The sequence below is a fragment of the Oncorhynchus nerka genome, linkage group LG15 (genome assembly GCF_034236695.1).
Source record: "Oncorhynchus nerka isolate Pitt River linkage group LG15, Oner_Uvic_2.0, whole genome shotgun sequence".
Taxonomy (NCBI): Eukaryota; Metazoa; Chordata; class Actinopteri; order Salmoniformes; family Salmonidae; genus Oncorhynchus; species Oncorhynchus nerka.
Window position 1 is genome coordinate 64,780,986 of NC_088410.1, and position 228,300 is coordinate 65,009,285.

General features: G+C 44.2%; 3 protein-coding genes and 1 non-coding gene across 5 annotated transcripts; 2 read left to right on the forward strand and 2 right to left on the reverse strand.

The window, feature by feature from the left end:
• Nucleotides 1-11,436: 11,436 nt before the first annotated feature.
• thumpd3 (THUMP domain containing 3) lies at nt 11,437-19,381 on the reverse strand. Its single transcript, XM_029683228.2, has 10 exons — nt 19,282-19,381; nt 18,740-19,064; nt 16,072-16,149; nt 15,419-15,901; nt 15,034-15,164; nt 14,698-14,767; nt 14,454-14,569; nt 14,197-14,301; nt 13,937-14,060; nt 11,437-12,098 (listed from the first exon to the last, which is right to left on the reverse strand). The coding sequence occupies exons 2-10, from the start codon at nt 18,986-18,988 to the stop codon at nt 11,901-11,903; spliced, it is 1,554 nt and encodes a 517-aa protein (XP_029539088.1). The 5' UTR covers nt 18,989-19,064; nt 19,282-19,381; the 3' UTR covers nt 11,437-11,900.
• On the forward strand, nt 19,374-22,625 carry LOC115143123 (uncharacterized). The gene is made up of 2 exons (XM_029683227.2): nt 19,374-19,788; nt 20,029-22,625. The coding sequence occupies exon 2, from the start codon at nt 20,037-20,039 to the stop codon at nt 21,750-21,752; it is 1,716 nt and encodes a 571-aa protein (XP_029539087.1). The 5' UTR covers nt 19,374-19,788; nt 20,029-20,036; the 3' UTR covers nt 21,753-22,625.
• Nucleotides 22,626-31,195: 8,570 nt separating this feature from the next.
• LOC115143807 (U1 spliceosomal RNA) lies at nt 31,196-31,356 on the reverse strand. The gene has a single exon (XR_003865704.1). It is a non-coding gene; the product is annotated as a U1 spliceosomal RNA (small nuclear RNA).
• A 9,893-nt stretch (nt 31,357-41,249) lies between these two features.
• On the forward strand, nt 41,250-175,368 carry LOC115143125 (SLIT-ROBO Rho GTPase-activating protein 3). 2 transcript variants are annotated; one of them, XM_029683229.2, is made up of 22 exons: nt 41,250-41,763; nt 79,301-79,496; nt 99,763-99,925; nt 111,635-111,697; nt 123,392-123,577; nt 127,832-127,960; nt 131,999-132,220; nt 132,457-132,558; nt 133,449-133,646; nt 140,248-140,332; nt 143,783-143,810; nt 144,969-145,071; nt 146,171-146,231; nt 146,883-146,960; nt 147,224-147,358; nt 148,031-148,136; nt 150,786-151,013; nt 151,507-151,580; nt 159,759-159,939; nt 167,861-168,010; nt 168,250-168,562; nt 170,968-175,368. In XM_029683229.2, exons 1-22 carry the CDS (start codon nt 41,697-41,699, stop codon nt 171,397-171,399), a joined length of 3,300 nt encoding a protein of 1,099 aa, XP_029539089.1. In that variant the 5' UTR covers nt 41,250-41,696; the 3' UTR covers nt 171,400-175,368. The 2 variants fall into 2 exon arrangements, with proteins under 2 accessions (XP_029539089.1, XP_029539090.1); XM_029683230.2 differs by lacking the exon at nt 144,969-145,071 and adding an exon at nt 145,591-145,621.
• Nucleotides 175,369-228,300: the final 52,932 nt, after the last annotated feature.

Genomic DNA, 228,300 nt, shown 5'->3' on the forward strand with positions numbered 1-228,300 from the left:
ATTGGTTGACACAAACTCACTTCCTTGACAACTTCCTTCACAACAGCTCTGCTCAGCGAAGCACAATAAATATAAACGACTTAAAGCCAGAAAACCTGGGGGGCCAAATAAAACCACCCTCGTTTGCCTGCGGGCCACCAGTTGGGGAACCCTGCCCTATGGTGAACGAAATGTGAATGAGAGGCTCGTAGAATCTTACTCTTTTGAGTTTTCAGTTCATCGTTTGCCAGTAGGGGGGTCCTGCGTGCTCTGGGCATTGCTGACTCAAATGAATGAAATGAGTCAAAGATCAGAGTCAGTAAAAAGAGCAGAACTTCCCATAACTAGTAGGACTATGACTAGATCTATTTTCAGATACATCTATGCCTAAACAAAACCAACCAACAAACCCACGTTTGATTGTAATCAGATTAGGTTGAATAAAATCCATACAGAATAATTACATTCCACTGATGAAGTGTCATCATGGATAGCCTCAATAAATGACACTGTTTACTAACATGTTATTCAAGTCAACATTATTAAACTAATATTTCAATCAAGTAAGATTTAATGTTCCTAGTCAGTCATATTTAGATAAAGCATGCATGAGAACATAGTCACTTTTATTTCAATTACGGATGTGATACGATCATGGTGATGCGTGAAACTCCCAAACTGTGAAGTAAGGTAGACTTGTCACACTATCAATGGTGTATCTGTTTTGCAACAGCAGCAGACATAACAGATGGGTTTACCACAAAGCAGGATCAATGAGTTAGCCAGCTAACTTCGTAAACAACCAGAAATAACTGTTGATTTTCTGATTCAACAAGACAGCTAAAGTTCTATGAGTTTTTGCCAATTTCAAACATATCTTTCAACAAAATCTAAAATTATTTCAGAATATTTAGGCAAGTTGGCTGACTAACTCCTTGATCTTGCTTTGTATACCCCTGTGATGTAAAGATGAGACACCTTTGTCATTGTTTATGCAGCTGGGTGATGCATGAGTGTGTGCAGACTTGTGTCATGAAAAAAGTCCATTACATCAACATTAAAGGGGCAATCTGCAGTCGCTTCATCCATTTTTGGACTCCTGAATTAAATAAATGTACCCATTGATTCTTGAAGAATATTACTTATGACTCAAGAGCTTAGTTCAACTGTCGTACCCCATCAGAAGCCAAATTATAAGCTTGTAGTAAATGTAAACAAACACAATAGCCTAAAAACATGGTTAAAACTATCATGTGTATTTCATGGATGGTCAGTCCTTGCATCTATAGCTCTGTCTCCAGCACTACCCCTCAGCTTTGTCCCAAAACAGGGATGGTCAGTCCTTGCATCTATAGCTCTGTCTCCAGCACTACCCCTCAGCTTTGTCCCGAAACAGGGATGGTCAGTCCTTGCATCTATAGCTCTGTCTCCAGCACTACCCCTCAGCTTTGTCCCGAAAACAGGGATGGTCAGTCCTTGCATCTATAGCTCTGTCTCCAGCACTACCCCTCAGCTTTGTCCCGAAACAGGGATGGGCATCTATAGCTGTCTCCAGCACTACCCCTCAGCTTTGTCCCGAAAACAGGGATGGTCAGTCCTTGCATCTATAGCTCTGTCTCCAGCACTACCCCTCAGCTTTGTCCCGAAACAGGGATGGTCAGTCCTTGCATCTATAGCTCTGTCTCCAGCACTACCCCTCAGCTTTGTCCCGAAACAGGGATGGTCAGTCCTTGCATCTATAGCTCTGTCTCCAGCACTACCCCTCAGCTTTGTCCCGAAACAGGGATGGTCAGTCCTTGCATCTATAGCTCTGTCTCCAGCACTACCCCTCAGCTTTGTCCCGAAACAGGGATGGTCAGTCCTTGCATCTATAGCTCTGTCTCCAGCACTACCCCTCAGCTTTGTCCCGAAACAGGGATGGTCAGTCCTTGCATCTATGCTCTGTCTCAGCACTACCCCTCAGCTTTGTCCCGAAACAGGGATGGTCAGTCCTTGCATCTATAGCTCTGTCTCCAGCACTACCCCTCAGCTTTGTCCCGAAACAGGGATGGTCAGTCCTTGCATCTATAGCTTTGTCCCGAAACACGGATGGTCAGTCCTTGCATCTATAGCTCTGTCTCCAGCACTACCCCTCAGCTTTGTCCCGAAACAGGGATGGTCAGTCCTTGCATCTATAGCTCTGTCTCCAGCACTACCCCTCAGCTTTGTCCCGAAACAGGGATGGTCAGTCCTTGCATCTATAGCTCTGTCTCCAGCACTACCCCTCAGCTTTGTCCCGAAACAGGGATGGTCAGTCCTTGCATCTATAGCTCTGTCTCCAGCACTACCCTCAGCTTTGTCCCGAAACAGGGATGGTCAGTCCTCATCTATAGCTCTGTCTCCAGCACTACCCCTCAGCTTTGTCCCGAAACAGGGATGGTCAGTCCTTGCATCTATAGCTCTGTCTCCAGCACTACCCCTCAGCTTTGTCCCGAAACAGGGATGGTCAGTCCTTGCATCTATAGCTCTGTCTCCAGCACTACCCCTCAGCTTTGTCCCGAAACAGGGATGGAGAGGATGCTTTATTATTGTTTCAAATAATGATTGTCGCTTTAAAAAGATACTGCCCCTAAAAAGCAACTTCTGGTTTTGAAAATGGCATATGTGGCATTGATATGTGTCTGACACATTTATTATAGTGTCAAAATTGACCACAAAGTGTAAATTGGATCATTTGAGTCATTCAGTCTCGTCCGAAACTGAGATTTGCGAGATGGTAGGGAACAATGTTATATCATGGAATGAAGGGTACCATAACCGTTTTCTATGTGTAGGATTTATTTTAATCCTGCCCTCATGCCCCCAGCACCCAAGTAATCATACATTCAGAGAACAGCTGCACAGAACCCAATCGTAATGCCCTCCGTCAATTTGGTTTGACATTTGATATCCCTATGGGGCTAGTTATGGACCATCAGTAAATTATTAATTTTATTTTTTATTTCACCTTTATTTAACCAGGTAGGCCAACTGAACAAGTTCTCATTTACAACTGCGACCTGGCCAAGATAAAGCAAAGCAGTACGACAATAAACAACAACACAGAGTTGTTGTAGGATAAACAAAAGTACAGTCAATAACACAATAGAAAAATCTATATATAATGTGTGCAAATGGAGTAAGGAGGTAAGGCAATAAATAGGCCAATAGTGGCGAAGTAATTAAAATTTAGCAAATTAAAACGAGTGATAGATCTGCAGATGATGATGTGCAAGTAGAAATACTGGTGTGCAAAAGAGCAACAAAAAAAGATAATAAAAACAATATGGGGATGAGGTAGGTAGTTGGATTGGCTATTTACAGATGGGCTGTGTACAGCTGCAGCGATCAGTAAGCTGCTCAGACATCTAATGCTTAAAGTTAGTGAGGGAGATATAGGTCGCCAACTTCAGCGATTTTTGCAATTCGTTCCAGTCATTGGCAGCAATTACACAATGTACATGGGACAATATTTTAACTTCTCTAGGGTAGGGGGCAGCATCTGGAATTTTGGATGACAAGCATGTCCAAATTAAACTGTCTTCTACTCGGGCCCAGAAGATAGGATTTAAAAAGAAAAGTTTACCTTTATTTAACCAGGAAGGGCTCATTGAGATTAAACTCTCTTTTTCAAGAGCGCCCTGGCCAAGATAGGGAGCACCAAGTCATTACAAAAAAAAAATACAGAAAGACAACATGAAAAACTACAAGTAATCTAGTAAAAACCATTGAATTCACAAGAGTATAAAACAGCAAATTAAAAACATTGACAGGTCAGGGAATCAGCCTCAAAATCCTTCACCGGTGATTTAAAAACACCAATCGGGACAAGTTCTTCCAGTTTAAAAGTATTTTGTAAGGTGTTCCAAGACGATGGCGCAGAGTACATGAAATCCCTTTTACCAAATTCAGTTCGGCATTTGGAACAGTTAGCAGGATAAAGTCCAGCGAACGAAGAGAGTACCCACCACATTTCTGAACACTAAAAATGCACAAATAAAATGGTAGTAAACCCAAAATGGCTTTGTAAATAAAAGTATACCAGTGATTGTGACTAGAGAAGGCCAGCCAACCCTGGTATACAAAGTGCAGTGGTGTGTAAGGGTTTTGCAGTTTAAAATAAATCTCAAAGTGCCATGGTAAAGAGTGTCAATTGATCTCAAACAGTGAGCGGAAGCATTCATATATAAAATATCCCCATAGTCTAGTAAAGGCATAAATGTAGCTGATACTAGCCTCCTTCTGGCTTCAAAAGAAAAACCTTATTAAAGCCTAATTACTAAAATAAAATCCCAATTTCAGCTTCAATTTTTTTGTAAGTTGTTGAATATGCAATTTAAAAGAGAGACCGTCATCAATTAAAATTCCAAGATATTTATATGAGGTTACAACCTCAATCTCCTTGCCCAGGTAGTAATAGGTGAAGGGTTCAGAGGTCTATTTCTTGCAATAGAAAACACCATTAGTTTAGTTTTGTCAGTATTGAGGATAAGCTTCAATTGACACAAGGTATGTTGAACAGTATAAAAAGCAGTTTGCATGTTCTGGAAAGCTTTTGTAAGAGACGAGGCACAACAGTACATAACAGTATCATCGGCATAAAAATGAAGTTGTGCATTTTGGACATTTTTGTCTAAATCATTTATATAAATAGTGAATAAGGGAGGACCAAGTACAGAGCCTTGGGGCACGCCATTCAAGACAGACAATTTAACAGACATAAGCCCATCAAATTGAGTGCACTGAGTTCTATCAGACAGATAGTTAGCAAACTATGCAACTGCATGCTCCGAAAGACCTACACTCGACAATCTCTGCCTTCGTATAGCATGATCAACTGTATCAAAAGCCTTAGAGAGATCAATAAAAAGTGAGACACAGTGCTGTTTTTTTGTCAATGGCTTCAGTGATATTATTTAAAACCTTCATGGCTGCTGTAATTGTGCTATGCTTCTTCCTGAAGACCGATTGGTACATTGATAAAATAGAGTTAGTAAATAAAAACCCTTTTAGCTGTTCACTTACAAGGGTTTCAAGTATTTTCACCAGGGGTGACAGCTTTGAGATTGGCCTATAATTATTTAAAAGAGTTGGATCTCCCCCTTTTAAAAGTGGTAGGACAAATGCTGATTTCCAGATCTTTGGAATTTCATTACATTCCAGGGTTAGATTGAACAGAGATGTAAGTGGTTCCGCTATGAAATCAGCTGCCAGATTTAAAAAGCAGGGATCCAAAAGATCAGGACCTACAGGCTTTCTCTGATCTAAGGATTTCAGGGCTTTATGACCACCTGCACTGAGAATGGCAAAAAGCTAAAAGTTTGACCAGCTCTCACTGGTTCATCCACACGGGGTTGTACAGAGACAGGGGACACTGAATCAAACAGCCTACCAGATGATACAAAGTGCTCATTGAAACAATTCAGCATTTCAGTTGTCATATACAGCAACAGAGCCCTTCAAAACACATGACGGTAATTCATTAACATTACTGTTACCAGACGGACTTAATAGCCTTCCAAAACTTTCTAGGGTCATTCAGGTTATCAGTGGTAACAGACATAGTATATTCAGACTTGGCCTTCCTGAGAAGAAAAGAACACTTGTTTCGTAACTGCTTAAAAATAAGCCAATCAGCATCAGAACATGATTTCCTTGCTTTAGCCCAGGCTAGATTACGGTCGTGAATAATACAAGACAGCTCAGAAGAAAACCATGGATTATCCTGCCCTTTAACCCTGAACCTGTGGAATGGGGCATGTTTGTTTACTACTTGGGAAAAACCATCATGAAATAATTTCCAGGCAGTTTCCACATCAGGGATAAGCTCAATCTTGCTTCAGTCAAAATAAAACAAATCATGAAAGAAAGCCTGCTCATTAAAACACTTCAAGTTTCTCTTACGAATAAAACATGGGTTTGTCTTTGGAACCTTAGTAATTCTAACAGCAACAACAGCACAATGGTCACTTCAATCATTACAGTATTTCTGTATTTGAATTTGGCGCTCTGCAATCTCACTGGATGTTGGCCAGGTGGGACCCTAGAGGTTAAAAGGTCAATAGTTACAGATTTCAATGACTTATAAACATCCAACTATACATTTTAGAAATGTATTTACAAATATTGAAAGCGTTGAATGAGATATTAATATTTTCTCCAATTTACATTGTGCAATTTATTGACAGTCCCTAACTATCCTCAGAGATAGGCTATCCAAAGTCAAACCAACTTTGCCATGGTCTCACACCAGCCAGCACAAGCTAATTGGCGAAATAACATTTTAAAAAGGATGAAATGTTCCTAGTCTGTCATATTTATACAAACTTGCATGAGAACAGTCACTTTTATTTCAGTTCATGATGTGATTTGATCATTGTGATGTGTGAAACACCCAAACTTAAAATGAGGTAGACTGATGTCACACTATCAATGTTGCATGTGTTTTGAAATGGCAGCAGACATACCAGAGGGGTATACTAGTCATGGCCAAAAGTTTTGAGAATGCCACAAATATTAATTTCCACAAAGTTTTCTGCTTCAGTGTCTTAAGATATTTTTGTCAGATGTTACTATGGAATATTGAAGTATAATTACAAGCATTTCACAAGTGTCAAAGGCTTTTATTGACAATTACATGAAGTTGATGCAAAGAGTCAATATTTGCAGTGTTGACCCTTCTTTTTCAAGACCTCTGCAATCCGCCCTGGCTTGCTGTCAATTAACTTCTGGGCCACATCCTGACTGATGGCAGCCCATTCTTGCATAATCAATGCTTGGTTTGTCAGAATTTGTGGGTTTTTGTTTGTCCACCCACCTCGAGGATTGACCACAAGTTCTCAATGGGATTAAGGTCTGGGGAGTTTCCTGGCCAATGTTTTGTTCCCCGAGCCACTTAGTTATAATTTTTGCCTTATGGCAAGGTGCTCCATCATGCTGGAAAAGGCATTGTTCGCCACTAAACTGTTCCTGGATGTTTGGGAGAAGTTGCTCTTGGAGGATGTGTTCTTAGGCAAACTCGTGAGTGAGCCCACTCCCTTGGCTGAGAAGCAACCCCACACATGAATGGTCTCAGGATGCTTTACTGTTGGCATGACACAGGACTGATGGTAGTGCTCACCTTGTCTTCTCCGGACAAGCTTTTTTCCTGATGCCCAAAACAATCGAAAAGGGGATTCATTCTAGAAAATGGCTTTACTTTACCCCTTCTTTGCTGCCATTCTTGACACCAGGCCATCTCCAAAAGTCTTCGCCTCACTGTGCGTGCAGATGCACTCACACCTGCCTGCTGCCATTCCTGAGCAAGCTCTGTACTGGTGGTGCCTCGATCCCGCAGCTGAATCAACTTTAGGAGACGGTCCTTGCGCTTGCTGGACTTTCTTGGGCGCCTTGAAGTCTTCTTCACAACAATTGAACCGCTCTCCTTGATGATCCGATAAAGGGTTGATTTAGGTGCAATCTTACTGGCAGCAATATCCTTGCCTGTGAAGCCTTTTTTTGTGCAAAGCAATGATGACGGCATGTGTTTCCTTGCAGGTAACCATGATTGACAGTGGAAGAACAATGATTCCAAGCACCACCCTCCTTTTGAAGCTTCCAGTCTGTTATTCGAACTCAATCAACATGACAGAGTGATCTCCAGCCTTGTCCTCGTCAATACTCACACCTGTGTTAACGTCATCGTTAATGTCAGCTGGTCCTTTTGTGGCAGGGCTGAAATGCAGTGAAAATGTTTTTTTTTTTAGGATTCAGTTTATTTGCATGGCAAAGAGGGACTTTGTAATTCATCGGATCACTATTCATGCTGGATGATATGCAAATTGCCATCATACAAACTGAGGCAGCAGACTGAAAATTAATATTTGTGTCATTCTCAAAACTTTTGGCCATGACTATACAAAGCAGGATCAATAAGTTAGCCAGCTAACTTCAATAAACCATAAATAACTGTTGATTTCCTGATTCAACAAGAAAGCTAAAGTTGTGTGTTGTGTCAATTAGACCAAGCCAATTTCAAGCTTATCTTTAAAAAAAAATCTTAAGTTATTTCAGAATATTAGGCATATTGGCTGACTAACCCCTCTGATGTAAGGAAAGAGTACCCACCACTGAGACACTGTTGTCATTGTTTATGAGGCTGGGTGATGCATGAGTGTGTGCAGACTTGTGTCATGAAAAAAGTCCATTACATCAACATTAAAGGGGCAATCTGCAGTAGCTTCATCCATTTTAAGAGGACTTCTGAATTAAATAAATGTCCACATTGATTCTTGACAAATCTCTTTGTGTAACGGTTTTCTAGGTGTGGTGAAGGAGAGTCGGACCAAAACGCAGCGTGTAGATTGCGATCCATGTTTAATCAAACAAACTTAAACACGAAATAACACAAACACTACAAAACAATAAACGTAACAAAAACCGAAACAGCCTATACTTGTCAACTAACACAGCGACAGGAACAAAGACACTAAGGACAATCACCCACGACAAACTCAAAGAATATGGCTGCCTAAATATGGTTCCCAATCAGAGACAACGATAAACACCTGCCTCTGATTGAGAACCACTCCAGACAGCCATAAACTTTGCTAGATAACCCCACTAGCTACAATCCCAATACATACACACCAAAACCCCAAGACAAAACACACCACAATACAAAAACCCCATGCCACACCCTGGCCTGAACCAATACATGAAGATAAACTCAAAATACTTAGACCAGGGCGTGACAGAACCCCCCTAAGGTGCGGACTCCCGAACGCACCTCAAAACAATAGGGAGGGTCCGGGTGGGCGTCTGTCCATGGTGGCGGCTCCGGCGCGGGACGTGGACCCCTCTCAGTCAATGTCTTAGTCCCCTCTCCTCGCGTCCCTAGATAGTCCACCCTCGCCGCCGACCATGGCCTAGTAGTCCTCACCCAGAACCCCACTGGACTGAGGAGCAGATCGGGACTGAAGGACAGCTCGGGACTGAGGGAAAGCTCGGGAGTGAGAGGAAGCTCGGGAGTGAGAGGAAGCTCGGGAGTGAGAGGAAGCTCGGGAGTGAGAGGAAGCTCAGGCAGAGGGTTGATAGAGGACCAGATCCTGGCTGGCTGGTGGTTCCGGCAGATCCTGGCTGACTGGCAGATCCTGGCTGCCTGGCGGATCCTGGCTGACTGGCGGATCCTGGCTGACTGGCGGATCTGGCGGATCCTGGCCGACTGGCGGATCCTGGCCGACTGGCGGATCCTGGCCGACTGGCGGATCCTGGCCGACTGGCGGATCCTGGCCGACTGGAAGTTCTGGCGGATCCTGGCTGACTGGTAGTTCTGGCAGATCCTGGCTGATCCTGGCAGACTGGTGGCTCCTTGCAGACTGGCAGCTCGGGCTGCTTCATGCAGACTGACAGCTCTGGCTGCTCCTTGCAGACTGACAGCTCTGGCTGCTCCATGCAGACTAGCAGCTCTGGCTGCTCCATGCAGACTGACAGCTCTGGCTGCTCCATGCAGACTGACAGCTCCTTGCAGACTGACAGCTCTGGCTGCTCCATGCAGACTGGCAGCTCTGGCTGCTCCATGCAGACTGGCAGCTCTGGCTGCTCCATGCAGACTGACAGCTCAGGCTGCCCCATGCAGGCTGGCAGCTCAGGCTGCCCCATGCAGGCTGGCAGCTCAGGCTGCCCCATGCAGGCTGGCAGCTCTGGCTGCGCTGAACAGGCAGGAGACTCCAGCAGCGCTGTAGAGGAGAAAGGCTCTGGCAGCGCTGAACAGACGGGAGACTCCGGCAGCGCAGGAGAGGAGTGAGGCTCTGGCTGCGCTGAACAGGCGGGAGACTCCAGCAGCGCTGTAGAGGAGAAAGGCTCTGGCAGCGCTGAACTGACGGGAGACTCCGCCAGCGCTGTAGAGGAGAAAGGCTCTGGCTGCGCTAAACAGGCGGGAGACTCCAGCAGCGCAGGAGAGGAGAAAAGCACTGGCTGCGCTGAACAGGCGAGGCGCACTGAAGGCCTGGTGCGTGGTGCTGGAACTGGTGGTACTGGATCGAGGACACGCACAGGAAGCCTGGTGCGGGGAGCTGCTACCGGAGGACTGGAGTGTGGAGGTGGCACAGGATGGGCTAGACCGTGAAGGCATACTGGAGACCTTGAGAGCAGTGTTGGCACAGGACGTGCAAGGCTAGGGATGTGCACAGGAGGCCTGGTGCGTGAGGCTGGCACCAACTTCACCAGCCGACTAACACGCACCTCAGGACGAGTATGGAGCGCTAACCCAGGTGCCATCAAATCCCCGACACGTTCCGTCGGGCGAATTCCATGCAAAAAGCACCAACACAGCAACTCCCTCATTTCTCTCTCCTACAATTTCCCCATTAACTCCTTCAGTCTCTGCTTCGCTCACCTCCAACACCGGCTCTGGTCTCCTCCTTGGCTCCTCACGATAAACAGGGAGAGTTGGCTCAGGTCTGACTCCTGACTCTGCCACACTCTCCCTGAGCCTCCCCCCAATACATTTTTGGGGCTGATTCTCAGGCTTCCTTCCGAGTCGCCGTGCTGCCTCCTCATACCGGCGCCTCTCCGCTTTCACCGCCTCCAGTTCTTCCTTGGGGCGGCGATATTCTCCAGGCTGAGCCCAGGGTCCTTCTCCGTTTAGGATTTCCTCCCATGTCCAGAAATCCTTATAGCGCATCTCAAATCAAATCAAAATCAAATTTATTTATATAGCCCTTCGTACATCAGCTGATATCTCAAAGTGCTGTACAGAAACCCAGCCTAAAACCCCAAACAGCAAACAATGCAGGTGTAAAAGCACGGCATCTCCTCTTTGGGCTGCTCCTGCCTGTTGACACGCTGCTTGGTCCGTTGGTGGTGGGTGATTCTGTAACGGTTTTCTAGGTGTGGTGAAGGAGAGTCGGACCAAAACGCAGTGTGTAGATTGCGTTCCATGTTTAATCAAACAAACTTAAAACACGAAATAACACAAACACTACAAAACAATAAACGTAACGAAAACCGAAACAGCCTATACTTGTCAACTAACACAGCGACAGGAACAAAGACACTAAGGACAATCACCCACGACAAACTCAAAGAATATGGCTGCCTAAATATGGTTCCCAATCAGAGACAACGATAAACACCTGCCTCTGATTGAGAACCACTCCAGACAGCCATAGACTTTGCTAGATAACCCCACTAGCTACAATCCCAATACATACACACCAAAACCCCAAGACAAACCACACCACAATACAAAAACCCCATGCCACACCCTGGCCTGAACCAATACATGAAGATAAACTCAAAATACTTAGACCAGGGCGTGACACTTTGGGCTAACTCTTCCCACTTGCAAACCACAACCTGAAAACAACTGACATTTGATTTCAGTCATGGCAATTAACATTTCTTAATAAAACAAATATAAAACGAGGCCAAATTAGGAAGTGCAGTCACCCTTTAACGCATGTTTGGAAACAAGTTTTATTTACCATAAAGTCTCATGTTACAGAACCTGCCAACAAGTCATCAATGGAGTGGAGAGGTGTGGTCATTTCCCTCAACAACACAATAGGCATATAAATCAATAGTCTTGCTTACCTACAGTAGCTAAAAGAACAACGGATGATTAATGACTTACATTCAATATAACTGGCACTCAGGGGTAGCAAGACAACTTTTTATAAAGCTTGGGTTTAACATGAAAACTAAACTGGTTGTAGTAAGTAGGCAGTCAACTTTTTTTCACTTCACCAAAAACTTGTCTGTCTATAACACAGTAAAACTTAGGAAAGGTTTCCCTTTGAGACACTCACTTTTGGACCTTCAACAAATAAAACAGCAAAATAGATTAATCAAATAAATAATGGCAAAAGGTCATTTCTATGCCATTTCTAAAGTATATTCTGTATAGGTGGGGCTTAACTCGGTCACTTAACCTCCTTTTCCCTTTCCTCTGCTGTTTTCTCCTTCCCTGGTTGCTCTTCTAGGGGTTCCCTGACATCTTCTGGGGTTTGGCCAAAGATCCCTGCTGTGCGCTTGAGGAGGAACACCCCTGCGTGTAGGCCCCCTACGTTGACCCAGACAGTGTGGTGCTTCCGCCAGAGTCCTCCCATCCTTGATATGGCCTGAGGGAGACAGATGCACCCGGTCACAAGACACTCATGGCACAAAGTCATTAAAGTTGACACACCACAGTATTGCTTGAATAAACACCATCTGGCCAAGGGACCACCTTTTTATTTTGATATTATTTAACCAGGTAGGCCAGTTGAGAACAAGCTCATTTACAACTGCGACCTGGCCAAGATAAAGCAAAGCAGTGCGACAAAAAACAACAACAGTTACACATGGAATAAACAAATGTACAGTCAATAACACAATAGAACAATCTGTATACAGCGTGTGCAAATGAAGTATGGAGGTAAGGCAATAAATAGGCCATAGTGGCGAAGAAATTACAATTTAGCAATTGACACTGGAGTGATATGTGCAGATGAGGATGTGCAAGTATAAATACTGGTGTGCAAAGAGCAGAAAAACAAAAACAAATATTGGGATGAGGTGGGTAGTTGGATGGGATATTTACAGATGGGCTGTGTACAGCTGCAGCGATCGGTAAGCTGCTCTGACAGCTGATGCTTAAAAAGTTAGTGAGGGAGATATAAGTCTCCAACTTCAGTGATTTTTCAATTCATTCCAGTCATTGGCAGCAGAAAACTGGAAGGAAAGGTGGCCAAAGGAGATGTTGGCTTTGGGGTTGACCAGGGGAAATATACCTGCTGGAGCGCGTGCTACGGTGGGTGTTGTTTTCATGACCAGTGAGCTGAGATAAAGCGGAGCTTTACCTAGCAAAGACTTATAGATGACCTGGAGCCAGTGGGTTTGGCGACGAATATGTAGCAAGGACCAGCCAATGGGAGCATACAGGTCGCAGTGGTGGGTAATATATGAGACTTGTGACAAAACAGATGGCACCGTGATAGACTGCATCCAATTTATTGAGTAGAGTGTTGGAGGCTATTTGTAAATTACATCGCCGAAGTCGAGGATCGGTAGGATAGTCAGTTTTATGAGGGTATGTTTGGCAGCATGAGTGAAGGAGGCTTTGTTGCGAAATAGGAAGCCAATTCTAGATTTAATTTTGGATTGGAGATGCTTAATATGAGTCTGGAAGGAGAGTTTGCAGTCTAGCCAGTCACCTAGTTATTTATAGTTGTCAACATATTCTAGTTGTCAACGTCCATAGTAGTGAAGCTAGTCGGGCGGGCAGGTGCGGGCAGTGATCGGTTGAAGAGCATGTATTTCGTTTTACTAGCATTTAAGAGTAGTTGGAGGCCACAGAAGGAGTGTTGTAGGGCATTGAAGCTCGTTTGGAGGTTTATTAACACAGTGTCCAAAGAAGGGCCAGATGTATACAGAATGGTGTCATTTGCGTAGAGGTGGATCAGAGAATCACAAGCAGCAAGAGCAACATCATTGATATATAGAGAAGAGTCGGCCAGAGAATTGAACCCTTCGACACACCCATAGAGACTGCCAGAGGTCCGAACAACAGGCCCTCCGATTTGACACACTGAACTCTATCAGAGAAGTAGTTGGTGAACCAGGCGAGACAGTTATTAGAGAAACCAAGGCTGCTGAGTCTGCCGATAAGAATACGTGATTGACAGAGTCGAAAGCCTTGGCCAGGTCAATGAAGACGGCTGCACAGTACTGTCTTTCATCGATGGAAACAGAGTAGACTCAGTCCATACCATACACTAACAACACTAACAACAGATGTTTGTTTGCTCACACAGATATTGGTGTGGACGAATTTAACAAGACACCACAACCTCCTCAACTACTCATTCTCTGGTTATCCTGGAATTTCCTATTGATGACCGAGCCTTCAGGTACAGACAGGTTAGGACACTCCATCTACCACAGATTACACAGTCTTACTGTATGTGTGGTACATTACCTTTTGAAAGCATTTCTTATCCTGGGTCAGGATGACGGCCTTCCCTGAGCCTGGTCTGGACACCCGGGCCATCTCTCTCAGACAGGGTGGGTACAGGTCCCAATTCTTCTTCCTGGAGCCCATTCTATAACAAAACCACACAATGTACACCTCAGCCACGGAAACAATACCAATACATTCCATGCAGAAATGAGCAATATCTAGGAGGTTTAGTCAATGTTGAGTGTAGGTCCTAATTGAAATAGTTCTGTGGTTCCTACCTCTTCCCAAAGGGCATGTCAGTGATGATGATGTCCACTGAGTTGGTTCTCATGGGTAGATGGCACAGGTCCCACTGCACTGTGTCTATGGGCAACCCTGGCGTACTGCAGGGTTGGGGAGTAAATAAGAGTTAACACAACTAACGATCAAATGGGTCTCATCACTTTGCCTTGCATTTATTCTTCAAAGTCTGACTTTGAGGGGTGACTAATTCACATAAAGTAACTTGTGTATGGTTTGATTTGTTGTGTCTCACCTGCTCTTGTCTAGTCTCTTCTTCTGGATGTGACAGATGTTGTTGACTGTGCGGCTCACTGCCATGTCATTGTTGTCTCCGGCCAGGTAGAATGCCTGCTGCCATTCAATGGCTCCCTGATCGAGACAATCAATTACTCAGTAGGCTATATACTATCTGATTACTACTTCATGGAAGGCAAAGTCAGTTACCGTAGTCATATTTTCTCTTTTTAATAACAGTGTATTGTGATTCTCCTTCTTACCTCTAAAGGTATTGCTCCAGTTCCACACATGGGATCAAGTATAACATCAGATGCCTGAGGCTTAGAGAGTCTGTCCAATGAAAGAGACAAATATCACAGTTGTCATTTGATTTTCACAAATTTGAATCAATTAGAGGCAACATACTTTAACGAAGCACTACAATTGCTGTATGTGTTGGGTATATCAAAATAGGTTGCATCAAGAAATCACAGAACGGGGTTATTTTATCACAATCCGTATTTCACCCATGTATTATCAAAGTGCAGGCATGAGGTAGAGAGAGCTTTCCGTTTAGCTTGATTGTACTGAGTGTGAATGGAGGGAGAGTAGGAGACCTGAGCATGCCATAGCACAGGGTGGAGCGCAGCGTGGTGGGTCCAAAGTGGGTGATGTTTCTTCTGTGGAGACTCTCCTCTGTCAGGGCAATGCCAATCACCACCTCAACGTTATGTATGTTCAGAAGGACCTGCCAACACACACACAAACACACAGTGAAATCATAATGAAAACACACTTTCATTTCACATTATGTGACCCCACCTATTTATTTTAAGGTCAAATATTTACTCTCAGAACTGTTATTCCCAACCTGTGTTTTTTTTGTAATGTAATCAATTAAGTTGTCTCTCGCAGGCTTATCTTGACAAGCCTGGCTAGGGCAGAGGAATTCAGTGGGTGCCAGTCCCGTTGGAACAGGATGCAATGTTATGTTATTTTTACCTCAACATCAAACTTGGTCATGTCTGCTTTCCACTGGAAGAAGTCTTGCACGGCACCACCAAAGTCCCTGGCGGCCTCGTTGGAGGAAAAGCTGTGCTTGTCTCCTGCTCGGCTGCACGTCACACGAAACTTCAGGACCTTTGGTCCGGGCTCCTGTCCCTCCACCTCCTGCTGCTCACCCAGGGGGCTTTTCTCCAGGTCAGGTGATCCGCCCCCTTGGCCTGTAGTAGATGCCTGAGGCTCCAGCTGCAGCTTTTCTATCTCTGCGGTGACCGTCTCCATGGCGTCCGTCTCCACAACGTCTTTGTTGGCTTTGTCTCTATCTCTGAAATTTCGGCCTCTCCGTCCCTTCCCCTTAGGACCTTGGGGCCGTCTATGGGGTCCCCTCTTCTTCTTCAGAGAGGTGTTCAGTTTCCAGACCTTTAGTGCGTTGGTCCATGGCAGCTTGGAGGCCAGCTTCTGCAAGTCCTCCAATGTCTCCTCCTGTTGGACAGAATTGGTAGTGTTTCTATCAAATACCCTAACAGGGAAAAAGCATGGTATAAAGTGTAGGGGACTTCTCTTTTATTACCAACATGAATGTTATAATTGAAGTGAATGTGTAGGGGCTGTATGAATTCACGTTGGCTGTGCTGTAATGAAAAGAGACATACCTTTGAGTCTTTAAACTGATAGTTGTCATACTCTTCAACCACAACAAACAGGTTGTCCACAGACCTCAGATTATGGACCTAGAAAGAGGAGGCACAGGTAAAAAAGCTAGGTTATATTTTGAATTTACTCAATGGTACTGTAACAGCCAGGTGAAGAAACCATTATGAATGTGTAAAAATGTATCAAAAGTTTGATGCATTGTATTTTGGCAAATCTGACCACAATTATATCCTCCTGATTCCTGCTTACAAGCAAAAACTTAAGCAGGAAGTACCAGTGACTCACTCAATACGGAAGTGGTCAGGTGACGCGGATGTTACACTACAGGACTGTTTAGCTAGCACAGACTGGAATATGTTCCGGGATTCATCCAATGGCATCGAGGAATAATAATATGTTGTTCTGCCCCTGAACAAGGCAGTTAACCCACTGTTCCTAGGCCGTCATTGTAAATAAGAACTTGTTATTATCTGACTTGCCTAGTTAAATAATACATGTATTTTTTTTAAATACACCACATCAGTCATCGGCTTCATCAATAAGTGCATCGATGACGTCGTCCCCACAGTGACTGTACGTACATATCCCAACCAGAAACCATGGATTACAGGCAACATCCGCATCGAGCTAAAGGCTAGAGCTGCCGCTTTCAAGGAGCGGGAGACTAATCCAGATGCTTATAAGAAATCCTGCTATGCCCTCAGACGAACCATCAAGCAAGCAAAGCATCAATACAGGATTAAGATTTAATCCTACTACACCGGCTCTGATGCTCGTCGGATGTGGCTGGGCTTGAAAACTATTACAGACTACAAAAGGGAGACCCAGACACGAACTGCCCAGTGACACGAGACTACCAGATGAGCTAAATGCCTTTTATGCTCACTTCGAGGCAAGCAACACTGAAGCATGCACGAGAGCACCAGCTGTTCTGGATGACTGTATGCTAAAGCTCTCGGTAGCCGATGTGAACAAAACATTTAAATAGGTCAACATTACCAAAGCCACTGAGTCAGACGGATTACAAGGACGTGTACTCAAAGCATGCGTGGACCAACTGTCAAGTGTCTTCAATTACATTTTCAACCTCTCCCTGACCGAGTCTGTAATACCTACATGTTTCAAGCAGACCACCATAGTCCCTGTGCGCAAGGAAGCAAATGTAACCTGCCTAAATTATTACCGCCCCGTGGCACTCACGTCGGTAGCCATGAAGTGCTTTGAAAGGCTGGTCATGGCTCACATCAACAGCATCCTCCCGGACACCCTAGACCCACTCCAATTAGCATACCGCCCCAACAGATCCACAATCGCACTCCACACCGCTCTTTCTCACATGGACAAAATGAACACCTATGTGAAAATGCTGTTCATCAACTACAGTTCAGCGTTCAACACCATAGTTCCCACGAAGCTCATCACTAAGCTAAGGACTTTGGGACTAAACACCTCCCTCTGCAACTGGATTGTGGACTTCCTGACGGGCTCCCCAGGTGGTAAGAATAGGCAACAATACATCTGCCACACTAATCCTTAACACTGGGGCCCCTCAGGGGTGTGTACTTAGTCCCCTTCTGCATTCCCTGTTCACCCACGACTGCGTGGCCAAATACGACTCCAACACCATCAATAAGTTTGCTGACGACACAACAGTGGTAGGCCTGATCACCGACAACGATGAGATGGCCTATACAGAGGTGGTCAGAGAACTGGCAGTGTGGTGCCAGGACAACAACCTCTCCCTCAATGTGATCAAGACAAAGGAGCTGATCGTGGACTTGAGGAAATGTTTTCTTATTGAACTGCACTGTTGGTTAAGGGCTTGTAAGTAAGCATTTCAAGGTAAAGTCTACACTTGTTGTATTTGGCGCATGTGGAAAATAAAGTTTGATTTGATGCCCACACAAAGAATAATAGGCTTTTTATCAAGCATTTAAACTAGGCTTAAATGGCATCTGTATTTCATCATATTCACAATACTCTTGTAATAGTCATATTAAAGTAGCCAAAAAAGGTGGTTGTGCAATACTCGTAAATCAAGATGAAAGGATATTGACTAATTCTGCAGTTACAGTAATAGGAAATGTAGGTTGGGTCGTTCCACAGATAGAGTGCTTTTCGGGCCGTGTAATTTGGTAAAAGAAAACAAATTATTTCACATAATGTCATAAATTACACATGTTCAACTTTATAAAAAACATGTTTTCCCATCTCAAGATGTTAAACTAAGAAAAATTACAATTAGTGCCAATTAAAGTAACATATTTGATGTAACAGGATTGAAATGATCATATCTCCCCTTGTGACAGGGGAAATGGAAGCTTGCTGTGTGCAACAGGGAGGGACAATTGAATGCAATCTTCACGTTTTTTATATATATATTTTTTTACATTTCTAGCCTATCTATCTATGGGTAACGGGGTTGGCGTGTTATGCTCAACCCACTCAGTTTTCCTCCACAAAATGGCCAAAGAGCAGAACCAGCTCACCTGCATGTTTCTTTTTTAAAAAAGGAATAGTTTCACCATAGTAAAACGAGAGATAAGTTCACGTAACAGGGTTGACCTTAAAACATATTTACTAATTGAAATAAATCATCATCTTCAGAAATGACTTTGTTGTTTTGACACCAGGCATACCCTGTCGGCAAAGCCAATGGCATCTTACCTGTGAGAGCTTATCTGTGGTTATTTGGAAGTATATTCGACCGCGGTCCTTGCTTATTGTTGCATCAGCCCCAATCTTCTCCTGGACTTCCTCTGCAGCAGTGTTTTCAAACCCTGTGGGGACTGTTGCTCCAATGGTGACCGTAATGACCTCACAGTCTGTCTCCCCATCACTGGCAGACTGGCTGCTTGTCTCCAAACCCACCGCCAGGGGGCACTGCTGCCCCTCACTACTGTCTTGTGAAGACATGGTACTGTAAGCTGCCAATCACTGGATAAATAATGCACTTTGATGTTCCCAGTGACTACAAGAAGCAGGAATGTACCTGGAGAAGATATATAGAAACACCATTGTACACAAATAGTATAAATCACCACGGGGTTGCTGTAGGCTTGACTGAAATAGTTTCTCAGCAAGCACATGTCAGATATATCTGCTATTATGGCTAGCCAGCTAATTGGCCGAAGCTACACTTGAGTCAAAACATCTGGCAACAGCTATCAGCATTCCTTTTAATCAAATGGTTGTTTGGTGAAACCTACCGGTGTTTTGCTGTTTAAAAGCTCAGTTCATGGCTTGTTCACTGCACTCTCATGGTTCCTCAAACAACTGCAAACGGAAACCCATGTGGGTAACAGAAGTACTTCCGGGTTACAGCAACGAAAATAAAAAGTTCCGCGTTTCATATTCTTTCTGATTTATCACTAGTTGTGGATTAATACAAATGGGTCAGTAGATAAACGTATTTTCGTTGACGTGTTATTATTATATTATCATGGATAAAGTTGCTTAGCGAACATTATATAGCTGTATCTACTAGCTTGTATAGCAGCTGGCAAAAAGGTACATTTCCGGTAAATTTCCATGAAAATTTTCAACGGACTGTTTGTAATGTTGGGAATTTTAGAAGCACTTCTGTATTTTTAATGTTGAGAAACACGGTACTCTTTTTGAAAGGAGCCATTCTTTATACTTCAGCAATACATATATTATATTTGCTACATCAGGACAGGATACCATTGTTAACGATATCCTCCCTAGTGAGTAAGGTAAGTTGATTATGGTTTTGATTTATCATCTTGTTCTTTAAATAACTACACACTTATCTATTTCCACACAAGCTAAAACACATGTATATAAAAACATTTCAAGCCCAATAGGCTAATCATACTTCCAACTTATTGTTTTATTAATTTCCCAGTGCATACTGTAGGCTGCCTTTAACATTTCATGTTGTTTCATGCTGTTATGTGTTGGCTAATTTAAACATTCCCACTTTATTTCTATAGGGGGAAGAATGCCACGTTTAGTATCAGATGTGTGGAAGCATTTCACCCCAGCCATTAATGACGATGGGAAGACTATGTACATGTGCAACTACTGTACAAAGCAGTATGTAAAGAATGCCACAAAGTTGCAGGTGCATTTAACCAAATGCAAAAATGCAACATTATATCAAAGCGCACAAGAACCATTGTTCTGCCATACAATGGAAGACCACAGCCAGAAGAATGCTGATGAGTGCCTGGCTCGAGCTGTATATGCCACCGGCTCACCCCTCATGCTCAGTGAGAATGTGTACTGGAAGAGATGTTTCAATGTTATTTGCCCAGGATACTCTCCTCCGAACAGAGATGCTCTGTCTACTAATTTACTGGAAGCTGAGTTCAACAGAGTGCAAGGAAAGGTGAAGGAAACAATAGAGAAGGCAGACAGTGTTGCTGTTGTCTCCGAAGGGTGGTCAAATGTACAAGGTGATGGCATCATAAACTACATAGTCTCTACTCCTCTACCATTGGTTTTCAAGACGACAGACAAAAAGGACAACACACACACGAGCATGCACATTGCTGATGAGCTGAAGGCTGTAATCAATGACGTTGGACCACAGAAGGTGTTTGCTGTTGTTACTGATAGTGCTGCAAACATGAAGGCTGCCTGGGCACAAGTGGAGGAGGCCTACCCTCACATTACACCTATTGGGTGCATGGTTCATGGGCTTAACCTACTCATCAAGGACATCATGAGTTTGCAAACAATGGAAACACTATACAAGACAGCCAAGCAAGTTGTACAGGATGTCAGGAGCAAAGAGGAAGTGTCAGCAACCTACAGCAATAAAAATACAAAGAAAAATAACTCCACACTGAAACTGACCTGCAACATTAGATGGGCTGGGGTTGTCACCATGTACAGCAGCCTTCTGAAAGACAAGGAGTCTCTGCAAGAAATGGCAAGATCACAGTCTGTGGACATTGAAATCTCCATCAGGAAAATACTGCTTGATGATGTGTTTTGGGAGAGAGTGGTTCGCAATCTTACGCTACTCTCACCGATCGCATTTGCCATTGATCAGATTGAAGGAGAGGATGCTGTCTTGTCAGATGTTCTCAGGCTGTTTGCTGATTTAAAAGACAAAATCAGCACAGCCCTCCCTTCAGCCTTGCTACTCAACACAGAGGAGACGGCAGTTGTTCGATTTCTGGAGCTGTGTGGAGAGTTTTGTATCAAGCCAATTCACGCAGCAGCATACATGCTGGATCCAAAGCATATTGGGAAACAAATACTTTCTGGAGAACAGATCAACAGCGCATACTATGTGATTTCTACCCTCTCACACCACCTCAATCTTGATGAGGGCAAAGTTCTGGCAAGTCTGGCAAAGTTTTCTACCAAGCAAGGCCTTTGGAATGGGGATGGGATATGGCAATCATGCCAGCACATTTCTCCCTACACCTGGTGGAAGGGTCTCTGTGCATCTGAGGCCCTGTCACCCATCGCCTCTGTGATCCTTCAGATCCCACCAACATCAGCAGCTTCTTTGCGCCTCAGAGCATTCTTTGGGAAAACCAAAACAAAGGTGGGCAACAGTTTAACAAACAACAGAGTGGAGAAATTGGTGGCTATTAGGGTGAACCTTAACCTTTTTGAGCCAGGAACAGAACTAGGGTCCAGCACACAGCTTCAGAGTGACACAAAGGAGGAAATGGACATTAAATCAGAGTCTGAGTGAACAACTAAGGATGAAAAAGGGACAAAATATGAACAACGAGCTTAATAAGTGGACAGGTCATTTATTTTTTATTTTTAGATGCCTTTTTGGAGGGGGGGGGGGTTCAGGTGCACATGAGAAATCATTTGAAATTGATAGTTTTGTTAAAATAATGTTTTTTGGATGGATAATTTGAGCAATGTTACAAAGTAGGCTACAAGTACAATGTTAGGCTACTGTTGGATTCTAGCTTGAAATATACTTATTTATGTTATCATACCAGAACCATACCAGAACTTATTGATTACTTTACATGTATAAGGAATGTGTTAGGGTCAATGAAGGGTACAGAGGAACTCTGTGTGTGGAAAGTTACTGAGTGATATGGAAAGTTACCGAGAGGGAAAAGGGGAAGTGCAGAAAGTTGATATTCTGTTCAAATATGTTATCGTTGAATATGAATGTTCCTACCGAGGGAGGCAAAGGGCAACAGTAGTCTAGTTTTAGTACCTGATAAGGCAGGCCAGTTGCTGCGGAACCAGGACCACGAGGGATGTGGGACTCAACTCGAGATAAGGTCAACAGTTGAAGACAAACAACACTGCTGGGAGGGGGGCCACAGAGGCCCACCATGAAGGCCATCTGAACACAGTCCTATCTCACGCACACATATTTCCAAGCCCATGAGGGTCCTAGACTTAGGCAGGGCCATGACAATACCAGTAAGAGGAATCTACTATGTTTCTGCCTAACAACAGACACTACTTTCCTATCTTAGACACGCAAGGAGATGACTCTGCCTAGTTGGAAGGTATAAAGATGTGCTTGTGTGACTTGTATGTTGTCTTTGCAGCTGTATGACCCAGTGGGTGAATAAACTTGGTTTGAGCTGTTCCTAGTTGTTCGTTTGAGTTTTTACTCTGTTCAGAACCTAGCACTACTTAATTGAAGTTCAAAACCTAAGTAAATCCTGTTATTTGTATGGAAGAGTAAGTCTTATTTGATGACAAAGAGAACAAAAGAGTAAGTCGGTGTGCAAAAAATCCCCACAAAAAGTCCCATGGTATTTTTCCCATTTGGAGATTTCCCAGGATTTCACAACCCTGGGCAAAGATTATAGGAGGCATGTGATGAGTTTACAATAAATCACCAGAAGAGGGTGGTAGTGAATCACAGGTGAATAGCCTATATATAGGCATGCAGAACTGGCAAGCAGATAAACAGTCGCCTGGAAATTAAAATATTGATTTGATGGTTGTCTGATTTGAAAAAAAACTCCAACAAAGGACTTCACATGTTACAGTGACAAGAATGGGATTATACCACAAATGGCTTTACAGGCCTAAAGGTATTTGCAATCTATCTGGATGTGAGCAATAACTTATGTAACTTAAAGTTACATTAAGAATACCACACCTGGCCCTTGCCAAGCACAACGTTATTGGCTAAACCCAATCTAAGGGAATTGTTTTGCTATGCTTCATTAAAAGCAGTTTTGTACTATAAACATCTTCTTGCCTTCCTAGAAAAGGAGGGCTGAACAGGCCCCCATTAACATCGACGGGACTGAAGTGGAGCGGGTCAAGAGTTTCATGTTCCTTGGTGTCCACATCACCAACAGACTATCATGGTCCAAACACACCAAAACAGCTGTGAAGAGGGCACGACAACTCCCTTTCCCCCTCAGGAGACTAAAATGATTTGGCATGGGTACCCAGATCCTCAAAAAGTTATACAGCTGCACCATCGATAGCATCCTGACCGGTTGCATCACCGCCTGGTGGCAATCTGACTGTAAGTCACTACAGAGGGTAGTGTGTAAGGCCCAGTGCAATACTGGGGCCGAGCTTCCTGAAATCCAGGGCCTACAGTTTTAGTCTGAAATTTACATACACTTAGGTTGGAGTAATTAAAATGTGTTTTTCAACCACTCCACAAATGTCTTGTTAATAACAAACTATAGTTTTGGCAAGTCGGTTAGGACATTACTTTGTGCATGACACAAGTAATTTTTCCCAAAATTGTTTACAGACAGATAAGAAATCAGCCAAGACCTCAGAAAAACAATTGTAAACCAAAAATATGGTTCATTCTTGAGAGCAATTTCCAAATGCCTGAAGGAACCACGTCCGTCTGCACAAACAATAGTACGCAAGTATAAACACCATGGGACCACGCAGTCAAAAGTATCTATATCCACAGTAAAATGAGTCCTATATCGACAATCTTAAAGGCCGCTCAGCAAGGAAGAAGCCACTGCTCCAAAACAGCCATAAAAAAAGCCAGACTACAGTTTGCAACTGCACATGGGGACAAAGATCATACCTTTTGGAGAAATGTCCTCTGGTCTGATGAAACAACAATAGAACTGTTTGGCCATAATGACCATTGTTTTGTTTGGAGGAAAAAGGGGGAGGCTTGCAAGCCAAAGAACGCCATCCCAACCGTGAATCACAGGGGTGGCAGCATCATAGACGGCATCATGAGGAGATAAATGATGTGGATATATTGACATCTCAAGACATCAGTCAGGAAGTTAAAGCTTGGTCGCAAATGGGCCTTCCAAATGGACAGTGACCCCAAGCATACTTCCAAGTTGTGGCAAAATGGCTTAAGGACAACAAAGTCAAGGTATTGGAGTGGCCATCACAAAGGCTTGAGCTCAATCCTGTAGAAAATTTGTGGGCAGAACTGAAAAATCGTGTGCGAGCAAAGGAGACCTACAAACCTGACTCCGTTACACCAGCTCTGTCAGAAAGAATGGGCCAAAATTCACCCAACTAATTTTGGGAAGCTTGTGGAAGGCTACCCAAAACGTTTGACCCAAGTTAAACAATTTAAAGGCAATGTTACCAAATACTAATTGAGTGTATGTAAACTTCTGACCCACTGGGAATGTGATGAAAGAAATAAAAGTTTAAATAAATCATTCTCTCTACTATTATTCTGACATTTCACATTGTTAAAATAAAGTGGTGATCCTAACTGACCTAAAACAGGGATTTTTTAAATGGATTAAATGTCAGGAATTGTGAAAAACTGAGTTTAAATGTATTTGGCTAAGGTGTTTGTATATACTAGGCCTTGTCAGAGGAAGGCCCAAAAAATGGTCAAAGACTACAGTCACCCAAGTCAAAGACTGTTCCCTCTGCTACCGCAAGGCAAGTGGTACTGGAGCGCCAAGTCTAGGAGCAAAAGGCTTCTACCCCCAAGCCATAAGACTGCTGAATAACTAATCAAATGGCCACCCTGATTATTTACATTGACACTCCCCCTTTGTTTTTACACTGCTGCTATTCACTGTTTATTATCTATGCATAGTGTAAGGGTTGTTGTCGGTGGAAGAAGGATCGGACCAAAGTGGTAAGTGTTCATGATGATATTTAATTGAAACGAACTGAACACTGAAATACAAAACAATAAACGATGTGAATAAAATGAAAACCGAAACAGTACCGTGTGGCCCAAACACTCACACGGAAACAAACACCCACAAACCAAAAGTGAAACCCAGGCTACCTAAGTATGATTCTCAATCAGAGACAACTAACGACACCTGCCTCTGATTGAGAACCATACTAGGCCGAACACAAAAACCAACATAGAAAAACAAACATAGACTGCCCACCCAAACTCACGCCCTGACCATACTAAAACAAAGAATAAACTAACAGAACTATGGTCAGAACGTGACACATAGTTACTTTACAAATGACCTTGACTAACCTGTATCCCCCAACATTGACTCAGTACCGGTACCCCCTGTATATAGCCTAATTTGTATGTACATTTATTGTGTTACTTTTTGATTGATAATATTTACTAAATACATTTGTTTTTCTTAACTCTATTTCTTGAACTGCATTGTTGGTTAGGGGCTTGTAAGTAAGCATTTCACGTTAAGGTCTACACCTGTTGTATTCGGCGCATGTCACAAATAACATTTGATTTGATCACCCTAACTTAACACTGAGTGGGTGAAAATGAATGCATGAGTTGAAATTCTAAAAAGAGAAAAGAGAGAGAAAGAATAGAAACAACACCATGGCAGCCTGTATCACAGGACTGGGTTTCTGTGGTCCAGATGGGATTGTTTGTTGCTCCCTGCTGCAAGGGGCTGGAGGGGCTGTAGCTGCCTGCCCACCTGAAAGATCCATCCACCAAACACGATCCTCTGTTAACCCTCACACACTCCACTTTGTCAGCCATTCCACACACACACACACACACACACACACACACACACACACACACACACACACACACACACACACACACACACACACACACACACACACACACACACACACACACACACACACACACACACACACACACACAATCCCAAACAAGAAAAGAAAGGGGGTAAAATATAGAAAGAATGAGAAATAACAAGAACAAAAGAAAAATAAGAGTGGGTAGCTTATCAAAACTGCTGTATTTGTTTGACATCTTTCTCCCAGGGCAATATACGTTTCATAGCGTACGTTCTGTTTATAATTAGGGGAACCTGACAGCTTGCCCAGGAAAATGAGCTCTCCATGGAAGGGTGGCCATGAGAACTGTATTTCCTCTCAGTCTATCTACTGTTTTCCAGAAAAGGAATGAAAAAGTAGGTCTACCTGACATTAGCAATATTTATGTTTGATAAAATGGCTTACTATTATGCTGTATAAGACATGCCATATCCAAGAGGGAGGGATGAAAGCCTATAATCTTTAAACAGTGTCACCTCTGCTCTCTTGAGGAATCATGCATTCGTCTTTTTCATGCTTAGGATATATTGCATACACCCCTTTATTTGTTTGTTCAGACCATAGTTGTAGTCTGGTCAGTCCTACACATCTGGGGTTTTGAAAATCAATCATCACTTTCCTTTCACCACCCATCCTTAGCACTTATCCATACTTATCCAGTAAATGGGGAGTAGAATAACTGTTCCTGTATGTCACATCTACATCTACATGATTAATTGTCCCTTGTGAAAGTGTGACGAGACGAGCAGCTGCGATTGTCATCGGCTGGAAGTCTAGTTCAGTGCTTGAGTTAACTCTCATCTATCATCGAACACCAGACCAGCTATACTGTATATTGGGGAACATCCCACAGAACGTGCCATTTTTTTTTGTGAAAAGTGGTGAACAGATAGTGGTATTGCAACTACATGTTACAACTAGCCAGGTATAATAAGGGCTCAGAGTTTTCCCTGGTCATGGTCAGGAAAAACTCAGGGCTCTAATTGTAACTTAAGTTTGCGAGAAGCACACCATCCAGCACTATTCTTAATACTGTACATGTGAAGCCATAACAATCAAACATAATTTGAGTTTGCTAATTAAGCTAATAGAGTTGTGTACTCCTCCGTGTTAAAAGTTACACATAGATTAGTCTGTGTGGAGTCTGAGAGGACCGTGGGTGTTTGTTGACGCCAGAGAAAGAACACTCCCACACAGCAGGTGGCTACATGGTGCTGCAGACAGAGGGTCAGAGAAATCTATACAAAAACAATCTCAAACTGCAGGAACTTTAAACATATAGGTAAGTTCTAGATCAAATCCATCAGCATTATATGAAATAATATTATTAGCCAAATAAGTGATATGAGAGGAGGATAGATAGAGGCATATAAAAACCCAATAGAAAACAGGGTTAAGCATGAGGTACCTCTATGTGTTTGTACCAAACAGTCCTGTCCATCCCTATTATAGTCCTCTGTCAGCATCCCACAGCCCTGGGGTCACTCATAAGGGGCCACAGTGACACTCTCCTTTTGTCTGCCCCTCCCCTCTGGTCCATCCAATCAGCACAATTAGAGCTTCCACTCCTGCCACTTCTGCTGAGTGTCAGATGGCCACGGAGTGTCTGTCTGGATAACTATACTCACACTCAAGTTGCGTTCCAAATGGCACCCTATTCCCTATGGGCCCTGGTCAAAAGCAGTGCACTATAAAGGGAATAGGGTAACATTTGGGAGGTACTCTCTGACAACTTCTCCTCTATTCTCAGTGTTGGGCCTATAATCTCCCACTGAGTGAAGCTGAGAGTGCAGGCTCTGGCTCTCCAGCATGACTTTATTCACTAGCATGAAATGGAGCTCTAAGCAATCACGTATGATAAAGGAAAAATCCTTAGGGATTTAGAGGGTCTTTGGTGAGAGTGTTCCACAGGGTCTCTCTCAATGTGGTATTACTCATAAGGGGATAAGTGACTGCTAGACGAGCTGTGCTAATAAGATTCTATACCTACTTTGAAGTCAATATGATCACATATGCACTTCGTTTCTGGTTTGTAGCATTGACCAAACACTGCATGGTTTAAAGAGGTATACATCTTTGTTATACATACAGAGGAGGAATACTGAGGATTCTCGTTTCATATGAATCAGGTAATTCAAAGGGTCCCACTGGATGTTTTGTCATATTACTATATTTATTTGTACTTCATGTACAAAAGCACTAGCTCTTCATTTTTATACACAGGGCTCCTCAAAACTTTGTGTGTGTTGTGTGCCATCTGGGGAAGTTAAGTAATGAGAGCAGAAGACACATTTATTTTATTCACTGTACCATGGAAAATAAAGATGTACTCTATTCAGGGCTGTGAAACGATAGAAAACATTTAACCGAGTTAATTGCAGGATTTGCTGTGATTAACCATGATTAAGAGTCTATAATCCAAGTAACATTAAAAAAAATCTGCATCAAAATCTGTCAATCTAAGCTACAGATCTCTGCGTCTCAGTCCACCGAATCTGCCTATGTTGGGCTTCTGCATCTGAGGTGGAAGGTGGCCGAACCGTGAGACATCCTGAAAATGGTCTTCTCACGTCTGTAGCATCCGAACGGTTTGGTCTGCAAATTAAAATGACCACTCTGTGGAAACAGAACACGATGGTGTTCTTCGTTTTGATCTATGACCCCCACAAGTGTCACGGGACTCATCTGAAGGTAACCCATATAAATGAATGGAAGTATGGAGGTAGTTTTGTGCCAACAAAAATGAGGGGTTAAATGTGTGTCAAAAAAAACTACAATATATTACTGAGCTTTCTTTAGATCTCCTAAATATAGGACAGGCACTTCAAAACCTTATTATTACTATTGGACTGTCTTTTTAGCTGACTTTTTCCCATTCATGAATGTGTTATTCAAAGCGTTTCTATGGGCTATAGTAGAGAAAAAAGAAGAAATCCGCACACTGATCTTGCTAGTATCACTGCTCTTTATTAAGCTTTACGTATTGGCCCCATGGTCCTCGCCAGAGCTTCTGTGCATGTTTACAATCTGCACCCCTATGCAGACATCGCTCCCTATGGGCGAAATTCAATATTTATTCAAATAATATTTCTATATAAAGCATTACAAGAATCATGAAAAATGGTGCACTAAAATTAAAAAAGTTAACTGATTAACTTTGACAGCCCTAATTGTGTTATGTTGTACTAAGCATTTGCCGAAACCTGGCATCAGGGACATTATCAGGGAACTCCTGAAAATGATTGACCATAGTATTAGACCGCCACTCCTCCCCCTTGGATTTCAGTCAAGGCCTTAGAGTAAACTAGAAAGAGTCCCGGGCCTCTCTCACTTAGTTGAACAAATTAAATTCAGTGACTCATAAACTGAATTCACTTAACGGTGACAAAGAACAATACAGAGCCCAGTGCAGCTGAGATCCAGATGTGGATCATAAAATCAAAACTTTGAGGCCAGTTTATGATGCAGGAAATATTGAAGATTTCTAATGAGTGTACAGGGGCACGTATGTCTTGGGTAATGACAATTAATGGGACCATAACGAGACATGTTTCTTTTATGTATTTTCATAAGGTGGAATAGAATGGGTCACTAACAATGCCAACGAATAGGTATTGTTATGGAATTCCCCTACCTGTGTGTAACTTTGAGGTTGCCTTATTCCTGCGATGCTAGCGGGTCACAAACCAGCAAATACAGCGAGCAGGGTCGCTCTCTTTCAGGTATCATTTTTTCTTCTTCTGTTCCAGTGAATATTGTTATTTTATGGTAATTATTTGGGCATGGATTTTTCATTTTTCACCAAAGATATCAGCTATGCCAGCAGTCATCTCATGCATATTTCTTGTCACTGTAAAGGGCAGACCTTCGAGAAAATGTCATTTTGGTGAACTGAGAGAGAATCTAAACTTAATCAATATGAAGCGAATGCAACCCACCGCATCGAATCAATAGACAGAAAGTGACATGACTCATTTTATTTTCCATTCAGGTATGACATGTCTATTGTGAGTAACAATGTTTATGGACTGTGAGGAAACCAATCCTACACTGGAGAAAGTACTGTATATAGCTCTCATTAGGGATTCCTCTGAGCCTGGGAGTGTACAGCGCCTTAGTCATTTCTCAGGGATTATTGGTAATATGAAAGGCTATAATGTCCATGCAAAGCCATCCCTGGATGGATTAAGTGAGCGAGCGACAGGAGAAGAGATGAGAGGAAAATGATGGATCTCTCCTGGAAGCTTATCCCCCTCTCTGCAATCTCATACCTCTGATGAGCCCTGACTTCTGAACTCCAGCAGTCAAAGGTCAAGTCGGGTATTCACACTCTCTCACTCCTACCTCTTTACTTCAACAGATGATTACACTCTCCTTTCTCCCAGTGGTATAATATGTACGAAATGTATTATTCATTTAGCTACTGATCCCAAGGTGGAATATTGCTGGATTTTACACTTATAGTTTTTTGGGGGAATATTCCCAAGCAGAGATAATTTGCTGCATTTGTAAAGAGACACCACTTTTTCGTATACAGTTTGTATCAAGTTAGTTGTAATAGTTGTTTTTCGTATGAAAAGCAAATTATGTAGCATATTAAAGAAAGGATCTACAGAGAAACACCACAGCACCACAAAAATTAACCTCAATGTAAGGTTTCAAATACCAAAGTGTTATATTATATTCATTATTTCTCTCTCTTACAGTATGATTCTAATTCTGTTTCTCTGACAAGGCCCAGACAGAATCCCTTTGTTTTTGTTTTTCTTGTGCCTCAGTTTGGTGTGGAGACTAGCAGTGGCTCCCACTCTGGCTCTTTAGAATGAAATACTGAACATGCTTCACAATGGATCTTTGTGCCTGAAAAACAGTGAAGTCATAGTTTCCCAGGCTTCCTCCCCCCTGAGATGCCTAGCAATGAGGGGGAGAAGGGAGGGGGGGAGAGGCTCAGACTTTTTTTGTGGTAAACAAAGGATCAGAATCCATCGGGGTGTCACTCTGGTCTTCTAGGGTTCTTCTTCTCCAAGTCTCTTAGCGCTTCAACACAGCTGGTCAGCATCACAGGTGAATAATGGGTCTCCCCCTCCTCTTTTCTCTGTTTTCCTCACTGACCAGTGACTAGTTCAGTTTAGAAGCTGTTTTTAGAGAACAACCTCACTTCATACAAACTTATCAACACTAGCAGTAAAATGAGTAGCTAAGCACACTCCTGAAATCTCTTTTTATGCTCTGACTACCACAAATGATGCAGTGGAGATTGCCACATTTGGAGAATTTGCAACAGTCAGCACAGCCGGAGTGCAGCAGCTGAGCCTCTCCCTGGGTGAACCTCCTTAATGATTAAGGTGTCTGCCCTGCCAGGTAAGTATATCTGTATTTTCATTCATGTATTTTTCATTCAGACACTATGGTAAAAGGTCAAAGGTCGCAATGATGTTCATGCATCAGCTCATACAGCTACTATTACTTACCGGGCTGTGCATTCTCCTTAGGTAGGTGTTCATCAGCCAGAAAATATCTTCAGACAGCACTGGGCCGGTAAGCAGGGTGGAGGGAGAAACCACATCCTATTTTTGGCATCTTTATTCCTGAGGCATGAGGGGCATGTTCAGAGTTTGCCCAGATAAGTGGGAATTTACGTTCTGGGGGCTTAGAGAGCCACTCTCTCAGATCAATTAGACTCTCCAGACAGACTGTTTCATCTCCACATCTAATTTATGTACTAGCATGTCTTCATAGGAGGAAGCACTGTGCCAAGCTCATGTCGCAACCCACTCCCACTGACAGGGCTCATGCACAATTATGAGCTTTACACTTGAGTGCCATCACGGTAATTTAAAAGCCATTATCTACCTATCTTCCAAGAATTAATGGAGGGTGATACGTAAACAGTTTGCGCATCTGCTAAGACAACCTCTGACTCATCTTGTAGGGTGGTAATGCGATTGATGGACATTATTTTCCAATTAAAAGTGTCAAGAGAGGAGGGTCTTGAATCATTTAAAAAAAAAAATGTTTTACTCTACCTTACATTGGTCTGCAGAGTCCATATCTGGAACAATTTGTACATAAAATCTGATGTATATAAAGATGTGAGACAGTAAGATGTATCACGGCCAAGGGAGATGGCAGGAAGTCTTTCAGGTGAAGTCAGGCGTTTCTTATAGAGCAATGTGCAGTGTTCAGCAGAATAATTGGATATTTACAAATGGATCCACAAAAAGAAGAAAAATATATAATAAACTCAGGAATGTGGAGACTGGGATGAAAAAGGCATGTAGGAACCACCTGGAATGAAGTCAAGAAAACCGCCCAGAACAGAATTTGCTGGAGATGCACCGCTGAGGCCCTTTGCTCCACTAGGAGCTGAAAATAACGAGTCAAGCGAGTCAAGTTATGCGCATACATGACTGCCATCCACCATTTAACATAGCAGACAGATGTACAGGAAGGAGGAGCCAGCCTACTAACAAAGATGACACATTTTGACACTACTGTAAAACATCAAGCGCATATGTGGTATAGGTTTAATTGACTGAACACTTGAACCAAAAGTGAGAATCAGATGTGTGTGAATGATTCAGAATGGAGCACTGCTATTTTTTCATTGTGCTGTTTAGAATAACGTAATAGTACTTTATCTTTATAGACGTCTCCAATCAGAGTTTTGAGTTTCATCAATCCTACAGTATATTCCTTTGCTTCTAATGTGTGCTAGACCATTTTTCACACTCAGATCCAGAGCCAACACAATGTTTAGGACTCAGTTTTAATAACATTGGCACAGCCAGCAAAACATTCACATCTTTGCTGCCATGCCTATAATCATCATCTTCTGCATGTGTAACACATTGCAGTACTTGCATCTATGACGCCTCCATTTAGCAAAACAACCTACAGATCCAACATACAATGAGTGAGTGTTTGTGTGCAATCCTTCATGTGAGGATTGTTTTTCATCTAACCTTTATTTGATTTATTATTACATCTAAACAGAGTACCGAAAGATGGGCAACTCCTGGAATGAGATGGAGAAGACTGCCCAAAGTTAAGTTTGCTGGAGAAGCATCGTTGGCAGCCTACTGTATGTTGTTCATGGGGCGGTGGGCCTAAATAAGTAAATTATTCATCTTTATTAAAAGCAGGAAGTGCCATGAAGACAAAGAATGATTTCCAACAGAGACTTGGAATTGAGTTTCAATGATATTAAAGTTTCAATGATATTAAAGAGGTGCCAAAGGTGTTGATGTATAATCCCAGTCACAGTGACGGAATAGGATTCATGTAGGGTAGCCTAGTGATTAAGAGTGTTGCCCCAGTAACCAAATGGTCTCTGGTGTGAATCCTCAAGCCGACTAGGTGAATAATCTGTAGATGTGCCCTTGAGCAAGGCACTTAACCCTGAAACAAACAGCACAAGCCTACCTTTAACTATCAACACTACACTGACCTTGCACACCTATGTACCCTTACACACACACATTGGCTTTCTACTTGCATATTAAAGCAACATGCAGTCATGTACAGTTCCCACACGGACTTACATACCCCCAGACCTTTTCCCCTCACATCCCCCCACCGATACATGACTGCTGCCCTGCCACCCCACTACAGGACCTATTAGCATCAAAGATGGCGTAGTAGTCGGACGTGTGTTTTGTCTTGTCCCGTGTAAATATTGTTTTATCTATCGTTTTCCTAATTTTCTTCATATATATTTTAATCTCACTTTCCATCTACGGACTGAATATACACTCCTGCAACCCACCTCACCCAATGTGGTACGGATCTGCTGTTTTTATACTTTAGAACCAGAACCCCCATCTGAAGCTAGGCAGCTAACTAGCTACTAGCTAGTAGTCAGTTAGCCACTGCTAGCAGTCTTCACCGTTAACTCGGACACCAGCCAGCCTCAGCTCGGGTCAATACCTGCCAGTCTGCATAGCGCGTTATTGTCCCAGAGCATATCGGAATGCTTCTTCTCTACCACATCTCTGGATTTCTACCGCAAGCTCTGAACCTTTACACCGGATCATCGCAGCTAGCTAGCTGCAATCCGAGTGGCTACTCCTAGCTAACGTCTCTGTCCTGAAGCAAGCACCAGTTAGCCTTGAGCTAGCTCCGAGCTAGGCCCATCTCCCGGCTTGCCAAAGAGGTCCACCAGCTAATTCTTGGGTGCAATACCTCTTTTGCCAATTGGCCTGGACCCTTTACTGCTGACACAGAGCCCCGCCGATCCATCACGACTGGTCAGCCGACGTAATAGTTTGAGGTGGTTTCAACAGGCTCTTCCGTTGCAACATCGCCGATGGCCCATCTGCTAGCTCCAGCTCGCTAGTTGTCTGAATCGTGCCAGCTCGCCTCGCGTAGTAGCAATTACTGAATCGGCTCCCTGATTCACATATTGCTACTCATTGGACCCTATGATCACTCGGCTACACATGCCTCTCCCTAATGTCAATATGCCTTGTCTATTGCTGTTTTGGTTAGTGATTATTTTCTTACTTCACTGTAGAGCCTTAGACAGCCCTTTTGTCCCACCCCCCACACATGCGGTGACCTCACCTGGCTTAACTGCTGACTCTAGAGACAAAACATCTCTCATCGTCACTCAATGCCTAGGTTTACCTACACTGTACTCACATCCTACCATACCCTTGTCTGTACATTATGCCTTGAATCTATTCTTCCACGCCCAGAAATCTGCTCCTTTAACTCCCTGTTCTGAACGCACTAGACGACCAGTTCTTATAGCCTTTAGCCGTACCCTTATCCTACTCCTCCTATGTTCCTCTGGTGATGTAAAGGTTAACCAAGGCCCTGCAGTCCCCAGCACCACTCCCATTCTTCTGTAACCGTAAAAGCCTTGGTTTCATGCATGTTAACATCAGAAGCCTCATCCCTAAGTTTGTTTTATTCACTGCGTTAGCACACTCTGCCAACCCAGATGTCCTAGCCATGTCTGAATCCTGGCTTAGGAAGGCCACCAAAAATCCTGACATTTCCATCCCCAACTACTACATTTTCCGACAAGATAGACCTGCCAAAGGGGGCGGAGTTGCAATCTACTGCAGAGATAATATGACAGAACTCTGCAGGCTATCTAGGTCTGTGCACAAACAGTTTGAGCTTCTACTTTTAAAAATCCACCTGAAACAAGTCTCTCACCGGTGCCGCTTGTTATAGACCCCCCCCCTCAGCCCCCAGCTGTGCCCTGGACACCATATGTGAATTGATTTCCCCCCCATCTATCTTCAGAGTTCATGCTGTTAGGTGACTGGGATATGCTTAACACCCCGGCCGTCCTACAATCTAAGCTAGATGCCCTAAATCTCACACAAATTATCAAGGAATTTACCAGGTACTGTCAGGATTTGGCCAGGGTTGTTCCGGTTTTTGGTCACTAGATGCCCCCATTGTGCCTTTTGACCTTTTGTTTTCCCTTGATCCCCATTATTATTTGCACCTGTGCCTCGTTTCCCCTGATTGTATTTAAACCCTTTGTTTTCCTCAGTCCTTTGCTCTGTGTTTGTATGTTAGCACCCAGCCCTAGTATTCTGTTAACTCTTGTTGATCCCGGTGGACGCTCTTGTGGAATTCTGTTTTTTGTTCTTGTTTATTTATTTTTGAGTATCTTTTGAGGCTTTTTGTGCTATACCTACCACCTTGTGGATTTACCTTTTTTGTCTTGGAGGATTACCTTTGTTCTTGTGGAATTCCTTTTGAGGTTGTGGAGTTACATGTGTTCCTGAAGGACTTCACTTTTTACTACATTAAATACACCGTCTCAAGTACTGCTGTGTCTGCCTCATCTTCTGGGTTCTGCCGACTATTTGTGGCTCAGTTGGTTAAGTGACTGTTTCTCACTCCGGAGACCCGGGTTCGTAACCGGGTCCTGACAGGTACAACCCTAAATCCGTAACCATGGGCACCCTCTTAGATATCATCCTGACCAACTTTCCCTCTAAAGACACCTCTGTCATCTTCAACCAGGATGTCAGCGATCACTGCCTCATTGCCTGCGTCCGTAATGGGTCCGCGGTCAAACTACCACCTCTCATCACTGTCAAACGCTCCCTAAAGCAATTCAGCGAGCAGGCCTTTCTAAATCGACCTGGCCCGGGTATCCAGGAAGGATATAGACCTCATCCGTCAGTAGAGGATGCCTGTTTGCTCTTTAAAAGTGCTTTCCTCACCATCTTAAATAAGCATGCCCGATTCAAAAAATGTAGAACTAACAACAGATATTGCCCTTGGTTCACCCCAGACTTGACTGCCCTTGACCAGGTCATCTATAAGTCTTTGCTAGGTAAAGCCCCGCCTTATCTCAGCTCACTGGTCACCATAGCAACACCCACACGTAGCACGCGCTCCAGCAGGTATATTTCACTTGTCATCCCCAAAGCCAACACTTACTTTGGCCGCCTTTCCTTCCAGTTCTCTGCTGCCAATGACTGGAAATATTTTCAAAAATCACTGAAGCTGGAGACATATCTCCCTCTCTAACTTTAAGCATCAGCTGTCAGAGCAGCTTACCGATCACTGTACCTGTACACAGCCAATCTGTAAATAGCCCACCCAACTACCTCATCCCCATATTGTTATTTATCTTTCTGCTCTTTTGCACCCCAGTATCTCTACTTGCACATCATCATCTGTACATCTATCACTCCAGTGTTAATGCTAAATTGTAATAACTTTGCCTCTATGGCCTATTTATTGCCTTACCTCCCTGACCTTCTACATTTGCACACACTGTACATAGATTTTTCTATTGTGTTATTGACTGTACTTTTGTTTATGTGTAACTCTGTGTTGTTGTTTGTGTCACACTGCTTTGCTTTATCTTGGCCAGGTCGGAGTTGTAAATGAGAACTTGTTCTCAACTGGCCTACCTGGTTAAATAAAGGTGAAATAAAAATAAATAAATATCAAGTGTGTGTGATAACAGTGTGTGATGTCTGCACACATTAACCTGAGAGTCCGATGAGAGCAGAGGTTCCCCTCACCACAATGGAGGAACTTAGTGCTGTTGGTATTACATACGCCTCTATAAGGGCCACAGCCATGGAAGTAATGTGAGTTAGCACAGCTGGAGGGGGGTTTCCATAGCAATGAGCACTACATTGGGTTTGCTATGTTTCTCTCTGATTAGATGATTATCAATATGTTCTGGCCAACGCAGCTTAAATAAAAACATGAATGTGAATTTAATTTATTGGTTAACACACTACAAAGCAACACAGGAGTATAAAAAATGGATACATTGAAAAATGAACTGACAAAGCTTCTAATAGCAGATCCTGTCACATGTGTAATCATGTCGTTGATTGCAAAACAATTAAACAGAACCATTTAATGGCGCCGGAGGGGATGGCTGCCATTTTACGGGCTCCTAACAAACTGTGCTATTTTGTTTGTTTTTTCTCATTGTTTGTAACTTATTTTGTACATAATGTTGCTGCTACCGTCTCTTATGACCGAAAAGAGCTTCTGGATATCAGAACAGCGATTACTTACCTTGAACTGGACAAATAATTTTTCTTTACTGAGTCGGATGAGAGGGATTTACTCCAGACACCCGAACAGGCCCTCATCCCCGTCATTCGAAGGAGAAAAAGAAGGCGATATTGCGGAAGGCGATTGGGGTACCTTGTAAGGATCTGGCGATGAGTGGCTAATCTGCCTTTACCATCGGTACAATTGGCTGGATAATAAAGTGGACGAACTACAAGCACGTATATCCTACCAATGGGACATTAAAAACTGTAATATCTTATGTTTCACAGAGTCGTGGCTGAACGACGACATGAATAACGTTGTGGAAATATTCAGTCAATAATATTTCACAAATACCGGAGCCGGAGTTCAAATATACTTTTATTACGACATAATAAAAGTCGAGCTGGTTCATGAAAACAACTAACTTTCCAGTGTTGGCACACACTTCTTCTAAATGTTTTCGCTTCACGTCACACACAGTAACTCATCTTAATGACTCATCCCCTCTGGCATTTAGCCACCGTTATCTTATTGCCTTGCACTAATTTTAGTTTGGTTTCATATTAGGGCATGGAAACTGTAGAGTCACAGCAATAGTTAAAAAATACACACATGTTCTCGACTAAGACAGGTGGATGCATGTAGGACCATAGCAACAGTTTATAGATACATTTTACAGAAATAACCAGACATGTCATCCTGCTAGCTCATCTGAAAGGAACACCCATGTTCTGGATAAGTCCCAAGAGGTGTAACCATAGCAAAATTACATATTAGGCCATACCACTTGTTACAGAAATAACCAGTCATGTCCACTCCCCAGACAGGTGCATGTCTAATGCAGAGTGCACTAGTCTTGCGGACCATCCTGAAATGTATAATTGCCACACATGTTATGGAGAACTTTCCAGAACAACATACAGCTGGTGGGTTACACACTGTATCGGCAGGATAGAACAGCAGCCTCTGGTAAGACAATGGGTGGCGGTCTATGTATATTTGTAAATAACAGCTGGTGCACGATATCTTAGGAAGTCTCGTCTGAGGTAGAGTATCTCATGATGAGAATAAGACCATCTATATTCTTTGTAGCTGTCTATTTACCACCACAAACCGATGCTGGCACAAAGAGCGCACTATATGAGCTGTATACGGCCATAAGAAAACAGTAAAAAGATCATCCAGAGGTGGCGCTCCTAGTGAACGGGGACTTTAATGCAGGGAAGGTAAATCTGGTTTACCAAATTTCTACCAGCATGTTAAATGTGCAACTAGAGAGGGGGGGGAAACTCTAGACCACCTTTACGCCACACACAGAGACACGTACAAAGCTCTCCCTCGCCCTCCATTTGGCAAATCTGACCATAATTCTATCCTCCTGATTCCTGCTTACAAGCAAAAACTAAAGCAGGAAGGACCAGTGACTTGGTCTATAAAAAAGTGGTCAGATGAAGCAGATGCTAAGCTACAGGACTGTTTTGCTAGCACAGACTCGAATATGATCCGGGATTCTTCTGTTGGTATTGAGGAGTACAACCACATCAGTCACTGGCTTCATCAATAAGTGTATTTATGATGTCGTCCCCACAGTGACTGTACCTTCATATCCCAACCAGAAGCCATGGATTACAGGCAACATCCGCGCTGAGCTAAAGGGTAGAGCTAACGCTTTCAAGGAGTGGGAAAGCATCAATACAGGACTAAGATCGAATTGTACTACACCGGCTCCGACACTCATCAGATGTGGCAGGGCTTGCAAACTATCACAGACTACAAAGGGAAGCACAGCCATGAGCTTCCCAGTGACACGACCCTACCAGACGAGCTAAATTACTTCTATGCTCGCTTTGAGGCAAGTAACACTGAAACATGCATGAGAGCATCAGCTGTTCCGGAAGACTGTGTGATCACGCTCTCCGTAGCCGATGTGAGTAAGACTTTTAAACAGGTCAACATTCACGAGGACGCAGGGCAAGACGGATTACCAGGACGTGTACTCCGAGCATGCGCTGACAAACGGGCAAGTGTCTTCACTGACATTTTCAATCTCTCCCTGTCTGAGTCTGTAATACCAACATGTTTCAAGCAGACCACCAGAGTCCCTATGCCAAAGAATCCTAAGGTAACCTGCCTAAATGACTACCGACACGTAGCACTCATGTCTGTAGCTATGGAGTGCATTGAAAGGCTGGTCATAGCTCACATCAACACCAGAAACCCTAGACCCACTCCAATTTCCATACCGCCCCAACAGATCCACAGATGATGTCATCTCTATTGCACTCCACACTGCCCTTTCCCACCTGGATAAAAGGAACACCTATGTGAGAATGATATTCATTGACTACAGCTCAGCATTCAACACCATAGTGCCCTCAAACCTCATCACTAAGCTAAGGACCCTGGGACTAAACACCTCCCTCTGAAACTGGATCCTGGACTTCCTGATGGGCGACCCCCAGGTGGTAAGGGTAGGTAAAAACACATCAGCCATGCTGATCTTCAACACGGTGGCCCCTCAGGGGTGCATGCTCAGTCCCCTCCTCTTCACTCATGACTGCATGGCCAGGCACGACTTAAGTTTGTCAATGACACAACATGGTAGGCCTGATCACAGACAACAACGAGACAGCCTATAGGGAGGAGGTCAGAGACTTGGCCGTGTTGTGTCAGGACAACAACTTCTCCCTCAATGTGATCAAGACAAAGGAGATGATTGTGGATTACAGGAAAAGGAAGACCGAGCACGCCCCCATTCTCATAGACGGGGCTGCAGTGGAGCAGGTTGAGAGGTCCAAGTTCCTTGGTGTCCACATCACCAACACACTAGCATGGTCCAAGCACACCATGACAATCGTGCAGAGGGTACGACAACACCTATTCTCCCTTAGGAGACTGAAAAGATTTGGCATTGGTCCTCAAAGGTTCTATTGCTGCACCATTGAGAGCATGACTGGTTGCATCACTACCTGGTATGGCAACTGCTCGGACTCTGACCGCACTATGGCACTACAAAGGGTAGTGTGTATGGCCCAGTACATCACTGGGGCCAATCTTCCTCCCATCCAGGACCTCTATACCATGCGGTATCAGAGGAAGGCCCTAAAAATTGTCAAAGACTCCAGCCTCCCTAGTCATAGACTGTTTTCTCTGCTACTGCACGGCAAGCGATACCGGAGCACCAAGCCTAGGTCCAAGAGGCTTCTAAATAGCTTCTATTCCAAAGCCACAAGACTCTTGAACATTAATCAAACGGCTACCCAAACGATTTGCATTGCTGCCCCCCCCCCTTTGCGCTGCTGCATACTACCTGCTTATTATCTAATAACTCTACCTACATATTACCTCAATTACCTCGACTAACCGGTGCCCCTGCACAATACTGCTGCTATTTAAGTATTTGTTACTTTTATTTCTTATTTCTTTGGGTATGTTTCTTAAAACTGCATTGTTGGTTAAGGGCTTGTAAGTAAGCATTTCACTGTAAGGTCTACCTACACCTGTTGTATTCGGCCATGTGACAAATACAATTTTATATGATTTATGACGGAATAAGACCCTAACTGGCAGAATCAGACACTATTTAGCCGATTTTGAAAAAAATGCAAGAAATCATATCAAATGAAAGAAAAAAGCTGCCTAACAGATACCACATTTCTTGCAACAAAATGTGTGAGTGAGTGAGAGTAAGAGAGAGAGTTCTACAACGGGAGGAGACTCGCGTGACGTTCGACTCAATTCATCTGTCCCTGCAGCGCAAATTCTCGGAGCGCACAGCTTATCAAAGACTGGTCCACTGCGAACGCACAAATATTCATTTTTGGGCACTCTAGAAATAAAGAAATCATCGAAATGGGTGAACGCCTAGCCTACATCCACGATCATTCTATTTCCATTGTTTTCTTGCTTTGAGTAGAAGGGTTTTGTTTTTCTCCGCTGCAGCTTTTGCATTGGATGGCATGCTTTATCAAGAAAAGCGTAGTACTTCTCTTCAATATAAAATAGACATAGCCCTCTGCAGGTGAGCATTAGGGAGCTCACTATAGAATTTCGCGTTTCATTTCTTCATTAAGTGATTAGCATTACTTAAAACTTGAGTTTACATTTTTTGCATTGGTAATCGGACACAAAGAGCCGAGGACGGAGAACAACGCTGCTGGAGTCGAGAATCATCACAGAGGACCTCTTGCGCAAGCCCCCACGAAAAATGTCATCTCAAACCAGAGTCAAGAAGGACAAGGAGATCATAGGAGAATATGAAACGCAAGTCAAAGGTGGGTAATAAAGGATATACAAATTCAGAAATGTTTTGACCTTGTGGAACTGCATCAATAGCCCTGCAAGCTAAATGACACGAGACAGAATTGGGGAAGCATAGGCTGGAGTTTCATCATTACATTTCAACGAATCATAAGTACATCGACGTTTAGCTTTTGTGCCTGCTTGGTCCCCTTACCAGTGCTGAGGGCTCGTAAAGTAGTATACATAGCATCACTGTGGTTTGGTCACCTTTTCATCAGCATCCCTATCTTTGCATATAATTATATTGTACCCAGCCTTCAGGTGACAGGTTATCTGTCAATTAACTTCTGTAGGCCCATTGATGAGGCTGCTGGACACGTGTTTGAGAGACCACGAACGTTCGAAAACAGGTATCATATTACTGATGTCAATTCTTATATTCACCCTAGAAGACGCCAGGGTAGACAAGGTTTAGAAACTCTGAGTCGGTCATGGGCTTTTCAGTCTGGTTCGATTCAGGGTCAGTGTGTTTGAAAGGCTGCACGCTTTGTTGCTGGGTAGAACGATCTGTGTACTGCCATGGTCCCTTGGGGGGGGGGGGGGGGGGGGGGGCGCTCCGTTAATTGCGCTCCTTTGTTTACATTTATTGAACCTTTGAGTTCAGCCACACCACATTGCCTCTATATTAATGTCACTGGAGAAGCTAATAGCATCAATTTATATTGGTTATCAATTATATTTGAATACATTGTCTAAGTGCAACATCACTACAGTCCCTGGTTCGAATCCAGGCTGTCCCATTTTTTTATTTATTATTTTAATTGGACCTTTATTTAACTAGGCAAGTCAGTTAAGAACAAATTCTTATTTTTAATGACGGCCTAGGAACAGTGGGTTAACTGCCTGTTCAGGGGCAGAACGACAGAATTGTACCTTGTGAGCTCGGGGATTTGAACTTGCAACCTTCCGGTTACTAGTCCAACGCTCTAACCACTAGGCTACCCTGCCGCTCATAGGGCGTTGCACAATTGGCCCAGCGTTGGCTGGGGTAGGCTGTCACTGTAGCTAAGAATTTGCCTAGTTAAATAAAGGTTAAATAAAAAAATAAAAAATAAACATAGCATGACACCACTACAGCAGGGGGGCTCTGGTGGCATTCTCTCTCTGTCTGTCTCCTCCCTCTGTCAGGAAGAATATCCTGTAGGACAGGGATCAACTAGATTCAGCCACTGGCCAATTTGTATTTTTGAGCGGATGGCAGAACATAATTACAAATAATTTGTAGACTGCAAATTGACCTCAAGAAGCCCAAACAGATATAATATTTGACTAAAACATAATAATTTAAAAACTTGCCTACATTTGCATATTATCACATACACTGAGTGTACAAAACATTAGGAAACCTGCTTCTTCCATGACAGATTGACTAGGTGAATCCAGGTGAAAGCTATGATTCCTTATTGATGTCAGCTGTTAAATCCATTTCAATCAATGTAGATGAAGGGGAGGAGACAGGTTAAAGAAGGATTTTTAAGCCTTCAGACAATTGAGTATTGTATATGTGTGCCATTCCGAGGGTGAATGGGCAAGACAAAAGATGTAAGTGCCTTTTGAACAGGGTATGGTAGTAGGTGCCAGGGGCACTGGTTTGAGCATGTCAAGAACTGCAGCGCTGCTGGATTTTTCATACTCAACAGTTTCCCATATGTATCCGAATGGCCCACCACCCAAAGGACATCCAGCCAACTTGACACAACTGTGGAAAGCATTGGAGTCAACATGGACCAGCATCCCTGTGGAACGCTGTTGACAGCTTGTAGAGTTCATGCCCCAACGAATTGAGGCTGTTCTGAGGGAAAAAGGTGGTGCAACTTAATATTAGGAAGGTGTTTATAATGTTTTATACACACAATGGGAATATCTCTATGAATGGGAATACTTTGAAACAGATTTCCAAAATGAATATCACTTGGAGCTGATTTGCTGGTGTTTTTACTGTCTTATGTCCCCCCCCATTTGTATTTTTTATTTTTAAACAGAAAACTTACCCGCAGGCTGCCAGTTGGGGATCCCTGCCCTACAGTATGTGTGTTTTCTGCCTGGCTGATGTTTACGAAGTGACAGTGCACCCTCAGAGCGTCAAGGTAGTGTGTGTGTGTGCGTGAGAGAGTGAGGCAGAGGGGAGGACGGTCTGTGCTGTCTGTGCTGCGACTGAACAACATGACAGGTCCTGTGGGGTCTGTATCCAGGCTTACGTGGCTTCTGCTCTGAAAGAGGTTTTACCCTCATAGGACATCTAACACTATCTCCCCAGAGTCCAGACAGGTGACACTAACATAGATTTACTTTATTTGACTGATTGTCTTACCTTGGGCCAGACAGTGTCAAGGCCTGGTGACAATAGCTGGTCATATTAGCCTTCCACTCACAGTTATTGTCTGTGATAAATTAGAAAGAATACAGTATACTCTCACTGTTTACACCCTTTAATAGTGTGGATGATCACACTTTTGCCTGCCTTCTAGCCTTCTGTTGCCTGGACCTGCCTCACTGCACTTTTTTATGCCTTTGGTGCCTTTGGAAAGTATTCACACCCATTTACTTTTGAAAAATGATGTTACGTTAGTTTTATTCTAAAATGGATTAATTTCCCCCCCCTCAAATCTACACACAATACCAGATAAAGACAAAGAAAACATGTTTTTTGAAAATTATATCAATGATGCAATTTCATCCAGTGCCATCCTAGATAATCCAGCCCGTGCTGCTGTCACTGTGTTCCTATGCATCTCAGGGTAGTGGCCGTGGGGTGAAATACAAAGGAGGCAAATAAGAGATTGAGCTGGATCATTGAGAATAATACTGTGAATTGTCTTCTACTACTGTAAGAATGGGAATACAGGGAATATTTTAGCATGCTAGAGAAGCCTGAACTCCTCAGAGATGCTGTATATAATGTAAGCCGTCCAAATGAACCATAAAGACAGAGGGGGTGGCGTATAACAATAAGGATGAACAAGAGACTGAACAGGCACCAAGAGAATGAGGAGAACCATCTTAAGCATCAGTGCTGCTAAGTGGGTTGAGTGGCAGTGTCAGTAAGCGAGAGAGGGAGAATTCCTCCCACCCACCCATTCTCAGTTACTGTGCTGCAGGGGTTTATGGTTAATGATCCCCTGAGTCAACCCTCAGACGCTAGGCTAGGAGGAGAGGAGAGTGTGAACTGCTACTGGAGGATTATGGGTTGCTCTACAGCACCACTCTTACTTCTACTGGCGAAGGGTTGTAATGTCTATTACTGCTGGTAATAATGGTAGTGAAACCTAATGTTGCCTTATATGGTGGTGTGACTTTAAATGATGTCTAGTAAATAACATCTTGTCTTCAGCTTTGCCATTGGCCAGACTTCTCCAGTATGGCTCCTCTCTCTCTCTACCATGGCACTGTGCCGACTGGAAGGCCTTTTTGTTCATTCAACCATCTATTATTCAGCATACATCTGAAGCTGCCATGGGAGCCATTCTCTTGTTCTATAAAGCCTGGCTGTGTGGAAGACAAGGCCTTGAAAGAGAGCAAGGAAGAGACTGATGCTAATTTATGGAGAAATCCGCCTCTTCACTCATTCTCAGCTGCTCAACCACACAGAGGATCTCCAGCAATCAACACAAGGGGGCTCCGACATCCACGGCCTGTTGGTTTTGTTCATCAGTTGGTTAACAACAATGGCAGCGTTTTGGGTCTCTTTCTGTCTGTAAAGGCCCAACCACTGTGCTACCATAATGAGCTTCAGTTTAGAGATGGCACCTGACATGGTGAGTTATTGCGTTTTTATGTATGGATGATGTATACGAGAGAGAGAAAGGGTGTTGATGATCAGTGTTGCCTTTCTGATAGGCCGTGGCACATCACAGCTAGCTGCTGCAAGGTTGCTTGGCTTGCATTTATTGATAGATTGATTTCAGTAAGGCATCAGTGAATCATTTTAATAGTAATTTGAGCTTGAAGACGTATGAGCCAATAGGAAAGGGCAATGTTATCACTGTGATTGGTCAATGTTTCCTCTTAAATGTATGCGTTTTAAATGATTCACCAAGCAAGAAAACAACTTCACATCGCCACAAACATTTTGCTCAAAAGATATGTGAATTTCACAAGTCAACTTCTCTTTTGGCAAATGCAGTGTTATTCCCTGCAATGGAGACATATGAGACAGAGAGGAGAGGATTCTAAAAGAAAAGCCTGGCCTCTCGCAAGAAGCTCAGAGACCGCATGGATCAAAGGTCTTGGGATCATACTGTACATGCACTAGCTGGATTGCACACAGACGTGCAACACAGTACACACAGCGTGTGTGTATGTCTCTGTAATCTCCGTTTCTTGTTCATCCGTTACATTTTACAGGGAAGCTTCTCTACTTCCTTCTTATGCTAGATTGGCTTGATAACCTAATACTGATGCATTTCCACTGCTTGTTTTCACCCCTTTCATAATCCCTTCTAAACCACTCCGTTGTTGTGTAGCCGGGCCATGCGGTGAAACTCCTATGTCGTGGTTGTCTTGTGAGTGGTTAGTTTTTTTTATTAGATTTGCCTGTTATTTGTCTGTACTGTTCTCTCTCTTCCCCCCACACCCGGCCCTGGCTGGGGGACAGCATGTTGCCTGTCCTTTTGGCAGTGTTCCCTGGCTTTGGCTCTGGTGCTGAACCTGATCCCATTGCAGGAGAAGTGCTACAGAGCAATCTCCTCAGACTCCTTTTGTTGTTTTTTAGAACAGTGAACCCTTAATGAACAGGATGCCGGAGCTTTGAATAACATGCCCACCCAAATCTGCTCCAAAATGTTCTGTATATTAGTTTATCTTGATGGCTTTTCTCCACATTAGCGTTTTTCTGTAGCTGTGATGCTGTCTTTATAAAGGGTTGTTTATGGTGCTTATGAGAACATCATTGAAGGTGATGCAGTTACAGATCTGTAGTTCCCTATTAAACTCTTCCATTTGTTAGTACTTGATGGGTAATGTCACCATGTACACTACAGGCTCTAACATTCATATCATGACTCAGTGAATACACACACATATTCATGATTTGCCTTCCATAGAAAAGACAGAGTTTACCTTGCAGCATAGCATTCCCTTGTGGCCTCTTTCTCAGGTCACAGCTCGCTAATGACCGGTACACCCTCTGTCTGTCTAACCCTGGTGATACTCATGTACAAGCATGCCGGCAATTTCCTGACTAATAGCGCACACACACGCAGATAGACAGAGGAAACAGGGTCATGTTGCTGCAGGCAGGCAGCACTCTGTGGTCTGGTCAAGGGAGTTTTCAGTTGTCACACCTTTTGGACTCAGGTTTCTGCTACTGGGCTGGTGATAAGCCCTTCTCTGCAGGTTGTCCTCAACCAGACTAAAAGCAAACTAACTCAACCTGCTCTGCAGAGGCAATAAAGTGAGTGGGATTTGATTCACATCTCACATAGCAGGTACAGTGCCAGTTAAACGTTTGGACACACCTACTCATTCAAGGGTTTTTCTTTATTTTTACTAATTTCAACATTGTAAACTTTGAAATAACTCATATGGAATCATGTAGTAACCAAAAAAGTGTTAAACAAATCAAAATATTTTAGATTCTTCAAAGTAGCCACCCTTTGCACACTCTTGGCATTCTCTCAACCAGCTTCACCTGGAATACTTTTCCAACAGTTTTGAAGGTGTTCCCACATTTGCTGAGCGCTTGTTGGCTGCTTTTCTTTCACTGTGTGGTCCAACTCATCCCAAACCATCTCAATTGGGTTGAGGTCGGGTGATTGTGGAGGCCAGGTCATCTGGTCAAATACCCCTTACACAGCCCGGAGGTGTGTTGGGTCATTGTCCTGTTGAAAAACAAATGATAGTCCCACTAAGCGCAAACCAGATGGGATGGCGTATCGCTGTAGAATGGGAGCCATGCTGGTTAAGTGTGCCTTGAATTCTAAATAAATCACAGACAGTGTCACCAGCAAAGCATCCCCACACCTCCATGCTTCACGGTGGGACCAACACACGTGGAGATCATCCATTCACCTACTCTGCGTCTCACAAAGACCAGAAATCTCAAATTAGAACTCATTAGACCAAAGGACAGATTTCCACCGGTCTAATGCCCATTGCTCGTATTTCTTGGCAAGTCTCTTCTTATTATTGGTGTCCTTTAGTAGTGGTTTCTTAGCAGCAATTTGGCCATGAAGGCCTGATTCACACAGTCTCCTCTGAACAGTTAATGTTGAGATGTGTCTGTTACTTGAACTCTGATGTTTTTTAGGCTGCAGCTTCTGAGGTACAGTTAACTCTGATGAACTCTGGGTCTTCCTTTTTTTATGGCGATCCTCATGAGAGTCAGTTTCATCATAGAGCTTGATGGTTTTTGCGACTGCACATGAAGAAACTTTCAAAGTTCTTGACATTTTCCGGATTGACTGACCTTTATGTCTTAAAGTAATGATGGACTGGCACACCTGCTAATTGAAATGCATTCCAGGTGACTACCCCATGAAGTTGGTTGAGAGAAGGCCAAGAGTGTGCAAAGCTGTCATCAAGGAAAGGGTGGCTATTTGAAGAACCTCAAGTATAAAATATTTAGATTTGTTTCACACTTTTTTGCTTACTACATGATTCCATATGTGTTATTTTATAGTTTTGATGTATTCACTATTATTCTACAATGTAGAAAATAGTAAAAATAAAGAAAAACCCTTGAGTGAGTAGGTGTGTCCAAACTTTGGACTGGTACTGTATGTCCAAAATCATTCTGTCTGTGTAATGTCAATGTTACCCAGAGGTCTGCTAAATACCCCTGGGATAGTTCGAGTAAAAAATATTGTTTTAGCATAAGAACAAATCTAGCCTCCGATTTCTACAATACAGAATGCAAAAGAATGCACATGTCCTCTGCTAGAACCATAACCACAGTCCAACTATGTCTTACTAAGGTTAGAGAGAACCATATAGTGTATATCATGTACTGATGGCCTCCCATAATAGTAACTCTCATGCCTCAGGATTCTCCCCAGGCTACCCCTGTTTGTTTCATGCAGAGCAGAGGGCTTTGATGAGTTTCAGTTATGATCCCAGCACACCCAAAATGGGAGAAAGTGTTATGTTTTATTAGAAGGGCTCGAGAGAGCAGCCAATATGAAAAGCATTCCAAAGAAACCAACTTCTTGCCAAGTGAGAGCCAAGGGGATAGTGTTCACACATTGGGTGGATAGACAATAGTGTAGACTATAGGTGTTGTTACTCCCAGTGATCACACTAATACAATTACTGAGATCAGAGATGTGCACTGTACTGCACAGATGCAACTAGTCTACCACCTTTTAGTGAAATGTGGATCGTTTGAGAATAAATACTATTTTGCACATCTGACAATCATTTCATATTAAGAACTTTTGGTAAGCTTAGCTTGGATCAGAAAAATACTATGCCTATATATTTTCCTGATTGTACCTCCTGTGTTCTTCTGTTTTGCCTTAGCATATTATAGCTAAAGGTTTGTTGTATTGCAATAAATCATATAATAATTTGAAGTCTTTGACATCGAATAATTGGTTCCAGAATATATTTTGTCATCCAGAATTTGTGATGGCTGAACTGCTGGCACATGAAAAGTGTTAAGAAGGAATGTGGGCATTTCCATGTAAAAAGCCCCATGAGCACAAACATGTGAAGTTCATAGGAGCACATCACATTTGGTGTCAAATGAAAGCTAAGAGTCTTTATATTTTTGAGAAATTAAGGCATATATAAATGTTTCAACCATTTCCCATCCTAAGAAATTGGAATAAACAAAGATTTCTGGTCAAACAGATGGAAAAGGGGTCTTAAACAACATCTAGCAGAAACAGTATTTAATAGGTATTAGAAATGCATCAAAACAAAGTAATATTGAAGCAAAGACTCCTGCCAACTAATATCAACGTTTCTATTTTGTTTTGCAGAAATTATTTGCTTCCTGAAAGTTATGTTACAGCCTTATTCTAAAATTGCTTAAATTGTTTTTCCCCTCATCAATCTACACACAATACCCCATAATGACAAAGCAAAAACAGGTTTTTAGAAATTTTGCAAATATATTTTAAAATAAAAAAACGTATGACATTTACATAAGTCTTCAGACCCTTTACTCAGTACTTTGTTGAAGCACCTTTGGCAGCGATTCCAGCCTCAAGTCTTGTTGGGTATGACGCTATTTGGGCACACCTGTATTTGGGGAATTTCTCTCATTCCTCTCTGCGAGTCCTCTCAAAATAGCTGAGCAGCGACGCTCCCCATCCAACTTTGAAGGTTGGATGGGGAGCGTCGCTGCCCAGCTATTTTCAGGTCTCTCCAGAAATGTTCAAATTGGGTTCAAGTCTGGACTCTGGCTGGGCCACTCAAGGAAATTCAGAGAATTGTCCCGAAGCCACTCCTGCGTTGTCTTAGCTGTGTGGTTCGGGTCGTTGTCCTGTTGGAAGGTGAACCTTCATCCCAGTATGAGGTCCAGAGGGCTCTGGAGCAGGTTTTCATCAAGGATCTCTCTGTACTTTGCCCCATTCACCATTCATCCCTTGATCCTGACTAGTCTTCCAGTCCCTGCCACTGAAAGACATCCCCACAGCATGATGCTGCCACCACCATGCTGCACCGTAGGAAGGAATGGTGCCAGGTTTCATCCAGAGGTGATGCCTGGCATTCAGGCCAAAGAGTTCATTCTTGGTTTCATCAGACCAGGGAATCTTTTTTCTCATGGTCTGAGAGTCCTTTAGGTGCCTTTTGGCAAACTCCAAGCGAGCTGTCATGTGCCTTTTACTGAGGAGTGGCTTCCGTCTGGCCACTCTGCCATAAAGGCCTGATTGGTGGAGTGCTGCAGAGATGGCTGTCCTTCTGGAACATTCTCCCATCTCCACAGAGGAACTCTGGAGCTCTGTCAGAGTGAACAGTGGGGTCTTGGTCATCTCCCTGACCAAGGCCCTTCTCCCCCGATTTCTCAGTTTGGCCGGGCAGCAAGCTCTGGGAAGAGTTTAAGAATGATGGAGGCCACTGTGTTCTTGGGGACCTTCAATGCTGTAGAAATGTTTTGGTACCCTTCCCCAGATCTTTTATTTTTTAAATCTCATCTTTAGTTAACCAGGAAGGCTAGTTGAGAACAAGTTCTTATTTGCAACTGCGACCTGGGCCAAGATAAAGCATAGCAATTCGACACATACAACAACACAGAGTTACACATGGAATAAACAAAACAAAGTCAATAATACAGTAGAACAAAAGAAAACAAAAAGTCTATATACAGTGAGTGCAAATGAGGTAAGATAAGGAAGTTAAGGAAATAAATAGGCCATGGTGGCAAAGTACTTACAATATAGCAATTAAACACTGGAATGGTAGATGTGCAGAAGATGAATGTGCAAGTAGAGATACTGGGGTGCAAAGGAGCAAGATAAATAAATAAATACTGTATGGGGATGAGGTAGGTAGATAGCTGGGCTGTTTACAGATGGGCTATGTACAGGTGCAGTGATCTGTGAGCTGCTCTGACAGCTGGTGCTTAAAGCTAGTGAGGGAGATATGAGTCTCCAGCTTCAGAGATTTTTGCAGTTCGTTCCAGTCATTGGCAGCAGAGAACTGGAAGGAAAGACGACCTAAGGAGGTATTGTCTTTGGGGGTGACCAGTGAGATATACCTGCTGGAGCGCGTGCTACGAGTGGGTGCTGCTATGGTGACCAGTGAGCTGAGATAAGGCGGGGCTTTACCTAGCAGAGACTTGTAGATAACCTGTAGCCAGTGGGTTTGGCGACGAGTATGAAGCGAGGGCCAACCAACGAGAAAGTACAGGTCGCAATGGTGGGTAGTGTATGGGGCTTTGGTGACAAAACGGATGGCACTGTGATAGACTGCATCCAGTTTGAGGAGTAGAGTGTTGGAGGCTATTTTATAGATGACATCACCGAAGTCGAGGATTGGTAGGATGGTCAGTTTTACGAGGGTATGTTTGGCAGCATGAATGAAGGATGTTTGTTGCGATATAGGAAGCCAATTCTAGATTTAGTTTTGGATTGGAGATGCTTAATGTGAGTCTGGAAGGAGAGTTTACAGTCTAACCAGACACTTAGGTATTTGTAGTTGTCCACATATTCTAAGTCAGAGCCGTCCAGAGTAGTGACGCTGGACGGGCGAGCAGGTGCGGGCAGTGATTGGTTGAATAGCATGCATTTAGTTTTACTTGCGTTTAAGAGTAGTTGGAGGCCATGGAAGGAGAGTTGTATGGCATTGAAGCTCGTCTGGAGGTTAGTTAACACAGTGTCCAAAGAGGGGCCAGAAGTATACAGAATGTTGTCGTCTGTGTAGAGGTGTACCAGAGAATCACCAGCAGCAAGAGCAACATCATTGATGTATACAGAGAAAAGTCGGCCCGAGGATTGAACCCTGTGGCACCCCCATAGAGACTGCCAGAGGTCCGGACAACAGGCCCTCCGATTTTACACACTGAACTCTATCAGAGAAGTAGTTGGTATACCAGGCGAGGCAATCATTTGAGAAACCAAGGCTGTCGAGTCTGCCAATAAGAATGTGGTGATTGACAGAGTCGAAAGCCTTGGCCAGGTCGATGAATACGGCTGCACAGAAATGTCTCTTATCAATGGTGGTTAAGATGTCGTTTAAGACCTTGAGCGTGGTTGAGGTGCACCCATGACCAGCTCTGAAACCAGATTGCATAGCGGAGAAGGTACGGTGGTATTCAAAATGGTCGGTAATGTGTTTGTTAACTTGGCTTTCGAAGACCTTAGAAAGGCAGGGTAGGATAGATATAGGTCTGTAGCATTTTGGGTCTAGAGTGTCACCCCCTTTGAAGAGGGGGATGACCACGGCAGTTTTCCAATCTTTGGGAATCTCAAACGATACGAAAGAGAGGTAGAATAGGCTAGTAATAGGGGTTGCAACAATTTTGGCAGATAATTTTAGAAAGAGAGGTTCCAGATTGTCTAGCCCGACTGATTTGTAGGGGTCCAGATTTTGCAGCTCTTTCAAAACATTAGCTATCTGGATTTGGGTAAAGGAGACATGTTGGGGGCTTTGGCGGGTTTGCTGTGGAAGGTGCCGGGAAGTTGACCAGGGTAGGGGTAGCCCAGTGGAAAGCATGGCCAGCCGTAGAGAAATGCTTTTGAAATTCTCAATTATAGTGGATTTATCGGTGGTGACAGTGTTTCCTAGCCTCAGAGCGGTGGGCAGCTGGGAGGAGGTGCTCTTATTCTGGATGAGGTCAATGTTATTCCAGGATACCCCGGCCAGGTCAATTAGAAAGGACTTCTCGCAGAAGTGTTTTAGGGAGCGTTTGACGGTGATGAGGGGTGGTCGTTTGGTCGCAGACCCATTACGGATGCAGGCAATGAGGCAGTGATCGCTGAGATCTTGATTGAAAACAGCAGAGGTGTATTTGGAGGGTGAGTTAGTTAAGATAACATCTATGAGAGTGCCCGTGTTTACGGATTTGGAGTTGTACCTGGTAGGTTCATTGATCATTTGTGTGAGATTGAGAGCATCAAGCTTGGATTGTAGGATGGCCGGGGTGTTAAGCATGTCCCAGTTTAGGTCACCTAGTAGCACGAGCTCAGAAGATAGATGGGGGAAATCAATTCACATATTGTATCGAGGGCACAGCTGGGGGCAGAGGGAGGTCTATAGCAAGCAGCAACAGTGAGAGACTTATTTCTTGAAATGTGAATTTTTAGAAGTAGAAGCTTGACTTGTTTGGGTACAGACTTGGATAGACTTGGATAGTAATACAGAACTCTGCAGGCTAACTCTGCAACACAGCCCCCTTTGGCAGTTCTATCTTAGTGGAAAATGTTATAGTTAGCGATGGAGATTTCAAGGTTTTTTTGGTAGTTTTCCTAAACCAGGATTTATACACGATTAATCATCCGGGTTGGAAGAGTGTGCTAAAGCAGTGAGTAAAACAAACTTTCGGAGTAGGCTTCTAATGTAAACATGCATGAAACCATGGCTTTTACGGTTACAGAAGTCAACAAATGAGAGCACCTTGGGAGTGGGAGTGGATCTAGGCACTGCAGGTCCTGGATTAACTTCTACATCACCAGAGAAACAGAGGAGAATTAGGATAAGGGTACGGCTAAATGCTATACGAACTGGCCGTCTAGCACGTTCGGAACAGAGAGTAAAAGGAGCAGGTTTCTGGGCACGATAGCATAGATTAAAGGCATAGTGTACAGACAAAGGTAAGTTAGGATGTGAGTACATTAAGAGGTAAACCTAGGCATTGAGTAATGATGAGAGAGATATAGTCTCTAGAGACGTTTAAACCAGGTGACGTCATCGCATATGTAGGAGGTGGAACAACATGGTTGGTTAAGGCATATTGAGCAGGGCTAGAGGCTCTACAGTGAAATAAGACACTAATCACTAACCAGGACAGTAATGGACGAGGCATATTTCTATTAGAGAGAGGCATGCGTAGCCAAGTGATCATATGGGTCCAATGAGTGGTTGGGCTGACTGGAAACACGGCAATTTAGACAGTTAGCAGGCCGACGCTAACACGCTAACAGTTAGTAGACCGGGGCTAAACAAGCTAGCAGTTAGCAGAACGGGGCTGGCAAGCTTGCAGTTAGCAGACCGGGTTAGCCAGCAAGCAGTTAGCAGGGGCTAGCAGTTAGCAGACCGGGGCAGGCAAGCTAGCAGTTAGTAGACCGGGGCTAGCAAGTTAGCCTTTGAGGGATGTCGCGATGGGGGTAAGTCTGTTTTTGCCTCTTCGTGCTGTGACGTCGATAGACCAGTCGTGGAATTAGTAGGGTTCCAAGTAGCTCTAGGTAGCTAGCAGGTTAGCAGAATGGGCCTTCAGTGGACGTCGCGCCTGAGGGGCCTGTTGGAATCCTCGGGCAGATTATGTCGGTATTCCAGTCGTAGAGGATCGGAGGGGTTCCGTGCCCCATAACGGCAGTAGAAGGGGTCTGAATATTGTAGCCCAGGAGTGAGCCGGGAGATGGGTCTAGCATGGGCTTGCCCCAGGCTAGATGGTGCTAGCTCCGGGGCAGAAACGTTAACCAGGAGAAGTGAACCTGGGTTGCGGTTAGCTAGCTGTGATGATCCAGATGAAAAGGTTCAGATTTTGTGGTAGGAATTCGGGGATATGGAGAGAAAAATAGGTCCGTTATGCTCTGGTTTGAAACGTGTTGTACAAACTGGCGAGAACTTTCCGAGCTAAAGGTTAGCTGATGACCGCTAGCAGTGGTTAGCTGACTGATAGCTGGTAGCTAGTTAGCTAGCTAGCTTCAGTTGAGGTATTCCAGTTCGGAGGTAAATAGAAATACTTTAGGGGGGGAAAAAAACAGAACTACACCACATTGGGTGAGGCGTGTTGCGGGAGAGTATTTTGAAGTTGAGGTTTAGGAAAAATATTAAAAAGAAAGCGAAGAAAAAGATATATACACATGGGACAAGACAAGACAAAGACGTCTGACTGCTACGCCATCTTGGATCCAATCTGTGCCTCGACACAATCCTGTCTCGGAGCTCTACGCACAATTCCTTCGACCTCATGCCTTGGTTTTTGCTCTGACATGCACTGTCAACTGTGGGACCTTTATAAAGATAGGTTTGTGCCTTTCCAAATCATGTCCAATCAATTGAATTTAGCACCGGTGGACTCCAATCAAGTTGAAGAAAGATCTCAAGGATGATCAATGGAAACAATTTCGAGTCTCATGGCAAAGGGTCTGAATACCTATGTAAATAAGGTATTTTTGTTTACTTTAAAAAAAATACATTTGCAAAAACTTCTCAACCAGTTTTTGCTTTGTCATTATGGGCTATTTTGTGTAGATTGAGGGAAAAAAAGATTTCATCGAATTTAGACTGTAAAGTAACAAAATGTGGAAAAAGTCAAGGGGTCTGAAATACTGTATTTTCTCATTTCTCTCCATGATGCATGAGGATAATGAAAGTTCACAGAAGTAACAAGTTAAGGTAGACCTACCAATTAGTTATAGTGTCTTTACTGATAACAATTTGGTTTATGATTTAAGTTATTAAAACGTGTCATTCTGTTACAAAATTGGTAACAGAATGACCAACAAATCATCTACAATGGGAATTTGTAGGAAACACAACCCAGAGTTGGGGAAAACAGCAAAAAATAAGTTAAATAAAATATGACAATTTAAATAATAAAATAACCACAGTTGGGGAACCTGCTACTGTCCTCCTTTCCACTGGCATACTGTTATGTTCAGATTATAGCTGTTTTATTTTTAAACTCTGTTCCATGGAGGTCAAAGAAGGAGTGTGAAAACAGTTTGGGCAACCCCTCCCCTTGTCTCTCTTTTCTCTCTCCATTTAATGTCACCTCTCCCGGCTCTTACTGACACCTACCCATGAGCCCACTCTCATTCCATTTACTGTAACCTACCCTCTCACCCACTAAGCAACGACCAACACCGGACTTCCGTGGACGTTGAAAGTAGTTTGGACAGTACAGTACAGTACACTAAAGAAAAGTAGAGTATAGGTCAGTACAATATAGCACTTTATAATTTTCTGTACTGAACGATACTGCACTGAACTCTACTTTACTGTGCTATACTGTATTTTACTGAACTTTGCTCTGCTGTGCTTTGCTGCGACCACAACTATAATCTTGTAGGACAGGAAGTATCCTAGTTGTGGAAGGTTGAATGCCTGGTGACAGAAAATATACCTTACCTCATATGTCTGGCTTCACCCTCCAAAAATGTCCCGCCAATAAAAGCATATCTATAATGTGTCCCTCGCTATCAAATAAACGTCTGAATCCAACTTTTGTCCTAACTGCACAACAATCCTGCTGTGTTAGACAGTGGGCTGCCATTAGACCACGCATTTCACACAAGACTTCCTACAATGTCATCTACCACCGTTTACACCAAGATTGTGGTTCAACTTTTATTTGATTGCGAGGGACACATTTAACCTTACAACTGGGGCGGCAGGGTAGCCTTGTGGTTAGAGCTTTGGACTAGTAACCGGAAGGTTGCAAGGTTCAAATCCCTGAGCTGACAAGGTACAAATCTGTCGTTCTGCCCCTGAACAGGCAGTAAACCCACTGTTCCTAGGCCGTCATTGAAAATAAGATTTTGTTCTTAACTGACTTGCCTGGTTAAATAAAGGTAATAAAAAAAAAGTAGTGTTGCTAGAGGTTATTAATATTCTTTTGTTGATGCGAAAGCCGGACATATGAGGTTAAGTATATTTTCCGTAGCTAGTCATTTCAACCTTCTTCAACGAGGATACTTCCCGTCCTGCAAGAACCAAATTTGGTCATGTTTGGGGGCGGAGCTCAAACATCCAAAGGAGCATATTACATTTTTCTACCTTTGTGTACCTACTCAGGATATGTCACCATAAAGAGAATGACATTCATAATTATGCATTTCTGCATAGTACAGATCAGGGATCCATGATGTCATTCTGTTACCATCATTCTGTTACGGGTGTTAATCCACTTCATTTACTATAGTTCAATAACCAAAATATATATATTTTTTAACTCAATGTTTCATATCACAGCTCACACCCCATTCTCACACCCCACAGACATCTTTGAATCTTAATCGGAGTAGATATTTTAACAGAGTTTTAAACACCCATGTGTTTTTATTATTTGATATCAAGCAGCCTCAATATTAGTTTAAATCGGGCTGATTTTATTGACTATGAGCTTTGATTTAACAATGATGACATCCCATTTGAATTATGCGAGGTTGGTAGTGTGTGTTTGTTTTAACTCCAGATTACAAGGCAGCTTTTCTGTAATCAGACAGGGGAGATCAATGCAGCAAACCATCCATGCAGTGTGGGGCATTAAGGCAACATCCAAGTGGTAAAACAGCCTCAAACGATTGCAATAGATTTGCACTGATTAGCTCATATTTCATATTGGTCTTTGGCAATATTCATCAGATCATCAAAACAAGGTTTCTGGTCACAGTGTACTGAGCCTAGTGTGAAGTAATTGGGCCGTGAGAATCAACCAGTGGGTCCCACCCAATTATGTAGTCGATATGGTGTCTATGGTCCCCATGTTCCAAACCACCATTTGTGAAACAACAGTCTAGTTTAGATCACTGTAAACTATGACCAGGCCATGCGTCTCCATAAAGACCAATATGTTGGCCAACTCAGTCAATGCAATAAGTGTTTTCTCTACTGTAGTTGTCCTGGTCCCAATTGGCCAAATCTGAAGTGACTGCAGCTGCTCACAATAAATTGCTAGAAATTGTTCAGTGGATTTCAGAAATAATCAAATCAAATGTTATTTGTCACATGGATACTATAGGTGTAGACCTTACTGTGAAACGCTGACTTATAAGCCCTTTAACCAACAATGCAGTTCAAGAAATAGAGTTAAGAAAATATTTACTAAATATATATATATATTTTTTTAAAGTAACAAGAAAATGACACAACCATAACGAGGCTATATACTGGGGATAACAGGGCTGAGTCAATGTGCAGGGGTGCAGCTTAGTTGAGGTCATTTGTAAAGGGACTATGCATAGATAATAAACAGCGAGTAACAGCAGTGTAAAAACAAAGGGGTGGGGGGGATCAATGTAAATAATCCGGGGGGACATTTGATTAATTGTTCAGTAGTCTTATGGCTTGGGGGTAGAAGCTGTTAAGGAGCCTTTTGGTCCTAGACTTGGTGCAGCTGTAGAACTTTTTAAGGATCTTGGGACCCATGCCAAATCTTTTCAGTCTCCTCAAGGGGAAAAGGTGTTGTCGTGCCCTCTTCACAACTGTCTTGATATGTTTGAAACATGATAGTTTGTTGGTGATGTGGACACCAAGGAACTTGAAACTCTCAACCCGCTCCACTTAAGCCCCGTCGATGTTAATGGGGGCCTGTTCGGCCCTCCTTTTCCTATAGTCCACAATCAGCTCCTTTGTCTTGCTCACATTGAGGGAGAGGTTGTTGTCCTGGCACCACACGGCAAGGTCTCTGACCTCCTCCGTATAGGCTGTCTCATCGCTGTCGGTGATCAGGCCTACCACTGTTGTGTCGTCAGCACACTTGATGATGGTGTTGGAGTCGTGCTTGGCCACGCAGTTATAGGTGAACAGGGAGTACAAGAGGGGACTCAGCAATCACCCCTGAGGGGCTCCAGTGTTGAGGATCAGCGTGGCAGATGTGTTGTTGCCTACCCTTACCAAATCAGCTTTTATTGGTCACATACACATGGTTAGCAGATGTTAATGTGAGTGTAACGAAATGCTTGTGCTTCTTGTTCCGACAGTGCAGTTAATATCTAACAAATAATCTAACAATTTCCCAACAACTACCTAATATGAGTGAATGAGAATATGTACATATACACAGTTGGAATGGGAAATAATAAAAGTAGAGAAAATGATTTATTTCAACCTTTATTTCTTTCATCACATTCCCGGTGGGTCAGAGGTTTACATACACACTATTAGTATTTGGCAGCATTGGCTTCAAATTGTTTAACTTGGATCAAACGTTTTAAGTAACCTTCCCCCTTTTTTCCTCCAAACACAACGATGGTCATTATGGCCAAACAGTTCTATTTTTGTTTCATCAGACCAGAGGACATTTGTCCAAAAAGTATGATCTTTGTCCCCATGTGTAGTTGCAAACTGTAGTCTGGCTTTTTTATGGTGGGTTTGGAGCAGTAGCTTCTTCCTTGCTGGGCGACCTTTCAGGTTATGTCGATATAGGACTTATTTTACTATAGATACTTTTGTACCTGTTTCCTCCAGCATCTTCACAAGGTCCTTTGCTGTTGTTCTGGGATTGATTTGCACTTTTCTCTAGGAGACAGAACGCATTTCCTTCCTGAGCTGTATGACGGCTGCGTGGTCCCATGGTGTTTATACTTGCGTACTATTGTTTGTACAGTTGGACGTGGTAACTTCAGGCATTTGGAAATTGCTCCCAAGGATGAACCAGACTTGTGGAGGTCTACAATTTTTTTCTGAGGTCTTGGCTGATTTCCCATGATGTCAAGCAAAGAGGCACTGAGTTTAAAGGTAGGCATTGAAATACATCCACATGTACACTTCCAATTGACTGAAATTATGTCAATTAATCTATCAAAAGCTTCTTAAACCATGACATTGTTTTCTCCTAACCGACTTGCCAAAACTATAGTTTGTTAACAAGAAATTTGTGGAGTGGTTGAAAAACGAGTTTTAATGACTCCTAAGTGTTAGTAAACTTCCGACTTCAACTGTATGTGAACATTATTAAAGGGGCATTATTATTAAAGTGGCATTGTTTAAAGTGACTAGTGATCCATTTATTAAAGTGCCTAGTGATTGGGTCTCAATGTAGGCAGAAGCCTCTCTGAGTTAGTGATTGCTGTTTAGCAGTCTGATGACCTTGAGATAGAAGCTGTTTTTCAGTCTCTCGGTCCCAGCTTTGATGCACCTGTACTGACCTCGCCTTCTGGATGGTAGCGGTGTGAACAGGCAGTGGCTCGGGTGATTTTTTTGGCCTTCCTGTGACATCGGGTGCTGTATGTGTCCTGGAGGGCAGGTAGTTTGCCCCCAGTGATGCGTCGTGCAGACCGCCCCACCCTCTGAAGAGCCTTGCAGTTGAGGGCGGTGCAGTAGCCATACCAGGCTGTGATACAACCCGACAGGATGCTCTCGGTTGTGCATCTGTAACAGTTTGTAGTGTTTTTGGGTGACAAGCCAAATTTCTTCAGCCTCCTGAGGTTGAAGAGGCGCTGTTATGACTTCTTCACAACACTGGTTGTGTGGGTGGACCATTTCAGTTTGTCTGTGATATGTACGCCGAGGAACTTAACTTCCACCTTCTCCACTGCTGTCCCATCGATGTGGATAGGGGGGTGCTCCCTCTGCTGTTTCCTGACATCCACGATCATCTCCTTTGTTTTGTTGACGTTGAGTGAGAGGTTGTTTTCCTGACACCACACTCCCGTGTGCCCTTACCTTCTCCCTCTAGACTGTCTCGTTGTTGTTGGTAATCAAGCCCACTACTGTTGTGTCATGTGAGATGTTGTTTCCTACCTTCACCACCTGGGGGCGGCCCGTCAAAGTTCAGGACCCAATTGCACAGGGCGGGGTTGAGACCCAGGGCCACCAGCTTGATGATGAGCTTGGGGGGTACTATGGTATTGGAGGGTCCTATGGTAGTGCTACAGGGCGGTAGTCATTTAGTTCAGTTATCTTTGCCTTCTTGGGTACAGTATCATTGGTTGCCATCTTGAAGCATTTGGGGACAGCAGCCTGGGATAGGGAGAGATTGAATATGTCCGTAAACACACCAGCCAGCTGGTCTGTGCATGCTCTGAGGACGTGGCTAGGGATGCCGTCTGGGCCAGCAGCCTTGCGACTCTTTTTGTAGTCTGTGATTTCCTGTCGACCCTGCCACATATGTCTTGTGTCTGAGCCGTTGAGCGATTTCACTTTGTCCCTGTACCGGCTTTTCGCTTGTTTGAATGCCTTGTGGAGGGATTAACTACGCTGTTTATATTCAGCCATATTTCCAGACCTCTTTCCATGGTTAAATGTGGTGGTTCGTGCTTTCAGTTTTGCGCAAATGCCGCCATCCATCCACAGTTTCTGGTTAGGGTAGGTTTTAATAGTCACAGTGGTTACAACATCTCCAATGCACTTCTTTATAAACTCACTCACCGAGTCAGCATATAGATCGATGTTGTTCTCTGAGGCTGACCGGAACATATCCCAGTCTGTGTGATCAAAAAAATCTTGACGTGTGGATTCCGATTGGTCAGACCAGCGTTGAATGGTTCTAGTCACTGGTACATCTTGAATTTCTGCCCATAAGACAGTAGGAGCAAGATTGCATCGTGGTCGTATTTGCCGAAGGGAGGGAAGGGGAGGGCTTTGTATGCATCGCGGAAGTTAGAATAGCAGTGATCGAGTGTATTACCCCCGCGTGTAGTGCAATCAATATGCTGGTAGAATTTAGGTAGCCTTGTTCTCAAATTTGCTTTGTTAAAATCCCCAGCTACAATAAATGCAGCCTCAGGATGTGTGGTTTCCAGTTTACATAGAGTCCAGTGAAGTTCCTTGAGGGCCGTCTTGGTGTCTTCTTGATGGGGAATGTACACAGCTCTGACGATAACTGACGAGAATTCTTTTGAGAGGTAATATGGCCGGCATTTGATTGTAAGAAATTCTAGGTTGGGTGAGCAGAAGGATTTGACTTCCTGTATGTTGTTATGATTACACCATGAGTCGTTAATCATGAAGCATACACCTCCGCCCGTCCTCTTCCCAGAGAGGTGTTTATCTCTGTCAGCGCAATGCATGGAGAATACTTTGAGGCACCTGGGGGCGACCAGTCAGGAAGTCCAAGATTCAGTTGCAGAGGGAGGTGTTTGGTCCCAGGGTCCTTAGCTTAGTGATGAGCTTCATGGGCACTATGGTGTTTAACGCTGAGCTGTAGTCAATGAAAGGCATTCTCGCATCGGTGTTCCTTTTGTCCAGGTGGGAAAGGGCAGTGTGGAGTGCGATTGAGATTGCGTCATCTGTGGATCTGTTGAGGCGGTATGCAAATTGGAGTAGGTCTAGGGTTTCCGGTATGATTTTGTTGATGTGAGCCATGACCACCCGGCTTTGTGAATGTTGACCTGTTTAAAGGTCTTGCTCACATCGGCTACGGAGAGCGTGATCACACAGTCGTCCAGAACAGCTGGTGCCCTCATGCATGCTTCGGTGTTGCTTGCCTCGATTATTAAAGGCATTTAGCTCTTCTGGTAGGCTCGCGTCACTGGTTTCCCTTTGTAGTCCGTAATATTTTTCAAGGCCTTAGTAGTAAAGCAAAAGCTTCTATTTAATGAGTGATCTGCGGATTATTAATTTGTCTGTTACAATAACAGATTAGTCCCCAGGTTCAATCATTGTGTTTGCTTCGGCATTGGTGAATTACACATGGGCCTCCTGAATATTTACTGCCATTTCAATACATGATCTCACATAACTAAGCATGCAGTCAGTTTTTTTATGCTCAAAATAATTCTAAATGAGACAAAAAGCACCAAAAACCAATACAGAAAGGGAAGAAAAAATATAAAAAATATTGTGTATGCAGCAGTGAGTAGCAATCCTAGTTGGAGCACAGCCAGGCAGGGGAAATGATGGCATGGTATTTAGGCCACATTAGTTCCCAGCCAAGGAGTTTCCATGGACGACACAGCGGGCTACTCTACTTTTCAGATGATTTAACCTCTGTCACTGAGACGGTCAGCGGTGAGAAGTGCTAAAACAACAGTGGCCTCTGACAACCAGTAACATTAGCAACAGCACACTGCCAACACTTAGCTGCATGGACTCTTTCCTACCATACCAAATAGAAAGGGGGGATAAAAAGTTAGCCATTTTAGTCATTAATAAACTCCTAATTACACTGACCTGGCTGATTAACAATATGATATAGCAATATGTAAGACTGATTATGAATGAAAATACCATTGAGCTGAGGCAGCTATTAGCAGCACAGCAGTCCTTCAGCAACCCCCACTGAAGATAGAGATGTACTGTAGCATCGCAGCACAGGCGCCCATTATACATTACTGAAGACCTAGAGAAGCACAACTGTCAAGTGAATTAACACAGGTGGCAAAACTTCTAGCAGTCAACATGGATGTAGAAGATCATAGGGCACTCTGGAGCTAAATCATCCGCTTATACAATCCACTTGACATCACACATACATTATACTGTACCGTGGCTTAATGATGAATCCATGTGTAGAGAGGATTGTCTGGGCCCCTTGGAATGTGTGGGGCAGGCTTATGACTGTGGAGCCCAGGGAGGTAGACCTAGGCTGTGTTTGGTGAATTACTCCACAGGTGAGCCCCACTGCAGAACAAATCCCAGCACTGACATGATGTCATGATGCAGTCTTTCTATGGATGGGGTCTCCAGGGTCATGCTCTGCTCTCTCACACTTTTTCAACTGACTGGTCTCAGTGGCCTCAGTATAGTGCAATCCAAAATATTGGCATTCATCACTGTCAGCTTTTCACACTGGCCTGGGACTCCCCAGCACAGCAGCTCTATGCCTTGGTCTTGTCTGTCGTCACCACTGTACTGTCTCTGATCAGGACCCCCAAGTCACTCCTAGCAAACACAGAGAAGGATTGCAGTTAATAATTGTTGACTATCTCTGGAGGAGGCAATTATTTTCCTTAACAAAAGGGGAATTGAGAGACACAGAAGAGAAACTCATCTGTTGAGGTTGTCTAAGTAAGAGCTTTCAGATCTACATCCTTAAATAGAAAGTAAATAACTGGTGTTTAAAGTAGACTACGAGACACTCAGTGGCCTTGTTGTTAGTGTCCACCCTAAGATTTGAAGGTTGTGATTTCGATCCCGTCTGAGTCATACCAAAGACTGTAAAAATGGGACTTTATGAGTCTATTCTTGAGACTCAGCATTAAGGAGATAGATTGGGGTTAAGGCATTGTGATGGCATGCCTCAGGCTATATTTTGCTACAGAAACAGGAAATAAGCTCCCGCTCCAATGAGCTGTTCTGGGCCACACAAGCCTAAGCTTGAGCAAGACTACTTACTCTTTTCTACTAGATACTCTTGGTTTGGAGGCAATGGTACACTGGCAGCCATTTAAAGGTATGATCCCATAAATGCAGTTATTTTTGAGAGCATGTCTGCTTGGTCAGTTGGTTGGACTGGAGTTGGCCAGAGTGCAGCGGACATGGAGGATACTGGACAGGAGGCACAAGGCTATCTCCTTACTTGTCCCTGAGTCTCTCTTTGTCTCTGTCTCTCTCTCTCTCCAGGCCCTTTGTCTTCTGTTCTGTAGGAAGTTCCTCTTTCTGCTGTAGCTGCTGTATGTAGCTGTGGTGGTGGTACAGTCTACTCCCAGAATACATAAGCTCTCCCTGTGGTTTCTGTTTACTGTTCTGAGGCACCAGGTGACCTTGGCCTCTGTGGAAACTGTCTCGCTCTAATGGGTGAGCAATAGTGTGGCAGGATGAACACTTTGGCTACAAATACATGTTTTACCATACAGCAGTAATATCATAATGGCTAGACCTGTTAAATGGCATGTATAGTGTATTTGATAAATGATGTGATTGCAGAATATGACATATATTGTGCATAGAGTATCACTGTGTCGTTCCCAAGCATGTTCAGCCTGGGTTACTGCTGGGAGATAAAGCCATTTGATTTACTGACTCTGTTAAGGGATGTGTTTCAGAGCAGCAATAATACAAAGTAATTAAACAAGATTATGATTTATCTTTACATTATTTGATCCATCCAAAGCCTCCGCTTGCTACACATCCAGAGACAGAATGAGAAAATAACATTCATGTCATGTCACAAGGAGTGAACCTACACATGCATTCTAACCCCTCTTCTCCACCTATCTGCATCCCCCCACCCTGCTCTCCTCCAATCAGCTGCTCCCAAGGGATGTGTGCACGCCCATGTTGTCATGGAGACACCATGCAGTCTATTTTTCTTGGTTCTCCATGGCAGCTGGTGCCGGGATACGGCTGTGATTGACGGCTGGTGTTGTGAAAGGACATGTCTGGTGCGCTGGGGCCTTGGCTTCCTTGAAGCTCCAGTTCTGTGTAGCATGCTGACACTGTGTTGATGATACTCAGGAAGGAGAGAAAATCAATGGTGAGGAAGGATGAGAGCAAGAGAAAGAGAGAGAGAGTGGGTGACTGTTTTTCATCTCTCACTGTGAAGTGGTCTGTCTGTCTGAACCTCCGGACCTGTGATGAGAAGCTGTCACATTTCCTTCCTTTTAATATACACCACAGCACTCCACTTGACAGGTGACTGTTTGAAGAAATCGAGATTTGAAAAATAATTGGCAATTGAAAGGGAATCAGATATTTTGCCAATCAAATAATACCCCCTAAAGTAATCTTCACATAGTATTATGATTGATCAAGGTCCAACTGAAATTGGTATTTTAACCCATTCTCCCTCGAAATACAGACATACATACACATAGATATACAGTACATACCGTATACAGGTTTTGGAGAGGTGCAGGGGGCTGCCACACTGGGTGCCCGGGGTGATGTTGTTGTGGGGGGTTAAGTGCCTTGCTCAAGGGCACAAGGTCACTACGGTAGGTAGGCAATGGCAACTAGGATTTGAAACCAGCAACGCCCCGGTTGCCAGCCCACTTCCCACCAGATTTGTTCTGTCGAACCCTGGATTCGAACTGGCTGCTGGCTCGCCTTTCTAACCGCTGAGCTACTTACCACGATTGGCAGATCTACTCCATATCATGCAAGAACAAGGCTACTTCATGGCTACTTCATCTATCAGCATGTGACAAACGTTTATTCCATTCAGGGGGAAAATGTATCCCTGGGTTGAACTGTATTGATCTAATTTCAACAGGAGTTCCTGAAAAGGAAGTGACCATAAACCAGATAGTAATGACCCGGGATAAATGATAAACAGGCTGACAGAGCAGGCAGGCAAACAGAGCAGGCAGTCAGGCAGGCAGACAAACTGACAGACCAGGGAGAGATGGACTGATACAGAGCCCTACAGCAGGGATTAGTGACAGAGGAAGAGTGGAAAACTGAGCCTGGATGAGAATGGAGAGAGGGTTGCACAGAGAAGGATGCCATGCCTACCACACCCACCCAAAAGCCAGGTCTGAAAAAACAGTCAGCAATGGAAAACGTCCTAGGAGAGGATAAGGCAGTCTTCCATTTGGGTGCGATGATGAGGTTAGGCTACTGTCATTGGGCATGTGCAGTGTGAGACTCTACTCCAGGCTGATTTTCATGAGCATTTGGCACCTAATGTAGAGAGCTGTAAGGGGACGGTAAGCTCTGCAGTAGAGAGGCCAAAAAAGCTGTGTGGGGGATTAGGTGAGTGAATTTGGCTTTCAGGCAGACGCTTTTGTCTGCTGCGTACATGTACGTGTGCGTATATGTTGTGTGTGCGTGCTCTCGCTTGTGTGTGTGTGTAATCCAACAGTGATATTGTTGCCAAGGAGGCTAATTCCTTCTGAGGCTGTTTATTTTTATGCGGCACACACAGATGTTACACAAACCCAGATGTTACAACCCAGATGTTACACAAACCCATGAACCTCTTGTGTTTCCCTTTACCCCACAACGCTCTGACTCATTCATATTCATATCGGATGTGTTGATGTACTCCACTCACCATAACAGGCCTCAGTGTTTGAGGTGATAATGGGGGGCTGTAGTGCCCTGAGGTGAAACGAACCATGTTTAATGCTGCATCTTGTGTGTGGCATGGGGATGATGGGGAATGGCTGCTGCTGTCTCTGTCTGGCTGTAAGTGGCCTTTGTGAGATGAAATTACCCGGGCTATCAGGCTAAAGCAGTCTGCTCCACTGCACTCTGGTTGCACAGGCTGGCTTACTGTGCCTCTCTCCCCAACCAAGCCACCCTGAGGATGCTATGCAGGAAACACACACTCCAGGACACACACACGACACACCAGTTTACATTTCCTCACATTTGTGCACTGTTCCGTGGAGAGCTGGAAGACGAGGTTGAGCAGGTTTACAGTGCCTTCAGAAAGTATTCATACCCCTTGACTTATACCATATTTTGCTGTGTAACACCCTGCATTCAAAATTGATTAACTAGATTTTTCCCCACCCATCTACACACAATACCCCATTATGACAAAGTCAAAACATGTTTTTAGAAATGTTTGCAAATTGATTTAAAATTATGTAAAGAAATATCAATTTTGCATAAGTATTCACACACCTGAGTCAATACACCTTTAGCTGTGATTACAGCTGTGAGTCTTTCTAGGTAAGTCTCTAAGAGGTTTGCACACCTGCATTGTAAAATATTTGTACATTATTATTTTTAAAATTCTCCAAGCTCTGTCATGTTGGTTGTTGATCATTGCTAGACAGCCATTTTCAAGTCTTGCTATAGATTTCTAAGTGGATTTAAGTCAAAACTGTAGCTAGGCCACTTGAACATACGTTGTCTTGGTAAGCAACTCCAGTGTATATTTGGCCTTGTGTTTTTGTCTTTGTGTCTGTTGGAAAGCAGACTGAACCAAGTTTTCCTCTGGATTTTGCCAGTGCTTAGCTCTAGTCCCCGCGATATGCAACTGTTCAGGGAAGTCAGGAACCAATACACGCAGTATTAGGAAAGCTAAGGCCAGCTTCTTCAGGCAGAAGTTTGCATCCTGTAGCTCCAACTCCAAAAAGTTCTAGGACACTGTGAAGTCCATGGAGAACAAGAGCACCTCCTCCCAGCTGCCCACTGCACTGAGGCTAGGGAACACGGTCACCACCGACAAATCCATGATTATCGAAAACTTCAACAAGTATTTCTCAACGGCTGGCCATGCCTTCCGCCTGGCTACTCCTACCTCGACCAACAGCTCCGGCCCCCCCGCAGCTCCTCGCCCAAGCCTCTCCAGGTTCTCCTTTACCCAAATCCAGATAGCAGATGTTCTGAAAGAGCTGCAAAACCTGGACCCGTATAAATCAGCTGGGCTTGACAATCTGGACCCTCTATTTCTGAAACTATCCGCCGCCATTGTCGCAACCCCTATTACCAGCCTGTTCAACCTCTCTTTCATATTGTCTGAGATCCCCAAGGATTGAAAGCTGCCGCAGTCATCCCCTCTTCAAAGGGGGAGACACCCTGGACCCAAACTGTTACAGACCTATATCCATTCTGCCCTGCCTATCTAAGGTCTTGAAAGCCAAGTCAACAAACAGGTCACTGACCATCTCGAATCCCACCGTACCTTCTCCGCTATGCAATCTGGTTTCCGAGCCGGTCACGGGTGCACCTCAGCCACACTCAAGGTACTAAACGACATCATAACCGCCATCGATAAAAGACAGTACTGTGCAGCCGTCTTCATCGACCTTGCCAAGGCTTTCGACTCTGTCAATCACCATATTCTTATCGGCAGACTCAGTAGCCTCGGTTTTTCGGATGACTGCCTTGCCTGGTTCACCAATTACTTTGCAGACAGAGTTCAGTGTGTCAAATCGGAGGGCATGTTGTCCGGTCCTCTGGCAGTCTCTATGGGGGTGCCACAGGGTTCAATTCTCGGGCCGACTCTTTTCTCTGTATATATCAATGATGTTGCTCTTGCTGCGGGCGATTCCCTGATCCACCTCTACGCAGACGACACCATTCTATACACTTCCGGCCCGTCATTGGACACTGTGCTATCTAACCTCCAATCGAGCTTCAATGCCATACAACACTCCTTCCGTGGCCTCCAACTGCTCTTAAACGCTAGTAAAACCAAATGCATGCTTTTCAACCGATCGCTGCCTGCACCCGCATGCCCGACTAGCATCACCACACTGGATGGTTCCGACCTTGAATATGTGGACACCTATAAGTACCTAGGTGTCTGGCTAGACTGCAAACTCTCCTTCCAGACCCATATCAAACATCTCCAATCGAAAATCAAATCAAGAGTCGGCTTTCTATTCCGCAACAAAGTCTCCTTCACTCACGCTGCCAAGCTTACCCTAGTAAAACTGACTATCCTACCGATCCTCGACTTCGGCGATGTCATCTACAAAATTGCTTCCAACACTCTTCTCAGCAAACTGGATGCAGTTTATCACAGTGCCATCCGTTTTGTCACTAAAGCACCTTATACTACCCACCACTGCGACTTGTATGCTCTAGTCGGCTGGCCCTCGCTACATATTCGTCGCCAGACCCACTGGCTCCAGGTCATCTACAAGGCCATGCTAGGCAAAGCTCCGCCTTATCTCAGCTCACTGGTCACGATGGCAACACCCATCCGTAGCACGCGCTCCAGCAGGTGTATCTCATTGATCATCCCTAAAGCCAACACCTCATTCAGCCGCCTTTCGTTCCAGTACTCTGCTGCCTGTGACTGGAACGAATTGCAAAAATCGCTGAAGTTGGAGAATTTTATCTCCCTCACCAACTTTAAACATCAGCTATCTGAGCAGCTAACCGATCGCTGCAGCTGTACATAATCTATTGGTAAATAGCCCACCCATTTTCACCTACCTCATCCCCACAGTTTTTATTTATTTACTTTTCTGCTCTTTTGCACACCAATATCTCTACCTGTACATGATCATCTGATCATTTATCACTCCAGTGTTAATCTGCAATATTGTAATTATTCGCCTACCTCCTCATGCCTTTTGCACACATTGTATATAGACTCCCCTTTTTTTCTCTACTGTGTTATTGACTTGTTTATTGTTTACTCCATGTGTAACTCTGTGTTGTTGTCTGTTCACACTGCTATGCTTTATCTTGGCCAGGTCGCAGTTGCAAATGAGAACCTGTTCTCAACTAGCCTACCTGGTTAAATAAAGGTGAAAAAAAAAAATAATAATAATTGTTTCTTTTTATCCTGAAAAACTCCCCAGTCCTTGCCGATGACAAGCAAACCTTTTGGGCTTTCCCCGATTCAGTTTCAACTTAATTGCCTGGAGTCGTCGTTATGTAAGCTTGCACAAAACTTCTGCATCAGTGCATTGTCCTGGAATGACTTCTCGGAAGAACAGGTTGAGCGTAGGGTAATTTTATTTATTTAACCAGGTAGGCTAGTTGAGAACAAGTTCTCATTTACAACTGCGACCTGGCCAAGATAAAGCATAGCAGTGTGAACAGACAACAACACAGAGTTACACATGGAGTAAACAATAAACAAGTCAATAACACAGTAGAAAAAAATAAGAAAAAAATAGTCTATATACATTGTGTGCAAAAGGCATGAGGAGGTAGGCGAATAATTACAATTTAGCAGATTAACACTGGAGTGATAAATGATCAGATGGTCATGTGCAGGTAGAGACACTGGTGTGCAAAAGCGCAGAAAAGTAAATGAATAAAAACAGTATTGGGATGAGGTAGGTAAATTGGGTGGGCTATTTACCGATGGACTATGTTCAGCTGCAGCGATCGGTTAGCTGCTCAGATAGCAGATGTCTAAAGTTGGTGAGGGAGATAAAAATCTCCAACTTTTAATTACATACCCTCTGATGTTTGATGTCTTTATTACTGGTATATATATATATATATATTATATTGAGATAGACAGATTCTGTACACTCACACTAGAGACTTTCAGAAGCCACGATTCTTTCAGTTGTGAAACGAAAATATGTTAATTGAATTTACCCTCGATAAAGCCTTGGTTGAAATTCCTGGCCAATATGGTGCCTTGTTCTGCGCTTCCACACTGCAGCTGTGGGCCATTTTCCAGGTTTTCTGTAGGGAACCACAGAGGAAGATAAAAACATCTCGGATAAGTGTGATTTTATGACTTGAGGAGAGTTAAAACATGGAGTAAAGTAGGTCCTCTCTCTAACCTGGGCCTGGCCTGGTCTGGGCTAACTACTTATTTTCATTCTGTGTCCCCTGGCCCACTGCTCTCTGGCCGGCTCAAATCAAATGTTATTCGTCACACGCTTCGTAAACAACAGGTGTAGATCAACAGTGAAATGCTTACTTACGAGCCCTTTCCAACAATGCAACAATGCAGAGAAATAATAGGAAAGTAAAACACTTAATAATAAATACACAATGAGTAACGATAACAGGGTACCAGTACCGAGTGGATGTGCAGGGGTACGAGGTAATTAAGGTGGATGTGTACATATAACTAGAAATAAAGTGACAGATCATAAAACAGTAGTAGTATGTAATGAGTTAAAGAAGGGTCAATGCAGGTAGCTACTTAGCAGTCTTATGGCTTGGGGTTAGAAGCTGTTCAGGGTCCTGTTGGTTCCAGACTTGGTGCATCGGTAAAACTTGCCATTCGGTAGCAGAGATAACGATCTATGACTATGACTTGGGTGGCTGGAGTCTTACAATTGTTAGGGCCTTCCTCTGACTGCCTGGTATAGAGGTCCTGGATGGCAGGGAGCTCGGGCTCAGTGATGTACTGGGTCATATACATTACCCTCTGTAGCACCTTGTCGTAAGATGTCAAGCAGTTGCCATACCAAGTGGTGATGCAGCCAGTCAAGATGCTTTCAGTGATGCAGCTGAATAACCTTTTAAGGATCTGAGGGCCCATACCAAATCTTTTCAGCCTCCTGAGGAGGAAGAGGCGTTGTCGTGCCCCATTTACGACTGTGTTGGTGTGTGTGGGACATGATAGATCCTTAGTGATGTGGACACCAAGGAATTTAAAGCTCTTAACCTGCTCCACTACATCCCCGTCAATGTGAATGGGGCCATGCTCGTACTTTTGTTTCCTGTAGTCCACGATCAGCTCCTTTGCTTTGCTGACGTTGAGGGAGAGGTTGTTGTCCTGGAACCACACTACCAGGTCTCTGACCTCCTCACTACAGGCTGTCTCATCATCGCCGGTGATCAGGCCTACCACCATGGTGTCGTTGGCAAACTTAATGATGGTGTTGGAGTCGTGCGCGGCCACTAAGCACGCCCCCCTGAGGGGCCCCAGTGTTGAGGGTCAGCGTGGAAGATGTGTTGTTGCCTACCCTCACCACCTGGGGGTGGCCCGTCAGGATGTCCAGGATCCAGTTGCAGATGGAGGTGTTGAGGAATCTGTTCAGTCCCAGGGTTCTTAGCTTAGTGATGTGCTTGGAGGGAATTATGGTGTTGAACACTGAGCTGTAGTTAATGAATAGCATTTTGACATAGGTGTTCCTCTTCTCTACGTGGGAAAGGGCAGTGTGGAGTGCAATAGAAATTGTTCTGAATTCTGAATGTAAAACTGTTTAAAGGTCTAACTGACATTGGCTACGGAGAGCGTGATCACACGGTCGTTTGGAACAGCTGGTGTTCCCATGCATGGTCAGTGTGGCTTTCCTCGAAGCGAGCATAGAATACATTTAGGTTGTCTGGGCAGCTCGCGTCACTGGGCAGCTTTTGGCTGGGTTTCCCTTTGTAATCTGTGATAGTTTGCAAGCCGACGAGCAGCAGAGCCGGTGAAGTAGAATTCGATCTTAGTCCTGTATTGACGCTTTGCCTGTTTGATGGTTCATCTGAGGGCGAAGCAAAATGTCTTATATGCGTCCGGATTAGTGTTCTGCTCTAGCCTTTAACTCAGTGCGGATTTTGCCATTAACCGATGGATTCTGGTTGGGATAGGTGCATACGGTCAATGTGGGGATGACATTGTCGATGCACTTATTAATTAATGCCGGTGACTGATGTGGTGAACATCTCAATGCCATCGGATGAATCCCAGAACATATTCCAGTCTGTGCTAGTGAAACAGTCCTGTAGCTTAGCATCTGCTTCATCAGACCACTTCACTGGTACTTCCTGTTTGAGTTTTTGCTCTCAGTGATTACCCTTCGTTCTATTGGCGAATGTACAAAGGTGGTTTATGTACTCACCGACGTAGTCTATTTTACAAGTCTCAGGAATTGGTCCCTGGTCCGGGGTGAGCAGTATATCCTGCGCCTCGGACTCGTGGAAGTAGAAATCTTCATCCAAATCAAGGTTAGTTATCGATGTTCTGATGTCCAGAAGCTGTTCTTAGGAAATGATGGTGGAAACATTATGTACAAAAAAAAGTTAAAATCAGTGGGGAAAAAACACAAAATTGCAGAATTGTTCAGGATCCTATAAAACGGCCTCGCAGCAAATGACGCCCTGCAGATGTGATTATGGATTTTTATTCTGCTGAGATGTCAAAGTTCAGGGATCTCCTACATCCTAGTGTTTTTCTAAGAGGTCGCTGGCTTTATAATTCTTGTCCTATCCTGGGATGTTGTCCCAGACGTGTAGTGATCTTATTGAGCAGGTACCTTGTGGTGGGGATGATGGTGGCGGTGGGGGTTTAGGCTAGGCAGTGATTATGATAATGTATTGTCTCGAGGTCAGTGTTGAAGTGATCCCTTCTTATCTCTGTTGTCCCATCTGCTCGCACAGGGCTGGTTAATGAGCTAGGACCACTCCTGACTGCAGATCACACCTGCATGATAACATTTGCCATACACAAACTACTGCAGTTAATATCAATTGTGTGAGTGGAACAAAAACGAGGCAAAGTAACAGACTCGGGCAACTTCATCACAAAGATTTACGTAGATGCATTAATTAAGCAGGGCATTTGACTGTGATTTAGACATGCCTGCCAAACAAAAGATATGATTCTTGGAGAGCTTACTTGGTGTAAGATATAGGCATAAAGAGAGCCAAGCCAAGCTGAGGTCCATGAGTGCTTATCTGCTTCCGATGGTGGGAGGTAATTTATAAACTGAAGAACATGTTTTACATTAGAGAGTTTACCAGCATGCACATTGCACACCAGTACAGGCTTTTATACTTAACTGACTAAATATATCTTAATAAGGCGTTGGGCCATTGCGAGCCACCAGAACAGCTTCAATTCACTTTGGCATAGATTCTACAAGTGTCTTGAACTCTATTGGAGGGATTTGACACCATTCTGCCACAGGGATGTCCATAATCTGGTGTTTTGTTGATGGTTCTCCCATAAGTGTTCAAGTGGGGTTGACATCTGGTGACTGAGACTAACACACACAGTGGTTTATTTTCTAGAAATGTATTTTTGTGGAGTAAAAATGTTTGACCATTAAAACTCTATTTTCCCCAACCCAACCCTGCCCTAACCTTAACCCCAAAACCTAACCATTAAGCTTAAAATAGCATTTGAACAAATTCAGGACGTTAAAAAAGTTCTGACTTTTACAAAAAAAATATTTTTCCTACCTTTGTCAGGACATTGGGGTGAATTGTTAGGACATTGGGGTCCTGATAAGATAAGGAAGTACACACACAAACTTTAAACTCCAATGCTCCTTTGAGACCCCTCTATCAAAGTCACTGAGATTTCATCTAGTCATGGTAGCCAAAATAATGGGCAACTGGGCATTTTATACATGTCCCTAAGCAGGATGTGATGTTAATTGCTTAATTAACTCAGGAACCACACCTGTGTGGAAGCACCTGCATTCAAGATACTTTGTATCCCTCACTTACTCAAGTGTTTCCTTTTATTTTGGCAGTTACCCGTACATTCAGAGAAGCAGTCATACTGTACTGATAGAGAGCATTCTCTTTCGCAGACTTATTCACGTTACATATTCAAGTTACGTACAGTTTCATTAATACAGAGGAGACTGTTCAGGGATAAACAAGTGGTTGTGGATTGATGCCTCTACACATAGGCCTATCTGTCTGCGTGTTCTACTGCATAATGAATGAAGCCTGTGACTCCAATAGCTTTCAGGGAGAGCCAGTAATACCGCATCATCACTTTGGCTTGCCAGAAAAGTTGCATTCTATGTTCAGTAGTAACTGAATTGGATTCATGCAATCCTTTGATATCAATAAACACTGCAGAGAATCATGACAATTGAACATTAGCTCAGTATAGATTGCGCCATCATTGCACATTTTCTGCAGTCTTGATACGTTTGTTTGCTAAATACATTTACTAGAGTCGGGGTGCATCCATCATTGATGATCTTACTGTTAGGTATTTGTGCTGATTTAGAATATTTGCTCTTGTATCAAACTGAGACAGTCAATGGTGGTTAACTTTCAGATGAAGTACAATGTTGTTCAGTTACTAGCTTCTCTCCCCCATATGTAATTGTGGTAGAAATATCCTGATGAGGATATCTCCCCATCCTCTTCCCCTAATTTAAAGACTTTGTATAGCCCTCAAAAGAGGGGTTTTGTATCCCTTTGGTGTTGTTCCTTATGGGCGTGGAAGTAGTGAAGGATGGACCCTGTGGTTAACTACCACTGTCTCTTCCCCTCATTCCCTTGCCCCCCCCTCCCGCTCAATCCTGTACTCTTTTTCTCGGAGGTTGCCACCCCAATGAGCAGACACATCCACCCACAAATGGAAACATGTGTAGAGAAGGCATGCTGTGCGCCTGCCGTATGTAATTGCTGCATTGCCTAATCAAACAATGGCGTTAAAGCCAAGTAAATTGTACCCTTCAATTAAAGGTTGTGCTTATGGCCTAGATCTAATTAATAGAGCTCCTGTTCATTTTGAGGAGTTGAATTACCTCCATCTTCCCTCCCCCAACACTGGGAGTAGTCAGTGCTTGTTATCCATACAAACGCATGAACAAGTGAACCACAAAACACTGTTTGAAATGCACATTTTTATTTCAAATAGGGGACTCATAACCTCGAACGAGCTCCTTTTTTTAATAACTTGATTGCTCTCAAAGAATTGGGCCGTAGCCAATTATCAAACAGTAAACGTTTGATGTCATGGATTCCTTTTCATTCCATGAATCATTGATGTTTATACGTAATCCAGAACATTCACATTCTTTTTTTCTAAAAGGTCCATTTTGAAAATGTTTATTTGAACTGATGTCATGCTGGCTACAAGACTTGTTTTGGTTCTGTTCAAAAGGGCAAAGCATCATCTGTAACTGCAGGCCTAAATTCACAGCATTCCTCCTCTTCACAGATTGAGAAGAACCACTAAGGCTTCAGACACTTCAAATAAACCACAATGAACGCGCTATGCAAGGAATCGAGAATACTGGGGAATAATTCTGCGATTGCTCATGGTTTCTAAGAGGTGAGGACACACTTCTGGCTCGAGTGACCTATTTTTCCAAACTCGTCTGTCAAATCCACCATTGCAGCTGCCGGTTCACAGTCGGCCATTTTTTACGAGAGTGTTTTAAAAAGTCCTCCCTGCCATTCATGCGGATCAGTGTCAGATTTTTCTGGGGCGTTTCTCCTGGCTCCTCTTGTTTTGCCACTGGATAGCCTACATGTAGAGAGAGAAAACGAGAGAAAGTAATGGAAAGAAAGGAAGAAAACAATCCTTCATTCAGTCTGGGAAGAGCTCAGAGTCCCTGGAAGTAGGGGTTGGAATGTGTTTGTTGTAGGAGCCAGGCATCTCCAGGGCTGGTGCTGGTTATATGAGACCTAGGCCCATGTAGGCTGATGGAGAGCGAGGGAGGCCCATGGGTAAAAGGAAGGGCTGGGACAGTGGTTAACCACAGATTGTAGGATGCCGCTTGGGGCTGGGGCCAGGCGGCGCAACATCACAGGGACAGAAACCATCCCCTGCACAAGATCACTGCTCCAGTTGCTAAACACAAATGGCCAACTTCCCTTCGCTAAGTCACAGACTGTATATATCCACGGGAAGGGCTTGGCTGACCAAATTACACCCTCTGCAGCATGGAAACATGGTCTTTGTCATTGCTGTGGTGGTGCTGTGCAGTTAACAGTACATCTGCCGTACAGAATGTCACCCCCATGGCCTGTGTTATGTCGAATGTCCTATGACAAAGCTACTTCACAGGGACCTCTTATAGTTTTGACCTTGCCTGGAGTGCTTGAAGCCACTATGCTGTTGACCTCAGACAAATCCGAGACTCAAACTATTCTCTAAGCCTCAGCAAAGAAATTGTCCGCTCACATTCTGTCTCCAATCAGTACTTTGAAGCCTGTAGCAGCGAATGAGCTTCACCTTGTATTACAGAACACAAACCTTTCTGGGCACCAGGCAAAGGGACGCTGCCAGTCCTATTTAACATCAAACTGCTCTGCCCCCGCCATCCCATATTTATATTATTTAAGCTTACTGGACCAGGAACCTCTGTGGAGAAAACCAAACGAACACAGTATTGTTTGATGCCGATACATATGGTATGGCACATGAAAAAGCTTTGATTCTGCATGCTGAATACAGCATGCTCGTGAGGCCTTTCCTTTCTGTTGACTCGTGATGCCACCTTTCAATCCGATAGCTAGTCAGTATTACTTTGCTTTCAAATAATATTTCCCCTTTATTCCATTTGTTTACAGTAGCTGTTTTATGAAGATTAGAAAGAAGCATCTCGGATTTGCTGTTTTTTTCTTCTTCAGTTAAATAGGCCATTCTTTGTTCTTCAGTCGAGGCAGAGTTGGAGCTCAGTGACAACAGTACAAAGCCGATGAAAACTCAGGTTTCTCTCCTGGGTACCCACCAGCGTCGAGAATCTTCAGTGAGACTGCCAGTGTCAGGTTCCCCTCGTAGGGTTTTAAGCACCATTGACAGCATTTCGAATTCCTGAAGCCCGTTCTCACACAGCTCATCTTAGCTCAGCTCAGCTCTGGAGCCATTACGCTACATTACATTTAGCAGGGAGTCGTTTCTCATCTTCCTAAAGAGATATTCAATAGCCCAGGGTGGAACCAGGGGAAACAGTCTGTTTGAATACAGAAAAGACTGCTACAATACAAACTCAGGGACCAACATTAAGCTTCCAACTCTTTCAGACATGATGTGTGGTGCTGATTGACAGCTTTGCCTGAGGGATGTTAGAGAGAGAAACACTTTGTTAACACAGTGAGCTGCTTGGAAATATGTGACAGGACATTTCATGGTTGTTAGGTGTGCAAGGTGAAAACTGTTATTTCCAGCCAACTTGCAGTGATTCGAGGCAAAGAACAAGCCCAGTTTATAAAAGTAGAAAATGTTTGAATGTTGATGAGATTTCAGTGCCCTCCGTAACCTATTTCACGGTTGGAAAATAATCCTTGGCGCAACTATCATAACAGAATCATGATAAACCCATAATAAGATAAAGTATTAAATGTCTCTTTTACACATTAAAACAAATGTATCTTGAATAAATCCACAGAATGGTTTAGGGTGCTGTAAAACAAATCTACTGACCGAAAATATAAAAGCAACATGTAAAAAATAAGAAGCTTAATTCTCTTAAATTTTGTGCACAAGTTTGTTTACATCCCTGCTGGTGAGCATTTTTTCTTTGCTAAGTTAATCCATCCACCTGACAGGTGTGGCATATCAAGAAGGTGATTATTGTATGATCCTTACATAGGTGCACCTTGTGCTGGGGACAATAACATGCCACTTTTTAAATGTGCAGTTTTGTCACATACAAAATGCCACATATGTCAACATTTTTAGGGAGCCTGCAATTGGCATGCTGACTGCAGGAATGTCCACCAGAGCTGTTGCCAGAGAATTGAATGTTAATTTCTCTATCATAAGCCATCACCAACGTAGTTTTAGAGAATTTGACAGTACTTCCAACCGGCCTCACAACCACAGACCATGTGTAACCGCGACAGCCCAGGACCTCCACATCCGGCTTTTTCACGTGCAGGATCATCTGATCTGAGACCAGTCACCCGGACAGCTGATGAAACTGAGTATTTCTGTCTGTAATAAAGCCCTTTTGTGGGAAAAACTTATTCAGATTGGCTGGGCCTGGCTCCCCAGTGGGTGGGCATGGCTCTCAACTGGGTCCCCCTGCCCAGTCATGTGAAATCCACAGATTAGGGCCTAATGAATGTATGTCAATTGACTGATTTCCTTACATGAACTGTAACTCTGTAAAATAGTTGAAATTGTTGCATGTTGCATTTATATTTTTGTTCATTATACATAAACTCTTCTCAGTTAAATGTTTTCAGACTAAGACACTTTTTGGGGGAGAACATTTGAACAAAGATGTCAAACACGGCAGGGTTGACTGAATCCAGCCCCATGCCCTGATTTTCCGGAGATGATGACTCTGTTATGACTTATTGACTCGTCCTGTTTTGTGTTTTGATGCATAGAGATCCGTAACCAGCTGGTGGAGCAGTTCAAATGCCTGGAGCAGCAGTCCGAGTCTCGTATCCAGCTGCTACAGGACCTGCAGGACTTCTTCCGCCGCAAGGCTGAGATCCAGCTGGAGTACTCCCGCAGCCTGGAGAAACTGGCCGAGCGCTTCTCCAACAAGATCCGCAGCTCCAGAGAGCACCACCAGTTCAAGTGAGTTTCCCTCCCATGAAGAGATGAGACCACCACACCGTTAAAGACCACCTAGCTTCAAACTGAGCCAAACATTTAAACTGTATGTGAGGCAGCGAGGGATTGTGTATGCGTGTGTGTGTGTTCATGCAAGTGTGTGTTTGTGTGTCTACTTGCCTTGCCAGAGCATGTCTACTCTGTTTGTGTGTTTGCTTGGGTGTGCAGATTTCATTTTTTATATTGTCTCAGAGCGTGTGAACTTGTTGAGTACACATGGAGTTACATCCGTTCTTGCCAAGTTTTTCTCCACAGATCTCAAACTACTCCACCCTATTTTTCTCACTTTAATCTGTCCAAAAACGACTCATGCTGCATTTTAGGTTTCACTAAAACGAATAGCCTTTGGATATAAATGTCCTTCTTATAATATGCAAGCGATAATGATTTTACTCCATAGAAATCTCAAACCATCCAAAGGCGATAGAAAAGTAATCTCATTCTGGATGAAACCTCAATTTTAATTGGCAAAGCTGATGTTCAGCACAGTGCAGAATCTCCCCATATAAAGCTCTTGTTCCTGTAGCTCTGGGCTGAGGAGGGACTTAAAGCCAGCCAGGCCTTACCGGTATTATCCTATAGGGTCGAGGCACGGCTGAAGCCATGCATGCTACGAGACTGTGCCTTGTTTTCCCTCACATCAATGAATACATGGATTATTCTCTGCCATTCAGGGCGGCCAGTGATAGATTTACAGCTTGCTAGCTAGCCCCAGCCTTTACATTGGAGCGTTTGAGTAAAGTGCAGTCTTATGCTGCAAAATGTACTCCTCTTCCTCTGCCTGTACAGTATGTACTGTACTCCAAACGTTTGAATATAATTGTAAGCTACATCTTTAACACATTCTAAAGGTTAACTATTTGAATATGATAACAGTGATCATAACAGTAGTTATGAAACTTTAAAATGTCAGTGCAGGCAGTAGAGTAGAGGGTGTGTTTCAGAGGGCTTTGTGTCATCCAGTTAGTTCAGGCCCTGGTGAATTCGATGGGGATTTGACTCAGTAATTGAGGCCAGCTGTTTTAGAGCAGGCAGCTTGCACCAGGGTCCCTAAGGCCATGTTGACAGTAGACAGTGCTGCTGCAGATGCTATGGCTTAACCAAGACAGTTACTGTATAGTAGAGCTTCTAGTAGACCAGTTCAAACAGTTTTTGAAGAGCAGGCACCAGCCACATACTTCTTACCAGACTCAGCATCTCATCTTCCTCTGCCACCTCAATGCCTTCGCCAAGACTGCCTGAACCACTGTACTCACACTCATAGGGCTGCAGTGTAAAGCAGCCGTCTAGAAGTCTGTAGCCGCAGAGTCTTTGGCTGTGTGTAGTTGTCTGGCCACACACACACACACACACACAGACAGAAGATCTGTGTGTTGGCAACAATGAAGTGTGACATTTTGATTACACACACTTCTTTATGAGGGCCACGATGGCTTCCTTTGGACTCCATTAACCCAAACAAACACAACCATAAAAATGTTCAACCAATTAGCTTTGACAGTGTCCTTGTTAAAGACCCTCACTTCGTAAATAAACCCTGGGCACAACAACTACTGTATATACAGTACCAGTCAAAAGTTTGGACACCTACTCATTCCAGGGTTTTTCTTTATTTTTACTATGTTTTACGTTGTAGAATAAAAGTGAAACCATTAAAACTATGAAATAACACATATGTAATAACGTAGTAACCAAAAAAGTATATTTTAGATTCTTCAAAGTAGCCACCCTTTGCCTTGATGACCGCTTTTCACACTCTTGGCATTCTCTCCACCAGCTTCATGAGGTAGTCGCCTGGAATGCATTTCAATTAACAGGTGTGCCTTGTTAAAAGTTAATTTGTGGAATTTAATTCCTTCTTAATGCGTTTGAGCCAATCAGTTGTGTTGTGACAGGGGTGTTACACAGAAGATAGCTCTATTCGGTGAAAGACCAAGTCCATATCATGGCAAGAACAGCTCAAATAAGCAAAGAGAACCGACAGTCCATCATTACTTTAAGACATGAAGGTCAGTCAATCCGGAAAATTGCACTCACAAAAACCATCAAGCGCTATGATGAAACAGGCTCTCGTGAGGACCGCCACAGGAAAGGAAGATGCCGAGTTATCTCTGGTGCAGAGGATAAGTTAATTAGAGTTAACAGCCTCAGAAATGGCAGCCCAAATAAATGCTACACAGAGACACATCTCAACATCAACTGTTCAGAGGAGACTGTGTAAATCAGGCTGTCACGTAGAGTAGGCCAGAAGGCTACACTGGATAACCTAACCTCTATCAAAATAAAAAGATGGCGGAGCCGCAAAAGTTCTTCTGTGCAAAGGTGTTTATTTACAAATGATTCCGGAACAAAAAACAACAGTACTGCCATCAACGTCTACCTTATGGGACAGCTTAAAAACAATGCTGCCCCATCCACAGCTCAATCCAAAATGCCTCTCTCTAACTGAAAGAGAGGCTCCTTTTGTAGGGCTAGCCCCTCCCCTCAGAACAATTAACCCTAATTAATTAATCAATTAACAATACAAACCTACATTTTCCATGAACTAAACATACTAAAGGATATACATTGCAACCCGGTTTTAAACAATATCACAACATAACATTTACAACATTACATCACTACTGACAATATCTTTCAATATGCCCATATGCATTAATGAGCCATTTGGGACAGGCACTATAAAGCCAACCCAATTCCCTTAGCTCGGGTCCTTTTCCAGCATACCCGGAAGCTACAGAGATGGAGAGAGAGGAACAGAACAAACAAACAATGCGCTCATCCACAACATTGATAAGTATAATAATTATTGTATCTCTCAAATATGAACATTGACAAGTGTGAAATGCATGCACCAAGACAGAAGTTAACCTGTGTGTCGACCCACATTGTCAACCTATCTTATAATGGCACAGGGAGGAGTGATGAATATGTGTGTGCGTTAAAGAACCAAATGCTGCCCGCGGCCAGTGATGGACTTCTACGTCACACAGGCCGAATTGCTGCAAAGAACCCACTACTAAAGGACACCAATAAGAAGAAGGGACTTGCTTGGGCCAAATAACACGAGCAATGTACATTAGAAAGGTGGAAATCTGTCCAAATTTGTCCAAAAAATCGAGATTTTTGGTTCCAACCGCTGTCTTTGTGAGATAGGTGAACGGATAATCTCTGCATGTGTGGTTCCCACCGTGAAGCATGGTGGAGGAGGTGTGATGGTGCTCTGCTGGTGACACTGTCAGTGATTTATTTAGAATTCAAGGCATACTTAACCAGAATGGCCAACATACCATTCTGCAGTGATACGCCATCCCATGTGGTTTGCGCTTAGTGGGACTATCATTTGTTTTTCAACAGGACAATGACCCAACACACCTCTAGGCTGTGTGAGGGCTATTTGACCAAGAAGGAGAGTGATGGAATGCTGCATCAGATGACCTGGCCTCCACAATCACCTGACCTCAGCCAACAAGTGCTCAGCATATGTGACTCACCACCTGGATTAGGTTTTATGTAGCAAAATGTGAAATGGTGTTTCTTACATTGGATAAAGTAGAGACTCAAAATGGTGTATCATACACTGCATTGAGGAACAATGGGAAAGTAATTCCACTTTGATAGTTGATCAACTTGTAAACTAGGGAGCCAGCCAGCTAATGTTAGCTAGCTCGCGAACAGTACAATTTAGCTTAAGACATATAGCAACTCTCTCGGCATGTCCAACCCACTCATTATCTCAGCCAATCATGGCTAGTGGTAAGGTTGCTCACTTTTTCTGTGGCTTAACCAACAAGGCTTGTAACTTAACAACTTTATTTGTATTTACAGATGGCATACAGGTTTGTTATTAAGGCACATGAAAGTTCACATGTTCAAGAAGGCATTTCTGCCCCCCAAAAATATGTTTTTATGTGAAAAGCCATTGAATGAGTAGGTGTGTCCAAATGTTTGACTGGCACTGTATGTCACACACCACACATATGTAATATGGATACTCTTGGCTACCTCTCAAATATGCATGCACTCACGTGTCCTGTCTTTCACCGTGGTCTCACTATCTCTTTAGTCTAGATACAAATAAGCCCCAACTCTTAGTTTTTCCCCTGATCTTTTGTCCCTCTGTGGATATTTATGAGTTTCCACAGCAGCCCAGCTCTCTGTGGAAGGATAGGCCATGAGCAGCATGACTTCTCCGGTGCCTAGCAACTCATGCATGGCAGTCCCTTGCCTCTGCTATACACTGCACAGCACTATCGGAAATGAAAACAGCACAAGTAGACTCTGTTCAGCCAGGCAGAGGTCCACATTGAGCTGCTAGGTCACTGCCCCGGTCTTATTGGCTTAACCCATACCATACAAATATGGCTTTATGAGCTGAGTTTATGACAGCAGTCACTGATGTGATGCTCAATGCCACTGTAGTTTACAGCTGCACTGCCATGATGCTGTCTGTTTGCTCAGTCTCCTCTTGGCTCATCTACATTAAAACCTCTTGGAACTCCCTCTCCCGGATCCGGGAGAATTGTCATCAACTGACACTAATTAGCATAACGCCACGGACAAAAAATATTACTCGAAAATATTCATATTCATGAAATCACAAGTGAAATATATTGAAACACAGCTTAGCCTTTTGTTAATCACCCTGTCATCTCAGATTTTGAAATGATGCTTTACAGCCAAAGCAAGACAAGCATTTGTGTAAGTTTATCGATAGCCTAGCATAGCATTATGCCTAGCTAGCAGCAGGCAGCTTGGTCACGAAAATCAGAAAAGCAATCAACTTAAATCGTTTACCTTTGATGAGCTTCGGATGTTTTCACTCATGAGACTCCCAGTTAGACAACAAATGTTCATTTTGTCCGATAAAGATTATTTTTATAGCCGAAACACCTCCGTTTGTACTTCACGTTTGGTTGAGCAATCCACCGGAAACTGCAGTCACGACAACGCCGAAAAATATTCAAAATTAGATCCATAATATCGACAGAAACATGGCAAATGTTTTTTATAATCAATCCTCAAGGTGTTTATCAAATATCTATTCGATAATATATTAATATTAATATATTAATTCGATAATATATTCTTAGTAGGAAAGAGAGAAACAATGGCCGCATTTGTCTTTTACGCCCAAAACACTCTGAGAGCCTCCAGCTGACCACTGACGCAATGTTGTCGTTCAGGCTCATTTTTCAAAATAAAAGCCTGAAACTATGTATTGTGACACTAGACACATTAGGGAAGCCATAAAAAGGGGAATCTGGTTGATATCTCATTCACTGCTCAATAGGGACGCATAGGAACGCAGAGCCTTCTAAATAAGAGTCCCTTCCTGATTGGATTTTTCTCAGGTTTTCACCTGCAATATCAGTTCTGTTATACTCACAGACAATATTTTTACAGTTTTGGAAACTTTAGAGTGTTTTCTATCCTAAGCTGTCAATTATATACATATTCTAGCATCTTGTCCTGACAAAATAGCCCATTTACTTTGGGTACGTTATTTTTTCAAAAATGAAAATAGTGCCCCCTAGAATCTTAACATATCAGGCAGCTCTAGTGTCTCTCAACTAATTAAGATGAGGGTGAAGTATACCAACACCCGCCTCTGATTGGACACATGAAGGGAAAAGCTGAGGGCATAAGTATGCAAGCGATACCTGCAGCTCAGCTCAGCCCCTACTGTTCCAGCCTGCCTGGATCTCTGCTTGGAATCTGTCAGTCTGGTCCCAGTCAACTCACCCAACCCCCACCAAAACACCAATCGCCAGAAGTCTATTTTCTACTACGTCAAATAGTGGCCCCAGAGAGTGAGGGAAGGCTTGCACTGCCCTTTAAATGGTCCCTAACTTTTTCATTTTTTACATATAGCTGGATCTACACAACAGACGTCAAGATAAGTCCACGTCACATTAGACCACTTGAAGATCAAACAAACTTTGATTGTTGAGTGAACTATCACTTTAATCCATTTAATCTGTGGGGCTTTGGGAACTTCCTATTGCTCCTAGAATTATATTCAATGTCTATGAGACAGACAAAATAAATTGGTTGAGGAACTATTTTGGGGTTTATCATTAAATGGGGATTTTAATCACCACCTATTAAACTAAAATGTCTGAATATGGTCTATCAGTCAAAACAGGCATTATCAACAGCAAGCAAGCCATTAGAAAGCAGCTCATGTTATATTGAAAGGAGACATAACCTGTCTGAGAAAGATAAGATAAATCTTGCATTAATGTCCAATCCTGTGTGTTCATGTGTTTGTGTGTGTGCCTGCCTGTGTGCAAGGGTTGTGTTGTGTGTGTCCGTGTATATGCGTGTGTGCATGTGTGGGTAGGAGGGGGTCATTAATGATTGTCCTGGTATCGTGCTGAGCCAGATTGTCTCCTCCACGCTCGTTCTGCTTGACTACAAACACTGGTGGCCTTATTTTTCTTAAACCTAGTTCCATTTGATGTTGCTGTCTGAAATCTCTGTCCAACTCCCTGTCTTGCTTCAAAACACAACACATGTACACGTTACTGCAAAACATGAGACTGACATTTCATGGTTTTTCATTAGGAATAAAAGCAGTACTGGTTCGTTTTAAAAACCTGACCAGACCATACTTGCAATGCAATATGTAGCTACAACCCATAACTCTGAGTTTTATTGATTGCCTTTGACATTTAATCCAATATCGCATTTTATTAATCGGTCCAAATACCGATCCCTTCGTGAACTGACACTCGCACTTGACTTTTTCCCCCCTGACCTTGCTGATAGCTACTTTATTGAGGAAAATGTACAACTATGACTGTGATATGTGGTTGTCCCACCTAACTGTCTTAAGATGAATGCACTGTAAGTCGCTCTGGATAAGAATGTCTTCTAAATGACTAAAATGTAAATTTGATAAATGGATTTCAGATAACTCAATCAGCAGGAAAGCCTTATTAAGCTTGAGCCTACATCATCTGAAAGGTTCATAATTGATGCACAGTATTCATGACCATGTGCCAGTGATTCCTTCACTAATTATTCATAATATTATGAATAAGAGAGAGCATCAACTACCCAGTGACTCCCAGCAGACTGCTAAGCGTTATGCATGAGGTTGCTTGGTTGGTGTACTTGCCTGTGGGGCAGAGGCAGACCAAGGGCTGCCAATCTGCATTCCACCAAATACTTAAAATTAATATTTATTAGGCTAGACCACAGTACATACTATACATAATATTCTGTCTATACAGATTGCTTTGCACCATTGCATTTCTAATTTACGGACATTAGTGCGAACCAAGCAGCCTCTGTTCTGTGTGCCCACCTGTCCAAACCAGCTCACTGACTGTACAGTCCCTAATCATCTGCACAGCCCACATCACTGAGTCTTTCCCCGGTGGTCTAGCGTTAAAGTTAAACTATAGTGTTAAAGGTTCAGAAAGAGAGACTAGGTGTGTTAACAGCAAACATCAAACTCCTCTCCAAGGGAAAGTGTGAGAGGCTTGTAGTCCCATATCCCTTTGGTTTACAACCTCAGCTGGATGACATCAGTATCTGCAGAAGCAGGCAGGGTTCTTTTGTGTGTGTGCCTGTAAGTAAGCAGGTCACTGTTAGTCTTCACCTGTTGTTTACAAACACCTGTTTAGACTAACGGTGACATGCTTACTTACGGGCCCTTCCAAACAATGCAGAGAGAAAAATGATAGAAAGATAATGACACGGGGAATAAATACACAAGGAGTAATAACTTGGTTATATACACAGGGCACCAGTACCGAGTCGATGTACAGGGGTACGAGGTAATTGAGGTTGACGTACTGTGGCTTGCGAAAGTATTCACCCCCCTTCACGCCTTACATCCTGGAATTAAAATGTATTTGGGGGGGGGGGGGTTGTATAATTTTGTATCATTACACAACATGCCTACCACTAGTAAGAAGAAATTAGACAAAAAAACAGAAAACACAACAGGTTTTAACAAGGAAATGTGAAACGTGGGATTAATCTTAAGGGATCTGGGTAAGTGTAGGCGATATGAAACGGGGTTCACTCTCCTGGCAACCTTAAAGGGACCGATGTATTTCTGGGACAGCTTGCGAGACTCCACCCGTAGCGGTACGTTTTTCGTGGAGAGCCAGACTCTCTGGCCGGGGCGCAGGGTAGGCCCGGGACGGCGACGTCTGTTGGCTTGTTGTTGGTACCGCTGTGAGGAACGCAGAAGATTAAGACGGGTCTTCCTCCACATAAGCCGACAGCGTCTCAAGAACTTCAAGGCTGAAGGCACTCCGACTTCTGCCTCCTGGTCCGGGAACAATGGAGGGGCATAGCCAAACTGACTCTCGTGCGGGGACATACCAGTGGAGGAGGAGCGCAACGTGTTGTGCGCACATTCGGCCCAAACAATGAAGGACGACCATGTGGACGGGTTGTTAAGGGCCATACATCTGAGGGCGGTTTCCAGCTCTTGATTCATCCTCTCTGTTTGGCCATGGACTCCGGGTGGTACCCTGAAGATAGACTGGCAGTGGCCCCTATGAGTTGGCAGAAGGCCTTTCAAAACCTTGAGGCGAACTGCGGACCTCTGTCGGAAACAATATCTTGAGGAATGCCGAAGACTCGGAACACATGGTTAATTACCAACTCAGCCGTTTCCTTGGCAGAAGGTAACTTAGTCAGGGGGACGAACCTGGCCACCTTAGAAAACCTGTCGATGATGACTAGGATAGTAATATTACCATGGGACGGAGGAAGGCCAGTAATAAAGTCCAACGAGATATGGGACCAGGGTTGGTGGGGAACAGGTAAAGGGTGAAGGAGTCCTTGAGGGCAGAGGTGAGAAGATTTGCCCTGGCAGCACACGGGGCAGGCCTTGATGAAAGTGGCAACGTCTTCTTTTATGGTGGGCCACCAGAACTTTCACTGGATGAACTCAAAGATGCGACCTACGCCGGGGTGACAGGTGAGACGAGAGGAGTGCCCCCACAGAAGGACCTCGCTGCCTTGGGGACAAACAACCGATTGGCAGAACCTCCTTTCGGACCCGGTTCGATAGCTTGAGCTCGTCTCACGGTATCCTCAACTTGCCACGAGATCAGGGCCACGATCTTAGCAGCAGGAAGGACAGGCATGTCAGTGTTGTCTCAAATGGCAGGAGCGTAGACTCGGGACAAGGCGTCCGGTTTGAGATTCTTCGACCCGGGCCAATAGGTCTGGAGTTCAACCGCTTCGCCTGCTGGATATACTCCAGATTTTTGTGGTCCGTAAGCACTTGAAACAGGTGAGAAGCCCCCTCGAGCCAGTATCTCCAGATAGGGAAAAGATCAGACCCCTGGGGGGGCAGGTGCCCGGAAACAGGTCGATGGGGCAATCGTAAGGTCTATGGGGTGGTAGCATGGTGGCCCTCTGTTTACTAAATACCGGTTTGAGGTCATGGTAACACTCGGGAACTCGGGACAGTTCGATGGATTCTAGAGACTCGGGAGGAGAACTCGGGGAACTCGGGAAGATACAAGTGGCTTGGCACGTAGGACCCCACTGCTTGATAGTGCCCACAGAACAGTCAATGTGAGGGTTATGGCTGTGAAGCCAGGGGTATCCAAGGACGAGAGGGAACCCGGAACAGGTGATCAGATGAAAGTTCATCACTTCCTGGTGTTGGGAAACTGAAAGTCGCAAGGGGGTAGTGACACGAGTGACAAGTCCAGATCCCAAAGGGCTTCCATCCAATGTAGTAACCCTCATGGGGTCACTTAGAGGTTCAGAGGGAACGCCATTCTCCTTCGCCCAGACACCATCCATGAAGTTACCTGCGGCTCCAGAGTCTACCAAGGCATGAAGGGGAAGCTCGTGGTTGTCCCAGGAAAGGGTGACTGGAATGAGCAGGCGGGAGTTGGATGGATGGGAGGAGGTTATGTTTCCCGTTACAGTCCTCCCAGGTCTGCACGGGACAGTGCATTTCCCTGGAGCCCGGGACACGTGGAGCGGAAATGGCCCGGTTTGCCGCAATATAGACAGCATCGCTCCCTCATCTGGCGGTCTCTCTCAGCCTGGGAGATGCGTCCAATCTGGGTTCCGGTAGAGCCAGCGAGGATAAAGGTGGAGACTCGGAGCTGGGACCGATAGGAGCTAGGGTGAGAGGTCTACGGTTGTGTTCTCTCTCTCTCAGACGCTGGTCTATGCGCGAGGCCAACTTGATCAGGGACTCGAAGTTGTCCGGTGGTTCCCGAGTGGCCAGTTCATCTTGGATGGTGTCGGAAAGACCCTTCAAAAAGCACACTGTGAGCGCCTCGTCATTCCAGGTACTCGCTCCTTCCACCGTGCGGAACTGGATGGCATAGTTCGTAACGCTGCGCCGACCTTGGTGGAGAGTCAGGAGCTGTTTGGCTGAGTCAGGGCCGCTGGTAGGACCTTGAAATACCCGCTTGAATTCTTCAGCAAAGGTAGAGTAGCTGGCACAGCAGGGACTTTGGGCATCCCACACAGCAGTAGCCCAGGCTAGGGCTTTTTCCGACAGCAGGGTGATGATATATGCGATCTTGGACCGGTCAGTGGGAAACGACGAGGGTTGCAGCTCGAAGGAGAGAGAACATTTGGTTAAAAAAAACTTACAAGCACTCGGATCACCTGAGAAACGTTGGGGAGGCGGCAGACGAGGTTCAGCCAGGGGGTTAACTGCCACGGGCACTTGAATCTGATGTACTGGGGCAGGAGCGGTTGCTGGGGAAAGTCGATCAGATGTCTGCTTTATGGAAGTCAGCATCTCCGACAGAAGTCGAGAATGTCTAGCCATTAAGGCCTCTTGCTGAACCAGAGCAGCTTCATGGCGTTGGACAGTCCCCCTGTGGTGGGACAGCATGGATAAAATGTCCTGGGTACTGGCTGCCTCTGGGTTCATTTTGTTGGCTCTGTGTTTCTGTCAGGACCCGGTTACGAACTCGGGTCTCCGGTGTGAGAAACAATCAATTAGTAAAGTGAGCAACTAATAGTCGGCAGAACCCAGAAGATGAGGCAGTCACAGCAGTACTAGAGACGGTGATTTAATAAAGAAAAAAGGAAAAGATCTTCAGGCAAAAATATAAATCCACAACGTCAAAAGTAATTCCAAGAGAAAAAATGTATATCCTCCAAGACACAAGGAAAATCCACAAAGTGGTAAGAACAGCAGAGAAAAAACAAACCTCAAAAGAATAATCAAAAATAAACAAGAACAAAACCAGAGCACCTCAAGTTCACAGCATGGCTGGGGCTGGGTGCTAACATACAAACACAGAGCAAAGAACTGAGGAAAACTAAGGGTTTAAATACAATCAAGGGAAACGAGGCACAGGTGCAAATAATAACTGGGAACAAGGGAAAACAAAAGGATCAAAAAGCACAATGGGGGCATCTAGTGACCAAAACCGGAACAACCCTGGCCAAATCCTGACAACTTGAGCGTGCATAACTATTCATCCCCCCAAAGCCAATACTTTGTAGAACCACCTTTTGCAGCCATTACAGCTGCAAGTCTCTTGGGGTTTGTCTCTATAAGCTTGGCACATCTAGCCACTGGAATTTTTGCCCATTTATCAAGGATGGGTTCCGCTGGTGTACAGCAATCTTTAAGTCATACCACAGATTCTCAATTGGATTGAGGTCTGGGCTTTGACTAGGCCATTCCAAGCCATTTAAATGTTTCCCCTTAAACCACTCGAGTGTCGCTTAAGCAGTATGCTTAGTGTCATTGTCCTGCTGGAAGGTGAACCTCTGTCCCACAGTCTCAAATCTGTGGAAAACTGATATAAGTCTCCCTCAAGAATTTCCTTGTATTTAGCGCCATCCATCATTCCTTCAATTCTGACCAGTTTCTCAGTCCCTGCCGATGAAAAACATTCCCACAGCATGATTCTGCCACCACCATGCTTCACTGTGGGGATGGTGTTCTCGGGGGAATGAGAGGTGTTGGGTTTGTGCCAGATATAGCGTTTTCCTTGATGGCCATAAAGCTACATTTTTTTTCTCATCTGAAGAGAGTCCTTCTTCCATATGTTTGTGGAATCTCCCACATGCCTTTTGGCAAACACCAAACGTGTTTGCTTTTTTTTCTTTAAGCAATGGCTTTATTTTGGCCACTCTTCCATAAAGCCCAGCTCTGTGGAGTGTAAAGCTTAGTGGTCCTATGCACAGGTACTCCAATCTCTGCTGTGGAGCTTTGCAGCTCCTTCAGGGTAATCTTTGGTCTCTTTGTTTGCTCTCTGATTAATGCCCTGCTTGCCTGGTCTGTGAGTTTTGGTGGGCGGCCCTCTCTTGGCAGGTTTGTTGTGGTGCCATATTCTTTCCATTTTTTAATGCTTCTCTGTGGGATGTTCAAAGTTTCGGATACTTTTTTTATAACCCAACCCTGATCTGTACTGCTCTACAACTGTTTGGAGAGCTGCCTGGTCTTCATGGTGCCGCGTGCTTGGTGTTGCCCCTCGCTTAGTGATGTTGCAGACTCTGGGGCATTTCAGAACAGGTGTGTATATACAGTTGAAGTTGAAAGTTTACAAACACTTAGGTTGAGTCATTTAAACTCCTTTTTCAACCACTCCACAAATTTCTTGTTAACCAATTATAGTTTTGGCAAGTCGGTTAGGACATCTACTTTGTGCATGACACAAGTCATTTTTCCAACAATTGTTTACAGACAGATTATTTCACTTATAATTCACTGTATCACAATTCCAGTGGGTCAGACGTTTACATACACTAGTTGACTGTGCCTTTTAAACAGCTTGGAAAATTCCAGAACATGATATCATGGCTTTAGCAGCTTCTGATAGGCTAATTGACATCATTTGAGTCAATTGGAGGTGTACGTGTGAATGTATTTCAAGACCTACCTTCAAACCCAGTGCCTCTTTGCTTGACATCATGGGAAAATCTAAAGAAATCAGCCAAGACCTCAGAAAAAGAATTGTATACCTCCACAAGTTTGATTCATCCTTGGGAGCAATTTCCAAACGCCTGAAGGTACCACGTTCATCTGTACAAGTATAAACACCATGGGACCACACAGCCGTCATAATAGTACGCAACTATAAACACCATAGGACCACGCAGACGTCATACCGCTCATGGAGGAGATGCGTTCTGTCTCCTAGAGATGAATGTACTTTGGTGCGAAAAGTGCAAATCAATCCCAGAATAACAGCAAAGGACCTTGTGAAGATGCTGGAGGAAACTGGTATAAAAGTATCTGTATCCACAGTAAAACGAGTCCTATATCGACATAACCTGAAAGGCCGCTCAGCAAGGAAGAAGCCATTGCTCCAAAACTGCCATAAAAAAGTCAGACTACGGTTTGCAACTGCACATGGGGACAAAGATCGTACTTTTTGGAGAAATGTCCTCTGGTCTGATGAAACAAAAATAGAACTGTTTGGCCATAATGACCATTGTTATGTTTGTAGGAAAAAGGGGGAGGCTTGCAAGTCAAAGAACACCATCCCAACCGTGAAGCACAGGTTTGGCAGCATCATGCTGTGGGGGTGCTTTGCTGCAAGAGGGACTGGTGCACTTCACAAAATAGATGGTATCATGAAGAGGGAAAATTATGTGGATATATTGAAGCATCATCTCAAGACATCAGTCAGGAAGTTAAAGCTTGGTCACAAATGGGTCTTCCAAATGGACAATGACCCCACGCATACTTCCAAAGTTGTGCAAAATGGCTTAAGGACAACAAAGTCAAGGTATTGGAGTGGCCATCACAAAGTCCTGACCTCAATCCCATATAAAATTTGTGGGCAGAACTGAAAAAGCGTGTGCGAGCAAGGAGGCCTACAAACCTGACTCAGTTACACCAGCTCTGTCAGGAGGAATGGGCCAAAATTCAGCCAACTTCTTGTGGGAAGGTTGTGGAAGGCTACCCGAAACGTTTGACCCAAATGAGACAATTTAAAGACAATGCTACCAGTAACAAATTGAGTGTATGTAAACTTCTGACCCACTGGGAATGTGATGAAAGAAATAAAAGCTGAAATAAATCACTCTCCACAATTATTCTGACATTTCACATTGTTAAAATAACGTGGTGATCCTAACTGACATAAGACTTTGAATTGTTCCTAGGATTTAATGTCAGGAATTGTGAAAAACATGTGTTTAAATGTATTTGGCTACGATGTATGCAAACTTCCGACTTCAACTGTAGATTATGTTAATGCATCAGAACATGCAACTCATGTCATGAAGCAGACAATAAAACAATTTTCAAACAATGGCCAAAATAACTTGTGGGAAAACACCATTCTAAACAGCGCACGTGATAGCAGTTCCATATGTGACAGAGATTAAAATCTATTTCAGGAACTTACGTAGAAAGAGGGGGAATCTAAAGATGCAACAAATAGGATAGGTTGCGAATATGACTCGGATTCTGCCTTTGGCTTCTGGAAAAGGAAAGAAAATGGATAATTAAAACAAATGGAACAGGAGATTAATGGCATAGCGTTGTGTCCAATAGGGAAGTAAATGCAAATAAATAGAATTACTCCTGTCTATACACAAGCTTGTAGGTCTATGCCTATTTGGGAACCCCAGAATTTGGACAGCTTGCATGGCAATAGGCCTAGCTAATTATTTGCAGCTGTCAGTGAAAAGCGTCTAAAATGTGTGAAGATAGTGTCTTGAGAATAATTTAAAATGTTGAGGCAAGAAGGGCAGGGGTATGTGGCAAAGATATAGGCGAGTATCCGCTGTCTCCCGCCAATTATTGTGCATTCATTGTTTCATTGTGTGAGTTATTTGCCCTTAGATTATTTGTTTTAATCAATTCCCCATTACATATGTCACCTGTAGTAAATGTACCGTTAATTCCCATCATTTGGTTAAATTAATTTATTACAGTAATTTACCATTCTCATTCTCAGAGTGGAAACATTGTTTGCAGAGTTCACAACCTGCTACACTTGTGAGAAACACGTTTTGGTTTATTTCATAACTATTTATGAGATTTGTATCATTGTCTTTTCTTTGGAGTGCTCCACATGAGCAATGAGCATGTGTCTGGTTTATCTGGCAGCAGTCCAAACACATAAAATACACACCCTCATACACTTACCCTCGCCTTATGCCCTTGGGGGAATCCCCGTTTCCATCTTGGCTAGTGGTCCAAATGATTAGCCAAGCAAGGGAAGATTGCAACATAAGCCCTCGTTTTTAGTCGGCTTTGGGAGTGTACAGTTATGTTCACCCCGGGGCCTGAAACTCCCCATAATTCAATTCGCGGCAATCCTCCAAGAAAAGTCAGCTACTAATGCACATGATGGCACAAGCAAGTCTCTAAAAAGTTAATGTTTTTGTTTGGTTGTACTTTGGAAATTGTATAAATAAAATATTTTCCTTCTTCAGAAGTTCCAGCTAGGCAGCCTAACGTTAGTTAGCTAATTAATTTGCTAGCTATCATACAGTATGCGTATATTAATAATTACATATTTAATATAAGTAGACATGCACTCAAAATTGACTGTAGCGCATATAATGCAACCACAAGCTACCGGTGGCTGAAAACACAATCATCTCCGGATGAACAAGTGACGAATTTCTGGCCAAGGGTTGTCCATTTAAAAATCATTCCTTCCTCCCTCCTCGCCTCTTTTTTATTTTTTAAAATGTATTATATATGTATTTTATTCAATTGTATATGTAGCCGATGTGAAATGGCTAGCTAGTTAGTGGTGGTGCGCGCTAGTGGCGTTTCAGTCGGTGAAGACACTTCCTCTGAGACCTTGAAGTTGTGGAGCGATGGGTAACGATGCTTTGAGGGTGACTGTTGACGTGTGCAGAGCGTCCCTGGTTCGCGCCCAGATCGTGGCGAGGGGACAGACGTAAACTCTATACATTGATGCTGTTGACCCGGATCACTGGTTGCTGCGGGAGGAGGTCAAAAGGGTGGTGAGTGTAACCGATGTGAAATGGCTAGCTAGTTAGCGGTGGGGCGAGCAAGTGGCGTTTCAATCAGTGACGTCACTTGCTCTGAGACCTTGAAGTAGTGGTTCCCCTTGCTCTGCAAGGGCCGCTGCTTTTGGGTAACGATGCTTCGAGGGTGACTGTTGACGCGTGCAGAGCCTCCCTGGTTCGCGCCCAGGTCGGGGCTAGGGGACGGACGTAAAGTCTATACCGTTACATATACTCGTCAGACGTCATCAGAAGTGTTCACTTAATTTGAGGGCTGAGGGGATAAGGTGTGTCTTTTAAGTGTTTGGACTGCAACCACTGTCCTAATAATGTTGAGGGAGAGCGCGCGCCTGAGCACGCATAGACATACTTGGCCTGCTGCACGGAAATGTGGGAAAGTGTTGTTGTTTTTTAACATTGACTGCTAATGAATGATAATATATTAATTAATTAGTTCCTCACTATTGGAAAAATCATTCCAACAATCTCCCCCTTGATAATCACCAATCCTCGATGTGAAAGAGCAATGGAAGTTATAGGCCTATTGCTGCATTGGCCTATAGAGTATGAGTTCCATGCGCTAATTTCTTTAGATGCCATATTACAAAGGCTGTTGATCTTGAGGTGACTTTTAACTTTTAGAATTTTATCGTTTTAATTTAGAATGTTATGATTAACCACGTGACAATGCTTTTCCGAAACTAAAACGTTATTATTGAAATGGAACTGTTCCATGAAAATGCGCATAGGAAAAAAGATACCATGCGTAAGACATATCTTTTGTAACGCATATCTAAAATGCTTTTTATTGTAACCTGTGCTCGGCATCAGACTAATTTCCACTCAAATGAGAATTCAAGCACGGACATTTTATCAGCAGACAACGCTCTGACTGATGTGTAGCTACTTTTCGTTGTAAGCCATCCTACTTTTCTATGGTAAAATGCAAGAGTAACTTTAAGAAAAACATTAGGAAATGTATCTGGCTACATTCTTTCTACAATAAACAGAAATATGATGTCCATGCATAGTTTTTGCAAAAATGCCTTGTTTTTTAAAATTGATTGCTCATTTAGCATACTTGTGTGGCTGACAGCAAAATAGCGTTGCACATCTGTTGTTAACTGATGGAAATGAGGAAAACTATAGTTGCATGTCCCTGATCACTCAATTGAATAAAACCCACACTGTTGACCCCTGTCAATACACAGCTGGACTCAACTGCTCCCGCTTTATCCAGTTGTGCCATTTACAAACAAACACGTGACTGAACTACGGTAAGCTTCATAATGTAAAATAATGTTATAGGTGGAATGAAGAACGCAATCTTCTAACATATTGCACAAGTTAACTGCAGGTATTTACTTAAAAAGTAGTTAAAAATATTAAAATGTATAGTAAAACTTCAAAGAAATAGTTTAGACAATATTGATGGTATTGAAAAACCAAATCCCTAGTATACTGAATATATGGTATACCGCCTGAGCCTACTGAGGTCTGATTTAGGATCATACCGTCTGTCTGATAAGGAGGCACTGTTATAGTAATGCTAGAGTTGTGACCTGTGGGTTTACAACCCACTGTTCCATTACTATAAAACCAGGGCTGCATTTATCACTCAGTGAAAATAATCAGCTCCCTCCCTCTCTCTCTCTCAGAGCAGAGATGTGTCCTGCTGCAGCCACACAGGCCTAATTGCTTGTCTTTTTGCTCCAAGTTTCTGTGAAATGAGGAAGGCAGCTGGGGAGAAGAGAGCCTGTGTCCTTTTGTCTCTTCCCTCAGGAAAAGGGTTTAACCCACAGCACAGAGAAACAGCCTGGCCAGATTCTCAGATGTCTCTTTTCGGAGGCTCTGCTTATAGTTATGGTCTCGTGGTGTGGGTGGGTGGGTTTTTGCAGTGTTGGCAGTTTCAGTGCTGCATTGAACGTCACAATGAATAGGCTGCTTTGTCACAGAGCATTGGAGCTCCCTCCCCATCTCTCTCCGTCTGTCTGTCTGTCTGTCTGTCTGTCTGTCTGTCTGTCTGTCTGTCTGTCTGTCTGTCTGTCTGTCTGTCTGTCTGTCTGTCTGTCTGTCTGTCTGTCTGTCTGTCTGTCTGTCTGTCTGTCTGTCTGTCTGTCTGTCTCTCGCCCTGAGCTCCTGTCATGGTAAACAACTGACTTTTTTTAATATTCAGGGAAAATAAGTGACTTCACGAGCAGATTCATATTTTATCAGGGATTAAAGTTTGGAGGTGCCTGCTCAGCATTTTTGACGAACCATTTGGAGGAGGAGTACAGTACTATTGACAGAGAGCCTTGTGAATGGAGTCTTGTTGCTTGGATGACTAAGGTGTGTGTGTGTATGTGAGAGAGCCTGGTTGTGCTTAAGGAGGGGATTAAGCATCTCTGGCCACTCTAAGGGATTAGAAGAGGATAGAGGTGCCTGGTCCCTAGGCCTCTCATCCACAAACACCAATTACACAGCGAGGAGCTACGACTCTAACAGCCAGATAGTTCACTCAACCGGAACTGTTACGGAATGAGGGCTGTGCTGAGACAGAAAATAGGCCATCCCAGAAGGCAAGGAAAACATGATTCATCACATTGAGTTTTTTATTGTAGTTAGAGAGTCACCCCCGGTCTATTGTTTCCTCTATCTAGTCTCTCTGAGACAATTAATCACTTTGCCATAGCAACAGAAAGTTCAGTTTAATCATTCTATTATCACTAGTGACCTCTTGATTATTGAACTGGCCCCAATTTGGTTTAATTGGGAGATTTTCTCATCTCATTCAAATTACTTTCCCATTCCTTTTGATTCCAAACCTGTAAAAGTCATTTTTAAACCGTGATCAGCTGGAGAATGCTCAATCAGACCTGTCTCAGCAAATGCAGAAGTCTGAAAACCTGCTTTCATAGTATAATATTAGACACATCCATTTTCTGTCTAACTTCTTTTTCGCACCAAGCATCCTTCCTCAAACGGTGAGTTGACCTGCTATAGCATCTTGCCAGAGTCTTAGAGAGTATGTATATATGGTTGTGGTAGAACCATATGGCTGTACGGTATATTAGCTGTGTCCATTGTGGTGTCTTGCTGTGGGGGTAAGTGGGGGAATAATGGTAACAGCACTCTAGAGCAGACATATATCAGCTTCTTAGAGGTGATTAGCATTGCGGAAGCTCTCTGTAGAGGGGAGCCTTTGATGTTAATGCTCATCATTTTTCTTTGCAGTAAGTAGATGTGCAGTTTTCACCACGGCTCAGTGAAACCCTCTGCTGATATCAGTGTGTGTGTGTGTGTGTGTGTGTGTGTGTGGGGGGGGGCATTGTGTTTGTGTGTGACTGTGTATGAGTCCACGTGTGTGTGTGTGAACATACACTGGAGGGGGATGTAGTGAAAGCTGATTACGCTTCAGTCAGAGCCCATGCCTCTCAGGGTCATTATGGTAACCAGCGTTAAGGATTTAAGCAATCAATGCCGTGTCAAACTGGAGCGCTGCGAGGAGAAACTAATGGCGTCTATTCTAGGCTAGCGCCATCACTGTAGAGCAGGAGAGTCAAACTCATTCCATGGAAGGCCTAGTGTCTGCAGAATTTTGTTTTTTTCCTTTCAATTAAGACCTAGACAACCAGGTGAGGGGAGTTCTTTACTAATTAGTGACATTAATTCATCAGTCAAGTTCGGCCCTCCATGGAATGAGATTGACATGTGCCGTAGAGGGAGGGAAAGAGGGAGGGAGAGATGGCGGAAAGGGAACAGAGATATATAAGGAGGGAATTAGATGGTGAGGGGGAATAAGTGAGAGAGAGAGGCAGAGAAAGCGAGAGTGTAGTGTGATGTCAGTGTGGTTAAGTCTCTGCAGTCAGCCAACAATGTGATCATGTAGCAGCTGTATTGTTTACTTGGAATAGGAATCGGTCTCAGAAGCCCTATTTGTTTACTCCAACAATGCCTGTGTGTGTGTTGTGTTGCCTGTGTGTTGTCTACCCAGCGCGACCCTGGGCAATATAGGCTGCTCACTCATATTCACCGGGGATGGGCTATGCTTAACTTAATGGCAAGTCATCAACCTGTCTGTCCGTCTGGTGCACAAAATAAATGATTAGGGTGAAGTCGAAGACTTCTGCTGTGGGACAGACAGATATTTGTTCTGACCATCAACTTTGTCTCTTTATACACCGATGTGTTGAGCCTGTTGAATAGACACGCTAATCAGGCAGTAGCCCTTAGAAATATTGAAATGATGAAAGCAGAGACAACCACATGTATGTACAGTATGTTACAGTAACCCTTTGCTGATCACTCTAACGTCACCTCTTCTCTGTGTTGTGTTCAGGAAAGACCAGCACCTGCTGTCCAGTGTGAACTGCTGGTACCTGGTACTGAACCAGACCAGGAGGGAAAGCAGGGACCACGCCACCCTCAACGACATCTACACCAACAATGTCATCGTCCGCCTCGCCCAAATCAGCGAGGATGTCATCCGCCTCTTCAAGAAGGTCTGTCTGTCTGTCATCCTTCTGTCCGTCTGTCTGTCTGTCTGTCATCCTTCTGTCCGTCTGCCTGTCTCTCTGTTTACTCCTCTCCTTATCACCTGTGCTCATGTGTTCAGAGTTGAAGATACAAATGAGCACTATCTTTTATCGTTCGCTTGCTGACCAGTGTTGGGCATGATGTCAATTGTCCTTTCTCTAAGATCCTAATCATATACAAATAACACCAGATCTCATTGCTCTTTTGCTTAAGGTTACGACCACATTCAAAACAGTTTTCACCTGATCCTTTGAAATTAGTTAAAGAAACCAATTTTCCTCTATCCTTTCCATATTCCATCTTTAGTATACCGATTTGATGGTTGAGACTCTGTAAGCAGTGATGTTTTTTGAGAAGCTACATTATCAGCTGACCCGTATTCCAGCACATTGGATTTGTATACCTCTGTCGGGCATAAATAAGTTCCATGTGGCCTGTGGAGTAGTAGTGCAGCAGTAGGGTTAAGATAGAGCAGGGCAGGGTACCCCTGGCCCCCTAACCACCCATGGGCCCCTGCTGGTGTGAGCAGCATCTGGCCCTGTGTCAGCACATAGCAGAGATGACTGAGGTCTAACCCAAACACCAGACCCCTGTATACACCTGGCAGGCTTTCCTAGAGGTGAGACCCAACCCGCGCTGCCAGCCTCCATTCACACACTACTGAGAGTGTGTGTGTGTGTGTGTGTGTGTGTGTGTGTGTGTGTCAGCAGGAATGTGAATGGGGGAAACAAGCAACACATGCTTTAGGGAGCACCAGTCAGGGCTGAAAACAGAACAACACAGCCTCCTGTTAGTCAGTACAGTTCCCTCAAGTAGCTTTTCCTCTGGCTGGTAATACGAATGGAGCTACACGTCCTTGCTGGCAGGCCTCGCAGTGACAATGGATAACATGTCAAAGAAATATGCTGCCTAGCTTTGTAGCTGTTAAGTAAATGCATGGAGGAGAGAGCTGAATAGGCTACAAGTCGATCACGCTGCCCCGATGATGAAAGAAAGACCCGGTGTTGCCCAAGATTTCTGATATCCACATAGTCATAAATGAATACTCCATAAATAGGGCATGAGTTTTTCCTGACCATGTCATCTAAACTTTGACCTGACCACGGAAAAACTTTGTGCCTTTTCTAGACAGGATCTGTTCTGGGAAAAATACACAGGTCTTTGTTGTAGTATTTCTCTCCTCAGTTAGGTGTTCTCTGTTGGAGGTTTAGTAGCCTCAGAGTCTGGTTGATTTTGTCAGCCAATCAAATCTGCTCTACAGTCAGAGGTTCCATGTCTAGAAAGTGAAGTGAGACATTTCTAATCAATACAAAATGTAATAAAAATTACGGAATTAAAGGTTCGCTAAATGAGAAGGAGTGGGCTACAACGAACAACCAACACGAAGGCTGTTGCTCTGAATCATGGTGTTATATGTTCACAAGGATGGGGAGCACAGCATATTATAGCTTCAATTTTAGCTAGCTGGCTAACTCAGCTAGCTATCTGGCTAGCTGGGTGGCTAACTTAGCTAGCTATCTGGCTAGCTGGCTGGCTAACTTAATTAGCTATCTGGCTAGCTGGCTGGCTAACTCTATCTTCTCTACATCAATTTGATGCAGTCAAGACAGGCACTGTCATGGGATGATAAGAGAACCAGCATCTAACGTTAAACATTTGTATGACTAGCGCAAGCCATCGTGGCTACTTTTTAGTCTCGCTCTCCTTCTCACAAACATATATACACCGGCCCCTCTTCTGCCCGCTGCTGTAGAAGCAGCAGAACAGTCTGCAAAAAATACGACGTTATTTCAACTACAGTGGGGCAAAAAAGTATTTAGTCAGCCACCAATTGTGCAAGTTCTCCCACTTAAAAAGACGAGAGAGGCCTGTAATTTTCTTCATAGGTACACTTCAACTATGACAGACAAAATGAGAAGAAAAAAATCCAGAAAATCACATTGTAGAATTTTTAATGAATTTATTTGCAAATTATGGTGGAAAATAAGTATTTGGTCAATAACAAAAGTTTATCTCAATACTTTGTTAAATACCCTTTTTGGCAATAACAAAGGTCAAACGTTTTCTGTAAGTCTTCACAAGGTTTTCACACACTGTTGCTGGTATTTTGGCCCATTCCTCCTTGCAGATCTCCTCTAGAGCAGTGATGTTTTGGGGCTGTTGCTGGGCAACACGGACTTTCAACTCCCTCCAAAGATTTTCTGTGGGGTTGAGATCTGGAGACTGGCTAGGCCACTCCAGGACCTTGAAATGCTTCTTACGAAGCCACTCCTTCGTTGCCTGGGTGGTGTGTTTGGGATCATTGTCATGCTGAAAGACCCAGCCACGTTTCATCTTCAATGCCCTTGCTGATGGAAGGAGGTTTTCACTCAAAATCTCACGATACATGGCCCCATTCATTCTTTCCTTTACACGGATCAGTCGTCCTGGCCCCTTTGCAGAAAAACAGCCCCAAAGCATGATGTTTCCACCCCCATGCTTCACAGTAGATATGGTGTTCTTTGGATGCAACTCAGCATTCTTTGTCCTCCAAACACGACGAGTTGAGTTTTTACCAAAAAGTTCTATTTTGGTTTCATCTGACAATATGACATTCTCCAATCTTCTTCTGGATCATCCAAATGCTCTCTAGCAAACTTCAGACGGGCCTGGACATGTACTGGCTTAAGCATGGGGACACGTCTGGCACTGCAGGATTTGAGTCCCTGGCGGCGTAGTGTGTTACTGATGGTAGGCTTTGTTACTTTGGTCCCAGCTCTCTGCAGGTCATTCACTAGGTCCCCCCATGTGGTTCAGGGATTTTTGCTCACTTGTGATCATTTTGACCCCATGGGGTGAGATCTTGCGTGGAGCCCCAGATCGAGGGAGATTATCAGTGGTCTTGTATGTCTTCCATTTCCTAATAATTGCTCCCACAGTTGATTTCTTCAAACCAAGCTGCTATTGCAGATTCAGTCTTCCCAGCCTGGTGCAGGTCTACAATTTTGTTTCTGGTGTCCTTTGACAGCTCTTTGGTCTTGGCCATAGTGGAATTTGGACTGTGACTGTTTGAGGTTGTGGACAGGTGTCTTTTATACTGATAACAAGTTCAAACAGGTGGCATTAATACAGGTAACGAGTGGAGGACAGAGGAGCCTCTTAAAGAAGAATTTACAGGTCTGTGAGAGCCAGAAATCTTGCTTGTTTGTAGGTGACCAAATACTTATTTTCCACCATAATTTGCAAATAAATAAATTTAAAATCCTACAATGTGATTTTCTGGATTTTTTTTCTCATTTTGTCTGTCATAGTTGAAGTGTACCTATGATGAAAATTACAGGCCTCTCATCTTTTTAAGTGGGAGAACTTGCACAATTGGTGGCTGACTAAATACTTTTTTGCCCCACTGTATATGGATATCCCAAAACAGTGGCAAACCGCTGCTAAACTGCTATATTTCTGCTGAGACATACTTTTATAGTCGTTGACTCAATGATTGAAAGTCTATGGGAACATAGCACGTCCCCCCGCTACACTTGTCACCACTGTTAAAAAAAATGCTAGGGGAAACACTATGATTGTCTAGGTCAGTACTTCCCAACCAGCGGTACTAGGACCCTTGGGGGTACTTGACCTATCCACAGGGGGTTCTTAAGAAGACTTATGAGACCATAGACCTACTTGTAAAATGGGGGTACTTCAGGGGTCCTCCGGCAGAGCAATTGGTGGTACAGTAACAGAAAATAGTTGGGAACCACTGGTCTAGGTTGCCTGTCTGGTATGGTAATGTCTGGTTTCTCACATCCGTGGGAACATTATCAAGGTCTCACAATCTGTTTAACAAAGAAGTAATTGACGCATGTACAGGTAATTAGGTACAATTCTCAGGTAGTTATTGATGTTTAAAGTACTCCTGTCAAGCCATGGCTCAGTCGAGAACTGCAAGATCTCAGTGGGGTGCACAGTTCAAAATTTGGTCAAGAAAAATAGAACAAACCATTTCAATCAGGCTCCACTGTGTTCATTTTTTAGAGATAAGAGAGAATTTCATGAATGTATTATTTTTGTCTCGACAGCCAGAGCAGTTTTAGGCCAGCGCTATCTGACTTGACACATCCATATTCTTACTTGTCCACTCTCTGCTCTGCTCCCTCAGTGCCTCTGCAGTACATTCTCACACTGCAGTGTCTGACATCAGAGCCACCCATGCATACAAATGCCATTCACCAGCTGCCAGGAGTCTTTCACATATTTCTCACAAAAAGAGCTTCCCACTTATCATGTTCAGGCCAAGGCACTTTCATATCTGATTTAACATGACATATTTCCTGTCCTCCTTGGGAGTTTTGATGATGAAGGTAAAATAAAATAACAATTTGCCTCTCTCACTCTCTCTGGCTTGCTATCTTTGCTCAGTATAGTTTAAAGGGCGGACCACAGAGGGACGCACAAACATTGTCCAATCAAAGAAAGCTCATAAAATTCCATCTCAGCTGGCCCCTCCTCCTATTGCTATGAGCCCCTCTCTACATGATTGATCGCACATTCCAATTTTGACTCATCAGCCTGCGTATGTTAGGGCTTGGTTTTGATGGTTAGAACTTCTACCTGGTTGGCATAACCCATGCAAAGATGTGCGGTCAAGTATGAAAAGGGTGTGTGTCTGCCTTCAGGCAAGCTTACTTGCATCTACCTGTATCTCTCTCTCTCTCTCTCTCTCTGTGTTCATGTGCGCGCATGTTTAGAGATGAGCCCTGGTGCTTGGCTCTGTGCTGTAGAGTCAGAGTGTAGCAGTGCTGCTGGCTCTATCGATCCCACAGTTTTACCCTCCATATGATTTATGTCCAGGGAGGGCCACCATAGCAGGCAGAACCATAAATCCTAGCAGACATGGATGTATAGGGACCATATATCAGATTCAGTATACCTAGAGCTAGGGCCTGGAACATTATGGCGTCTTAGACAGCGGAGGCTTTGGGCACACTGTGGGAGTGTGAAAAGTCCTTTATGTGTGTGTGGGTAGTATTAAAGATACTGTTAACAATGAAATAGAGTTTGCGGTTAAATACTCAAGGTATGTGCTCTAGAAAAAAACTTTTCTGAAAAGGTTAGTCAGAGTCGTACTTCTGTGAAGTAATTAAAGGTGTTATATCCTTTGTGCCTACTTGATTTTCTGCAAAAACACAGTAATGTGTGATGTGGGTGGATTCACATGCCCCTGTAGCCTCAAATCTAAGAACAGTTTGTTTTCTGTGGCATGTACCGCCGTGCTAGCAATTACGTTCTCTCACTGAGCTCCCACAATACCAGGTGTGTTCCCCACACTCGTCATCACTAGATAGGTTGTGTGGGATGGGTGTAAATGCTGCAGTATTTCTGTCCCCTGTAAAACACATGACTTATAGTCCTCCTCCATCTTGAAGGCTGATAGGAAAACGGAATGTCACTGACAAGTCAAGCTTCCATCAGTTACAGCTTCTTTCTCAAGGCTCCGTTTGAAAAACAACACTGTACATGACATGACAAAATGACAATCTGGATATTGGTTGACAACAGGAAAAAGATGAAACGGCTGATTGTGCCTTTTCTCAGCGTGAGTCATTACTGATGTTATCTACTTAATAAATCAAATCAAATTGTATTAGTAACATGCGCCGAATACAACAGGTTACAGTACAATGCTTACTGACGAGGCCCTAACCAACAATGCAGTTGAAAAAAATATGGATAAGAATAAGAAATAAAAGTAACAAGCAATTAAAGCGCTGCAGTTAAATAACAATAGCGAGACTATATACAGGGGGGTACCGGTACAGAGTCAATGTGCAGGGGCACCGGTTAGTTGAGGTAATATGTAGGTAGAGTTATTAAAGTGACTATGCATAGATGATAACAACAAAGAGTAGCAGAGGTTTAAAAGAGTGGGAGGGGGGGCGGGGTGGCAATGCAAATAGTCTGGGTGGCCATTTGAATAGATGTTCAGGAGTCTTATGGCTCTTATGGGGAAAGAAGCTGTTTAGAAACCTCTTGGGCCTAGAATTGTCGCTCCGGTCCTGCTTCCCGTGCGGTAGCAGAGAGAACAGTCTATGACTAGGGTGGCTGGAGTCTTTGCCAATTTTTAGGGCCTTCCTCTGACACCGCCTGGTATAGAGGTCCTGGATGGCAGGAAGCTTTGCCCCAGTGATGTACTGGGCCGTTCGCACTACCCTCTGTAGTCCCTTGCGGTCCGAGACCGAGCAGTTACCATACCAGACAGTGATGCTGTTGATGGTGCAGCTGTAGAACCTTTTGAGAATCTGAGGACCCATGCCAATTCTTTTCAGTCTCCTGAGGGGGAATAGGTTTGCTTGGACCATGTTAGTTTGTTGGTGATGAGAATGGGGACGTGCTCGGTCCTCTTTTTCCTGTAGTCCACAATCATCTCATTTGTCCTGGTCACATTGAGGGAGAGGTTGTTGTCCTGGCACCACACGGCCAAGTCTCTGACCTCCTCCCTATAGGATGTCTCGTTGTTGTCGGTGATCAAGCCTACCACTGTTGTGTCATCGGGCAAACTTAATGATGGTGTTGGAGTCGTGCCTAGCCGTGCAGTCATGAGTGAACAGGGAGTATAGGAGGGGACTGAGCATGCACCCGAAGGGCCCCTGTGTTGAGGATCAGCGTAGCAGATGTGTTAATACCTACCCTTACCACCTGGGTGCGGCCCGTCAGAAAGTCCAGGATTCAGTTGCAGAGGGAGGTGTTTAGTCCCAGGATCCTTAGCTTATTGATGAGCTTTGAGAGCACTGTGGTGTTGAACACTGAGCTGTAGTCCATGATTTGCATTCTCACGTAGGTGTTCCTTTTGTCCAGGTGGGAAAGGGCAGTGTGGGGTGCAATAGAGATGGCATCTTCTGTGGATCTGTTGAGGCGGTATGCAAATTGGAGTGGATCTAGGGTTTCTGGGATAATGGTGTGGATGTGAGCCATGACCAGCATTTCAAAGCACTTTGTGGCTACAGATGTGAGTGCTACGGGTCAGTAGTCATTTAGGCAGGTTACCTTAGTGTTCTTGGGCACAGGCACTATTGTGGTCTGCTTAAAACATGTGGGTATCACATACTCAGACAGGGAGAGGTTGAAAATGTCAGTGAAGACACTTGCCCGTTGGTCTGCCAATGCTCGGAGTACACATCCTGGTAATCCATCTTGCCCTGCGGTCTTGAGAGTGTTGACCTGTTTAAAGGTCTTACTGACATCAGCTGCGGAACAGCTGGTACTCTCATGCATGTTTCGATGTTATTTGCCTCGAAGCGAGGCTTCCGTTTTTATTTATTTATTTATTTATTTTATTTTTATTTTTTATTTATTTCACCTTTATTTAACCAGGTAGGCTAGTTGAGAACAAGTTCTCATTTGCAACTGCGACCTGGCCAAGATAAAGCATAGCAGTGTGAACAGACAACACAGAGTTACACATGGAGTAAACAATTAACAAGTCAATAACACAGTAGAAAAAAATGGGCAGTCTATATACAATGTGTGCAAAAGGCATGAGGAGGTAGGTGAATAATACAATTTTGCAGATTAACACGGGAGTGATAAATGATCAGATGGTCATGTACAGGTAGAGATATTGGTGTGCAAAAGAGCAGAAAAGTAAATAAATAAAAAACAGTATAAAAACAGTATGGGAATAATGTAGGTGAAAATGGGTGGGCTATTTACCAATAGACTATGTACAGCTGCAGCGATCGGTTAGCTGCTCGGATAGCTGATGTTTGAAGTTGGTGAGGGAGATAAAAGTCTCCAACTTCAGCGATTTTTGCAGTTCGTTCCAGTCACAGGCAGCAGAGTACTGGAACGAAAGGCGGCCAAATGAGGTGTTGGCTTTAGGGATGATCAGTGAGATACACCTGCTGGAGCGCGTGCTACGGATGGGTGTTGCCATCGTGACCAGTGCTACGGGTCAGTAGTCATTTAGGCAGGTTACCTTAGTGTTCTTGGGCACAGGCACTATTGTGGTCTGCTTAAAACATGTTGGTATCCGGGTTAGAGTCCCGCTCCTTGAAAGCGGCAGCTCTAGCCTTTAGTTCAGTGTGGATGTTGCCTGTAATTTTTTTATTTTATTTATCCGTTATTTTACCAGGTAAGTTGACTGAGAACACGTTCTCATTTGCAAGCAACGACCTGGGGAATAGTTACAGGGGAGAGGAGGGGGATGAATGAGCCAATTGTAAACTGGGGATTATTAGGTGACCGTGATGGTTTGATGGTCAGATTGGGAATTTAGCTTTAGTAATCCATGGCTTCTGGTTGGGGTATGTACATATGGTCACTGTAGGGACGACGTCATCAATGCGCTTATTGATGAAGCCAATGACAGATGTGGTGTACTCCTCAATGCCATCGGCGGAATCCCGGAACATATTCCAGTCTGTGCTAGCAAAACAATCCTGTAGTTTAGCATCTGCTTCATCTGACCACTTTTTTTTATTGATCTAACACTGGTGCTTCCTGCTTTCATTTTTGCTTGTAAGCAGGCATCAGGAGGATAGAAATATGGTCAGATTTGCCAAATGGAGGGCAAGAGAGAGCTTTGTGTGCATCTCTGTGTGTGGAGTAAAGGTGGTCGAGAGTTTTTTCCCCTCTTGTTGCACATTTAACATGCTGATAGAAATTTGGTAAAACGGATTTAAGTTTCCCTGCATTAAAGTCCCTGGCTACTAGGAGTGCCGCCTCTGGGTGAGCGTTTTCTTGTTTGTTTATGGCGGAATACAGCTCATTCAATGCTACCTTTGTGCCAGCCTCAGTCTGTGGTGGTATGTAAACAGCTACGAAAAATACAGAAAACCAATACAACTCTCTAGGTAGATTTTGTGGTCTACAGCTTATCATGAGATACTCTACATCAGGCGAACGATAGCTTGAGACTTCCTTAGATATCGTGCACCAGCTGTTATTTGCAAAAATACATCGTCCGCCGCCCCTTGTCTTACCAGATGCCTCTGTTCTATCCTGCCGGTACAGCGGATAACCAGCCAGTTGTATGTTGATAGTGTCGTCGTTCAGCCACGACTCCGTGAAGCATAAGATATTACAGTTTTGAAAGTCCCGTTGGTAGTTTAGTCTTCCGCGTAGGTCATCGAGTTTATTCTCCAAAGATTGCACGTTTGCTAGCAGAATGGAAGGAGGTTGGGGTTTATTTGATGAATTCTCCGAAGGCAGCCCGCCCTCTGGGCCCTTTTTCTCTGCCTCCTCTTCATGGAAATCATGGGGATCTGGGCCTGTTCCCGAGAAATCAGTATATAATTCGTGTCGGGCTCATCAGACTCGTTAAAGGGAAAAAAGGATTCTGCCAGTCCGTGGTGAGTAAGAGACGGTAGTGGCAACATTATGTACAAAATAAGTTTTAAAAATTGTCACAAACAATGCAAATAAACGAACAAAAAAACACAATCGGTTGGGGACACGTAGAAGGCCAGCCTTCTTCTCCTCTGCCATTTTACAAAGACATCCATTAACTGCATGAGTGTGTTTCACCACATCATATACGCCAGTAATGTGGTAACACTATAAATGCTGATGTTGATGGTTCAGCCGTTTTTAGAGGGTGTTGTCCCAATGCATTCAGTGCAGATCACAGGTGGCAGGTCAGAAAGAGAGGGATGTGACATTTACCCACCAAGCACCACAACTAAACAGCAGCTTTAACAGTCAGCAGCACATCATCTGTAGCTAAACATAGCCCACGTGTAATAATCACAGGAAACGGCAGCGTGAGGTGGAATATGAAACCACACACACTCCACCCCTCTTCAGACATAGACGGAGAGAGGCCAGATGGGAAGTTCATTCACTAGTCTAGGGGTTGATTGTGTTCCACTGGCTGGTCTGGCTGGCAGTCTCTCTTTTAGAGTAATGTATGTCTCTGTCCATCCATCACATGTACAGTGCCTTTTTCCACATTTTGTTACGTTACAGCCTTATTCTGAAATGTATTAAATATATTTGTCTACACACAATACCCCATAATGACAAATCAAAAACAGATTTTTAGAGATTTTTGCTAATTTATTAAAAACTAAAAACTGAAATTTTACATTAAACATAAGTATTCAGACACTTTACTCAGTACTATGTTGAAGCACCTTTGGCAGCCATTACAGCCTCGAGTCTTCTTGAGTATAGTGCTACAAGCTTGGCACACCTGCATTTGAGGAGTTTCTCCCATTCTTCTCTGCAGATCCTCTCAAGCTCTGTCAGGTTGGATGGGGAGCGTTGCTGCATAGCTATTTTCAGGTCTCTCCAGAGATGTTTGATCGGGTTCAAGTCCGGGATCTGGCTGCGCCACTCAAGGACATTGAGTGACTTGTCCCGAAGCCACTCCTGCATTGTCTTGGCTGTGTGCTTAGGGTTCTTGTCCTGTTGGAAGGTGAACCTTCGCCCTAGTCGGAGGTCCTCTACTGTACTTTGCTCCATTCATCTTTGCCTCGATCCTGACTAGTCTTCCTGTCCCTGCCGCTGAAAAACATCCCCAGAGCATTCTGCCACCACCATGCTTCACCGTAGGGATGGTACCAGGTTTCCTCCAAACGTCATGCTTGGCATTCAGGCCAAAGAGTTCAATCGTGGTTTCGTCAGACCAGAGAACCCCGTTTATCATGGTCTGAGAGTCTTTAGGTGCCTTCTGGCAAACACCAAGTGGGCTGTCATGCACTTTTTACTGAGGAGTGGTTTTCGTCTGGCCACTCTACCTTAAAGGCCCTGATTGGTGGAATGCTGCAGAGATGGTTGTCCTTCTGGTAGGTTTTCCCATCTCCACAGAGGAACTCTAGAGCTCTATCAGAGTGACCATCTGGTTCTTGGTTACCTCCTTGACTAAGGCCCTTCTCAGCCAATTGCTCAGTTTAGCCGGGACGACCAGCTCTAGGAAGAGTCTTGGTGGTTCCAAACTAATCAATTTAAGAATGACGGAGACCACTGTGTTCTTGGGGACCTTCAATGCTGCATAAATATTTTGGGTACCTTTTCCCAGATCTGTGCCTGTCTCAGAGCTCTACGGACAATTCCTTCGACCTCATGGCTTGGATTTTGCTTTGGCATGCCATGTCAACTCTAGGACCTTATATAGACAGGTGTGGGCCTTTCCAAATCATGTCCAATCAATTGAATTTACCACAGGTGGACTCCAATCAAGTTGTAGAAACATCTCAAGGATAATCAATGGAAACAGGATGCACCTGAGCTCAATTTCGAGTCTCATAGCAAAGGGTCTGAATACTTATGTAAATAAGGTATTTATTTTATATATATATATATATATACATTTGCTAAAATTTCTAAAAACCTGTTTTCGCTTCGTCATTATGGGGTATTGTGTGAAGATGAGCTGAGTTTTATTTTTATTTATTTAATCCATTTAGATTAAATGTAACAACATTTGGAAAAAATCAAGGGGTCTGAAAACTTTCAGAAGGCTCTGTATGTTTAAGCTGTTGGTCACTGTACTGTATGTGCACTTTCTTAAACTGCTGTTAAGATTTAAACCAATCCAGACAGGGTTTCATCACCACCAACACACTGAAAAACATTGCCTGTCCGTTTGTTGTTACAGGATATTCATCACTATTTTGACTATTTGTTGATGCACTTTATCCACCTGGATTGATTGATGTGCATTGGCCCTAACTGCTTTCCAACCCATTGATTTTCAGAGCAAGGACATTGGGATTCAGATGCACGAGGAGCTGGTAAAAGTGACCAACGAACTCTACACTGTGAGTACAACAAAACCCATCTTCTTTTCCCCTGTCAGAATCGATTCCTTCTCTCCTCTTGTTGCATCCCTACATCCAGACACAGCCAGTATCAAGGCCTCTACTGAGGGCAATGTGATGAGACTAGCGTTCCTCTTTCTCTCGCTCTCTCGCTCTCTTTCTCTCTTCTTTTTATCTCCCCCTCTCTCTCTTTCTCTCTTCTTTTTATCTCCCCCTCTCTCTCTTTCTCTCTTCTTTTTATCTCCCCCTCTCTCTCTTTCTCTCTCCAAACTGCAGTGTGATTCTCAGATGTAGAGGATGATATGGAGGAGGAGGTGGGTGATTGTTATGATGATGGAATGAAACGTTGCATTTCTCTCCAAGTGGGCCAGTTGCAGGCTGCAGCTCAAATCACTTCCACATTGCAATATTGTTCTGGTGCCAGTGGCTGGGCCCACAGTAACAGGAAGGCAAAACACCCCTCCCTCAACCATCGGGTCTACTGTATCTATGTGTCCGTCAGGGCTTCTCTCTATGCCTTTATTAACTCTTCTGTAAACTTTCCTTTGTGACCAGTGAGAAATCAAGGGCACACTGTGACACTGTGCTTATGCCCCCCTGTCGCGTTGTGAAGCTCATACTGAAGGAGACACTGTGCCTATGTCTGGAGAAGCTCCAGGCAACTTCAGCTGTCCTCTTGCTCCCCCAAGAAGAGCAGACTTCGATGACTTATTCATCTGATGTCATGAGTGACAGGCTATCAAAGGACAGGGCTGGCACAGATGCCATCTCTCTCTGATTGGACCATCTGTCCACCATGACACAGTAAAAAGGGGTTATAGGGAGTTAGAATAGAGGTTATAACTCCTTTTAAAGGTGAAGAGAAAGATCATCAACCACGATCAGGGCCAAAGGACCAAAGACAGACCTATTTATACCATTTACCAAGTGAAGCCTTAACCAAAATATAGGACTGCATAATAATGATAAATGCTGTTTTTTTATACCAAGTCACTTAAGTATCTGTCTAAATTGTGGCATGTTACATTTGACAAACTCATGTATTCTCTCCACTGCAGACTATATTTTATTTACTGAATCAAATCTCCACATTCAATCACTGCCTCTAGTCTATGCTAACTGACCCACTCTCACCCTGCACATTTCCTAACCCCCCTGTACACATTAAAGGCAAGGATATTAGAGCTCACGGCTCCATCAGCAGCACCTCTATCTTCCCTCGAGTCTGCCAGGCTTTCCCCACCAGGTTTATGAATGAGACAGAGATTGTTTTTCCTCTTAAGCGGCTGGTGTCCTAAACCCTACCCTGTGCGGGGACGGCCCAGGGGGCTCGCTCCAGCAGCAGTGTGCATTTCAAGGTCACAGCCAGAGGAGTCTAAATGCATCAGGATGCAGACAAGAAAACAGATAATTACTCTGCTCCTCTCCCTGCTCTTCAACAGCTAGGTCCAGCCATGGCTTGGTTAAACATGTGGGCTGCTATCAGATTGAATGGCCATGATCATGTTTTATGATTGTTCCTCTCTTCTTCAAGCCCCATTTGACTCCTGTGGTGCCCCATTTCATTTTTGCCCCATCTCAAAAATCTAATCTAACTAATCAGAATCAGAAACCCACAGATGTGACATTTTCCCGAAATACTGATGATAATGATGATTGTGGTTTTGGCTGTCGTTCTATTTATTCATTGTATAAAATGGCAGTTAAAAAACATGGGAACAGTCGAAGCTTTTAGCTCATTGGTAATCAGATGACGGAGCTTATGGACTGCAAACAACAATGCATTTTGCCAGAGGTAGAATTGCAGAAATCCCTTGTGAATCCCTTTAAAATCAAATCATATCAAATGTTATTGGTCACATACACATGGTTAGCAGATGTTATTGCGAGTGTAGCAAAATGCTTATGCGTCTAGATCCGACATTGCAGCAGTATCTAACAGGTAATATCTAACAATTCCACAACAAAACCTAATACTCATAATCTAGTAAAGGAATGGGATGAGAATATAGAAGTATAAAATATATGGATGAGCAGTGACAGAGCGGCTAAGATGCAATAGATAGTAAAGAATAGATAGTGAAGGATACTGAAGTGTCTTATACATATGAAATTAGTAATGCGAGATATGTAAATTCTTAAAGTGGCATTATTAAAGTAACTAGTGTTCCATTTATTAAAGTGGCCAATGATATCAAGTCTGTAGGTAGGCAGTCGCCTAGTAGTGGCTGTTTAACAATCTGATGGCCTTGAGATAGAAGCTGTTTTTCAATCTCCCTGTCCCAGCTTTGATGCACCTGTACTGACCTCGCCTTCTGGATGGAAGCAGGGTGAACAGGTAGTGGCTCGGGTGGTTGTTGTCCTTGATGATCTTTTTTGCCTGCCTGTGACATCGGGTGCTGTAGGTGTCCTGGAGGGCAGGTTGTTTGCCCCCGGAGTGATGCGTTGTGCAGACTGCACCACCCTCTGGAGAGCCCTGCGGTTGTGGGCGGTGCAGTTTCTGTACCAGATGGTGATACAGCCTGACAGGATGCTCTCAATTGTGCACCTGTAAAAGTTAGTCAGGGTTTTCGGTGAAAAGCTACATTTTTTCAGCCTCCTGAAGTGAAGAGGCGCTGTTGCGCCTTCATCACCACACTGTCTGTGTGCTTGGACCATTTCAGTGTGTCAGTGATGTGTACGCCGAGGAACTTAAAACTTTACACCTTCCCCACTGCTGTCCCGTCAATGTGGATAGGGGGGTGCTCCCTTTGCTGTTTCCTGAAGTCCACGATCATCTCTTTTGTTTTGCTGACATTGAGTGAGAGGTTATTTTCCTGACACCACACTCCGAGGGCCCTCACCTCCTCCCTGTAGGCCGTCTCGTCGTTGTTGGTAATCAAGCCTACCACTGTACTGTTGTCTGCAAACTTGATGATTGAGTTGGAGGCGCGCGTGGCCACGCAGTCGTGGGTGAACACGGTGTACAGGAGAGGGGCTGAGAATGCGCTTGTGGGGCCCCAGTGTTGAGGATCAGCGGAGTGGCAATGTTTTTTCCTACCTTCACCACCTGGGGGCGGCCCGTCAAAAAGTCCAGGAACCAGTTGCACAGTGCGGGGTTGAGCCCAAGGGTCTCAAGCTTAATGATGAGTTTGGAGGGTACTATGGTGTTGAATACTAAGCTGTAGTCAATGAACAGCATTCTTACATAGGTATTCCTCTTGTCCAGATGGGATAGGGAAGTGAACAGTGTGATGGCGATTGTGTCGTCTGTGGACCTATTTGGGCGGTAAGCAAATCGGAGTGGGTCAGGTTGGGTGTCAGGTAGGATGGAAGTTATATGATCCTTGACTAGTCTCTCAAAGCACTTCACGATGAAAGAAGTGAGTGCTACGGGGCGATAGTCATACCTTAGCTTTCTTGGGAAAAGGAACAGTGGTGGCCATCTTGAAGCATGTGGAGACAGCAGACTGGGATAGGGATTGATTGAATATGTCACATTCACTAACACAGGGTCTAGAGATTTAAGAGGGTTTGGCTGAAGCCATTGTTCAAACATTATTTAAGCTACTGAGACAGCTATTGATTTGAGGGCATGATGCTTGATGCCTGTGGCTTGAATTATATGTAGTGAATCTGAAATGAGAAATGAGAGCAAATTTCTTCATTGGATCACAGAGTCAATTATTCACCTGGCAGCTCTGATCCATTCAAACAACATATATATATATATATTTGTAAAGTTTTTTTCAATTAACCAGACAGTACAGGAGCAAGAAGTCCTGCTGCAGTTTTCTTGGTTCATTTGTTATTAAACTCTGCCACACTAGAGGCTGATTGTTTAATGAATGCAGCAGCACGCCGCCTTGGTAGTAAGTTTGTTCCAATACATTATGGAAAGGATGGAGATGTTCTGCTCTCTGTTTCCACCCTGGGTCTGAGATGGGCAGTACAGTCTGATACAGACCGTCCCAGTGCAGTGACTTACAACAGGTCTGGTTTTTCCATCTCTCTCCAGTTTCATTCCGGGGTGCTCCTCTGACTGTCATGGTAATTGTGTTAGCCATAATGGCCATGTTTATTGTAACAGGTCTCTTGAGATAACACGTTCATATTTTTCCAATTGACAAACTATAGGAAACCAATTTGGTTTTAATACACAGGCTTATAGAACACATAATAAAATATCAGAGTGGCATATAATTAAATGTAACCTTCATTTAACTAGGAAAGTCAGTTAAGAACAAATTCTTATTTACAATGACGGTCTACCCCGGCCAAACCCGAACGACGCTGGGACAATTGTGCGCCGCCTTATGGGACTCCCAATCACGGCCGGATGTGATGCAGCCTGGATTCGAACCAGGGACTGCAGTGATGCCTCTTGCACTGAGATCAGTGCTGCAACCACGGTTCACTTTAAGTGGAAGTCACGTCTGTCTGTATTTCCACAATTAAATATGTTAATTGTAGCTTTCATCAGTGCAGAAACAGAACAGCCTCAGGCTATTGTTTGAGTGAAGACAGTAACCACATACACACACCTCCCAGAAGGTAGACCCTGCCTCACCTCAATGTTCCTGCAAATTACATTCTGTCTTTAGCTGTTGGTCTTTTAGTTGTGCTGCTCGAAGTTGCCTGGAAACCCTGTTTTCTTTTCACGCTGTTGGAGAAATGGGTTGCCAGCCTTGGGAGATGCGCACTGCTAGCCCTAGTTTCCCCAAACATTGAAGTGACTTCTTTCTACTGTGTACTCTGTCATATACCAGAATAGACAAGAGTTTGTTTTTGCTTTGCGTTTTTTCTTTGAAGTGTTTGCGTTTCAGATCTTTGTGATTTTTTTTTTACTCTCCTAAGACTTGTAGCGCCTTGTGCAGTGGAGCTCTGTTGATGAAAGCATTGACTGGCTGGATGATAAAAATAAGCTGTTCTTCTGACTAAGAAACCTTACTATCATACAGTAGCAGTCAACTGGAAATAGTAGAGATTCTGTGTGTGTGTGAGTTGACATAAACCCAACCCATTAACCCTGTGATGTTCTTATAACCTTCTTTTTCCAGATTAAAGGGAGTCATACCATCCGGTCAGATGATACTATACAAAGTGAGCATTAACTACAGTAAGAGAACAAGCTAGCTTTAATGTTAGGCTCTCTGTCTGTCTAACATCGAGTTATAGTACTGGATCTCGCTGCCGAAATAAAAGAAACAGGAAGCATTTTAAGACGCTTGCCACATCTGTGCTATACTTTACAAGGCTGCTGAATGAGCTGCTAAGACCTCCTGAGGCCAGACCACATAACAGTGGGCCTAACCCTCAGACAGACAGAGCGACAGACAGCAGAGTGGGTCTAACCCTCACAGACAGACAGACAGACAGACAGACAGACAGACAGACAGACAGACAGACAGACAGACAGCAGAATGGGTCACAGACAGACAGACAGCAGAGTGGGTCTCAGACAGACAGACAGACAGAGAGACAGACAGACAGCAGAGTGGGTCTAACCCTCACAGACAGACAGACAGACAGACAGACAGACAGACAGACAGACAGACAGACAGACAGACAGACAGACAGACAGACAGCAGAGTGGGTCTAACCCACAGACAGACAGCACAGAACAGTGAGAGAGCTGCTTTGCATGCTTGACACCTTATAGCTGATGCTGCAGCAGATAGTAGCCATCTTACAGGCTCCTGACCAAGTCTGCTATGTTGTGATTTTTTTATGCTATAATTTCCTTTGACTGGAAACAGCTTCTGGACATCAGAACAGCCATTACTAACCTTGATTTGGATGAAAATATCTACTTCAACGAGTCAGCAGCTCTGGACGTTCTACTTACCAGGCCCTAATCCCCGGGACTCGAAAAAGGAGGCGGTGAAGAAAGAGAAGCAGGCGAGTCATCATTCTGACGAGATTATGTCGACGAGCAAATAGACGACCATTGCACTCAGTTCTATTGGCGAACATGCAGTCACTGGAGAACAAACTGGATGAGCTCTGTTCGAGACTATCCTATTAACGGGACCTGGAAAACTGTAATATTCAATGTTTCTCAGAGTCGTGGATGAACGAGAACATAGATAATATACATCTCGCTGGTTTTTCTATGTATAATCAAGACTGGATGGCAGACTCGGGTAAGATGAAGGGGGGAGGGGTGTATCTCTTAACAAAAGCTGGTGCTCGATCTCTAATGTTAAGGAAGTCTCAAGTTACCATACTATTTACCAAGAGTTTTCATCTATATTTTTTGTAGCTGTCTATTTACCATCATAACTCGATGAAGGCATCTAGACCGCACTCAATTAGTTGTATAGGGCCATAAACAAACAAGAAAATGCACAGCCAGAGGCATGGTTTCTCGTCGCCGGTGTCTTTATTGCAGGGAACCTGAAATCTGTTTTACCCAATTTTTACCAGCATGTCACCTGTGCAACTAGAGGCGACAAAACTTTAAATCACATGTACAAGGCCCCCTCTCTCCCTCCCTTTAACAAATCAGACCATAACTCTATCCTTCTGCTTTCCGCTTACAAGCAAAAACTCAAACAGGAAGTACCAGTACTGCGCTCAATATGGAAGAGGTTCAATATAGTGGATACTAAGCTACAGGACTGTTTAGCTAGCACAGACTGGAATATGTTCCGGGATTCATATGATAACATTGAGGAGTATACCACATCAGTCACCAGCTTCATTAATAATTGCATCGATGATGTTGTCCCCACAGTGACCGTACGTACATACCCAAGCCATAAACTACAGGCAACATCTGCAGTGATCTAAAGGCTAGAGCTTCTGATTTCAAGGAGTGGGACAATAATCCAAAAGCTTATAATAAATCCCTCTATGAACTCCAACTAGCAATCAAACAGACAAAGCATCAATAAAGGACAAAGATCGAATCCTACTATGTCGGTTCTGACACTTGACGGATGTGGCAGGGCTTGCTAACTATCATGGATTAAAAAAGTTAAACCCAGCCGCGAGCTGCCCAGGAACGCGAGCCCACCAGACCAGCTAAATGCCTTATGTGCTCGCTTCGAGGCAAGCAACACTGAACCATGCATGAGAACACCAGCTGTTCCAGACGACTGTGTGATTTTGCTCTTCATAGCCAATGTGAGAAATACATTTAAACAGGTTAACATTCACAAGGCCGCGAGGCCAGACGGAATACCAGGATGTGTACTCAGAGCATGTGCTGACCAGCTGGCAAGTGTTTTCACTGACATTTTCAACCTATCCCTGAACCTGTCTGTAATACCAACATGTTTCAAGCAGACCACCATAGTCCACGTGCCCAAGAATGCCAAGGTAACCTGCCTAAATGACTCTAGCCCTCTAGCACTCGCATCTGTAGCCATGAAATGCTTTTAAAGGCTGGTCATGACTCACATCAACACCATCATCCCAGACACCCTGGACCCACTACGATTCGCATACCGCTCCAACAGATCCACAGATGATACCCACCTGGACAAAAGGAATACCTATATAAGAATGATGTTTACTGACTACAGCTCAGCTTTCAACACCATAGTTCAAGCTCATCAACCTGGGACCAAACGCCTCCCTCTAAAATTGGATCCTGGACTTGCTGACGGGCCACCTCCAGACAGTGAGGGTAGGCAACAACACATCCGCCACCATCAACAGGTCAAGAGCTCCAAGTTCCTCGGTGTCCACATCACTAAGGAATTAACATGGTCCACACACACCCACACAGTTGTGAAGAGGCACCATTGCCAGCACAATAATTTAGCTAGGACTGTCTGGGAGTGGTCTGAGAGCGGGACCTAATTAGTTTAGCCTAATGGGAGGGATATGTAACCTGAAAACTAGCTCTTATTGGCAGAGGTTTGAAACTCTTTTTGTTATTGGTCAATTAACTTATACCGCCTGGTGATCAAATCAAATTTTATTTGTCACGTACACATGGTTAGCAGATGTTAATGCGAGTGTAGCGAAATGCTTTTGCTTCTCGTTCCGACAATGCAGCAATAACCAACGAGTAATCTAACCTAACAATTCCACAACTACTACCTCATACACACAAGTGTAAAGGGATAAAGAATATGTACATAAAGATATATGAATGAGTGATGGTACAGAACGATGGTATTGAGTACAGTATATACATATGAGATGAGCAATGTAGGGTATGTAAACATAAAAGTGGCATAGTTTAAAGTGGTTAGTGATACATGTATTACATAAAGATGGCAAGATGCAGTAGATGATATAGAGTACAGTATATACATATACACATGAGATGAGTAAATGTAGGGTATGTAAACATTATATTAAGTGGCATTGTTTAAAGTGGCTAGTGATATGATGCATTTTTTCCATCAATTTCGATCCATTTCCATTATTAAAGTAGCTGGAGTTGAGTCAGTATGTTGGCAGCAGCCACTCAATGTTAGTGGTGGCTGTTTAACAGTCTGATGGCCTTGAGATAGATTGCTGTTTTTGAGTCTCTCGGTCCCTGCTTGGATGCACCTGTACTGACCTCGCCTTCTGGATGATAGCGGGGTGAACAGGCAGTGGCTCGGGTGGTTGTTGTCCTTGATGATCTTTATGGCCTTCCTGTGACATCGGGTGGTGTAGGTGTCCTGAAGGGCAGGTAGTTTGCCCCCGGTGATGCGTTGTGCAGACCTCACTACCCTCTGGAGAGCCTTACGGTTGTGGGCGAAGCAGTTGCCGTACCAGGCAGTGATACAGCTGCTGCGCCTTCTTCACAATGTTGTCTGTGTGGGTGGACAAATTCAGTTTGTCCGTGATGTGTACGCCGAGGAACTTAAAACTTACTACCCTCTCCACTACTGTCCCGTCGATGTGGATAGGGGGCTGCTCCCTCTGCTGTTTCCTGAAGTCCACAATCATCTCCTTTGTTTTGTTGACGTTGAGTGTGAGGTTATTTTCCTGACACCACACTCCGAGGGCCCTCACCTCCTCCCTTTAGGCCATCTCGTCGTTGTTGGTAATCAAGCCTACCACTGTAGTGTCGTCTGCAAACTTGATGATTGAGTTGGAGGCGTGCATGGCCACGCAGCCGTGGGTGAACATGGAGTACAGGAGTGGGCTCAGAACGCACCCTTGTGGGGCCCCAGTGTTGAGGATCAGCAGGGTGGAGATGTTGTTACCTACCCTCACCACCTGGGGGCGGCCCGTCAGGAAGTCCAGTACCCAGTTGCACAGGGCGGGGTCGAGACCCAGGGTCTCGAGCTTGATGACGAGTTTGGAGGGTACTATGGTGTTAAATGCTGAGCTGTAGTCGATGAACAGCATTCTCACATAAGTATTCCTCTTGTCCAGATGGGTTAGGGCAGTGTGCAGTGTGGTTGCGATTGCATCGTCTGTGGACCTATTGGGGCGGTAAGCAAATTGGAGTGGGTCTAGGGTGTCAGGTCGGGTGGAGGTGATATGGTCCTTGACTAGTCTCTCAAAGCACTTCATGATGACTGAAGTGAGTGCTACGGGGCGGTAGTCGTTTAGCTCAGTTACCTTAGCTTTCTTGGGAACAGGAACAATGATGGCCCTCTTGAAGTATGTGGGAACAGCAGACTGGGATAAGGATTGATTGAATATGCCCGTAAACACACCTGCCAGCTGGTCTGCGCATGCGCTGAGGACGCGGCTGGGGATGCCATGTGGGCCTGCAGCCTTGCGAGGGTTAACACATTTAAATGTTTTACTCACGTCGGTTGCAGTGAAGGATAGTCCGCAGGTTTTGGTAGCTGGCCGTGTCAGTGGCACTGTATTGTCTTCAAAGCGAGCAAAAAAGTTATTTAGTCTGCCTGGGAGCAAGACATCCTGGTCTGCGACGGGGCTGGTTTTCTTTTTGTAATCCGTGATTGACTGTAGACCCTGCCACATACCTCTTGTGTCTGAGCCGTTGAATTGCAACTCTACTTTGTCTCTATACTGACGCTTAGCTTGTTTGATTGCCTTGCGGAGGGAATAGCTACACTGTTTTGTATTCGGTCATGTTTCCTGTCACGTTGCCCTGGTTAAAAGCAGTGGTTCGCGCTTTCAGTTTCACGCAAATGCTGCCGTCAATCCACGGTTTCTGGTTTGGGAATGTTTTAATCATTGCTGTGGGTATAACACCGCCGATGCACTTTCTAATGAACTCGCTCACCGAATCAGCGTATTCGTCAATGTTGTTGTTTGACGCAATGCGGAACATATCCCAATCCACGTGATCGAAGCAGTCTTGAAGCGTGGAATCAGATTGGTCGGACCAGCGTTGAACAGACCTGAGCGCGGAATCTTCTTGTTTTAGTTTCTGTCTGTAGGCTGGAAGCAACAAAATGGAGTCATGGTCAGCTTTTCCGAAAGGAGGGCGGGGGAGGGCCTTAAATGCGTCGCGGAAGTTAGAGTAACAATGATCCAGGGTTTTACCAGCCCTGGTTGCGCAATCGATATGCTGATAGAATTTAGGGAGTCTTGTTTTCAGATTAGCCTTGTTAAAATTCCCAGCTACAATGAATGCAGCCTCAGGATATGTGGTTTCCAGTTTACATAGAGTCAAATATGGTGATGATGTCGCCAGGCCGGCCAAAACTCCACCTATGCTAAACTAGCTGAAATTTCGGGCAGTCTTTTCAAACAACTCTAACACTAAAATTGTATTATCATCATTTTCACAATTTCACAGTATTAATCCATCCCGTATTATTCTGAAACATGTAAAACATGTTTTTAAGTGCACTGCCCTTTTAACAAACAGACTTAAGATGCGTCTAAGTATTCAATTAGACAAGTTGTATTGCCAGTGTTTTTGGTGGAAGGGCTATACTGTACATCCCATCCATTACAGTTATTTATTTTGATTTGTGACAAAGGGAATATTGAGTGTCTGACTGCAGAGAGATCACAGTGTGGAGGGGAAAGGCAGAGAGCACAATGGTGTCATTATGCCACACAAATGGCATGGAATGAACAACCATTAGGTGATGAACAGTTTATCCTGATTTACAAACCCAGTTCCAGGAGGAGAAGGGGGGTGGAGAGGGGGTGTGGATGTGTCAAGTCTGGCCCAGATGAGATGAGCTATATTACCACACACAGCCCTGGGCCCCCTGATTCAATCAGCCCACCATTGAAAACATCAACTGTGTGTGTGTGTGTGTGTGTGTGTGTGTGTGTGTGTGTGTGTGTGTGTGTGTGCTCACTGAGCTTAGGCCAACAAAGGAGCAAATAACAGTTTCCATATGTGTAAAAGTTGAAGAGCGTATATCATGCAGTTTCTCATCAAGTCGTTGGATCTCTGGATGCAGACTGGTCTGTGGATGTGAGATAAAGGAGCTGTGATGTCCTGTGCTTTGCCTGGCCCTGTTATGCATATTCATGGCCAGCTGTGGTCCTGATAAGAATACTGATGTGATCCTGTTCCCTGTCCTTGTCGCTGGGTGAGCACCTGCCACCATGGATGAAACACAAGCCCCTCATGCAGTATTTTATGAAACAGACCCATTCTCACTGCAAGTCATTATTTCAAAGGGAAAGGGTTCAAAAGACGTAATATGGTTTTTGTTAGTTAGGGCACAGATTGTAATGAAACTTTTCAAACTAGCTGTCACCTCAGATCACCCATTTGCTTGCTCTGTCTGCTGTTGTGAAGTCTTATATGAAGCCTATGTCCAGTTATTGTTGCAACTTCCTCATCCTTCCTCTGTGCTGCTCCTGCTCTTCCAGGTGATGAAGACCTACCACATGTACCACACGGAGAGTATCAGCGCTGAGAGCAAGCTGAAGGATGCTGAGAAGCAGGAGGAGAAGCAGTTCAGTAAGTCTGGAGACCTCAATGTCAACCTGCTGCGCCACGAGGACCGGCCCCAGAGACGCAGCTCCGTCAGGAAGATCGAGAAGATGAAGGAGAAGGTGAGGCTGACACCGAGGCTTGTAGAGCTGTCCCCGACCAAAAAAAAGAAAAGAAAAGTTGTCTGTTCTTTCAACCAATCGATTGGTCGAAATTTTCTAACATTTTTTTCTTTCTATTTATAGACACACCCTATGTTTGTATAAAATCAATTATATGTAGGCTACTGAGCTTGTCTGATGCTTTAAGCACTGCGATTAAAAATGAAGACACACAAAGGGAGCCAGAGATCAATATACTGTAGCCTAACCAGAAGAGAAAAAAAACTGCTCTCGACCCTCCTTCTCCTGCTGCCCGCTGCCGCTGACATTTGCATATTCTGCAAAGCACCTGAAGTTGCCGGTAATAGGAGTGCCAAGTAATCATAACATTTCTACTGATCTGCGTGCCAGTTATGATTTTCATATGCACATTTTCGTGGAACAGTTTCATTTCATTTATAATAAGGTCTTCATATCTCAAATCGAATTGTTTTGGTCACATACACATATTTAGCAGATGCTAATTCGGGCGTAGCGAAATACTTGTGTTCCTAGCTCCAACAGTGCGGTACAAAAGTATCTTAACAATTCACAACGATAAACACAAAATCAATGTTGTGGTTAATCAAACCTCTTATCTAAATGAAAAAGATACAAATCTAAAAGTAACTTCTGTTGCCATCGCCAATATGTACAAATAGCCTATTTAAAGCCAACAAATAATAATATTACAGCCCTCAGGTAGAAAATATCCTGATTAAAAATAAATATCCTATAAATCACATTGGCTACGCATGGCCTGTCTGCAAGGAACTTGAAACGTTGCGTCAACTATTAACTTGATCCGCCCAAAGCTCATGCTAGCAAACTTGCAACATTCTATAAAATATTCTGGGCCCTCAGAGCTTCCAGAGTCAGTGAGCTCCGGACAGACAGATACAGCTGTAGGCTATTTGCGCAAGGGATAAGAAGTAATCAGGTAGGCCTATTTTAGGAAGTTTCCACCGGCCGGATGTTTTCCCCTCCCTTTCATGCTGAGTGGTTATCAAAAGGGAGAGAGCTGGAAAGATTTTTCGAATAGGCTGTGTTCAGGAAACAGAGTTAGTTTGTACTGTTTGAGGTGAAGAATTACTCTGAGAAGCTCCACAGTGATGGTGAGTTAAGACAATCAGAAATAGTATCAGATTCCCAAATGGGCACATTTATAGGTATATATATATATATAACCTTTATTTAACTTATCACTGCATTGTCGGAACTAGAAGCACAAGCATTTCGCTACACTCGCATTAACATCTGCTAACCATGTGTATGTGACAAATAAAATTTGATTTGATTTGATTTGAAGTCAGTTAAGAACAAATTCTTATTGTTGTTAACCTGCCTGTTCAGGTTCTTGAACTGCCTGTTCAGGGGCAGAACGACAGATTTGTACCTTGTTAGCTCGGGGGTTTGAACTTGCAACCTTCCGGTTACTAGTCCAACGCTCTAACCTCTAACGCTCTGCACAGGCCAAGTAACCTAGGTCTAGTTCTATGCGTAATCAAGTGTGTGTTCTTACTCCAGATTGACAGGAGGAGTGCTCCAAACAAGTAAATGGAACACGTAAATGGAAATAAAATTGACCAAAACCTTTTTCTCACAAGTGTAGCCTAGGTTATGCGCTCTGCAATTAACGTGTCCACTCCTACAATGACAACAGTAAGACTGCAATAATAATACTATATATTGAATGCATTAACATAAATTACTGTAACCAAACAAATGTAGATTAGAAATAATGGGAATTAACAGTAAATGTACTTCTGGTGATACTGGTGTGCCGTCCCTGCTGCCTCCGCAATGGATTAGTCCACTCAAACAGGCGTGAATCAGACAGGTGTCTCGTGTGCCGTCCCTGCTGCCTCCGCAATGGATTAGTCAACTCAAACAGGCGTGAATCAGACAGGTGTCTCGTGTGCCGTCCCTGCTGCCTCCGCAATGGATTAGTCCACTCAAACAGAATCAGCAGGTGTCTGAATCCCTGACAATGGTGTCAAACAGGCGTGAATCAGACAGGTGTGTGCCGTCCCTGCTGCCTCCGCAATGGATTAGTCCACTCAAACAGGCGTGAATCAGACAGGTGTCTCGTGTGCCGTCCCTGCTGCCTCCGCAATGGATTAGTCCACTCAAACAGGCGTGAATCAGACAGGTGTCTCGTGTGCCGTCCCTGCTGCCTCCGCAATGGATTAGTCCACTCAAACAGGCGTGAATCAGACAGGTGTCTCGTGTGCCGTCCCTGCTGCCTCCGCAATGGATTAGTCCACTCAAACAGGAGTGAATCAGACAGGTGTCTCGTGTGCCGTCCCTGCTGCCTCCACAATGGATTAGTCCACTCAAACAGGAGTGAATCAGACAGGTGTCTCGTGTGCCATAATTGTTGTTATATATATTTGCCACTGCTCGACTAAACAATCGACCAGTCGACTAAATGGGGTCAGGCTTGATGGCCATAGTGTCTCCAACAGCTAGTGCTGTTGCCTGGGACTGCTGCTAATACTGTACATTGTCAGCCTAGTCACTTCTGTAAAGTGATATTTTGTTCGGCAGGTAGAATCATTTTAGCTGGCTAAGGCCAGAGGGATTGTGTGAATGAAGGCTGTGTGAGAGTGGGTGCAGGTCCATTGTGTAAGCCCACGAGAGAGGGAGAGAGCGAGAGAGAGAGAGAATTGCCGTAGCATGGGTCTACACACACAGACAAATGGTGACTTCCAGGTCAGTGATCCAACTGCACAGTCTCTCTAGCTCATCCATGCCCATGACTCTAATTCATGTTAATTCTGCTTATTACCACACACTCTACTGCACTGTACTTAAGACACTGTACTTCAAACATGCATATTTCATTCTGGATTCTCAGGGGGAATTTCTTCATTAAAATGCGTCCATTATCAGTGCAGCTCAGGGAATCAAATGGCTGACAGCTTTCCTCCCTCCTCAGGCTGCCGTCTCCAGAGATGCTGGCAGGAGAACGGTACCATCCCCACGGACTATTTATAACTTGCTGTAGTTGTGAACGTTCTTTCTCTCTGCGTTGTGACCTGATTTTGCCGGCTACAATAGCATTGTCGTTCAGAATCCTAGCTACCTGCAAACAGAGTTGAAGAGGGAGAGGAGACAATCAAGCCATAATCCCCATTTCCCCGATGCACTGTTTTCATTTGCATGATAATGGACATGGGACATTGGTGTTGGTGGACCATGTCTATTTGAAATGCAAAGTGTATGTATTTGAAGGACATACTATCCAATAGTCCCCAGGCTGCTGGAAGAGGTTTTAAGGAGCGTTTTCAAACACAGACACGCAGACACTCGTCAATGTGTTGTTGTCTAATTGGCTCTCTTTAATCCTGCTTTGTGAGCCAAGTCTCAATGATTCTGTGTCACTGCGTTCCATTTGAGTCAATTGTTTTTGTCAATACCATTATGTGTTGTCTGGTAACGTCCATTATCGATGCTATGTGAACAACAGATGACTACATATTCTTTTTGATGAAAAATGTCGTGTTTCCCAGCTGGATGCCACGAGCAGATGCAGCATGCCCAGTTAACCATAGCAACAAAGACTGTGCACCATTTAAAGCTGCAGTACCAGTCAAAAGTTTGGACACATCTACTGATTCCAGGGTTTTTCTTTATTTTTTTACTATTTTCTACATTGTAGAATAATAGTGAATACATCAAAACTATGAAATAACACATATAGCATCATGTAGTAACCAAAAAAGTGTTTAACAAATCAAAATATAATTTTATATTTGAGATTCTTCAATGTAGCCACCCTTTGCCTTGATGTACAATTAGAGCACACTAGAGTGAATGTTTGTTTGAGTCTGTTTTGGTTAGGAAGCACACTGCACCAAAACAGTATTTTATATGGCTGTTTCATTGTTCACGTCTGGGCTGTACATTTTGTTGTGCTGAATTGAATTGTGACTCTGACTGTGAATGGCCAGCCTGGGTGGAACAGTTATGATGCTGTTATTATCTACAGGAAGCTTGTCAAAGAGTCTCTCTTATAGTGGATCCCTCTGACCTTTTCCCTGCCAACACTAAGCCAGGCCATCAGGCTGCACAGAAATTCTCCGATGTTATTGTGCAAATACCATTTAGCAAACTCAACGTTGCTTAATTTCATTAACACCCCCCCTCTGTTTCTGTTTTCTCTCTCTCTCTTTCTCTCTCTCTCTCTTTCGCTTTCAATCTCTCTCTCTCTTTCTTCTCTCTGTCCCCCAGAGACAAGCCAAGTACTCAGAGAACAAGTTGAAGTGCACTAAAGCCCGCAATGACTATTTGTTGAACCTGGCAGCAACGAATGCCGTTGTGGCGAAATACTACATTCACGATGTCTCTGATATGATTGATGTAAGTATGCGATAGGCACACAGGTTTCACTGTATCTCTCAGCTGGGATGGTCTAACGTTGGTCTAACGTTGGTCTAACGTTGGTTGCTACACTAGATATTCTCACCATCTGTTTTAGTGTTCGCAGCCCATTTGCTGTATTGCTACAAGCTGCTCTGTTGGTTTGACTGAAAGTGTTTACCTCCATTTTGTGTCTCTTAATCTCGAACAAAACAGTTTGATTCTGAGCCAGTCGGTAGTACTGTTGTTAAGTGTCTAACTGAATGGCTTTGCCAGATGTACATTACAATCCTACTGTATGTTACCACCCAACAGGCATTGTTAGGATTCTTCTGGAATATAAATGATGACATCCTGTCATGGGAATGGATCAGTGTTGACAGTCAGAATGCCTTCCTGCTGGTCTTCTCTTCCCCTGTTCTCCTCTCCTGCCTCTGTGATGCCCTCATCTATCTGGGAGTGCTGTGAGGGCTGAGGCTCCTTAAGGGAGCTGTGCTGGGAGATGCGGAGCGTGTGTGTCTGGCTGTCACTGTCACACACCCCACTCTCCCAGGGAGCCAGGCAAAACACACTGATGGTGAAACATGACCCTTGGTGACACAGACACATGCACACCCTCACACGCATACAGAAACTCCTCTGGACCTTTCTACTTCTACAGGGCAGAGGTGGAGAGGAACCACAGCCACAGGAAAACTGGATTGACAGGCTCGAGAAGGGAGAATCTCATCAGAATCTATTTAAAACAAAACAAAAGTTTCCTCTCTTACCTCAAATCTGCAGTACCTCCAGGGTTTCATTTACATTTACATTTAAGTCATTTAGCAGACGCTCTTATCCAGAGCGACTTACAAATTCGTGCTTTCACCTTATGACATCCAGTGGAACAGCCACTTTGCAATAGTGCATCTAGGTCTTTTAAGGGGGGAGGGGAGAAGGATTACTTTATCCTATCCTAGGTATTCCTTAAAGAGGTGGGGTTTCAGGTGTCTCCGGAAGGTGGTGATTGACTCCGCTGACCTGGCGTCGTGAGGGAGTTTGTTCCACCATTGGGGGGCCCGAACAGTTTTGACTGGGCTGAGCGGGAACTGTACTTCCTCAGTGGTAGGGAGGCGAGCAGGCCAGAGGTGGATGAACGCAGTGCCCTTGTTTGGGTGTAGGGCCTGATCAGAGCCTGGAGGTACTGAGGTGCCGTTCCCCTCACAGCTCCGTAGGCAAGCACCATGGTCTTGTAGCGGATGCGAGCTTCAACTGGAAGCCAGAGGTTTCCACCCTCTTCTGTTGGTCCGTATCTAATAAATAATGTGTTCCGTTTAACAGTATGCCACTTCCCCTTCAAAGTATCAATTGGATTAGAGAAATAGAGTTACATGACAGAAAAGACCATACCTAGGTGAACCACCATCATAATTCAAAATGCAAAGCCAACACACCCCAGCAGCAAGCCTGTCTGGGAAGTCTGTGATTACAGTTGGTGAACGAGTTTGCTTTGTAGACCACTAATGGCTACAGGAATGAAACCCTAGCCAGGGTCTGGGTGCAGGCTCTGTGCATACAGGCAGTGTGGCCAGTGTGGTTGGCAGGGATCATTCATCCCCAGGTTACCTGGTGGTTCTTGCAGGGATCATTCAGCCCCAGGTTACCTGGTGGTTCTTGCAGGGATCATTCATCCCCAGGTTACCTGGTTGTTCCTGCAGGGATCATTCAGCCCCAGGTTACCTGGTGGTTCTTGCAGGGATCATTCATCCCCAGGTTACCTGGTTGTTCTTGCAGGGATCATTCATCCCCAGGTTACCTGGTGGTTCTTGCAGGGATCATTCATCCCCAGGTTACCTGGTGGTTCTTGCAGGGATCATTCAGCCCCAGGTTACCTGGTGGTTCTTGCAGGGATCATTCATCCCCAGGTTACCTGGTGGTTCTTGCAGGGATCATTCATCCCCAGGTTACCTGGTGGTTCTTGCAGGGATCATTCATCCCCAGGTTACCTGGTGGTTCTTGCAGGGATCATTCATCCCCAGGTTACCTGGTGGTTCTTGCAGGGATCATTCATCCCCAGGTTACCTGGTGGTTCTTGCAGGGATCATTCATCCCCAGGTTACCTGGTGGTTCTTGCAGGGATCATTCATCCCCAGGTTACCTGGTGGTTCTTGCAGGGATCATTCAGCCCCAGGTTACCTGGTGGTTCTTGCAGGGATCATTCATCCCCAGGTTACCTGGTTGTTCTTGCAGGGATCATTCATCCCCAGGTTACCTGATGGTTCTTGCACGGATCATTCATCCCCAGGTTACCTGGTGGTTCTTGCAGGGATCATTCATCCCCAGGTTACCTGGTGGTTCTTGCAGGGATCATTCATCCCCAGGTTACCTGGTGGTTCTTGCAGGGATCATTCATCCCCAGGTTACCTGGTGGTTCTTGCAGGGATCATTCATCCCCAGGTTACCTGGTGGTTCTTGCAGGGATCATTCATCCCCAGGTTACCTGGTGGTTCTTGCAGGGATCATTCATCCCCAGGTTACCTGGTGGTTCTTGCAGGGATCATTCAGCCCCAGGTTACCTGGTGGTTCTTGCAGGGATCATTCAGCCCCAGGTTACCTGGTGGTTCCTGCAGGGATCATTCAGCCCCAGGTTACCTGGTGATTCTGTGACCTCCTGTCTAGCCCCTCCTCCCTGTACTGTGTGTGTGGGGGGGTACTGTGGTATTGGCCTAGGCATGCCTGGCCAGCTCTAAAACTCACCACTGGTTGGAGAGTTGTATACAGAGATCCTGCATATTTACAGAATGCATATGATGTGATTGTACTTAGAGGCTTGAGGCTGGCTAGACTTTAAACAGTTCTAAACATCAACTGTGTGAAGTGTGAAGGAGCTGGCCTGGAGCTCTAGGTTACACAGGGTTCCGCCAGACAGAGACCTCTGATTGGTGGCTGTGTCTCTATGCTGGGTCACTTTGTTGGAGCTGCTTCCTGTGTCTGGCAAGTGAAAGGGGACATGTCATCGCAAATCCTGCCGTCCTGCAGGGAAAGGGATTGTGAGCATGACTCGCTGTGCTGGGTCTTGCCGCCACAAGCTGGACAGAAGATAAGGGCCTGTTTGTCATGCCACACAGAAACAGTCACTAGCAGCCAGACATCAAAACATGCATCCACGCCGCAAGAAGTCAGTCCTGTCTATTAGAATCAATGGAAATAGATTGCAGATGTCTTTTGCATGCAAATAAACAGTGTCATCAGTTTTACAGTACCATTATTCTACCTGTCAGCACTCCTGCTACAGTATACTTATGATAGAAGGGCCCTGGTGAAATCAAGGCATGAATCTCATTACAGCCTACCAGTGTGTTTGTTATGGGATGTGGCTGTTGAAATAAAACTCTGTACCTTATTAAAGGGCTCTGTGCTGCCGTATCCTTCCTGATTGTACACTGACCCTGGTATACAATAACCGCTGCTGTGGGGATTTATCCTTGGAGCCGAGTGCAACTTCCGGTGCGTCTATTAAAGAGCGTTTAGAGAATCACAGAGCAGTCTGACTCTGGCCTCTCCAGCCTCGAGGCAACCCACTCACCGCTCTGCTCTGCTTGGCTGCAGTAATTAGGTTAGTTTATGCAGCTCCATGGTTGAGCTAATTATCCTAGGTGTCCTACTGTGCTTGCTCTTCTAATTCGGTGTATTCTATTATTCTATTTAGGCCTGTTAACCGATAGCAGTGTCTGATTTGGAATTGAGTTCATGTTGAAGGTCAGGTTAGTAACGTGCTTGTAGGAAATGAGAGGAATCATGTAACTGAATCGTGTGAATGCTAAAGGCTGAGTTTATCCTATTGACTTGTGTATAATGGATTCAGACTGCTATGTCAGGTTGTCCATAATTAGGTCCAGGAGGTTCTTAGTCACATGACCTGAGCCACAAAACTCTGGACCCTTGATGTAGACTTACAGTCAGGTCATGTGGTCAAGAAAAAGGCCTATATTATATTCTACTCCTATATTAGTTATTGTATTATACCATACTATGATGAGTGTTTTTCCTATATCTCAGTGCTGTGACCTGGGCTACCATGCCAGCCTTGCGCGTACCTTCAGGACCTACCTGTCAGCTGAGTACAACCTGGAGACAAGTCGCCACGAGGGCCTGGACATTATGGAGAACGCCGTGGACAACCTGGACTCCCGCAGCGACAAGCACAAGATCATGGACATGCACAACCAGGTGTTCTGCCCTCCCATGTGCTTCGAGTACCTGCCCCACATGGGGGACGAGGTGAGAGGGGTCAAATGACTGATTTGGTACATTTATAGATTCATACGATATTGATTGTCATTATTGAAACTGATTCCGAGTTGCAACTACAGCCAGTAGATTTGTTCAACCATGGAAAGCACGTTCAAGCCAGCAGAAACAACGTTTCTAAGCATGCTTTTTTCCAATTCTGTAAGGTACACTTAATGAAAATCCAAGTGCCCAGCCCATACCTCTGTCTACATGTGCCCCCTCAGGTGTGCCAGGTGAGTGCCCAGCAGCCTGTGCAGACTGAGCTCCTGATGCGCTACCACCAGCTGCAGTCCCGTCTGGCCACGCTCAAGATCGAGAACGAAGAGGTGAGGGCTCACGGTAGCGTCCATCCCCCCCCCAGTGTGTCTGCTGCATCACCCCGCTGAGATCGTCCTGTCGCCCCCTGTTTCCCAAGTCTCTGAAATGCCAGAACTCAGGTCTATAGATACAATCAACTCTCAACTCGCAATTTCAATGTAATGGCCCACACACACTTCCTGGGAGCTGAGAATGTATCTTTAGCTTGTGATTGTGAGCTTGTATGATAACCGTAATGGATGCATGTTCCATGTAGATACAGTACATCCCTAATGATGGCGTGTTGTGCGTGGTGAGGAGTGGTCCTTCTCAGTGGGAGCAGCAGGCAGCGCACACACACACAGCTCTCTCTCCCTCTGAGTGGATGCAGGTGCTAATGGAGATGCTAATGACCCTGGCTGGCTAGCTACAACCTGCCCTGATGGCTACGCCTCGGCTCCGTCTCATATCGCCCTGGCTCTCATCATGTCTCATAACGTTTCATATAACTTCCGGGTAATGGACGAGTCGTGCCACTCTGGGAATGAGCCTGATCAATCACAGTGTTGTAGAGAAAGAGCCCGCAGACCTTTTACATTCAGCCGGGCCAGATGCTCTTCATATTCTGCTGTTATTGTGATGAATGGCTGACTGGCAGGTCGTCTGGTACGCTGCCTAGGAATGAACCGTGTACCTGCCTTAGGAGGTGAAGGCTGTTTGGTGTCAAACAGCTACAATCAAAGGTTATTCGTTGTTATTCGGGGTTGATTTGTCTTTGAAATGGGATATGCCAGTGATCACTCACATTTGACCTTGCAAGTGGCATATGTTCAAAAAGACCGGAATCAGATGACTTGAGGAGGTAATCCTGGTTATTTTTGTTGTGGTTTGAGTTGCTGAATCTTTGCCTTTGCTGTAGGTGAGGAAGACTCTGGACGCCACCATGCAGATGCTCCAGGACATGCTGACTGTGGAGGACTTTGATGTGTCTGATGCCTTCCAGCACAGCCGCTCCACTGAGTCCATCAAATCGGTGGCCTCCGAGACCTACATGAGCAAACTGAACGTGGCCAAGAGACGAGCCAACCAGCAGGAGACAGAGGTCTTCTACTTCACTGTGAGTACCTGCCTGCTATACATAGCTGTCATACCTGCCTGTTATACATAGCCGTCATACCTGCCCTGCTATACATAGCTGTCATACCTGCCTGTTATACATAGCTGTCATACCTCCCTGTTATACATAGCTGTCATACCTCCCTGTTATACATAGCTGTCATACCTGCCTGTTATACATAGCTGTCATACCTCCCTGCTATACATAGCTGTCCTCCCTGTTTTACATAGCTGTCATACATAGCTGTCATACCTGCCTGTTATACATAGCTGTCATACCTGCCTGTTATACATAGCTGTCATACCTCCCTGTTTTACATAGCTGTCATACCTCCCTGTTATACATAGCTGTCATACCTCCCTGTTTTACATAGCTGTCATACCTCCCTGTTATACATAGCTGTCATACCTCCCTGTTTTACATAGCTGTCATACCTCCCTGTTATACATAGCTGTCATACCTCCCTGTTTTACATAGCTGTCATACCTCCCTGTTATACATAGCTGTCATACCTCCCTGTTTTACATAGCTGTCATACCTCCCTGTTATACATAGCTGTCATACCTCCCTGTTTTACATAGCTGTCATACCTCCCTGTTATGCATAGCTGTCATACCTCCCTGTTTTACATAGCTGTCATACCTGCCTGTTATGCATAGCTGTCATACCTGCCCTGCTATACATAGCTGTCATACCTGCCTGTTATACATAGCTGTCATACCTGCCTGTTATACATAGCTGTCATACCTGCCTGTTATGCATAGCTGTCATACCTGCCTGTTATACATAGCTGTCATACCTGCCTGTTATACATAGCTGTCATACCTGCCTGTTATACATACCTGCCTGTTATACATAGCTGTCATACCTGCCTGTTATACATAGCTGTCATACCTGCCTGTTATACATAGCTGTCATACCTGCCTGTTATACATAGCTGTGCCTGTTATACATAGCTGTCATACCTGCCTGTTATACATAGCTGTCATACCTGCCTGTTATACATAGCTGTCATACCTGCCTGTTATACATAGCTGTCATACCTCCCTGTTATACATAGCTGTCATACCTGCCTGTTATACATAGCTGTCATACCTCCCTGTTATACATAGCTGTCATACCTGCCTGTTATACATAGCTGTCATACCTGCCTGTTTATACTGTCATACCTGCCTGTTATACATAGCTGTCATACCTGCCTGTTATACATAGCTGTCATACCTGCCTGTTATACATAGCTGTCATACCTGCCTGTTATACATAGCTGTCATACCTGCCTGTTATACATAGCTGTACCTGCCTGTTATACATAGCTGTCATACCTGCCTGTTATACATAGCTGTCATACCTGCCTGTTATACATAGCTGTCATACCTCATACATAGCTGCCTGTTATACATAGCTGTCATACCTGCCTGTTATACATAGCTGTCATACCTGCCTGTTATACATAGCTGTCATACCTGCCTGTTATACATAGCTGTCATACCTGCCTGTTTATACATAGCTGTCATACCTGCCTGTTATACATAGCTGTCATACCTGCCTGTTATACATAGCTGTCATACCTGCCTGTTATACATAGCTGTCATACCTGCCTGTTATACATAGCTGTCATACCTGCCTGTTATACATAGCTGTCATACCTGCCTGTTATACATAGCTGTCATACCTGCCTGTTATACATAGCTGTCATACCTGCCTGTTATACATAGCTGTCATACCTGCCTGCCTGTTATAGCTGTCATACCTGCCTGTTATACATAGCTGTCATACCTGCCTGTTATACATAGCTGTCATACCTGCCTGTTATACATAGCTGTCATACCTGCCTGTTATACATAGCTGTCATACCTGCCCTGTCATATGGATAGCTGTCATACCTGTCTGTTATACATAGCTGTCATACCTGCCTGTTATACATAGCTGTCATACCTGCCTGTTATACATAGCTGTCATACCTGCCTGTTTATACATAGCTGTCATACCTGCCTGTTATACATAGCTGTCATACCTGCCTGTTATACATAGCTGTCATACCTGCCTGTTATACATAGCTGTCATACCTGCCTGTTATACATAGCTGTCATACCTGCCTGTTATACATAGCTGTCATACCTGCCTGTTATACATAGCTGTCATACCTGCCTGTTATACATAGCTGTCATACCTGCTGTTATACATAGCTGTCATACCTGCCTGTTATACATAGCTGTACCTGCCATGTCAGCTGTCATACCTGCCTGTTATACATAGCTGTCATACCTGCCTGTTATACATAGCTGTCATACCTGCCTGTTATACATAGCTGTGCCATGCCTACCTGCCTGTTATACATAGCTGTCATACCTGCCTGTTATGCTTATACATACATAGCTGTCATACCTCCCTGTTATACATAGTTGTCATACCTGCCTGTTATACATAGCTGTCATACCTGCCTGTTATACATAGCTGTCATACCTGCCTGTTATACATAGCTGTCATACCTGCCTGTTATACATAGCTGTCATACCTGCCTGTTATACATAGCTGTCATACCTGCCTGTTATGGATAGCTGTCATACCTGTCTGTTATACATAGCTGTCATACCTGCCTGTTATACATAGCTGTCATACCTGCATGTTATACATAGCTGTCATACCTGCCTGTTATACATAGCTGTCATACCTGCCTGTTATACATAGCTGTCATACCTGCCTGTTATACATAGCTGTCAGCTGCCTCATAGCTGTCATACCTGCCTGTTATACATAGCTGTCATACCTGCCTGTTATACATAGCTGTCATACCTGCCTGTTATACATAGCTGTTATACCTGCCTGTTATACATAGCTGTCATACCTGCCTGTTATACATAGCTGTCATACCTGCCTGTTATACATAGCTGTCATACCTGCCTGTTATACATAGCTGTCATACCTGCCTGTTATACATAGCTGTCATACCTGCCTGTTATACATAGCTGTCATACCTGCCTGTTATACATAGCTGTCATACCTGCCTGTTATACATAGCTGTCATACCTGCCTGTTATACATAGCTGTCATACCTGCCTGTTATACATAGCTGTCATACCTGCCTGTTATACATAGCTGTCATACCTGCCTGTTATACATAGCTGTACCTGCCTGTTATACATAGCTGTCATACCTGCCTGTTATACATAGCTGTCATACCTGCCTGTTATACATAGCTGTCATACCTGCCTGTTATACATAGCTGTCATACCTGCCTGTTATACATAGCTGTCATACCTGCCTGTTATACTGCCTGTTATAGCTGTCATACCTGCCTGTTATACATAGCTGTCATACCTGCCTGTTATACATAGCTGTCATACCTGCCTGTTATACATAGCTGTCATACCTGCCTGTTATACATAGCTGTCATACCTGCCTGTTATACATAGCTGTCATACCTGCCTGTTATACATAGCTGTCATACCTGCCTGTTATACATAGCTGTCATACCTGCCTGTTATACATAGCTGTCATACCTGCCTGTTATACATAGCTGTCATACCTGCCTGTTATACATAGCTGTCATACCTGCCTGTTATACATAGCTGTCATACCTGCCTGTTATACATAGCTGTCATACCTGCCTGTTATACATAGCTGTCATACCTGTTATACATAGCTGTCATACCTGCCTGTTATACATAGCTGTCATACCTGCCTGTTATACATAGCTGTCATACCTGTCATACCCTGTTATACATAGCTGTCATACCTGCCTGTTATACATAGCTGTCATACCTGCCTGTTATACATAGCTGTCATACCTGCCTGTTATACATGCTGTCATACCTGCCTGTTATACATGCTGTCATACCTGTTATACATATCTGTTATACCTGCCTGTTGCTGTCATACCTGCCTGCTGTCATACCTTATACATACCTGCTGTCATACCTGCCTGTTATACATAGCTGTCATACCTGCCTGTTATACATAGCTGTCATACCTGCCTGTTATACATAGCTGTCATACCTGCCTGTTATACATAGCTGTCATACCTGCCTGTTATACATAGCTGTCATACCTGCCTGTTATGCTGTCATACCTGCCTGTTATACATAGCTGTCATACCTGCCTGTTATACATAGCTGTCATACCTGCCTGTTATACATAGCTGTCTACCTGCCTGTTATACATAGCTGTCATACCTGCCTGTTATACATAGCTGTCATACCTGCCTGTTATACATAAGCTGTATACCTGCCTGTTATACATAGCTGTCATACCTGCCTGTTATACATAGCTGTCATACCTGCCTGTTATACATAGCTGTCATACCTGCCTGTTATACAGCTGTCATACCTGCCTGTCATACTGTCTGCCTGTTATACATAGCTGTCATACCTGCCTGTTATACATAGCTGTCATACCTGCCTGTTATACATAGCTGTCATACCTGCCTGTTATACATAGCTGTCATACCTGCCTGTTATACATAGCTGTCATACCTGCCTGTTATACATAGCTGTCATACCTGCCTGTTATACATAGCTGTCATACCTGCCTGTTATACATAGCTGTCATACCTGCCTGTTATACATAGCTGTCATACCTGCCTGTTATACATAGCTGTCATACCTGCCTGTTATACATAGCTGTCATACCTGCCTGTTATACATAGCTGTCATACCTGCCTGTTATACATAGCTGTCATACCTGCCTGTTATACATAGCTGTCATACCTGCCTGTTATACATAGCTGTCATACCTGCCTGTTATACATAGCTGTCATACCTGCCTGTTATAGCTGTCATAGCCTGTACATAGCTGTCATACCTGCCTGTTATACATAGCTGTCATACCTGCCTGTTATACATAGCTGTCATAGCTGTCATACCTGCCTGTTATACATAGCTGTCATACCTGCCTGCCTGTTATACCTGCCTGTTATACATAGCTGTCATACCTGCCTGTTATACATAGCTGTCATACCTGCCTGTTATACATAGCTGTCATACCTGCCTGTTATACATAGCTGTCATACCTGCCTGTTATGCATAGCTGTCATACCTGCCTGTTATGGATAGCTGTCATACCTGCCTGTTATGTATAGTTGTCATACCTGCCTGTTATACATAGCTGTCATACCTGCCTGTTATACATAGCTGTCATACCTGCCTGTTATGGATACCTGTCATACCTGCCTGTTATGGATAGCTGTCATACCTGCCTGTTATGGATAGCTGTCATACCTGCCTGTTATGTATAGCTGTCATACCTGCCTGGTATACATAGCTGTCATACCTGCCTGTTATACATACCTGTCATACCTGCCTGTTATACATAGCTGTCATACCTGCCTGTTATGGATACCTGTCATACCTGCCTGTTATACATACCTGTCATACCTGCCTGTTATACATACCTGTCATACCTGCCTGTTATACGTAGCTGTCATACCTGCCTGTTATGGATAGCTGTCATACCTGCCTGTTATACATACCTGTCATACCTGCCTGGTATACATAGCTGTCATACCTGCCTGTTATACATACCTGTCATACCTGCCTGGTATACATAGCTGTCATACCTGCCTGTTATACATACCTTCATACCTGCCTGTTATACATAGCTGTCATACCTGCCCTGCTATACATAGCTGTCATACCTGCTTGTTATACATATCTGTCATACCTGCCTGTTATGGATAGCTGTCATACCTGCCTGTTATGGATAGCTGTCATACCTGCCCTGCTATACATAGCTGTCATACCTGCTTGTTATACATATCTGTCATACCTGCCTGTTATACATAGCTGTCATACCTGCCTGTTATGGATAGCTGTCATACCTGCCTGTTATACATAGCTGTCATACCTGCCTGTTATACATAGCTGTCATACCTGCCTGTTATACATAGCTGTCATACCTGCCTGTTATGGATAGCTGTCATACCTGCCTGTTATACATAGCTGTCATACCTGCCTGTTATACATAGCTGTCATACCTGCCTGTTATGGATAGCTGTCATACCTGCCCTGCTATACATAGCTGTCATACCTGCTTGTTATACATAGCTGTCATACCTGCCTGTTATACATAGCTGTCATACCTGCCTGTTATACATAGCTGTCATACCTGCCTGTTATGGATAGCTGTTATACCTGCCCTGCTATACATAGCTGTCATACCTCCTTGTTATACATAGATTCCTACCTGCCTGTTATGGATAGCTGTCATACCTGCCTGTTATGGATAGCTGTCATACCTGCCTCTTTTGCCCTAAGATATGCATCCATGTCTCAGGGCAACTGCCTGTTCTATCGGTTTCACACTAAAGTGACAAACCTAGCTGTACTACCATAGTCTTTTTCCCTGACTAAAAGGACCTTTAGCGTCAGTTTAGTGCACATCAAAGCCATCAGCCATCACACTATTCCACAAAACACGCATGCTTTGGAAATCACATGGAAATTAGATTATCCTTGGAACAGATTGAATTTGTGCCATTCAGAGTGAGACTGAATGTCTTCTCTGGCCTTTGTGGTGGATAGCGGCCGGCTCTGCCTGTTCCAGTCACATCCCATTAACACTGTTCACTCACTGACACTTTCATCTGGTTTGTCTGGGTTTGCAGAAGTTCAAGGAGTTCCTGAACGGCAGCAATCTCATCATTAAACTGCAGGCCAAGCATGACCTCCTGAAGCAGACATTGGGAGAAGGTAAGGGCCCTAAGTCTCTCCACCAATGTCTATAGACGTCAATGTTAGTTCGACATCCCTTCTCTTAATGTTCCTATTTCTTCTGGTCACAGTGGCGTTAATGACAGGTGCCAGGCCTAGTCTGTCAACCCCTAGCTTATTATGAGCCAGGGTTCCCTGGGAAAGGTGATGTGTCTGTAAAATGGCTGCCTTCAGGGCAAGTAGTGTTGTGGTGCGCTTATCTAATGAGGAGAGCTGAACCAGGCTGAAGAGCGGGGACACCATAGGGACTTGTGTCCCCTCAATGGGCAGTAAAAACAGGGAAGAGGAGTTCAGTTCATATTCAAAGACGAGGACTGTAAGTACATCAAAGGTATCATAACGAAACATTATAACATCACAATCACCTCTCCTCTCTGTATGTTGTGCTGTAGCCTCTAGGAGGGTCCTGGAGGAGTCTGGATAATAGAGACCCCCGCCCCTCTCACATGGGCCCCTCCCAGGGGGACCCTTGTCACCTCAGCCGTGAGCAGTTTACGCCCAATCAATCAGACTGTCCCAGCTCCCAGCCGCACAGGCCTATCTCCACAGCTGCTGCTGTACCAGGGGTTCACCTAATAGAGAGGGACAGCAGGAGCAACCAGCTGGGGCCGTGTGTGTGCACAGCCGTACTCACTCACTCACTCACTCACTCACTCACTCACTCACTCACACTCAGTGTTTCCCCAATGATTTTTTTTCAGCAGTGGTGGCAAGGGTGGGTGCATTGCTACTATTATTAGCGCAATGACATGCTAGCTGTTCCCATAGACTTCCAGTCATTGAAGTAAACGACAATCCATTTAAAAGGGTGTTTCGGCAGAAATACATAAACAATAACACCGTATTTTTTTGCAGTGGTGGCAACAATTTAAATGAATATCGGGGAAACACTGCACTTACACTTGCACATACACGCACACACTCCCCCTATTTCAACTCATACACACATACGTGCACACTCTTGTTCAACATGGATTTTTCTCTTTCGTTTAGGCCTCCCGAATGTTCCTCTGTCATCTTCAGATCTCTATGAACTGATAGCTTGAGCATGTTTTCATGTGAACATAGCCCCACAGCTGGTTTGTTTGTGTGATTGTGGCTAGGAGCTAGAAACAGCGCAAACGTGTCTGTCTACGCCATCTTATTGGTCCAGTGCTGCTGCTGCTGTGTATGTGTGTATGGGCGTGACATACGGTGTCTGCAGGTACCAAACATGTTTCATTATTGAGGTGATCAGTCAGCCCTGCTCATGTGTATGTTCAATCAGGCCTGCTCATTAAGTGTGTGCGTGCGCGTGCGTTATTAGTGACCATGGAGAATACCACATGGCGCACACATCAGACCTAGCTGTATAGATTACTAGGACACTATGTCTACATTGAAACTACTCAACATGGCTAGGACAGCTGCATACCCTCCTGGGTTCTAAGCTGGAAATCACAGATCTCCATGAATATCTACAGTTAACGCAGGTAGAATTCACAGACAGCTATAAAAAACACCCCATTGTGATGATTAATTGCCTATTATCAGGTTATGTAGCTGTAGGTTGATTTGTTGGTTTAGAATACTGAAACCTTGAGTTAGCAGTTTTTGCATAAAGCATTCGGCTCATTTAGCAAACGTACTTCAGTCACCAATTGACCCTTTAATAAGCCCCGCCCCATAATTTGGGGCAGTTTATCGCAATCGAATTAATAGCAGCTGTTGTCAAGATGACACCTTGGACATGCTCACGTTTAAATCCCATGAAAGCCAGTGAGGGCTAGGGCAAACATTTTGAGTTTTCTTTTCAAAAAATAAAATTTTTAATGGCTAAATAATTGAATAGTGCACCAGGAGTACTTGCTACTCTAATTCCTGAAATGCAGAACCTGTTAATTAAGTATTTTTTGAATCCAGAATTATACTTTTTTTAAAGCTTCATTGTTTGCTGGCTCTGCTGGTTAGCTAGCTCTCTGTCTCACTAGCCACTTAATTTAACTTGTTTTCTCAAATGTATGTTCCTAACATTGCTATTTGCTTTCAACATCAGGATACGATTTGAAGGCACTAGTTAGCTCCAAAAGTGATTATAGCTTTGACTGTATGCTGACAGGTAATTAATTACACAAACATAATTTTACCAGGTTCCCGTGAAGCAATTGTAATGATAGTCCACCACAACATATCCAATAGTTTCCTGATTAACAAGGGGCAGTCTGTGTTTAATTTCATTTTGTATTAAAAACACAGTTTGAGATCATTGTGAGGGGATTTCACCAGTGGTTTAATGGGGAATTGGGCTTTCGAAAAATTTGTCCAAGGTTGCAACAGTAACCAAAGGGGGCGGAGCTTAGCAAAGGGTCAAATGCTACTGTGTTCTTGCAGTTACAATGAGACACTTAAATCCTTATGTTTGGATATGAAATTAAAACTGCATTTGTATAGCCAGCCTGTGCTTTGCCCATGCTGGAGAAAAGGGGTGTAATTTCTGGGTTCATTGAGCTGAGCTAGGCTAGACTATCACTCACTGGAATGACTGGCAGGAAATGCACTGTTGTTTCTCCACATGAACGCTCCAGAGACCACACTGCTAGTCTCATCTACTGCCAACATTATGCATAGAGAAATGGGTCAGTCATCACTCTCGTCTCTCATTCTAAAACTGATAGAAAGGGAACAACAGAATGCTAGAATAGTGTGCTGTTAGAGCTTGTTGTACACAATGAGGCATGTTCAGTCAATGCTCAATGGATTATATTTAAAAGACAAAGGGCCTTTCTCCACGCCAGCTAATAAACTCTATTTATTAACTATTGGCTGTTAAAGCTATGGTTAGTGGGAGGACCTTTCTGACACATACGAATAACAGTAATAAGGACTGACTGACTTCTTCGTTGCCTAACCTATACTCAATGTCTTGTCTTTACCTGAGGCTCGACTAGCAAGGTGTGTTGGTTGTGTGTGCGTCTGTGTGTGTGTGTGCGTGCGTGCGTGCGTGTGTGTGTGTGTGTGAGAGAAAGACAGAGGGAGAACATTTATTGGTGAAAGTGTGTGTGTTTGGGTTGGGTTTGATGTTTTTGCGTGCCCATGTGCTACTGTGTGGTGTGTTGAGACGTGCGCAGGGCTTCGGGACAAAGGGCTCAGTGAGCCGGTGCAGACATCGCTCAGTGTCACCAGTTAGAGATGCACCCCCAGTCCCCAGAGCCCCTTTTCTTCCTTGAGGGAGCTGGCCTGCACCCTACAGGGTCCCCTATGAGGTTTCTATGGTGACAGCTCAATGCATTTGTCTCAAGGATGCTGTTGTCCCTAGACCATTCAAGCTCTCTCTCAATAGCTCTGACTAGTCCCATGAAATCCTTCACTGAGCCCTGGTAGAGGAGCTGGAGTTAGCCTGCGCACTGTGCATATTCTTAATGACATTTCTTTCTTGTTCTGTGTTTGCAGGAGAAAGGGCTGAATGTGGGACTACGAGGTAAGGTGTCTTAAGATAACTAAACCATTTCAAATACCCTGCCTTTGACCGAACTACTCTCATGGTGCATACAATATAATATATATTATACGGTTATTTGATTTCAGTGGGTGTCTAATAGAAAATAAAGAAGAAAAGTACTGCAGATCATACAGTATGGAGTTCTCGGCGCATCTTGTTCACAGACGTCCATTGTTTAATACTTCATTAACCTTATTGCCAGGAGTTAATACAAATCTAAGCATAATTTGTTGCAACGATGAGCCACAATGAGCAGAATGGTTGAGGCTGTGTTTAGAGTTCCGGCTGGATGGCAGAGAGGAGAGTGCTGTGTGTCACTGATCTGTCCGTCCCTGGGAAGGGCTTCAGGGCCGCAGTGCAGATGGATCAGGAATGCTGGGTAGCTGTTAGTGTGTGTGTGGGTGGGTGGGGTTGGGGGGCAGGCCCTGAATAGGAAACCTGAACATTGTCAGCTCTGCCTCCCTCTGAGGGCAAATTACCGACTCGGTGTGTGTGTGAGAGAGAGATATTAATGAAGGAAATCCCAAGGTGTATTTTAACATCTTTGTAATGTTATTCTAAGTTTCGATAAGGCTTAAATAAGTGTTTGGACTGCTACTTTGGTTTGCCCTGGCCGGGACTTGCTGAAGTACCACTGGTCTGCTAACCACACTGTCATTTATTTGTGAGGGATAACCTGAACTATCAGCAGGTGTGCTTGATTTTATTAGTTCTGGTAAATAATGTTTACATTATGCTATACATTAGGAGTCAAGTTTTCAATAGGTCAGTCATAGTGGGTTTTATAAGGGGCCCGAAGCCTCCGGCCATAGAGCCACTCAGGGACCTCCCAGCAGCAAGGCCTAACGCAGACTAGCACTGCTTAGGGGTTAATTACAGGGCAGAGCCATCAGGTTTAAATAACACACATCAGCAATAAAACGTCTCGTTTTGGTTGAATTTTCAACATTTAGATGTGGATCACTTCCTCCTGCCTACACACATTTCCTCTTGATAAACAGAGTGCAGGGGGACATTTTGGAAGGTGGAAGTCAGGTCTATTGAGAGATGATGTTTTCATACCTGCATTTCAGCCTTGCGTGTTCGTTTCACAGCATATGGTGTTTTTGTTCCCCTCCTCACCCGTCATCTCCTCAGGCCCCCCACTCTCCCCCCTAAACCACAGAAAATGCGGAAGCCTAGGCCGCGCTCAGTCTATAACCATAAGCTGTTTAACGGCAATATGGAGACATTCATCAAGGTACCCCCCCCCACACACACGCACACAATGGGTTGTGTGAATGAGCGACCCTGTGGGGCTAAAGGAGGAGGCCCGCTCTCCTTCTCTCTCCCTCTCTCTCGCTCCTCCTGCTCACTGCTCTCCCTCATCCTGTAACCACTGTCCTTAACCTCACCTCCACTTTCTCTGTTCCCTTGGCTCTGACGATGCACACAGGCAGGGTGGCAGTGGGTTAGTGTCTCCCTAGTCTTTCGGATGGAGCAGTAGCACAGTTTCTCCTCTGCTTATCTTCAGACGTGAGGATACTGCGTATCATAGTCCCCATAATGGCTACACAGAGGTCCCTGTGCTAGTTGATTCCCTCGATGCACCTACATCTCACTGCAACTCAAGCCCTCCCAGTGGCCCCTGACCTGTGCTTATCCTCCAGGCCTCCGAATGGGGCTCTTTCTGTCTATCTGTCATCTGTGCTTCTCTAACTGTGTTGCCTCTCTGCCTCCCTCCCTCTGCACCTCCTTGCTGTGCTGCTTTCTGTCCCAGGGGAAGACGGAATGCCCGTACCCGCAACCAGGTACTATCAGTGGGGGTTGGTAGGATGGGAGGTAGGGCGCGTGGCACGGTGCTGTAGAGTGGGCCGACTGAAAACGATTACCACAAACAGCTCTACATGCCTATTCCTGCTTTCCTCCACACGCAGTCGTACTAATGAGCTCCAATAGCATGTCACTGCTGCTCCTCTTGTTTCATGACTGCTTGCTTGCGGTAACAGGGGGCTGTGAATAGTAATGATTTCTATCTGTCATTTTAATCCTGCTCATATGAATGCTGGTGGACACTGCTGTTTATGAAGCATCGGGAAGAGGCATTTGTTTCTTTATGGCAGGGTGCAGGGCAAGCTTAGAATAATCAAGGCTCTGCCTCTTCTTTTAGTATAATGTGAAGTAAGGCCTAATTGGTTGTTATGTACAGTATGCTGAAATGTTTTTATTATGCTGTGCTGCTTCACATAAGCAACAGAATCTATCAATATGGCCAGTATAGAATGTGTGGTTTTCTAGTCACTGTATAAGTGTGAGTCATCCATGCTTTGCTCTTACTATTGCCATGATTTATCTTTCAGGACTCCGGTCAACCTATTCCACTTGTGGTGGAGAGCTGTATTCGACACATCAATTTGTATGGTAAGTCTAGTAGAATCACACCTTACTGATGGCTTCTACCATTTAACAGTATTCAAAACACCAGTAGAAAGCTGTGAACTCCGCTGTGAGCTCTTCATATCTCATAACAGATGACAGAACCTCTGGGTAGAGGTAATCCATTTACTAAGACATCTCCAGGTGTTGAGACAAACCTGCTATGATTTAAAACCTCAGCCCCATGTGCTCTCAGCTTGGAAAACGTGACAGTAGCGCGGCAGCACATCACGCATAGGGACTTCTGACAGGACCCTTGGTCTTTGTTTACTAAATCAGTCCAATCTTCCCTTCCTCCCTCCTCATATCTTCATCCTTCTGTCCACATCTGACTCCAGCCAAAGTGGTGTAGCCTCCAGGCCTGTAACCCCCACCCCTCCCCCTCCATTCCCTACACCCCTAGACCTAATGAAACCCCCACAAACTGATTAGGGGTTCTCTAACAGAAACCATATGCGGCAGACCGACCGAGGGGCCCTCTCCTGGAAGAAGAAAAAACACACGTCCCGTCACGACTAAATTACATTTCCTGCTCTCTGTTGTGTGTTTTCCATTGGTCTTTCATATAGCGGCCGTTTGGGTGTGGGGATAATGGTGGGTTCAGACTCAGTATTATGTTTCTATGTGTTGTTGCAGGGCTCCAGCAGCAGGGCATATTCCGCGTGCCTGGATCCCAGGTGGAGGTCAATGATATTAAAAACTCATTTGAGAGAGGTAGGTCCCCAGTGAGATTGGGGGTAATTGGTAATAGATTAGATTTCTGTTTCTCTCCTACAGCTCAGGATCAATAACATGACAAACCCATTGAATGTCAGCCATACAGTAGATACCTGTTATTTTCTATAATATAAGATCTACGTGTAGCAAGCAATCATTTTTTATTCAGATTTACGGTAATGAAGTCTTCATTGTTTCACTGATTCAGTTCTGTTGCTGTGGTCAGAACTATTAACTCTACTCTGCTATTGTTTGGCTAGGCGAAGACCCATTGATTGATGACCAGAATGAACATGACATCAACTCAGTGGCTGGGGTCCTCAAGCTGTACTTCAGGGGCCTGGAGAACCCTCTATTCCCCAAGGAACGCTTCCTGGACCTCATGTCTACTATCAGTGTGTAGACTCTAAAGCCCTACTTTATACTCTTGGTCAATGTGGTAAATGTGTTCAGGGTAACTGAAACCCTACCCATCTGGCTGGTGAAATAGCACCATTGGGGCTTTGGTTACAGTACATGCCTTTTGGATTATTCCCCGTCCGACACTGAGTAGAGATTGAGTCAGAATAGAAGAGAGAGAAGCCAACATCCGGCTCCAAAGATACATCATCAATCCCCACCACAACACCCTAATCACACTGCTTTATGGGAGGGGTAAGTTAGGGACGAGAGGCAGCGCAGCACATGGAAACAATCTCGACACCACGGCTGTCTGCCTGCCTGTGATTTAATAGAAACCCAATAGGAAGAGAGGAGCGAGGGGGCCACGACAGTCTACTAACTGAGCACAGCCTTGCCGTATTTCCCCCTGCCCCAGATAGCCCAGTCACTCAAATCACCATATCCTCTGGTTTAAACGAGGTGGGGATATCTATTAATGATAGGACTGTTCGTGTTGTCATTCCTGTACCCACAGTATGACTGCCAGGCCCTTGATAAGGTCGACTCATTCTGTGTATTCAGTAGATCATGGCAGTGTAGTGGAGCATAACGTTGCCCTGTATTAATATGGAGTGTTTTTATTTTCCTCCCGTGTCATGACACTCTCTGATCCTCCTCTGTTTCAGAGCTGGAGTCTGGAGCTGAGAGAGCGCATCACGTCCAGCAGATTATTGTGACTCTTCCTCGTGCCGTTATCATTGTCATGAGATACCTGTTCGCTTTCCTGAATCAGTAAGTCGGCCGTATTGACATAAGTCACGTTTTGACAGTCCTCTGTTTTTTAATAGAGTCCCGGGACCAGACTACCTATACACTAAGGGCATACAGTTTAACCGGATGGGGTAAAAGTATGAAATTATAACTTTTATACACATTTGAGAGTCTTGGGGGAAAGAAAAATCACTGTATTGCACTACATCAGCAAGACTTGTGAACCTCTGCTGCAGCAGCCAGAGGAAATGGCATTACTTTCCAAAGAATTGAACAGCCCTACTGTTCACAGCCTATTTACCACCACGTCTGTCGGCAGAGCTTTAGAACATGTTTACGGGCCCGCTTGGAAAGTCATCCCTCAACCCAGTAATATACCTGCCCTGTTTTATTGGGCTGTTATTTTATAATCCTTTTTGCTTGGTTCCCCTGCAGAACAAAGAGTTTGATTCCACATCCTGACTTTTACCTCCGTGTTTGATCCCCCCCCACTCAGACTGAGTTTGGCTCTGGGCCAGCTGTAGGTCTTTACTGCTTCTCTCCAGCGCCACACCACTCTGCTTGGATTATTAGCCCCTCTTAAAGTAGACGAGGGTGAAGATACTGTAGGCCTGCTACCTAACTAGGATGCTGCTGGAAGGAAGGATGGTCTCACTGCCCCCCAAACCAGGATGGCTTATTACTATTGGCTACTATTTGGGGCGGTAGGTAGCCTAGTGGTTAGAGCGTTGGGCCAGTAACTGAAAGGTTGCTGGATCGAATTCCCGAGCTGACAAGGTAAAAAAATCTGCCATCCTGCCCCTGAGCAAGGCAGTTAACCCACTGTTCCCCCGTAGGCCATCATTGTAAATAATGATTTGTTCTTAACTGATGTTAAGTGATATGACATGCTATTCTATAAAATCCTTTCACCGTAATTAATATTACCTGATTGAGCTAATGATGTAAATGTAATTAACTAGAGAGTCGGGGCACCACGAAATAATATTTATAGAGCTGTTATCTCCCGAATAAACTCTTAAAGACCTAGTAATATTTTACATCAATAGCAGTCAATATTAATTGTCACCTTAATTCAGTCTCATCTGAAAGTTGTAAATTCTTGGTTATCTTCACGAACCCTGGCTAACAAGTTGAATCAGCAATACAAAATTGGGTTTAATTATTTATTTACTAAATACCTAACTAATCACACAGAATTACACAGATATGACAGCTTGTTACACAAAAGAAAAGGGCTGGGTTTGAGTGAAAGAGCGGGAAGACTGAGTAACAAAAGATGAAGCTGTGCTATCGTAAAGTACAGTATCTTATGCATTCTAAATTGCCGCCCATTTGGAAAATAAAAATGCAATAAATATTTACTCTGAGCTGCCCTTCAGTAGGTTGGTGATAGATGGAAGGCCGTGTTGCCAAACCGAGTCCTTTGTCCTTTGAAGAATGTATCTGGTGGTCAATTGGATACGTTGTAGTAATGTTGTTGTGTGATAGACGGGATACTCTGTCTGTTCCTTCCTAACCCTCGTTTGCAGCTGCTGTTGCTAACTCAACGGCTAGGAGGTATCACTTCTGTAGTGAATAAGAGTTCAAAGTTCATACCATTCGCAACCAAAGCTCACGCTGATGTTGGCTTCGTTCTGTAGTTATTATCTGAACCATTCTGACAGTGGACCGTCGTCCTCACATCCTCGGAACAGGAGGTTACATTTTCGTCAAGGCTTTATATAGTGGAGCGAGAAGGGTGTGTCTGAAAAGTATTATAACCCATGACTCTTCACAGGGGCGGGCCACTGATTGAGCAGAGCCCTAACCTTATGAAAACCCAATTCTCACATTTTAGAAGCTAAAATCACATTTCATCCCATCACAAATAATTTCATATTCAAACATTTAAATTAAACAACAATTCCATGTGAATCCGATAACTCTGATGTGTAGACTTTCCACTGTAGAGTTTATGTCATCTTATCATTGATGAGAATGTCTCAGATGACAACCGAACTGACATCATTTTCATTAAGTACCACTGCATGTGTTCAATTGGTCGGGTTACCAGAATATAGTTAATTTCCCCCCACCTTCTGATGTTCCCAGAATCTCTATGTTAACCAAGGGGTTTTCAAATGTAACATCAGTAGGGTAGAGAGAGGAAAAGGGGGGAGAGGTATTTATGACTGTCATAAACTTATCCCCCAGGCCAACGTCATGACACAGACTTGCCTAGTTAAATAAAGGTTAAATTTAAAAAAAGTATATATAACAAAAAAAATCGGCCTGTTAAACTGTGAAGTTAGAAGGGCAGGCTTGTTAAAGCTGGATAGGTGTGAGAATCTAGGTGACAACTAAACGGGGTGACTAAGGAATGTTCTAGCTAAGCTGGAATGTTGAGGGTTAAGGTAATGGGGTTTAAGGATGTATTTACTAAGCTGTGGTTGAAGACTGATTCCAAGCCAACAGGTAGTAGAGGAGATGATGCAGATCTCAAATCTGTCTAGAGTCCAGACTCTAAGCACAGTATAAGCATTTTGGAGACGTATATATTCTATTGGCAAACAAGTAACTATAAGTAAGTTTAAAATGGAATCACCCGTCAGCCAGATTTTCATCTCTTAATGTAAACACGACCTAATTGTTCACCCCACTCACTCAAACCTCTTCCCTTCCATCCAGTCTGTCCCAGTACAGTGATGAGAACATGATGGATCCCTATAACCTGGCCATCTGCTTTGGCCCCACCCTGATGCCCATCCCCGACGGACAGGACCCTGTAGCCATCCAGGCACACGTCAATGAGGTCATAAAGACCATCATCATCCACAACGAGGTCATCTTCCCCAGCCACCGCGAGCTGGATGGGCCGGTCTATGAGAAGTGCATGACTGGAGGAGAGGAGTACTGGTGGGTAGCAGCTAGACCTGGGAGGACAAAACCTTTAAGACAAGCACTGAAGACATACAGTATGGCTAAGGCTAAAGCAGTAATACTGCTGCTGGTGTAACCCTGGGTTTAGCAGCAGTACAGTAATACTGCTGCTGGTGGATCGAGCATATTTCCAGTGCACAGACTGCAATATTACTGCTTGGGAATGTTTTGCATCTCAAAACTCACAGGGATGGCGTACAAGCCCGTATGTACAGTTAAATGAATACCTTACCTGGAGCTGGTCCAACTAACATGTAGCTGGTACTTCCTGGAGAAATATGATGATATAAACGCCCCCTAGTTCAAATAAGAATTCACTTTGGAACAGATCCAAGTATGACCTGTAACTCATCTTTCCGGGAGGAGGCATTAGTTTAGATTAGTTAGCCTACGCATGTGTCGTGGGTGTGTCTGAGTTTACCATTGATTGACTGTCCATCTCTCTCTCTCTCTCTCTCTCTGTCCACAGTGACAGCCCCCACAGTGAGCCAGGCACCATCGATGAGGCTGACAATGGGACTGAGCCACACACCAGTGAAGACGGTCAGTAACAGGGAGTTCCTTTACTTCTTCAGACCCTGGTACCCTAGAGGAGATGTTAGCAGCTAGCTGGCTACACAGCTAGTCTTAATCAAGCAGTTTGCTGTTGCAGAACTCCAAAAGCTCTTGTTGTCTCCCATTTCACTAGCTACTCTCTATGTTGTGCTTGGTTTTATAATTGAATTGCTGTTTAGCCATGTGGTCATACTTTACACTACTAAAGTATGACATAACAGCATAGTCTGTTCTGTCTATGTTAAAGATGGAGGGTTGGTTGTGTCTGGTAGTCCTGCTGTCAGTGTCTGTCTGCCTCCCCAGGCAGGTACTCTGCTGTGTACTGCAGCACTGTAGGTCTGTGTCTGGACTGGACCTCCCATTTTAATTGCGATACGATGCAAAAACAGCTAATGTACTGTAGCCGTGGGTTAACGTTCCGCTTAATATATACATTCATGCAATGAGCCGTTCAGTATTAAAGAGGTGAGGCAGGACAGGGGCAGTGATTTATCTATGTACCTCTAGATGTCTCCCATAGAGACGGACAGATTGATCTGTAATATCAATTACCACAGCAGATGAATCATACATTTGAGCTAATGAGCCCTTGATATAAGGTTGTAAAAGTTTGTTTTTTAAAGTTGTATGTGGTTGTTTCGAAGCCTGAGGTATTCCGTGTGATGGTTGAATGGGCTCAGTATGAATCTGATCTGGAGTGTAAGAAGGCTGTGTAGATGGAGTTGCCCTGAGCTCTGACTGACCTTATTCTGTGTGTTCTTTAGACTGAAGGAGAGAACTAGGCACAGCTCAGACTGTGACAGCTTAGGGCTGCAAAGGAGCACATCATGCTTGAAGGCGGAGACAAGGTTGTGTGTACATTGTGGGCAACCCCCACCTCTCTCATCTCTCTGTCTCTCTCTCTCTCTCTCTCTCGCTCTCTCTCTCTCTACTTCCGCTTGTAGCTTTCTCTCTCTCCCCTTGTAGCGCCCTCTCTCTCTCTCTCCCCTTGTAGCGTCCTCTCTCTCTCCCCCCTTGTAGCACCCTCTCTCTCTCTCTCCCCTTGTAGCGCCCTCTCTCTCTCTCTCTCCCCTTGTAGCGCCCTCTCTCTCTCTCCCCTTGTAGCACTCTCTCTCTCTCCCCCTTGTAGCGCCCTCTCTCTCTCTCCCCTTGTAGCACCCTCTCTCTCTCTCCCCTTGTAGCGCCCTCTCTCTCTCTCCCCTTGTAGCGCCCTCTCTCTCTCCCCCTTGTAGCGCCCTCTCTCTCTCCCCCTTGTAGCGCCCTCTCTCTCTCCCCTTGTAGCGCCCTCTCTCTCTCCCCCTTGTAGGGCCCTCTCTCTCTCTCTCTCCCCTTGTAGCGCCCTCTCTCTCTCTCTCTCTCTCCCCTTGTAGCGCCCTCTCTCTCTCTCCCCTTGTAGCGCCCTCTCTCTCTCTCCCCTTATAGCTCTCTCTCTCTCTCTCTCTCTCATTCCCTCTCATCTATCTTTCCCTCTCATCTATCTTTCTTCAGCAATAGTAAACAGGTCCCATGGGACTCCCTCCTTTGTGCCTTTGTATTTTCCTGGTAGTCCTCATAGCCCTGACAGAATAATTGGGCTAAAGCTTAACACACCCTGGGAAACCATAACACTAGTCAGTCACAACACCAGAGATACTACTGTATCTGCTGGCTCTCAATGGTCAGACCCAATCATACTGCTGTATGCCAGGCTAGGGTAACAATATCGGGGAGACCCATCTGTAGTGATGGGTGTGTCAGTAATGAGTGCTGACACCCTCCCCAGCCCTCTGAACCAAACAGCAGAACAAAGGCTGACTGCCCCACACTACATGTGGAGAATTGGAAGGAGAGTACAGAGGCACAGCCAGCCAGGGCAGGGCCCTTGGCGCTGGATCGTGGTCTCCCTCTGTTTAATTAGTGTGCATGGAGAGAATGAGAGTCACATGGTCCTGTCTTGGCTCTTCTCAGACCTGAGGCGATACTGCCCTCCACAGCCCGACCCTCAAAATGAGTCTGGAGAAATGGCCGCCCAGCAAGACACAACCACACTTTCTACTTGAAGCTAGAACTAAAGGACTACATGAATACTATATAAATCAGAGAACCACAAAGTGGGCCGAGATTGACTGTTGTGGCCTTCCGCTTGTATGTTGATTCTGAGTATTTGTTCTTTATTGGCGCCGACAGAGATGGCCGCCTCGCTTCGCGTTCCTAGGAAACTATGCAGTTTTTTGTTTTTTTTACGTGTTATTTCTTACATTAGTACCCCAGGTCATCTTAGGTTTCATTACATACAGACGAGAAGAACTACTGAATATAAGATCAGCGTCAACTCACCATCAGTACGACCAAGAATATGTTTTTCGCGACGCGGATCCTGTGTTCTGCCTTACAAACAGGACAACGGAATGGATCCCATGCAGCGACCCAAAAAAACGACTCCGAAAAAGAGGGAAACGGGCACACCGTGCACCACTCCCTAGCATTCTTCTTGCCAATGTCCAGTCTCTTGACAACAAGGTTGATGAAATCCGAGCAAGGGTAGCATTCCAGAGGGACATCAGAGACTGTAACGTTCTTTGCTTCACGGAAACATGGCTCACTGGAGAGACACTATCCGAGGCGGTGCAGCCAACGGGTTTCTCCACGCATCGCGCCGACAGAAACAAACATCTTTCTGGTAAGAAGAGGGGCGGGGGCGTATGCCTTATGGCTAACGAGACATGGTGTGATGAAAGAAACATACAGGAACTCAAATCCTTCTGTTCACCTGATTTAGAATTCCTCACAATCAAATGTAGACGGCATTATCTACCAAGAGAATTCTCTTCGATTATAATCACAGCCGTATATATCCCCCCCCAAGCAGACACATCGATGGCTCTGAACAAACTTTATTTAACTCTTTGCAAACTGGAAACCATTTATCCGGAGGCTGCATTCATTGTAGCTGGGGATTTTAACAAGGCTAATCTGAAAACAAGACTCCCGAAATTTTATCAGCATATCGATTGCGCAACCAGGGGTGGAAAAACCTTGGATCATTGTTACTCTAACTTCCGCGACGCATATAAGGCCCTGCCCCGCCCCCTTTTCGGAAAAGCTGACCACGACTCCATTTTGTTGATCCCTGCCTACAGACAGAAACTAAAACAAGAGGCTCCCACGCTGAGGTCTGTCCAACGCTGGTCCGACCAAGCTGACTCCACACTCCAAGACTGCTTCCATCACGTGGACTGGGATATGTTTCGTATTGCGTCAGATAACAATATTGACGAATACGCTGATTCGGTGTGCGAGTTCATTAGAACGTGCGTTGAAGATGTCGTTCCCATAGCAACGATTAAAACATTCCCTAACCAGAAACCGTGGATTGATGGCAGCATTCGCGTGAAACTGAAAGCGCGAACCACTGCTTTTAATCAGGGCAAGGTGTCTGGTAACATGACCGAATACAAACAGTGCAGCTATTCCCTCCGCAAGGCTATCAAACAAGCTTAGCGTCAGTACAGAGACAAAGTAGAATCTCAATTCAACGGCTCAGACACAAAAGGCATGTGGCAGGGTCTACAGTCAATCACGGACTACAGGAAGAAATCCAGCCCAGTCACGGACCAGGATGTCTTGCTCCCATGCAGACTAAATAACTTTTTTGCCCGCTTTGAGGACAATACAGTGCCACTGACACGGCCTGCAACGAAAACATGCGGTCTCTCCTTCACTGCAGCCGAGGTGAGTAAGACATTTAAACGTGTTAACCCTCGCAAGGCTGCAGGCCCAGACGGCATGCCCAGCCGCGCCCTCAGGGCATGCGCAGACCAGCTGGCCGGTGTGTTTACGGACATATTCAATCAATCCCTATACCAGTCTGCTGTTCCCACATGCTTCAAGAGGGCCACCATTGTTCCTGTTCCCAAGAAAGCTAAGGTAACTGAGCTAAACGACTACCGCCCCGTAGCACTCACTTCCGTCATCATGAAGTGCTTTGAGAGACTAGTCAAGGACCATATCACCTCCACCCTACCTGACACCCTAGACCCACTCCAGTTTGCTTACCGCCCAAATAGGTCCACAGACGATGCAATCTCAACCACACTGCACACGGCCCTAACCCATCTGGACAAGAGGAATACCTATGTGAGAATGCTGTTCATCGACTACAGCTCGGCATTCAACACTATAGTACCCTCCAAGCTCGTCATCAAGCTCGAGACCCTGGGTCTCGACCCCGCCCTGAGCAACTGGGTACTGGACTTCCTGACGGGCCGCCCCCAGGTGTTGAGGGTAGGCAACAACATCTCCTCCCCGCTGATCCTCAATACTGGGGCCCCACAAGGGTGCGTTCTGAGCCCTCTCCTGTACTCCCTGTTCACCCACGACTGCGTGGCCACGCACGCCTCCAACTCAATCATCAAGTTTGCGGACGACACAACAGTGGTAGGCTTGATTACCAACAACGACGAGACGGCCTACAGGGAGGAGGTGAGGGCCCTCGGAGTGTGGTGTCAGGAAAATAACCTCACACTCAACATCAACAAAACTAAGGAGATGATTGTGGACTTCAGGAAACAGCAGAGGGAACACCCCCCTATCCACATCGATGGAACAGTAGTGGAGAGGGTAGCAAGTTTTAAGTTCCTCGGCATGCACATCACAGACAAACTGAATTGGTCCACTCACACAGACAGCATCGTGAAGAAGGCGCAGCAGCGCCTCTTCAACCTCAGGAGGCTGAAGAAATTCGGCTTGTCACCAAAAGCACTCACAAACTTCTACAGATGCACAATCGAGAGCATCCTGGCGGGCTGTATCACCGCCTGGTACGGCAACTGCTCCGCCCTCAACCGTAAGGCTCTCCAGAGGGTAGTGAGGTCTGCACAACGCATCACCGGGGCAAACTACCTGCCCTCCAGGACACCTACACCACCCGATGTTACAGGAAGGCCATAAAGATCATCAAGGACATCAACCACCCGAGCCACTGCCTGTTCACCCCGCTATCATCCAGAAGGCGAGGTCAGTACAGGTGCATCAAAGCTGGGACCGAGAGACTGAAAACAGCTTCTATCTCAAGGCCATCAGACTGTTAAACAGCCACCACTAACATTGAGTGGCTGCTGCCAACACACTGACACTGACTCAACTCCAGCCACTTTAATAATGGGAATTGATGGGAAATTATGTAAATATATCACTAGCCACTTTAAACAATGCTACCTTATATAATGTTACTTACCCTACATTATTCATCTCATATGCATACGTATATACTGTACTCTATATCATCGACTGCATCCTTATGTAATACATGTATCACTAGCCACTTTAACTATGCCACTTTGTTTACATACTCATCTCATATGTATATACTGTACTCGATACCATCTACTGTATCTTGCCTATGCTGCTCTGTACCATCACTCATTCATATATCCTTATGTACATATTCTTTATCCCCTTACACTGTGTATAAGACAGTAGTTTTGGAGTTGTTAGTTAGATTACTTGTTGGTTATTACTGCATTGTCGGAACTAGAAGCACAAGCATTTCGCTACACTCGCATTAACATCTGCTAACCATGTGTATGTGACAAATAAAATTTGATTTGATTTGACAAAATAGTCATATTGTGATGATCAGACATACAGGTAACTGCCAAAAGAAACTTAGTGTCTTAATAGAGCGTTTAGCCACCAAAACAGAGTTAATGCGACTTGTGTCTGGAACTCTATTGGAGGGCTGTGACACCATTCTTCCACGAGAAATTCCATCATTTGGCGTTTTGTTGATGGTGTTGGAAAACGCTGTCACAGGCAGTTCAATTGAGTTGAGATCTGGTGACTGAGATGCACAAACTCACCCTTTAAAACCCCTTTGAGACCCCTCCTTTAAAGCCACGGTAGCCAAAATAAGCATGATGGGATGTTTAATTGCTTAATTAACTCAGGAACCACATCTGTGTGGAAGCACCTGCTTTCAATCTACTTTGTATCCCTCATTTACTGAAGTGTTTCCTTTATTTTGGCAGTTACCTGGACATGTGTTATTGTGTTTCTGAGGAAGAGAGCGAGAGCTCTACTTAAGTGGTCTAAAAGCCTCAGGCTGAATCTACTCTTGGAACGAGGGGGACAAAGAGAGACAATGTTACCCTGTCTCTGTCCTACCTCGCTCTCTCCTCCCCTTTCCTCCTCTCTCCTTTCTCCTCTTCCTCCCTCGCTCTCCCTGTTTCTGTAGGTAATTTCACCCCTGGATGGAGCTTCTAATGGAACTGATTGGGCTTTCTGGTTGGCTTGGAGATTTCCTGCTGGGAGACTATTTATTTTATACATGTGCTTAACCCCAGCTGACTCCTGTTCTGTCTGTCTGGTCTGGCCCATAGAGACACAATGAGGCGTGGCTGTAGTACCAGTGGCCAAGGCCATCCTGCCACGCACACACACACACCCCCTCCACCCGGTCAGGGAAATCTAGATGGGAAATCTGACAGCCTGGGGACTAGCTTAGATCCCTTTAGCATTTTGAACACTCACTACATGTGCATATCTCTATGGGACATGTCCCCAAGCAAAAATGTGTTTATCTAGGTTGTGTGTGTCCCAAGTCATCACGCTCTTTGTGTGATTGATATCAGCTTGGATGCAGGGTGTGGGCATGCGTCCGTGCGTGCGTGGCAATACCTCCCCCTCACCCGTCATACCCCCTCCCCTGGCACCGTCCCTGTGGGATAGAGGTCTTGTAGCAGAGACCAGTCTGCTAATCTCCTCTGGTCCAGTGTTGAATGGTGACTGATGTTTGCTTATGGACAACTAAAGCCTGTGCCTTTGTGCGTCTGTTCTCTCAAGAGGCTAGCAACAGCGTGAAGGTTGGTTCTTCTGGCTATTGGTGTGTGCTCAGTGTGTGAGTAGTTTGGTGTGTTGGGACCCATAATGCCATTAAAGGACCAAGTCATTGGATTGTCAACCAGTCTATTAGCTGTTAGGATAGTAGTGTTCACTGATCAGAATACAGTGTTACCCTTGAGCAGAGTTGTGATGTCCTCATTGGTGGCACTGGTGTTGATTGCACAGCAAATGCTCCAGTTTTAAATAATCACTGACTGTGTTACATTTAACACTGGGCAGGTGTCTATACAGGTCCACACTTTTCAGTGTTAAATTAACACTGCTTAGTTCTGATGCTGTTACACTCTGTCAGTGTTAGGGAATTAACACTTTTAGGGTTATACAATAACCCTTAAATTATTTTTAACCATTACGCAAAGACGTCCATATCTCTTGACAAGGTCGCTCGTGTTGGATTAAGGACATGTGTTAGTGACAGAGACATGGTTGTTGAATTCATTCATTTTCAGTACTGTGGACTTCGCCAAGTGAGTTCCTACTGGAGGCGAATGTTATCATTCAAATTAATCTCTTTAGGACACTACATTAAATATCGTAAGGCCTGCTGTGTTAGGAACCTCCTGGTTTACAGGCCACATCAGGACTGCAAGTCACATTATGCTGGCTTGCAAAATCTGATAATGATGGGTGTGGTTTTGATGTGAAATGTTTACTCTCCACATAATAAAACTGACACAATCACACTCAACACTGGGGTTCTTTTATACCAGAGTGAATCAACACCAGAAATGTTACACCGAAAAATCAACACTAGATAACACTGGCCAATTTGCTCGGTGGAACTCAATGACAGGTCATCCTCAACTCACAACAATGCTTGGAATCTAAGTGTATCACTCAAACAGTATAACCATCCCCTCTGTTAGAAAATGGTTTATATTGTAAAGCTGCATCTCGTTTTATTTCTCTTCAACTCAGATATTTCCTCTTCTCGCTCTTTGTCTCTCAAAGACTTCTGTGTCTTTTGAAGGTCTGAAGAACAAACTCAGCCATTAAATTGAGCCCCCAGGCAATCACAACTCTCTACTGTCCTCTGGAGTTGATCACAGACCACGAGGCCTGAGGCCATTGTCTGAGAACATGAAGACATATTCTCATTGTTTGGCCACATGGTTTAGGTCTTAGTAATTAGAGCAAGGGGCTCCTTATTCCTATTAATGAACTCAGGTCAGGCTACTCTGTCCACACATCTCAATGGGGTGTGAGATATGTTATAACACCTGGAAATGAAGCTGGTCCAGGTTGTGACTGATGTTTCTCTCCCTTTGTTCTTTATTTCCACAGAGGTGGAGCAGATTGAGGCCATAGCTAAGTTTGACTATGTGGGACGCACCCCCCGGGAGCTGTCCTTTAAGAAGGGGGCGTCGCTGCTGCTGTACCACCGCGCCTCTGAGGACTGGTGGGAGGGCCGGCACAATGGCGTGGACGGACTGATCCCACATCAGTACATAGTGGTGCAGGACCTGTGAGTAACAACCATTCATAAACATGAACATCAGCGATGGATGAAGAGCAGTTTGACAATAAATCTGTCAAGACAGTAAATTATTCTGTCAGACAGGCAGGAAACAGTCAGTCAGTTAATCAGGTGTTTTATAAACCGGGGAGTAATTTCAAGTGGCAGGTGTATCAAAAGCTTTCTCTTGTGTTTTGATGTCATTAGCCACGCACCAATAACACTCATGGAAGATCCTTGACTGAAAATCACAAAGGCACAGATAAATCATTCAAATCATGCCTGATGTGTTAGCTCAAAGACACTTCACTGACAGTTGTACCTTTAGTGGTAACACATATTAATGAAATGTGGATTTGATGTCAGTCAATGAGGCAGAAGTAAAGATGCTAAAGAGAAGGCCAGAGCGTGCTTTAAGTTTACAACTCAAATGAATTAATTGAAAACACCCTCAGATAGTAATTCCCGGTATAAAAATACGCAATAATTTTAAAGATGAGCCACTTAGTATACAGTTGGAGCTTTCTTGTGAAACTGTTCTCCACTTTCTCCTCCCTCCTTAATCCTCCACCTCCTACCCCTCCCTCCTTCCTTTCTGCAGATGACTTTGTCAACCACTTTGAAAAAAAGGTTGATGATATCCACTCCTCATTCACTCAGCCTACTGAGTCCACTGATCCCACTCACACAGAACTACCCTACGCCTTGACCTCTTTCTCGTCTCTCTCTCCAGATGAAATCCTGCGACTAGTGATGTCCGGCCGCCCAACAACCTGCCCACTTGACCTCATCCCCTCTTCCCTTTTCCAGACAATCTCTGGAGACCTCCCATTCCTCTCTTCCTTCCTCAACTCATCCCTTTACAAATGGCTGCGTCCCTTGTGACTTCAAGATGGCCAGAGTTGCTCCCCTCAAGAAACTTGACCCCTCTGATGTCAAAAACGACAGACCAGTATCTCTTCTTTCTTTGCTTTCTAAAACACAGTCTGCTGTCTCTGACCAACTCTCTCGATATCGCTCTCAGAATGATCTTCTTGACCCTAATCAGTCAAGGCCTCAAGGTGGACACCGTAAACCATCAGATCCTCATCCAAACCCTTGAGACCCTTTCAGGCGTCTCACTTGACAAGTCGTGCCTACCTGGCAGGTCATTTTTACCAGGTGGCATGGAGAGGATCTGTGTCTGCACCACGTGCTCTCACTACTGATGTCCCCTCGGTAGTGCTGAGCGATTAACAGAAAATGTTGTTGACCAACGTCAGTTCAATTACTTTAATTGCATTTAGTTTCTCGAAATCAAAAAAATTCACTAGATAGACCAAGTCAATAACTAAGTGGGATGCTGAGCTGAAGGGAGTTTTCATTAAACAGATATTCAACCTAGTTCAGCGCAGAAACGTGGTAATTAACTACAATGACCATAATCAATTGTGCCTTTTTCTGTCTCGGACAGAGATGGATACACTTTTAAGCCTGTTACGTTAGGTTAGATAACCACAGACCGCATGAGAGAGGAGTGTACAGAACACCAATATGAGAGAGAGGGATAGAGACAGTTTGTGAAAGTATGCCTTATTTACTTTGAAGAACTAGTAAAAATGGTTTGTCAGACAGCTCTGCAGCATGCTAGCCTAGCTAAATATGATGACTGAAGACAGTACAGTATTGGGAGCATGAGATAAAGTTGGCTGGCTGGCTGCTACTGCCTGAGCAGAGAGAAGATGATGACTTTAAGGAATTAAAAATAATAGTCATAAAATATAAACAAAAGTAATATACACGACTTAAATATTGTTTTAGTTCATAGTAGTTTCCTACTTGTCTTTTGATGTCTACCCGATTTGGGCCTGATCAGAGACAGTGGAATATTTTCAATGTTTTGGCAATTTAATGTTCACTTTTTATGGCATTGGAATTTCCTTTTCATTATGCATTTAAAAAATATGCCGTACCTGTCAGAAGTTTGGACACACTTACTAATTCAAGGGTTTTTTCTTTATTGCTACTATTTGCTACATTGTAGAATAATAGTGAAGGCATCAAATCTATGAAATAACACATGGAATCATGTAGTAACCAAAAAAAGTAATAAACAAATCAAAATATATTTTATATTTGAGATTCTTCAAAGTAGCCACCCTTTTCCTTGATGACAGCTTTGCACATTCTTGGCATTCTCTCAACCAGCGGCATGAGGTAGTCACCTGGAATTGTTTTCCAATAGTCTTGACGGAGTTCCCACAAATGCTGGTAGCTTTTCCTTCACTCTGCGGTCCAACTCATCCCAAACCATCTCAATTGGGTTGAGGTCGGGTGATTGTGGAGGCCAGGTCATCTGATGCAGCACTCCATCCCTCTCCTTATTTGTCAAATAGCTCTTACACAGCCTAGAGGTGTGTTTTGGGTCATTGTCCTGTTAAAAAACAATTGATAGTCCCACTAATCGCAAACCAGACGGGATGGCGTATCGCTGCAGAATGCTGTGCTATCCATGCTGGTTAAGTGTGCCTTGAATTCTAAATCAATCACAGACAGTGTCACCAGCAAAGCACTCCCACACCATCACACCACCTCCTCCATGCTTTGTGTGGGACCCACATGTGCGGAGATCATCCGTTCACCTAATCTGCGTCTCAGAAAGACACAGCGGTTGGAAACAAAAATCTCAAATTTGGACTCATCAAACCAAAGGACAGATTTCCACTGGTGTAATGTCCATTGCTCGTGTTTCTTGGCCCAAGCAAGTCTCTTCTTATTGTTGGTTTTCTTTAGTAGTGGTTTCTTTGCAGTAATTTGACCATGAAGGCCTGATTCGTGAAGTCTCCTCCGAACAGTTGATGTTGAGATGTGTCTGTTACTTGAACTTATTTGGCTGCAATTTCTGAGGCTGGTAACTCTAATGAACTTATCCTCTACAGCAGAGGTAACTCTGGATCTTCCTTTTCTGTGGCGGTCCTCACGAGAGCCAGTTTCATCATAGTGCTTGATGGCTTTTGCAACTGTAATGTTTCATATTGACTGACCTTCATGTCTTAAAGTAATGATGGACTGTCGTTTCTCTTTGATTATTTGAGCTGTTCTTGCCACAATATGGACTTGGTCTTTTATCAAACAGGGCTATCTTCTGATACCACCCCTACCTTGTCACAACTCAACTGATTGGCTCAAATGCATTAAGAAGGAAAGAAATTCCACAAATTAACTTTTAACAAGGCACACCTGTTAATTGAAATGCATTCCTGGTGACTACCTCATGAAGCTGGTTGAGAGAATGCCAAGAGTGTGCAAAGCTGTCATCAAGGCAAAGGGCTACTTTGAAGAATCTCAAATATAAATATATTTTGATTTGTTCAACACTTTTTTGGTTACTACTTGATTCCATATGTTGTTATTTAATAGTTTTGCTGTCTTCACTATTATTCTACAATGTAGAAAACAGTAAAAATAAAGAAAAACCCTGAGTAGGTGTGTCCTAAGTTTGGACTGGTACTGTATATATATAAAAATATATACACACACAGTGGGGAGAACAAGTATTTGATACACTGCCGATTTTGCAGGTTTTCCTACTTACAAAGCATGTAGAGAGGTCTGTCATTTTTATCATAGGTACACTTCAACTGTGAGAGACGGAATCTAAAACAAAAATCCAGAAAATCACATTGTATGATTTTTAAGTTTATTAATTTGCATTTTATTGCATGACATAAGTATTTGATACATCAGAAAAGCAGAACTTAATATTTGGTACAGAAACCTTTGTTTACAATTACAGAGATCATACGTTTCCTGTAGTTCTTGACCAGGTTTGCACACACTGCAGCAGGGATTTTGGCCCACTCCTCCATACAGACCTTCTCCAGATCCTTCAGGTTTCGGGGCTGTCGCTGGGCAATACGGACTTTCAGCTCCCTCCAAAGATGTTCTATTGGGTTCAGGTCTGGAGACTGGCTTGGCCACTCCAGGACCTTGAGATGCTTCTTACGGAGCCACTCCTTAGTTGCCCTGGCTGTGTGTTTCGGGTCGTTGTCATGCTGGAAGACCCAGCCACGACCCATCTTCAATGCTCTTACTGAGGGAAGGAGGTTGTTGGCCAAGATCTCGCGATACATGGCCCCATCCATCCTCCCCTCAATACGGTGCAGTCGTCCTGTCCCCTTTGCAGAAAAGCATCCCCAAAGAATGATGTTTCCACCTCCATGCTTCACGGTTGGGATGGTATTCTTGGGGTTGTACTCATCCTTCTTTTTCCTCCAAACATGGCAGGTGGAGTTTAGACCAGAAAGCTCTATTTTTGTCTCATCAGACCACATGACCTTCTCCCATTACTCCTCTGGGTCATCCAGATGGTCATTGGCAAACTTCAGACGGGCCTGGACATGCGCTGGCTTGAGCAGGGGGACCTTGCGTGCACTGCAGGATTTTAATCCATGACGGTGTAGTGTGTTACTAATGGTTTTCTTTGAGACTGTGGTCCCAGCTCTCTTCAGGTCATTGACCAGGTCCTGCCGTGTAGTTCTGGGCTGATCCCTCACCTTCCTCATGATCATTGATGCCCCACGAGGTGAGATCTTCATGGAGCCCCAGACCGAGGGTGATTGACCGTCATCTTGAACTTCTTCCATTTTCTAATAATTGCGCCAACAGTTGTTGCCTTCTCACCAAGATGCTTGCCTATTGTCCTGTAGCCCATCCCAGCCTTTTGCAGGTCTACAATTGTACCCCGAATGTCCTTACACAGCTCTCTGGTCTTGGCCATTGTGGAGAGGTTGGAGTCTGTTTGATTGAGTGTGTGGATAGGTGTATTTTATACAGGTAACGAGTTATATATATATATATATATATTGAAATTGAAAACCGTGATTATTTTGTAATAATCTAACCGAAATTACCTCAAAAAGCACTAATCGCTCAGCACTACCCCCAGGGCTCAGTTCTAGGCCCTCTCCTCTTTTCTCTGTACACCAAGTTTCTGCTCTGTCATATCCTCACATGGCCTTCCTATCATTGCTATGTGGATGACACTCAACTACTCTTCTCCTTACCCTCTTCTGACACCCAGGTGGCGACACGCATCTCTGCGTGCCTGGCAAACATCTCAGCTTGGATTTCGGCCCACCACCTCAAGTTCAGCCTCGACAAAACAGAACTGGTCTTTCTCTCGGGGAAGGCCTGTCCACTCCAAGACCTCTCCATCACAGTTGACAACTCCACGGTGTCCCCCTTCCAGAGTGCAAAGGACCTTGGCATGACCCTGGACACCCTGTCGTTCTTTGCAAACATCAAAGCAGTGACTCGCAGCTGCAGGCTCATAATCTAGGCACTTGTCATCTCCCATCTAGACCAGTAGTTCTCAAACTGTGGGGTGGTCGGCAAGGGTGGGGTCTTTAAAAATATATATATATTTATGAACTCAGTCCGGCTGTAAACTTACTCTTGAAAGTTGTAATAGCAGAATGCACAAGATGCAATTTCCAAATTGGGTAGTGAATCATCAGTTCCTCTTGTCATGTTAGTCATTGCATACCTTACATTTTTTATTTTTTTTTTTTTTTTTTACCTTTATTTAACTAGGCAAGTCAGTTAAGAACAGATTCTTATTTTCAATGACGGCCTAGGAACAGTGGGTTAACTGCCTGTTCAGGGGCAGAACGACAGATTTGTACCTTGTCAGCTCGGGGGTTTGAACTTGCAACTTTCTGGTTACTAGTCCAACGCTCTAACCACTAGGCTACCCTGCCGCTGACCAGAGCGAGCGTGCAATCTCGCGCATGTTGATTTTGTCCACCTACACCAGACGCGATAAGGATACGCAGGTTGAAATATCAAAACAAACTCTGAACTAACTATATTAATTTAGGGTCTGGTGGAAAAGCATGAAACATTTATGGCACTTTAGTTAGCTAACTTGCTGTTGCTAGCTAATTTCTCCTGGGATATTAACATTAGGTTGTTATTTGACCTGAAATGCAAAACAATTAATCCACAGATAAAAGTGTAAACCAAGTTTGTTTCTAGTAATCTCCTCTTTCAGGCTTCTTCTTCGGACTTTATATGGCAGTTGGCAACCAACTCAGTTTCAATCTTTCCATCACACACGTGGGTACATGCTCCTAAAAACCAATCAGGAGATGGGAGAGATGGGACTTGTAGCTCGTCATGCGTCACAAATTGAACCAAGTTTTATTTTAGCACCTGCTATGTAGACGCGCACAAGCAGTGTGGGTGCAATGATTGAATAACATGTATGTGTACATTTATTTTGCAATATTCTCACGCACGCGATGTACATTTAAAAAGAAAAGTATGGATATTGTTGTAATTTGTTTGCCACTCAAATATTTACATTTACATTTACATTTAAGTCATTTAGCAGACGCTCTTATCCAGAGCGACTTACAAATTGGTGCGTTCACCTTAAGACATCCAGTGGAACAGCCACTTTACAATAGTGCATCTAAATCTTTTAAGGGGGTGAGAAGGATTACTTTATCCTATCCTAGGTATTCCTGAAAGAGGTGGGGTTTCAGGTGTCTCCGGAAGGTGGTGATTGACTCCGCTGTCCTGGCGTCGTGAGGGAGTTTGTTCCACCATTGGGGGGCCAGAGCAGCGAACAGTTTTGACTGGGCTGCGTGGGAACTGTACTTCCTCAGTGGTAGGGAGGCGAGCAGGCCAGAGGTGGATGAACGCAGTGCCCTTGTTTGGGTGTAGGGCCTGATCAGAGCCTGGAGGTACTGAGGTGCCGTTCCCCTCACAGCTCCGTAGGCAAGCACCATGGTCTTGTAGCGGATGCGAGCTTCAACTGGAAGCCAAATATCACATGAATACACATTATACATGGCAATATGTATAGAATTGCAAGAAAATGTGCTTTAAAACTGCCAAATGTTCTTTGCACCCCATGACAAAATGTGTAGAATTGCAGGAAATACACTTTATACCTGCAGAATTCTCTCCATCAATAAGAGGGGTGTGAACAGTTTGTGTCATGAACAGTGCTTATGCCCATAGAAATAGACGTGGCGCGTGCATGCAGGGGGGGTGCGGGATGTTCCCCAATGCTGGAAGGGGGGCCCTGAGAGAAAACATTTGGGAACCCCTGGTTTAGACTACTACAACGCTCTGTTCGCTGGGCTCCCCTCTTGTACCATCAAACTCTGCAGCCCATGTCACCCCACTCCTCCGCACACTGCACTGGCTTCCAGTTGAAGCTCACATCGTCTTCAAGACCCTGGTGCTTGCTTATAGAGCAGCAAGAGGAACTGCCCCTCCATACCTTCAGGCTATTCTCAAATCCTACATCCCAACCCGAGCACTCTGTTCCGCCACCTCTTGTCTCTTGGCCCTTCCACTCCTACGGGAGGGCAGTTCCCGCTCAGCCCAGTCAAAGCTCTTTTCTGTCTTGGTTAAATAACCCTTGCGGTGTCCCCAAATAATCCCAAATAATAATAATAATAATACTTATAATGCTGATAATAATAAAAAGAAAGGCACTTGTCTTTTCCTACTAGCACTGACTTTGCTGATGGAAAATTACCTTTATACGATTCTTATGTGTTGTTGTCTCACCTAGCTATCTTAAGATGAATGCACTAATTGTAAATCGCTCTGGATAGGAGCATCTGCTAAATGACTAAAATGTCTGAAATGACTAATCATTGCTGGTGTCTGTTTAATGAATCCATTTGGATGTTGAGTGGGCAGTAAGGCCAGAGTCTCATATTGCTACTTTTTGTGTTAGGAGGAATACATTGGAATGATCAATGTTCAAAAGGAGGGGCTCCAGAACTGTCTGGAACAGATAAACTGACTGCAGATTGAAACCCAGAGCCCTGTGTAAATATGGACCAATTAGTTTGAATAAACAGCAGTCCAAATAAGATCTCTACCAACTGTATGAATAATGTTCATTCTCTCGCTCTCCTCGCAGGGATGATGCGTTCTCGGATAATCTCAGTCAGAAGGCGGACAGCGAGGCGAGCAGTGGACCACTACTGGATGACAAGGCCTCATTCAAAAACGACGTTCCATCACCGTGTGAACACTCCCCCGACTCCAACTTTGGAGGAGTCATGGGGAGGTGGGTAACGACTGACAAGGACCACATATTGAAATGTAGCCCTTCTCGTTCTAGTCTCAATGTTTAACTGACTCTGGGTTACTTATATGCAGAAATATAAGATCAGTTTAAAACCTCTCCAAATGCTAATCTTAACCATTTATGGAGTAAATAGTCAATGTTTCAAACTGACCGTAGATCAGTGTCAAGGGCCAACCTAATCCTACTCTGTGTGACTGTGATGTCATCTCTCTCCTCAGGGTGCGGCTACCTTCTGACGGGGCCGCCACCCCTCGACGCCACAGTGGAGAGACCCACAGCCCTCCTCGGGGCACTGACACACCCCCGCGGGCCGCAGCCTGTCCCAGCAGCCCCCACAAGGTGGCAGTTAGCAGGAGCCGCATGGAAAGCCCAGAGAAGAGGCGCCTGGGAACATTTGGCAGCGCGGGCAGCATCAACTATGCTGACAGGAAAGCCTATCCTGAGGGCCACCCCCTGAGGCCTGTAGCAGGGGCCACACGCCACAGTAGCCTGGGGGACCACAAGTCACTGGGGGCTGAGACACTGGCAGAGGTATGGACCTTATTTCCTATCAGCCCCAGGTTCTAAAGTATTACCTCGGCCCAAAATAACTGCATAACCTCTTTTCCCCATGTCCTGTAGCCTTATCAGTCATAGAACTCAGACAATATGGAATATGGAATGGAATCAATAGTGGTGCGCAAGTGATACTTTGTGTGGCCTACGAAAACGATAGCTATTTGTCTTACCTTCCCGAAATATCACACAGCAGAGCCACTCAGAGAATATTAATTCCCTAGAGACCAGAGCGAAATGCTTTTCATGGCGATGCTGAAATGAAGTAAATTACACAGAGTACTAATGATCCTTCATATCGGCAGCACAAGCCCAGCGCTGGATACATGGAAAATGAATAGAGACACAGAGGCAGCTTTAGAAATGGCAGAGCTATGATCAGTGCAGCTAATGATAGTGGTCTCCTATCAGAGCCCTATTTCAGACTGAGCCCATGTTGATGACCCTGCACTGTCAGGGCCTGACTAAACCCAGTGTTTGATCTTTAATTATTCTCCACTCATCAATGAATCTGTTATTCAGACAGAGGGAGTGTGTGTGGGATTTAGAGAGGGAGTGTATGTGTCTGTGTGTGATTGTGATTGTGATTGTGACAGTGGTAATGAGTGTGCAGCCATTAAAGCAGGGATATTATTTTCTTCATTTGGTGCTGTTGGGCTGTGCTGTGTGAGGAGAGGGAACAGAGAGCGGCTACTAGAGAGGCTAGTTAGAGAGCCGCTGGTGTCTGGAAGAACAAAGCGAGATGTGAGGTCCTGCTGTACTGTCTGTGTGTGTGTGTGTGTCTGGGTGAAGCAGCCCCGACTTAGTGTAAATGTCAGAGAATGTCTGCAGGCTCCAAGAAAGACCTACAGTACCAGTCAAAAGTTTGGACCCACCTACTCATTCCAGGGTTTTTCTTTATTTTTACTGTTTTCTACATTGTAGAATAATAGTGAAGTCAGCAAAACTATGAAATAACAATATACGGAATCATGTAGTAACCAAAAAAGTGTTAAACAAATCAAAATATATTTTATATGTCAGATTCTTCAAAGTAGCCACCCTTTGCCTTGATGACAGCTTTGCACACTCTTGGCATTCTCTCAACCAGCTTCATGAGGTGGTCAACTGGAATGCATTTCAATTAACAGGCGTGCCTTGTTAAAAGATCATTTGTGGATTTTTTTCCCTTCTTAATGCGTTTGAGCCAATCATTTATGTTGTGACAAGGTAGGGGTGGAAGATAGAAGATAGCCCTGTTTGGTAAAAGACCAAGTCCATATTATGGCTTGCCAACAGCTCAAATAAGTAAAAAGAAACGACAGTCCATCATTACTTTAAGACATGAAGGTCATTCAAATTGGAAAATTTCAAGATCTTTGAAAGTTTCTTCAAGTGCAGTCGCATAAACCATCAAGAGTTATGATGAAACTGGCTCTCATGAGGACCGCCACAGGAAAGGAAGACCCAAATAATTGCTATTTTCAACCATACAATGACCCAAAAATACACCTCCAGTCTGTGTAAGGGCTATTTGACCAAGAAGGAGAGTGATGGAGTGCTGCATCAGATGACCTGGCCTCCACAATCACCCGACCCCAACCCAATTGAGATGGTTTGGGATAAGTTGGACCGCAGGGTGAAGGAAAAGCATCCAACAAGTACTCAGCATATGTGGGAACTCCTTCAAGACCGTTGGAAAAACACTCCAGGTGAAGCTGGTTGAGAGAATGCCAAGAGTGTGCAAAGCTGTCCTCAAGGCAAAGCATGGCTACTTTGAAGAATCTAAAATATATTTTGATTGGTTTAACACTTTTTTGGTTACTACATGATTCCATATGTGTTATTTCATAGTTTTGATGTCTTTACTATTATTCTACAATGTAGAAAATAGCAAAAATGATGAGTAGGTGTTTCCAAACTTTTGTCTGGTACTGTACATCACGAGAATGGAGCTGAATTCAGAAAGAAAACACCACATGTACGTTTGACCATTTATTCGAAAAGATAACAATGCATGTCTTGGCGTTAGGGCTCTGTTCCTTAAGGTTAGCTCACGATATTCTATATCAAATACCCCAAAGTCGGAAACACACAGCCCATGCAGGTAGAGGCTGGGGTGGTGGTGGGATATCAAAAACAGCAAGCATAGGGAGTAACAGCTAGTTACAGCAGCAATGCAGCAAGACACACCAACGCATGCGAGCGCGTGACATCTGGTATTGAGGAAGCATGTGTAAAACTGGTCGACTTAAATGGACCGCGTGCAATTAAAGTATGAATCCAGTTAGTGCAAAATCTGCTAATGCAATCAGCTGATGCCACCACACTCGACTTTCCCTTCTGAACTGGCTATGCTTTATTAAAAATATAATATTTTCTGTGTGTTTTGTGTATGTCAGGACATAAAGAAGACCATGACCACGGCCCTACATGAGCTGCGTGAACTGGAGCGCCAGAACACGGCCAAGCAGGCTCCAGACGTGGTGCTGGACACCCTGGACACCACCATGAAGAACCCTGTGAACTCAGAGCCTGGCAGCCCCCTCCACACCATCATGATCCGCGACCCAGACGCCGCCATGCGCCGCAGCAGCAGTTCCACCTCTGAGATGATGAGCACCTTTAAGCCCACCCTGTCAGCCCGTCTGGCCGGAGCCCAGCTGCGCCCCCCGCCCATGAGGCCCGTCCGCCCGCCCCCCACCGGGCACCGCTCCTCCAGCTCCAGTTCCTCTGGGGTGGGAAGCCCTGCTGTCACGCCCACCGAGAAGATCTTCCCCAACAGCACTGCCACGGCTAGCTCTGCAGCCGGGGACAAGTCCGGCACCATGTAGCTCTGAGGGAGAATTAGGGTTGTCATGTTGCAACTGTTTGACACAGAGGAAAGCCGATAGAAATGGGATGATGCGTTGTTGATGTGTTGTTCTCTGAGAACAGTTTGGGATGTTTCCTTCCTCATTTTGGGTTTGACTTTATTTCTTGAATTCAGGAAGCTCCTGGAGTGAGCCTGAGTTGCCATGGTGATGGCAGGCAGAGAAGCTGTAGGGCTTTGCCTATCAACACAACTCTCTGTGAAGCTTGATTTAAAACCAGATGTGAAAATAATGAATAAAATCACCTCTAAGTAAAACGTATTTTTTTATTTTTCGTTTTTTACCTCAAAATTAGAAGTATGTGGCCAGGTCCGGCTTTTTAGTGATTCATTGACTGCAAAAACGTGAAGAAGTACTTGTGGAATTTTCGCATTGGTTTTCATCCTGCACTGGTTGTCCAGATGATGTCTCATCCCTTGCTGGTGGATTGGACACTCACCAATAAGATGTCTCATCCCTTTCTCTCTGGATTGGACACTGTCTACCAGCCTGTGTCTAAGAGACTGCAACCAAGATGGTCACCGGCCTTTTGGCTGTAAATAGAGACTTACTTGAAGTTGTTATGCCTTTTTGTTTGTACTGTAGTATAAGGGATGTTCAACAAAGTAACACCATAGCAACATTGTACGTATACGTATGCGTATATGAGATGCGGAAACTGAACCAATATACCAACTCAATGTAAGAAACCTAACCTGTGGTAAACATGTAGTTGAACTTGTATATAGTTTATGTATTTTTTATTTTTTATGGTATAAATGTTGTACAGGCCCAGACAGAACAAGCAAGGAGATGTGAATGGCATTGTCAAAAAACAAACAAACAAAAGAGTCAACCTGCAAACAAAGACAACACATCAAAGGTTTCTGCTTCCTTTGTGTTGTTTTCATCATTTTCTGCTTGAACACACGTACTCAACGCAGCACTGATGGTTGTGTTAAGAATATGTGGTCATGGGGATGTCAACATCATACCACACATTGTATTTATGAGTGAAAATTCCATTTGCACTCACATGGATCCTCACATGGATCCTTCTCTCTATTATTCATATTTAAGACAGTAAAAGGAGTGTATTATACCATTATTTTGCCACAGTAAGGTTTGAACCCACTTTTATTTTGTAATACTGTGAGAATACTGTTGACCATGGCCCCTTACCCCATAGTCCCTCATTGTTCCAACAGCTCTAGAAAACTACACGGTAACCTGTGTGAAGTCAGTCCACAACCAGACTGACTGATTTTGGTTACCAGGCTGATGTTGGGTGTTCTAGTGGCCAGTCCTGAGCACTGTTTGGACTGAGCCTGACGCTTCTCTTAAGTTGGATGAGAGCTCACAGACTCGGTCCAAATCTGTCAGCCTCCATCCACTACAGTCCAACAGGCTTCCCCTGTGAGCCCTATGTGGCATGGATGGTGGAGATACCCATACAAAATAGGAACTCTGCCCATCTGACCCAAATACCCATACAACTTTGTGCCCATGAAAGCTCTTCGGACACACATTTGAGCAGATGTTCTTATCCAGAGCAATTAGGGTTAAGTGCCTTGCTCAAGGGCACATCAACAGATCTTTTCAACTAGTCGGCTCGGGATTTGATCCAGTGACCTTTCAGTTACCGGCCCGACTCTCTTAACCGCTAGGCTACCGGGCCGCCCAAATCAGATTTCATACTCTACACTTTGCCATCTTTAAAGCAACCTCTTGCCTGTTCGAGTCTGATTTATGTCATGCCTTTTAACATGCAAAATATGCTGGAAAGTACTGTTACAATATTCCTTTTAATCTAAAATGTGATACCTTACCTAGACAACTCCAGTGATGCTTGAGCAGTTAGCGGTAAATGTGGTGAAATAATAACAGCAGCACAGTGGTCTTACCTTCCTTACCTCTTCTCCCCGTGGGTATTAACATCCTGACTGTCATGTCCCGGTGTCTCATTCCACTTCTTGTTTTCAGTCCTTCAGCAAGGAAATGTGAGCACGTACTGGCCTATACTGTAGCTGCCATGTTGAATGATATCCTGTGCTGGCCCAAGCCCGCTCCTGTCACTCTGCTCAGTCATACAGTTGTGTGGTTGGACTGCCTTGTATACGGCATGCCCTGCTCTGCGTGTTTTACGCTGTACCATTCGACTCATACAATATGACACTTCAACAATGGCTGTTTGCGGAGTCTTTCCTCTGTGAAACACACCATTGACTTATAGCGTAGTCGTGGGGGTGGGCTATTATATCCTATTTGTCTAACCTTTTTGGAATATGAGAATACCTGTTGTCACTAACATGTAGCAGTATTGCGTGGGCAATGGAATTGAATTGTCAGCTAAGGTAGATTTTTAAAAAAATCTGATTTAGCAGCATGAATCTCAGGCTGTGATTCCATTATCAATCATATCAGCATCATTCAGTCATTGTTGTAATGTGTACAGATCTTGATTTCATACACAGTTTACTATGAGATACATACTTTCATTTGAAAAACGTGTCATCCCTGTCTGTAGTTTGGCAACCCTGCCTTCCTGTGTCCATTACACTGTCCCCTGGTTAGATTCTAGCCTACATGCAGGGCACACAGGGACATGGAAAGCAACCAAAGTTATACACTTACACCATCTGGTGGTCATATATGGTATTGCTTAAAGTACAAGTACCCTGGGGTTAATTGGTATGTGTGAACTCAGATGGACAGACCTTTCCAACAGGATAATAATGGGCAAAGAATTAGATGATGAAAACAAATGCATTTCAATTAATTCTGTGTATTTTATTAAAAATAAATAAGTAATACGGTTTTAATAAGAAAATCAATAAGAACATTAAATTAAGAGGGTGCTCTCTGTCGAGAGGAGCTGTCACCAACAACTAAATCATGTTTTTTTCCTTCAGGAATTACATAACATTTTTCTTAACCACATTTATCATCAGTAAAACTGAAGCGTACATTCAAGTAAATTTTTTCTCAAACATACATAAGCTATATTTTCAAAGATAAACATTTAAAGTCTGCGGTTTGCTTTATTTGCAAAGGTAAGATTAACATCTTTATGTACAACCAGACTGTTCACATTTAAATGATTTTTTAAAATGTGTATTTTGTTTATTTATACCTTTTGTCTTAAATGAGTATTTTTAAAGTGCCTTTTGTGCACATCATTCGTTTTTAATGAACTTGTTCAATTACTTTTTTAAACTATATGGTATGTTGTCAGTCATGTTTGGTATAAACTTTTATCATATTTTTCCCTTCAGTGTTACATCACACACATAATTTCATCTGAGGAATATGTGAAAACAAGAATGATGTAAATATGTACTGTACACTTTGCTATAGAGGAATTGCTACTCTTCAGATATCTACAAACAGAATGACTGAAATGTAGTATTTACTTGTAGAATGTATTACCTAATATGCTCTAGGTGATTCATGGAAGGGTAATAGATTTATGAAGAAGACTACTGTACACTCAACAATCATTTCATATTTTTTTCAGTTCCCTCTTATACTGATCATCCTCCTTCATAGCTCAAGCATCATTGCGTTGTTGTAGGCAACAGTGGAGTCTGTCAATATATCCTAGCTCCTCTACTTGCACGGTTTATAAGACACTTGGTGCACTCTCTTTCCTCTCTAAGCTCTATGTGATTTCTGGAATGTATGCTAAAAATAGGTCATGTCTTTTGTATGTTGGATAAGATAACAATGCTTACAAAGTGGCGTTCAGAGACCGGCTGAGTGGCTGAGTGCCTATATTGGTTAGTGTGAGTTGTTGTCATACTGTTTACCCTTTTTTCTCGCTCTCTCTCTCTCTTTAACACGTGTCTAGTGATGCTGTCTGTTCATGAGTGTCTGATTGGTTGAATCCCTTGTGATGTAATGGATGTTGAGAACCCTTATGTCCAAATAAAAACAAATGTTTCCCTCTAATGTTGACCTTTTCTGACTGTTTTATCCAGCAGGTCAAATTAATTAACTATACTAGCAAATAAAAACGCCCATACCTTGACTAATAGCCTTGTTGATCAATTACCTTGGTATCTGCAGACGTGCATGAATCTCTATGAATTGGTATGCTAATAGATGGGTAATACGTAACCAATTCTGCCATTTTTGGATATTGTACCATATCGATGCTCAGCTATCTTACAGTGTCTGTGTAAATAGACCAGCTAGCTCACCTCTGTACAGGGAGATCAAGCCCCAAACTTCTTATGACTGAGACTGCAGTTCCATCTGAGGCCACATGATGGAGAAACTACGGCACAAAACTACTGCTGTGCTACTTGCCGGAAATCCAGGGAGAGGCGATCTGAGTGTGGTAGAGTGCAGTGCAGACATGAGCTGTACAATTAGTTTACAATATGTGACTTTTGAGGTTGATTATTATGTGTTAAAATAAATATAAATATAAAGTTAGATCAGCAATATATCAGTCAACAACCAACCATTCACGCATGAAATGGAGAATTCAATTTGTTCCAGCCCAGAGCCTTTTAATCATCAGAGACAAGACAAAAGCCCTGTTTATACCTGGTTCAAACATGCATGCTTTGTCCTGATATTGTCCACATTCTGATTGTGCCCACATATTCAGACAGGTGTATATGATTAAAAGATGCATTGTGATCTGATTGTGATGTGATCTTCTTGACCACCTCTTGGAGGTAGTCAGGCACACAATGTGTAGACACATATGGATGGTGAAACCATCATTATCCTATTAAAAATCATTGACAGGTGGAACCATTTACTCATGGCGTCAATATGTGTCTTAAAATCTGTCAAATAATTTGCATACAGAGAGGGATCAGGAAATCTGGTCACAATGCAGACACATTGGACGGATATCGACACATTTTTATACCATGTGTAGACATATTTAAAAAAAAAAGTGAGGCACAATCAGAATGTGGACAAGGACAAAGGACGCATGTTAGCAGCAGGTATAAACAAGTCTTATCACACATTAAATTATGCTCACATATTAGAGCACTGAGGAAGTAACACTCTTTTTGCCCACATTAAAGCTGTGTTGTTGACTTTAGTTTGTATGCTTCTTTTTTTAGAGTTAACCTAGAGTCTATTGACACACCGGTGCATCAATCTAAGTAACATAATAAAGAAATCCCCATCAAAGTCCGTCAATTTAAGCAGGAGATTATATTTGTGCATGGGCTGTTTCTCAAACCACCGCTTCTGCCGATGTCGCTCTTCCGCACTGCAGTGGAAGGTGTCTTGAGATACATCTGTGTTTGTCAGATTATGAGACATCCCAAAAATCTGTCTCCTCACAAAAACATCTGTAGCGTCCCGACCAGTTTGGCCTAAAAAAGTAAATAACTCTAACCCTAATCCTATATGTAAAGAGGAGACTTTGGTGGTGTTCTCTGTTTTGCTCTACGACTCCCACACTTGTCATGGGACTCGTCTGAAGGTAACCGACACCATACACCCCCCACCCAAATGGGTTAAATATGTGTAAAAGAAGAATATATATAGGACACACACTTCAAAACTTTATTCCTTATGATTTCCTTTTGGACTGTCTTTTTTGCCATTATGAATGTTATTCAATGTGTTTCTACAGGCTATAATTATAAAGGCCAAATGCAATACTTTATTTATTATTATTTATCTTAAAATGGTCATACACTACATGACCAGGGGTATATTGACACCTGCTCATCAAACGTCTCATTCCTAAAATCATGGGCGTTAATATGGAGTTGGCCCCTCCTTTGCTGCTATAACAGTCTCCACTCTTCTCCAATCTTTCCACTAGATGTTGGAACATTGCTGCGGGGACTTCCATTCAGCCACAAGAGCATAAGTGAGGTCGGGCACCGATGTTGGGCAATTAGGCCTGACTTGCATCCGCCAAACCCAGATTTGTCTGTCGGACTGCCAGATGGTGAAGTGTGATTTATCACTCCAGAGAATGCGTTTCCACTGCTCCAAAGTGGTGGTGAGCTTTACACCACTCCAGCCGACACTTGGTATTGCGCATGGTGATCTTAGGCTTGCGTGCGGCTGCTCGGCCATTGAAACCCATTTCATTAAGCTTCCCGACGAACAGTTCTTGTGCTGAAGTTGCTTCCAGAGGCAGTTTAGAACTCGGTAGTGAATGTTGCAACCAAGGACAGATGATTTTTAAGCGCTACGGGCTTCAGCTCTCAGCATTCCCGTTCTGGCAGCTTGTGTGGCCTACCACATCGTGGCTGAGCCGTTGTTGCTCCTATACTTTTCCACTTAACAATAACAGCACTTACAGCACTGAAATTTGACGAACTGACTTGGAAAAGTGGCATTCTATGACGGTGCCACATTGAAAGTCACTGAGCTCTTCTGTAAGGCTATTCTACTGCCAATGTTTGTCTATGCGATTGCATGGCGGTGTGCTCAATTTTATACACCTGTCACAACAGGTGTGGCTGATTGCCGAATCCACTAATTTGAAGGGGTGTCCACATACTTTATGTATATATTGTACCATGGATCAGACTTTTAGAAGTTAAGTTCATAACAACCTTCTACTCATCACCATATTATAAATAGTTTGAAGTGAGTTGTTGCAGCTCTTTTTTAAAGTTATAATTCTGATCAGATTAGTCAGTTGGATGGCCATTGTTAGTCTTTATTGTTATATTCATCGTGTTCTGCCAGACTAGATTCCTAATTCATCTGTGTCACGTTCTGACCATCGTTCGTGTGTGTTTTCCTTGTTTTAGTGTTGGCCAGGACGTGAGCTGGGTGGGCATTCTATGTTGTGTGTCTGGTTTGTCTATTTCTATGTGTGGCCTGATATGGTTCTCAATCAGAGGCAGGTGTTAGTCATTGTCTCTGATTGGGAACCAAATTTAGGTAGCCTGTTTTGTGTTGGGTTTTGTGGGTGATTGTTCCTGTCTCTGTGTTTGCATCAGATAGGGCTGTTTAGGTTTTCACGGTTCTTGTTTTGTAGATTGTTCATGTGTAGTTGCTTTATTAAAGTACCATGAATAGAAACCACCCTGCGTTTTGGTCCGCCTCTCCTTCACCACAAGAAAACCGTTACAGAATCACCCACCACAACAGGACCAAGCGGCGTGGTAACGGGCAACAGCAGCAGCAGGAGAAGCGACAGGTGCAGCAGGAGCAACAGCAGCAGCAGCAAAGGCAGCAGCAGGAGCAGCAGCAGCAGGAGAGGCTGCACTATTTGGATAAATGGACTTGGGAGGAGATCCTTGACGGGAAAGGACCCTGGGCAGAGCCAGGGGAATATTGCCGCCCCAAAGCCGAGCTGGAGGCAGCGAAGGCAGAGAGGCGGCATTATGAGGAGCTAGCACGGCAGAGCGGCTGGAAGCCCGAGAGGTACCCCCAAAAATATATTGGGGAGGCACAGGGAGAGTGTGGCAGAGTCAGGAGCCAGACCTGAGCCAACTCCCCCAGTTTACCGTAAGGAGCCATGGATGTTATCGGAGCTATCGGCAAAGCTGAGGGCTGAGTCTGAGAGGGTTGAGGAGTTATTGGACGGATGGGAGCTGAGGAGACACTCGAGGAGGTGTTAATATAATTGGGGGAGTGTGAAGAGAGAGTGCAGTTGATTTGGCGTAGTATGCAAGGCATTCGCCCTGAGGTGTGTGTCCCCAGCCCGGTACCACCAGTGCCGGCACCCCGCACCAGGCTGTCTCTCCGTCCCATCAACACAGGTGCTCCCGCCGGTCCGGCGCTACCAGAGTTTCCGCCCCTCAGTCCAGAGGCGCCAGAGCCCCCCAGTCCAGAGGCGCCAGAGCTTCTCTGTCCAGCGCTGCCAGAGTCTCCCGCCTGTCCGGCGCTGCCAGAGCTCCCGCTCCTCAGTCCAGAGGCGCCGGAGCCCCTCAGTCCAGAGGCGCCGGAGCCCCTCAGTCCAGAGGCGCCGGAGCCCCTCAGTCCAGAGGCGCCGGAGCCCCTCAGTCCAGAGGCGCCAGAGCTTCTCTGTCCAGCGCGGCCAGAGCCTTCCTCCTCTACAGCGCAGCCGGGGTCTCCCGCCTGTCCGGCGCTGCCAGAGCTCCCGCCCCTCATTCCAGAGGCGCCAGAGCCCCTCATTCCAGAGGTGCCAGAGCTCCTCAGTCCAGCACTGCCAGAGCCTTCCTCTCCAGCGCCGCCTGAGCCACCCGTCTGCCCAGCGCCGTCTGAGCCGCCAGTCTGCCCAGCGCCGCCAGTGCCGCCAGTCTGCCCAGCGCCGCCAGTGCCGCCAGTCTGCCCAGCGCCGCCAGTGCCGCCAGTCTGCCCAGCGCCGCCAGTGCCGCCAGTCTGCCCAGCGCCGCCAGTGCCGCCAGTCTGCCCAGCGCCGCCAGTGCCGCCAGTCTGCCCAGCGCCGCCAGTGCCGCCAGTCTGCCCAGCGCCGCCAGTCAGCCAGGAGCCGCCAGTGCCGCCAGTCAGCCAGGAACCGCCAGGAGCCGCCAGTCAGCCAGGAGCCGCCAGTGCCGCCAGTCTGCCCGGAGCCGCCAGTCTGCCAGGATCCGCCAGTGCCGCCAGGATCCGCCAGTTTGCCAGGATCCGCCAGTCAGCCAGGATCCGCCAGAACTGCCAGTCAGCCAGGATCCGCCAGTCAGCCAGGATCTTCCAGATCCGCCATTCAGCCAGGACCCGCCATTCAGCCAGGACCCGCCATTCAGCCAGGACCCGCCATTCAGCCAGGACCCGCCATTCAGCCAGGACCCGCCATTCAGCCAGGACCCGCCATTCAGCCAGGATCCGCCATTCAGCCAGGAGTCAGCCACCAGCTGACCATCGTTCGTGTGTGTTTTCCTTGTTTTAGTGTTGGTCAGGACGTGAGCTGGGTGGGCATTCTATGTTGTGTGTCTGGTTTGTCTATTTCTATGTTTGGCCTGATATGGTTCTCAATCAGAGGCAGGTGTTAGTCATTGTCTCTGATTGGGAACCATATTTAGGTAGCCTGTTTTGTGTTGGGTTTTGTGGGTGATTGTTCCTGTCTCTGTGTTTGCAACAGATAGGGCTGTTTAGGTTTTCACGTTTCTCGTTTTGTAGATTGTTCATGTGTAGTTGCTTTATTAAAGTACCATGAATAGAAACCACGCTGCGTTTTGGTCCGCCTCTCCTTCACCACAAGAAAACCGTTACAATCTGACCATGTAGCTCGGAACCAATTAATTTTTATTAAATTAATTAAAAAAGGTACCAACAAACGCACAAATTATGTTTTAATATACTGAACAAAAATATTAACGCAACATGCAACAATTTACAGTTCAGTTCATATGAGGAAATATGGATTTCACATGACTGGAAATACAGATACTGTATGCATCTGTTGGTCACAGATACCTTAAAAAAATATGGGCCTCACAATCGGCCTCAGGATCTCGTCATGATATTTTTGGGCATTCACATTGCATTCAATAAAATGCAATTGTGTTCGTTGTCCAAAGCTTATGCCCGCCCTCCCTCCCGCCCATACCATAACCCCACCACCACTGTTCACAACGTTGACATGAGCAATCCGCTTACTCCCACACAACACCATACACGTGGTCTGCGGTTGTGAGGCCGGTTGGACGTACTACCAAATTCTCTAAAACGACATTGGAGGCGGCTTATAGTAGAGAAATGAACATTCAATTATCTGGCAACAGCGGCGGTGTACATTCCTGCAGTCAGCACGCCAATTGCACCCTCCCTCAAAACTTGAGACATCTGTGGCATTGTGTTGTGTGACAAAACATTTTAGAGTGGCCTTTTATTGTCCCCAGCACAAGTTGTACCTATGTAATGATCATGATGTTTACTCAGCTCATTGATATGCCACACTTGTCAGGTGGATGGATTATCTTGCCCAAGGGATGTAAACAAATTTGAACGCGACATTTGAGAAAAATACGTTTTTTGTGCATATGGAACATTTAAGGGATCTATTATTTCCACACATGGGACCAACACCTTATATGTTGCATTTATATTTTTGTTTAGTGTTTAGTGTAATTATACAAACTACTTTGATAGTACCAGTGCTTGTTGGGATGAGCGAGTTGAAAACCCAGTGGAAGTGACTGATAAGGTTCAAACTAGGTGTGGATTACTGTAAAGAATGGTTCAAAGCCTTGGGTTAGTAAGTAAAGTAAAGTAATCATTTCTCTCTCCAGAGATATTGGTGTTCACTGTGACAATTGTAGCATCAGGAGGATGCCGGGGAACCTGAAATCAAAATTCAACCCTTACAACTTAAAAGGGCTATATTCTATTCATATCACGGAAGTTCAGCTTTATAGCATGATTGAAATTTAAAGGCAATGTTCCCGTGTTAGCGAAGACACTGCATTTGTAGGCTCAATCAGAAATAACCTTTACATTTATATTACGCAATCTGTAACGCTTCATCGATACAGAATGAATAGAGCCCTTAAAGCGGCAATCAGCGGTTGAAACAATAACACATCATTTACCCCACCCATGTTTTGGTAAAAAGCTGAGGGCTGGAGCTGGGTTAATGTAACCACTCTCAAATGCACAGACAGAGCTACGGATGCAAGGACTGACCATCCATGACAGTGTTACTCACTATTTTTTGTACAGGGGCCACTTTGGGTTGAGACAATCATTCAGAGGGCCGCACACATCTTTCATTTGTTCTACTTTTTTTCCCAATATTATACATTATTAATGGAGAGCAAATTCAGAATAATAGAGCACATGCAATTGATTTTATGTACAGCACATCACAAATATATACATACATCCATCAAATAGGCTACATCTCATGTATAAGACCCATATTAAGGGTTACCTCTGTAGTTGGATGAGCGAAAATGTCCCTTCTGCTCCTTGACTGAATTTCTTCTAAACATATAGTCCGTTGTTGCTATCCTTGTGTGGCAAATCCAGGTGTGCATTGGTCAGTCTTTTTCTCTGTTTTTGTTTCCCAGTATTCATTGTTGAAAATGTTGCTTCACATGAATAAGGCTCTAGAAATGAGTAACACCTGATCGTAGTTCGGCTTGCAATGTGTCATTTGCCTGCAGCTCCATTATCTCACTCCCTATTCCAGCACTGTCAGGACACCGGGCTGTGATGACTGGGGTCAGAGATGACACTATCTCACTCTCTATTCCAGCACTGTCAGGACACCGGGCTGTGATGACTGGGGTCAGAGATGACACTATGTCACTCTCTATTCCAGCACTGTCAGGACACCGGGCTGTGATGACTGGGGTCAGAGATGACACTATCTCACTCTCTATTCCAGCACTGTCAGGACACCGGGCTGTGATGACTGGGGTCAGAGATGACACTATCTCACTCTCTATTCCAGCACTGTCAGGACACCGGGCTGTGATGACTGGGATCAGAGATGACACTATCTCACTCTCTATTCCAGCACTGTCAGGACAGAGATGCTAGGATGAGAGGGGGTCAGAGATGACACTATCTCACTCTCTATTCCAGCACTGTCAGGACACCGGGCTGTGATGACTGGGGTCAGAGATGACACTATCTCACTCTCTATTCCAGCACTGTCAGGACACCGGGCTGTGATGACTGGGGTCAGAGATGACACTATCTCACTCTCTATTCCAGCACTGTCAGGACACCGGGCTGTGATGACTGGGGTCAGAGATGACACTATCTCACTCTCTATTCCAGCACTGTCAGGACACCGGGCTGTGATGACTGGGATCAGAGATGACACTATCTCACTCTCTATTCCAGCACTGTCAGGACACCGGGCTGTGATGACTGGGGTCAGAGATGACACTATCTCACTCTCTATTCCAGCACTGTCAGGACACCGGGCTGTGATGACTGGGGTCAGAGATGACACTATCTCACTCTCTATTCCAGCACTGTCAGGACACCGGGCTGTGATGACTGGGGTCAGAGATGACACTATCTCACTCTCTATTCCAGCACTGTCAGGACACCGGGCTGTGATGACTGGGGTCAGAGATGACACTATCTCACTCTTTATTCCAGCACTGTCAGGACACCGGGCTGTGATGACTGGGGTCAGAGATGACACTATCTCACTCTATTCCAGCACGGTCAGGACACCGGGCTGTGATGACTGGGATCAGAGATGACACTATCTCACTCTCTATTCCAGCACTGTCAGGACACCGGGCTGTGATGACTGGGGTCAGAGACACTGGCACATGAAAGGGGTTCTCAATAAAGTTGAAAAAATCCTTGTACTCCATGATATCCTTGAATCTTGACTCAAACTCCAACTTCAACTCTTTCAACACACGCACAAATGCATCATAGCTAAAATGTTGAAGTATGTCTGGGTTGGATGTGGTGACTGCTCTGAGTTTTGGGAAATGAACAAATTCTCTGTCAGGTATGAACAGTGTGGTGTTTTTATTTTGAAATGCTGTGACCACACGTAGCATTTTGCCCGGAGCTTTAGCTTTCCCTTGGAGTTAGAGATTCACCGTGTTCAGGTGGCAGGTGATGTCAGTTAAAAAAGCCAGCTTTAATATCCAGTGTGGATCGTCCAGCTCTAGCTCCTGAGGGAGAGAGAGAAATCTTTCCAAAACTCTGCCATGAGACAGCCATCTCACCTCATTGTGAAATATCAGTAATCAGTTGCTTAGCGATGTCCTCACCGATGTCTTCTATGCGTCTTGTTATGGTCGAGTCCCTTAATTTTTAAAATTAAAAATAGCTTCCTTGTTTGTGAAATCAGCATACAATATTTAGGCTGAGGACAATTTAAAAAAAAGTTTTTTTGACAATCTCCGTGTCTGTGAAGGCCTTCTCATATCAATCTCATAGGTTGACCTCTGTCGTTTTCTCTGCAACAGTGCTGTACATCATTTGTTGTTGACCTTTGTGCTGTCCTTTGAGTTGCGCTATTTTGTTGTTTCTGAGGTTGCTTTGTGGCGGATATGTTTCGTCAATGTGGGCATGGTGTGACTGGAAATGTTGCTCTAAATTTGCTTGTTTGAAACAATTGACTGCCTGCTGGCAAATAAGACAAAGTGAGCTAGTCCCATCATGCAGTACAAAAAAAGACATGTCTGTCCATTTCACTTGGAACTTTCTGTGTTCTTGAATCAATCGTATCCTTCTCTTAGCCACGTTAGTTACGTTAGCTACGTTAGCAAGCTGCATTTCGCCGCCGCCATCTTCCTATTTTGTTGGATCTCCGGTGGTTGTTCGTTCATAGCTTTCACGTTGTTCTCCAGCTCTTCCCCCTCATTTTCAATAGATTTACGTTTATTCTTTACAATAAATTGATATATGTCGACCAGACTGAAACATGAGCTAGTAGCAAACTGATGTGTGTCAGTCCACGCAATGAGTATCACTGATCCATGATATAAAAATGATAATTTTAACCAGGTTTAGAGGCTATATAGTGTTTGTTTACATTTACTTTGTTTATACATTTTTTTGTAAAACAAGCCTTTATTTGGGTTCTGATGGGGTACGACAGTTGAACTAATCTCGTGAGACATTTATATTCTTAATAAATCAATGTGAGTGACTGGTTGCCGGGAAGTCAGGCGCAGAGGAGCAGAGATGGGTGATAACAGGAGAACTTTAATATACACCCTGGCCCAAAGGCACAGGCGAGGCAGCACAAAGCACAACCACGGTAACATGAACCGGATTAAACAAAACAAACAAACCTAGGTTTGAAACAAACCTAGCGCAAGCCAGCCTGTAGCGTAACACCCTACACAAAGAACAATTCCACACACAGACATGGGGGGAACAGAGGGTAATATACATTTAGTCTGATGAGGGAATGTGAACCAGGTATGTGGGAAAACAAGACAAAACAAATGGAAAATGAAAGGTGGAGCGGCGATGGCTAGAAAACCGGCGAGGTCGACCACTGAACGCCGCGCGAACAAGGAGAGGGACCGACTTCGGCGGAAGTCGTGACACAATTGGTACATATCATTCATTTATCAGTCCACAAATGGATATAGCAAATGCAGATTTCACCTTTACCTTCCCTTCCTGATCATTCCTGTAGGGCGACTGACATCCATTCACAAAACCCAATTAAGTAAGATCAAAACATGATATATTGTGTGCTAATTACCTCCTTAGTTGAGAGAGAGAAAGAAAGAGAGATCAAGGAGGAAGTAGCTTGTTATCAGACACAGTCCCATGGATGCAGCAGTCACAAACGCTTCTCAGCAGAGCCAAATTCAGTGTGAACCCCGACTGTATATGGGAAGAGAATGGCCCCACAGGCCTCCAGAGGGTAGAGGATGTTCAAAACGTTCAGATTGGTGGAAAGGGGACAAGTAAACTCAGGTCACAAATCATATTGAGATGGTTCCTGATACCCTCTCTTACTGTAGAGAGTAGAGACTATAGACAGAGGATTCGGGAGAGAATAGAGGGACATAACATCCCACATAATGTAGGAAAACATAACCATCAACCCCACCCGCATTAATATAATTGTGTAGGAAAGGCAAGGAGTACAAGTCAATAAATCAGAATAATTGGGAAGATAAGAAAGAGAGCGTACAATGAAACAGCTTACAGAGGGCACTGTTGATAAATCATGCAAAGCCCATTCTCCTGTCACACTGCATTTCTATCAAACTGTTTGTGGTCCCACACAAGAATACAAATAAAGCACATTCTCAGGGACATTTACTGTAGGTTTATCTCTGTTTTCCAAAGTCTTGTGTTTATACCCCTAAAAGGAACTGTGCGTGTTCTTTGCATTCTTTGAACAAGGTTTGCTTTATATTTGCTTTATACTCCTACTTTCTTCAAACTTTGTTAAAGACACAGTTTCAAGAATTTGCATGAAGGTGATATGGTTTTTGGAATACAGTTGAAGTCGGAAGTTTACATACACCTTAGCCAAATACATTTAAACTCAGTTTTTCACAATTCCTGACATTTAATCCTATAATTTTTTTCCTGTCTTAGGTCAGTTAGGATCACCACTTTATTTTAAGAATGTGAAAATGCCCGAATAATAGTAGAGATAATGATTTATTTAAACTTGTATTTCTTTCGTCACATACCCAGTGGGTCAGAAGTTTACATACACTCAATTAGTATTTGGTAGCATTGCCTTTAAATTGTTTAACTTGGGTCAAACATTTTAGGGAGCCTTCCATAAGCTTCCCACAATAAGTTGGATGAATTTTGGCCCCTTCCTCCTGACAAGAGCTAGTGTAACTGATTCAGGTTTGTAGGCCTCCTTGCTCGCACACGCTTTTTCAGATCTGCCCACACATTTTCTACAGGATTGAGGTCAAGGCTTTGTGATGGCCACTCCAATACCTTGACTTTGTTGTCCTTAAGCCATTTTGCCACAACTTCGGAAGTATGCGTGGAGTCATTGTCCATTTGGAAGACCCATTTGTGACCAAGCTTTAACTTCCTAACTGATGTCTTGAGCTGTTGCTTCAATATATCCACATAATTTTCCTCCCTCATGATGCCGTCTATTTTGTTAAGTGCACCAGTCCCTCCTGCAGCAAAGCACCCCACAACATGATGCTGCCACCCCCGTGCTTCACGGTTGGGATGGTGTTCTTCGGCTTGCAAGCCTCCCCCTTTTTCCTCCAAACATAACGATGGTCATTATGGCCAAACAGTTCTATTTTTGATTCATCAGACCAGTGGACATTTCTCCAAAAAGTACGATCTTTGTACCCATGTGCAGTTGCAAACCGTAGTCTGGCTTTTATATGGTGGTTTTGGTATGACGGCTGCGTGGTCCCATGGTGTTCATACTTGCGTACTATTGTTTGTAAAGTTGAACGTGGTACCTTCAGGCATTTGGAAATTGCGCCCAAGGATGAACCAGACTTGTGGGGTCTACAATATTTTTATGAGGTCTTGGCTGATTTCTTTTGATTTTCCCATGATGTCAAGCAAAGAGGAGCTGCGTTTGAAGGTAGGCCTTGAAATGCATCCACAGGTACGCCTCCAATTGAATCAAATGATGTCAAATTAGCCTAACAGAAGCTTCTAAAGCCATGACATCATTTTCAGGGATTTTCCAAGCTATTTAAGGCACAGTCAACTTAGTGTATGTAAACTTCTGACACACTGGAATTGTGATACAGTGAATTATAAGTGAAATAATCTGTCTGTAAACAATTGTTGGAAAAATTATCTGTGTAAAGGACAAAGTACAGGTCCTAACCGACTTGCCAAAACTATAGTTTATTAACAAGAAATGTATGGAGTGGTTGAAAAACAAGTTTTTAATGACTCCAACCTAAGTGTATGTAAACTTCCAACTTCAACTGTATCTATATGTAATCAGAATGTAATTGTACAATGTATTACAATGGGTCAAATATCTGTAAGTTTACTGTTAACAATGCCGACACTGGGGAACCTGGTCATTTTACTTATGGTATTGTTTTGGAAAAATTCTTACACAGGGACACTCAAAGTCAATCTTAAATTAATCATTGTTTATTATCAGCTCGCTGGAGAGGTTCCAACCAACTCAATGCACCATAGTACACATGTCAATCAGGAGCTCTCTCTGGGAAGACCCAGCAGTTGTCTTATACAGTATACGGCTATACACAGACTAGTTTTATTTGCATGATTTAGCATAATTCATTAACCATTACCATTTTATTCATGTGACCGACCAATACTGTTTCATAACATGTGACAGACCAACACCTCACAAGGCTTCTCTCTAAGCTGAGACCTCAAAACTAAGATATCTTTAGTTTGTTCTCAAAACAAGGTCTGGGTTTACTGCCAAATTGCGGCTACTGATAAGAGGAGGATTTGTTCAGTCAACCATTTGCATGAACACAGAAATTGGTTTATAGAACAGCATATTAATAGAACATGGAAAATAGTTATAAGAAAAGCACAAACATTAAAATTCCCATTACAGTATCTCAGTCTATAATGTTTTTGTCCTTTTCAGAGGAGCTCCGAATGGAACCTATTGGTTGTGTGGAAAAATGGCTTACTGTAGCATTTCCTCAAATTGAGGAGGTACATGTACTGTAGGGTTCGTGGTGACAGTTATGAGAACCGTTCCGAATAATGAGAGGGATCTGAATACTTTGTTTAAAGACTACAGACCTTCTGGAATGAGGAGAGATAAGATATCACTGGCTGACATCACTCACACTCAGGCACCTGCCTCCAGGTTCCTTGGGGTGTTTTGTCTTGGGTATGGAGTTGCATGTGCGTTAGACCAAATTTGTGACATCTCTAGACACAGAGAAAATTGGCAATGCTACTCAAAATTCCCTGGAACAATTGTATAGGGAAATGAAAGAATTGCGTGTTAGCTCTGCAAAACAGAGAGCCCTTGACTATCTTTTGGCAGGTCATGGGGGCACTTGTGTAATCATGGGTGATGAATGTGGTACTTTTGTCCCAGATCATTCTTCTAATGTGACTGATCTTGCCTAATAAATTGCCACTGTTGCTAAGAATAATTCTTGAAAACCATTTGGACATTTGCAAATTGCTTGGAATCCCTGTTTGGAAGTTTGGGATCCCAAATTGCCCAATGGGCTGCAGCATGTTTTTTTCGTTTAGTTGGCTTAATTGTGTTATTAACATGCTGTGAGGCGATCTATGCCTCTCTGGCTGGTAAGATTTCAGCAGCTATCATGTTTTCTGCTCCTCCAGAGTATGGTGAAACAAATGAGCTGCCAAATCTGGATGAGCTCCTATTTCCCCCTGTATAAACGGACAATGAGTAATGATTGAAGGTAACTTTCTCTCAACAAATTGAGTGTAAGGTCATCTAAACCCTTAATCTGTTTTCTATGATGTGGAACAATGAGCTGATGAGCCAGCACCAAACTTTTCAAGGTCTTTGTAGAATTGTTAAACAAGGGTTTTATGCAACTAAGTTTGACTGTGACATCTCCAGCTTGCTGACAATAAAGAGTGATTTTTTAAATATTGACTTTGAGTGTCCTGTGTAAGAATTTCCACAGCATTCCATTACTGGGTCTTGAGTTAGACTTGGGCATAAATCTCGCTTTTCTATCCCTGGAAAGGGGTCGGGGTTCCAGCTCTATTCCAGCACAGAGATTTCTAGGGATAATCATTATTCTTGGGATAATGGCTTCTATGATATTGGTCATTCCCCTAGGACTATTTTTGATGTGGCCTTTCCAGCACTGTGTGCTATTTCCTTTTCGCCTCCTCCTGTTGCTTCTGAAGAGAAAAAGAGGTTACTGTGTCCTCTGCCAGCTTCACACATGTATATTGAACAGACCCGGGATATCCAGTTATGTGACCATCTTTTTGTCTGTTTTACGAATCCAGCTCACGACAGGGCGCTCTCTAAGCAGCATCTCTCCCACTGGATTGTGGAGGCTCCCTGGCATATAGCAGCAAGGCTTACCTAGCAGTGTATGCACCCACTCCACCAGGGGTCTGACAGCATCTTGCCCGTTGTTTAAATGGTTGACTATATGAGATATTTGTTCTGCAGCGAGTTGGGCATCACTATACACGTTTGTGAGGTTTTATCCCTTGGATGTCACTGCTCCCAGTGTAGCCCACAGGGTGAGGGGGCTGTGCTCTGGCAAAGTGGGTGGGGTTATATCATGCCTGATCGGCCCTGTCGGGGGGCATCGTCAGACGGGGCCATAGTGCCCCCCCCACCTCAGCCTTCAGTATGGTCAGTCTGTTATATCTGGTGTCCTGTGTGAGTTTAAGTATGCTCACTCTAATTCTCTCTCTCTCCCCTCCCTTCCAGAACGACATATGCCCTAGGACCATGCCTCAGGACTACCGGGACTGATGACTCCTGGCTGTCCCCAGTCCACCTGGTCGTGCTGCTGCTCCAGTTTCAACTGTTCTATGGAACCTTGATCTGTTCACCAGATGTGCTGCCTTGTCCCGGACCTGATGTATTCGACTCTCTCTCTTTCTCTACCGCACCTGCTGTCTCGACCTCTGAATGCTCGGCTATGAAAAGCCAACTGACATTTACTCCTGAGGTTGCACCCTCTACAACCACTGTGATTATTATTTGACCCTGCTGGTCATTTATGAACGTTTGAACATCTTGAAGAAGAATCTGGCCTTAATGGCCATGTACTAATATAATCTCCACCCGGCACAGCCAGAAGAGGACTGACCACCCCTCAGAGACTGGTTCCTCTCTAGGTTTCTTCCTAGGCTCCTGCCTTTCTAGGGTGTATTTCCTGGCCACCTTGCTTCTACAGCTACATTGGTTGCTGTTTGGGGTTTTAGGCTAGGTTTCCGTATAGCACTTTGTGACATCTGCTGATTTAAAAAAGGCTATATAAATAAATGTTATTTGATTTGTTCTCTGTTGTGCTGAGCAGTGTTTTGCCGTGGTGTGCTGTGTGGTGTCGTGCTATTCTGTTCTGTTGTGTGGTGCTGTGTCATGTTGTGTGTTGTTCTGTGCTGTGTTGTGACAGTGGCAGATACGGCATGTGTAATCAGCCCACATTAATCCAGCCTGGCATATGGTTGTCTGGGCAGTGCCCTCCACACACTCACTCTCCAGATCAATACAGACAGCTGATACAGTCCCCTGAAATTAAAAATTAAAGATGTGTGTATTATCTCCTGCCTGGTTATTATAATGATGTTATTAACATTTAGACAAATGTGGCCTAGCGGTTAACAAGATGGACCTTTGATGTAGAGTCGTTGAGTAGCAATGATGCCAAGCTTTAGTGAGAGGGCTGAGGGTATCCAGAGGGACCAGGAGACAGGTTCTCTCATCAAAACTGTTAAACAGGTTTTGACCTAAGAGGTGTTACTCTAGTTACGGATATGCTAACATTTCTCCTTCCTCTATATATCTTTAAGCTTGATTTCTTATTTAATGTCCCTACTAGGAAATTATGTTGAAAACAAACTCAATTCACTATCTTTAGTCTGGGGATTATTTGTTGATATGGACGCTGCTGTATTTTCCCTCATGTTTATTGCTACTGCAGTAGTTTCTAGATAGCAGATAATCCAAGTGTTGGTGTAATGAAGCAGTGCAGGTAAACGAGGTCCCATTTTCTAATATAATAATCTCCTTACGTATGAGACAGTTTTCTCCCTGAGTGGACCCACCTAATATTGCAGAAATGTTCTCTATGTTTTTATTCAAGTAATGGATTGGGTTTGTGACATGAAAAACAAACATATATTAACACAGCCATATCAGTTGTTTTGTCCAGGGTTAATTTAGTGTAAAGATAATATTGCTTGAAAATGAAAGCACGCTGAGCAATAATCTACAAATACACCATTTCCCCCACTGAAGTACTTGCAGTTTAATTCCACAGTAAATTACCTTCCCTGCTAAGAAGAGAGAGCGTAGCCTTGCTTACGTAATACCCCCTGCTCGCACGCAAATAATAACAAAGCTTTTGGCTCCCTATTCTGATTATTCCTGGAAACACAAAGGGACAACTCCTCTGGAACATTGAGTTGTTTACTTGAGGGCAAGTGCTGGAATATTTTTGGAGTCTAGGAGATAGCATGCCTTTTAAGCTGTAAATACGATCTCAGCAAGCAGACAGCAGCTTCTGCAGGCTGGGGAAATGGCCAGCCGATGACTGCTAGAGTGTTTCTGTGGAGGGTACCGTGCTCCAAGGCTAGCCAGGCAACTTTGGACCACACCCTACACCTCATAACACCCTCCTAAATCAGTCTATCAATCTGGGCCAGTGGGTAATGGACTGACTAAGAGTGAAATACACTGGCAAGATGGCGCAGCAGGGGATAACATCCATCTTATGGACTATTTACCAATTCTACCATTTAAAGTGTTTTTTTACACTGATCTTAATTTTTTTCCTATGACAATAAAAATGTTCTGGACATCAGAACAGTGATCACTAAATTCAATTTAGATGAAAATGTCTACTTCAACGAGTCAGCAGCTCTGGACGTGCTGTTTACTCCGGATCGTGCCTTAATCCCTAGCACTTGAAAGAGTTTTTTTTTTTTTGTTAGGTTAGTGTAACGGCTTTCGTCGTCAGATGAGGAAGAGTAGTCGGACCAAGATGCAGCGTGGTACGTGTTCATGATTTTTATTTGACTGAGCACTAAAACACAAAACAACGCGAATAAATGAAACCGAAACAGTCCTGTGAGGTGCAGAAAACACTAAACAGAAAATAATTACCCACAAAACACAGGTGGGAAAAGGCTACCTAAGTAGAACCCTTTACAGAGATTGTTCTACATGGATCGCAAATGAGTTGTACCCGTAACCAAAAAAGGGTTATCCTATGAGGACAGCTGAAGAACCCTTTTGGAACCCTTTTCTCTAAGGATGTAGGCAACAACACATCTGCCACGATGGCCATCAACACGGGTGCCCCTCAGGCGTGTGTGCCTCGTCCTCTTCTGTACTCTCTGTTCACCCACAACTGCATGGCTGCGCACGACTCCAGCACCATCATCAAGTTTGCTGACCAAACGACGGTGGTAGGACTGATCACCGACGACAATGAGGCAGCCTATAGGGAGAAGGTCAGAGACCTGGCAGTGTGGTGCCAGGACAGCAACCTCTCCCTCAACGTCAGCAAGACAAAGGAGCTGATCATGGACTACAGGACACGGAGGGGAGAGCACACCTCTATCCACATCGATGGGAATGTAGTAGAGTGGGTCGAGAGCCTCAAGTTCCTCGGTGTCCACATCACTAAGGATTTAACATGGTCCACACCAATGTTTCCTAAAACAAAGCAAAATTCAAGTAGGCTACTGTGGCTATTTGATCCAAATGTAGGCCTACCAGAGATGTGTACAAAGGTACATGATTTGTGCTGTTGTAGGAAGCAGTCACTCCCCCATTGCTGACTTGAAATTATATATAACTGGGCTAATAACTCACTAACTAGCAAAGGATATGAACAAATGTGCACACGTGGCTACATGCAGCTCTTGCTCTGACCTCTAATGCTGTAAACACAGTCCAGTTCAAGGTAAATGGCACAGATCCATATATGGCAATTGTTTATTTGCATATAGGCCTACTACAGTTCTGATTGGTTATGACGCACCAGTCTCTGTAGAGTACGGGGTAGGTCGTGCTTGTCAATGCAATAGAATCCTACTCTGATGCGTTCTGCCTACAACAAAATCTCTTCCAAAATAAAAATATTTATCATCTCTTTTTCAACAGTGTCCTGGCCAAGATAGGCAGCACCAAGTCATTACACAATTACAGACAGACAACATGAAAAACTACAGGTAATCAAGTAAAACAAATCATAGAATTTACAAGAGTACAACAAAATCATAAACAGCTAATTAAAAACATTGACAGGTCAGGGAATCAGCCTCAAAAATGTTCATCAATGATTTAAAAACACCAAAAACACAAGTTCTTTCAGCCAATGGTGCAGAGTACATAAAAGCCCTTTTACCAAATACATTTGGAACAGTTAGCAGATTAGATTAGATTAGATTAAATCCTGCGAACGAAGAGAGTACCCACCACATTTCTGAACAATAAAAATGCTCAAATAAAATGGTAGTAAACCCAAAATGGCATTGTAAATAAAAGTATACCAGTGACTGAGTCTACGATTGACTAGAGAAGTTATTTATATAAATAGTCAATAAGAGGAGACCAAGTACAGAGCCCTGGGGCACACCATTACAGACAGACAATTTAACGGACATGAGCCCATCAAATTGAGTGCACTGAGTTATATCAGACAGATAGTTAGCAAACCATGCAACTGCATGCTCCAAAAGACCTATGCTCGACAATCTCTGCCTCAGTACAGCATGATCAACTGTATCAAAAGCCTTAGAGAGATTTTTTTTTTAAGAAAAAAAAGTGAGACAGTGCTGTTTTTTGTCAAGGGCTTCAGTGATATCATTTAAAACCTTCGTGGCTGCTGTAATTGTGCTATGCTTCTTCCTGAAGCCTGATTGGTACATTGATAAAATATAGTTAGTATATAAAAAATATTTTAGCTGTTCACTAACAAGGGTTTCAAGTATTTTTGCCAGGGATGACAGCTTTGAGATTGGCCTATAATTATTTCAAAGAGTTGGATGACCCCCTTTTAAAAGTGGTAGGAGAAATGCTGATTTCCAGATCTTTGGAATTTCATTACATTCCAGGGTTAGATTGAACAGATGTGTGAGTGGTTCAGCTATGAAATCAGCTGCCAGTTTTAAAAAGCAGGGATCAAGAAGATCAGGACCTGCAGGCTTTCTCTGATCTAAGGATTTCAGGGCTTTATGTACCCCCTGCACTGACAATGGCAAAAAGCTAAACGTTTGACCAGCTCTCACTGGTTCATCCACACAGGGTTGTACAGAGCCAGAGGATACTGAATCAAACAGCCTACCAGATGATACAAAGTGCTCATTGAAACAATTCAGCATTTCAGTTTTGTCATATACAGCAACAGAGTCCTTCAATACACATGATGGTAATTCATTAACATTACTGTTACCAGACAGACTTAATAGCCTTCCAAAACGTTCTAGGGTCATTCAAGTTATCAGTGGTAACAGACATAAAATATTCAGACATGGCCTTCATTTTTTATGTTTTATTAATAAATAAGAAAGTACTAACTATCCCAACTTTGGGATTTGCATAGGCTCTTAGTCAACCCATACACCTCCGTTAGCCTCATTGAAGCTACAAAACGTATCAACATGAAATCTTATTAAAATATGTTCACATACACCCCCAGGAAGAATATCACACCTTAAAAAAACAAAAAACAATTGAGCACTCGAGAATGCAAATAAGCCATTTGCCAGACACGGCCTGCCATTATTCACTTTGAACTGGACTGTGCGTTTACATACAGTAGCAATAGAGCGACTTTAGATCATTAGAAAGCATTCACCAAAAGCCACAAAATACAACTGAATGAATTTCTGCAAATATGTAAATACCACTGGAGTCCTCTTAGATTTCGGAACTTTACAGTCCTATTGCTCAAACAACCATGAACAGGTAGGCTATATCTCTGTTTCCGATGCACATCAACAAGATCAACAACTAAAGTTAACAAAAGTGAGATGAGCTAAAATCTAACGGGAGAACAGTAGATAAACCCTCTCAAACCTTTTCAGCTTACAGTTGACCATAAAAATTGCACTGATAAGCGATGGAAACTTGCCTGCCTGCCCACCCGTTTCATCAATGCCAAAAACATTAGATTGACAACTAAGAAATCCGTGGATAACAGTCATTCAACTTCAGCATTGCTACCTAGCTAGCAAAGTGATTCTCATTTCTTGCCGGCTAACAAAATGACACCTGCATCTCAAGCTGTAGCCACAAAAAAATAAGGTGGGAAAAAATCATCCACTCACCCATTCTCCCAATGACATGACATCCTCCCAGTAGCATCCTGCCTGTAAACACAGAGCTAACATTATGCTACGTGTTTTTAGCTTGCTAAATATATAGTTACATAAATAGAGAAGCTAGCCCATTAGCCCCATTATGACTGACTTGTGATCATTGCCCTTGCTAGTTTGATTGTGTTGACATTCCCAGCCTTCGTTAAATTTTGTCATTTTTTGTTCAAAATCTGGAGCAATTGAAACTGAAACAGTGCATCTTGAATGGCTGGAGAAAACAAACAATGTACCAGGTCAGCTGTGACTTACGACCTGGTAGCAATACGTGTTCGACGACTAACAAATGTATTGGTGAATTATATTAATCATGCATTGAACTACATCCATCTATTCGGCCAACAATGCCTTACTCCACGCCATGGAATTTTGAGTCAAATATAACCTATTTTTAAAGTTGGTTTTGTAGCATGACAATGGTATATTTTAGACTGATATTATAATTGTCTGTTTGTTGTATATCTGCAAAGTAATTAAAATGCTGTCAGTTTCACTTTAACATGACAATACAGCAGAACAGATTAACAGGAATGTACTCTAGGAATGTACTCTTAGCAGGGGCCATGCCTCGAGTCCAGGGTTCCGCCCTTTGCTACATTGAAACATGAAATGTTACTCCAGGAAACCCACAACTAACCAAAGGTACAAATATGAACCATTGACTAGCAATGGTTCCAATTGTTCCTTGAGGAATTATTCACTATTAAATCAGGGTAACTTCACTCAGGAGACCCTGGCAGGAACAGTACAGGACATTGGACTTTGTTCAAATGGTGGGATTCAAATTACAGTTTTGTCTGTGGGGGTAAACACTCTCCATCTGTCCTGTCAGGAACGGGAGGTTCTCTGTGCTGCTCCAGAACAGGCAGAGGATGTATGTATCCCTTGGCTGACCTCTGTGTGTGTGTGTGTGTGTGTGTGTGTGTGTGTGTGTGTGTGTGTGTGTGTGTGTGTGTGTGTGTGTGTGTGTGTGTGTGTGTGTGTGTGTGTGTGTGTGTGTGTGTGTGTGTGTGTGTGTGTGTGTGTGTGTGTGTGAGTGTATGTGCTTGCGTGGGTTTGTGTGTGAAAAGAACATTCAAGAGGAAGCTGCACTATAGGAAAAAGATCTCCACCGTGCCGCAGAGGACAAGCGGCAGCTACGCAAGAAGAGGCAACACCAGGAAGGCCCAACCACCAACCACACCCACCACTCACCCCTGTCCACACAGCACCAAACTATGTGGCTCCCACCTCGGGTCTCTACAGCCATTTGAAGACCCACAACTAGAAGATCGAATGGATGACAATCATACTCGACTCGGGTGATCGCTGATGGTGTGTGTGTGTGATGGTAATATGATTTCCCTCTACCCTGAGGAAGAACAACTCCTACATGTGATGATTATTGCTGGGTCATGCCAATTACATAGCAGTGTTGGGAAACACTGATCACTCACATACTGCACTTTTTTCATTTTTTTCACCTTTATTTAACGAGGTAGGCTAGTTGAGAAGAAGTTCTCATTTGCAACTGCGACCTGGCCAAGATAAAGCATAGCAGTGTGAACAGACAACACAGAGTTACACATGGAGTAAACAATTAACAAGTCAATAACACAGTAGAAAAAAAAGAGAGTCTATATACATTGTGTGCAAAAGGCATGAGGAGGTAGGCGAATAATTACAATTTTGCAGATTAACACTGGAGTGATAAATGATCAGATGGTCATGTACAGGTAGAGATATTGGTGTGCAAAAGAGCAAAAAAGTAAATAAATAAAAACAGTATGGGGATGAGGTAGGTAAAATTGGGTGGGCTATTTACCGATAGACGATGTACAGCTGCAGCGATCGGTTAGCTGCTCAGATAGCAGATGTTTGAAGTTGGTGAGGGAGATAAAAGTCTCCAACTTCAGCGATTTTTGCAATTCGTTCCAGTCACAGGCAGCAGAGAACTGGACCGAAAGGCGGCCAAATGAGGTGTTGGCTTTAGGGATGATCAGTGAGATACACCTGCTGGAGCGCGTGCTACGGGTGGGTGTTGCCATCGTGACCAGTGAACTGAGATAAGGCGGAGCTTTACCTAGCATGGACTTGTAGATGACCTGGAGCCAATGGGTCTGGCGACGAATATGTAGCGAGGGCCAGCCGACTAGAGCATACAAGTCGCAGTGGTGGGTAGTATAAGGTGCTTTAGTAACAAAACGGATGGAACGGTGATAAACTGCATCCAGTTTGCTGAGTAGAGTGTTGGAAGCTATTTTGTAGATGACATCGCCGAAGTCGAGGATCGGTAGGATAGTCAGTTTTACTAGGGTACGTTTGGCGGCGTGAGTGAAGGAGGCTTTGTTGTGGAATAGAAAGCCGACTCTAGATTTGATTTTAGATTGGAGATGTTTGATATGAGTCTGGAAGGAGAGTTTACAGTCTAGCCAGACACTTAGGTACTTATAGATGTCCACATATTCTAGGTCGGAACCATCCAGGGTGGTGATGCTAGTCGGGGGTGCCGGTGCAGGCAGCGAACGGTTGAAAAGCATGCATTCGTTTTACTAGCGTTTAAGAGCAGTTGGAGGCCACGGAAGGAGTGTTGTATGGCATTGAAGCTCGTTTGGAGGTTAGATAGCACAGTGTCCAAGGACGGGCCGGAAGTATACAGAATGGTGTCGTCTGCTTAGAGGTGGATCAGGGAATCGCCCGCAGCAAGAGCAACATCATTGATATATACAGAGAAAAGAGTCGGCCCGAGAATTTAACCCTGTGGCACCCCCATAGAGACTGCCAGAGGACCGGACAGCATGCCGTCCGATTTGACACACTGAACTCTGTCTGCAAAGTAGTTGGTGAACCAGGCAAGGCAGTCATCAGAAAAACCGAGGCTACTGAGTCTGCCGATAAGAATATGGTGATTGACAGAGTCGAAAGCCTTGGCAAGGTCGATGAAGACGGCTGCACAGTACTGTCTTTTATCGATGGCGGTTATGATATCGTTTAGTATCTTGAGCGTGGCTGAGGTGCACCCGTGACCGGCTCGGAAACCAGATTGCACAGCGGAGAAGGTACGGTGGGATTCGAGATGGTCAGTGACCTGTTTGTTGACTTGGCTTTCGAAGACCTTAGATAGGCAGGGCAGGATGGATATAGGTCTGTAACAGTTTGGGTCCAGGGTGTCTCCCCCTTTGAAGAGGGGGATGACTGGGGGGGGGGGGGGCGGAGCTGTTGGCCGAGGTTGGAGTAGCCAGGAGGAAGGCATGGCCAGCCGTTGAGAAATGCTTGTTGAAGTTTTCGATAATCATGGATTTATCGGTGGTGACCGTGTTACCTAGCCTCAGTGCAGTGGGCAGCTGGGAGGAGGTGCTCTTGTTCTCCATGGACTTCACAGTGTCCCAGAACTTTTTGGAGTTAGAGCTATAGGATGCAAATTTGCCTGAATAAGCTGGCCTTAGCTTTCCTGACTGACTGCGTGTATTGGTTCCTGACTTCCCTGAACAGCTGCATATCGCGGGGACTATTCGATGCTATTGCAGTCCGCCACAGGATGTTTTTGTGCTGGTCGAGGGCTGTCAGGTCTGGAGTGAACCAAGGGCTAGGGCTATATCTATTCTTATGCATGCTTATATCTGTTATTATGCATGCTTATCTAAAATGGTGAGGAAGTTACTTTTAAAGAATGACCAGGCATCCTCAACTGATGGGATGAGGTCAATGTCCTTCCAGGATACCCGGGCCAGGTCGATTAGAAAGGCCTGCTCACAGAAGTGTTTTAGGGAGCGTTTGACAGTGATGAGGGGTGGTCGTTTGACTGCGGATCCGTAGTGGATACAGGCAATGAGGCAGTGATTGCTGAGATCCTGGTTGAAGACAGCGGAGGTGTATTTGGAGGGCCAGTTGGTCAAGATGATGTCTATGAGGGTGCCCTTGTTTACAGATTTAGGGTTGTACCTGGTGGGTTCCTTGATGATTTGTGTGAGATTGAGGGCATCTAGCTTAGATTGTAGGACTGCTGGGGTGTTAAGCATATCCCAGTTTAGGTCACCTAACAGAACCAACTCTGAAGCTAGATGGGGGGCGATCAATTCACAAATGGTGTCCAGGGCACAGCTGGGAGCTGAGGGGGGTCGGTAGCAGGCAGCAACAGTGAGATACTTATTTCTGGAGAGAGTAATTTTTTTAATTAGTAGTTTGAACTGTTTGGGCTAACTCCTCCCCCTTTGGCAGTTCTATCTTGATGGAAAATGTTGTAGTTGGGTATGGAAATTTCAGAATTTTTGGTGGCCTTCCTGAGCCAGGATTCAGACACGGCAAGGACATCAGGGTTAGCAGAGTGTGCTAAAGCAGTGAGTAAAACAAACTTAGGGAGGAGGCTTCTGATGTTTACATGCATGAAACCAAGGCTTTTTCGATCACAGAAGTCAACAAATGAGGGTGCCTGGGGACATGCAGGGCCTGGGTTTACCTCCACATCACCCGCGGAACAGAGGAGGAGTAGTATGAGGGTGCGGCTAAAGGCTATCAAAACTGGTCGCCTAGAGCGTTGGGGACAAAGAATAAAAGGAGCAGATTTCTGGGCGTGGTAGAACATATTCAGGGCATAGTGCGCAGACAGGGGTATGGTGGGGTGCGGGTTTAGCGGAGGTAAGCCCAGGCACTGGGTGATGATAAGAGAGGTTGTATCTCTGGACATGCTGGTTGTAATGGGTGAGGTCACCGCATGTGTGGGAGGTGGAACAAAGGAGGTATCAGGGAACTAGGGGCTCTATTGTAAACTAAAACAATGATAACTAACCTGAACAACAGTATACAAGACATATTGACATTTGAGAGAGACATACAGCGAGGCATACAGTAATCACAGGTGTTAAAACAGCTAAAGGTGTTAAAACAGCTAAAACAGTAGGTGAGACAACAACAGCTAATCAGCTAGCACAACAACAGCAGGTAAAATGGCGTTGACTAGGCAGAGAGGGTCGGATTAACTACACACAGAGCCTGAGTGCGGCTGGGGCCGACAGATAAAACATGAACAAACAGAATGGAGTACCGTGATTAATGGACAGTCCAGCAGGCATCAGCTATGTAGCCAAGTGATCACAGTGTCCAGGGGGCAGCGGTGGATGGGACAGGGAAGCTAGACTGGCGAGTATTATCCAGGCTAAAAAAACTGGCTGGCTGTGCAGAAGGTAGCCGCTAGCAGTGGCTAACAATGACTAAATAGCTTGTAGCTAGTTAGCTGGTTAGCTTCAGGAGGTTCTTGAATGTGTTCTAAAAATAATAGCGATTCCGTATCACATTGGGTGAGGCAGGTTACCGGAAGGTATAATCCAATACAGATACTTTATTCATTATACAGCACAGAGGTGGCTATATGCTGACTACCATAGCCTATTACCACCTAGGTTTAGCACTCAAAGCACATATAATACAGTGCACTGTGCAATGCTGCATATTAAAGGTGCAGAGAGTCTTTCCACTCCGTCATTGGGTGTGCAGTGTTGTTGTCCTTAGAGAACCTACAGTATGGTATTTGATATAAGTCTATATTGGATTATTATTTTTGTTTAATCACATGTTCATTATTTATGATGTGGATTTGAATCCCCTCTTCAAACTGAAGGGAGATGAGTCATCTTGCTGTAAGGTACAAATGTCTCTAAGAATGATTAAAACGGCATTCTGTTCTGCATTGAAAACTGAACACTGACAAGGGCATCTTTCCTGTTTAAGCCTTTTGTTTCACAGCAGACCAAACACTGCCTCTAATGATATGACTGTGTTTGCTCCTTGCCTCAGCGACTGGGCAGAGATCAGCGGAAAATCCCTGGCAGTGAGAGCAGACAGACAGACCAACCGACCGACCCGACCGACAGAGATGACTCACCTGCTGAGGGCCTCATTAAGATCAGACACAGACAAGAGGCAGAGATGAGACAAATCAGAGTGGCTCCTCTGATATAATAGAAACGCTAGCTGCTCTCTCTCAGCCTGTACTATGGCTGACTGCTGATAAGCTCCATCACAGATCACAGTGTGACATATATACACAGCCATTTCATCATACAAACAGGCAGAATGTCAAAAGACTAAGCTTCCCTTAGTGCTGATATTACCAACTGTATGTTGTAAAAACAAATGTCAACAAATACACTATTGAAGGCGATGGTGTGTGTGTGTGTGTGTGTGTGTGTGTGTGTGTGTGTGTGTGTGTGTGTGTGTGTGTGTGTGTGTGTGTGTGTGTGTGTGTGTGTGTGTGTGTGTGTGTGTTCATGAATGCGTAGAATGTAGCAGATTGCATGCCAACTCCTTGAACCAAATGACAGACAGTGCCACAGTATGCTAAAAATGTAACTTGTTCAAAGAGAGATTTTGAATCTGACAGGCCTCTCCTCAGCTGGCACTCCCTCAACACACTCCCACTTGAAAAGACAGCATAACAAGAACCCAATAAAAACATCCAGTCCAAACCCCTGTTCTTAGATCACTGCTGGGATTTCTCAGACTTGGGCAGGAATAAGCCTGAATCCAATTGGCAGGTAGTAATGTTGTTGTGCCACAATGCTTACACCAATTTCAATACAATTCAATCCAGGACAGTTCAGGCTGTGAATACAGCTCAGGTTTAAAATGAATTTAGTTTTTATCTATCCTCCTCTCTTATATATAATACAGTTGGTTACAGTGGTATTTAACCACTTTGGCATTCCATACAGTTCACCTGAAACTAGCGTTAGGTCATTGTTCATGATGTCTTCTGAATGTTCCATATTTTGTGAATGTAAATGCTTTCTGTTTCCTGTTTGAATCATCTGTGTCTGTGTTTGTGTGCAGCCATGTGCATTATGCATCAACTCCAAAATGGTTCAGACAGGGTTTATGTGAATGCGGTTTTATTTTGTACCGTGTGTCTCCTGAGCTTAACTCTGTAATAGTGATGAGCGAGAGTGAGAGGGAAAATAACATTGGCCGATTTCACGGCTATCATTTGTCATTATGTTGCATAATAGACACAACTGAGAAATGCGTTTCCCATGATTGTTAGTTCTTGTCCTACATGTGGGTTGAAGAGAAGATGTTGATTTGTTTGCTCGGTCCACATGAACATGCCTCTCTTGACTATTTGGTGAATATAGATTTGAGTTATGCAACGATACCGTAAAGCACATTTTTATCATGCATTCAATCTGAATGAAGTTGGTGGTGTCCTATAGTAAGGATAGAATGTAGTCTAGGAGGAGAGAGGGTTGCAACTGAATGGTTAGAGAGTATAAGGGGGGGGGGGGAGAAGTAAATCTGTCCTCTAAGGAGGAGGAAGGGGAAGGTGGAGCAGGAGGAGGGTGAGGTGGATGGGATGAAAAGGAGGAGGTGACAGTTTTTATCCAGCTGGTCCAGCTGGTCTCTTATTTGATTGAAATTCTTTATTGTGATGATGTGTGTCTATTGATAGAGAAAACAAAAAAGCAATCACCTAAGTGTGCTTCAGGGCAGTACTCTGCTGGCAATAAGAACATATGGATCATGTGTTTTTGACATGCTAAGGTGTGGTAGAGAAAAAGAGCCCAACAGAATGAACCATCACTGTTTTTAAGGTCATTCGACAAGATGCATTTTGTTAAGACTTTGAAGACACATTATGGAGACACGACGCATCTTAACAACATAGTGTGTCTCGCTCAGACAATGAACTCAAAATGGGAATAACAATGCGCTGAACTTGATTCTTGATAAATGTTCTAACTTTCATACCCAAGGTGGCCCACTATGCTGTACGCAGAAGAGAAACACATATCAACCTCACTGACATCATCTCTCCTTATATACTGCACATCCATCCACATCTTTATGGACTATTACATTGCAAATCAGAAATCCTCTGAACTTTAAGGTACATTTCTAGCAATAGTGGCTGCGGTAGCCACCATTGTATATAATCTGTATGCATGAGTTATTTCACTATTTGAAGTGTGGATGACAACAGAAAATAAATGACCTGTGCTAATTGAAAAGATTGTTATGCAAAAGAAAGAAAACAACAAAGTCAAACGGCATCCAACCAAAGTCGTTTGTGTCACATTTCATAATTTTTATTGTTTTCTTTCTCTGCTCTCCTAGTGGCCAGGCTTGTGTTGGTCGACTCACATAGCACACATTAGGGAAAACTGTAATGGGTTCTTCAGGATGGGTGAAAATCCAGATCCCAGTGCCTAAACACTCATTAGTTTGACATAGAATGAGTCGTGACAATGCTGTCTTCCATCTAGGTGAGTTGTGGGGCGGGGAGAGTTTGATGGTAAAAAAAAAAGCACACAGATGCAATGTCTACTCTTCTGCTAGGCCATTATATTTCCCACAACACTGGGGGATGGGGCACCGTGTCCTTTACTAATGCCCCAAAATAATTTTACCATCTTGTTCCCCATGCTGGGAACAGTGACACATCACCTAGTCCTCCTAGGTGTATGTTTTCCTCAACAGCAACATTGACTGAGGCTTCCCCCTGATAACTTTCAATATGACATTCCAAGTCTGAATAATCCACAGAAGAGAGTTGACCAATTTGTTCCCACATTTTTCCCAGACATCCCACAATGCAAAACTTATGCCATTAGTAACCCTAACATGTAATCCATATTTCTTAAAAAACAAAGTAAAAGTGGGTCAAAAAATATGTTTTAATCTAAGTCACAATAAAATTAAGAGACATTTACCCCTATTCCCCAGCCCCTAAACCCAATTGTTTCCGGATGCCCTAAACAATCGGAAAGGGGATTCATCAGAGAAAATGACTTTACCCCAGTCCTCAGCAGTCCACTCCCTGTACCTTTTGCAGACTATCAATCTGTCCCTGATGTTTTTCCTGGAGAGAAGTAGCTTCTTTGCTGCCCTTCTTGACACCAGGCCATCCTCCAAAAGTCTTTGCCTCACTGTGCATGCAGATGCACTCACATCTGCCTGCTGCCATTCCTGAGCAAGCTCTGTACTGGTGGTGCCCCGATCCCGCAGCTGAATCAACATTAGGAGACGGTCCTGGCGCTTGCTGGACTTTCTTGGGTGCCCTGAAACCTTCTTCAGAACAATTGAACCGCTCTCCTTGAAGTTCTTGATGATCCGATAAATGGTTGATTTAGGTGCAATCTTACTGGCAGCAATATCCTTGCCTGTGAAGCCTTTTTGTGCAAAGCAATGATGACGGCACGTGTTTCCTTGCAGGTAACCATGGTTGACAAAGGAAGAACAATGATTCCAAGCACCACCCTCCTTTTGAAGCTTCCAGTCTGTTATTCAAACTCAATCAGCATGACAGAGGGATCTCCAGCCTTGTCCCCGTCAACAGTCACAACTGAGTTAACGAGTGAATCACTGACATGATGTCAGCTGGCCCTTTTGTGGCAGGACTGAAATGCAGGACTGACATTTTTGTATTTTTGTATTTTCATGTGTATGGCAAAGAGGGACTTTGCAATTAATTGCAATTCATCTGATCACTCTTCATAACATTCTGGAGTATTTTTAACAGTGAGTGAATTAAAGCAGTGTTAACAAACTATTAGCCTTTCTTGTATGCCTATTTGGTTTCAATCAAAGCATAGTGGGGAGTGGGGAGAAAAGTGGGGAGAACAAGTATTTGATAACCTGCAAAATCGGCAGTCTTTCCTACTTACAAAGCATGTAGAGGTCTGTAATTATTATCATAGGCACACTTCAACTGTGAGAAACGGAATCTAAAACAGAAATCCAGAAAATCACATTGTATGATTTTTAAGTAATTAATTTGCATTTTATTGCAAGACATAAGTATTTGATCACCAGTAAGAATTCCGGCTCTCACAGACCTGTTAGTTTTTCTTTAAGAATCCCTCCTGTTCTCCACTCATTACCTGTATTAACTGCACCTGTTTGAACTCGTTACCTGTATAAAAGACACCTGTCCCCACACTCAATCAAACAGACTCCAACCTCTCCACAATGGCCACGACCAGAGAGCTGTGTAAGGACATCAGGGATAAAATTGTAGACCTGCAAAAGGCTGGGATGGGCTACAGGACAATAGGCAAGCATCTTGGTGAGAAGGCAACAACTGTTGGCGCAATTATTAGAAAATGGAAGAAGTTCAAGATGACGGTCAATCACCCTCGGTCTGGGGCTCCATGCAAGATCTCACCTCGTGGGGCATCAATGATCATGAGGAAGGTGAGGAATCAGCCCAGAACTACACGGCAGGACCTGGTCAATGACCTGAAGAGAGCTGGGACCACACACTATGCCGTCATATATTAAAATCCTGCAGCGCACGCAAGGTCCCCCTGCTCAAGCCGACGCATGTCCAGGCCCGTCTGAAGTTTGCCAAGGACCATCTGGATGATCCAGAGGAGGAATGGGAGAAGGTCATGTGGTCTGATGAGACAAAAATAGAGCTTTTTGGTCTAAACTCCACCTGCCATGTTTAGAGGAAAAAGAAGGATGAGTACAACCCCAAGAATACCGTCCCAACCGTGAGGCATGGAGGTGGAAACATCATTCTTTGGGGATGCTTTTCTGCAAAGGGGACAGGACGACTGCACCGTATTGAGGGGAGGATGGATGGGGCCATGTATCGCGAGATCTTGGTCAACAACCTCCTTCCCTCAGTAAGAGCATTGAAGATGGGTCGTGGCTGGGTCTTCCAGCATGACAACGACCCGAAACACACAGCCAGGGCAACTAAGGAGTGGCTCTGTAAGAAGCATTTCAAGGTCCTGGAGTGACCTAGCCAGGTTCCAGACCTGAAACCAATAGAACATGTTTGGAGGGAGCTGAAAGTCCGTATTGCCCAGCGACAGCGCCGAAACCTGAAGGATCTGGAGAAGGTCTGTATGGAGGAGTGGGCCAAAATCCCTGCTGCAGTGTGTGCAAACCTGGTCAAGACCTACATGAAACGTATGATCTCTGTAATTGCAAACAAGGGTTTCTGTACCAAATATTAAGTTCTGCTTTTCTGATGTATCAAATACTCTTGCAATAAAATGCAAATTAATTACTTAAAAATCATACAATGTGATTTTCTGGATTTTTGGATTCCATCTCTCACAGTTGAAGTGTACCTATGATAAAAATTACAGACCTCTACATGCTTTGTAAGTAGGACAACCTGCAAAATCGGCAGTGTATCAAATAATTGTTCTCCCCACTGTATATTGACTAGTGGTATGCAATGTTGAGTTTTGGCCGCATGAGTAAAATAATGTAACTATTCAGTTTCCAGTAAGAAATGACTGAGGATGTGTTTTTGTTTGAGAATATTATAGGCCTACTACGCTACAGTATATGCTATGATATTTGGTTCTGTTATCTAAAATACTAATCAATCACGTGATCTTGTAAGACATTGATTCAGCTATGATTTAACTTTTCTAAATGAGCACCATTGTGAGAAGTGATAATCTACTATTTGTAATAATAATAATAATAACAAGTGATTAGTAGGACTAAAAGGCGTAGGCAAATCGCTTATTTTAAGCGATTTGAGCGCTCTTCGAATCATGGTGTTGAAAGGACAGCACCATAACCAAGCAGTCACATATTATTCTGGGTTACACTGCGCAAGAGGGGTTCCGTGGAGATTTATGAACAACAAGGCAGACGCAGTGATTTTGGATCCTAGATCACATTGGTGTGATAAGGTTCATGCAGTGGATCAGTTTGTCTACATAAGCAATAGAAGTGGTACGTTTCTGTATTAAGCTAAGCACTTGAACTGTAGAGCGAGTTCAAGTGCGTCGTACATGAGCCCCAATTCCATAAACTGCTTTGAAGACATTTTTTGCAACCCCTGGTATGTCTGTCTGGGGGTGTTTTTGTTTAATCGGATTTCGCCTGCTCAAAGTGGTTATGCTGTCAAGTTGTGTGAAGGATTGGGAGACAGGCGCAGGAATGAATGCGTAATAGGGGTTTTTAATGACCAAAATTACAGCTTGTCAAGTAAAGGCACGGAGACAAAGACCAAACAAACACGTGTACAGAACACAGGGTTGAACCCAAACAAAACAGCGTACTTCAAATAAATACACAGGGCCAAAACACAGCACAGGCACAATGGACTTTGGAACAATAATCGACAGCACCAGCAGCGGGACGACACCCACCTCGAAGATGATCACAGAAACGCAGTCGAGTCGATCTGGACCCGTTGCAGGTGCCAAAGTTGTGTCGTCGTCAGACGGGCCAGTTGTGACGGCGTCGGACAGGCCAGTGGCAGCTGCTGAAGTTGCGGTGGCGTCGGACGGACCAGTTGTGGCGGCGTCAGACGGGCCAGTTACAGATGCTGAAGTTGCGGCGGCGCCAGGCGGACCAGTTGTGGCGGCGTCAGACGGGCCAGTTACAGATGCTGAGATTGCGCGGCGCAGCGGACCAGTTGTGGCGGCGTCAGACGGGCCAGTTACAGATGCTGAAGTTGCGGCGGTGCCGGGCGGACCAGTTGTGGCGGCGTCAGACGGGCCAGTTACAGATGCTGAAGTTGCGGCGGTGCCGGGCGGACCAGTTGTGGCGGCGTCAGACGGGCCAGTTACAGATGCTGAAGTTGCGGCGGCGCCGGGCGGACCAGTTGTGGCGGCGTCAGACGGGCCAGTTACAGATGCTGAAGTTGCGGCGGCGCCAGGCGGACCAGTTGCAGCGTCATCGGACGGGCCATTCCCGCTGTCTCCCTTGGGTGGTTGATTATTCTGTCTCGTTGTGTGAAGGATTGGGAGACAGGCGCGTAATAGGGGTTTTAATGAACCAAAATTACAGCGTACCATGTAAAGGCACCGGGACGAAGACCAAACAAACACATATACAAAACACAGGGTTGAACCCAAACAAAAGAGCGAGGAGTACCTCGAATAAATACACGGGGCGAGACCCGAAAACACAAGCGCACAATAATACACCACGGGACGAGACCCGTAATCATATATGCCCATCCAAACGGCACAAAAGCTAAAACAACACAGCACAGGTACTCACAGGAACACCGCACATTGGAACAATTGTCAACAGCCCAATGGTGAAACAAAGGGCACATTTATACAAATACAATAAGTTCGGAATTGGACACAGGTGTGCATAATGACAGTTCAGTGTCTAGAGGCCAGTGACGTAGACCTCTGAATGAGCAACAGTACTGGAGGGATCTGTGACACATTCCTTCAACCTACGGGCCTCTGCACACATGCCTCCAGTATGCAACAACAAAAAATATGCAAAACAAATTATATTATACTAAAAAAAAAAGTGCTATATTATTTTATACTAATACTAAGAACATTAGTATTTATTTTTTCTCAAAAAGGTGAGGGTCAAAATATTTGACCCCCTAAAGATTCCTAGAAATAAAGTAGTCAAAGTTTAGTATTAGGTCCCGTGTTCCTAGCACGCAATGACTACATAAAGCTTGTGACTCCACATTTTCAGATGATTTTGTGCCCATAGAAATTAACTGTAAATAATGTATTGTGTCATTTTGGAGTCACTTTTATTGTAAAGAAGAATATAATATGTTTCTAAACACTTCTACATGAATGTGATGCTACCATGATTGAATTCTCATGGGACATGCACAGCATTCATGGAAACACTATTACCCAAGACCGAAATTGTATGTTAAAAACAAACAATGCAAAGGAATGAAAGAATGACAGGCCCTCTAATATAGAACCTTCAATCAGGGCAATGTACCAAAGTAAATTTAGCCAGATGATATGTTGTCTCTGGCTCCAGGTATTTAATCAGACAAACCTAACCAGTTAAATTCAGCAGCAGAAGGTTGATTGCCTTTGACATGTTCGATTCCCTTGAAACCCAGTGGTTTTCCAACTTCCTATTTTTTCTGCCCGAGACTGGTAATAAAAGCAAGAGATATGTAATTTGAATCATCTATATTGAAAATGAATGTATATTGTCAAGGCCCCCTGCCAATTAAGATATTAGCCCTGGCCCCCTTGTATCCTTTGGGAGCAACATGTTTGTGCTGAGGGCAGGAACATCTATCTATCCCTCGGAGGATGAATCATCACGTAGGCATAGCATATTTGACCCCCTCTGCTCTAGTGTGTGTTTACGAAGGTGTCCTTGTCTCCATATGTCCTTGTATGCAGTCTAGGACACCAAACTGCTGTCCTAATGATTGACAAAGAAAGAAAAAGAAAAGGCACCCCATCCTTCCACCTCGATCACACCTAAAGGGTCATTGTGCAAAATGTTACGCAGCATCATCTGGATATGTGTGCAACAAAAGTTCAACATTCACCTTCTGCTACCATTTCTGTCAAGCTGTCTCTGCATACAATTTTAAGCATTTAAATCCAACATATGCACCACACAGAACGCACTGCAACTGCCTCTGCAACAATGCTGCAAGGCAAATGGAAATGAATGTACAGTACCAGTCAAGAGTTTAGACACACCTATGTATTCCAGGGCTTTTCTTTATTTTTTTTCTCTATTTTCTACATTGTAGAATAATAGTGAAGACATCAAAACTATGAAATAACACACATGGAATCATGAAGCAACCAAAAAAGTGTTAAACAAACCAAAATATATTTTATATTTGAGATTCTTCAAACTAGCCACCCTTTTCCTTGACGACAGCTTTGCACACTCTTGGCATTCTCTCAACCAGCTTCATGAGGTAGTCACCTGGAATGCATTTCAATTAACATGTGTTCCTTCTTAAAAGTTAATTTGTGGAATGTTTTTCCTTCTTAATGCATTTGAGCTAATCAGTTGTGTTGTGACAAGTTAGGGGGGTGGTATACAGAAGATGATGTAACCTTTATTTAACTAGGCAAGTCAGTTAAGAACACATTCTTAATTACAATGATGGCCTACTGGGGAACTGCATCGTTCAGGGGCAGAACAACAGATTTTTACCTGGTCAGCTTGGGGATTCGATCCAGCAACCTTTCGGTTACCGCCCCCCAATGCTCTAACCACTAGACTACCTGCCGCCCTATTTGGTAAAAGACCAAGTCCATGTTATGGCAAGAATAGCTCAAATAAGCAAATAGAAACGACAGTCCATCATTACTTTCAGACACGAAGGTCAGTCAATCCAGAAAATTTCAAGAACTTTTAAAGTGTTATCACAAAAACCATCAAGCGCTATGGTGAAACTGGCTCTCCTGAGGACCATCACAGGAAAGGAAGACCCAGAGGTAACTATCTCTGCTGCAGAGGATAAGTTCATTAGAGTTACCAGCCTCTGAAATTGCAGCCCAAATAAATTCTTCTCAACATCAACTCTTCAGAGGAGACTATGTGAATCAGGCCTTCATGGTCGAATTGCTGCAAAGAAACCACTAGCTACTAAATACACAATACACAGGAAGAGACTTGCTTGGGCCAAGAAACACGAGCAATGAACATTAGACAAGTGGAAATCTGTCCTTTAGTCTGATGTGTCCAAATTTGAGATTTTTGTTTCCAACTGCCGTGTCTTTGTGAAACACAGAGTAGGTGAATGGATGATCTCCGCATGTGTGGTTCCCACCGTGAAGCATGGAGGAGGAGGTGTGATGGTGCTTTGCTGGTGACACTGTTGGTGATTTATTTAGAATTCAAGGCACACTTAACCAGCATGGCTACCACAGCATTCTGCAGCGATACGCCATCCCATCTGGTTTGTACTTAGTGGGACTATCATTTGTTTTTCAACAGGACAATGACAAAACACACCTCCAGGCTGTGTAAGGGCTATTTGACCAAGAAGAAGAGTGATGGAGTGCTGCATCAGATGACCTGGCCTCTACAATCCCCCGACCTCAACCCAATTGAGATGGTTTGGGATGAGTTGGATCACAGAGTGAAGGAAAAGCAGCATATGTGCAATCTCCTTCAAAACTGTTGGAAAAGCATTACAGGTGAAGCTGGTTGAGAGAATGCCAAGAGTGTGAAAGGTTGTCATCAAGGCAAAGGGTGGCTACTTTGAAGAATCTAAAATCTAACATATATTTATTGATTTGTTTAACACTTTTTTTGATGTCTTCACTATTATTCTACAATGTAGAAAATAATAAAAAAAGAAAGAAAAAAACACTTCAATGAGTAGGTGTGTCCAAACTTTTGACTGGTACTGTACTTCTGGTGTACCAAAATGCAATGACGCTGTCGGTGTGATTGAAGCGCTCCTTTAAGACAGAGTGCTGCTGCCAAACTGACAGCAATAATGGAGATTTGGAGACAATCTGAGGAAACGTCATTAAGAGGCTGGCCAGCTTTTAGCTCCATCTCTGTTTATAGAGTCTGGCCAAAGGCTAGGAGGGCTGCATCATGCAAACGGATTGGCTAAATCTAATCACTGTACTTTACTGCCTTTGTATATTCAGAATTATAAATAAACTGGAACTAACACAGCAATTAGTCATGGTCAGACATAAACAGACATATATCTACAGTTGTTGTTATTCATTTGACATTCATTTGGGGACTGTTCACATATAATATAATTTTGGGACTGTTTTGTATAGTTATTTATATCCTTTTTCCATGAGCCAGAGAGACAGTGCTGGGTGGTTGTGGTAAAATTGATCTGTGACTGTGGCCTATACAGAATCAAGTGTCCTCGGAAAATGATAGTCCTCAGAAAATGACATTTCTGTTCTGTTATCATGAAATTCAACGCTCCATCACTATGCTACTGCACTTTAATTTATTTTAACCTTTATTTAACCAGGCAAGTCAGTTAAGAACAAATTATTATTTTCAATGACAGCCTAGGAACAGTGGGTTAACTGCCTGTTCAGGGGCAGAATGACAGATTTGTACCTTGTCAGCTCAGGGGTTTGAACTTGCAACCTTCCGGTTACTAGTCCAAAACTCTAACCACTAGGCTACCCTGTAGACCAGCACATATCTCACCTATAGACAGAAAATAGAATTCACATTTTTCCTACAGTAGTTTGAGGTGTCATCTGCTGTACAAATATCTGAGGAAAAAAGGATGACATTTCAAATATCATTTCTGGCAACAATCTCCTTTGAACAAGACTGTTGATCATGTTTGTAAAAAAAAATGTCACCTGGCAAGACATCTGGAACATGGAAGCTGCTTGTCCTTTCTCCATTATATTCATATAATAGGATATAATGCAAACACTCAGTAACTGCCCTCAAGTTGTATTCACAGCAGGTTATCTATGTTAAATACATCCAGTTCAAATGCCATTTGCTTTAACAATACATCACTCACAGCCTCCTTATCAGTCAAATACAAAGCGTATAATAAGACCAGAACTGTTGACATAACCTCTTCATTGTTGATTGCTGATCTGCTGTGAAGAGTTAGAGTCATGAACTAGATATCGCGTGAGGCCAAATATAGTACTGTCTGTACTTTTCTGCACACAGGTTGCAAGGAAAGAGAGAAGGAGTTTGGTGAGGATGGCAGAATACTTTTAAGCTGTGAAAACACATTTGGCCGGCACAGTATGACTTGCTTTGGAGTGAAAGTCGACTTTCTTCAGCTGTCTCATCAGAATGTGTTGCTGGGATGTGAAGCTGACAACAAGTGTGATAACTATCATCAGCACTATCAGAGTACCTCCAGTACCTCTAGTACATCTAGTTTGACTGTCATTCAATGACTGTTCTACTGAAAAATGAGAGGAGTGTAATATCAACATAAACTGTTATTCCTTTCCACACTGAACAGTAGGGTTGCTTGGTGGGACATTGCATTGAAGTGAAGGGAAGTGAAGGTTTATTGGGGAAAATGTGTGCTCACAGTCTAGACCTGTATGGCCTCTCCAAATTGCCTGTGTCTTAGAGAGCTCAATGATTTAGTAGTAGCCATCTGGGGGAATGTCAAAATTGAGTTATTATTTCATGATGAAGGCATTTCACTCAGGCAGCACCCTGGCAGTGGGAAAGGGCACTGTAAAACATTCTCATCCATTACAAATCTTCTAGAAAGTGGAAGAAATGATACTGTACACACCACGGCCACCATACTGAATCTAATTTCAATGGCAGGGTTGCTGGTAAAGCTACTTTGACCATGTCCATTTGTAGTTCATCCAAGATTGCAGGTCTCTTTATCAATTTAAATAGGCCTGTTGGATAGTAGCAGTGCTGTCAAGGTGGAGCCTTGAGTAAGTGTGTTAGTATGGAATACCCATTTTCTGTCCTTATATTTCTTGACTGGAATCATGGTTAGGATTAAGGGGGATGAATTGTTTGGGTCTGATTTTGTTAATCAGTGACATATGTATGTGAGGTCTACACTCTTGGGTTTTGGTTACAAAATCATTGCATCTCAGAGACATACTGTATATGGGACAATTTTACTGAATTCAAATTTGTTTCCAAATTATTTTGTTTATTTGTGTTTACTGTATGTTTATCTTAGTTCCCCTCTAGAAGAAAAAATATTTTGATATAGTGACATATTTTTTTAATTGTTGGTGTTAAATTTAATTAAACGAATAATATGAATTAATTTGTTGTAAAACTAGATTAACCCAATTCAGTTTGCTGCCATGCAAAAGTTCAGTGAAAATGTTAAACCACAAAGCTAATGAGGACGAGCAAATAAACAAGAACACAAATGGAAAGATTAATACTTTTAAATTGTGAAAACACACTCCATGGGGGGTGGGTTCCCGCGTTGTTCGTAACTTCTTTTGTACATAATTTTGCTGCTACCGTCTCTTATGACCGAAAAGAGCTTTTGGAGATCAAAACTGCAATTGCTCACCTCAAACTGAAGGAAGAGTTCTTAAATGAGTCGGATGGGAAGGAAATACTACTACAGACACCCAAACAGGCCCAGATTCCTGTGATTCGTGGAGAAGGAAACGGAGGTTTAGTGGAAAAAGTTCAGAGTGCCTTGCGAAGATCAGGTGACGAGTGGAAAATCTGCCCTTGCCTTACGTCCTGCTAGCTAATGTTCAATCACTGGAAAATAAATGGGATGAGCTGAAAGCACGTATAGCCTACCAAAAGGACATTTAAAACTGTATGTTTCGAGACGTGGCTGAACGACGACATTAAGAACATACAGGTGGCGGGTTATACACTCCATTGGCAGGACAGAACAGCAGTATCTGGTAAGACACAGGGTGGGGGCCTATGCATATATGTGAACAACAACGGGTGCACAATATCTAAGGAAGTCTCGAGGTTTTGCTCGCCTGAGGTAGAGTATTTAATGATAAGCTGTAGACCACACTATCTACCTAGGGAGTTTTCATCTGTATTTTTCGTAGCTTTCTACATACCACCACAGACCGATGCTGGCAGTAAAACCACACTCAATGAGCTGTATACCGCCATAAGCAAACAGGAAAACGCTCATCCAGAGGCGGCGTTCCTAGTGAACGGGGACTTTAATGTAGGGAAACTTAAATCAGTTAAACATAATTTCTATGTCAAATGTTCAACCAGAGGAAAAATAACAACTGACCACCTTTACTCCACACACAGAGACGCGTACAAAGCTCTCCATTTGGCAAATTTGACCATAATTAAATCCTCCTGATTCCTGCTTACAAGAAAAATTAAAGAAGGCAGCACCAGTGACTCGGTCTATAAAAAGGTGGTCAGATGAAGCAGCTGCTAAACTACAGGACTCCTTTGCTAGCACAGACTGGAATATGTTCAGAGATTCTTCCGAATGCATTGAGGAGTACACCACATCAGTCACTGGCTTTATCAATAAGTGCATCGAGGACGTCGTCCCCACAGTGGCTGTACGAACATACCCCAACCAGAAGTCATGGATTACAGGCAACATCCGCACTGAGCTAAAGGATAGAGCTGCCGCTTTCAACTAACCCGGGAGCTTATAAGAAATCCCACTATGCCATCCGACAAACCATCAAACAGGAAAGAATCAATACAGGACTAAGATCGGATGTTGCAGGGCTTGCAAAATATTACAGACTACAAAGGGAAGCACAGCCGAGAGCTGCCCAGTGACACGAGTCTACCAGACGAGCTAAATTACTTCTATGCTCGCTTCGAGGCAAGTAACACTGAAACATGCATGAGAGCACCAGCTGTTACAGATGACTGTGTGATCACACTCTCCGCAGCCGATGTGAGTAAGACTTTCAAACAGGTCAACATTCACAAGAATGTTCAACCTCTCCCTGTCTGAGTATGTAATATCAACATGTTTCAAGCAGACCACCATAGTCCCTGTGCCCAAGAACATTCCAATCAAATCATCAAATCAAATTTTATTTGTCACATACACATGGTTAGCAGATGTTAATGCGAGTGTAGCGAAATGCTTGTGCTTCTAGTTCCGACAATGCAGTGATAACCAACAAGTAATCTAACTAACAATTCCAAAACTACTGTCTTATACACAGTGTAAGGGGATAAGGAATATGTACATAAGGATATATGAATGAGTGATGGTACAGAGCAGCATACAGTAGATGGTATCGAGTACAGTATATACATATGAGATGAGTATGTAGACAAAGTAAACAAAGTGGCATAGTTAAAGTGGCTAGTGACATAAGAATGCAGTCGATGATCTAGAGTACAGTATATACATATGCATATGAGATGAATAGTGTAGGGTAAGTAACATTATATAAGGTAGCATTGTTTAAAGTGGCTATTGATATATTTACATCATTTCCCATCAATTCCCATTATTAAAGTGGCTGGAGTTGGGTCAGTGTCAATGACAGTGTGTTGACAGCAGCCACTCAATGTTAGTGATTGCTGTTTAACAGTCTGATGGCCTTGAGATAGAAGCTGTTTTTCAGTCTCTCGGTCCCAGCTTTGATGCACCTGTACTGACCTCGCCTTCTGGATGATAGCGGGGTGAACAGGCAGTGGTTCGGGTGGTTGATGTCCTTGATGATCTTTATGGCCTTCCTGTAACATCGGGTGGTGTAGGTGTCCTGGAGGGCAGGTAGTTTGCCCCGGTGATGCGTTGTGCAGACCTCACTACCCTCTGGAGAGCCTTACGGTTGAGGGCGGAGCAGTTGCCGTACCAGGCGGTGATACAGCCCGCCAGGATGCTCTCGATTGTGCATCTGTAGAAGTTTGTGAGTGCTTTTGGTGACAAGCCGAATTTCTTCAGCCTCCTGAGATTGAAGAGGCGCTGCTGCGCCTTCTTCACGACGCTGTCAGTGTGAGTGGACCAATTCAGTTTGTCTGTGATGTGTATGCCGAGGAACTTAAAACTTGCTACCCTCTCCACTACTGATCCATCGATGTGGATAGGGGGGTGTTCCCTCTGCTGTTTCCTGAAGTCCACAATCATCTCCTTAGTTTTGTTGACGTTGAGTGTGAGGTTATTTTCCTGACACCACACTCCGAGGGCCCTCACCTCCTCCCTGTAGGCCGTCTCGTCGTTGTTGGTAATCAAGCCTACCACTGTTGTGTCGTCCGCAAACTTGATGATTGAGTTGGGCGTGCATGGCCACGCAGTCGTGGGTGAACAGGGAGTACAGGAGAGGGCTCAGAACGCACCCTTGTGGGGCCCCGTGTTGAGGATCAGCGGGGAGGAGATGTTGTTGCCTACCCTCACCACCTGTGGGCGGCCCGTCAGGAAGTCCAGTACCCAGTTGCACAGGGCGGGGTCGAGACCCAGGGTCTCGAGCTTGATGACGAGCTTGGAGGGTACTATGGTATTGAATGCCGAGCTGTAGTCGATGAACAGCATTCTCACATAGGTATTCCTCTTGTCCAGGTGGGTTAGGGCAGTGTGCAGTGTGGTTGAGATTGCATCGTCTGTGGACCTATTTGGGCGGTAAGCAAATTGGAGTGGGTCTAGGGTGTCAGGTAGGGTGGAGGTGATATGGTCCTTGACTAGTCTCTCAAAGCACTTCATGATGACGGAAGTGAGTGCTACGGGCGGTAGTCGTTTAGCTCAGTTACCTTAGCTTTCTTGGGAACAGGAACAATGGTGGCCCTCTTGAAGCATGTGGGAACAGCAGACTGGTATAGGGATTGATTGAATATGTCCGTAAACACACCGGCCAGCTGGTCTGCGCATGCTCTGAGGGCGCGGCTGGGGATGCCGTCTGGGCCTGCAGCCTTGCGAGGGTTAACACGTTTAAATGTCTTACTCACCTCGGCTGCAGTGAAGGAGAGACCGCATGTTTTCGTTGCAGGCCGTGTCAGTGGCACTGTATTGTCCTCAAAGCGGGCAAAAAGTGATTTAGTCTGCCTGGGAGCAAGACATCCTGGTCCGTGACTGGGCTGGGTTTCTTCTTGTAGTCCGTAATTGACTGTAGACCCTGCCACATGCCTCTTGTGTCTGAGCCATTGAATTGAGATTCCACTTTGTCTCTGTACTGACGCTTAGCTTGTTTAATAGCCTTGCGGAGGGAATAGCTGCATTGTTTATATTCGGACATATTACCAGACACCTTGCCCTGATTAAAAGCAGTGGTTCGCGCTTTCAGTTTCACGCGAATGCTGCCATCAATCCACGGTTTCTGGTTTGGGAATGTTTTTATCGTTGCTATGGGAACGACATCTTCGACGCACGTTCTAATGAACTCGCACACCGAATCAGCGTATTCGTCAATATTTCCATCTGACGCAATACGAAACATGTCCCAGTCCACGTGATGGAAGCAGTCTTGGAGTGTGGAGTCAGCTTGGTCTGACCAGCGTTGGACAGACCTCAGCGTGGGAGCCTCTTGTTTTAGTTTCTGCCTGTAGGCAGGGATCAGCAAAATGGAGTCGTGGTCAGCTTTTCCGAAAGGGGGGCGGGGCAGGGCCTTATATGCGTCGCGGAAGTTAGAGTAACAATGATCCAAGGTTTTACCACCCCTGGTTGCGCAATCGATATGCTGGTAAAATTTAGGGAGTCTTGTTTTCAGATTAGCTTTGTTAAAATCCCCAGCTACAATGAATGCAGCCTCCGGATAAATGGTTTCCAGTTTGCAAAGAGTTAAATAAAGTTCGTTCAGAGCCATCGATGTGTCTGCTTGGGGGGGGATATATATACGGCTGTGATTATAATCGAGGAGAATTCTCTTGGAAGATAATGCGGTCTACATTTGATTGTGAGGAATTATAAATCAGGTGAACAGAAGGATTTGAGTTCCTGTATGTTTCCTTCATCACACCATGTCTCGTTAGTCATGAGGCATACGCCCCCGCCACTCTTCTTACCAGAAAGATGTTTGTTTCTGTCGGCGCGATGCGTGGAGAAACCCGTTGGCTGCACCGCCTCGGATAGCGTCTTCCCAGTAAGCCATGTTTCTGTGAAGCAGAGAACGTTGCAGTCTCTGATGTCCCTCTGGAATGCTACTCTTGCTCGGATTTCGTCAACCTTGTTGTCAAGAGACTGGACATTGGCAAGAAGAATGCTGGGGAGTGGTGCGCGAACATTAAGGTAACCTGCCTAAATGACTACCGACTTCTGGCACTCACATCTATAGCCATGAAATGCTTTGAAAGGCAGGTCATGGCTCACATCAACAGCCTTATCCCAGAAACCCTAGACCCACTCTAATTTTCATACCGCACCAACAGATTCACAGATGATGCAATCTCTATTGCACTCCACACTGCCCTCTCACACCTGGACAAAAGGAACACCTATGTGAGAATGCTATTCATTGACTACAGCTCAGTGTTCAACACCACAGTGCCCTCAAAGCTCATCACTAAGCTAAGGAGCCTGGGACTAAACACCTCCCTCTGCAACTGGATCCTGGAATTCCTGACGGGCCGCCCACCGGTGGTATGGGTAGGTAACAACATATCCTCCACGCTGATCCTCAACACGGGGGCCCCTCAGGGTGGGTGCTCAGCCCCCTCCTGTACTCCCTGTTAACTCATGACTGCATGACCAGGCACGACTCCAACTCCATCATTAAGTTTTCGGATGACACAAACTAGGCTTGATCACCGACAACGACAAGACAGCCTATAGAGAGGAGGTCAGAGACCTGACCATGTGGTGCAAGGACAACAACCTCTCCCTCAATGTGATCAAGACAAATGAGATGTTTATGGATTACAGTAAAAGGAGGACCGAGCACGCCCCCATTCTCATCGACGGGGCTGTAGTGGAGCAGGTTGAGAGCTTCAAGTTCCTTGGCGTCCACACCACAAACAAACTAACATGGTCCAAGCACACAAAGGCAGTCATGAAGAGGGCACGACAAAACCTATTCCCCCTCAGGAGACCGAAAATATTTGGCATGGGTCCTCAGATCCTCAAAAGGTTTTACAGCTGCACCATCGAGAGCATTCTGACGGGTTGCAACACTGCCTGGTTTGGCCATCTGCTCGGCCTCTGACCGCAAGGCACTACAGAGGGTAGTGCGTACGGCCCAGTACATCACCAGGACCAAGCTTCCTGCCATCCAGGATCTCTATACCAGGCGGTGTCAGAGGAAGGCCCTAAAAATTGTCAAAGACTCCAGCCACCCTGTTCCCTCTGCTACCGCACGGCAAGCGGTACCGGAGTGCCAAGTCTAGGTCCAAGAGGCTCCTACCCCCAAGCCATACGACTCCTGAAGATCTAATCAAATGGCTCCCCAGACTATTTGCATTTATTTTGTATTTTCTTAAAACTGCATTGTTGGTGAAGGGCTTGTAAGTAAGCATTTCACTGTAAGGTCTACACCTGTTGTATTCGGCACATGTGACATTTGATTTGAATTGTGAACTTCATCGTGGTTTATGGGAATTCTTAAATGCTTTGGAAGCTTCCACATACTGTATAGTGGAGATACTGTGAGGGACTTTACAGAATTAATGCAATTATGCTTTGGGCATGAGAAATGGATTGAACTCAATAAACTGGCAATCACATGTAGAGAGAGCATGGAGGTACCGCCCTTCCCAAAGATGAACAGTTACCTAAATGTTACGCTTCTCACCAGCAAACAGTCAACAACAAAAAAATCCCAGGGATATACCCAGCCGTACAATGCACACTGTCTCCCAAAATGAATCCAAAGCCATTGACAGTTATTATTCTAGTGCAGCTGCTTTGGAATCTAAAGAATGAATGGATGACGTGCTGATGAATGACTGAATGTATTAATGACGAACTAGGACTGAGGCAGGTTATCTACTCCACTATTCTATTTAAGTGTATTGAACTGTATTAAACTCTAATTGCGCACAGAGTTTTTGGATTGAGTAGGAATGACATTGGCTCTCGCATGTGTTTGTTCTGGGTAAACACACATCTGGTGTCTGAAGACCATACATGCAAATGTGATATTATCATCATACCATGGCCTGTAATTGGCCTGTAATTACAAATGGGATCTTGCCACATGCTAGCTCCTAATAATCAGACCATTCTTTCCAGCACAAAGCTATTCATGTGCCAAAATTAAAGCTAGTAGACTAACACACAATAAACCATGGGGAGGCTACATGTCAGGACAGAGAATAGAATTAGGAATTAGAATACTAGAATGGACATGAACCTTCTTATGATGGGATAAAGGTAAACCATTTAGGTCATGGAGTTGGTCAACCAGGGTTTGAAAGTGCTGTGATAAGATATAAAATCAAATCAAATCCAATTTTATTTGTCACATACACATGGTTAGCAGATGTTAATGCGAGTGTAGCGAAATGCTTGTGCTTCTAGTTCCGACAATGCAGTAATAACCAACAAGTAATCTAACTAACAACTAGATATTGTGTAAATCAATGAATTTGAAGAATTGATCTGCACTGTATGTTTGCTAGCTAGCTAGCCAGACAGTTTTAGAGGAATGATTCCTATAAAGAAATGTATTAATTTAGTGATAATGCCCGAGAAGCCAGTGTTTGGAGGATATATTGGCATGCATGTTGTTACAGTGCCAATATATCCTTCAAATCATGGCTTCGAGAGCATTATCACTTTTATACAACGGGTAACCAACATCTTCAAATAATGATTGACATATTTTCATTAAAAAAGTTATTTTGAGGAATTTACTCATACTATTTCATCCTTCCACAAGATATAGTCCCGACACAAATCTAAGGTTCCTACCCAAGCTGGCTGGTCAATCGTTCTACTGGTTTGGTTGACCCAGTCATTCAGTCTTTTGTTCTGAATCTACGGACGCGACCCAGTTGTTCGTTCTATATGTTCCATTGCCATACATTCTGGCAACGTTCTTATCCCTTGCTTGCTAGCTAGACAACTACGGCTAATTTACAGTCACATCAAACAATGCATCCAGAATAACAGCAAAGTAGCTGCATTTGTTTAAGCTGTTTGCTTGTGACATTTATTTGGATACATCCATAACAATGAGTTAATGATGCGCTATTTCGCCTGGCGTAGAAAATGTGCTCTCTCGTCAGGACACTTGTTCAGAGGAGCTAGCCAACAACACAGCCACTTCCATTCAAACTGAAGGTGGAAAGACAGCAAACTAGTTGCACTTCGTTTCACTTGACCTGTTTTCTATTGATAGTTCTTTGTATATATACATAAAAATTCATTATTTCGACTGTTTGAGAAAAGCTGCCTGCCTGTCTGTCTCATCCCCACACGATCATTACTATGGGACATCTAGAGATCGAATTTGAATATTGAAAAAATGCCAGGTTTATACAAATCACAGCTGTTTCAATATTCAAATTAGTCTAAAAGAAATGTGAGATAATGTCTAGATGCTTTTTATAGTGGAGATCAAATTTACAAAGTGACTGGCTGGGCTAATGAGACAGTGGATTATGCAGTCAAATGGAACAGAGTAAATAAGCATTTTAACATCATAGATTTTGCCGGTGGTCATTTGTGGAATATACACTGGCTGGAATGTGGTTTTAACCAATCAGCATTCAGGATTAGACCCACCCATTGTATAACTGCCAATATTCCCTCATTCCATTTGTAACGGATGTGAAACAGCTAGCTTAGTTAGCGGTGGTGCGCGCTAAATAGTGTTTCAATCGGTGACGTCACTTGCTCTGAGACCTTGAAGTGGTAGTTCCCCTTGCTCTGCAAGGGTCGCGGCTTTTGTGGAACGGTGGGTAACGATGCTTCGTGAGTGACTGTTGTTGATGTGTGCAGAGGGTCCCTGGTTCGCGCCCGGGTATGGGACAAGTTGTAAATGCAACAAGTACTGATATTGTATAACATAATAGCATATTTTAGAGGCTATTTATACAGAAAATATGTATAAAACCTGTATAAATTGTATTTAAAATGACAATATTTTAGGCTCACAAGAATTATATTACACAATTTCTGATATATCGCTTTACTTTTATTTTCCTGCATAAGTCAAATCAGGGGCTGAATCCCAAATCACCCACTTTTCCTTCCCCTCGCAAGCTGTGGGAGTGAAAATGATTTAGGGTGTAGGGGCTAATTAGACCTTCAGACAGCCACTTCGACCGAGCCAGCAAGGCTGCAGGCTTCAGAGCGAAGTGATATCCAGACATGCACTGCAATATGAGTTTGTGCAACTTCAGAGACGTGAGTAATTACAGCGGCAACAAAAAGTATGTGAACCCTTAGGAATTACCTGGAGTTCTGCATAAATTAATCATAAAATGTAATCTGATATTCATCTAAGTCACAACAATAGACAAACACAGTCTGCTAAAACTAATAACACACAAACAATTATATGTTTCCATGTCTTTATTGAACACACCATGTAAACATTCACAGTGCAGGGTGGGAAAAGTATGTGAACCCTTGGATTTAATTACTGGTTGACCCTCCTTTGACTGCAATAACCTCAACCAAATGTTTTCTGTAGTTGCATATCAGACCTGCACAACGGTCAAGAAGAATTTTGTACCATTCCTCTTTACAAAACTGTTCCAGTTCAGCAATACGCTCGGGATGTCTGGTGTGAACTGCTCTCGAGGTCATGCCACAGCATCTCAATCGGGTTGAGGTCAGGACTCTGACCGGGCCACTCCAGAAGGTGTATTTTCTTCTGTTGAAGCCATTCTGTTGTTGATTTACTTCTGTGTTTTGGGTCGTTGTTCTGTTGCATCACCCAACTTCTGTTGAGCTTCAATTTGCGGACAGACAGCCTAACATTCTCCTGCAAAATATCCTGATAAACATGGGAATTTATTTTCCCGTCGATGATAGCAAGCTGTCCAGGCCCCGAGGCAGTAAAGCAGCCCCAAACCATGATGCTACCTCCACCATATTTTACAGTTGGGATAAGATTTTGATGTTGGCGTGCTGTGCCTTTTTTTCCTCCACACATAGTGTTGTGTGTTCCTTCCAAACAACTCAATTTTAGTTTCATCTGTATATTTTTGCAGCAATGCTTTTTTTGGACAGCAGTAGCTTCTTCCGTGGTGTCCTCCCATGAACACCATTCTCATTTTGTGTTTTACGTATCGTAGACTCGCCAACAGAGATGTTAGCATGTACCAGAGATTTCTGTAAGTCTTTAGCTGACACTCTAGGATTCTTCTTAACCTCATTGAGCATCCTGCGCTGTGCTCTTGCAGTCATCTTTGCAGGACAGCCACACCTAGGGAGATTAGCAACAGTGCTGAACCTTCTCCATTTATAGACAATTTGTCTTACCGTGGACTGATGGACGTCAAGGCTTTTAGAGATACTTTTGTAACTGTTAGGTATGCGTAACTGGCTGTAAGTGTAACGGTTTTCTAATGGTGAAGGAGAGTCGGACCAAAATGCAGCGTGTATATTACGATCCATGTTTTAATAAACAAACGTAACACAAATCTAAATACAATACTACAAAAACAATAAACGTAAAGAAAACCGAAACAGCCTATACTGGTGCAAACTAACACAGAAAAAGGACATCAAGACACTAAGGACAATCACCCACAATACAACCAAAGAATATGGCTGCCTAAATATGGTTCCCAATCAGAGACAACGATAAACACCTGCCTCTGATTGAGAACCACTTCAGACAGCCATAGACTTTCCTAGAACACCCCACTAAGCTACAATCCCACTAACATAATTACACACCACATACAAAAACCCATGCCACACCCTGGCCTGACCAAATAAATAAAGAAACACAAAATATTTCGACCAGGGCGTGACAGAACCCCCCCCCCCTAAGGTGCGGACTCCCGAACGCACCTCAAAACAAATAGGGAGGGTCCGGGTGGGCGTCTGTCCATGGTGGCGGTTCCGGCGCGGGACGTGGACCCCACTCAATTAATGTCTTAGTCCCCTCTCCTCGCGTCCCTGGATAGTCCACCCTCGCCGCCGACCATGGCCTAGTAGTCCTCACCCAGAACCCCACTGGACTGAGGAGCAGATCGGGACTGAAGGACAGCTCGGGACTGAGGCAGCTCGGGAGTGAGAGAAAGCTCGGGAGTGAGAGGAAGCTCGGGAGTGAGAGGAAGCTCGGGAGTGAGAGGAAGCTCGGGAGTGAGAGGAAGCTCGGGAGTGAGAGGAAGCTCAGGCATGTAGATAGATCTACCAGATCCTGGCTGGCTGGTGGTCTCAGCAGATCCTGGCTGACTGGCAGATCCTGGCTGACTGGTGCTACTGGCAGATCCTGGCCGACTGGCACATCTGGAAGATCCTGGCTGACTGGCAGATCCTGGCAGATCTGGAAGAGTCTGGTTGACTGGCAGATCTGGAAGAGTCTGGCTGACTGGCAGATCTGGAAGAGTCTGGCTGACTGGCAGATCTGGAAGAGTCTGGCTGACTGGCAGATCCTGGCCGACTGGCGGATCCTGGCTGACTGGCGGATCCTGGCTGACTGGCGGATCCTGGCTGACTGGTGGCGCTGGGCAGACTGGCGACTCCGGCAGCGCAGGAGAGGAGAAAGGCTCCGACAGCGCAGGAGAGGAGACAGGCTCTGGCTGCGCTGAACAGGCGGGAGGCTCGGGCAGCGCAGGAGAGGAGACAGGCTCTGGCTGCGCTAAACAGGCGGGAGACTCCGGCAGCGCAGGAGAGGAGACAGGCTCTGGCTGCGCTGAACAGGCGGGAGGCTCCGGCAGCGCTGTAGAGGAGGAAGGCTCTGGCTGCGCTAAACAGGCGGGAGACTCCGGCAGCGCAGGAGAGGAGACAGGCTCTGGCTGCGCTGAACAGGCGAGGCGCACTGAAGGCCTGGTGCGTGGTGCTGGAACTGGTGGTACTGGATCGAGGACACGCACAGGAAGCCTGGTGCGGGGAGCTGCTACCGGAGGACTGGGGTGTGGAGGTGGTACTGGATAGACCGGACCGTGCAGGCGCACTGGAGCTCTTGAGCACCGAGCCTGCCCAACCTTACCTGGTTGAATACTCTCGGTCGCCCTGCCAGTGCGGCGAGGTGGAATAGCCCGCACTGGGCTATGCAGGCGAACCGGAGACACCGAGCGCAAGGCTGGTGCCATGTAAGCCGGCCCAAGGAGACGCACTGGGGACCAGATGCGTAGAGCCGGCTTCATGGCATTTGGCTCGACGCTCAATCTAGCCCGGCCGATACGCGGAGCTGGAATATACCGCACCGGGCTATGCACCCGCACTGGGGACACCGTGCGCACCACTGCATAACACGGTGCCTGCCCGGTCTCTCTAGCCCCCCGGTAACCACAGGAAGTTAGCGTAGGTCTCCTACCTAGCGTAGCCATACTCCCTGTGAGCCACCCCCCAAGAAATTTTGGGGCTGATTCCCGGGCTTCCATCCGCTCTGCCGTGCTAGCTCCTCATAATGCCGCCTCTCTGCTTTTGCTGCCTCCAGCTCGGCTTTGGGGCGACAATAATCTCCAGGCTGATCCCAGGGTCCTTTACCGTCTAGTTCCTCCTCCCATGTCCATTTCTCCAGGTGGTGCAACCTCTCCCACTGTAGCTGCTGCTGCTCCTGCTGTTGCTGCCTCTGTTGCCTCTTCTCCTGTTGCACCTTTGGGTGGCTACACTCCCCTGGTTTAGCCCAGGGTCCTCTCCCGTCAAGGATCTCCTCCCATGTCCAGAAATCCCTCTTATGCATCTCCTCTTTGGGCTGCTCCTGCCTGTTGACACGCTGCTTGGTCCGTTTGTGGTGGGTGATTCTGTAACGGTTTTCTAATGGTGAAGGAGAGTCGGACCAAAATGCAGCGTGTATATTACGATCCATGTTTTAATAAACAAACGTAACACGAATCTAAATACAATACTACAAAAACAATAAACGTAAAGAAAACCGAAACAGCCTATACTGGTGCAAACTAACACAGAAAAAGGACATCAAGACACTAAGGACAATCACCCACAATACAACCAAAGAATATGGCTGCCTAAATATGGTTCCCAATCAGAGACAACGATAAACACCTGCCTCTGATTGAGAACCACTTCAGACAGCCATAGACTTTCCTTAGAACACCCCACTAAGCTACAATCCCACTAACATAATTACACACCACATACAAAAACCCATGCCACACCCTGGCCTGACCAAATAAATAAAGAAACACAAAATACTTCGACCAGGGCGTGACAGTAAGGGAGTCAGGTGCAGGAGAGCAGAAGTTGGGTAGCCAAAGGAGCCTTTTATTTCGGCGAACAAAACACACGGCACTAAGAACACTAAACACAATATGGGTTGACATAACCCAGCGCAAACCAGTCTAGTGTGCACATACACAAAACAATTCCACACACAGACATGGGGGGGAACAGAGGGTTATATACAATTCTAACTACTGAGGGAATTGAAACCAGGTGTGTAGGAAAACAAGACAAGACAAATGGAAAAATGAAAGGTGGATTGGCGATGGCTAGAAAGCCGGTGACGTCGACCGCCGAACGCCGGTGACGTCGACCGCCGAACCGGTGACGTCGACCGCCAAACGCCGCCTGAACAAGGAGAGGAACCGACTTCGGCGGAAGTCGTGACAGTAACCCTTTCCAGCTTTATGCAAGTCAACAATTAGTAATTAGCCTAGGGGTTCACATACTTTTTCCAACCTACACTGTGAATGTTTAAATGAAGTATTCAATATAGACAAGAAAGGTTCAAGTAGACTGAGTTTGTCTATTGTTGTGACTTAGAGGAAGATCAGATCACATTTTTTTGACCAATTTATGTAGAAATCCAGATAATTCCAAGGGTGTCACATACTTGTTCTTGCCACTGTATTATGCCACGTGCATTTGTTTATCTCTGATTTCATTTCAAGACTTGACACATGTAACAGATTAAATACAGTGCATTCTAAAAGTATTTGGACCTCTTGACTTTTAGCACAATTTGTTACGCTACAGCCTAATTCTAAAATGTATTACATCGTTTTCAATTTCCCTCATCAATCTACACACAATACCCAATAATAACAAAGCAAAAACAGGTTAAGAAATGTTTGCAAATGTATAAAAACTTTTTTTTTAAATGAAATACCACACATAAGTATAAAGACCCTTTACTCAGTACTTTGTTGAAGCTCCCTTGGCAGCGATTACAGCCTTGAGTCTTCTTGGGTATGACGCTACAAGCTTGTCACACATGTATTTGGGGAGTTTCTCCCATTCTTCTCTGCAAATCCCCTCAAGCTCTGTCAGGTTGGATGGGGAGTGTCGCTGCACTGTTATTTTCAGGTCTCTCCAGAGACGTTTGATCGGATTCAAGTCCGGGCTCTATCTGGGCCACTCAAGGACATTCAGAGACCTGTCTCAAAGCCACTCCTGCGTTGTCTTGGCTGTATGCTTAGGGTCATTGTCCTGTTGGAAGGTGGACCTTCACCCCAGTCTGA

Excerpts from the sequence above, each read along its gene's own strand:
- thumpd3 (XM_029683228.2), bottom strand. The coding sequence starts at position 18,988 with ATGTCTTCACAAGACAGTAGTGAGGGGCAGCAGTGCCCCCTGGCGGTG. Across the intron at positions 15,165-15,418 it reads TGACCAAGTTTGATGTTGAG|GTCCTTCTGAACATACATAA; the intron begins GTAAAAATAACA and ends GTGTGTTGGCAG. Across the intron at positions 14,570-14,697 it reads CTGGAGCAATACCTTTAGAG|GGAGCCATTGAATGGCAGCA; the intron begins GTAAGAAGGAGA and ends TGTCTCGATCAG.
- LOC115143123 (XM_029683227.2), top strand. The coding sequence starts at position 20,037 with ATGCCACGTTTAGTATCAGATGTGTGGAAGCATTTCACCCCAGCCATT.
- LOC115143125 (XM_029683229.2), top strand. The coding sequence starts at position 41,697 with ATGTCATCTCAAACCAGAGTCAAGAAGGACAAGGAGATCATAGGAGAA. Across the intron at positions 41,764-79,300 it reads ATATGAAACGCAAGTCAAAG|AGATCCGTAACCAGCTGGTG; the intron begins GTGGGTAATAAA and ends TTTGATGCATAG. Across the intron at positions 111,698-123,391 it reads TGACCAACGAACTCTACACT|GTGATGAAGACCTACCACAT; the intron begins GTGAGTACAACA and ends CTGCTCTTCCAG.